Source organism: Cydia amplana, chromosome 1, assembly GCF_948474715.1.
Source record: "Cydia amplana chromosome 1, ilCydAmpl1.1, whole genome shotgun sequence".
NCBI lineage: Eukaryota > Metazoa > Arthropoda > Insecta > Lepidoptera > Tortricidae > Cydia > Cydia amplana.
Window position 1 is genome coordinate 16,580 of NC_086069.1, and position 288,358 is coordinate 304,937.

Below are 288,358 nucleotides of genomic sequence, written 5' to 3' on the forward strand. Positions count from 1 at the left end.
TGCCCTGAGTTTACTCTCAACTCCTTGGCCTGGCTTGCTCCTCAGCTCCTTGGCCAGTTTGTTGCACAGGGTGAAAGCAGGACACCTCGGTCTTAGAAGTGCTGGGGCACAAACGCCACCGGCAGAGAAAGTCGTCTAATAGATCCAGGTTCTTTTCCAGGGTATTTTGTCCCTCTTCAAGTTATATTCTTGTGTCACTTGTGGCCAGGTCATCAGCATAAGCAAACTTCCGCATTCCGCGAGGTGGTGTTAGGCAGGATACGACTCAACCATCGGAATTTTCAGACCTACGAGGGGCGTTCAAAATATTCTCGGTATTGATATCTTACGACCTCTTCTAAAATTTCTTTCGTTACTGGCCGCTAAGGTTTATTCATTGACATTAAAAAAAAGTATAATTCGAACCGAGATGGTCTTTTGTTTTTCTGCAATTGCTGAACAAACATGAACATCATGTGCGAATTGACAATGTTAACTAAATTAGAACATCGATGCGTGATAAAATTCTTGACAAAACAGGGTAAAAATCAAAAAACCATAAAAGAGGAAATGGATTGTGTTTACCGTGAGTCTGCTCCTTCTTTATCTACCATTCAAAAGTGGTCAAGCGAGTTTAAACGCGGAAGGGAGAGTATTGAAGATGACCCTAGACCTGGCCGGCCTGTAGTAGCTACTTCACAAGAAAATATTGATAAAGTGGAAAAACTTATATTGGAAGATGGTCGAGTGAAGGTAAAATCTATAGCACAAGTAACCAATCTCTCTATTGGTACCGTACATGATATTATACATGACCATCTTAATATGTCAAAAGTAAGTGCAAGATGGGTTCCGCGAATGCTGACTCGGCTTCAAAAAGACATGCGTGTAGCTTGTTGTTCCGATTTTATTGACCTGTGCGGTGAAAATCCTGATGAGGTGCTGCAAAGAATAGTTACTGGAGATGAAACCTGGGTTCATCATTATGACCCAGAGAGTAAACAAAAGTCCATGCAGTGGCACATTAAGGGTTCAGCTCATCCCAAGAAGTTCAAGGTCATCCCTTCAGCTGGCAAGGTCATGGCCACGATATTTTGGGATTGTGAAGGAGTATTACTAATCGATTATAAAGAAAAAGGTGTAAATATCACAGGACAGTACTACGCTAACATTCTACGTCAATTAAAGGATGTAATTAAAGAAAAGAGGCGAGGAAAGTTAACCAAAGGTATTCTGCTTCTGCATGACAACGCCCCCGTCCATACTGCTCATATTGCCAAGGCAGCTATTGTTGAATGTGGGTTTAAAACTGTTACTCACCCACCGTATAGTCCGGACTTAGCCCTCAGCGACTTCTTTTTGCTCCCCAATCTTAAAAAGGATCTGCGTGGAAATAAATTTTCTGACGATGAAGCATTGAAGGCGGCAGTGGAGGAGCATTTTTACACGAAAGATAAAAAATATTTTTACGAGGGATTAAAAAAAATAATTGATCGATCTTTTAAGTGTATGAACATAGGGGGGGAGTATATTGAAAAATAAAAATATCAAACTTTTCGTACTTGTTTGTTTTCATTCTCATACCGAGAATATTTTGAACACCCCTCGTATGACAACTAATACGGGCCGTGTTGAGAATGTGGGAAATCCACAGAACCCATTAGCCGCCGAACAGTACGAGCCACTGGAGCACCGTCCACTACTCTTGTTGTGAAGACTAGGTCCGGGTGGTGGTCAATTCTCCATCCAGTAGATTAAAACAATATATATTTGAACGTAGGAACGTACATAACAAAGGATTGTTAGAATCGGCTAAGAAAGTGTTGTTCCTATCTGCCCAGTCCATGATCACCTTCCTCATCAGATTTCCTATATCCTCAGCTGATGTAGTGCTAGTGGCCGCTACCAAATCAAATCCCGGTAGGTAATTTACCTCGTTCAGCGAGTTGGGTATCATCAGCGGTGTGTTTCCTGAAGGAGGACTATGTCAACACTGTTGTCACGTAATATTTTGTGTAATATTTTACAAATTATACGTAAATTCGAAATCACCGAAAAAACCGGAAACCCGGTTTTGCTGTTTCACAAAACCCGAAAAACCGGCTTTCTATAATACGCGCGGTTTTGTGACCCCTACTCCCTGGCTATTTTGTATGTAATATTGACAAACGACAATGTCTGTTAAGTCATAAATATTAACAAAGTGCGGCCCGCGTCAACTTCGTTAACTACTATGTGGCCCTTGGCTGCTAAAAGGTTGCCGACCGCTGCTGTACACAATCACATATTGGAAAACGACGGCCCTACTTTTTTCATGTATGAACTAGGGTCGAATTTTTATATCTCATCGCTGTTTGCTCCTTGTTCTTATTTGCCCTTTGAAAACGCCATGTTACAAGGTCTTTATGAAACGCGAAATAAATTTAAATAGTTTGTTATTATTAAAAGTTTATTGAGTATCATGGCTATTATGTAATTTTACTAAATGTATTACGCACTCCACGATCATGTGTCCGTTTCCGTCACTTTAAGTTTGACAACGACGGAGTCAGAGGGCGCGAGCGGTAGCGGCGCGACGCGCGCTAACAGGCGCGTGCGCACGAGGTGCGGCTGCGGGGGTGGGGGGCGCACGCGAGGAAGGCGGCCGGACTGGCTGCTGGGACTAGAGCTCTGGTTACCGAGCCTGATGCTCCTCTCTTCATCGGTGAACCAAGGCGACTGTCGAGGCAAAACAGATTGCGAATTGTTTTACATTGGTCAGTATGTAAAGTATTATAGGGTGATTCTTAAATTGTGTCCAAAAAATTTTTTTTTCATAAACATTTTTATTTTTCGCATATTATTACATATATCAAAAGTACATACAAAAAGCAATTTTTTGATTCATATGGTCAAGCTTAATACCCTCGGGAAAGGTTAATAAAATGAGTACATAAACACGGTTGTGACAAAGTGTCCCTCAGTCGTGACATTTCGGCATTTTGGTGGCCAACTCGGCTATTTTGATTTATATAGTTATTTTAACATAGCCTAAGTCACTCCTATGACTACGACAAACCTAAAACACAGCTCAGACGTCGAAATCCGTCAAACTATAAAGACTGTAGAGCGTGACAAAGAATTAGATACACATCATACATACATACAAGTGAAAATATTTTTTTTTGCTTTGGCAGTCGGGCAATAATAGCAAATGATCTGTAGCTAATAAAAATGCATTACTGAAAAGTGCATGTGCCTCTAAATTAATCAAACGAATTAAGAATGACACGACCACGTGTCTATATGTCACGAACGTGGACTCAAAAGTCCGTGGTGGTGACAGATTTTTGAGGCCACGGTCGTGATAATTTGGAACATGTTCGATATTACATAAACATTTCCTTTGATTTTGCAAATGTTAAATAATTAGCTTAATCTGCAATGTATGAGGTATATATTATGTTACAAACAATAACGTGAAGTGAAACTGCAACTTACTTTTAAAACTCTAACACGGCGGTGATGCGTTAAGGTTGACCATTTTTTCAAATGAACACAAATAAATAATTTTCGACAAAACTTCTCCCTGCAGCCATTTGTAAACCTGACAACAACACAGTGTTGCTGTTCTAAAATAACTTTAATAGGGCTGCCAGTAGTAAACATAATTTTCTACAGAGTACCGCATGTTTATATTACCTCGCGCGGTGGTGACGCGAAAACTAATCACAAAATGTATGTTGTTTAAAATTATATAAAATCGTTATAAATCCATACAATTTTTAAACAGTGTTGTCTAACAAGGATTAGTGTTTTATATTTGATATAAATTATTGTAAAATCACGTCATATTAAAAAAAAAAAATATCACAAAATCTGGGGAAGTCACACTACACGGTCCGTGACATTTCGCACTTGTAATTTTTTTTATATGTTTCTAATACTCTTAGGACAATACATTTAGGTTGACCTAAAACTAGAGGTAAATTGCTAAGTATATTGATATAGAGTTTACTTATTTTCACAAAAATACATGCTATTCTTACGTGTTACACAAAAAATGCATAAGAATAAGAATTACACTATAGTCAAGTGTAGGTTTATGGTCTCACTTGCTGTGCGTGTATCTATATGTATATGTACAGCCAGTATGAAAGGTTCTTACTGTGAGGTACTTGAAGAAGTTATTGACGAGGCAGTCGACGTAGAGCTGCGAGCGGTCGCAGCCGAACGGCCGCGTCTCCACGTCGTCGTTCTCGTAGAAACGGTTCGCGGCTGCAAGCAAGACAGCTGTTCATTAAAACATACGAGAGCTTATACGAGACGCGACCAGCAGCTGCGACTCTACAAATGCTGCAAACGCAAAGTCGGTTTGTTTGCAAATTCTCCAATGATGATTGGAAAAGTGTTGGTTTACCTACCGAATAGACTGGAATACAAACCTATTTTTAACCGACGAAAAAAACGGAGGAGGTTCTCAAGTCGACGCGTATATATATGTCGGAGCGAGACACCAGAAGGACGTATTACAGTTCATAGTTAGACGCCTGTAAAAGTCGATTAGCAATGTTTGGCTACGTATTATTTGCTTGTAACGAAATAATAAAGTTGCGTAGTGAATAACGCCACCATCTATTGGCGTATTGATGAACTAAAACGACAGGTAGAAGGCTTTGGAACGTCAAGAGGAGTATCTTGAGTGAACGTAGGCACGAGCAGGCATTTTTGTCGTTATGTTGGTAGACTGGTCAGGCAGGTTTGCCAACTTGAATTGGAGGCGGGAGCGGTTGGCTCCGCCGCTGGAACTGGCTTCCTTCTTCTTGATCGGACCGCGCTAGAGATCGGACGTTAGCCAAGCTCGTGCCTAATTCGCTACGTTCCTGAAGGCTTACACCTGAAGGATTATTCTGAAAGCTTATAGATTCTCACGTTCTTTAACCGTTTAGCTAAGTGTTTTATTCCAAGTGTTATTTTGATTTCTTATGTGCCATTATAAGCTTACTTTTTTTTGAAATAAAGAAACTATGTGTTGTTTTGAAAAGATGTGTCCCGCCGAGTTTGTTGCCGGGTTAAATCTTCTCGGGTCAGAGGTGTAGGGTTGGAACCGGTTTAGTTTGACTGAAATAAAGATTTGAACGATTTCATGTGATCTTTTTATTTTCAATTTAACCAGTCAACATTCTAATAGCAATTAGTTCTTTTCATCATTTAGTACTGAAATATAGTAGGCACTAGTATGGTTAACAAGTCCGAATATTTATTTCATGCGTTGGTGGCATACCTACTATTTTGGCTGTGAAGTAATACATCTAGGTACTACCCCCACGCGCCCACCGCCATTAGGACCATCCTTCTCCGATATATATATATATTTTTTTTAGGTATGAATACGCATAACTTTTTACAGAGTAGTTCGATTTTGATAATTATTTTTTTATTGGAAAGGGTATACCCCGAAGTTGGTCCCATATAAATTTGGAAAAAAAAATCCAACCTTAAGGGTAGGAAAATAGGGGATGATTGATTTTTCGCTCACCGATTGAAACTAAAAATGGAAAAATAATTTTTTTTACAAAAAAATTAAACCGACTTCAAAAAGGATGAAATAAAATATTATCCTTTTTGAAGTCTACCAAATGATATGTTTGAAGTCGGTGCCATGCCAAGTATTGATACACCAGTCAAAAATAATCAGCTTTATGGCTATAAATCCCATTTTTGACTCGTATTGTTACTACTTGGCTTGGCACCGACTTCAAACATATAAGTTGGTAGACTTCAAAAAGGATAATATTTTATTTCATCCTTTTTGAAGTCGGTTTTATTTTTTTGTAATTACCTTCATTTTCAAAAATTTGAACCTTCCTACTTAAATCGCGAATGTATGTCATTCATTCAAATTGTTTGCGGTTTATAAGGGGTTTATTTTAAATAATATTAGTAATGTCTAATACTGAGTGAGGTCCGCAAACTATTATTTAAACTCGTAAATAATTACGACAATGTGCGAAGTCGACGTGTAGGTGTAGCGTTGTATAACGAAAAACTGCAATGTTTACAAGTTCTTAACAAATGTAAACAAATTAGGAGGTTGGTGCTCTATAAATATATACTTAGCAATTTTAGCATTTAGCATATTTGGGCGTTTTCTAAAATAAATATCGAAAACCTGATTCTCACAGATCCTGGTGTTTTTGGGTTCTTTCAACTCAGAATCACTAGCATATTCAATTCTGATGATAAATAAAATGTCCCAATAATTTGTATGAAAATTGTACGTTCCACTACGTCACGCACATACAAGTGAAATTTTTTTTCATACTAAGTAAATAAAACATGACGTAATGGAATGGACATTTTGGGACATCTTTTTTTAATGACGGGATGGAGAATGCTGTCGATTCTGAGTAGAATGAGCTTAAGAACATCCAGATTTGATAGAATCTGGGGGCACGGTAGTGCCCCCGCCAAGATGAAAAAGCGAAGCGTAAGGGAAGGCGAGCGAGTTATCGGGAGTGGGTCAGTGAGGAGAGTCGTGAAAGCGGGGACACACGACTACATAAGTCAGTTTTCGCGTTGAGTTTCCGGATGAGGTAACCGAAAGTGTAAATTGTCGCCTTTGGGCACCTTAACATTTTCTGGTTATTCTCCTCTTCCGTTCCGGAAACCCTGTTTTTTTTTTTGTATAATGTTAGCTTTCTTTTCTTTTAAATGTCTCTCCTGGGTGTGTTTTAAGTGCCAAGTGCGATTGCCAAACATATATTAGTATGTTCAGTGATTAGAATAAAAATATAGAAATTAAATAAGAATATATTTTATTACATACAACACAAATGTATACTAGCTTAGAGTGTAAATATAACGTATTAACGCTTTTTGTCAGTGCGAGCCTTATGGTTTCGTCTTGGCAACATTTTACATGAAAATGTTTTTGGTGGGATCAGGTTTTCAATATTTATTTTAGAAAACGCTCATTTGGCATAAGTAGTACTTATGTAATTTTTTTGGTGATGGATTAATATTACGGTATTATCGAGCTAGGTCTTATTTACACTACATTTCATTGTTCGCCTTGTTACAATGGTATATGGTAAGAAAGTGTAAACATAATATATGTGTTTATCGTTGACTGTACTTTACATAGTGGTAGAAATTATGTGAGCTGACTTTGAGTGCACGACTGCACGTCAATGTATATTTAACTTATATCCTTAGGTACCTTACGTGTGCACAGAAAATCAATAATATTTTCAGTATCAAAACTTTAATTCCTAATACACAAAGTGTGACCGGCCCAAGATTTTTTGAATTTCCGGCCTAACTGTAATATTTCAGTAGCCAGACTCTACTCAACATTTATTACAAACTGAACTCTGCAACGGAAAATACGTTTAGCGCGTAGGGTCCGTTTGCGTAGCTCATTTCAATATGGCGGGGCTAAGTATTATTATTATATTGTGAATTACACAATCCCTACATGTTTTGTGATCGTCACGAATAAAAATCTTTTATCTTTTTTACATACTTGTACCGCATTTAGTAGATTCCTCCATTAGTTGCGGTATTAAGTCAGTTTTGTAATAATACATCCTTATCGTCTCGTTCACGACGGGCAAAAGGAAAACTCCTTTTGCATCGTCCATCTGAAAACGTCAAACTAATAGAATGGGTACATTATACGATACGATCAATAGGAAAAGGAAACGCCTTAGTATGAAAGTTATGAACGAGCCTTTTCGCAGTTTCTAAATCAAGAATGAGGCTAAAGAGGGGGTCGTTGACGGCTGTACCTCATCGGGCAGCAAGATTCAGCATAATCCACATAATATATGAGATCTTTAACTACAGACTACCACCTCGTCTCTAAATAGTTTACGTGTTGCATCTTAAAAAGTTATGTCATTATGTGTGTGTTACGTGGGCCAAAGTTGTAGAGCATTCGGATTACGCCCAGCTTTTAGGGCGCCTTAAGAATAACAAAAATGACCTCATCGCATAGAGGTACAATAATATAGAGATGAAATAGGGGAGGAGCCAGATGACCGAACGAGATGCACTTAATACAACTTTCAGGCCATCTAGCCAAGGTGACAATCGCTATCGCTTCGCCATCGAATAGCTTTGTGTCTCTCTATCACTCTTCCATATTAGTATGACAGTGACAGTGGCGTTTCGTTCGCTATGGAGCGTTACCGATTGGCATGTTGTCTACGGGGCCAGTAGACATAGCGGAGAAAGCGCTATTATTGTTTGTCTTTGTCACAGTCTCTCATTTTTTTTATTCACACCGTAAATCGAATGTACTCATAATAATAATTTCACTTATTTATTCAAAAAATGCATGTTGTTAGCTATTAAGAAATGTAATTCCAATTAGCATGTAAGGTTGACCTGTAAGTATTAATTGTATGCAACAAATAAATAAAATACGGCTGTTGGTAGTTAGTTGTTACCCAGCCCATGTCGTAGAAGAGGCAGCGCCAGACGCAGCCCTGCAGCGCGGGCGGCGCGGGGTCGCCGAGCGGCGGCGAGGGCGCGGGCGGCCGCACGGCGCGCTCCAGCACCTCGCCCAGCGGCACGCCCTCCAGGTCGGCGCACACGCCCAGCCAGCTGCGCAGCAGCCCGACCAACTGCAACTTGTTCTTGTGCTGACCGATTACTTCTAAATTACATTATGTCCAACTATAAATTGTCCAAATTAATAATAATGTCTAACTTCTTTATAATAAATGAAATAAATGAAATGAAATGAAATGAAATGAAATGAAATAATAGCCCGGTCTCATTGTCCACCCAAACTTCAATCCTTAGATCGGTATTTTCTAACCCTAATATCAATTTTGATTACGAAAATTGGGCGCATTAGAGTTTACTTGTATACTATTGTCTACACGTACATTATATCCATCAGACTTCAAACTAGGCTGAGCCTGTATCCTGGACGTCTGCGAGAGCGATTGACTAAACTATTTTCAAATGATGAATTGAATTGTTCAATTAAGATCTTTGAAACATGTTATTCAAGTTTGGATGTACCTGTGTGTGTGTGTGTGTGTGTGTGTGTGTGTGTGTGTGTGTGTGTGTGTGTGTGTGTGTGTGCGTGTGTGTCCACCTTGTCTTCCACCACCACCACTATTTTCCCACCACCATTACCACCATCACCTTATTACTAAAGTTTATTTATTATACAAACAAAACAGGAAAAATAACATTCGTCATGTGGTATAGTATAGGGAGACAGATTATTGAGTTAGTAGTAATCGGACCTTTAGACAGAGCGCATGTGTTTATATTAAATACCCCTCTACCCCTCACGTCACCTCAGTCATTAGTACAAAGGCGAACTTATCACTTTAAATGGTAAGTAAACTTGTGAATGGACAATGATTGTATGTCTAGACTTCAAATTTAGATGAAAGGTTACTTTTGACCCCGGAAAGTATTCCCTAAGGTCTCTGCCTAATTAGGCCTCTAACAGATTCGTTATCGTTATAGACACTCAACTGAGCCTTCTTAAGAACCTTCCTTCCTTCCTTCTAACCTTCTAAGAAGTTATCTGAGCCTATACTGCACCTTAAACCTTATTGCAACGACAAAAGATCTACCGACGAACACTTGCGTTGCTGCTTATAGTATAAGCAGGCGTGTCTCACTCCGCGATTTCGTCGCTTTGCTACAGGTAGCTAAAAGTACATCCGTTCGGCCCCAATTTTGGGGAAAGCCATAAGCCGCGCGTGGCGCTGTCGCCACCTAGCGGCCATATCTGTGCTGATCGTAACAGACGCGTTTTGTTAGAGAGTGAGTCTTCTGTACGTAGTACTATCTGGGGGCACGGCAGTGCCCCCGCCAAGTCGAGCAAAACAAAGAGGCACGGCCGTACCATCCTTTTCTCGAAGCGATTCAGGCCATTTTCGACGTCCTGTAATTTTGTGCTGGCTGAAGCTAGAACCCTGAATGTTCAGTAATATATAGGGCTTAACATGCTTAAGATATATTCTCAAAAACATTCAATTTGAACTAGTAGTTTAAGAATTATTGTACGTCAAAGTTCCTTATTTTCGACACTGACACACTCACTCACTCACCTACGATCATCACAATTCTAAGGTACTTCTAGTATACCCACAAGCTTCAAATTTTAAACATAAGTAGTTTTCAGCTTATCAAGCCATAGAAAACCTAAAAATATTGCAATATCAGTCACGTTTTAAAGATCTAAGAACTGCAAGAAGTTTTTAATCCCATATAAATATCTGGGGGCACGGCAGTGCCCCCGCCAAGTCGAGCGCGAAGCAAACACTGCCGTACCATCCTTTACTGGAACCATTTCGCCGCATTTTCAGGCCCCTATTTGAGAACCTCTGGATAAGACCAGAACGCAGAAATTTTCGTCATCCAGTAAGCTATAATCAATATAGTTAAAATCCAAAATTTCAAGTCTGTAGGTCATTTAGTTCCGAAGTTAAGCGAAAGCAAAGTTTCGCATTTATGACACTCATTCATTCACTCATGATCATCAGAATAGAATTAGTACTTCCCATAAACTCAGAGAGCTGAAATTTGGTACAGAGTTAGGATTTAATGGCCACATAAAGGGTAAACCTAAAAATATTGCAATATCAGTCACGTTTTAAAGATCTAAGAACTGCATAAGTAAGTTTGTAATCCCATATAAATATATGATATTACAAAGTTACTGTTGCAGTTCCTACAAATAGTAGGTAAAGTAAAGGTACACTACGATGTACGATGTGAGTATGAATGAAGATATGTTTAGTTATGATGTGTATACATAGTATGGGTATGAGTACCCGAAAAGAAGGACTGCCTACAAAAAGAGATGAGATCCCATCAAAAACATTACATGTAAAAAGCTGCAAGTCTCGCAACGCTTTTACTAGAAAAAAGTTTTGAGATGTAATGTGAAACCAAGTCGGTTATTTTAATCAGTGCCAGGGGGTGTTAAAACCGTATCAATAAGATATCTTTAATTTGTAATACATATAATGACCTGGCAATCGCACATAATGCTTTACTCGTACCGTACTCGTAAATATGTGTAATGCTCAAACTGCAATTAGCGCTAGCGTTATGTTTAATTAGAATTATTTTTAACAGGTGACGACGATCCTTTTGTCATCATGCAGCCGTGCGATGGCCAAGTCATTATATGTATTACAAATTAAAGATATCTTATTGATACGGTTTTAACACCCCCTGGCACTGATTAAAATAACCGACTTGGTTTCACATTACATCTCAAAACTTTTTTCTAGTAAAAGCGTTGCGAGACTTGCAGCTTTTTACATGTAATGTTTTTGATGGGATATGCTATTACAAAGTTACTGTTGCAGTTCCTACAAATAATAGGTAAAGTAAAGGTACACTACGATGTACGATGTGAGTATGAATGAAGATGTGTTTCTTTATGATATGTGTACACATATAGTATGGGTATGAGTACCCGAAAAGAAGGACTGCCTACAAAAAGAGATGAGATCCCATCAAAAACATTACATGTAAAAAGGTGCAAGTCTCGCAACGCTTCTACTACAAAAAAGTTTTGAGATGTAATGTGAAACCAAGTCGGTTATTTTAATCAGTGCCAGGGGGTGTTAAAACTGTATCAAATATATATCTTTAATTTGTAATACATATAATGACTTGGCAATCGCACATAATGCTTTACTCGTACCGTACTCGTAAATATGTGTAATGCTCGAACTGCAATTAGCGCTAGCGTTATGTTCAATTAGAAATATTTGTAATAGGTGACGATGATCCTTATGTCATTATGCAACCGTGCGATGGCCAAGTCATTATACGTATTACAAATTAAAGATATACAGTTGTATTTGATACAGTTTTAACACCCCCTGGCACTGATTAAAATAACCGACTTGGTTTCACATTACATCTCAAAACTTTTTTGTAGTAGAAGCGTTGCGAGACTTGCACCTTTTTACATGTAATGTTTTTGATGGGATTATTTATTCTGTGGTATAAGGTAGGTACAACATACAATAAGGCCTCTTACCGTAATCTCCAAATATTGTTCTTTGATGAGGCAGTTCTTCAGGATTTTGGCTTGCTCGCAGTCCGGCACGTGGCCGGTCAGCTCCGTGTGAGGGTAATTCACTGGAAAAGGTATGATTTTGAGTTCAATAATAATAAGTTTAGTTTAGTTTTTATTTTTATGATGTCGTCGTCCAACTTATATTAGATTTACATACCATAAATGCAACGGCTGATTATTTCATTGGTTTCCGGAAGCCTCCAGTCTTCGAGGTAGTTCTCCAGGTGTGCCAGCATCACGGGCGCTTGGAACGATCCTTCAATATCGTCGTCTAACTGCAACCATAACAAAATAACGCAACGTATTTACCTCTGTCAAAACTTTTTCTGGTCACAATTCGGCCAAAACCATTATTCGGAATGACCAAATGTCTTTGGTTATGGGATTTGAGAAATTTTACGTTTACATTGTAACAACAAAATTTTATTCATGAATTTCTCAATCCAATTATACACGGTCCGTGGTCGATCGATACCCTTATCGCCATCTAGTGCGCGCAAACGTACTCGCGCAGCGCGCTGTCGAGACGAACATGGTCCTGGTTGCTAGTTTAAAAAAAAAAAATTCGGTACCTTCCTACATTTCGGGTTTTCTTTTAATCGCAGGTCGATTTTAAATTAAAATTGTCTTCAAATACTTTTTTTTATTCGTCGGCGCGTTGTATTCAACATTATTCTAAGCAAACTAAATAAGATAGGAAACGTTGTTTTTGCAAAGTCACCTAGGATCGCACGAGCTCTGTTCGAATTCTGGCAACCCGTGTCGCGTACCACTCCAGCAGGGCGACCGCGGGGTGAGGTTCCAGCGGGGGGCAGCCAAGTGATCACGTGACTTACTTACTAGCCACCGCGGCAATGACTCGGCTCCATTACAATTTTGTATATTTTTTATAATTAAACTCATAGTAACTACATTGGAGTTCATATTCAGCATCCAAACACCAGGATAGCCCCTCAACATTGGTCTTCGAGCCTACAAATCAAGAACCAACGAGTAACTACGAATTAACTGTCCAGCCAACGTGTCCGTGCACCGCCATTGTCACAGCGCAGTTAACTATTCGAAATTACAAGCTAAGTTACGTCGAGTTCGCCGCAAGAAACATGCTAAGTCCACTAAAGATACTTCAAGAAGGGATCTACAAGCCTTTATGGACGGATTTAACGAACCAGAACGCGAGTGGCGGTGATAATCTGGTACCCTAAACTCTACGGACAAGGTCAGCTCTTTTCAACCTTTAGTATTCCTTCTACGGCGCCCAACATTAATTTAAAATAATAAGAATAATATTAATATAACGTTCAACCGTAAGGGTAGGTAGTCGCTAGACCCACTTTTGCTCTCCGGTCCCTAATAGAATTTTAAGAGCTAGCATTAAGTTAATTGCAGTGTATGCAAGGCCTTAAGGCCCGGGTTTTGAATGTATTTTACTATTAATAAAACAAAAGTTGTAACTAACAGTGTTTGTATTTTCCTTTTAAAATCTTCTAGTTTAGCTCCCCTAAAATAATACTTGTAACAACATATATAAAAGATACCTATGAACAACTAGAGCCAGTACCGTTACAGAAAGAAGTCCCCTCCGCTCCCCATGTGCCCCACATAGCCTAGAATAGAACACGCTCACCCAGCCCATGTGCAGGAAGAAGTCCCCTCCTCCCCACGTACCCCACAGAGCCTAGAATAGAACACACTCACCCAGCCCATGCGCAGGATGAAGTTCCCTCCCCTCCCCACGTGCCCCACAGAGCCTAAAATAGAACACGCTCACCCAGCCCATGCGCAGGAAGAAGTCCCCTCCCCTCCCCACGTGCCCCACAGAGCCTAGAATAGAACACGCTCACCCAGCCCATGTGCAGGAAGAAGTCCCCTCCTCCCCACGTACCCCAGAGAGCCTAGACTAGAACAAGGCAGATAAACTCCACTAGGCAAGCTTCATTTATAATTGGGATTCCTGCGAATCTGTTCGAACGCTTCACCTCGCCGACTGTGTGGCCCGCGGGTGTGAGATTTGCAAACTGGTTTCTCGTCCGCTCCCACCGCGCCGGGCGCGGTTCAGTCTTTGGTCCGCCAGCCGCCGAGCAACAGTAAAGTAAAAACATCTAGTGCGTGCGAACGACAAATAAATATCCTGCTGCAAAATGTGCGATGTCTTCGTAATAAAACTGCTGAAATTGAATGTGTACTCCAAGGTGGTATAAGCTATGATCTTTTGTTTAATTACTAACTGAGCATTGGTTGCCAGTTGACGAGCTATACAGTGTGTAAGTCTAATACGGGCAATAAATTAAACCAGATATAGAATTTACCCGTCTTATCATTAATTAAAATGTTTTTTTAAGTTACACTTAATTATGACCCCGTGATTAATTTTTTCCACATGTACCGAGCAGCAATGTACTGCAAACATTAAGAAACAGAAGATGACATGACATTACTAGATACGAGCTTTTTATAGTAACTGCCAACAAGCGTTGACAGTTACTTTAAAAAGCTCGTATCCCGTAACTTGTGTGGTGTATTACATTGCGGGCCGAATTATTTTGTATGGTTAAAATTTTCAATGCATTTCTAAGTAAAATCTATCTCAATATACTTTTTAGGTCCTATGCTAACCACCGTTTAAATATTCGCCCGTATTGGATTTACACACTGTATAGTGACTAGCATAAATAATTATATTTTAAGTTCAAAATATTGCCGATTAACTAGACAACACGGCGGTGTGTGTATCTATGCCCACCATAGACTTACCGTAATAGACAGGCTTGACCTTGTGTGGCTATTCTATAGAAATGCATGTTGAAATAGCTGCCATACAACTTGTGGATATTAATTTAATTGTAATTTGCGTGTACCGCTCAAATACGGAGGGCGACTTGGACATTTTCATTTGCCAATTGGACTCCTAAAGGTGACAGTCCATTTCCAACCGCAGCTGCACTACTGTTCATTAGATATGAGCGCCGCGCCGGCGCGCCGCCGCCGCCGACGCTGCCCTATCGGCGTGGCATCGGCGTGACCTTGGTAGTTACTATCTACTTTCAGAGGTTTCAGAACCAGATAATATTATATTCAATCGAGTTTAAATGTTTAACGGCGCCACTTCGAATAGTTTATAGGCATTCAAAAGGTATTTTAGGCCCATATAATTCAAAAATATCGAAGGTTATGCAAATTTATCTGTCTAGTAACCGCGCTACTAGTCTTGGGGAAACGAAATTATTTAATATCAATTTAAACATCAATATACTCGTAATAAACATACTGATTTTCTTCCATTTTTATTGTGGAACGTTCTACATTACAATTTATAGATTGTATATACACTAGACATGTCAATCACAATGAAAAAATTACCTGTGATCAACTCTGGCTAACGTGAGACTCGAACCCACATCTTTGGATTATCGACCCAATGCATAACTAATTTTGCCAGCTATTAACCATCCGTAATTTACCGCGAATTTAACCATTGCAAGCATGATTAAACGTCTTTAAAAGGTTTAAAAAGGGGCTAATTTTGAGATATTAATGGTTTCCACGTCCAAATGTCCGGCCGTTGGCTTCGCACGGAAGGGCATCGGAATCGGGTCTTATTTAAACTTGGCCACTGTCAAATTTCAAGCTTTGCTCTCTCGCAGCTCAGTCTTTGGCCTTGCATCGCTTGCATGGAAGTAAGCCGCTATATGAACCTGTAAGTTTTTTGCCCTGTTTGGAGCTCAACTTTCGGCCTCTTTTAAAACGCTTGAACATTAGTCCTTGTCTGATCTTAGCTCCATTGCAGCTCGGCCTTTGGCGTCGCACGAATGCGCCCGCAGGAAAGCTCCAGATCTTTAACACTATGGCTTCGGTCTTTATCGGCCTTCGCCCTCGCTCTGCTCTCTTGTAGCTCGGCCTCGCACAGAAGCGCGCCGCAATCAGCGCTCCAGGCGTTTGGCCGACAGCCAAGCTCACACTTGGCGTTCGATTCTTAGCTGTATGCTTACCTGCAGCTCATCCTCTGGCCTCGCATTGGAAGGCGTCGAAATCAAGTCTTCGGTGTTACATGGAGCTCGGCCTTGCCTCGCTAAGACCTTCCGGCCAGAACCTCGCCAAGATTAAGACCGCCTATCCACAGTTTATACGATTTAAAACTTTTTTCGTACCATTATTCAATAAATTATCCTTGAAAAAAGAAAAAAGCATTTATTTTATAACTTTCTTACAGCAAAAACATGTTTTTCGGTAACATTTTCGTTTGAATCGTTTATTTCATTAATCGAAGGTGTTTCAAGGTCACGCCGCCGATTCGCCGCCGCCGCCGACCAATTTTGACCGGCGCGCCGCCGCCGGCTTAATGCCTATCGGCGCTCATATCTACTGTTCATGTGCCCCACATAGCCTAGAATAGAACACGCTCACCCAGCCCATGTGCAGGAAGAAGTCCCCTCCCCTCCCCACGTGCCCCACAGAGCCTAGAATAGAACACGCTTACCCAGCCCATGTGCGCAGGAAGAAGTCCCCTCCCCTCCCCACGTGCCCCACAGAGCCTAAAATAGAACACGCTCACCCAGCCCATGCGCAGGAAGAGGTCCCCTCCCCTCCCCACGTGCCCCACAGAGCCTAGAATAGAACACGCTCACCCAGCCCATGTGCAGGAAGAGGTCCCCTCCCCTCCCCACGTGCCCCACAGAGCCTAGAATAGAACACGCTCACCCAGCCCATGCGCAGGAAGAAGCAGCCCCAGGCGCAGTCGTACACGTCGTTGTCGAGTTTGCGGTATCTCCGGGGGTACTCCGAGTAGTGGAGCATGTTCTCGAGGGTCACGCCCCAGCGCTCCCACTCCCACACGCACTCCTCCAGGGCCGGCAGAACGTTATGCTCGAGGTATTGACGCTTACGCTCGGTCTGAGGGTGGTAATACGTCGAGTCATTGTAAAGCAGTATTATTAATAGGTACAGAGTTGTGCAGACTATCACTATTTTGCGAGTTTTAGTGCGTATAGGCACTAGGTAGGTACCAAAAATATTTTAAGTTTGAATTTATTTTGTAAGTTTCTTAAGTCTACGCTAACTTCTGAAGTCACTTTGTTCCAACTTCTTTTGGTTTAAGGAGTTTTACTATGGAAATTGACAGTAACAGCGACGCGTTCAATACCAGTAGTGCAGCTGCGGTCAGAAATGGAATGTTACCCTTACGATAGTCATCAACGAAAATAGTCTTAATGAGTAGTAGATCAGATCCACTAGGGGCACTAATAGGTACTCATCGTGACGATCCTAAGGAGCCTAACCACAACTTCGGACATGATTGATTGCATGGTTTGCCTTTAACTGACTAACAAACATTTAATTTAATTCAATGGTTCCTAACCTTTTCACTTCGGTTACCCCTATGACTAACTAGGGAACCTGATTTTACCCAATGGTAATAAAAAAAATTTACGTGTACGTTTGTTGTATTGTTATATTAGGTTAGCTTATTACCCCCGTAAAATACCAGTTTTACCCCCACGGGGGTAATTACCCCCAGGTTAGGAACCACTGAATTTTAATTCTACTAATTCAAGCTTGCACAATAGTTTCAAAAAGTAGATAAGTACTTACGTTATATTCGATTCTTAATATATGAAGGGCAGTACAATAACTAAAAATAATAACAATTAAAACGTTTATCATGAAAGAGTACCTAAAGAAGGTCATCTATAAAGTCATTAACAATAACACACATAAGTAGGTTAAATGAAATTAACATTTACAGGAAATCCACAAAAACAAAAAAAAACTAAATAATAACGCAATGAAATCTTGATAACGAGTTTTGGGTCGTATAGATGTAGCGTATGCTTATTTGAATTAAAAATACCTAAGTTATAAAACTTGTTTCGCAGCTATAAACTTTACCTTGAGTGCAACGATGTATATTTATGTGATTTATGTATTTCCTGTCGTCAAACGACGAGAACTGCAATTCTAAAGGCCGATATGTTCAATTAGAAGAAATATGTTGTGATAGGTATTAGTTTGTTTTGTTGTATGAAGTATTGAAAAAAAAAGAGATTTTTTCTCCTAAATGCATTTATTCATTAATTGACTTGGGTATGCCATCTCCATCACTCTTGAGAGACAAGAGCCGCTTGTTAGCAAAAGTGTGTCGAGACGCAGAGCACGTGCGGTCGCGGCGGCCGCGGCAGAAGCGTCGCACTTGTGCGGCGAAATGGGCGTGGCGCTGCTGTTGCTGCTGCTGGCGAGCGCGGCGGCGGTGGCGGCGCGGGACACGCGGCGCGCCGTGGTGCCGGGCGCCGTGCGGCTCGGCGCGCTGTTCGCCGTGCACGGCGCGCCGGGCGGCGGCGGCGCGTGCGGCGCCGTGCGCGAGCACTACGGCATCCAGCGCGTGGAGGCCACGCTGCGCGCGCTGGACGCCATCAACAAGGACGCGGCGCTGCTGCCGGGGCTGCCGCTGGGCGCCGAGCTGCGCGACTCGTGCTGGGCGCCGCACACGGCGCTGCGCCAGACCATCGACCTGGTGCGCAAGGCCATCGACCCGCAGGCGCACGCCCCCGCCACCTGCGCAGCACCTGGCGCCGCCGACACTGCCGAGGACCAAACAGTAACTGCCACCCTTTTTAGGGTTCCGTAGCCAAATGGCAAAAAACGGAACCCTTATAGATTCGTCATGTCTGTCTGTCTGTCCGTCTGTCCGTCTGTCCGTCTGTCCGTCCGTATGTCACAGCCACTTTTCTCCGAAACTATAAGAACTATACTGTTGAAACTTGGTAAGTAGATGTATTCTGTGAACCGCATTAAGATTTTCACACAAAAATAGAAAAAAAACAATAAATTTTTGGGGTTCCCCATACTTCGAACTGAAACACAAAAATTTTTTTTTCATCAAACCCATACGTGTGGGGTATCTATGGATAGGTCTTCAAAAATGATATTGAGGTTTCTAATATCATTTTTTTCTAAACTAAATAGTTTGCGCGAGAGACACTTCCAAAGTGGTAAAATGTGTGTCCCCCCCCCTGCCGGGCTAGCACATGATTGGCGCGAGAGTATCTCGCGGCGAGATAGACTACCTGTCCCTCTTTTATTAATACAGTTAGAAAAAGACGGGTAGTCTATCTCGCCGCGAGATACTGTCGCGCCAATCATGTGCTAGGGGTGCTGTAACTTCTAAAATAAGAGAATGATAAAACAAAAAAAAATATATGATGTACATTACCATGCAAACTTCCACCGAAAATTGGTTTGAACGAGATCTAGTAAGTAGTTTTTTTTTATACGTCATAAATCGCCTAAATACGGAACCCTTCATGGGCGAGTCCGACTCGCACTTGGCCGCTTTTTCATTTTAGTGTCATCAGTACGGTTACCATCAGTTTGTCACTGACATAAACGCCGTCGAGAACGTAATTTACTTTCTATACATCCCGTTTGCACTAATATGCGAGTGCGAGCGAGATGTATAGAAAGTAAATTACTTTCTCGACGGCGTTTATGTCAGTGACAAACTGATGGTAACCGTACAGGTTGCATTCCGGTATTAACTTCTTTAAAGCTTACTTTGACCTCTGCATCGGTCCACCGACACTTGCTCCAGTTGAATCTCCTCGGAAGCGACACATAAGTCGATATAAGTAAATATATATATATATATATATATATATATATGTCGCAGACCGTTTGTTATGACGGCTGCGTCTGATGGAATGTCAAGCAATGTCAAATATTCAGATTATCTATGCTTGAGTGTGTTTGTGCACATCATGGCCGATAACCCGGCAACATATATATATACATACATATGTATATGGGTATGTCTATGTCTGTGTCTCGCGGAAGTTCTATTCGAATTCTATTCTTGTTATTCCTCCATTATAGGTGCTTATATATTTCTATAAGTGAGAGCCTATAATTGGCTCTATGTGATTCAATTGTAATTTCTGGATTTATATAGCGCTGTTGTATCCATGTACTAAAATAAAATAAATGAATAAATAACTAGTGTATTGTTAACTAGTTAATTAAGATAAAGAATAATAAAGGTGTATAATAATCTGTTATTTTATTATTATTAAATTGTACAACGGGACTTAATCGCGTATCTATTAAGTTTTAAGATTTACTTCCGACGTTTCGATGACGGCGTTGTCCCCGTGGTCTCGGAGAACACTGGCTTAAGTTGACATCAGCATCTTCTAACCGCGCGAGTTTTTCGAACTACCCGCACTTGGTCTTGTTTATCAGCTTGAACGTTTTGCGCACTAGGGATGTCACTCTGTCAACACACAACACTAACGATATTCGATTTATCGACTGTCGATATTCGTTTACGCTTACATTTACTAATGACTGGATTCCATGTGGATGAGATCTTGAAACCCTCGTCCAGATTGAAATTACTATGTTTTTTGATTTCAGTGGCTTCCCGTACTTTCCTACTGTAGAAATGACGACCCGTGGAAAGGATTTTAGGGTTATGCAGCTCAATCCAGTGGTTTGGTCCTGACTCCAGTAAATGCTCAGCCACAGGACGATTAAGTCCCGTTGTACAATTTAATAATGTGTAAAAATCGTGAAAGTTTAAATCAGTGTAATCTAGCTGTTATTTTATCTATTAAAATATTTAAATGTGTGCGGCGGAGCAGCGCCGCGAGTACATAGTATGGAGTGCCCTCGCCCGCCAGTCACTTGACACTCGTCACTCGTCACACGACACACGACACGACAGAGAACTCTTCACATGTCTTCATAATTATGCCGTCTAAACTACGGCATTTTGTTATATTCCTTCTATTAGATCTTTTGTTTTAATTTCGTTGTATTGTAGGATTTGATACGAGTTTGAATCGACTCGTACTTTTAAATTTCATTCATATGAAACTCAATAGGTACATATTTCGAATATTTTGAGATTTTGAATAGGTACCATACCTAAACATTTGATTTTTACAAACTTTTTTTTTATGGTAATAAGTTTAAACCAGTGTTATTAAAGTTTAATATATGTAATAAGTATACATTTAAATTGTAATGTACCTATGCATATTCGGTTTAAATCTATCTATCTTTCATATACCTATATAATAAAATATGTAAGTTGGTCCAATCGAGCTGATCTGATGATAGACACAGGAGGTAGCCTATCTATGTGATAAATAAAACAACGTAGCCGTTATTTTAATTTTTAACAAGCAGAAACGTCTCCAGTACGGATATGATGGTCGTTCTTGTCTACGTGACAGCGTGATAAAACGGTGTCCGTCACTTTCTTTCCCACGGTGTTAAACAGTGACAGTTATTTTATCACGTGGATAAAGATGGATAAAGCTATCCATAATAGGCTGGCTGAGGCCGTGAGTTCAAGTCTCACCCAAGAAAGTATTTTTTTCCATTACCTATTAAATTAATTCTAACGCAGCCGTTGTTTTTTTTGTGATACGATGAGTATCTGGGGGCACGGCAGTACCCCCGCCAAGTCGAGCAAAACAAAGAGGCACGGCCGTACCATCCTTTTCTCGAAGCGATTCAGGCTATTTTCGACGTCCTGTAATTTTGTGCTGGCTGAAGCTAGAACCCTGAATTTTCAGTAATATATAGGGCTAAATATGCTTAAGATATATTCTCAAAAACATTCAATTTGAACTAGTAGTTTAAGAATTATTGTACGTCAAAGTTCCTTATTTTCGACACAGACACACTCACTCACTCACTCACCTACGATCATCATAATTCTAAGGTACTTCTAGTATACCCACAAGCTTCAAATTTTAAACATAAGTAGTTTTCAGCTTATCAAGCCATAGAAAACCTAAAAAGATTGCAATATCAGTCACGTTTTAAAGATCTAAGAACTGCATAAGTAAGTTTGTAATCCAATATAAACATATGCTATTACAAAGTTACTGTTGCAGTTCCTCCAAATAGTAGGTAAAGTAAAGGTACACTACGATGTACGATGTGAGTATGAATGAAGATGTGTTTCTTTATGATATGTGTATACATAGTATGGGTATGAGTACCCGAAAAGAAGGACTGCCTAGAAAAAGAGATGAGATCCCATCAAAAACATTACATGTAAAAAGGTGCAAGTCTCGCAACGCTTCTACTACAAAAAAGTTTTGAGATGTAATGTGAAACCAAGTCGGTTATTTTAATCAGTGCCAGGGGGTGTTAAAACTGTATCAAATATATATCTTTAATTTGTAATACATATAATGACTTGGCAATCGCACATAATGCTTTACTCGTACCGTACTCGTAAATATGTGTAATGCTCGAACTGCAATTAGCGCTAGCGTTATGTTCAATTAGAAATATTTTTAATAGGTGACGATGATCGATTATTTCATTTTGCAGCCGTGGGATGGCCAAGTCATTATCTGGGGGCACGGTAGTGCCCCCGGCAAGATGAGCAAAGCGAAGCGCAAGGGCACTACCTACCTTTTCTCGAAGCGCTTCGTCGTTTTTTTGAACCCTCTTAACTTGGGTTTGGAATTTGGATTATACCAGATAAACAAAACTCTCGGGATATGATGTCAATAGTGGACTTATTAATTCAATTGCATAGCTCCTATACTTTTTTTTTTTTTATTATTACATACACAACCATCGTTACAGGCTAGGTATCCTAATTCGACAGTATGGAATTTGGCACACAAGAGAATAAAAAAAACAACATAGGTACATTATTACAAATTACAGTAACACAGAACATATAAAGTGGCCTTTCTGAATTCGTTCAAAGAACAGAAAAACAAATCTAACTCAATCGCTACTCGATTCAGGGTTCGAATTGCGCGCGTAAAGGGGGCCTGGCGAAGGAGTTGCGTTCGAGCGCGCGGCTCGGCCAACAGGCTCGGCCGCCGCCGCCGCCACACATACCGATCTGGTACGTTCAAACGCACCTCTGCCAGGACTCCAGGATTGCACAACTTGCCTCGTACCAATTTAAATATATATGAAGCTAGCCCCAGTTCCCTTCGAACTTCTAGTTGATTGTATCCTACCTTTAGATTTTATTAATGTCTAAAAAACCCCGATTTCGTCACTGACTCACTCACTCACCCTCTGTTGATCATCAAAACCTCTAGGGTACTTCCTGAAGTCCTAGGAAGCTGAAATTTGGTATGTGAGATTGTATTAGTCCACAAACAACAAAAAAATTCAAGAACTTGAAATTATTAGCCCCTAAGGAGGTGAAAAGGGGGGTGGAATTTTGTATGGGAAATCAATAACCGCGGAACCGATTTTGTGATTTGGTATGTAGATAGTTATTGTTATGGGGAAGGATATAAAATAGTTTCAACTCCAAAATCACCCCGTAAGGGTGAAAAGGGGTGGAAAAAGGCTTTAGGGGAAAAAGGGGGTTGAAGTTTGTATGGGGAAATTGGGGAATCAGTAAAAAGCAGATTGTATATAAAAGATGCCCCAGGTACGTATTTCAGGATTTTTAATAGTAAATCACCCGCAACCCTTTAAATAAGAAGACTAGATTTTGCCCTGTGCGCGGGGCCCGAGGGCCCCGCGGTGTGCGTGTTGTTGTTGTGTTGTTGGTGCTGTTGTTGATGTGTTGTTGTTTGTGCTGTAGTTTTGTTTTCCAAAGGGAAAAAGAAATAAAGTTGTACTTTTGCTAGAAAGAAAAGGTCCGCATGCGAGCACTTCATTCCCGCAGCTCGGCCTTCGGCCTCGCGTGCTTGGGGACTCGCAAGGGACGCTCCGGGCCTTCGGCCCTACGCGGAGCTCGGCCTTCGGCCTTCGCTGGGTTTCGAAGCTCAGCGTCGGGCCTTCGGCCCGCCGCTTCGCTTATTAAAACACTTGGGGATGGTTGGTTTTGCTTGGGAGCGTAAGCGGGAAGTTGGAGCTCAAACACGACCCAATAGTAAAAGTGTCTTGACAAGCTTACGTCGGGCCTACGGCCTTCGGCCTTCGGCCCGCCGTTTCGCTTGTCTAAGCCACTTTTACTATTGGGTCGTGTTTGAGCTCCAACTTCCCCCTCTCGTGTGACGCTTCGGGCCTTCGGCCCTACGCGGAGCTCGGCCTTCGGCCTTCGCGAGCCTCGACGCTTCGCCGCCGGGCCTTCGGCCCGACGGCTCGCTTATCAACACAGTTGACTTGGTAGAACGCTTGGAAGCACTTCATTCACGCAGCTCGGCCTTCGGCCTCGCTTTAAATTACTGGGGGTCGCACGCTTGGGGGTCTGGGTGAAGGCTCCGGGCCTTCGGCCCTCCGCCGGGGTCGGCCTTCGGCCTCCCGGCCTGAAGCTCGCCCTTCGGGCTCGCTTAACACACTTTTTGTATAGGATTTTGCTTTGTTCGTCATTCCCGCAGCTCGGCCTTCGGCCTCGCCCAAAATTACTGGGGGTGAGGCACGCTTGGAAGTTCGGGGTGAAGCTCCGGGCCTGACGGCCCTCCGCGGGGTCGGCTTTCGGCCTCCCGGCCTGAAGCTCGCCCTTCGGGCTCGCTTAACCTACTTGGAAATTTGACTTTTGCCAGTGTCCGCGCCGTTTTGGACTTTTTCCAAAAAAAATTTTTTACATAGTAATCTTGGACCCCCAGGCTCGCCGCATGCTAAATCTCAGCGCGCTCGGACCAACTTGAAAAAAAAAAAAAAAAAAGTCGACCATTTTGAATTTTTTTAAATGCAGTTTGTTTTGTCTCGGGGCCCTCTATGACATTTGGTCGAGCACCCCCCACCCATCTCGCACCGTTTAAGAGCTGCCATACAAAAAAATAATTACCATTTTTTCCGCCATCTTGGGACTTTTCGAAAAAAAATTTTTTTCATAGGAATCTAGAGGCCTCTATCTCCCGCCGTGCCAAATCTCGGCGCGCTCGGACCAGCTTGAAAAAATTAAGAAAAAAAAGTCGGCCATTTTGAATTTTTTTAAATGCAGTTTTATTTCCCTCGAGGCCCTCTATGACATTTGGTCGAGCACCCCCCACCTATCTGGCACCGTTTAAAAGTTGCCATACAAAATAAAAGTGACCAGATTTTCCGCAATTGAAACATTTTTCAAAATTTTTTTTCTTCATAGGAATCTAGGGGACCCCGAGTTTCCGGGCGCAAAATTTTAGCGCGCTAGGACAAACTTGAAAAAATTAAAAAAAAAAAGTAGGCCCGTTTGAAAAAAAAATGGCGGCTTCAAAAACTGCCAGGGTCCCTCTATGACATTTGGTCGAGCACCCCCCACCTAGGTCTCACCGTTTGGCCGGGCCGTCAAACATTTTTCTGACCGAGAGCGGTAGACCAAATGTCAGATTTTTCTGGGGGTCACCGAGCCGCCCTCTATACGACCGTACCATAGTCAAATACCCCCCGAACCCCCTTCCGGGAGATCAATTGATCATCAGTCAGTCGTGTTGCAGCTTTATATATATATCACATTCCAATTTTTATATTAAAGGAAAAAATGGAAAAATTACGCTTCCGGCAGGACTTGATTTGGAATATCGCTCGCAGACGTAATCTGCATGTTTAAAAAATTGATTTAGTACGGGTTAGCACATTGTTACTGGTGAATTCTCAATGCAACTTGAGACTCCGGTGCCGTTAAAGAGATGTAATCGTCTCTCGGTAGATGTCGCTATACGCCACCCCAAAGGCGTGTGCATGAGGGAAGGAATGGAAAAATTCGCAATATTCTGGTAGGCTTCCGTAGCTCAATTGGCAGAGCTAACGCACGGATTGCGGAGGTTGCGGGTTCAAGTCCTGCCGGAAGCGTAATTTTTCCATTTTTTTTCCTTTAATATAAAATTTGGAATATCGCTCGCAGACGTAATCTGCATGTTTAAAAAATTGATTTTAATAAGAAGATTGTCATAAGCAACTTTCAAAAAGATGTGAAATCCCACCAAAAACATTTTCATGTGAAATGTTGCCAAGACGAAACCATAAGGCTCGCACTGACAAAAAGTTATCAGATCTCTTGTAGAGCCAAGCTTCTAACTCTACAGGCCCTACCTTCACAGACTCTACACCTTAGTCAAAATATGTGGCTTGGCCGTTTCATTATTACAAGAACTACTACTACTAAGTGTATACATTTTTCACCTTACGCCCATGTGACGAAACGGTCAAGCCACATATTTTGATTTGACTAAGGTGTAGAGTCTGTGAAGGTAGGGCCTGTAGAGTTAGAAGCTTGGCTCTCAAAATTTTTTTGTAGTAGAAGCGTTGCGAGACTTGCACCTTTTTACATGTAATGTTTTTGATGGGATTAGTTTGATTAGTTGCCTGTTGAAATAACAGTGAAAAATACAGCGATAATAGCTTGTCAAAAATGAAATTCTTGATCAAAAACTTATGTTTGTAACAAATAGCCCATTTTGTATGACAATACGTTATGAATGGTGGTTGCAGGAGACGGCGCCGCTGCTGGGCGTGCTAGGGCCGGGAGCCAGCGCCGCCGCCGTGCAGGTGCAGAACCTGCTGCAGCTCTTCTCCATCCCGCAGGTTAGCTCCTGTTAACATTCTACACTACTTAGCATAATGTTAGTATGGCGATCCTCTTATCATGTACCATCGATCGACCATGCAGCGATAGAGCGGCGCTATCAGCTACAATTCCAGAATGAGCAATAAATTAAGAGACTCGGTCCCAAGCTTTGAGCGCCGGCGTCCAGTCAGCACTATGTAAAATGTCGTAGCTGCGCCCGCTATACCTGGCTATACTTATGACGGCAGCTTTAAGGATGACTCACGTTAGACCGGGCTGACCGGCCGTGTCCGGGCCGGAGCTTCCGGCGGTTACTTTTCTATGACAGATGACAGAGGTGATCACGTGATGCTTTCCATACAAATGGAAGCTCCGGAAGCTCCAGCCCGGACACGGCCCGGTCTAACGTGAGTCATCTTTTAGAGTTGACTTAGTCGCCGACGCTCAGGAGACGTTAGTGTGAGGGTCCCTGATATAAACGATCCCACTATATACGCTGTAAAGCACATAATTTGCTTCAGGTGTCATATTCAGCGACGTCGCGCGAGCTGTCGGATCGCGCGCGTTTCGCGACGTTCTTCCGCGTGGTGCCGTCCGATCGGCACCAGGCGCGCCTGCTGGTGGCGCTGCTGCGCGCGCACAACTGGACCTACGTGCACGCCGTGCACACAGATGGTGTGTAGCTTCGTCGGAACTCGGGAGCCCGCAACAAAACTGGATTAACATAATAATTAATATAGCAAGTCTATCCATCTATTTTGTATTTAAATACTTGGACTTTATAGGACCTTACAGTAACTGATTGTACTTTGTCGTTACGAACTAACGGCTAAGATATGTCAGTATCTAGCAGAAAACCATCATCGCCATCATCATCATCATCATTAAAGGCTGAAAACGCACTTACAACCCCTCTGGTGTTGTAGGTATCCATGGACATGGGCGATGGTAATCGCTTACCATCAGACGATTCGTCTGCTCGTCTGCCTGCTATATCATAAAAAATCCTAGTAGTGATTGCAATTATTATATTACGACCTTACTACTTAGACCTTCGACCTTAGTAATCTTAGTATGTATACTTACTATACCTACATAATTATAGCCCCGCCGACTTTAGGAGGGGGTCCGAGTAGAGATATTTTTGGCCAGGACTAGATGTTTGAAAGTACGTGAGCCGTTACAGAGAGCTACGGTCAAAGCGGCATGGCAGCGTTCCGCGAGGAGGCGCTAGTGGGCGGCGTATGCGTGGCGCGCGAGGAGGGGCTGCGCGCTGCGCCCGCTCCGGCCGAGGTAGATGCAGTGCTCGAGAGGCTGGCGCGCGGCCCGCGGGTTGCTGTGTGCTGGTGAGTCACGTGCGCGAGGAGGAAGAGGGCTGCGTGCCGCGTGGAAAAGGTGGACGTTGAGGCTTATTACCTTATATGACAAAACGGTTCAGAGCACCTATGCTCTGGACCTATCCTTGTCGAACATTTCGAGCATCATTTGGAAAAAATATAGAGTATACAGAAGATCTTTTTGTTTTCGGAATTAATACCATTACTAGAGTCACCTTGCTAATACCAAGGTTACTCTAGTAATGAAGAATAGGCTTTTTAAGGTTACATGCGTTCTATGATGAACTACAGCAAAAACCATTCTGACTTGGTAACAGGTGCGAGGGGCGGACAGCGCGCGCGCTGCTGGCGGGCATGGCGCGGTCGCCGGTGCGGCGGCTGCGGCTGGTGGGCAGCGACGGCTGGGCCGACCGCGGGGACGTGGTGGCCGGCCTGCAGGTCCCGGCTGACGGCGCGCTCACACTGCGCATCCGCTCGCCCTATCTTGACGGCTTCGACACTCACTACCACAATCTGCACCCCAGGAACAACACCAGGAACCCCTGGTTCCAGGTAACCGTTCAATCTTCAGCTGTTATGTGAAGGAAAGTCGCGATGAACATAAACAAAAGTAACATGTGAAGTCTCCCGTAAAGAATTCAAAGGACGAAGACTGCGCCCAGCCCAGTGAGCGGGATGTAGATACAAAATGGACATAAAATTACAAGTAGCCATTGATATATGTGCTACTGGCTATTTATAATCATATGATAGCACGTTTCAAACAATTTCAATAAAATTTTCACTACATTTTGAACATCTAATGCTCTGTTGCAGGAATTTTGGGAACAGAAATTCAACTGTTCGCTGGCAGCGAACTCACCCGTTGGAGTTCAAGCCTGTACTGGTTGGTAACAATAATTTCTATAGGCAGATAATTTCTCTCGCACTTAAAAACCAAGCCATAATTTAGATTTACGATATTTTTTAAGCAGCCTTGCTACATACATGTAATATAAAATTATCCTGATGGATTTTTCAAGGCACGGAGTCGCTGGCGCGCGGCTACTCACAGGAGCCGAAGCTAGCGCTGGTGGTGCGCGGCGTGTACGCACTCGCGCACGCGCTGCACGCCATGCGCGCGGCGCGCTGCGGCGCCCGCCCCGGCCTGTGCGCCGCCATGCTGCCCTTCAACGTGTCGCTGTACCAGGCGTATCTCCAGCGAGTGCGCTTCACCGCACCCGACGGCGCGCTGGTCGCCTTTGACGACAACGGTGACCCGCCGCCCGAGTCAGTTGCACGACAACTTTGCACTTGCTTTTATTTATAACTTTATTTTGATTTATAAGTAGTCACTTGAATTTGATTTCTTAAACATTAATTGACTCTGCCTTCGAGCAGTATTTGTTTGGTATGAACCGTGATATTGTTTATTATCGTTGTTGGAAATTTTCACCGAATTAGAATTTCTATGTTTCTTCTGTAACTGCAAAGGGAACAGTTTTGTTTATTGGGCAGGTTGAGTGAGTACGACGTGATGAGCTTCGAACGCGGAGAGACGGGCACGAACGGGGATGGAGAGGGGGAGGCATGGCATTACGTGCGTGTGGGCCGCTGGCGGCGCGGCCAGCTGCATCTGCGCGGCGGCCGGCATGCGCCCGAGAGGTAAGTACCGGTCAATCGATCTTCGATTGTATGAGAGCGGCTTTTTGGCTGCGGGTTATTATAATACTTTATTCAAGTAGGCCTAGCAACGAGCTCTTTGGAATAGTCGTGTGCCTCTTAACTTAACCATGAAATATTTTGCTAAAATTAATGTAGTGATTAATTGTTGGTGCCAGGCGTGCAGCGGGCACGGAGGCGGTGTGCTCGGCGCCGTGCGCGGCGGGGCAGTGGGCGCGCGCGGCGGGGGAGGCGGCGGAGGCGGGTGGCGCGGCGCGGCGCGCGCCGTGCTGCTGGACGTGCGTGCCGTGCGCGCCGCTCGCCGTCACGCGCGCGCCGCCGCACGCCGGCTGCCGGCTCTGCCCACCCGGACACAGGCCCGATGTGCATAGGAAATGTAAGCGCTTATCTTTTTCTGTTTCATAACTCCCGGTCAGTCCCGGTAAATAGGTTTGCCAGACAATGGCTAACAAAGCTTGCAGTCGAGGGGATCTTACTTAGAATTTACATATATGTAAAACCTTAAAACCCTGTCCATTAGGGTCCCATAAAATTTACCCAACTATATTCCCATCATCAAACCCATTTATCGCTTATGTAGTCTTATTACATTAACTACTACATTTAAAGGCCCTGATTTAAAAACCAGATAATTACGAGCAGGTATAATATTTTTTAGTAAGTAGGTACATGTAGTGTTTTTGTACCGATCTTCTTCTTCTTTGGGTACGGAACCCTAAAAAGATTTATTGACCATTTGCGATATATAGTAGTGTTAGTTGGGCTTTTTCTAAAATAAATATCGAAAACCCGATTCTTTCAAATCTGGACATTCTTGGGCTCATTCTACTCAGAATCGATAGCACTCTCCATCCTACGATTAAAAAAAGATGTCCCAAAATGTCCATTCCATTACGTCACGTTTTTAGTATGAGGAAAATTTTCACTTGTATGTAACGTGACGTAGTGGAATGTACAATTTTCATTCAAAATTTTTGGACATTTTTTTTTATCACCAGGATTGAATAGTGATTCTGAGTTGAAATAACCTAAAAACACCAGAATCTGGGAGAATCGGGTTTTCAATATTTATTTTAGAAAACGCCCAGTTACAAGATAAAAAATACAGGCTAAAAAGCTACGTGGTGTGATAGTGTGCCTACCGTCGCCGGTGGAGTGGGGCGGCGGGCGCGGCGGTGGCTGGGCGCGCGCGCTGGCGGGCGGCGCGGGCGCGGCGGGGCTGGCGGGCGTGTCGCTGTGTGCGGCGACGTTCTGGCGACACCGCGGCACGCCCGTCGTCAAGTCCGCGTCGCGCGAGTTGTGCGCGCTGCTGCTGGTCGCGGCTGCGCTCTGCCATGTCGGTAATCTTTACATACATTGATAGCTAAAATAATATTATTAGCGTTATTCATCCTGGACTTGACGGAGTTAATTTGGTTGCTATGGCGAAGAACGCTAATGGCTAATGGGCAGTCAATTTCTTGCCCGACAAGCAAAACTATGATGATAAGTTGATAACAATAAAGTAAAAACTAAACAATTTAATAAGTAAGTAGAACTATGTAATAATCTATCTATCTAATACCTTTAAACGAGCAATTCTTGTTTATTTATATTTAGTGTCCGACCGAAACATGTTTTTTTGCCGAAACCGAAACCGAATGTTCGGCTTTGGCTCTAGTTTCGGCCGAAACCGAAACCGAAACTTTTGTAGACTTGTTAAAATCGTTGAAAAAATGTCATAAAACCGCTTTTACACACATATTATGGGGCTGTCAAGACCCAATGTCCTTGAAATTGATGTTACTTGAGCAGTTTTTTATGAAAATTACTAGAGTTAGACCAAGATAATTCTGCAACGATTTTGATAACACACGCAGTGCAAGTGTTATTTTAAGCGTCAAAACTTCTATGAAATTATGACGTATAAATAACATTTGCACTAGTTGCACTGCGTATGCTACAAAAATCATTGCAGAATTTTCTTGGTCTAACTCTATTCATTCACTAAATATAGGGTCAACCAAAAACGCGAGCGCAGCGAGCGCGAAATTTTTCGTTAACAATATCGCAAGGCCGGGTACCGATCTTCACCTGGGCCTAAAAGTCCGAAATGCCCCATTGAGGCGAACTTTTATTGTATTAAAAAGCGAGACCGCAGGCCGAGCATGGCGCAGCGAGGCCAAAGGCTAAGCGCTGAAGTAGAGGACATGTGGAACACAAACCAATGGTAAATTGAGGTAAAAAGTGAGGCTAAGGTCAAGTATTCGTATGAAAAACTGTACTGGGGACACTTTCAAGGGTTTTTTCTTCGTTTTAATCAATAGTCAGCTGTTCAGCCTCGCAAAATATTAACTATTGAGAAAATCAAATTTGCGGCACTAGTTGAGCGTAGCCTATAGCCTCGTTTAAAATTTGCCATTAGAGGTAGATAGGAAAATTACTGAATAAGTGAGTGAATAAGAGCGAAAAAGACACGTCGTTCGACATGGGGCGGGCTGAGGGCCTACCGCGAACCTCGTTCGACGTGTTGCCTCTTTGTCGCACTTGTAAATACGAACGTAAGTGTGACAGGGAGGTAACACGTCGAACGTGGTTCGCGGTAGGCCCGCTGATACTTGGCCAACGCCTGAAGATTGAAATTAAAAACGCAAACTTATTTCCTTGTACTGAACAACAGAACATGCTGTATGCAGAATTAACTGTAGGGGGCCCCAAAACCTTGCACTGCCTGGGGACCCCGACATGCTTAATCCGGCCCTGCTTAATATCACCATTAAACGGTTCTAATGTCTAAATTTTTTTACTTATGTATCTGAAATTTAAATCACAATGTGTAAACATTTATACCTAAACCGCTAACGAGTAATACCTACTACACAAATAATCCACATTTATTTTTATTACAATAGTTTTCTTATTATGTATTTCCTTAAGCGCTGGTGGCCTAGCGATAAGAGCGTGCGACTTTCAATCCGAAGGTACAAACCCCGTCTCGTACCAATGAGGTTCCCCAACTTTTGGTCCGAAGTACCATTTCGTAAGTTTCGGCCCGGCCGAAAGGTTCGGCCGTTTTTTGGCCGAAACTGGCCGAAACCGAAACCGAAACCGAACCTTCGGTCGGACACTATTTATATTATATATATTTCGGGGATCTCGGAAACGGCTCTAACGATTTCGATGAAATTTACTATAGGGGGGTTTTTGGGGGCGAGAAATCGATCTAGCTAGGTCTTATCTCTGGGAAAACGCGCATTTTCGAAGCGAAGCTCGGTCACCCAGATATTAAAACTAACATGTGAGTAGCATAGTAACTAATGTAATTTTAATAATTTAGGACGAGCCACTTAAGTATGTCGTGTCCAATGCGCGCAGCGACATAGACGCATTGATGATCAATTAATTTAATTAATTGCGAAATTAGCGCGGCTCGGCCGCAGCTAGCGAAGTGACGCGATGAGTGCCACCGGACAGAGTGCACCCATTGTGAACGAGCTCCTCGCCTTTCTGCAACAGAAGCTGCTGCTGGAAGGAGTGATGGATACGGTGTCTGTTGTCCAGATCTGTTCGTCGAGTTTTTCTGTCGAAGATATCTGTGCAGCAAAGAAGGTGTTGCACGAGGCCCTCGGGATCGCGGGCACGTATGTACCTCACCGGAGAGGAGATGAAACCGGGAAGAAGACCCTAGAGGACATCATCAGAGTTCTAAGGGAGAATGAAGACCGGATACCGGAGTTTGCGACGACGGGTGCCTCCAGCCTGCCGTCCTATATTCCGGATCATGTCGACGTTAGCTGCTTGTTGAAGGAAATCGTGGTCCTAAAAACAAGTCTAGCGGATGTCATTTCGAAGTGATGCGGCCCAGCCCTAGTAGCACGGTAGCATTTTTATCGTTTATCACCGTGCCTGTCACGTTCTAACAAGTATGTAAGTGCGAAAGTGATGGGCATAGTGATAGTCGATAAAAATGGAACCGTGCTGAGCCCCCAGGTCACTGTAACCGAGTTACGCAACGAAGTCATCAGTTTGCGAAACATTGCCCTTACTCGGTCGGCGGCGTCGAATTTCAAGTGCGATGACCGGCAAGCCACGAGCGCCGAGTCGGTCAGTTTGCGAGTTGCTGACACTGTAAAATGTGTCGCCTCAGCTGTGTTGCCGCGCGCGATCCTCCCGCGCGCACGCCCTCCCCCCGCCTCCTCCAAATCATCATCTCGTCATTGTGTTTACGCGGATGTCGTCGCCGGTCCGAAAGTCGCATCGAACCGGGTTAGTGTACCTGTAAAGGGTACTGAAGAGCGAGCGGCTCCCAAAGAGAAGCTCCCTGTTGCCAGTGTGGATGAGGAGGATTTCACACTGGTATCAAGAAAGAAGAAGGCGCGCACGGCGCCTCGTAAGACTCAGTGTGGTACCGCCGAACCGGCTAATTCTGGCTTGCGGATTGCTACACCGAGTAAGGCGCTGTACGTATCGCGCTTGCATTACACCGCCACGGCTGCTGAAGTGGTGGAGTATGTACACCAGAAGACCGGTTACACGCTGAGGGTGTTCCCGCTTCGATCGCGCCACTACGTGCACTTCAACTCTTTTGTGGTGCGCGTGCCGCGACCGCTGCAGGGGACCATCGAGTGCGCCGACTTCTGGCCGAAGGGTGTCGTGTTTCGGAGGTTCCGGGGCAAACTGCCGAATCCGACACAGGAGCAGCCGATGCAACGGAGCCACGCCGTTTTATCGACTAAATAACTAGTGTTTATTTTTAAATTTATAAAATACATATGTATGTTAGTCTGTAAGGTATTTGTAATATGGGCCTTGTTGCCTGAATTAAATTTCTAAATAAAAAAAATAAAAAAATAAAAATGCAATTGTGTGTGTGTATACGAGTAAATCATAACACACACATGATTTACTCGTATACTTAAACTTTATTTTGCTTATGTTGTTTTATGCGTATGGCCTTTATTGCTGAATCAGGTTTTACAATTTTACTAACACAAAAAAAAATCTCTTGCTTATTCCGGTATCAGTGCTAACATCAGGTCCTGCATGCCTACGGCAAATGAGGTTCTACGATTCTACGATGAGGAATTGTTTGAATAGAGGCCCACAGTCTCACGCTTTCGGCGAAATACCCCATCTATGAAGGTTGTGGTTACAGAGTCCTAACTCCCATTCGGATACGGTTTATACTGACCCAAATTTTCCGTTGTTCTTTAAAGCCAGTCGGCAGTTTAATGGAGTCATGTTGGAGGCCCCAAGTCACCATCTTGTTCTTGCCACTGCTTTCTCCACTCCGCGGACACATTCACATTGACGACCGGTCTGGCCTAGTGGGTAGTGAACCTGCCTTTGAAGCCGATGGTCCTGGGTTCGAATCCCGGTAAGGGCATTTATTTGTGTGATAAGACAGATATTTGTTCCTGAGTCATGGGTATTTTCTATGTATATATAAGTATGTATATCGTCGCCTAGCACCCATAGTACAAGCTTTGCTTAGTTTGGGGCTAGGTTGACATGTGTCCGATGATCAGATGTCCCCTGATATTTATTTATTTATTCAATGGCTCTTGGCCCTGTAGCTGATGGTGGTCGGACCAAATAGGTTTTCAAGATGGAAGGCGCGGTCGAGGAAGGTGGTGATGGTTATCGGCAGTGCCTAGCCGCTAAAAACATTAATAATCTAATTTTCATGCGTTTAATTATTTATATATAAAGCCGCGCTGGCAGCAGTTGCGCGGCCCGCGGCGCTCCCGTGCGCGCTGGCGAGGCTAGCGGCTCCGGCACTGGGCGGCGTGTACGCGGCTGTGCTCGCGCGCACCGTGCGCATCGCGCGTCTGGTCGCGGGCGCCGAGCGCGGCCAGTCCGTGCCGCTACTGTCCTCGCGCGCGCAAGTGGCCGGATGGACGGTGCTGGTAGCCCCGGGCGTGGTGGCGGCGGCGTGGGCGGCGGCGCGCTGGCCGCCGACGCCGCGCCTGCTGCACCCGGGGCGCGCGCGCGCCGTGCTCGCGTGCGGCGGCGAGCGCGCGACGGCTCAGCTGCTGCCGCTGGCGCCGGCGCTGCTGCTTCTGGCTTGCTGCGCGGTTGCCGCGATTCGAACTCGCCGGTTACCGCATAACTTCAATGAAACCAGGTATATCAACTTAAATTATCCTATAATTTTGTACACGTGTGAATAAGTTTCCTACTTTTCGTACTTGTATTGTAAATAACTATTAACGAATCATTCAAGATATTAACTCCTACAAGTGGCTTCGTTTACATATCAAGTATTCTTTTCTCTGTATATCAGTCCATTAATTACCTTGTTTGATAGCATAGAGTGTGGGTCAGTGTTATTAAACGTCATAATTTCATAGAAATAAATAGAAACCGGCCAAGTGCGAGTCGGACTCGCGCACGGAGGGTTCCGCACCATCAACAAAAAATAGAGCAAAACAAACAAACAAAAAACCGGCCAAGTGCGAGTCGGACTCGCGCACGGAGGGTTCCGCACCATCAACAAAAAATAGAGCAAAACAAGCAAAAAAACGGTCACCCATCCAAGTACTGACCCCGCCCGACGTTGCTTACCTTCGGTCAAAAATCACGTTTGTTGTATGTGAGATGACTTGGTAGTCGGAGGGTCGAAATGGAGTTTAAGTAAAACCAAACATTACCGAAGTTGTGTTGTATTCTCGGTATCCAAGTATAGAGAGAGTAAATCTAAACATAACACATATTTTTATAGGCTATTATTGCTTACATGCTATTTATACAATTACGTGCGTCGCATATTTATGTCGCAGGCAGTAACGTATAGTTACTGTTAATATGTTGACTTGGGCATATAGTACACCTCCCTGGAAAGTTACTCTTCACCCCCACAAAGGAGAAAAAAAAATGTGACACACGCAGTTGCATTTTCATTTTTTTTCTAATTATAATTGAATATAATAAAAAACTAGTTATTACTTAGTTTCAAAATACATCTTAGTGTTATTTTTATGAGTTATATAAACCTGATTATTTTTTAATATCTTAACGTTCGGTGAGATATCTTCTATGACCTTGTAAGGTCCGTTATAAATGGAGTCTAATTTATCGCCTACTTGATTTTTTAAAAGTATTAAGTCTCCTGGTTTATATTGTACAGAATTCATTTTCTTATCATACATTAATTTTCTATTTACTTTACTACACATTAAATTATTTCTAGCTTCTGACTGAGCTCTTTGTAACCTGTACTTAAATTCTTTAGTATAACTATCATAATTATAGAGAGGGTCGACAGAAGAAATTAAATTATTCGGTAAACGACAGTGTTTGCCGAAAACTAATTCGAATGGCGTATATTGCGTCTCGGTATGTACGGTGGTATTATACGAAAAACACCAATAGCTTAACCAGGTACTCCAGTCTGTGCGGTTATTACTACATTGTATCCTAAGGTAAGCTCCTAGGTTCTTGTGCGTGTTCTCGAGTGCTCCTATAGTTTCGTGGTGGTAAGCAGTCGAGTGTAGCTTATTTATACCTAATAATCTACAAATATCGCTAAATACACTGGACATAAATTCGGTACCTTGATCCGTTATGATGTCGCTTGGTACGCCATATCTTAAAATAAAATTATTTACAAATGCTTTGCTTACAGACTCTGTGTCTTTCCTCTCTAAAGGGTATGCTTCGACGAACTTAGTCAGTTCACACTGAATTGTTAATACGTACTTATAGTTATAATTATCTACTTCTAAAGGTCCTAGAATATCTAAAGAAACTCTTTCAAAGGATGAACTTGGTGTTGTAGTTATCATCATTGGTTCCTTAGTGTATTTATTAGTGTGTTTGTTATGTTGACAATGTGCACATTTCTTTACGTATTCGTATACATCGTGGCTCATTCTTGGCCAGAAGTAATGACGTCTTATATTGTTTAACATTCTATTAACCCCCGCGTGGCCACTCGTGGGTAATAGATGGAAATCGTTCAAAATAACTCTTATTTCCTCTTTATCGTATACTTTCGTAACACCTTTTGTTACAAGGATCCTAGGAATATCACATTTGTAGCTAGCTAAAAATTCATTTATTTCTTGCGCATTTCGTTTATCTTTTATTATTATAACTTCATTTATGCATTGCTTCTTGCAAAATTCTTCTAATTCCCTCGCTAACACGGCTACGGTAGATAACGATCGGGATGTTAGATATATGCATGATTTGCTTGGTACGTACTCAAAATTTCCTTTACTACTCATTATTTTATTTTGACATGTCTTACTTAACTTATAATTGGAACTTAATATGAGTTCAATACAATTTTTTGGTGCTTTGATGATTTCCACAACTCTAGGTTGATCAAGCCTATCGTTTGCGGGTACATCTGTCGCTAAGTCACCTTGATCGCAAGTTTGTTGCGCGCGCTGTTTCCGTGATTGGGCTCTGGTCATGACTGATACAACGTTTGCTCTAATATTTTTTAAATCATCACTATTCATCGGTAAGCGACTCAATGCGTCTGCAGCTGCATTGTTTCGCCCCGGAATGTACTCGATATCAAAATTAAATTCTTCTAAATACAACCTAAACTTGGTTAATCTACTCGAAGGATCAGTCATTCCAAAAAGATAAATCAATGGTTTATGGTCGGTGACAATTTTAAACTTTTTCCCGAAGAGATAGGGTCTAAAATGTCTTGTCGACCAAACTATGGCAAGTAGTTCCAAATCTATGATTGGGTATCGCGTTTCGGCTGGCTTAAGATTTCGACTTGCGTACGCGACTACCTTCCCGCTGGCATTCGATAATACTGCCCCTAATCCTATTTTTGATGCATCTGTATGTAACGTAAATGTGTTATTTTCCGGAAAATCTGGATAATCTAAGACTTGTGGACTAGTAAGAATATTTTTTAATTTTAAAAATGCTGCTTCACACTCTGTAGACCAATTAAAAACTGCGTTTTTCTTGGAAAGTTGATTTAAGGGATAAGCTATGTTCGCGAAATTTGGAATAAACCGTCTATAGTAATTGGCAAATGCTACGAATCTTTTGACCTCGTCTGTATTCGTTGGTCTTGGGTATTTGGTTAATGCATCTACTTTCGCTGGGTCGGGCTCTACTCCTTTTGAAGTTATTTTGTGCCCTAAATACATTATCTCTTTACGTAAAAATTCGCATTTTAATGGATTTAGTTTAAGATTCGCGCTCCTCAAACGTTCTAAAACTTGAGTAAGGTTATGGTTATGTGACGTCATGGATTTTCCTATGACAATACAATCGTCTAAGTATATAAAACATTGTTTGTAATTTAATCCGGACATGGCTATGGTCATAAGCCTTGAGAAAACACTACCGCTTGTTCGGAGCCCCATGGCCCCCATGGGACATCTCTTCATTGAATACATTTTATCGGTCGTAAACGCGGTGTATTTCCGGGATTCCTTGTCTAAAGCTAGTTGGTAATAACCTTGGGAAAGATCGAGCTTTGAAAAATATATGCTACCTGCTAGGGAATCTAATATTTCTGTTATGTTGGGCAATGGGAATTTATCATCCTGTATTTTATTATTTAGTTGCCTATAGTCGACAACCAATCTCCATTTCTTTTCTCCTAACTTATCACTCTTTTTGGGAACAAGCAAAACTGGACTGGACCACTCGGAAGTAGTCTCTTCAATTATGTCGTTGTCTAGCATATCTTGGATCTGAGTTTGGAGTTCTTTGCGTAAGGCGTGTGGTATCCTGTAAGGCTTTACGTATACTGGGCTGGCATTTTCTTTTAAGTTAATTTTGTGCTCCAGCAAGTTTGTTGTAGTAAGCTTGTCGCCTGGCAGATGGAAAACATCTGCGTATTTTGCGCAAATTTGTTCTATACTTAACTGTTCCTCTGTGTTTAAATAAGTGTGTAAATTTAAAAGATCTAATAAGGTTTTTACTCTATTGACGCTAATTTTCCTTGAGTCAAAATTGCAAATATCAAAATTACATAATCTGTTTACTTTTAACTTTGATAAATCTAAAGTAACTGGCTTATCAGTCGTATTCAATATCCGTACGGGTATCTGACCTTTGTCTGGTCTTGAAATAACACCTGCTACAAAAACGCCTTCTTGCATTTCCTCGGCTAGTACTACGCAATCATCGTCTAGTTGTGACGTAATGTGAGTCATAACTTCGCATCGCGGAGGTATATTATGGACATACGTATTCTTTGAATGTACTTGCATAGGTATCGATACGGACTGACCTCGGTCCTCTAAAATTAATGCATTGCGTTTATAACTTATGTCTGCATCATAACGTTTGAAAAATTCTTCTCCTAAAATTGCTTGGGCTGAGCATTGCAAATTCTTAAAAACATGAAACTTTTCTTCGCAAATGAAACCGTTAAAGTCTAATTCTAAATATATATATCCCTCTGAAGTTAAATCTCCACATACTCCATTAATGGTAATGCTATATCCTTGTATTTGTTTAAAAAGATCGGGTTTGTTTTGTAAATATTCGTATCTAATAGCACACAGGGCTGCTCCGCTGTCGGCCAGGAGCTTTAACTTATATCCATTACCTACACTACATGTTACTGTGCTATAATTATCTTTATTATAACTAAATATTGCGCTATTCATATTAGTCACGAAAAAACTGCCTGATAGGTTTTTCATCATCGTGTGACGGTTGTATGTGCTGCGCACGCGTATTCGGGCGAGCAGGCGCGCGCGCAGGTCGGCGAACTGTAGCTGCACTGTCAGCGAAATTGTCAGGTCGTTTAACTCTATTTGTCGGGACGTGTTGCGAAATACCTACGCTACGGTTATTGCTAGAATAATATCGTGTCCCGAATGTATTTCTTTGCATGTTAAAAGGTTGACCCCTATTATAACGTGCGGAGTGGGCGTTCCGGTTCCCGTAATTATTACGATAATGGTTGCGCCCGTAATGTAGGACCTGCTCCTGCTGTGGTGATGAGCTGTGCTCGTCGATGGCCGTCCTGATCGCTTCGGGCAGTGACGTAAATTGCCTAGATGATATTATGGTACTTAACTTGGGATCTGCTAAACCGTCTGCAAAACGCTTAATGGCTGATTTCTCGTTCAGTGGACGAAGTACATCGTACCCGCTGTCGTTACCGTCGGCCTGGGATATGGTCAGATTGACAAAAAGATCCTCGATCTCGGCTCCAAATGCCTCTATAGTTCTCCTACCTTGCCTAGCTCTGTACAGTTGAGCCTGAATCGATTCGGACGATTTTTTAGGTAGTAAGAATGTACGCATATCCGCGATAAGTAATTCTACGCTAGTATATGACGTCTTTAATCTGAGCTTAGCGCTAGATGAGAGTCTTGTTTTCAGGACGAACTCTATTAAAACCTGTTGAGTTTCGCTATTAATAATGGAACTGTACATTATAATGCCGTCTATCAACTGCTTAGTGGTATCCTCCTGCCCCGTCATGACGGGCAACAAGGCGATGGCCGTCTTGACATCAAAACTGGGCTTAGCCATTTTTTCCTCTGTTTGAGATTCTGTATCAAAATAATTTAACGCTATCTTTATCCTACTGTAAGTGTCGGCAATATCGTTTATATGCGTATTAGCTAACTCTAATTCCGAAGGCACAAAGTTTGCCTTTTGCTCCTGCAACTGAGACACAATATCCGCCGCGCGATTATATAATTCGTTTGATTCGTCTAGTTTCTTCCTACCTATTTCTTTCCGTCGCCTCTCTGGACCTAACTTTACAATATCTTCTCTTAATTTATTTAATCTGTCGCGTATGGACTGTAATTCGGCTAGCATAATAAATTCGCGGCTACAATTAATTACATACAATGGCTAAAATTAGGATACCTATCATTCGCTAAATATCGTGACGAAATAATAAAACATAATAATAAAATTATATCTAACTTACATTAGTAGCGGGCAATGTACTCCCGTAAGTAGGTTATGTCGACGCTGCATTCCGCGCTGGCACGGGCGGGCGGTCGCGTGACGCTGCTGGCGAGCTGGCACCTCCATGTGGCACTCGCTGACGCTGCATGTGGCTGCCTCTGCTCCGACGACGATGACGGGCCGGGCTAACCCTGGACTCCCTCGAGCATGGGCCGGGATAACCCTGGACACCTCTTGATGTGGGCCGGGATAACCCTGGACACCTCTTGAATTGCGAGCCGGGATAACCCTGGACAACGCTCTTCTTTCTTCCTTCTTCGTCTTTTCTTAATTTGAGTTTTGTTTCTTGGTCATCTTTTTCTTTCTTCTCTTTCGTTTTCAAAATGCGTGGGACGGTTCTGTTAATAGGAAGGTTCTTTCTTGAAAATGTGCAGGAAGTTTATTTCTTGAAAAATAGGTTCTTCAACTTGAATCTTCATTAGGGTGATCTTCTTGCCTTGACTTCTATCTTCATTCTCGTATGCGGTGCGCCGTGGTATTCTTCACTTTCCTGGTTCTCTTCTGGTATGGGTCGCCATGAGATGACTTGGTAGTCGGAGGGTCGAAATGGAGTTTAAGTAAAACCAAACATTACCGAAGTTGTGTTGTATTCTCGGTATCCAAGTATAGAGAGAGTAAATCTAAACATAACACATATTTTTATAGGCTATTATTGCTTACATGCTATTTATACAATTACGTGCGTCGCATATTTATGTCGCAGGCAGTAACGTATAGTTACTGTTAATATGTTGACTTGGGCATATAGTACATATGGGAGCCCCACTTAAATCTTTATTTTATTCTGTTTTTAGGGTTCCGTACCCAAAGGGTAAAAACGGGACCCTATTACTAAGACTCCGCTGTCCGTCCGTCCGTCCGTCCATCCGTCCGTCCGTCCGTCCGTCCGTCCGTCTGTCACCAGGCTGTATCTCACGAACCGTGATAGCTAGACAGTTGAAATTTTCACAGATGATGTATTTCTGTTGCCGCTATGCCGCCCCCCCCCCTAAATCGTCTTACGTAATAAATCTTGCCATAAATACCTACACTAAAATTTTGCGAACGATTTTATGTAGCGGTAACAATCGGTTTGGTGCAACCGACCGTAAGTCCAGCAAGACGACAGTAGTGTAACCTTCGGATATGACGCAGGTTCATCGGCGCGGCAACATACACGACGGGCGTGGCGTGGCTGGCGATGTCGGCGCTGTTCGTGGCGCTGGAGGCGCGCGCTGTGGCGCTGTGCGCATGCGCGTCCCTCTGCGCGGGCGCCTGCGTGGCCCTGTCGCTCGGCCCGCGCGCCTGGCTCTGTCTGTGTCGCCCGCAACGCAACACGCGCGCGCACTTCCTTACGAACACCTCCATAAGATGCCATATCGGGAAGTACCGCCCTGCGCCAGTCTCGCAATCACATTTGGTCCCTTTTAAACAAGGTAACTTTTTATCTGTACCGCACATGTCTATTATAGGTATTTAATATAAAACATTTGTTGGAATTAGTAATACATAGGTACCGAAAAATGGGGTGTTCGGTGCAATGCACCTTAACACGTTTCAAGCCTCGTGCGGCGCGTGCGTCTAGTCAGCAAAAGATGCATTACTCAATAATTTACAGTAAAACTACTTTTAGTGTACTTTTCGGGACCATCGCGACCGGGTGCATTCGAAATTAACATTCACTATTTTTACTAACATTATACATTTTAGACTTAACTTATTTAACATTTTGAACTCTAACATTGAACATTGTAATACAATAAACACCTTTTGCTACTACTCTCCGGACGTTTTAACATCACCGCCAACCCGCAACCCGCACATTGGTCCTTCGAACGTGGACTTCGCGCGCTATAAAATTAATTTAAAGTAGTGAGTGAAGTGATTGAACTGGTGAACATTTTGTGGGTGAGCGGTGACTGAAGGAAAGGCGTAGCCAACAACAACAGCAGCGAGCCGAGGCAGGAGTGTTCAGTAACGACATACATAGAAGATTCTCAAGTAAGATCTTTCCTATTTTACTAACAAACAAAACATCAAGATGGCGAGCGTGATCCGTCAAGAGGAAATTCAGCGCACCATTGAGTCTATGCTTACTAACTTTAAGAAAGATAGTGCAGAGACAAAGACGAAGCCCGAATATTTTAAGAAACGGTTAGAACAATTGAGTAGCTTGTGGCGAGAATTTGAATTTAATCATGAACAGATAGCAATGATCGAGAGTCAGTCTCATCCCTACTATGCGAACCGTACTTATGAAAGTGCAAAACAGACTTATTCGGTGCTTAATTCTGTTTTAAGCGCGGGTTATCAGGCGCTAGCGCCAGAACCTTCGTCTCAGGTAGTGCGACACTTAACGGCGGGAGCACCTTCTTGGGCCGTAGAAGATAACGACGATAAAAGGGATCAAACTCAGGGAGGTGCCATCCCTAAAGAGCGTGAAGCAGTACGAGAGCCTACGCAAGATGCTTATTTAGGCAACCATCAGTTTAAAACAAATTCGGGAACATCTAGTAAACATGACGAAATGTATCGGAAACAGTTAGCTAACATGAAGGCTTTTGTAAGAACAGTAAGAAGTATAGAGGTCGATACACTAACAGATAAATGGGAGCTAGAAGACGCGCTCAAGTCCTTACAAGCTCGTTGGACAGCGATAGATACACTTCATTGGGAGTTAGAGAGTGAGGGCACGGAAACAAACATCGAATACGAAACGTCATTTAACGCTCATGAGGAAACATTTAACAGTTTGAAAAAAGAAATAAATAAGAAGATTTGGTCAGTGGCGCATCGTGAAATATCGACACCTTACGAGCTTGAAACATCTCGCCGAAAACAAGACTCTGTCAATCCTAAAACATATGGAAAATCAGCCACATCTAGTATTTACGATACGAACCAACGAAGAACATTTCAAACACAACATAATAACCGGCAGTATCCTAACTCTACTTACACAAACAACGGGGTCAATAAAAGTTACGGAGCTTCAACAATAGGTAAAACATTGCACGTGTCAGGCATCCAATGTCCCATGTGTAACAATCAACATGGAATCTACAATTGTCGGCAATTTTTACAACTACCTATAGAAAAACGGTATCAGACAGTTAAAAAATTGGCACTATGTATTAACTGTCTTTTTACACACCACGGCAATAAATGCAACTCAACAAAAACTTGCCACAAATGCACTGGCCGACATAATACGCTGATACATGAGGCGTATGTCAAAACATTATCGTCAGCACCGGTTTCAACTGTTGACTCGATAAAATGCGGTTGTAGTGTTGTAATTCGTCATAAGAGTGACGTAGTTGCAATATAACGATACCACAGTGTGTTAATGTTTTGACTTGTTTACAAATGTTTTCTAGTTGAGTGTTATACTTTTTATAGGCCGTGATTCCTTCCCAATATGGGTTGAGGTCCTGGTACGCTACTAGCTTCCATTCCTCTTTCACGAGTAGCATGTTTCCAATGTTATCGAAGTATAGACTTTGAGTTTTATTTACGTGAGTTACTTGAACGCAGCTTCCCAATGTTAACAATGACATGAGGTACATTAATGTCATAAATATTGTGGTTGCACATCCGAGCTTCTTGTTAGGTTTCTGTTTGTTCGTTTGTTGTTTAGGCTTGGATTCTTGTTTATCTTGCTGTTCGGTGTCCTTTGGTATTGGTAAGAGTGATAGTTTTATTACTGGGCGCTTTCGGAGTCCATTCTTTGTTTTCAGAGTAACAACTCGAACATACCCGTCTGGTCCGGCGTGAGTGTTTACGACCCTTCCGAGGGCCCACTTTCCTGCGGGTAGGTTGTCGTCGTGTATTACTACCATGTCATCTATTTCAAGATTCTTCTGAGGTGTGTTCCACTTCGGTCTGGCGGACAGTTGACTTAAATATTCGAATTTCCATTTTTTCCAAATATCTTTAACTATTTTTTGTGTTAGGTGCCATCTCGTTCTAGCGTCCTCTTCTGTTTCTATTACCGTGAGACCTGCTCGGCCTGTTAGGAAGTGTGCTGGAGTGAGAAAGTCAAGGTCCTCGATATCTTCAGTTAGTGGGCATAACGGCCTTGAATTCAAACAAGCCTCCAGTTGCGCTAAAATCGTAGAATATTCTTCGTACGTAAGTTTCTGTTCTCCTATTACTCTCTTTAAGTGATGTTTAAGACTTCGCACTGCCCTCTCCCAGAGGCCACCTGCGCTGGGCCACGACGGGGCATTGAAATGCCATTCAATCTCCATTTCTGTAATTTCCGAAAGAAAGCTGTTGTTAAAAATGTTCCGTAAGTCTTGCCATTGTTCTTGTAGAATGTTCTTGTAGAATGGTCAGTAGGGTCAAAACTGAAATTCAAACCTCGATAACATTTTATTTTTACATATGAAAACTGAATGAAACTGAACTGAACTGAATGGTGTATATAATAAGTGTTCCGGACGTTTGTATTTTAGTTTTTATTTTATTTTGGGTATAGCCGGAGAGCTAGCCCCAAATAAAACGCCTGGCATTGTTATATTTGAATTAAATACATAATTAGCTATTATATCACACCAAACACAGAGCTCTATAAATTGCACACCTTCAATTGATTTTACAACCACTTTGTTGCCCATCCACTCCCACACCCACCACTAGACAGCTGCCAGGCGCCCGGATTAATTAATAATGATAGTATGGCATACTAACTAGAGGGATTTCGTTGCTCTATAAATTGCATACCTATTTACGTGGCTAGCTCTTAGACCAGTAGTTCCATTTCATAACTTTGACGATAAAGAGGAAAACCCACCTCACCCCGTAGTGCCTCGTATTTGGGCCATTTGGGGTGAGAGGGGTTTTCATACAAAGGTGATTTTGGAAGATTGTTGGATCGTTTTTAGGGTTCCGTAGCCAAATGGCAAAAAACGGAACCCTTATAGATTCGTCATGTCTGTCTGTCTGTCTGTCCGTCTGTCCGTCTGTCTGTCCGTCCGTATGTCACAGCCACTTTTCTCCGAAACTATAAGAACTATACTGTTGAAACTTGGTAAGTAGATGTATTCTGTGAACCGCATTAAGATTTTCACACAAAAATAGAAAAAAAACAATAAATTTTTGGGGTTCCCCATACTTCGAATTGAAACTCAAAAATTTTTTTTTCATCAAACCCATACGTGTGGGGTATCTATGGATAGGTCTTCAAAAATGATATTGAGGTTTCTAATATCATTTTTTTCTAAACTGAATAGTTTGCGCGAGAGACACTTCCAAAGTGGTAAAATGTGTGTCCCCCCCGCCTGTAACTTCTAAAATAAGAGAATGATAAAACTAAAAAAAATATATGATGTACATTACCATGTAAACTTCCACCGAAAATTGGTTTGAACGAGATCTAGTAAGTAGTTTTTTTTTATACGTCATAAATCGCCTAAATACGGAACCCTTCATGGGCGAGTCCGACTCGCACTTGGCCGCTTTTTTTTTATTAGGTATGCGTATTACTATAGCTCCATTTTAAATTGGAATACATTATTTTTGTAACATTAGCCTTAAAATCCCTTCTCACCCCCCTCTCAAACCTTCTCTCCCCTTTCATAACCCACCTCTCCCCGCGAAACCTACTCACCCCGTTTTACGGTACTTACATAATTTTCTTATAATAATATAAGAATGAATATTGTGTCAATGAAATAATGTCACTAATGTCAGTCACCATGTAGCATGTCGTACATCTAGTACCTATGTTTCTTTACTTAATAGAGTGTGTTCGGAAAAAGAAGAGTCTCTAAACTCTATACTTGCTGGAATAAAACTTTATACATAATTACTATAGAATTATGGTAAAAAACGGCTGCGGCCTGGTTTCTCAAATTATATTGTGTAGTGTACGGTACTCGAGACATTTCGACCAGTACCGTCCTATTTCTGTCGCGAATGTGAGGTATCTAGTAATCTAGTAAAAGAACCGTTCGGACCAATGACTGGTTTATTACTGAAGCATGCAGGTACAGCGTCACCAGTCAATACATATCAGAATGCCAAAGACGTTGGTTCGATTCCAAATCCCAGTCCTGATGGGCATTGGAAGTCTTCTTGTTCACTTTTTCTTTCATAGGTATCATGTGTATGAAATGTACTTAAATATTTCATGGCTCCTCTACACGATGGCCCAGCGCTGCGCCAGCGAGATGACCTTGTGGTGGTTGGAACGCATCTACAGTCTACACGATGGCGACATTCAGTTGTGATCTAACCGGTTTCCAAGATGGACGTGGAAGCATTAGCCGTTGCAGCAATTTATCTACGCCACGTTAGCCACGTACCATTATTATCAGCAAGTACCTACCTAATTTAAAAAAATGTCGTAGAAGCTGCAAGAGTTTTTTGATGATACCTAATTCCCGAAAATAAATGAATATTTGATTTTTTTAAAGAATTAAATTAATTAAATATCTTTTTTAATTTCATGTTATTTAATAAATAATTTGCTTTTAAATTATTTTAGAGCATATTATAATTTTTATTTAATTTTGCTACTAGCTTACCAACATATACTTGGTCAACCAGATCTTGACAGTAGAAAAAGGCGGCAAATTTGAAAAATGTAGGCGCGAAGGGATATCGTCCCATAGAAAATTTGAATTTCGCGCCTTTTTCTACTGATAAGATTTGGTTGACCAGCTATAGCTGTGCAAATTTTGCATTGTGGGTACTTACTATATATAGTTAGATATGTATCTAATATTCATTTATTTAAAAATAAAAAATAAATAAAAAATCGTTTATTTCCGAAAAATATTCACATGGATACAGTTTTTACACTTTTTACTGACCTCCACACTAGGCAATGCCTGTCCCGTGGAGGGGAGAAAAATAATATACCTAAATACAATAATGCTAGTAAAACGAGTAACAATTTTAAATTAAGTTATTACAGAAAGTATTATTAGAGATTGCAATAGGTACCTAAGTCTAAATTATAATGCTAGACGGTGGTTATTGAGTTTAGTAAGATAAATAAAGACAAAGCAAAATAAAGTAAGTTGTTGACTCTTAACTTGACAAAGTAAATATTAATATTAGGCTATAATAAAATGTATGTTGTGTGTGTGTGTGTGTGTGTGTGTGTGCGTGTGTGTGTGTGTGTGTGCGTGTGTGTGTGTGTGTGTGTGTGTGTGTGTGTGTGTGTGTGTGTGTGTGTCTCTGAATAGGATAGGTGCATCATGCACTTTAATAGTAGCTTTTTTGCTTCAATTATTGAGTGTTCCTGAAATTTATAAAGCCTGATTAATCGGTTGTAAATACGGGAGTACAAGAAAATTGCATAGCGGTGTGAAAATGTAGTCTTGACGGAAGTGACAGGTATTTTGAATATACGGTTTGTAAGTAATGACTTATATTCAAGGAGGTTTAAGACTGTTTTATGTACATGTAATGCAACCCTTATTATATATAGCTTACGAACACTGAGTACCTGAGCGTCATGGTATAAACTAAGTGTGGAATATCTAATTGGCTTACCCAAGGCTACTTTTAAAACAGCTCTTTGCGCTCGTTCAAGTTTTATAAGCAGTGTTGCCAGAGCGCTTCCAGCTTATGTACAGTCGTACGTCAAAAAAGGTACGATTTTGATAAAAAAGGTACGGTTTTTTTATTAGAGTTAAGTGTCTTGAGAGAACGGAGGTCTTCTTATAAAACACCGATGAGGAGGTATTTACTTTATTTGATTTTACAATTACGAGTTTAATTCAATATAGTTTAGAAGCGCGAGGGTGTACCGGTACACCGAGCGATTCGGAGCTCACGTGTAGCCTGGTCGCTGGATGCGAACTAGATGAGGACTCGATGAGAACTCGATCAGAACTGTCTTCCGCTGGTCGAGATGGCCGCTTATATTCATCCCGAAACCGTGGGGATGCGTTGTCTGGAGTCACGTAGGCCATGAGAAGTTTCTGGAGCGTTTATGCTGTCGCTGCCATTAAGATAATGAAGAGTCGATCCCGTGGGAGCGGCATTAATTGACAACCGCCATAAAATAGGTGATGCATTACATGCGCCTGTACTTGTATCAAAGGGTGCGTTTGTTTATCCCATTAGGTGCGTCTGCATTCCTTCTATCGACGCTGAAGATAATCTTTAATGTCTTGCCGTCGGTGTGTTGCTGGAGGTCGGGGATACGTGGGAAGCGTTCCTTAACTCCTCCCCCCTTAAGAGAGAACTAAGGGTGTAGCTTGTTACGCCCGTGTTCTCGATGCTGCTACGGCGTTGGGTGCACTTGAGGTATATGGCGCACCCGATGAGGCACATAAATATGATTATGCTCCACACGCTGGGTATCCAAATATGTTGATGTATGTTTGATTTGATTGTTGATTCTAATGGCTTCAGGTGTATTTGTAAATCTTCATCCGTATATTGGATCTTATCTGTTTTTTGTTCTAAGTGCATCTGTATCTGCTGGACTTCTTCTTTGAATAGATTGTTGGTTTTCGAGATCACTTTAGTATATAGGTTCGCCATCTGTAGTTCACAGCCGGGATTAAGGTGTAGTTTATATGGCCCTTGGATGACTTCGTAAAACGTTTCATTGCAATTGATGGTTACTCGTTGTGGTCCTCTTGAGTATAACAGGAAATTGCCGTCGTTTATTGTTGTGATAGCTTCCTCTTCTTCTAGTTTCGTCGTAAGGCACGTGTGATTGTTTTTGAGAAGCAGAGCTTGATGGATGCAGTCAGGTGTTTTATTGGAGTCCTTCCACCAAACGTGTTTGCAGACCATCATGGTTTTCTTAGCTTTGCATTGTTCAGCACTTGGGTAGGCGTACCATGAGTTTTTAATGAGGATTGAAGGTTTTTGGATTTCGAGGATTAGACCATCATGAGTCGGGAAAGGGATGAGGTTGTATGCATTACCACTTTTGGCTTTAATTTCCGCTATTTTTGCAACAAAGTGTATGACATTACTAACAGTGTAAACCATAATACGATCGACTTCTACATTGTTTGCCTCCTCAAAAATGTCTTTACAAGGTATTCCTGGCTTAGCTAATGTTATGCCTAACTCTAAGATATTAATTATATCTTCCATTAATATAAAAGTAGTTAAAATATCAATATTTGCCTTATTAGTAAAACTTACTTCGTACATAGTGTTTAAACGTTTTGTAATGCTTTTAAGCCTTAAGTCAACTTTGTTAATAGTTTCGTTTAAGTTGTTAAGTAATGTTTCTTGGTTATTTGTAAGGGTTTGAATATTGTTATTAATTTCTTTTAAATCATTCGCATCAGGGTTTCCAGCTATAAATTTAACAATTGTTCCAAGACCATCAATAAGGCCGCGTTTGGATCGACCAACGTTTTGGTTCATTAATCCTTTTAATCTTCCTAATAAATGGGTATAAAGACTGTTAATGTGGTAATTATCAGTTTGAACTCTATTAGACATTAATTTGTTAAGGATGTTAAGGATTTCGGTTAGATTACATCTTTTGGTTAGATATCTGTAGCCTTCTATTTCTGCAATTGGTCCTATTTTTTCGAGGTATATGCCATTGGGATTTTCTAACTTCTTGATTTGGTAGGGTTGACTACCCTGGACTTGGAGGAACCTGTAACAACAACAGGCCTCAATTTATTTGCTGCTCGTCGTTTACCTCGACTATCCAAATATATTTTTGGGGCTTTTGTGTCGCGAATGTAGGTTTTTCGGCGAGTACAAAATACGTTAGCTTGTTTATTAGTGGTTGGGAGTTTTTCGTGAGTTTCGACTATTGGGGCTGGTAATTCGGTATTCTTATTATATTCGTCTGTTCTTTTTATTTGAGCATCCCGTTTTATTTTGTATATATAATCGTAAACCGTTTTTAAATGTTCTCTATGTTTTTCCAATAGAGTATTTAACAACTGTGAATCATGGAGAAAGTTAAACAAAGGTTCCGTTTCAATATGTCCAAATAAGATTTCATGTGGAGTTAATTTTGTGTCTGATTGTATCGAGCTGTTGTATGCTATTAATGCGAGTTTCATTTTGTCATCGTGCGGTAGTTTATTTTTATATTGTTCACTAAGCAATCGACAATGTTCTCTCAAAGTTGAGTGGAATCTTTCGACGATTCCGTGTGATGCTGGATTATAAGGCGTAGTGAAATTAATCTTAATGTGATATAAATTAACTAATTCCTTAAGTAGTGCGAATTCTTTTCCTGCGTCAGTCGTTATTTCTGCAGGGACACCATAGTGTGCAAAGTAAGAAAGAAGTTTTGACATAACTGTTGAGCTATTTTTATCTTTTAATCTTTTAACTACTGCGAAACGAGAGAATCCGTCTACTATAGATAAGTAAAGCTTGCCTTCAATATCAACAACATCGCAAAAAATATGATTAAGTGGTCGCAAAGCTATTGGTGGCAATAACATTGGTGGACGCATTGGATGCCGTTCGTATTTGCCTGCCTTACAAATAGAGCAGTTATTAATATATTCGCGGATATCGGACATAATATTTTTCCACCAATATTTCCTACTAATATGCATTAAAGTTTCGGTAATACCGCGATGATTCGTTTTTCCTTCGTGATAACTTTTTATGATATCGATTTGCTTTTCCTTTTCAACTACGGTTTCCACTATTTCAGTACAACGAGTTATACGAATTTGAGGATTATGTTCTTTAGTGAGGATCTTTACCATTTCTTGATATAATTCATCTACGTAAAAGAAAGCGTAATAGTGAATACCTGGTTTTAAATACTCGCGTGCAAGTTTCCTGAGTGCTTCTCCTGGTCGTTTAGATGTATACAGGCTAACTTCTATGATTTCGTTACCGTCTTCCTTTCGCACGTTTATATTATCTAATTTATTGTGTAGTTTAAAATAAATTTGATGTGGCTTTTTATTTATGACATCATTCATAATAGGAATTCCCTGGTGTATGTTGTCATCTTGTGAGTGCTGTGTTTGGATTTCTTCGCGGTTATCATTGTAGTTAATTTGTTCATCCATGTCGCTACCGTTCTGAGCTAATATTGATTCATTATCGTTAAAATTAATTTTTACCCGTGACAAAGCATCTGCGTTCGAGTTAATAGAGCCTTGTTTGTATTTTATTTCGAAGTCGAATTCAGCTAGTCGAAGTCTCCACCTAGTTAACCTAGAATTGGGGTCTTTTAAAGACATTAACCAAGTTAAAGGTTTATGATCGGTGTAAATGATGAACTTACGACCATATAAGTACGGTCTAAAGTGTTTGCAAGCCCAAACTATCGCAAGTAGCTCTTTTTCAGTTGTAGAATATTTAGATTCTGTATCAGATAAAGTTCTAGATGCATAAGCGATTGGTTTTTCGACATTATCTTCTTTCTGAGACAAAACCGCTCCTAACGCTATGTCACTAGCGTCTGTGGTAACAATAAATTGTTGATCAAAATCTGGATACTTTAAAATAGGTTCGTTGGTAATTAATTCTTTTAGCTTCTGTACTGACTTTAAAAACTCATCATCTATTATAATCTTGGCGCGTTTTTTTAAGCATTTAGTCAATGGTTTTGTTATTTGAGCATAGTTATTAATGAATCTCCTATAATAGCCTGTCAATCCCAAAAAGGATCGTATTTCTTTTTCGGTTTTTGGTACTGGGAAATTAACTATGTCTTGTACTTTGCGTTGGTTAGGTGTTAGACCGTTAGGTGTTAACTCGTGTCCTAAGTACTCTACATGTTTTTGAAGAAACTCAGATTTATCTGGTTGTATTTTTAAATTATGTTGTCGCAAGCGTTCAAATACTTTTCGTAATTTTTGTATGTGCTCGTCCAACGAAGTTGAGTAAATGATTATATCGTCTAGATATACGAGGCATGTATTATATAAGAGGTCGCGTAATATTAAATCCATTAATCGTTGAAATGTAGCCGGAGCGTTTTTTAAACCAAAAGGCATGCGTAAAAATTCCCAATGTCCGTGATTAGTTGAAAACGCAGTTTTTTCGATATCTTCCTCGTGCATTTCTATCTGATGGTACCCACTCGCGAGGTCTAGCGTAGTGAAGTACTGAGCTCTACCTAATTTATCCAATATTTCCTCTATATTTGGCAGAGGATATTTATCTTCGATTGTCTTTGCATTTAATTGCCTATAGTCTATGACCATGCGCCATTTAACCTTACCGGATGCGTCAGGTTTTTTAGGTACAATGTGAACAGGACAACTCCAAGGGGAATTAGACTCACGAATAATGCCATTTTTAAGTAACTCGTAAACTTGTTTGTCTATTTCCTCTTGTTGTTTTGGTGGTTTCCTGTAATTGCGCACATAAATGGGTGTATCATCTGTCAAACGTAATTTATGTTTAACTGTATGGGTAAAGGTAAGTGGCTCTTGACCCGTATGAAACACGTCTTTAAATTCGTGTACTAACTTGGTAATTTTAGCTTTTTCTTCCATATTCATGTGATCCGTTCGAATCGTTAATTTACTAGCTTCCGTTTTGTTTATTTTAACATTGTCTAATACTTCCGATACAGATTTTAATCCATTCGGTATTGGTTGTAAGAAATTATCAAAATTATTTTTGAATTTTTGGGGCCTAGGACTTAGGTTTGTGACACCTAATCTATATTTGCCATCTATCACTGACACTAATGCACAATTAATGAGGACGGTGTTTGTCCCGATTTCAGGGATAAAGTATTCGCCGTCCGGTTTGTTAGATACACATGTAATTAGATTATCCGAGAGCGGATCGATTTTTGAGATTTTCTCCGGATAGTCTATGCTAATTGGAATTATTTTGTTTGGCATGATAAGTTCACACTTTTTTGGATGAATTATTGCGTTAAGCTTTAAAATCAGGTCCCATCCTATCATTCCCGCATATTTGGGGTCAAAGTCATAGATCAAAAATTCATGTTCTATGTCTTCGCCTAACGGGTATAATTTTAAATTAATAGCTCCTCGATGTTTTGTTTTACTATGAGCAGTCGTAATTGTAAACTCTTTATCGATAACTTTATTATTAAAATTCCTATTAGACTTCAATATTGATGATCCAATAAGGCACCTATTACTACCAGAATCTATTAAGATTTTTCCTCCCCATTCATCTATAGTGATATATGGGAGATGATCTTTATCTAAATAATTTAATTTTACGTCAATTCGTTTTGTGGTCCTGTTTCTTGAAAAAAATCATCGCCATCATACGTGTTGGGGTCATAATTATGTTCGTAATTACCATTATGTTCATTGGTATTTATTTGTGTATTAAAAACTTCTACCGGTCGCGGTCTTGGCGGACGATTTACAGGTCGCCTACTAGTCGCGGTTCTCATTGAAATATCACTATCTAAATGGTCAGTTAATCTTTGAGGTTGGTGTTTTGGCGGGTATGTTTGTCGCCATTGTTCCGGAGTTGGTCGCGGTTGGTTGGCCCAATGCATTTGATTGTTGTTGTTATTTAACTGCAGATTAGGATAAGATATTTGTGCGAATTGGTTAGATTGGTGTTGATTTACGCGGTTTTGATTGAAATTCGGTTTTAGTATAGTATGTTGATTATAGTTTTTATTATTATAGTTAAATCTTGGATTAGATTTAAATGATTTTTCTTGTTTTCTCTGGAAGTACTCGGGGTGGACTTCTAACTCGTGTTTTAATTGATTATACGCGTCATCAAAAGTGGTGTGTTGCGCGGAACGGATTAATCGATCAGTCGCGATATCCAAGTGTTTACATAATTGGTCGATGCAAACGTTCTCCAAAATGGCTGTTGCTTGCGGTGAATCCGCTTTATTTTTCGCTGCGTACAAAAGTTCTTTTATTTTATCAGCAAATCCTAGAGCACTTTCGTTAGGGAACCGTTTAATGCGAGTGATTTCAGAAATAATTTGTTCTATACTTCTAGTGTCACCAAATTTAGACCTTAAGGAATTTACAATTTCTTCTACCGTGTTGTTTGGCATGTGAGCAATTGCTTTAATTGCTTCCCCGCGTAACTTGCTTTTTAATATAATTGGAAACAGGGCCCTTGCGTCAGCGTCTGCTGCTCTAGCTAACATAGTAACTTGATTTAAAAAGAAATCTAAAGTTTGTCTATCACCTTCATATTTGGGCAAATATTTTTCGATCGTAGTATGATTCAGAGCCATTTTGATATTAAATTAATTAAATCCTATCACAGAATAGAACTGTCTCTTTTTTTTTTAAAGAGAAAAAAAAATGGTGGAAATGCGTACAAAATAATTAGGAAAATGTAGGAAAACTCACAGGGTAGCCGCCAGTGCGATGAGTACTGTGGTCTTCATAAGGCAGTGGTCGAATCTCTTCAGGTTGAAACCTTCCAGTTCGCGCCGACGATGTGTAGCCGCTGCTCGCTGGGAGACTCGCCCGTCGCTGTCACCAGTTAAGTGTCTTGAGAGAACGGAGGTCTTCTTATAAAACACCGATGAGGAGGTATTTACTTTATTTGATTTTACAATTACGAGTTTAATTCAATATAGTTTAGAAGCGCGAGGGTGTACCGGTACACCGAGCGATTCGGAGCTCACGTGTAGCCTGGTCGCTGGATGCGAACTAGATGAGGACTCGATGAGAACTCGATCAGAACTGTCTTCCGCTGGTCGAGATGGCCGCTTATATTCATCCCGAAACCGTGGGGATGCGTTGTCTGGAGTCACGTAGGCCATGAGAAGTTTCTGGAGCGTTTATGCTGTCGCTGCCATTAAGATAATGAAGAGTCGATCCCGTGGGAGCGGCATTAATTGACAACCGCCATAAAATAGGTGATGCATTACATGCGCCTGTACTTGTATCAAAGGGTGCGTTTGTTTATCCCATTAGGTGCGTCTGCATTCCTTCTATCGACGCTGAAGATAATCTTTAATGTCTTGCCGTCGGTGTGTTGCTGGAGGTCGGGGATACGTGGGAAGCGTTCCTTAACTTTAGTATAATTTTCTTACAGAAACAATATTTCTATGTGGCTATGGGGGGTATGGTGGGTGGATGAGTATAGTTTTCCTGATTGTTACTGACTGACAAATTGGTTTGACCAACTATAAGTGTAGTGTACACGTCATAGTTAACCAGTTTTGTTTGCATTGATATAGGTACATGACAAATAAAATTTGTCAAGCCGTCCGTCCGTTGAAAAAAGCGGCAAATCTAAAAAAAATGGTGCGAAGGGTTATGATCCAATAGAAAACTTAAATTTCGCGCCATTTTATACTGACTAAGTTGTTTGACCGGCTATAAATGGCTGGCTGAATTTTGACTACCTGAGTTTTGTAATCTGGATAATAATGCCAAATAAAACGAAATACACTCAGATGACTATAGCTGGTCAAGCAAATCTTGTCAGTAAAAAAAGGCGCGCAATTCAAATTTTCTATGAGACGATATCCATCCGCGCCTACATTTTTCAAATTTGCCGCCTTTTTCTACTGACAAGATCTGCTTGACCAAGTATAAGTAACTTTCTACTGGATATGCAAATGTACATAAGTATATAAATTAAAAAGAAATGCATTTGAATAAGATTGGTAAGATAAACAAGTTGGCAGATAAGTAACAATAATTATGTAACTTCCCTTTTTAATAATAAAAGTAGGATTTAGGTACCTGACAGCCCGAGAACAAATTCTTTATCATTTTTTTAACTTCTTTTAGCTTTTTTATTATTCCTCGAGCAACTGCATTAGAAGCAATCACAAAGCAATATGAATAATATTACACATAAATTATTTAATGTAGTTTTATGGATAATTGCCAATAACCTATCAGGGTGCCATGTCATCTTTTTCCATTGTAACATCTATTCTATTGTATCATGGTTTGCAATAAACGATATTACTATTACTATTAGCAAAGCACAGGTAAGAAAGACACAACTGCCGACTGCAACTAAAGAAACGTGTATTTTATATAGTACATGGTACTTTTTTATGGTGGCTATTGTTGTCAGATTAGATATTTTGCCCTGAACAAACCATCCTGAACCAATATAACGAAAAAAAAAGTTGATAAACAATTGTACATCAAAAGGTACGGTTTTAGTACGATATACGCTGCGTACAAAAAAGGTACGCAAAGTCAAAAAATAGTACGTAAAACCGTACTAAAAGGTACGATCTGGCAACACTGTTTATAAGGTTAGTTGATGTTATACCTCCCCAGGCAAGAATACAATAGTTTACTATTGACTGACCAAGGGCCAAATAAACTGTTTTAAGCAGCGGACTCACGGAGCATTTTCATTGTGTAAATCAATTTTCTAACTCTTCCTGAGACAGCAATCATATGCTCCCTGAAGGTAAGCTTATCATCAATTTGAATTCCGAGGTACTTGATTGAACTGGCTCTTGTCATGGTGACACAATTGCATTGTTGGACTGAAGTGATAGGGGTAGAACAGTTAGGGCTATGGATTTTAAGGTTACTTAGAGATCTTGGGGATGAAGCAGAAGTTTCGTGGAAGCAAAGAAACTTAGTTTTTGATGTGTTTAAGGTAAGAAGATTCTGCGTCAGCCACTTTAACTATAAGTATGTAGGTATTGTTATATTTATCGAACGAGCGAGCGAAGCGAAGCGAAGTTCTTACATTCGACTTGGAACACGCGGCTGGCTAGCGGCACGTCTCGGCATTTCGATGTTTTAAGCTGAACTGTCAGAAGATAGTTTGATACTCAATAACTTAAGTAAATTTGTTCTAATTTAAATGAAATTGGGTAAACGTGTAGTCGAGGGCATTATATTTTAGTCATTAAATTATGAGCAGGCCCGATCAAGAGGTTATTGAGCTAGAAGAGCTTAGAAGGCCAAAAAGCTGTTTGTGAGAGGTCTTGCTATTCTGGTCATTTTTTTGCAAAAAACATGGTCGAGTTTAGTATCAAATGAAAGTGCTCGACTTACACTTTTATAATATCGTTTTTAAATTAACCATTTTGAAATAATTAGCAAGATAAAAATAAAATAGAATAAACATAATATATGTATTTGACATTTGACAGGAAATATTTCGGCTTAGCACAGATACAGTTTATTTTAATCTCTATGATGGTGACTTAAATCCAGGGGAGGGACAGCCGTATACGAAGCCCTTTATTCGAAAAAATAGCGCCATCTATATTACTTAACGCTAAACTTGTAAATGGCGCTTCAAAATTGATGCAAAAAAGCAAATCTTGTCAGTAGAAAAAGGCGCGAAACTCAAATTTTCTATGAGACCATATCCCTTCGCGCCTACATTTTTTCTACTGACAAGATCTGCTTGGCCAACTATATTATACATACCATGAACCTATAATATTACGGACAGAGTTTCGCTTACAACACAACTGTGATTCCAACATCCACCAGTTTCATAGTATTTACGCGTGACACACACACATTGACAGCCCACATCCACCAGTTTGCCGTCAGACGAATCGAAACGTCATTGAAGTAAACATGTCGAAGAAAAATATAAAATATCGCGGCATGCGTAGTTAAATCCTGCTAGAATTGTACCGATCGAAAGAAAAAAAGTCACGGAATAACTTTTCATACTTAAGTTTATCAATTAGTACGTAAAATCACGATAATTTGTTGTTTATAAATTATCAAACTGCAAAACAGGAGTGTGCCCAGGAACATGAATAGGGTAATTTCCCGAAAGTAGGGTAATTGATACCCTTCTTATTAAATCATTATGTATTAAGAGATCATTTAGGTAAATGGTTAAATTATTGATTGTGCATTTCAAACTAGGTTGGTATGGTAATTTCCCGATACTAAGGAGATTAGACGATTACATGCATGTTTGATAGTTAACGTTTGTTTGTTATGTATTATATTTCTTTTGTTGAAAACCATATATGTTTCAAGTTAAATGTATAAATTAAAAAAACATGACGAACTGATTTCATTACGATGCTAACTATCATTATTCATTAGGTATTGAAAATAATGTTTGCACAAAGTAATTGTGCAATATTGCGCATTTTCAAGACCTATAAAATCAGATACGTACACACCTTTTTTATTGTCTAACGTAAAACTGTCCTAATTTTTTTATTTGAAAACAAGGACGATATTAAAAATAATTGTTTCACCATTAGGGGAGAATTTGTGTTACATGGTAACACTCGTCTACACGCACACATTCAAACTGTCCGCCATTGCAGTGTCACAGTTTGTCTTAGGTGACAGTCCGTCCGTAATATTCTAGGTCCATGATACATACTACTCTTTGCTTAAATCAATCAGTTAAGGGCTCCACAGACCTTGCAATAAATCCACGCGATCTTTAACCGCGAGTTCTCAGTTCGGGGCGAACTACTAGTTTATTTAAATTGTAAATGTAGGTACTGTCTGCGTAAATTTCCTATTCCTTCATTACTTCCATAACGAGGCCACGTACTCGTCATTTTAATTAAAAAAAAAAAACGAAAATTGATACTGAACACAAACGTCCGCACTCGAACGCGTTCGAGCACGCACTGTGGGTGGACGCACGCATCGCTGGCCCAATCCCTTTTGGCTCCTCTACACGATGGGCCATCGCCGGCCACTCCAAAGGACGCATTTATGCGTTAGAGGGAGCAAGTGATATTGCTATCTCATTCTACCGCATGGCTGCGTCCCTTGGAGTGGCCGGCGCTGGCCCATCGTGTAGAGGAGCCCTTTGATGTGCGGCCGAAAAACCGACACCGCGGCCAACCCATCGCCATCCCGCGCGCCATAAGCCAACCGACACCACTACCCCCTCTACACGTTGGCCCAACATATTGGACCAATAGGTTGGGCCATCGTGTAGAGGAACCATCAGTTTGCTTGAAAAAATCGAATTGATTCCCAGAGTTCCGTGACAAGAGCGTGCAGACAGCAGGGTGCGCAGAGGCGGAGGTGGGTGCGGGAGCGGGCGCGGGGAGCTGGTGCGCGGCGGCCGGCGTGTGCGCGCGCGTCACGCGCTCGGCGCCGCCCGCCGGGGGGCGGGAGGGGGAGGTGGACGTCGTCATCACGCTGCTGCACCACCGACACGTACTGCCCGTAGAACACTAGCGTACAGTACAGTTGACTGCAGTACCATGAACGAAGAGTTCATTGAGTAAGGTTGCGATGGAATACATAATATCGTTATAGAGAGACATAAAAAAAACTAGATTCGAAACACTTTCGAATGCCAAGCAGGGGAGATTAGGGAGATAGATAGAAAGCAACGTAGCTTCACGACGAGATACAGTGTAGAATAAACGTTAGTTCTATCTGCTAACGGTTTTTATTTATTCACTCTAACGACAAATTTGATGTAAGGTCAATGTGGCTAATTCCGTCATAGTACGTAGCGTATAGCATATTACGAAATAGGCCCTTATGACGACCACAAGCGTATATTTCTTTGATTTTCAATCGTAGGAAAATAAAACAATTTGCTTTTGATTGCTGAAACTAATATAGCAATCGCTGCTTTGTCGATGAATTTATCAATTTTGTACGTTGTTCGAGAAAAACGCTAATGGATGTGTCTAATTCCGTCATAGGGGCTAAACGATAGCCCCTATGACGGAATTAGACACATTGATGACCTTAATGGCTCCTCTACACGATGGGCCAGCGCTGGGCCAATGAGTTGGCCATGCGATGGTTGGAACGCAACTACACGATGGCGACATTCAGTTGTGATCTATCCGGTTTCCAAGATGGACGTGGAAGCATTAGCCGTTGCAGCAATTTATCTATACGCCACGTACCAATATTTTCTTTAAGTAATTAAAAAAAAATGGCGTAGAAGCTGCAGGAGTTTTTGGATGATACATACTTCCCGAAAAAAAAATGAATGTTAATTTTTTTTAAAGAATTTAATTAAATATCTTTTTTAATTTCATGTTACTATACAATTTGCTTTAATTATTTTAAATCATATTATAATTTTGTTACTAGCTTACCAACATAGCTGTGCAAATTGTGCAGTGTAGGTACTTACTATGTATAGTTACATATGTATCTAATATTCATTTATTTAACTATTAGTATGTATTGTTATGTTTATTTATTTAAATTGTAAATGTACTGTCTGCGTAAATTTCCTATTCTTTCATTACTTCCATAATGAGGCCACGTACTCGTCATTTTTAATAAAAAAAGCCGTAAATTGATACTGAGCGCAAACGTCCACACACGACCGCGTTCAAGCGAGCGTGCACTGTGGATTGGACCACGTGTAGATGCGTACCGCCATCGCTGGCCCACTACCTTTGATGTGTGCCGAAAAACCGACACCGCGGCCATCCCATCGCCATTCGCCGCGCCATAAGCCAACCGACACTACCCTCTCTACACGTAGGCCCATCATATTGGACCACTAGATTGGGCCAACGTGTAGAGGAACCATAAGCCATAACACTAAGGGACAAACGTCCCACTACCTGCCCACTACACATCAGCAAATCATGTGGCGCGATAGGTATCATACGACACCGCGTGCCTTATGATTATGGCACATTGTGAGCCATAATCATAAAAAAAATACCTAGGTAATTACACTCACTCGGGCATTCCTGACATATAATAAAAGAGCGGCCAAGTGCGAGTCGGACTCGCCCATGAAGGGTTCCGTATTTAGGGGATTTATGACGTATTAAAAAAAACTACTAACTAGATCTTGTTCAAACCAATTTTCCGTGGAAGTTTGCATGGTAATGTACATCATATATTTTTTTTAGTTTTATCATTCTCTTATTTTAGAAGTTACAGGGGGGGGGGACACATTTTACCACTTTGGAAGTGTCTCTCGCGCAAACTATTCAGTTTAGAAAAAAATGATATTAGAAACCTCAATATTATTTTTGAAGACCTATCCATAGATACCCCATACGTATGGGTTTGATGAAAAAAAAAATTTGAGTTTCAGTTCTAAGTATCGGGAACCCCCAAAAAAAAATTTTTTTTTCTATTTTTGTGTGAAAATCTTAATGCGGTTCACAGAATACATCTACTTACCAAGTTTCAACAGTATAGTTCTTATAGTTTCGGAAAAAAGTGGCTGTGACATACGGACGGACAGACAGACAGACAGACAGACAGACATGACGAATCTATAAGGGTTCCGTTTTTTGCCATTTGGCTACGGAACCCTAAAAACGTGGTGTCTAAAAATGCTTGCTGGGGGAACCTATTTTGGAATTAAATGGAGAACAAAATTTATATTAAAGAACTTTATTTAATCCTAAAATCCTGCCTAGTGATTGTTTGTGTTTGAGTCTAAAGTGTCTAAACCCGTGACTTCTGTGTGTAACTCTAACTTGTTGTTATACTAATGTGACACCTATTTAATGAACTTAGCTCAGTGGAAAGTTGGGCCGCTTGAGAGGTCCAGACTAAACCTTCACACAGAATTCCGCTTATCTAAAGAAACTAAATTTATTTTAACACTAAATACTATGTATTTACCAATATTTCCAAATGTCTTTTATGCTATTTCAATGGTTGCTCATGATCTTAAATTGACTCTAATATTGCAGCTGGCGCTGATGCCCTTTAAAATTAAAACATGGAGCAGACCGACCTCAAGGTGAAGACCTTCCTCTGAAACTGCGGGGTGACAGGCTGGTTTCCCCGTGAAGGCTAGACGCTGAGCGGAGGCGTGGAGCTCAGGGCCGCGCACGTGGTATCAAGATGACGTGGCAGAGGCAGACTGTGTGTTCAAATTCCTCGAACCAGGAGGACGCCAAAACTATACTCTAATTTCTCTAAACTTCTAAAATTTAAATTTTCAAATGGTGAAATTCTGAAATATCCCGGCTCCTGTAAACCGAGAAAAGAATATATTAGCCGCCCTTTTGGCCGCTAGAGAAGAAATGAAACAATTGGAAATGTAGCTCACCTAGATATGAGCGCCGATAGGCATTTAGCCGGCGGCGGCGCGCCGGTCAAAATTGGTCGGCGGCGGCGGCGAATCGGCGGCGTGGCCTTGAAACACCTTCGATTAATGAAAAAAGAATTCAAACCAAAATTTTACCGAAAAAACATGTTTTTGCTGTAAGAAAGTTATGAAATAAATGCATTTTTTATTTTCAAGGTTAATTTATTGAATAATGGTACGAAAAAATTTTATATCGTATTAACTGTGGATAAGCGGTATCGCGCGGCATCAGAGGCGGTCTTAATCTTGGCGAGGCTCTGGCCGGAAGATCTTAGCGAGGCCCTTATATTTTGTGCTAAGTTAAAAATTGCGGATTGACTGTATCAGGGAAACGTCTTGTCGACAGTCCAAAGAAAATTGAGTTCCCTCATTAACCAATATCGATTTATCAAAACCGATTTATGTCAAGTGAGGCCCAACGCCGAGGTCCATGTAACACCGAAGACTTGATTTCGACGCCTCCCAATCCCAATGCGAGGCCAGAGGATGCAGGTAAGCATATAGCTAAGAATCGAACACCAAGTGTATGCTTGGCTGACGGTCGAACGCCTGGAGCGCCGATTGCGGCGCGCTTCTGTGCGAGGCCGAGCTACAAGAGAGCAGAGCGAGGGCGCAGGCCGATAAAGACTGAAGCCATAGTGTTAAAGATCTGGAGCTTTCCTGCGGGCACATTCGTGTGACGCCAAAGGCCGAGCTGCAATGGAGCTAAGATCGGATAAGGACCAATGCTTAAAACAGGCCGAAATATTGATATTAAATAATTTCGTTTCCCCAAGACTAGTAGCGCGGTCACTACACAGATAAGTTTGCATTTGCCTTCGATATTTTTGAATTATATGGGCCTAAAATACCTTTTGAATGCCTATGAACTATTCGAAGTGGCGCCGTTAATGATCTAAACTCGATTAAAAATATATTATCTGATTCTGAGAGCAGTAGTAACTACCAAGGTCACGCCGATGCCACGCCGATAGCGCAGCGTCGGCGGCGGCGGCGCGAAAATTTTGTCGGCGGCGGCGGCGCGCCGGCGCGGCGCTCATATCTAAGCTCACCGCACTGAAAGCTGCTATGACTTCTGGCGGAGCGCTCCCTTCCCTCGAGCAGGAGTTACCCTGCAAAGAACCAAAACCTGGTTTAGAACAAACCCACAACGTTTCGCGCCATTGTGGAGTTGATCACAACTAAAAATTTCATCTGTACTCACTCAGTGGAGCAACCGAAGGACTCAAACTGCTTCAGCCTTTCTGACCACCATGGCGAATATGTGGTCCTCCAACAAATATTGCTCATGCGAGCGAGTGTCCCCAGAGGGGATCTCAAATCAAATGTGCATGTCATCTTGGAATGACCTCCTCATATGTGTAGGTCAGAGGACCTAAACAAAGGATAGGGTGACAATCCCCTGAAGACACAAATCCTTCGAAAATTCTTACTGATTTATTTAGGCAACTCACTCTTGAGCCTAAGAAATATATTTTTGACATTTAATCTAAAAACGTTTCATTTCAGAGTCCTTCTAGGAGACTGAAGTTCCTGTGTATTGTTTTATATCTAAAATCTCGTTTGCCTAAAAAATCATACCTAAATCATACAAAGTTTTCCTGGAGTGACAACATAAATATCTAAAGTTTTGATTATTTTTACTTATATGACAACCCTGTATCGACAGATAAACATCAAGAGGTGCATCTGAATGCAACAGATTATGCATAGAGGTGCAACCAATCTAGTTTGTTTAAGACATTGTTAAAATCGGTGAAATAAGATAAAAAGTGTTTTGCTTTTAATTATGAATCATATCAAAAATATTTAATTAAAATTTAGGAAAATGTACTACGTTACAGTAAAGCCCCAGATCTACAAACACCTGCGATCTGGAGCATTCACAAATTCACCTCCCTAGGGATGTAATGTATTATTGCATCTTTGAGGAAAATGAGAAATACAAATGTAATATTGGAATAGTTTATTCATGAGTAAGTATTACAAAGAAGTGAGGCACGGCACGTGTGTTGGGGTGTGGTGGAGTTGTTAAGGTCGCGCGGCAAATCAAGACCATTTATTTAAAACATTGCGCATTACCAAATGTATGAATGGCCTTGATTTGCCGTTCGGCGTGTTGCCGGTTGCGTGCGTCCAATCCGCAACCAAATGGTGCCTTCCCGCACAGCTGGACCAGGTGGCTGGTGTGGGGGCGCTAGCAGCGCAGGTAGAGGCGCGGCGTGTGGTGGCGCGTGAGGTCGCGCTCACTCATGGTGCGCGCGCGCGGCTTCAGCTCGGGCACGATGGCGCTGCCCTCCACGGCCAGCTCGCCCGCCCTACGCACAAATACTCGGTTAAAAATCATGGTAAAAAGTTAAAAACCTCGCGGAATTATTTCGAAAGCGGGTATACAGATTGTCATTCTCTTTTTAGGGTTCCGTACCCAAAGGGTAAAAACGGGACTCTATTACTAAGACTCTGCTGTCCGTCTGTCTGTCACCAGGCTGTAACTCATGAACCGTGATAGCTAGACAGTTGACATTTTCACAGATGATGTATTTCTGTTGCCGCTATAACAAGAAATACTAAAAACTAAATAAAATAAATATTTAATTGGTTCTCCCAAACAGCAAACGTGATTTTTGTCGTTTTTTGCGTAAAGGGTTCCCTTCGTGCGCGAGTCCGACTCGCACTTGGCCATTCCCCCCCCTCCCCGGTTACTTTCTTGAAATAAATTCCTCGAGTATTGAGTATTGAATCTTTAAAAGAGTATTTAATATTGCTTGGACTACAAAGAGTATTTGTAATCCTTGATATTGCTTCAGATACCTACACCCGGGGAACAAACAAGAAAAATTAAATAACCTTTACTCTTGCTGTTAATGAATCATAGTCGGCAAGCTGCAATGCTGCATTGCAGATGTAATTCATTTGTTTTGATGTTAACTGTTCTCAAACCCTCATATCACATCTAGGGCTTGCAAATATTCGAAACTTTCAGATATTCGAATATTCGACTTTTTCTGACGACGTATTCGAATATTCCAATAATTATTCGAATATTCTAAAAAATAAGAAAAGGAACGAAAAATCGTTTTATTATCGTTTTATTCAAAAGCTTTGTTTTACAGAAATCCACTTAATTGACTAGATTTTATCATCCTACTATAAGATGCCCACATTTATAAAAACAAGTAAAACGCCAAAATTAGACGTATTTAATATTTCTAGATAAAACTTATTATAAATGCGTCGTTGCGTGAAATAATATAACTTTAACCATCCAAACACCTAGGTATGTAAGATATTTTTTTGGTAGGTAATTATTTTCAGATTTAAATTAAGTAAAAAGGCCTTTAATTTCATTGTATTTTGAATCTTTATTGACTTTATTTGTTTTGGAAAGTTATTATTCCTAATGGTCGCCTAATTATATAATACTTATTGGAATATTTAAGGGAAAAAGTTAGTTGAGTACTGGGTGGATTATTCGTCAACTAAAGGTGCATGGTTAGATTACCAAGTTGGGCAGGTTTGGTATGATTAAATTTGAGAATTGCGATAAGTGGCAAGGTTTAGACCAGGGATCGGATACCGGTATTTTTTGTATGGGAACGGAAACGGTATTTTTTCGTTCTTTGCTAATTACTTCATTTCTAATTGGGCAATCTAATAATACGAAGTCGTAACCTAAAAACACAACTGAGTCCTACATTTCGAGTATAAAATAATTCAAAAAATATGGTTATTTCTAGGTTTTTGCAAAAAACCGGTTCCGATCCCTGGTTTAGACTTCAAAATTCGCTTAACGTACGCTTGTACTGAATAAACAGAATGACCCTTAAACTTAAAACTTACGCACCGTAAAAATAACATACTTATCGATTTCGTTTTCTTTTAAATTGAGTTAGGTTTCACTGTATTCACGAAGTCTATAGAGAGGAATACAGTAAAAATATTACTTCCTTCGTATTTGGGTACCTACCGTTCCTCATTCACTGTAAATACCCGGAAAACACACAGAAACTGTAACTACAGCGGATGACATAGATTTTTTATAGTAATAAAAAATATTCGAATATTCGAAACCTGAGCGGCCGAATATTCGAATGTCAAAACAGGTCGAATATTCGACAAATTCGAATATTCGAATATTCGAATTGCAAGCCCTAATCACATCACGGACCTCACTCACCTGCGCGGCGCGGCGGGCAGCCAGCACTGCAGGGAGCAGGCGCGCCGCATCTGCAACAAGGGGAACAACCGACTACTGCTAAGGAACTTCTGCATGACCACCAGACACGGGTAATGTACGGGTCGTACATCTGAGTTGATATGATTCTTGATGGTTGATTGCAATCTTGATGGAAACACTGATTTCGGTATATGTATTTATTGATAACCAAGGTATATAAGTAAGTACTAGCTAGGAGCACGTATAAACGTAAACTAATTCATAAATCGATGTATGGCGTAATCGCAAATACAGCAATTATTACAAAGTCATTGTATTTAATGCTGACGCGAGAAATGTGCGATGCTTGCATTGTACAGGTAATGTTAATGGTATCGCCAATCAAATTGCTGCTCTATTGCTGCTATTGCGATGTGTTCCAGCAATTATACCATTTTTATAAATATCGTTGCCATCTATGGAAGGGAATATTTACGTCTGGAGGCAGGTCGGCTGCAGGGATCTGCCGCTTATTTCAGGTTGCGCCTTACGGAAACTCCATTCCGAGTTTTACTTTGGAGTATCCTTCTTCTAGATGGATTGCAAACCAATGCAATCCATCTAGGTCAGTGGTTCCTAACCTGGGGGTAATTACCCCCGTGGGGGTAAAACTGGTATTTTACGGGGGTAATAAGCTAACCTAATCGAACGAGCGAGCGAAGCGAAGCGAAGTTCTTACATTCGACTTGGAACACGCGGCTGGCTAGCGGCACGTCTCGGCATTTCGATGTTTTTAAGCTGAACTGTCAGAAGATAGTTTGATACTCAATAACTTAAGTAAATTTGTTCTAATTTAAATGAAATTGGGTAAACGTGTAGTCGAGGGCATTATATTTTAGTCATTAAATTATGAGCAGGCCCGATCAAGAGGTTATTGAGCTAGAAGAGCTTAGAAGGCCAAAAAGCTGTTTGTGAGAGGTCTTGCTATTCTGGTCATTTTTTTGCAAAAAACATGGTCGAGTTTAGTATCAAATGAAAGTGCTCGACTTACACTTTTATAATATCGTTTTTAAATTTACCAGTTTGAAATAATTAGCAAGATAAAAATAAAATAGAATAAACATAATATATGTATTTGACATTTGACAGGAAATATTTCGGCTTAGCACAGATACAGTTTATTTTAATCTCTATGATGGTGACTTAAATCCAGGGGAGGGACAGCCGTATACGAAGCCCTTTATTCGAAAAAATAGCGCCATCTATATTACTTAACGCTAAACTTGTAAATGGCGCTTCAAAATTGATGCAAAAAAGCAAATCTTGTCAGTAGAAAAAGGCGCGAAACTCAAATTTTCTATGAGACCATATCCCTTCGCGCCTACATTTTTTCTACTGACAAGATCTGCTTGGCCAACTATATTATACATACTACTCTTTGCTTAAATCAATCAGTTAAGGGCTCCACAGACCTTGCAATAAATCCACGCGATCTTTAACCGCGAGTTCTCAGTTCGGGGCGAACTACTAGTATAACAATACAACAAACGTACACGTTTTATTTTTTATTACCATTGGGAGGAGGGGTAAAATCAGGTTCCCTAGTTATTCATAAGGGTGACCGGACTGAAAAGGTTAGGAACCACTGATCTAGGTGAAGGTTCTGCCTATAAAAATAACATTAAAACGCCATATCTTTTGAGGCTCTGGTTTTATTTAAGAAGAAGTTGATTCTTAAACCACCTTGATAATCGTTGAAAGTCTAGTGGGTACACTGTTACACACACACTACCTTGCTGGAGCGCCGCCGCTGGCCGTCGCCCGCCAGCTCCAACTGAGGGAGGTGTGTGTGGGAACATTTCTTCCTGCTCTTACGGTTGAGAGCCGAAGAATCTGTAAGTAACACGAGTGGCGATATTGAACTTGTTGATAATATCGCCCTGGCACAGTGTTTAATACACTTGATCGAGAAAGAGTGACATATATATGAAATTGACGACGTGTGAGGCGTATGTAAATCATTCATATCAACTACAAGAACAAGACAAATAGTGTGAATGTGTGATGTGTAGTCAGAATCAAACGAAGCAAAGATATAATTGTTTTTCACCACAACAACTGGTAGGTAAAGGCTCTTTTGATTTTAATTTTTAACTAGCAGATGCTATTAAGCTTAGAATAAATTTAAAAGTCGAAAAAATTCTGTCTTGGGTGAGACTTGAACTTACAGCCTCTGGATCGATACTCCAAGCGCTCTGCCATTGAGCCACCATGCAAGACCTCATCCATAGCCAGCAAATCTTTCCACCATATAGGTCACTTCTTAAACGGCTACCGGAGTTCCAAGTCATATTGGAAATTCACCAGTTACGATGTGCTACCCATACTAATTTGAATTTTTAACTAGCAGAAACGTTTGCAATAGATGCTATTAAGCTAGAATAAATTTAAAAGTGGACAAATTTCTGTCTTGGGTGAGACTTGATCTCAGGGCCTCTGGATCGATACTCCAGCGCTCTGCCATCTCTCTTGAGTCTTGATTGTTCAAAAACAGATAGGAAAGTTGCATTTTATTCACATGTGAGGCATAATAAGTACTAATCAAATGCAAATTTTGAGTTGTTTTCTTATGTTTGCTGGTAGAATTGACTTTTAAATGATGATTTTGAATGAAAAATATTTTTTCTACTCCAGCACTTAAATGTGTCAATTAAATGACTGACAGTGATATCTAAAGCAATGTCATTTGAATGCTTTGTCTATAGGCTCATAAGATGACTGCTAGCAGTCATCTTATGAGTATAATACAACTGCTTTATTTTTTTTAAAGATACAAGTTTCGATCATCTTGATTGAAAGAGTTATGTTTTCATTTACAATAATAACTCTTTTTTTTAAATAATAACTCAATTCTTTTTAAATAATAACTCTTTTTTTTAAATAATAACTCTTTTTTTTTTATAATAACTCTTTTTTTTTAATAACTCTTTTTTTTTAATAATAACTTTTTTTTTTAATAATAACTCTTTTTTTTTAATAATAACTTTTTTTTTTTTTTTTTACAGCTGTCATAGAAAAAGTAATGTATGCAACAGCTCATAATTGGTTCTTAAAATTCTCGGGTCTTTTTTTACAAAACTCGACTACGTCTCGTTTTGTAACTTCGACCCTTGAATTTTAAGAACCCTTATTATATCACTGTTGCATAAACTACTATAATTACATTCATTTGGATTGTATTTTGATTATATCTTACAGTTCATATTTTCTTTGGGTTGGTGTGGTGAAAAAAATTGGGTTCCACTAGGGGGCAAATTTTATTCCACCCTTGTGCTTTGAAAGCCTCGAAATGCTCAAGATTCCAAATTTGGAATCTTTCGCTTACTCGGGTATCAATATTAGCACGAGCGCGTCAAAAGGGAGGATTAACTAAAAATACTATGAATAGAATTTATAAACTTCAAATTACCATCTTTTTTCATGGTGAAAGTAAGGCTAGCGCGGCGTGAAGGTGGCGGCGGTAGAGCGGGCGCATTGGGCGCCCCTGGAGCGCCGGGCGCTGCGTTGGCGCCTCCTGCGCCGCACGAGCAGCAGCGGCACCAACACTCGGTGGTACCCGTCTGTAGAAACCAGTCAAAGCCATCATTTTTAAATAAAAAGAAATATCATTTTGGATGAGTAATTGAGACCCAAAAAAATATTTTTGTAGTTTTTATTTTACCGTTCTATCCATGGCGGTCACGGTGGCGGTGGTGGTTCACGTTATGGGCGGACGACGGATGCAATATACCGTCGGGTGACAAGTAAAAGTCACTAAGTACTATCAAAAAATTAAAGTAACAATGCACTTTATTACACTTGTAACACGGTTTATTGTCCAATAATTTCAATGATGTTAGTTAGTGACTTTTACTTGTGACCCGACGATACGTCAGAATCATGTCAAACGATATATGTAATAGGGAGTATTGCTGCAATGTTTGGCCGCCAGAGTGCAGCACTAGTGACTTAAGTATACCATAGAGTAACTTATACATAATGTACCTTAAACTGTTTTTTGACAACTTTTCACAGACAATCAAATATAACATTGATACATCAAGGCGGTTTGCTTACAAAGGGCCTACCGGGACAGGCGAAATCGAAACTCAGCTATCTGCCTCTTTATCGCTCGAATATGCAATAGTGATAGAGAGGTTAGATAACAAAATGTCGACTCTCTCGTTTGATGTAGACCCTTAAGATTGTTTACTTGTTGTTGATGTGGCGCCCCCTTACGCAGACTTTCGCGTAATATTCCCTATTAAAATTGGTTTAAATCACAGACATATAGTCCGTCAACCAAATCTTGTCAGTAGCAATGTAAAGCAAACTAAAGTAGGGCAACACTCAAAGAGCAGTATTGCGCTAAGAAAAGCAGCAATGTACATCGAACCAACCGTTTTTTTTTCCGCTGAGCGCGCCCTGCGTACGTCAATTCAAATTGTCACTCGCGGTTTATTGAAAAAAATTGAAACATGGACGGACAATTTAAAAGCGATGTTAAAACAATGTTAATCAAAATGATGAACAAATTTGAAGATATCAAAAACAACTCCCTAACGTAGTGCTTATAATTATTCTCTTTGTTCCCTATCTATATCTTCTAAGTTTACTAAAATAAAATCATATCAAAATGCAGATAATTAGATAGTGCATATATTTGTTATTTACAATATAATATGCCACTTGTTAATGTAAATTAGTGTACTGTTCTGGATGAATATGACATACCTGTGTATTTTTTCTGATTGGTATATATTGTACAATATACATATTAAAAATAAAACAACTGATATTTGGGTGTTTATTTAATTTAAAGGTAAATAAGATAAGGGTCGCTTTTCGACTTGGTTGCGTTGTACACGTACATAAACCACCATAGGTAAGTATTATCTGAAAAGATACTACCTACTACAAACGCCTTATATTGGGCAAGATTTAATCCTGCAACAAACATGTATGGATTAGGTAGATATTGCGAAAGAACGGCGATATAATCAAGGCTCTTAATACTGTTTAAAAGGTTTACCTTTGTAAATACTCACAACTGATTGCTGAAAATATTAGACATGTGGGCCTATGGACGGTTTCCAGGACACAATTTATGGTCTTGTTGGATAGATTTAGGCATACGTTTTAATTTTATTTATGCCTTTTAACCCTAAAACAAAAAAACTGAACATAATCTTAAAAGTTCGAAAGAGTTCTTCCAATACTTGTCATAACCTCAATTTTTAGTAATGTTTACCATCAACGAGCATGATTGTACATTGTAGGCCCCTTAGCTTTGCTTATTCTTATTTAATGTATTGGTATTTAATGGTGACAGCAGAAATATCTCTTGAAACAGAAACGATTCAGAATGAAAACCAAATGAAAACAAATAAGGTGACGGCTATCATTCACGATCCACATTCCATAGATAAAACACAGATGACACGCGTTTTGGAATTATTTGAACACAGTGTTGCTAACCCGCGATTTTTCAAATTTGCCGCCTTTTACTACTGACAAGATTTGGTTGGCGGACTTTAAGTACAATTCGCGCTCGCGCTGTTTAAATAAGACAACATGATTTTGACGTATATGGCATCCGTCGTCCGCTCATTTTGATTTATGTATCTATGCCAAATTGCAACTAGTTAGCACTAACGATTACGGAGCAAAGCCGCTGAGGGACAGACGGACATGGCGAAACTATAAGATTTTCTAGGTGACTACGAAACCCTAAAAAGATCAGTAAAAGATAAGATGCATCTGTACGTCGGCGGACAGCGCGGCGCGGGAGGAGCCCGTCACGGTCACGCTCAGTGCTCACGCATAGTTATTTTACACGCTTTATCCGCCCAAATAGAATATAACCACTACGTTTTAAGAGACGGGACTTCCTTACTCGCCAATGGAATCAGTTTAGCATACATCTAGTGACAACCGCACAATAGGACACACGTCAAACAACGTGAGTCCCAACATAACGAAACGAATAGTGCTGTACGCACGCCTTCGTAGCATTTATTGATAAATTATCGATAAATGCATTGGTACCTCTCGGGTGATACAAAATAAGTTACAATTTTTATCGATAAAAATAAAACAAATAACCTTACAGTCTAAGTATTTTATTTACATTTTCGTTTTTATTAACAAATATTACCCTATTTTATTAACAAAAAATACAATCATTACCCTAATTATTCACAATAATTACAAACTACAACCTATTTTGCTGTGCGTCCTTGCTCTGCCTTTTTAGGGTTCCGTAGCCAAATGGCAAAAAACGGAACCCTTATAGATTCGTCATGTCTGTCTGTCTGTCTGTCTGTCTGTCCGTCCGTATGTCACAGCCACTTTTCTCCGAAACTATAAGAAGTATACTGTTGAAACTTGGTAAGTAGATGTATTCTGTGAACCGCATTAAGATTTTCACACAAAAATAGAAAAAAAACTTTTGGGGGTTCCCCATACTTAGAACTGAAACTCAACAAATTTTTTTTCATCAAACCCATACGTATGGGGTGTCTATGGATAGGTCTTCAAAAATAATATTGAGGTTTCTAATATCATTTTTTTCTAAACTGAATAGTTTGCGCGGGAGACACTTCCAAAGTGTGCGGGTTCGCGATGAATGTTAAAAGTCGAGAGAAAGTAGAGAAAATGTTTATTAATGTTAAAATGTTAATAGTTATATGATTGTTAAAAGATATGTTATGAAATGTTATAGTGATCGAATGCACCCGGCCGCGATGGTTCCGAAAAGTACACTGAATTTAGGTTAATGCAAATTATTGGTTAACGCGTCTTTTGCTGACAGGGCGCGCACGCGCCGCACGAGGCTTAAAACGTGTTAAAGGTGCTTTGCACCGAACACCGACATTATGCCTGAAGTCCCAATCAATCCACAGAAATGGAGTCATCTGCAATACCTAACACTGGCAGATCAAACTTACCATACACCGAGCAACATTCATCTACTACTTGGAGTTCACATCTACACAGACATTTTGATGAACGGAGTGATTAAAGGAGAACCAGGTACTCCCATAGCACAGCAAACTCGCTTGGGATACATCCTGTCAGGAGGTCAGTTGAGCAACAACCGCACGAGAGAGTTCAAGAGCATGCATCTGAATGCATCGGCCATTGTCAAGCTTTTCATTTTTGCAATATTCTTTACCGAATTAACTAACATGTGTTCGCGTTTATTATAATAATTGACCGAAGCGTAGCGAAGGTCTACGTTTTGACTTGGGCATTTTGCTTTTGTATGTCCGGATGTTCTCCTCTACAGGTCACAATTCTCAACCGATTCTTGTGAAATTTTGTGACCAGATTCTATGAGTAAATAAAAAAAAATTGTCGATCCCGTTTTTGGAAATTTTCAAAAATGGAGGAGTTGTGATACCTCGCGCTTAAACAAATAGTCGTATCGAATCATAAGAGTATTTTCTTTTTGAGACATATTTACATAGTAAATGGCAAAAAATGCAGAAAAATTGTATTGCTGGTTTAGGCGGTATTTAGATATTTAGTTTGTACTCGAATCTATGAGTAGCCGAATTTCGTCAGCTTAGCTAAGAACTATCATGGCGCGTTTTGTAAACAATCGCTTTTTAGGGTTCCGTAGCCAAATGGCAAAAAACGGAACCCTTATAGATTCGTCATGTCTGTCTGTCTGTCCGTCTGTCCGTCTGTCCGTCTGTCCGTCTGTCCGTCTGTCCGTCTGTCCGTCCGTATGTCACAGCCACTTTTCTCCGAAACTATAAGAACTATACTGTTGAAACTTGGTAAGTAGATGTATTCTGTGAACCGCATTAAGATTTTCACACAAAAATAGAAAAAAAACAATAAATTTTTGGGGTTCCCCATACTTCGAACTGAAACTCAAAAATTTTTTTTTCATCAAACCCATACGTGTGGGGTATCTATGGATAGGTCTTCAAAAATGATATTGAGGTTTCTAATATCATTTTTTTCTAAACTGAATAGTTTGCGCGAGAGACACTTCCAAAGTGGTAAAATGTGTGTCCCCCCCCCCTGTAACTTCTAAAATAAGAGAATGATAAAACTAAAAAAAATATATGATGTACATTACCATGTAAACTTCCACCGAAAATTGGTTTGAACGAGATCTAGTAAGTAGTTTTTTTTTTATACGTCATAAATCGCCTAAATACGGAATCCTTCATGGGCGAGTCCGACTCGCACTTGGCCGCTTTTTTTGTTTGCACGCAGAAAGTCTGGGTTCTATCCCCAGTAAGACATAACTTTTTGTATTTTTTTTTCACTTAAACTTCGTATTTTTTTTTTAATTTTTGTATTGTTGATTGATCAAACCGCTGTGTGGCGCTGTCATCGTGCACGGTCCCAATAAGCTATGCTCGCGAGGTCTACAGCTCACAGAGCCACTAGTATAATTAATTGTGTTGCATATCGGCGTTTCAGTTCTTATTTTACATAATATGAGTTCCTAGAGCATACATTTTTTTTTAAAGCGGCAAGCAAATCTTTTTAATGGTTTTACTTTTTTCTGTGAAAATTAGAACGTTGCTTCTTTTAAATATTCCTATTTCTTGCACCATTTTTGAGAAAAGCACTAAGTATATATGACTCGACTGGAAGGCTACTTGCTAGCTTCGGATTCAATTAAACGGACTCCCAAGGTCGTCCGTTTAAAACGAATCCTTCAGCCTGCAAGTAGCTACTTCCGAACCTTGACAATAATGTACTATTGTTTGACGACGAACACGTAATGTAGGTACCTCGTCGGAGCGGGTGGCGACGCTCCGGCGCGGCGTGTTGTCTGCGTCGGCGCGGGGCGGGCGGGGTGCGGCGCGGGGCGGCGGGCGCGCGTCGCGCGGGAAGCGCAGGCGCATCTCCACGTCAGCGGGCAGCGCGGCGCGACACGAGCCGGCCACGGTCACGGACCAGCCGCCCGGCGCGTCCGGCCCGGCCGCCGAGCGAGCCTTGTTACCCGTGCTGTCCGTTACGTCTGAGAACCGGGTGTTCGATGGTGGATATTAAATACCAATGTAAACATTTATACTTTTATACAACTAAGACAGAAATTATTAGGGAGTATTATTGCAATGTTCTGCCGCCAGAGTGCAGCACCAGTGCATATCCTAAACCATAGAGTAACTTATAGGTAGGTACATACTATGCCTTAGTTTTTTTAAAAGTTTTCACTACATTATGAGTTATGACATTGATGATGCATGAAGGCGGTTTATTTACAGGTGGCCTACCGCGTAACGCGAAAATCTAAATTTCGCTATCTGCCTCTCTAATATCTCTATCTCTATCGTATCGATCGAATATACAAGAGTGATTTCTAGAGACAGAAACCGAACTTTCGATTTTCGTGTAGGCCCTGTGTTTGTGCTAGTGACGCCCTCTTCGCAGAGTTTTGCGGAATATTACATTTGCTTAGAAGTCGATTTAAGCCCTCTAGGGGTTAACATGTCTGAATGGTAGCAGAATGAGTACGTACGCGTACTTACGTAGGTACTAAAATGACTGGGTAGTTTCTGCAAATTTTAATTATTTGCTTTATTCCTGTAGGTACTTGAGGATTGGGATAGCGTTGCCTATAAACTTGTAAAAACGAACTTTGTAGCAGGCTCATGGGTTTATTGCTGAAACTTGAGGAAAAACAAGGTGTTCGTGTGCCTATTAATGGTGATACCTGGTTGCGAGGCGGGTCGGACACGATACGAGGCACGCGAGGTGTGCGCAGCGCGGGCGAGGCGTGGGCGGCGCCGGCGTGCGGCCAGCCAGCGCGGCGCCGCGCACAGCAGCGAGCTGCCGCCGCTGTCGCTGCCCGAGCTCGAGCTGCGCGCCGAGCGTCCCGGCGCCGGCCCCCGGGCCTCGGCCACCGTGCCCGTCGGCGCCCGCTCGCTCTTCGTCCGACCGGAAAAGCTAGCTCTCCGGTGCTTATTTTCTGTCGCTACCTTTTTCTCTTTCAAAGGTCCATTTCCTCCTTCGAATAAATAAAAAACAAAAAATCTCATTCCAACCGTTTATTAAAAATACCACTACATAACGAAATAAAGCTTCGATACAACTCTGTCGTCTATGTACAAATAAATATACGTGCCGGTCCATCTACATATTCGTGATAAAAACTTCGGTGCGAGTAAAAAAGATATAGTCAACTTCGATGGCGGTCTACGCTCTATTACATACAAAATAATAGTGTCTACGTCGAGTCAGCCGTACGCAACAAAACCGTTCGTGAGATAAGGCACTAGAACTGTTGGACGCAAGCGTGTGGTGCGGGGTCAGCGGCACGGGGCACAAGCGAGCGCGATACCTGCCGCGACGCGGGGCGCAGCAGGCGGCGCGGGCGGCGGCGAGGGCGCAGCGCGCCGTGGGGACGTCATCGTGCTGCGCGACGCGCGTTGCGGCGCCGGCGGCGACGTCGCCGCGCTGCGCACAGAGCGCGGTGGCAGCGGAAGGCTCGGCGCCGACACGCGCCGCGCCAGCGCCTCGTCGGACGCGGGCGGTGACTCCTGGGGTCCCGCGCCACGCTCCTCAGGGATGATGTCAAACACGCGGCGGAAGCGAAGCGAACCGGCACGCGCACGCGGCTCTGCGGGCGGCGGGACAGACGCGCGCCGCGCCGACGGCGGCGGCGACGGCGAGGGCGGGGGTGGCGGCGAACGCAGACGATTTGTCGCCCTTTTTGTCGTTCGCTGGATTCTCTCGTAGATAGGTATCGGGATCCGAGACTTTTTACTTTTTGAGGTACTGTAATGCTCGTCAGAGTTTGTCGTCTCGGGGGAATTCTGCGAATCGTCCACGTACTCCAGGATCTCGAGGATCTCGATACACTTGTCGCCGTCGTGAATCTCAGACTTCTGATAGATACGGCGCGGGGCGTCGGGCGGCGGCAGCGACAGCTTGCCGTGCAAAGCGCGTTCTATTCTTCCGTTGTGTTCTTCGATAAGACTACTCCCGTTTTTCGCCGGTTTGTTGCGCTCGGCACGCGGCCGTCGACGAATGCGCATACATTTATACTCTTCTTGTGCTATTTTAGCGATGAGCTCGTCGACGAGCGCGGCGACAATGGCGCGCGCGTCGTGGTCGGCGGCCCGCCGCCGCGCTTTTTCCTGACCACCGTCACGGCGCGACTCCATCCGCAGCTCACGCTTCCGATGTCGCCGCAGCAGTCGCTCTCGGATTCTGTCGGGCATTCGATCAGCGACGACGACGTTTGCTTTGTCGCAATCACAGTCTTCGTCAGTTATACGCACGAAGAACGCTTCGGGCTTGTCGCGCGTCGGCGGTGCCTCCGGGAGCAAGTCCAACACGTCCACGGCGGAGCGCTGCAGGCGGCGCGCGGGTGGTGGCGCGCGCGGGGACGCGGGGTCGTCCAGACTGTCCACCAGGCTCGGACACGCCGATGGCTCCGCCTCCGAAGATGACGTGTTCACCTCCATGGAGGCCGAGTGCGGCAGCGCCGACAGCCGCGGCACGAGCGCGGGCTCGCGCGCCCAGTAATTGCCGGCGCCGACGCCCAGCCCTGTCAGCGAGGGTGAATCCGAGTTAGAGTCCGTATGGTGCTCGATATACGCGTCCACGTTGGAAGACTCGATTTGTGTCAGCGTGGGCTCGCCGGGGTAGGGTCCCGGCTCCAACCGGTACAGCTCATCGTGGAAGAGCTTCTGGATTTGTTGCAGCACGGCGCGATTGACCGAATCCACCGGTTCGTTATTGTTGGGCTCTGGCGCGGGGGAGGGCGGCGAGGGCAGCGAGGGCGAGCGAGGATTGTTGCACGCGTCGCGCTTCTCGTTGTCGGTGTGGCACAGCTCCTCGTTGCCGAAGATGATCTGGTGGTTGGAGGTGGGGCTTAGGTGGACGATGGTGTTGACGCCGGTGTTCTGCAGCCGCACTTTGATCTCCTTTTCGACGACGACCCCGGCGCCACCCACCGCGGCGCTCATGCTCTCCAACTGCTCCGAGAGGGAATTGAGGCTCTCCACTAGAATGTTGGAGACGTACTCGTCGATGTTGATGTTGCAGGCGCGGCCGCGAGCGAGGCTGGCGCTGGCGTTCGTCCGCGATGGACTGCTCGATTCCGGAGCGCGGGGCGCCTCCACCGTCTCGGACACGACGATCTCGAGCACTTCATACGGCGGGGAGCCGGCGGTGGTCAACATGTCGAAAGGAAGACTGCTATAGCGGTCCACGTCGATCTCGGCGACGTACGGGACCGGGACGGACGCCGGCGCCGGCAGCGCGGTGCGCAGCGATTCCGACGGCGTCACCGTGGAGTCGGGGGAGGAGCGAGCCGCGTCGCTCGCCATGTGCGAGTAGCGCGCGAACACGTCCCGCGGCGCGGCAGGCGAACCCGCGCGGTGCGACGCGAACGTGCAATCCGAGCACGCGGGCGACGCCGGGGGCGACGCGGGGCGCGGGGGCCATTCCAGGCGCTGGCGCTTCGGCGTCGCCCAGCCCGAGCCGGCGGGCGAGCGGCGCAGCTCGGAGCTGGAGCCGTGCAGCGAGCGCGAGGTGCGCTGCGCGGGCGCGGGCGCCGGCGCGCGGCCCCACAGGCGCCGCAGCAGCGCGGACTTGCGCATTAGCTCGCGGTCGGGATGCGCGCTGCGCACGCAGCCGCCGCACGCCGCCGACGACGACGACGGCGATGTGGCGGCGCACGGCTCCTCCGTCTCGTTACTCTGCTGAGCTAAGCGGTATCTGGAAATGTAAATAAACCGGGTCAGTCGCTATATGGTGCCGTAACAAACGTTTTCAAACGGGTACCCGCTCTATAAGGTTAGACATTATTAGCGTCACTGCTAAACAGACATACTTAGAATCATCATTTCGTCGTCACTCAGTCGATAGAAGCATGTTCATGTCGGGTCAAACAAAAAACTGTGTTTGCGTCCTTCCTGTAGATGACTACCTTTAGTTAAGGGCTATAAAGGTTAATTTTCTTATTTAACCCTTATCCACATGAAAAGGTACTCCTTTTATTTGGATAATTAAGTATGATAAATTCATTACCTACATGCCCACAAGCTGTTATAACTATTGCCCACAAGCCACAGGAGAGAAAACATGTACCTACACTTCCGACGAACGCATTTTAAGTTTTCTCTCATGTGGACACAACACTAAATGTTTTCTTTCTTCTGACATCGGGTTGTTTAGGTTAAGTTGTGAGTAGATTAATTGGCCGAAGCGTAGCGAAGGTCTACGTTTTGACTCGGGCATTTTGCTTTTGTATGTCCGGATGTTCTCCTCTACAGGTCACAATTCTAAACCGATTCTTGTGAAATTTTGTGACCAGATTCTATGAGTAAATAATTTTTTTTGTCGATCCTGTTTTTGGAAATTTTCAAAAATGGAGTTGTGATACCTCGCGCTTAAACAAATAGTCGTATCGATATCATAAGAGTATTTTCTTTTTTAAACATATTTACATAGTAAATGGCAAAAAATACAGAAAAATTGTATTGCTGGTTTAGGCGGTATTTAGATATTTAGTTTGTACTCGAGAATCAGTAGCCGAATTTCGTCAGCTTAGCTAAGAACTATCATGGTGCATTTTGTAAACAATCGCTTTTTTTGTTTGCACACAGAAAGTCTGGGTTCGATCCCCAGTAAGACATAACTTTTTGTATTTTTTTTTTCACTTAAACTTCGTATTTTTTTTAATAAATTAAAATCTTTGTATTGTTGATTGATCAAACCGCTGTGTGGCGCTGTCATCGTGCACGGTCCCAATAAGATATGCTCGCGAGGTCTACAGCTCACAGAGCCACTAGTTAGCGCTCGCACTCACTTCCTCATGATGGTCTCTGGTACGGAGTATCGTCGGCGCAGCAGGCCGGGCGAGGCGCCTGCGCGCGCAGGTTCGACGTGCGGCATGGCGGGGGCGGGGGCGGGCGCGGGAGGGGCGCTCGCGCACCATGTGCAAGGGCTTGACAGCTGACTCGCGTGCCTGAATGAAACACAGTACATGCAACGGTGAGAGAACATGACAAATAATTTAAGGGATATTATTAGGTTCAGACAGTATGCTTTTTCTTTCTTGACATTATATGTATAATAGTTCTTATTAAGTACGCGCAAAAACTTATAGAAATTATTGCGGCTCGTTGCGCGTTTCGCACGCGAGCCGCGTTCGAATTCCTGCCGGCTCAGTGAGCCGCACAATTATATTAAGACAACTGTACAGTAAGGTATTGGAAATCGATGATTTATCCATGGCATGGCGGCAGGAATCGGAGCGAGGCGTAGAAAACATGTAAATAGCATGCAGATGCAGCGAGATCTCTCCGCGCGGCTCGAGCGATGCGCGCACACCGGCGCGGGCGCCGGGCCGGGACTTATGAATTATTTACCAACCTTCGTGGTCGTGAAACCATTTATTACCTTGTGTTAAACATCGAGGTAATTCAACACGTCATTAAGGACCGCCGTAATCTACCTTAACACGCAACACTTTAAGAATATAGTTATTTGTACAACAAGTGATCAAAGTTTGATATTTCTTCGAGTGCTTATTTTGAGTCCCGTGCAAGCGAAAGATTCTATAATAGATTCACGAGCGTAGCGAGTGAATCTAATTTAGAATCTTGAGCGTAGTAAGGGACTCAAAAGCGCACGAGATGTAAATAACTTTGATCTCGTGTAGTACACAACATTTTTCACCTCAGCGCAGTGAGAACATACCTATTAGACAACTTGAAAAATGTAATCCTTCTTCATCACTTAATACCTGCACTCATGTTTTCTTAAGATATACAAACAATTAAGTTTAATTACCGCAATGGAACACAAAAACAAAACGTAATAATAAATTCCAGTAAAATAATATAGAAATAACAAACATTAACTGACACTTCAATCGACCATTTTTTTTTTGTAAAAAAAATCTTTGTAAGATACGGTCCGAATTGCGGATACGTACTATTTGTCAACTATGGTAGAAATTCTTAAAAGTAAAATAATTAATTTTGCGTGATGATCTGTGTATTTTTTGAGTTCGTTATTTTAATTGTACAATAAAATACCTAAAATATCGTATTTTATCAGTTTTTATCAAATCTTAAACTTTATTTTTATTTATTAATTATTAAGAATACTCGTACGTGGTTTGGAACGATGCGGTCTGAAGTTTTTCGGGGGTCTATTATAAACCGTGAATATACTGTTGAATGTCGTTTTAACTTTTTTTGTCTGTTTCTTTTTGCTAACAGTGTGAAAGGGACAGAGATAATAGAACCCAAGTATTTCGATCTTTTATTAGACCCCGCATGTTGAAATGACATTTGACTATAAAGGTCACTTGAATGTCATTTTGTCTCACTCAGTGAGCAAAATCGCATTTTGCTCACTGTTTTTAAGAATCAAAGTACCCTTGTTCGAGCTGCTGAGGTGAAAAATATTTTAACGTCATACCTACAAGCTATTTTTTCTCTAGCTAAATCTAGTACAACATAATATGAGAACGGCCATGTCTGTGTGTAGGGTATTAGGTAGGTACACGAAATTATCTCCCTTATTCTAAAAATTACGGGCCTGATTTAGTTAGTGTTTTATCCCTTTCTAACAAATACATAAGTTAAAATGACAGAAAAGGACAAACGATTATTAGCTAATTGAGGTTTGTAGCGCGTTTTATGAATAAGGGGGTAAATCTTGATTCTGCAGATTATTTTTGGGATTTTAGGCACAATCTTGTCGAAAATATACACTGTAAAAATATATAAGTATTTTCATCATGGTCCAAACGACATTTCAATAAATGTCTCCTAAAAAGTCACTCCGATAGACTCAACATATTAAAATGCTTGTTTCACAATCCCAACACAAATATGGAAATAAATAGTTACGGCAAGGCAACAAACGTGGAAAACAATTTGATTCAATTTGCTATCGAGAAATTCGATAACCACTAAAATCCCTTAATTAACCATTGTCACACCTCCTAGTGGGAATTGTCTTAGGATGTAGGCTATATCTACCATTTTGTAATTTTCCCTGTAAATATTATTGGCCTGTATCTGTTTTTTCCCCAATAAATAAAATAAAATAAAATAAAATTATGTGCCCCTTTTAATTATCAACTCGAGCTGACTGAGACGGGGTGACTCAGCTTCCCGAGTACCTAAGCTTCCATCTAGGACATCTAGATAGACTATTAGACACACATAAGAATAAAACACAAAAATAAAATCTCTCCAGCTCCTATCTCTCCAAAACTCAACTTAACACCAACTGCGTACAGTCACCTGCAATAAATATAATTACACAACGAAGGCCACAAAAATATCTAAAACGATCTTATTTGTAGAGCCTTAAGAGCGTGTCACATATTTTTGCAAACTTCGAAGAATACCATATCAGGTGACTGTACAAATAAATTAAATTAAGCACTGATTTTCAAAATAAATCACTAACCGGTATTGAGTGATAATCTTGTGTATCTCGGTGGGAGGTGGTCGCTCGACTGCACCGAGAGTCCGAGACGCTCAGCTCAGAGACCGAGTACTGTACTGCGCCGGCGCTGATTGCCGCGGTAACGGCGCTTCATTAACTAATGATAATGAACTCTTACAATAGTTACCAGCCGCTACCCTAATTATCCGTTACAATCATTCCTAATACAATGGTTACAGTAAAAGCCCGAGGGTAGGATTAAGGAGGTTGTCATAGTTCATAACTTTTGCAGTATACTGAAGATTGCTTGAGCTCCTCAAACTGCGTTGTAATGACGGCCTGCATTTGTTATTTAAAGTTCACACACACACCGTTAATTATTAATTTTAATAAGGCGCCTGCAATAGGTACTTATTTACATTTTGCAACAGGATGGTCGTTCGGTTCGCTGCATGCCTTCTTGACCTTCTTCTTCTGTATCTTCGAGGCATCAAAAAGAAATGTAATTGATTTCAAGATTTGTACCGATCGGTATATTTATTTATAATCATCTAAATAGGTCCTCAACTCAACCTAATTAGAGATATATAATGTATTTTTGACATAGTCCAGACCAGAAGCCGTTTAAGCACTTAAGCTGCGCTGCGCTCGAGTGGGGAAGTGGGTCAATCGGGCGATCATGTTAATTGCGCAATCCTCGAGCAGCCGCCGGCCGGTCGCTGCGCTTGCGGCGCGCGGTCAGTGGACCCGCGAGGCTGAGCCCGCTGGCAGGTGGGACCGTGATGCACGTGCGACAAAGGAATTATTCAATTTACTTACTGCTTCTAGCCTTTACAGTTTTGTAGATACAATTTAATCTTAGATTATTATAAATGTATTTTCGCCAATTTTAATGTAACTTGACTAATCTGCACCAATATAAACGAACCAATGTCCTTCCGGACCCATTGTAACATTTGTAACCAACACATTGGAGATCAAATGTTCAGCTCAATTATAGTTGAGTTTAATGCAGACTACCTACCCTATTGAATTGTCTTGATCTTGAACGTTTAGTGCTTTAAGACGACTTTAATCGATGAACAAGCTTTACCTTTGACAGTGCGCCCTTCGGTTCGGCCTTTCAAGTGGCGCAGGCTTCGGCATCGGCCAGGCGACGGCGCGCAGTCGCGCAGTGTTCGAAGCGCAGCGCGCACGCAGTACGAATAGTACGATGAAGCGGAGTCGCATCCGCTGCCGAAAAGGAAACTGCCTGCAACAACAGTCGGACCGGGTTACGTTCCTTTACCTTTGACAGTCGTGTGTGGTGTCCGAGAGTTCTTGTAGCGGCGCGGGCGTCGGCCAGGGGGCGCGTAGTGGTCGGAGTGCAGCGCGCACGCAGCACGATGAGGCGGACTCGCGTCCGCTGCTGCCAAGGAAACTGCCTGCAACAACACTCAGATCCAGTTACACTCTGCTACTTCTAACATCTAATCTAAGAGAATATACATATAGGATTCGTCGAAGCTATAATTCTGCACCGACTTCGACGTGACAACGTGTGGAAATGCCAAAATTACGCTTATATGGGCATTATCATAATAGTATTAGGTACATGATTTGATATTTTTGGTGACATTCTGTCGCTGTGCAAAGCTTGGACCGACTCTACCGAAAACATCGAGTTGTAGTGGATACCTACATATTACCACAGAATAAATAATAGTACTAAGTACAGAAGACTCACTCTCTAAGGGTCTCCCCAGATATATCGACGCGCATTCGGCAAAAGCCGATAGGAAAAAGCTTTATGTCCGCGCAATAAGAGCTAAAAAGTCGTCGTTCGGGTCGGCTCGCATCGGCCGGCGCCTGCCGACGCGTCGACGGCTTTTTCGCTCTTATTGCGCGGACATAAAGCTTTTTCCTATCGGCTTTTGCCGAATGCGCGTCGATATATCTCGGGAGACCCTTACAAAACGATCAGCACAATTATGGCCGCTAGGTGGCGACAGTGCCACGCGCGGCTTATGGCTTTCCCCAAAATTGGGGCCGAACGAATGTACTTGTACCTGTAGCAAAGCGACGAAATCGCGGAGTGAGACACGCCTGATATTACATACATACATATAATCACGCCTATTTCCCGGAGGGGTAGGCAGAGACCACGGACTTCCACTTGCTATTTACATTAGTGGATATTTACATTAATTACTGCATCCGTGTTCATAGCGTACTAAATCACTGTTACTGATGGGGCCTTATTCGACAAGCGAAAACTTCAATATAGACGAACTTTGAAAAACCAAAAAACAGCGCGAGTGCGAAACGTCCGTGTCTATTCTTGTTGGTATTCATATTTAGTCGCATTTCAGCAACGTAATACTTAATCAAAACCACATAAAGCACCTACACATATGTAAACAGTGTAAACCGCAGCAGGCCGTACAGCACTATATTATTCGTACTGAGATATAGGTACATATTTGGGACTGGACCAATTAATGTGATATGCGGTATCTTGTTTGTACTATACTAGAACTTCCGTGTGTGTACTAGCATTCAGCGCAAGTAGGAACATAATACGGTGTGTACGTGCGCAGATCAGCCTAATGCATTCATTTGGTTAATTATAATAAGGAACGAGTAAGAAACGGATTAATATTTAAGAAAACATTAGATAATAGTCCAGTAAATAAAATTCGCTAGCTCATGCAGAGCCGTTGACTAAGTACTAGGGCTTCCAAATACCGGACTTCTCACAATACCGGTATTAATACCGAAACTGTTTTCATCAATACCGGGATCCCGGGATCCCGGTATTGGATATGAATCGCTTAAAAATATATAGTTTTATTAAAAAGGGGAATTAGAAAGGCTCACTGGAATACCAGATATGTCCTAAAAGCTATTACAACAATAAACAATCAATGCCGCCATCTGCAATAATTTTATTTCATACTCCAGGTTGCCAATAATTTTATCCAATTCGTTGACTTCACCTCACCAGTCACATTTGTAGTCCAACTTAACCAACCAGACAAAATTGTTTCAAATTTCCGTCAAAATTGGTTTGCCATTATTACAGTTATCCTTGCTCTTTCGTTTTATTTTCTGATAAAATTATAAGAACTAATTATGTTAATGTTAATGTCACTATCATCATTCATCACTCACATAACTTCAGGATTCATCCACCAGCACCACCAACCACCAAATATTTATCTGACGCATTAGGCAACGATCTTGTTTCAATAATAAAATGCGGGCTAGAGACCAGTTAGAGTTAGACCAAGTAAAGTCTGCAACGATTTTGATAGCATACGTAGTACGCAGTGCAAGTGTTATTTGTACGTCATAATTTCACAGAAGTTTGACGTTTAATATAACACTTGCACTGCGCGTGCTATCAAAATCGTTGCAGACTTTTCTTGGTCATCTCTAGATACGTCTGACGTTGAGTAAGCTTTTTGATACAGCCGAATATAATGGATTTAAAGGGTTTATACTGCGCATTTCCCTCATTTTTTAAAATACCGGGATCCCGGTATTGCCTTTAAAAATACCGGTATTGAAAAATACCTTTAAAAAGACGGGATCCCGGGATCCCGAAATACCGGGATCCCGGTATTGGAAGCCCTACTAAGTACCTACCTAGATTTAATAATCTTAAGTTCAAAAGGAGTTTGATAGTTGCTGGCTGAAATGTAGATGTATATACCTTAGGCCCACTTGCACCATCCCACAAACTCGGGGTTAAGCGATTAAACTGTTAACCAAGTGCCAAATTGTACTGGTAACCATGGTAACTCCAGGTTTAACTGGTTAACCCCGGGTTAGTGAAATGGTGCAAGTGGGCCTTAGTTAGCTAGTACTCGTAGCTCCGCTACACCGCAAATTTGATAGAAACGTTTTAGTTTTCTTTTATTCCTAGGTTCGGCCTTCACTACTGCCGCTAACCTTATTGATCGGACACGGTAGGATCGTATACAAGTGGTATACGCGTGCCTCCGTGAGGGACAAAACATAGGCAATGCGACACTATGATTGGTCAAATTTATTTGTTTGTACCATACCATAATCCATATTATACCATACCATATATAGTTAATTGTACCATAATCCATACTAATTTACGGTGAGGAATAAAAAAATGTGAGACTGTGACAAGGACAAACAATAATAGCGCTTTCGCTGCTACTCCTACTGAAAGATAGATAGGTACATAAGACTATCCCGTTCTGTCAGTTATCCCCACCACTCATGTCCTATCCAGTTAAAATACTAGATTCATGGATCGGACCTAACTTCGTATTCTGTTTCGTCGTGCGACTCTCTTCAACCTGCTTCAAACATAGCTTAGGTATTAGTAGTTTGTAAAAGTAATGGTCTGGACATCAAATCTAATCTAAACTAATTAATAACTCTGAGTCACACGATGTCTCACATAATACAGGGTGCTTCCTGTAACAGGAGCAATAAATTAAACTGTAGGATGTACTCCTCAAACTGACCAACATTTGTTCAGCAACTTTTGAAAATAACTCATGTTTTGATTTTTATTACACTTTAAAGTTTATTCTAAGATGCAATGTATCGCAAATTTTGTTATGTTTAAAGCGTGACAAGCAACGTTAAACACACTGATGTCAGCGTACATTGAATTGAAGGCAATATTTATTTTGTATGAAAAGGAGGAAGTCTAAAGGATGCATAATTTTTAAAGGTTGCTGAACAAATGTTGGTCAGTTTGAGGAGTACAGCTTTTAGTTTAATTTATTGCTCCTGTTACAGGAAGCACCCTGTATAATATATCCCATCAAAAACATTAATGTAAAAAGGCGCAAGTCTCGCAACGCTTTTACTACAAAAAAAATTTGGGATGTAATGTGAAACCAAGTCGGTTATTTTAATCAGTGCCAGGGGGTGTCAAAACCGTATCAATAAGATATCTTTAATTTGTAATACGTATAATGACTTGGCCATCGCACGGCTGCATAATGACGAAAGGATCATCGTCACCTATTAAAAATAATTCTAATTGAACATAACGCTAGCGCTAATTGCAGTTTGAGCATTACACATATTTACGAGTACGGTATGAGTATAGCATTATGTGCGATTGCCAAGTCATTATATGTATTACAAATTAAAGATATCTTATTGATACGGTTTTAACACCCCCTGGCACTGATTAAAATAACCGACTTGGTTTCACATTACATCTCAAAACTTTTTTGTAGTAAAAGCGTTGCGAGACTTGCGCCTTTTTACATTAATGTTTTTGATGGGATCTCATCTCTTTTTGTAGGCAGTCCTTCTTTTCGGGTACTCATACCCATACTATGTATACACATATCATAACTAAACATATCTTCATTCATACTCACATCGTACATCGTAGTGTACCTTTACTTTACCTACTATTTGTAGGAACTGCAACAGTAACTTTGTAATATCATATATTTATATGGGATTACAAGCTTACTTATGCAGTTCTTAGATCTTTAAAACGTGACTGATATTGCAATATTTTTAGGTTTTCCCTTTATGTGGCCATTAAACCCTAACTCTGTACCAAATTTCAGCTCTCTGAGTTTATGGGAAGTACTAGTTCTATTCTGATGATCATGAGTGAGTGAGTGAGTGTCATAAATGCGAAACTTTGCTTTCGCTTAACTTCGGAACTAAATGACCTACAGACTTGAAATTTTGGATTTTAAGTATGTGATTATAGCTTACTGGATGACGAAAATTTCTGCGTTCTGGTCTTATCCAGAGGTTCTCAAATAGGGGCCTGAAAATGCGGCGAAATGGTTCCAGTAAAGGATGGTACAGCAGTGTTTGCTTCGCGCTCGACTTGGCGGGGGCACTGCCGTGCCCCTAGATTATTTCTAAAATAACTTTATCATAATATTCATTATCAACAGTAAGGTTATGTCCAGTGGGCATTGTCCACTAACATTAATGTAATACCAAAGATGGAGAATAGACTCCTTGCAGACTAATATATAGTCATCAGCAAGGATGTTTAAAAGAACTTGTTAAGATGTGACTAGGTATACATAATATCAGTAAACCACATCGGCTAGCGACCGAAACGTAAACAATGAGTCAGCTTTCCACCGGCGAGCGCGGAACAATGCACTAATTACCGACATTCAACAACACACCTCACTGACCACTGGTAGGCTTTATTAGTTAGTAATAAGGTATACAATGTGTCAGTTAAGAGTGAAACGTTCGCGGTTCATTACGCACGGGCGTTACTCCCTCATTACACGTCTTAAAGTCTATTTTTTTATTCGGTAGACTGAAATGACAGTTCATAGTATGAACATAAAATGTCATTTCATACTATGAAATGTCATTTCAGTCTACCGAATAAAAAAATAGACTTTAGGACGTGCGGTTATCGCGTGCGTGCTAGCTAACTGCTAACACGATTAGCGTAATGACAGCCGTAATCCCGAATAAACACGGAATTATAATATACTAGGAACAGAATCAAATTATTTCATTCAAATATTTTGATTAGGGATTATTATTAGGGATGATTATTATTATTTCGACGACCGGTCTGGCCTAGTGGGTAGTGACCCTGCCTGTGAAGCCGATGGTCCCGGGTTCGAATCCTGATAAGGGCATTTATTTGTATGATGGATGATACAGATATTTGTTCCTGAGTCATGGTTGTTTTCTATGTATATAAGTATTTATATATATTATATATATCGTTGTCTGAGTACCCACAATACAAGCCTTCTTGAGCTTACCGTGGGGCTTAGTCAATTTGTGTAAGAATGTCCCTATAATATTTATTTATTTATTTATTATTTATTTATTAAGTAGAAACATTACTGTACAAATAATAAACTAAAATGAGAACACGAAATAAATATGTATTACTAATAATAATAATAACTCGTACCACTACATACCTATATACACATAACAATATTACATGGAAATGTAATCATTATAATGTTTCTACTTTTACCTCTTTTTTGGTAGGTAACAACAATGAATATTGGTAGAGTCACAATTTCCCATCAGTCCCAGTTCAATCACTAGGTTGACTAGTGGGTAATGCTAATAAAAGTTTCTATGTTAGATGAGTAACAGTACATCACGTAAATATTCAGTGTGAAATACCTGCTTAGGTAGTATATTAACGGTCCAGCCTGTCTATCCGAGGCTTCCTGTAGGTAGGTACGTAACTTATCCGTAAGCTATTCGAAAGTGCTTGTTGCTAGGCTTGCTTGAATCAATTCTTATTATTTGCCTTTGACTTTACTTACGGACTTTTGGATTAGTAACAACTATGGGTAATCAATCCAAGCTAAAAAATAAACTAGGCCTTACTCATTTAACTATCTTGATAGTTTAATGAATTTCAAGACTAAGTCAGACAAAGATGCGGTGCTGATGACACACACTTTAGCCACATGGAGCATTTACGAACCCAATTCATAATAAGCCTTATTATTTTGCGATAAAGCCCAAGTTTCAAATTTTCAAAACTAAACTCGGCGAAACGCTTCAGTCGGCGAAAATAGCAGTCCCCTCGGCTTTAACACATGCAGAGATGCATAACTCATGTTAATGATGCGTCGGCGCAGCGCAAAAAGACAACACTGAGGATTCCTCTTGCTTCCCGAGCATATGAGAGTCGTGAACCGAGACGAACCATTATACCCCGATTACGCAAAGTGGTTACAGATTTGTGTCAGTTAAGACTGGTTTTGAAAAACTTGACTAAAAGACGATGTGAATGCGCGGCTCGACGGCAACGAGCTAATCCTTAAATAAACATGTCCAGCCCAATGCGGAGTGGGGTCGGCGACCGGCATCGATCGAGGGCCATGGGCGGCCAACAGCTTACGTGTGGCGTGTGAACGGTGCCGCACTGACGCCCAGCTCGAAGGTTTACGAGGTTTACGACTGCTATGGATTACTTGACACTTCAGCTGCAAAACGCACAACAGTCACTAAACTTATGAACAGGCCTATGTTTCGGATCGTGGGTGGTAGTGGAGGAAATATGCTGCGGAATGTTGTATGCCTGTTGCTCTCTGTACCTTTCAAGAACTTCAAAGACATCGGTAGACTACAAATGTAGAGTCGAGAGGTTGGTGTGACTATTTAGAGGTGTGATTGCGGTGGTTTTCCAAAAAAAAAATTAATTCCTAAAATAAACGTATGTATGTATGTACTTAATTTATTGTAAGTACATAAAAAACACGAGAAACACAACTAGGTATCAAATCAAATTATTTTAAGAAATATTGACATGCTTACTTTTTCTTTAGTGTATGATATCTATTTTGTTTTGATGCAGAAAAACCCCGACGATCATTAAGGTTGCCTTGCCACTAAGTCGGAGGTGAGCGGAGATGAGAGGAAACGTGCGGGAATCAATCAACAGCACTGTAAAATGACTAAACATTCGCTCGTTCAAAACATAATATTTACACATTCAAAGCAAAAGGATATAAGTACCAAAAGCATTTCCGGTAAGTTGTAAGGCAGTTGTTAAAACGAGAAATGAAACAGTTCAGGAATATTGTTAGAGATGTCCCGACCCTTATGTGTAGGTACATAGTAATAATTTATAGAGGCCTTGGCGAGTACTGAATGTGCTCCGTTCCCACGGATATTTTTCATCGTTGACAGTTTACAGAATACCTTTAAATAACAGGTTCTGTACTTGTAAAAAAGGTAATAAATTAGTAGAACCATGGTTACCTTTAAACGAGTACTTGTTTCAGAACCAGTCCACAGACGCGAGAGCTCCTCAATGGGATGAAATTTACGACGCGTCAGAAACAATGGCAGATAAAAAGCATAATAATTTATTTATATAACTATGTTTAGCACTACATTTTTGCAAATAAATATCTTTATCTTTTTTTTTATAATTAAGGCCCATTCAATAAGTTCGACCAGCACACCGGCGATAAAAAGTCGGCCCTTTTCCCGCTTGTAAGTACAGTACAGCCAAACTTTACAAAAAGACTTAGGTAAGGGCTCCTATTTCTGGGTGCTTTGCCCTTCGGGCATCTGAAGCTACCTAACGAACCTGTATAAAACCGGGATATTATTAAAATACATGAAAAGTAATTTCAGCGTTTTTGAAAATTGATCCCCTAAGAGGGTTAAAAATGGTTTGAAAATTTGAATCCATTACAAATGCTTTGAAACTGCTTAGAAAGGCATAATAGCCGATTACAAAAAAAGTAATTGCGTCGTTTTAGCTAGGAAATTCAACCCCTTAGGGGGCTTAGGGGGTTATAAAGGGGGTGAATGTTTGTCTTGGGGTGCAAATTTTATTAAAAGCTAGGACCTTGAAACTTTGCAAAAAGGTATTAAATTAGAAAACAAGAAAACTAATTTCAGCGTTTTTAAAAATTCATACCCCGAGGTGGTGAAAAAGGGGTTGAAAGTTTGTATGGAGATCAAATATTTTTGTGAGTTCGGGACTTGAATCTTTTTATAAAGGCATATTATTAGAACACAAAGAAAAGTAAATTCAGCGTTTTTAAAAATTCATCGTTAAAAAGGGGTTGAAAGCTTGTAGGGTTGTAGGGTTCAAATTTTATTTTAAACTAGGAATTTGTAACTTCGTAAAAAGTTATTTAATTAAGAGAAAAGAAAACGAATTTCAGCGTTATTCGAAACTCATCCCTTAAGGTGGTGAAAAAGGGTTTGAAAGTTTGTATGGATGTAAAATATTTTTTTGAGTGCGGGACTTGAATCTTTGTATAATCGCATATTATTAAAATACGAGAAAAGTAAACTCAGCTTTTTAAAAAATTCATCCCCTAAAAGGGTCGAAAAGGGGATTTAGTTTATTGTAGGTATGTATTGCTGCTTTTTGTTTGTGTGTATTATGTATTTTTGATTAATAAATCATACCATATAATTAGAGAAATTGATATACATAGGCACATATATACCTATAGAACAAAGAAATAGAAATACATTATTTATGAGGCACATAATATTTTTGAGGGGAAAAGAAAATCAAATATGGCATCCATAAAATATTTCTCATCAGCGTTGTACACCGTTTACTTATTTTAGTTTCACGGCAACGGGTTGAATATATATTTCGGGGATCTCGGAAACGGCTCTAACGATTTCAATGAAATTTGCTACATGGGGGTTTTCGAGGGCGAAAAATCGATCTAGCTTGGCCTTATCTCTAGGAAAAAGCGCATTTTCGAGTTTTTATACGTTTTACTATGTAGTATGTGCACCCGGGTGGTAACAACAACACCAACATATCTATGTACCGCTCCTTGTCATCATCATCTTCCTCGCGTTGTTGTCCTGGCATGTTACCACGACCACGGCTCGTGGGAGCCCGGGGTCCGCTTGCCAACTAATCACTTCTACATGCATACGAACAACGATCTGCTTGCACGCATGTACCGCTGGATGCCATCCGGGTTTGTATGGAAATGTTGTTTTCAATCATAGGTTCATGCCTAAAAGCAAAAACTGCTCGTAAGTAATGTGATCTTTGCAAATGTACTTAACTAAACAGTAGAAATAGGAGTAAAACTCATTACCTTTGTATCAAATCAACCTTTTTTAACCGACTTCCAAATCTAAAAGGAGGAGGTTATCAATTCGGTTGTGTTTATTTTATTTTATTTTTTTATTTTTTTTTATGTTTGTTACTCCATATCTCCGTCATTACTGGACCGATTTTGAATTTTTTTTTGATTGTATGTATATGCATACAGATTGGTCCCTTTTTTGTCAAAACCCAGTTCTGATGATGGGATCCATGAGGAATCGAGGGAACTCCTCAAATCTTAAAGGCATAGGTACATATAGTGATTTTTGTGTTTTTATCAACAAATCAAGCATATACATTCAAAAAAGTGACATTTGATGAAGTGGAACTGCTGATGATGATCAGAACGGAACTCTTCAACGACGTTTGACGATTTGTCCTCTTCGTTATGTTTGTTAAGCAAGTTACGTTTTTAAGCCACATTTTCGTCAAGCTCGAGTTCTGATGATGGGATCCATGAGGAATCGAGGGAACTCCTCAAATCTTAAAGGCATGCATATTTTGCATATAGAGATTTTTGTATTTTCATCAAAAAATTAAGCATTTTCATTAAAAACTGTCGCATTTGATGCAGTGGAACTGCTGATGATGATCAGAACAGAACTCTTCAACGACGCATAGTTCACGTTTGGCGATTTGTCCTCTTCGTTATGTTTGTTAAGCAAGTTAAGTTTTTAAGCCACATTTTTGTCAAGCTCGAGTTCTGATGATGGGATCCACGAGGAATCGAGGGAACTCCTCCAATCTTAAAGGCATGCGTATAGAGATTTTTGTATTTTCAGGAGAAAATCGAGCATTTTCATTAAACACTGTCGCATTTGATGAAGTGGAACTGCTGATCATGATCATAACGGAACTCTTCAACGACGCATAGCTCGCATTTGGCGATTTGTCCTTTTCGTTATGTTTGTTAAGCAAGTTAGATATTTAGGCACATTTATGTCAATCTCAAGTCCTGAACATGGGATCCATGAGGAATAGAGGGAACTCCTAAAATCTTAAAGGCATACGTATAGAAATTTATATATTTTCATCAGAAAATCAAGCATTTACATTACAAACTGTGGCATTTGATGAAGTGGAACTGCTGATGATGGTCAGAACAGAACTCTTCAACGACGCATAGTACACGTTTTGTGATTCTGAATTTCGATTTTGTTTTTTTTTTTTTTTCATTTATTTATTAGCACAAAATATTTACATTCAAAAAATTATGACAGCGAACAAAGCCCCCTGAGGCTTAACTGCCGCTGTAATCGCTCTTATATTTACTCTTAATATATTATATTAAACTATGGAGTATTTCATTTCACGAAGTCGGCATTCATGTCTCTTATAATAATCGGACTGGGCCCCGGACTCCGGACTCGGACCCGTACTCGGACTCGAATCCGGACACGGACCCGGACCTTGACCCGGAAAACCACTATGATACTTATCTAAACGAAATAAACCACTATGATGTCTATGATTACCATAAAATGTATACATGTTACCAAATAAAGTATAAGCGCCGTTACGTGCGTGAAGTGGGTCCAGGCTAGTAGTTAGAGAAGTCGGTTTTTTTCTATTAAAGATTATACGTGCTACTAATTGATTTATTCCGTATAATTTTGCCTGGAGTTCACGTACTGTTATAAATAAATACATACATACTACGTTGAAAATTGCAAGGATAATCGTGAAAAAATTGTTTATTTGTTGTGTTTACAAGTTGACAGAAATATAACGTCGAAATCGCACGTCATCGCACGTATTTTTTAACCGACTTCAAAAAAAAAAGGAGGTTCTCAGTTTGACCCGTATGTATGTATGTATGTATGTATGTATGTATGTATGTATGTATGTATGTATGTATGTATGTATATTTGTTCGCGATTATCTCGCGTTTGGCTGAACCGATTTTGATGCGGTTTTCAAAAAAGTGTTTCTTACATTCTGGAGAAGGTTTTAGTATACATAGATCTGAGCTGATGCTGAACCCTGGCTGTACCTAGTGGAACTCAGGTTTGGTGCAACATAGGCTCACGCTGTTTTGGTCATCCGTCACATCTTTATGAGCACTTGGGAGAGCAGTACCCAAGATAGAGCTGATGCTGAACCCTGGCTGTACCTAGTGGAACTCAGGTTTGGTGCAACATAGGCTCACGCTGTTTTGGTCATCCAACACGCCTTGATGAGCACTTGGGAGAGCAGTACCCAAGATAGAGCTGATGCTGAACCCTGGATGTACCTAGTGAAACTCAGGATGTACCTAGTGGAACTCAGGTTTGGTGCAACATAGGCCCACGCTATTTTGGTCATCCGTTACATCTTGATCAGCACTTGGGAGAGCAGTACCCAAGATAGAGCTGATGCTGAACCCTGGCTATACCTAGTGGAACTCAGGTTTGGTGCAACATAGACCCACGCTATTTTGGTCATCCGTCACATCTTGATGAGCACTTGGGAGAGCAGTACCCAAGATAGAGCTGATGCTGAACCCTGGCTGTACCTTTTTAGTGATAGGTAGGTACTTCATTGCATAGAACGGTACTATTCAGGTTGTGTACTGTAGTGGAACTCAGGTTTTGTTGCTACATAGGCCCACGCTATTTTGGTCATCCGTGACATCTTGATGAGCACTTGGGAGAGCAGTACCCAAGATAGAGCTGATGCTGAACCCTGGCTGTACCTAGTGGAACTAAGGTTTGGTGTAACATAGGCCCACGTTATTTTGGTCATCCGTCACATCTTGATGAGCACTTGGAAGAGCAGTACCCAAGATAGAGCTGATGCTGAACCCTGGCTGTACCTTTTTAGTGATAGGTAGGTACTTCATTGCATAGAAGTACCTACCTATCACTAAAAGCTGGAGAACCCTGGCTGTACCTAGTGGAACTCAGGTTTGGTGCAACATAGGCCCACGCTATTTTGGTCATCCGTCACATCTTGATGAGCACTTGGGAGAGCAGTACCCAAGATAGAGCTGATGCTGAACCCTGGCTGTACCTAGTGGAACTCAGGTTTGGTGCACCATAGGCCCACGCTATTTTGGCCATCCGTCACATCTTGATGAGCACTTGGGAGAGCAGTACCCAAGATAGAGCTGATGCTGAACCCTTGCTGTACCTAATGGAACTCAGGATGTACCTAGTGGAACTCAGGTTTGGTGCAACATAGGCCCACGCTATTTTGGTCATCCGTTACATCTTGATGAGCACTTGGGAGAGCAGTACCCAAGATAGAGCTGATGCTGAACCCTTGCTGTACCTAGTGGAACTCAGGTTTGGTGCAACATACACACTTTGTTTTGGTTATCCGACTTGTCGTCGTGCGCCTATGTTGCAGAGTTCCACTAGGTGGGTCGATGAACTTTTTTCTAACTGCCTTTAAAAAAAGGACGTTCTCAGTTTGACCCGTATGTATGTATGTATGTGTGTGTGTTCGTGATTATCTCGCGTTTGGCTGAACCGATTTTGATGCGGTTTTCAGAAAAGTGTTTGTTACACATTCTGGAAAAAGTTTTAGTGTACAGTACATGGATGGTTTGAAAAACCAATTGGACCCGGTAGGTGGCCATGCCATCGGTATACCTACCAACAAATTTAAGTTGCTGAAACCGATTTAGATAAAATAGTGGGAGTGGGAGCAATATACATACAAATCGTTTAGCACCGAAACGTCATATTATGTTGTGACGCAATTATCATCGAGTTAGGCCATCCCCAACATTAGTAGGTAGTTACTAGCCCAAAACTAAATGGAGAGCCTAAAAAACTAGTATTTTAGCCCAAAACCTAAAATAAATGAAGTACCTACCTATCACTAAAAAGTAAAAAATAAAATAAAATAAATAAAAAAGAATTAAAAAAATAAAAATAAACAAAAATAAACCCAAAATAAAATAACTTAATATAATATCTTTTTTAAAAAAAGGGAACCGCCTTCAAAAAACCAACCCACTGAAAAGCACAAAATAATTTCTATATGGCACTCCTCTACGTGTCCAGTCCCTATCCCGTCAAAAGCAAATTTCTGCCAAAAAGTAATTAATACCTAATAATAAGAAAATTAATAATCATCCGGGTAATTACTTAGTTTTTGAAGGCGGTGCCAAACCAACTAAAACATTATTTACTACCAATCTGAAAAAAAATACGAGTACGTTGTAGTACCTACAAGAACTAAATTAATGAGTAAACCAACTATGTCTTTATAATGCAAGTAAGTGAAGCGTTCGTTCTTCGTTGTCTAAAATATCGGTTCTCAAAAATTTTGGTTTGGCACCGACTTCAAAAACTAAGTAATTACCCGGATGATTATTAATTTTCTTATTATTAGGTATTAATTACTTTTTGGCAGAAATTTGCTTTTGACGGGATAGGGACTGGACACGTAGAGGAGTGCCATATAGAAATTATTTTGTGCTTTTCAGTGGGTTGGTTTTTCGAAGGCGGTTCCCTTTTTTTAAAAAAGATATTATATTAAGTTATTTTATTTTGGGTTTATTTTTGTTTATTTTTATTTTTTTAATTCTTTTTTATTTATTTTATCGATGACATCTGTCACGTTTATTCGCGTAAAGTAATTAACTTGAATAATTCTGGCTCAGTTTTCTTTATATAGTTAAAAAGAGAGTGTTTTAGGTGTGAAGTTAGGCACGTATGGAAAACTCACGTAAAAACGTTTGTAACTCATGGTACCAATTGAAATTTTTAGTTCTTTAAGTGACGGTAGAGGCGCTGTACAAATACTCCATACATTTTCCTTACTTTTTCACTATCGACTGTCATTCACGGAACTCATGGTACAGCTTAACCCTTAGAGTCACTTCGTATATCATGCTATACACGACAAATAAAAAAATTAATAGGGTACTTCACCAAAGTACACAGGTATGTCTTTTCTAGTACGGTTTATAAAGGTGGGTAGATTTTACTTAAAAATACTTTGACGTGTGTTAGTGCTCGATAACAACACAAGTGGATGAATTCTGTGATCATGAAGAAATCTTTGCGGAGTCTTAAGGTAAATGTAAGTACATATTTTAATAAAAGTTCTTAGGAATCAACCAAAGAAAGCAGTACATTTTATGAAGATTATATTAAATCATCTTTTAATGCATAAATTTTGTGTCAGATATACTAAGATTAGATTTTATTGTCATGTTTGTAACACGGAATAGTATACTATACGTTGCCACTACTCCTGCAAATCAAGCCTGATTTGTTCCGTATGGAATACTATACGTTGCGACTATGTCCCTTAAGTAACGTCAAAACTGTTTAGAGTGTTATTATACTTATTAATCCTATGTTTAATAATAGAACCCGGTAATATACTGCATTTTATTGTTATTTTAGTGTCCTTATCACAAAAAGGCCATATATCCCGACTAACAGGCTCAATTTTATTTAGCTTATACAATTATACTACACAGTTAAATACTAGTAATTTTCCTAGTGGCGTAACAGGGATTGAAAATATTTACTGGACTTTTACTTTCATTCAAGGTGTGAATAATTTTGTTTCATCAGCCTATGCACAATATTCGCGCTAGGCGCATTTTAGCATTAGTGCCGGATATAGGAGCTGGATCAGGAGGTAGTGAAGAGCCTAGCAGCGAGGATGAAGCTCATATTTTTTCCCAAGACCCTGAAGAGCTATCATCATTTTCTAGCTCACCAGCCCCGTCTTTAGATTCTTCTTATGAAAGACTCGATTTATTGGGCGATAACTCTTCTGTTAGTGACAACTGTGTAGCTGAACTTACACCAATAATTGACGAAGTGTTTCCCGAATTGACACAGTGCAACTATCAAGCATTACCCTCGATATCGTCTTTGCCATCGCTTCCATCAATCCAGCCATCTGAAATAAATACACCATCATGTGCAGAACCAATTCTCATAACGCCTGGCTTCTAAGACGACGTCACCATCAACAAGCTAATATAAATAAAAAAATGATCGCCTGAAAAACTTCTGTTACGAAGTCTTTGCTGGATTGTTGAAAGAAAATAGGATGACTAAAGAAAATTCCTTTTAGACAGTGCCTGACAAAAAGAAAATTAAAAATCCAAAGACTGGGAGGCCTATTGACAGTATAAGATACGACAGAGTTGATCATTGGCCCCAACACACAGCATATGGCAGATGCAAAATTTTGTAAAGGTCAAGCAAGTACCAAATGTGATGTGGACTTGTGCTACGTGAAGACGAGAAACTGATTTGCTGCTTACCATCAGATCGCATAGGAAGTATAGCACTGCATAGAATACTATACATAGACAAAGGGTTGATTTTTGTTAAGGTGTTGGCAACGTATATTATTATATACGTCGATTATTTCAGTATTTACAGGCTGTTGATTTTTCTTTGTATTTTTTCACTTATTTTGTGGCTGTAATCAATCTAAATAACATAAAAAAAAAAGTTTTTTATTAAGAAAAAATCTTGCGACTCTAAGGGTTAAGGTTGATTCCGTTCTTTTGACATAAGTAGAATCGTAAACCGATAGATTTTAAGTATTTCGCCACCAAAGTGCCAGAGATTTAGTGACCACATACCTATGTATGTCATCGGTATGCTATGAAAACTATTAGGTACGTGGAAAAGACAATAGAGAACCTAAATCCTCGTATGACCCACAAAGGGCGTCTAATGCTATAGGTATAGGGCTCACAAAAGCCCCTATTGTCCAAGAGCAGATTGTCGCGACCTCTATCTTGTCACGCCGCGGCCTCCACACAGCCGGCCGGCCCGGCAGCGCGCGCGCCGCCCTTGCCGCGGGCGTCGAGGGCAACTCGCGATTCAACGACCCAACTGTTCCGGGGTTTTGGTCTTTACGATTTGTGACTGCATTTTACTTTAAGAAAATTGTTATTTACTTAGGGAGTCAGAACATGACCAGGCCTGTCTCACTCCGCGATTTCGTCGCTTTGCTACAGGTAGCTAAAAGTACATCCGTTCGGCCCCAATTTTGGGGAAAGCCATAAGCCGCGCGTGGCGCTGTCGCCACCTAGCGGCCATATCTGTGCTGATCGTAACAGACGCGTTTTTTTAGAGAGTGAGTCTTCTGTACTTAGTACTATTATTTATTCTGTGACATGACTAAAACGAGTATCGAGTAAGTAGAGTAGAATATCTGCTTACCATTCTCTTATACATATTTGGGTCAATTTTCAAATAGGCATTTTTTGCTGTCCCACGGCTAAAACTCGAAGTTCATAAGACTTAGAGACTAGATATGTATATATTTTTATTCAGTGTGTTATAAACTTTAAAAATAATGTACAACTGTACCTTAAATATTATTCGTTTCTGACATAAACAAATCATAACTTTGGATGTAGGCAATGCATTATTAATAGCTTTATATATTTTTAAAGAGCATCTAGGGAATTTATTTCATCATTTCGATAATTTAATGCCTTATTTAATAAAACAAGGGAAGTCTTTTTATCGTTGTCCCGCGCGGCACTTGTTTTGTTATGACTTCAACAAAGATACCAAGATATATAGAGATATGTTTTGTTATGATTTCAAGATACCCCCCAAAATCTTCTTAATCTATTGAATAACGATTAGATTCACTTTACGACGCAATAGTGTGATTAGTTGGGCGTCTATCACCATTAAGTATGCACGCGGAAACAGTTTTATTTATGTAAAAACAGGTAAGAATCTCTTTCGATATATTTTGGTACGACTACAATGACATTTGTATGGACGCTTCATATGTTGGTACACAGTCGAAATAAAAATGTGTATCTCATAATAATAGTTGCAAATATAGTGTTAAAATATATAGTAAAATCAATAAGTGAATCGGTTATATAGTGTAAGAAATTTCGCCAAAAAATATTATTGGCAACATTTGTACGGCTATTTTGACCGTACAGATGTTGATTGTGGCATACAAGTGTCGACAAAGTGTCATACAAATGTCGAAAAGGCGTCATACAAATGTCGTCAGGGCATGAATCTAGTATAACTGGATTGGGCATGAGTGGTGGGGATAACTGACAGAACGGGATAGTCTTATGTATCTTTCAGTAGGAGTAGCAGCGAAAGCGCTATTATTGTTTGTCCTTGTCACAGTCTCACATCTTGTTTTATTCCCCACCGTAAATTGACCACCGTGATTGGTCGAATTCATTTGTTGCCCGCCATAACAAATAAATTTGACCAATCATTGCGTCGCATTGCGTATGTTTTGTCCCTCACGGAGGCACGCGTAGACCACTTCTATAGGATGCTACTTTCTATGCGTCAGGGTCTTACAAATGCCACAAAATTAATAAGTAGTAACATTAACATTTTGATACTACCATACAATGTCGAAAAAATGCCATATACATGTCAAAAGCGCCTTAAAAATTGCTAAATAGTGCCATACAAATGTCGATCTTTAGACGTCCATATCTAGCTAACTATAAAAAGTAGAGTGGTGCCTCGTACAGTATATTTTTTGTTGTTAAGAATCCTTCCTAAATCGATGATTATAAATCAAAATTTCCAAAAATAAAAAATTGCCATACAAATGTCGAAAAAACACCCTCTTCAAAAATTGACCCATTTATATAAGTAGCTTTACAAAAAGAGATATGTCTTTATGTGAAGCAATTAAAGCACTTATCCGCCAATACTGATGCTGGCTGTACCACAATATACATGTTGGAACACTTGGAAGTCTTGGAACCCGTTAAAAGCAGTACAAGCTTGTATGTAACTTGTAAATTGTAATACAACTTCTAAGTATTGCCAACAACTATATAAAGTTTTTTAAACTATCCCCTAATAAACTGATGTAGCCTCGGGACTTTAAAATCACCAAAAAGCTCATCGTACCAGCAATTGGCTTTATGAAATACATTTTCATTACACCCGGAAATTGCCAAAACTCGCAACTTAAATGAGTTTTAACCCTATGAACTTCAAATGAGTTTGGCTTTAAGTTATAGTAAGTACCTACTCTTCTTTCATAAGATCTCGGTCCTCAATTAAAAAAATACTTGGTAGCAATGGTTCTTCTCTGGAACTATGTACTTTCATATGCTACGAGTATAAGTAGTAAGTATTCAGGTTTCATGAGCTGAAGGCACATCATCACACACAAAACTACCCGCAGGTAGTTCCCAAGGTCGCGACAATGTTGACCCAAATTGGTAATACGACCCTCCGCGATATCGTCGCTACATTTGGCACTCTTCACTGACCATTGGTAATTAAGCCTTATATCGTCGGATTAAGGTTTAAGAAGTGTTAGTGCAGTGTCCATAGATTATATGTACAAGCTGTTACGAGATGCTTAATGGGGCGCCCCGCACGCCGCCGCACCTCACCCCCGCGCCGCAGCACGCGACCGGCAAAGATACTGACCACGAAGTGAAAACAGTTACAGACCCCTTCTTCTGATATGCCATTATAGACACGTCTATTCAATTTACCATAGAAATACGTGCACAATATTGGGTTCAAGCAAAAAGTGAACCAGTTTAAATAAAAGGGTCAGCAATAAGCATGAGGGACGTCTGGAGTGGCAATCGTCCATAGGCTATGGTCCCTGTGATACGATGAATGCAATAATTGTCCAACATTATTATATAACTTGTCCTTATCCCCTCCATTCGATTTAAATTACAGCTATTTATTACACATTGTAAGTTAAGTGGCAGCAATTACTCATTTTCCTTGATTTAAATTTGGAGGTAGGTACCGTAAAATGGGGTGAGTAGGCGCAAAACTGACATTCAAACCTCGATAACATTTTATTTTTACATATGCAAACTGAATGGTGTATATAATAAGTGTTCCGGACGTTTGTATTTTAGTTTTTATTTTATTTTGGGTAGTTCCATTTCATAACTTTGACGATAAACAGGAAAACCCACCTCACCCCGTAGTCCCTCGTATTTGGGGTGAGTTGGGTTTTCATACAAAGGTGATTTTGGAAGATTGTTTGATCGATTTTTTTTAAATTATGAGTATTACTATAGCTCCATTTTAAATTGGAATACATAGTTTTTGTAGCAGTAGCCTTAAAAATCCATCTCACCCCCCTTTCAACCCTTCTCTCCCCATTCATAACCCAACTCTCCCCGCGAATCCTACTCACCCCATTTTACGGTACTTCATTAATCGCTATTTAATTAAACTATGAATCATCCAAGTTGTAACACAAAGAACAATTTAAATAAATACTGGGTCAGAGGAAGATTTTTTAATAGTGGGAAGCCCATTACCTGCATCAAAAACCATGTAGGTAAATGTAAGTTTTTCAATAGAATAAAAACGTTGTACCTAACAACAATAGTGAGTTGCCCATTGGACATCAGCGGTTACTGTGCAAATGTAAGTTTATTGAATGATGAACACACGAATAGACGGACAGGACGAAAATATAAGAATTTTTGTTTCAACATTGTCATTTTAGCTACGGCGAAACCCAAAAATATGAATGTCCATTTCAGTTTCTGAAAATTGAGGACACTGGAGCTCGCGATATGTCTAATCTGCAACTCCTTAACTATGAGGAACAAAAAACCTGCATCTGTTTATTACCACGCCACCATGTGTGTAAGCATGTGAGCTAAGCGTAGGGTGACAAAAATTTGCAGATTTTCAACTCTATCCCAACGCAATAAGGCGTACAAATGTGCACATTCGAGCGCAGACTGTTCTTTATGAATAAATTGCTTATAAAGTGTCAGTCTTGATACGGAGTAATGGCTGCCGCGATTACGCGGCGGAAGCTTCCTGCCGGAGTTCACGGCGGTGTGTGTATGGTATATGTCTGCCCTAATAGGTATAACAACCATAAGTGTTATTCGAAGGCGCATTCAAACTATAGCTGGTCAAGCAAATCTTGTCAGTAGAAAAAGGCGGCAAATTTGAAAAATTTAGGCGCGAAGGGATATCGTCTCATAGAAAATTTTAATTTCGCGCCTTTTTCTACTAACAAGATTTGCTTGACCTTCTATATTTAGGAATACATTATCCTGTTATTATTTACTAATAAATCATTTTGATAATATTAGTATCAGGTCAAAAATTACGCCGAGATCACTGAACTGCAACATCCTAACTACTAAGATTTTTCCGGCCATATTACGTTTGTACAACAAGTTGTTTTTGCCTTCTTCATAGCTTAGTACTTACTCTTCAAGAATATATTATCCCAACAAAAACATACATGTGAAATGAGAGCCAAGTTCAATATTAAGAATATGTGTCGTTGTTGACCCGCCGACAAAAGAATTGAGATCTATATGGGTGCCAAGTTCTGTGTTGTGTAGAAAATCCTGAAATTATAAAGGATTTGACTTGGCTAGTTTTTACCAACAAACCAAATTTTAGAAAAGTAGCTGTTGGGTAAATTGACTAGCATAGACCGTGGGGACTGACCTGGAATCTGGTATGCTGTTTCCTTAGGGGCCCCTGGTCTGGTTCCTTCGATGATGAAATGTATAAATCTCATAGGCTGGCGTCGGCAGACGACTTCTATTTGTGCTGGACACTTGTAGGTTTGATTTTGGGTTTAAAAGCTCAAGCTTTCGACGGAGCGAGCAGATACGGCGCGTTTCGATTTTGAGATCGTTGAGAAGAGTATGGCAACACTCAAGCTTTCAGTGTTGCGCGCTTTTTGAAAAGCGTTCCGTTTTAGGCTTATCCCGTTTGGAATATGCTAGTCGATTAAGTATTAATCGATTTGAAAATAATGAACGAAAATACGTAGTATTTGTGCGTACATATACAAAAGTACCGAACATGCCGCCGGCCATAAAATAATGCTTATTTTATCTAAGAACTATCATACAGAATGCTATACTAACTTAGGACTAAAACATGTAGGTAATGCTATACCTAAGGGGTGCCTATTCAACAGGCAGGGGGCAGACCTTAACTACAGGTCGCTTAGTAATAGTATTACCGATGCGTACAGTTACGACTCTGGTAATACCGTCGGCGCCGGGATGCAGTTGATGCACGCGCGCGAGACGCCATTGCAGTGGTGGCAGTGTGTTGTCGATCAACACTACTACAGAACCCTCCCGAAGGGGTGTGTTAGTATTGTCGTGGAACCATTTACCTCTTGGTTGTAGCTGGTGTAAATATTCTACACTCCAGCGTTTCCAAAAATGTTGAACAGCTTGTTGAATAACCTGCCATCTAGCGAAGCGGTTTGGATTGTCGTTAGACAAGTCAAATTCAGGTAAAGACGTTAATGGTTCCCCGATGAGGAAATGTCCAGGAGTAAGGGGTAATGGATCAGTAGGATCATTACTAAGTAGACAGAGAGGTCTTGAATTACAGACCGCTTCAATTTGACATATCAAAGTGTTAAATTCGTCCTGAGTTAGTTTTAGTGTACCTATGACACGATGTAAGTGTCGTTTCAGACTACCTACGGCTCGTTCGACGAGACCGGCAAAATGCGAAGCATATGGAGGATTGAACTGCCAGGTGATTTGCATGTTTGTCAGCTGGTTGTTTATAGCAGTCTGATTTGACTCGTTTCGCAGAAACGTGTAAAGTTCGGAAAGATACCTGTCACAACCTACGAAATTCCGTCCGCAGTCAGAACGGATTGTTTTGCAATACCCGCGTCGGGATATGAACCTACGCAATGCGTTAAGAAAAGATTCGGTTGAAAGATCGGGAACTAATTCCAAATGGATTGCTTTCGTTGATTGGCAAACGAACACGCATACGTATGATTTATAAACTTTCGCGTTACGAAGTTTACTTGTTTTGAGAAAGAAGTGTCCCGCAAAGTCAACGGAAGTATTTAAGAAGGGACGAAGTGATCGAACCCTAGTAGTAGGTAACTGAGCCATTGATGGCTGTGGTGCGACAGGTCGTGCACGAACACAAGATACGCAGCGTCGTGTGCGCATACGCACAGCATCGCGAGCACACAGGATCCAGTAGGTCTGTGCGAGGGCAAACTGCAAAGTTTGAGGTCCCACATGTAAATGTGTTTTATGATAGTGATCAATGAGAAGATTCGTGAAATGGTGTTTCTTGGGTAACAGAATTTGATGCTTGGCATCATACGGTACGTTGGCCCGATTTATTCTGCCGCCGACCCTGAGGAGTCCGGCATCGTCCAAGAAAGGTTTCAGTTTCTGAAGATGTTTTGTACATCTATCGTCGTCCTTGAGACGCGAGATGTCTTCAGAAAAGCATTCACTTTGGACAAGTGATATAATTCGACTGAGAGCTTGTTTTGTCTCAGGAACTGTGACATGTTTAGTCGTAGGACTATTGGCTTTACGACATTTGTTTATGAATCGTAACATATACGAAATGACGCGTAGCATCCTTGGAAGCGATGAGAATCGCTCAATGAACTCTAAGCTTTTAGGTTCATTGGTTTGTGTGAGAAGAACATGCTTGCGACGTTCTTCATCGGTGTGACATACGACGTTAGTCTTAGGCCACTCTGACTCATCTTTACTGAGCCAAGCAGGTCCCTTGAACCACAGTTGATGGTTCAACTGTGATGGGAAAACACCACGAGACGCGGGGTCTGCGGGGTTATCTGCGGATTGAACGTGATGCCACTGCGAGGCAGGCACGTTGCTTGTTGTCTCCGCTATGCGGTTAGACACATATGTCCGCCACTTGTCTGGAGACGAACGTAACCAGGCAAGAGTTATAGTGGAATCGGACCAAGCGTAGACTTGGTCGAAAGACAATCTACTGCTGTAAGCAGTGAGGACCTTTTTTATCAATTTTGACAGAAGATGAGCACCGCATAGCTCCAATCGAGGGATAGTAAGCCGTTTCAAAGGCGCAACTTTTGTTTTCCCTATGAGAAGGTGGGTGCTAATGGCACCGTTCGAGTCAACGACACGAATGTAGACGCAGGCGGCGTACGCCTTTTCAGATGCGTCTGAAAAACCATGAAGTGACACTTGATGTGTGCTAGGAAGCACATGACGAGGTAACGCAATATCTTGTAGCAACGGCAGTTCGTCGATGAACCGAAACCACAAGTCACAGATACCCTGTGGAGGGGCAGCATCCCAACCTGAGCCTGATACCCATAAAAGTTGGATTAAATGCTTCACGAATACAGTCACTGGACTTAGAAATCCGAGGGGATCGTAAATCTTAGCGATTTCTGCTAACATTATACGTTTTGTACATTTGCGTGAGTTAGCTACTCCATCCGTTTGATAGGAAAAAACGTCAGATTTAGGGTTCCACTTGAGCCCTAAGACTTTGACGGAAGTGTCAGTGTCAAGTGCTGACAGAATAAGAGCGTCATCATGACTGGAAGCATCATCGTTTAAATGCGATAAAAACTCGGAACTATTACTGGTCCATTTGCGGAGTTCAAAGGTTCCTGCCTTGCAAATGGAAGTTAGCTGATGCTGAAGAGTGATAGCATCTTCAACCGTATCAACTCCAGTAACGACATCATCAACGAATACTTCGTTAAGAAGTACTTGCGAGGCAAGTGGGAAGTTAGCAGCTTCATCAATTGCTAATTGACGAAGTGTTCGCAAAGCGAGAAAAGGCGCGGAAGCGACGCCGAATGTGACAGAGCACATACGATATTCCTTTACGGGATCATGGGGAGAGAATCTCCAAAGAATCCGATGGAAGTCACGGTGTTCTTTACAAAGACCGATGTAGCGATACATCATTTTGAGATCAGCCGTAAAGACGATTTTATGAAGTCTGTACTTCAGTAAAATTTCAGAAATGTCTTGGTGCAATTTCTGACCAGTGAGAAGATTATCGTTAAGAGAACGACCAGATGTAGTCTTGCATGAAGCGTCATACACAATACGATGCTTCGTAGTAATCGTAGTGGATGTGGAACTCTTCACCACAATGTGGTGGGGTAGATAATAGGGGGGAGTGCCAGGACTCGTTGAATCAGTGACCGGCTCCATATGTCCCAAGTCTAAGTATTCTTGGATACCTTTGTTATAGTTCTCACGTAAGGCAGGGTCGCGAGACAGGCGTGCCTCTAGTTTAGTTAAACGCGAGAGAGCTATAGCACGAGAATCGCCCAAGGGCGGAGCGTTCTCCTTGAAGGGCAGAGAAACTGTATATTTCCCATTTGCATCTCGTGTGTGAGTATCGACGAAGATCGACTCACAGCGTAATTCATCTTTTGTAAGATGTGGATGTTCTGGTAGGGATTCCAACTCCCAGAACCTTTGAAGTTTCATGTCAAGTTGGCAAGTGTTCAAGTTGACACTTAGTCGTTTCATACTTTCATATGAAATTCTACCACCTATCAAATAACCAAAAATGCTATTGATGGCCACGGGTGTGCCCGGTGGGCCCTTGATATTATCCAGTAGCAGTATGCTATCCAGATAATCAGATCCCAGTAGTAGTTCAACAGGCCGCGTTGAGCGCAGTTCTGGGTCCGCCAGATCAAGATTTTGAAGGTGTTGAAACTTCCGAATATTCCCAATTGATTGGGGAATATAATTAATGTAGCTTGTCAAGTCAGACAAGATATAAGCTTCGATGTGAAGCTTCGGCTCGGGTTTGTTGTGAGGTGTGACCTCGCACAACACGTAACCACGTGGTTGGACTTCGCCACCAATGCCGGTGAGAGTGGTGCCCGGCGGCGCGGAGTACCGCGGCAGGCCGAGACGTTGGACGCACGACTCAGAAATGAGCGTGGTCTGCGCACCTTGATCCACAAGGGTGCGAACGGACCGCGGCGTGTAAGGCCCTTGGTTCCAGGGTCGTAAGTTTACAAGCGCAGTCGTAAGTAAGACCGTACAGTTCTTACTAGAAGGATGCCCCGTAGCTCCATGTAATGGAGTGGGCGTGAAGGTTTCCGCTACTGAGCGCAACTCAGGGGAAGAAGAAGACTCCGTAGTCAGTAAGACGTTTGGAGGCGGCGCATCTTCATGTAATGAAGAATGATGCCTTTGAGTGCAGACGCGGCAAGCATGGCGCGACTTGCAGTCTTTAGATTCGTGACCACTAAATAAACAATTGGTGCAAAGTTTATTTTGTTCCACGAAATGTTTTCGTTCCTTTAAAGTGAGCGTATTAAACTTCTCACATTTATATAAAGGATGCGAATTGTCCTTACAATACGCGCATTTAAATTTATTTAAATAATCCACCGCAGTTGTAGCATGTACACTCATAGTACGCGGGTTACGCGCAAACGAAGAGTTATTATTGCGCGGTGCATTATATTGCACGTCGGAGTGCGCGCGAGTAAGCGACATCGCACGCTTTCCCGCCAAAGCATGGCGCGATGACGTCACCGCAGCTGACCGGGCCGAGCCGGCCGCTCCGCCAGCAGCAGCGAGCGCGGGCGCCGCGCGCTGCGCAGGCCCCGCGGATGTACTTGAAGTACGTGCGGACGCGGTCATCACTTCGGATGCCGCTAGTTCCTTATCGAGGAAATCGAGTAATTCGGTCACGTCAGGAATTTCACATGAAGTTTTTAATGATAATTCAAAACGCCTACGAATATGAGGTGTAATTTTGCGTAGCAAAATATTTAAAAGTACGAAACTCCAGTCGTCAACTGGTAAACCTAATGATTTTAAAGCAGTAATATTCTCGTGATAACAATTCATCAAGTTACGTAAACTTGATTCAACATTTTTCTCGTTAACTGACTCACAGTCAAAAATGTTGTCAAAGTGTTTTGTTGAAATAATTCGTTTGTTTTCATAACGCGAAATTAATACCTGTAAGGCATTTTCGTAATTAGAATCCGTAACAGGAATCGATTTGATAAGATTATACGGTTCATCTTTTAAAAACAATAACAAATACCGGAAGCGTTCGACATTTGTTAAAGTGACGTTGTCATGTACAAGTGATTTAAATAAATCATAGAAAGCATTCCATTCAGTTAGAACACCTGTGAATGTTTGTAGCGATAAGCGCGGTAAACGAATATGCGATTGATTTGATTGCTGAGCGCAGCAATTTGCATGTGACACCCCATTAAGTCCGCCGCAGGCAGACGTAAATGACGCAATACTTTGTTTACGCTCCTCCTTAAGCGTATCCAAGGCAACTTGGACCTTAAAGTACAAAGAATCGAATTGGTTTCTCACAGCTAAATTATCATCGCGGTTGAATGACTCATTCTTTGCCGATAACTTTTCAATTTTCGCTTGAACTTGGAAAAATGATTTTTTGATTGAGGCTAATTCTTTAACTCGAACTCGAAATTCGGCTACATTATCCGAACAGTCTACAATTTTTTGAATATTATTAATCGCTAAATCACGTTCGAATGTCAATGGTTCAATCTCCTTAGCGGTCATTTTGTAAGAAATTGAGTTATTTTACTGTGTAAAATAATAACGTTATCACGAGATAAGAGATGATTGAACTTGTTAATCTGTATAGTAGGTATATACGTTATGTTAAGTTATAAGATCTCTAAAAATGGCTAGGTACTAGCAAATATGTTAGTTTGTTAATAAAATAGGTATATAATTTGTCGCAAGTTAAAAGTAAGTTGTAATTTAACATGCAATGTCAATTACAAAGATAATATTTCCCGTCGGTAGAACCCGAGCTAAAGAAATTTGAACTCTGTGCCGTACGCAATACGAGCGACAGTTTACTCGATACTGTAATTATGACAGTAAGCGATAACTTGGTTTTCCGGTATGTAATACCTGAACCTTAAAAATACACTTAAGTACGTAAATACTAAATGTAATGTAATGTACGTTGTACAAAATAAAGAAATTGGTTGCGACAAACTATATTTAGACCTAGGTATTAGTACTAGGCAATGACTCCACGCGCGCCGCTGTAGGTAAGTATCTACCGCCCGGTTCTCGGAATTATAGACGAATGTAATTTCGCAAAAAGTGCTCAAAACCATATAAAACTATATATAATTAGAATGATCTCGTTGAGATCTAACTGTACGTATCAGTATTTTTGAGAAATATTGCACGACGTAGTCGGAAACTCGATATTTATAATTGTAAGCGGAGGTAGGTTCTCGCTAACTTACGAACAAAGGAATAGGAATTTACTTGAAATTACTTTGGTACAGCACAAATAATACGCATATAAACCGATACCAGATAGTAATATCCGGCTCGAACACAATTATGTTGGGTAAATTGACTAGCATAGACCGTGGGGACTGACCTGGAATCTGGTATGCTGTTTCCTTAGGGGCCCCTGGTCTGGTTCCTTCGATGATGAAATGTATAAATCTCATAGGCTGGCGTCGGCAGACGACTTCTATTTGTGCTGGACACTTGTAGGTTTGATTTTGGGTTTAAAAGCTCAAGCTTTCGACGGAGCGAGCAGATACGGCGCGTTTCGATTTTGAGATCGTTGAGAAGAGTATGGCAACACTCAAGCTTTCAGTGTTGCGCGCTTTTTGAAAAGCGTTCCGTTTTAGGCTTATCCCGTTTGGAATATGCTAGTCGATTAAGTATTAATCGATTTGAAAATAATGAACGAAAATACGTAGTATTTGTGCGTACATATACAAAAGTACCGAACAGTAGCCTAGACGTGAAACCTAGCCAAGACAAATCCTTTATAATTTCAGGATTTTCTACACAACACAGAACTTGGCACCCATATAGATCTCAATTCTTTTGTCGGCGAGTCAACAACGACACATTCTTAATATTGAACTTGGCTCTCATTTCACATGTATGTTTTTGTTTGGATATCATTACTTTTTGTACAGAAATTACTATAGTAGGTATACATCATGAAAGCAGTTTGCCTAAGCTGAAAAGGAGACCCTCGCTAACGCGCGGTCAATTGTCAAAAAGTTTCAGTTTTCCGATTTTTTCTTTTGTATACGCCAAATATCAAGTTTCTAAGTGAGACCAACTTAGAAACTGGAAATTATTGATATTTTTGATGGAAAAAAATAATTACTACTTCAAAAATATCAATAATTTCCAGTTTTCAGATTTTTCCCTCTATAAACACCTAATAGTCAACCTTGGTGCTAAATATCAAGTTTCTAGGTCATCTAGAAGTGGGTTAGGTTTTTGGTCTATAAGTATTAATTAATTTTTTTCCATCGAAATATCAATAATTTCCAGTTTTCAGATTTTTGCCTCTATACACACCTAATAGTCTACCTTCATGCCAAATACCAAGTTTCTAAGTGATCTAGAAGTGGGTTAGGTTTTTGGTCTATAAGTGTTAATTATTATTTTTTTCATCGAAATATCAATAATTTCCAGTTTTCAGATTTTTCCCTCAATATACACCTAATAATCTACCTTGATGCCAAATATCAAGTTTCTAAGTCATCTAGAAGTGGGTTAGGTTTTTGGTCTATAAGTATTATTTTTTTTCCATCAAAATATCAATAATTTCCAGTTTTCAGATTTTTCCCTTTATATACACCTCATAGTCTACCTTCATACCAAATATCAAGTTTCTAAGTGATCTAGAAGTGGGTTAGGTTTTTGGTCTATAAGTATTAATTAATTTTTTTCCATCGAAATATCCATAATTACCAGTTTTCAGATTTTTCCCTCTATATACACCTAATAGTCTACCTTCATGCCAAATATCAAGTTTCTAAGTGATCTAGAAGTGGGTTAGGTTTTTGGTCTATAAGTATTAATTATTATTTTTCCATCGAAATATCAATAATTTCCAGTTTTCAGATTTTTCCCTCTATATACACCTAATAGTCTACCTTGATGCCAAATTTCAAGTTTCTAGGTCATCTGGAAGTGGGTTAGGTTTTTGATCTATATGTCAGTCAGTCACAAAAATGCCGGTTTTTAAACGTTAATTTATCAATAACTGTTTGAGCTACGTTTATGAAATTTTGTATTTTGGACAAGCTAAGAGGCTTGAATACATGTGCCAAATTTCATTTGTGTAGGTTAAGTAGGTTTCAAGTTGTGAAGGGGTCAAAAGTAGCTCGAAATGGTTCGTGTAATATTACACACGGTTGCTGCGTCGCCAGTTCCTTTTTCTTTGAACTTGGCTGGACACGCTACCGCGTCTCTAGATGTGAAAAAATCTTACTTAAACTACCTGTGGCGCCTGTACTGTACATTCAAACTTAATGTCTCCGATGTGCGAATTAATGTAGATATCTCATACATTTTGAACTGTGACGAAGCCTTTTAAGTTTCTATGTTTTTTATGTATTGTTGGTGAAAGGTGGGGATGACCACAACAATCAGTTTTTAGGGTTCCGTAGCCAAATGGCAAAAAACGGAACCTTTATGGATTCGTCATGTCTGTCTGTCTGTCTGTCCGTTTGTCCGTCCGTATGTCACAGCCACTTTTTTCCGAAACTATAAGAACTATACTGTTGAAACTTGGTAAGTAGATGTATTCTGTGAACCGCATTAAGATTTTCACACAAAAATAGAAAAAAAAACAATAAATTTTGGGGGTTCCCCATACTTAGAACTGAAACTAAAAAAAATTTTTTTTTCATCAAACCCATTCGTGTTTTCGGTATCTATGGATAGGTCTTCAAAAATGATATTGAGGTTTCTAATATCATTTTTTTCTAAACTGAATAGTTTGCGCGAGAGACACTTCCAAAGTGGTAAAATGTGTCCCCCCCCCCCCCCGCCCCTGTAACTTCTAAAATAAGAGAATGATAAAACTAAAAAAAATATATGATGTACATTACCATGCAAACTTCCACCGAAAATTGGTTTGAACGAGATCTAGTAAGTAGTTTTTTTTCATACGTCATAAATCCCCTAATACGGAACCCTTCATGGGCGAGTCCGACTCGCACTTGGCCGCTTTTTTGTTTTTATTTATCGGAAGATATTCAGATTTGAGGTAGTGAGAATCTGAAATCAAGTATTTATTTAATTCATTAAGTTACCAATGCAATACTGTATCACCGTAATCCCGCGGCTGATATGCTCCATCCATTACCACCATTAATAACTTCCATTACCTACCAGTATTACATTAATATCTTCCATTAGCTTATCGGCACTTACGTTACGTCCACGCAGGAAATTTTTAGCAGATGAGAGAGCGTTTTTTCCGTTATATCGCACTCTTCGATAACAACAAGTAGGGGTGCGACCACACCGCTGCTTCAGAAACGGTTACGGTACGGAATCGCAGTGACGCATCGTAACCGTAAGTACCGTTTTTTTTACGTGCCATTCAAAATACGCTGTCTGACGGTGCAGAACCGCAGTGACGTTCCGTAAACTTTACAATTTTACTAGGATGGCATGCGATAAAATCATGACATTTACGATGCCTCACTGCGATTACGCATCGTCGGCGTGTTTTATTTAAGCAGCAGTGTGGAGGGCATGAGATAAAAACGGTACGCTTACGGTGCGTCACTGCGATTCCGTGCCGTTTATAACATTTTTTTTATGCAGCGGTGTGGTCGCACTTTTAAGGCGAAGGTCAATTTAGCGGGCGGCTATCTGAAAGTTACTGTCAGAAGATTTGTCAAAGATAAGTTCCGAAAGTTAACTTATATTTCTCTTTGATTTGAAATTTGCTAAATTAAACTACCCGTGGTTTCTATACCCTTTCCAGTCACCGAGTGTATGTTTTCCATGGGACAATCCTGGCATAGCCTTCCGAATATGGGTTTTTTATCCGTGGGTGGAGTACATTACATTAGGGAGGTGAATTCGTAAATGCTCCAGATCGCAGGTGTTTGTGGCCCGAACCGAAGGTGAGGGTGCCATAAATATGCGATCTGGGGCTTTACGAATTACCGCCCGCGGTTTGTCTAAAGTTTTACGTCTTGCCTTGGCCAGGAAGTGAGATCCCACATACGGGCCTAGGTGACGTAAAATATTTACTTACATCAATGCCGACTTTCCATGGAAGGCCTGGAGCGTACAGTGGTAAGTTGGTAACTTAGGTATGTATATGACACCGTAAGATTGTGAACCCGTTAGTTTATAATCTAACGTAGGTTAGGTTAGATTATAATCTCCCTACCGTCAGTTTATAATGTAACTAGCGAGATTATAATATGACGAGTGTTTACAATTTTACGGTGACATATATATTTTATGTACAAGTATACTTTTACCCATCGAATAGGATAAAGGATGACTCACGCTAGAACGGTACGGATCCGGGCCGATGCTTTCGAAACTTCGTTTTCTATGACGGTGATCGGTAATCACGTGATGTTTTCTATAGATAACTGAAGTGTTGGACGCCTCGACCTAGACCCGGATCGTTATATACATCATCCTTAATGATGGGAGGAGTAACAATATTAAACAGAGCACGTAGGAGAGTGACTCCGCCTAACGAGAAAGTTGTAAATCAAAACCAGTATAGATATCTCAATTTTTGTCACTCTGACAATCTTCGCCTTCTTATAATTTGTGAAAGCCAACGAACGGAAACCAGGCTTTTACTCTGGACATTGGGAAGGAAATATTTGAATACAGCTAAACACGATTTTCTATTTCATTTCCACCCTTGCTAACAAAGCAGCCTTCTACTTACAAAAACGGCGTTCTACATACCTTTATACCTATTCGTACCTATTTACAAGGTGATATGGTAATACCAGGGAAAACATTACAATACAAAAATCGCCTTACATTTATGTAAATGCTGGTTGATTAATTTAATTTCGGGTTAATATTGAAATTCTACTGTAACGTGTAATATTGAAATTGTACGTAAAAATTTGGTAGGTAATGTAACGTCAAATTTGTAACAACACGCAAAAAAATGTGTGACATTACCTAAATCCTAATTACTGTCGATACGAATGTCAGCAAAAAGGAATTTTTATAATACCTAACTTAAATGCTCGTTAATTAACGTTCGGTCACGTGTTTCAGCAATCAAGCACTCAATAACCGATTATCAGAGTTTAATAATGACTGCTTGAGTATGCTTGACTGATGCCCTGAACAGAATAGTACCTAATAATCTAATATATGAAGTTAAATTATGGAATTGTTGACATTATTTAATTTACAGCTTTGTACTTTTTTTTGACATATGAATCTAAATCTATTAATTATCATTTGTAACGAATTATTGTTAAATATGTAACTGACAGTGTATGATTAATACCAATAAAAATCTATCTATCTATCTATACCTACTCTTTCAGCAGTTTCAGCACACAGAACTGTTTGTTTTTCTTTTGTGTGTTTCAGCGCGCACCCTAAAACCATATACCAGCACCATTGCTGGTGGCGTTGTGAAAAATCAATAGCTTTTCCGGGCGTAACAATATAAACCCTTCTTTCTACAAGTTACTTATCAAAACCTGAGGCTATCCACCAAGACCCACCTACTATCTCTGCAGGCACCGGCAACTTCACTGATTTTTCGGATACAGGAAGTAAATCCGCGTCAAACTGTCGACTAAATCCCGCCGGCACTTTACCACGGAATCTTCACACAACTTGGAACTATTCCAGAACGCGCTAATTCAGAGAAACACTAATGCAGTGTATTTGCATGAATTTGACGCCAGTTCAGCCCGAGTAGAGCTCTAACTGGGTACGTGCGGCGCGATCGGCGGCCGGCGGGGACTGACTGACTGCTGCCACACAACACATGCTATTGACAACAACAAGGCTTGCCGACCACTTCGAGGTGGACCAGTATAATTTTCTCCGATGCATAGGTCATTCAGGTCAAGTAACACTAGACCTGCTCCCAGACAGAAGTGTAAATTTGTGAATGATTAGGGCCGTCTCGCCGTCGGCCTTCGCGCGGAGCTGCGGGTCGCCATGGGATGACACATTAGGGTCGCGATCTACATTTTTTCCGCGAAAGTTTAGCAACTTTATCTTTGGGTCACCGACGACTGTGTGTTCTGTTATTAGCAGACATCACGGCGGCAGATTCTATACTTGGTCGCATATATTAGGACCGCTAATCTGACACGATTATTTGTATATACTGCAGGAATTCCCTGCCAAGGTTTTCTCGAGGGACTACAATGGTTCGTCGTAAACGGAGGGCATAAGAATCACAACGCGCATGTCACACTTCTAGAGTTGCAGACGTGTAATAGTCCGCCGTGAATCGGTTACCGTGGTCCGTTGGTAACTATTTGTCATCGGCATGCGTGTTTGCCTTGGCACCCATGCGTTATGTTATAGGTGCTCAAATAAAAATAAAAGTTGTTTCGAATTATGAGGCAAATTACATTAGAGTTAATTTGATATGCAGAGGAGTACGAGTAAGTATACTCGTAAAATATTTATGAATAGACGGCATTCTAGGAGCTCACTCTACATTATTCAACGCGGAGCCAAACATAATGAGCATGTCGTAGTCAGATCGTATAATCCGCCGTATTACATTACGGCTAGCCGTTTTACAAAACAGGGGCGTTTTGAAATTCGGCGGTTCGACGATTAGCCGGATTGTCATTGCGATACGTTCTTCAATAAGGCGGCCTACGTTTAGCCGCATCGTATCTACTATTTAGATTGTAGAGTGACCAGTTCTTTCGGTCGCCTACGTAACCGGAGTTTGACAATGTTTGCAATTTAATTTATTTTTACCATGTTCCCACCGCACTACATGTGTTTCTTTTCCAAAACATTTCCTTCACAACTTAAATAGACGGAGCCCCGCTCTGAAGCTACCTAACGAACCTAACCTATATACTTACCTACCTACGCTTTTTTCCCCAAAGTGTAATGTTTTCACGGACGTCTCACTAAACCAATAGGTAGGTAGGTTAGGTGCGTTAGGTAGCTTCAGATGCCCGAAGGGCAAACCGCTCAGAAATAGGAGCCCCGCGAAGCGGGGCTCCGTCTAGTTATGTTGCGAAGGAAATGTTTTTTGAAAAGAAACAGTCCGACGAACTCCAGATTTGATGGACACCCCAGCGTTTTTCATAGTTTGTTGTTGTTATGTCAGGCAGCGCCACGAGTGTTAAAAAGCGGCCAAGTGCGAGTCGGACTCGCCCATGAAGGGTTCCGTATTTAGGCGATTTATGACGTATAAAAAAAACTACTTACTAGATCTCGTTCAAACCAATTTTCGGTGGAAGTTTACATGGTAATGTACATCATATATTTTTTTTAGTTTTATCATTCTCTTATTTTAGAAGTTACAGGGGGGGGGACACACATTTTACCACTTTGGAAGTGTCTCTCGCGCAAACTATTCAGTTTAGAAAAAAATAATATTAGAAACCTCAATATCATTTTTGAAGACCTATCCATAGATACCCCACACGTATGGGTTTGATGAAAAAAAAATTTTTGAGTTTCAGTTCGAAGTATGGGGAACCGCAAAAATTTATTGTTTTTTTTCTATTTTTGTGTGAAAATCTTAATGCGGTTCACAGAATACATCTACTTACCAAGTTTCAACAGTATAGTTCTTATAGTTTCGGAGAAAAGTGGCTGTGACATACGGACGGACAGACAGACGGACAGACAGACAGACATGACGAATCTATAAGGGTTCCGTTTTTTGCCATTTGGCTACGGAACCCTAAAAATGGGAACTAAAAACTGTCAAAGCGGCGGCTAATGACTCGCTGTATTACATTACGGCTAGCCGTGTTGAAGAACGTATGGCGCCGAATACATTCCGGCGGATTTTCATTCAGCCGCATTCAATCCGGCTAATCGTAGAACCGCCGCATTTCAAAATGCCCCTGTTTTGTAAAAAGGCTAGCCGTAATGTAATACGGCGGATTATACGATCCGACTGCGACAAGCACATGAGGAGAGCTTTGAGTAATCAAGGGTCTCATTTACTACTTAAATGTAGGTACGTACGAGTAATATACGCATATTCAATTTCAAGGGCGACTTTTTCATCAATCTCCAATCATTATTCATTATTGCCCGATCGGCACGAAACGTGATAGAGAAATTAGCGATAATTCGATCTCGTGATCTGGCTGTAATTACAATTGAAGACGGAAGCGGATACTGCAGCCGCAGGCGCAGGGCCGTCGGCTGGTGGCAGATCGGATGTCGGTTTAATTGATCGGAGCTCAATCTGTATTAATTAGTCAGATGTAACTGATGTATTTTAATGGTAAGAATCTCGGACACGTTATAATATAACATACTGCTATGTATTTCGTTATAGGTTTCTCACAACGGTGTCCGCGAACTCTCAAGGGTTCGGCAGTGTTTGTAACAAAGAATTCCCGACAAGACATTGACTGCCTGAAAGTTGCGCGTTAAAATAAGTCTCGAAAAAAATATGCTTGAAAAAGAGGTTTTTGCGATTGTCTGGGAAACTTAATATTCCGAGGGTTCGTGGGGTTTAAAAGAACCTTGGCCTAGCGTAAGAAAATTGCATGAGAAATTATATTCGTAGGTTAATAGGTACCTAAGCAAATTGAAAATAAAATAAATCGTCGGCCTAAATCGCAAACCTCGTAACTTAATCTGACCAAATTTTACAGGAGGCACAAAAAACTTAATTACTTACCAAAAATTTTGCATGAAGACTTGCTTAGTTTTTTTTTACATAAGTTAAGTTAAATTTAGCCGTCAGATTGTTAAAACCAAATTTGTTTAAATCGCCTGAACATGGAAAATTTGGAGTTACGAGTTTTTTTTGAAATTTTTAGAAAGTTAATCGGGTGTTAAAAAGTTTTGCTATAAAAATCCTTGAAAATAGAGGATAATCTTTTGATCTGAACAAGGTAATTGTGGATCAAAAAATATATTATTTTATTAAACTTTAAACAGAAAAGCCTCTTTACGCAAAACTGACGTGCACTGACAACGCCATCGCAAACTGTACTGAAGGGAGTGGCGGGGGGGAGATACGAGGTATTCCTTTTACAAAATGGCGGTCGGGAGTTGCGAGGTTTTCTATTTTGCTTTTTAAAAGTAAACGGTTTATTTTTGGTATTTAAGAGTTTTGCCGTTAGATGCATTCAGAATAGTACTATCTAAAAATATCAAAACATGATTGAAAAAAAAAATGGAGTTACGAGGTACCTATGCGATTTAGGCCGACGAAATACGATTTAGAATGAATACGAGTGGTCTGTGATCCTATTTAAACATAAATAGGATTACGCCACGCCGCGACTCTGGCGCCTCGTTTCAACAACAAACTTTCATCTTTTCATGTGTTTCTTAAATGAATCATCAGGATTACTACTCAACATCATCGCTAGTTAAGTCTGGTCTGAATGATACGTTAAAACCACAAGCATGGAATGCCACAGTCCGGAATAGAACAGCTAGCGGGTTCGGTTGGTGTTAAATATAGCTGTGACCCTCGTGACCCTCATGCACGCAACTCCCGGCAGACAGGTGATGGAAGGGATTGCCTTTGACTCTATTGTATAACCGGCTACTAGCAAGGAATTCCGTTTGAATTGGACCCTTCGGTTCGGGTGGGCATAGTTGAACACAGAATGAACTAAACTTTGTTATTAATTTGGGAATGTTTGTGTTAATTCTACTTATAATCACGACCTGTTTCGATCCACACAGGAGAAAAAGTGTCTATAAATTTCCATACTTACATTTTTTGTTCGATCCATTCCGTTACCGTCATGCAAAGTCTATGAAAAACGGGAACGAAAACTATAAGGTGGGCCACTTTATTTCCTATTATGTATTAGGTTCGAAAGAGTTCGAGAAAAAGTGTGTACACTTGAATAAATTCGCCTAGATGTGCTCCGTACATCATATACTGCATTCGACATATTTACATGATGATATAGGTATGATATATGATTAATATTTTATTATATATACGATACAACCTACGCATTACAGTAAAAGTAATAAATTGACTCGGATGAGATGAGACGCAATCTACGTAATAGCTGCCCGAGACGCCGCGGCGGCGCCGACGCTCGAAGGAGGCTCTACTTTATATGCGGCTCTACCACCAATAACATTAGGGGTACAGGCTATTTGTCTACGTCTGGAATGTCTAGATTGTTCAATGTATCATGAATTTATTTAGTCTCGACTATCTCAGACGTACGCTCTTAAATTTACGAACCTGGTGGATTTTTACGTAGGTAAATTTGTAAAAAACCGAAAAGCAAACATTAATTCGAAATGATTATATATTGAAATAAAGAGTCTAAATTAATTAATTAGCTTTTCACCTCAGCAGCTCGAACAAGGGTACTTTGCTACTTAAAAACAGTGAGCAAAATCGCATTTTGCTCGAGCTGCTGAGGTGAAAATTTAATTGTTGGTATATCTTAAGAAAACATGAGTGAATAGAGGTAAGTGATGAAGAAGGAATACATTTTTCGGGTTCTCTAATAGGGCTTCCAAATACCGGACTTCTCACAATACCGGTATTAATACCGAAACTGTCTTCATCAATACCGGGATCCCGGGATCCCGGTATTGGATATGAATCGCTTAAAAATATATAGTTTTATTAAAAAAGGGGAATTAAAAAGGCTCACTGGAATACCAGATATATCCTAAAAGCTATTACAACAATAAACAATCCATGTCGCCATCTGCAATAATTTTATTTCACACTCAAGGTTGGCAATAATTTTATCCAATTTGTTGACTTCACCTCACCAGTCACATTTGTAGTCCAACTTAACCAACCAGACAACATTTTTTAAAATTTCCGTCAAAATTGGTTTGTCATTATTACAGTTATCCTTGCTCTTTCGTTTTATTTTTTGGTAAAATTATAACAACTAATTATGTTCATGTTAATGTCACTATCATCATATTCATCACTCACATAACTTCAGGATTCATCCACCACCAACCACCAAATATTTATCTGACGCATTAGGCAACGATCTTGTTTCAATAATAAAATGCGGGCTAGAGACCAGTTAGAGTTAGACCAAGTAAAGTCTGCAACGATTTTGATAGCATACGCAATTACGCAGTATGCAGTGCAAGTGTTATTTGTACGTCATCATTTCATAGAAGTTTGACGTTTGACGTTTAATATAACACTTGCACTGCGCGTGCTATCAAAATCGTTGCAGACTTTTCTTGGTCTAACTCTAGATGCGTCTGAAGTTTAGTAAGCTTTTTGATACAGCCGAATATAATGGGTTTAAAGGGTTTATACTGCGCATTTCCCTCATTTTTAAAATACCGGGATCCCGGTATTGCCTTTCAAAATACCGGTATTGAAAAATGCGTTTAAAAAGACGGGATCCCGGGATCCCGAAATACCAGGATCCCGGTATTAGAAGCCCTATTCTCTAATATGTTCTCACTGCTGAGGTGAAAAATGTTGTGTACTACACGAGATCAAAGTTATTTACATCTCGTGCGCTTTTGAGTCCCTTACTACGCTCAAGATTCTAAATTAGATTCACTCGCTGCGCTCGTGAATCTATTATAAAATCTTTCGCTTGCACGGGACTCAAAATAAGCACTCGAAGAAATATCAAACTTTGATCTCTTGTTGTACAAATAACTATTTTATTCAACATACTTGTTTTACAGTTCGGTTACAATGACAGTCGGCGTAGTCTGACTTAAAAATATATCCTTACTTAAAGAAACTTAAACTAACATAACTCTTCTAGTTCATCAGCACAACTTAACATCTGATTAATGTGGCGCTTCTACTTTAACCCTTCTACATCTACCAGGTAGGTGGTTCCTGGTATTGACTCTTCTATAACTAATCCTTGAACCCATGGCCTGCTGTCGATCCTTTCTGTAGTCTCTTACCATTACTTTCTGACCTATTTCAAAACTGACATCTCTTTTCCCTTGGTCCCTTTTTTCCACTCTCTCCTGCACTACTTCTGACAGAGGAGGAGGGCGCGGCGGTGAAAACGTATGCTTCATGTGTTTAGAGATGCAGAAGTCTTTAAATTCTAGACTGGTAAAAGTAGGACCATTGTCTGTTACCAAGTGCATTGGATATCCAAACCGAGTGAATACACTTTCAAAGACATCTATAGTGCAAGAACTAGTAATATTGGACATCTCATATATTTCTGGCCATTTCGAATAACTGTCTACTATGACCAGAAACATTTTATTATAAAGTGGTCCCAGAAAATCAGCATGTATCCTGTACCACGCTGAAGGAGCAACAGGCCACGGTTTCTGTGTTTTTGATGGCGTTTTACTGTTTTGCAAACAAATCATAAATTTTTTTGTAATATTTTCTATTTCGGAGTCAAGCTTAGGCCACCAAAAGTATGAACGCGCTATTTCTTTCATTCTAATGATTCCAAAATGACTTTTATGCAATTCAAGTAAAACCGATTCACGAATAGCGTGGGGTATTAATATTCGATATCCCCAAAATAAGCAACCCCTGTCCATCGTTAATTCATTCCTTCTGTTATAGAATGGTAAAACTTCTTTATCTAACTCCTTTTTTTCTGGCCAACCATCTGTTAAATACATTAATTTCGACAATACCGCGTCTTTTTAGGGTTCCGTAGCCAAATGGCAAAAAACGGAACCCTTATAGATTCGTCATGTCTGTCTGTCTGTCTGTCCGTCTGTCCGTCTGTCTGTCCGTCCGTATGTCACAGCCACTTTTCTCCGAAACTATAAGAACTATATACTGTTGAAACTTAGTAAGTAGATGTATTCTGTGAACCGCATTAAGATTTTCACACAAAAATAGAAAAAAAACAATAAATTTTTGGGGTTCCCCATACTTCGAACTGAAACTCAAAAATTTTTTTTTGAAACTCAAAAATACAGAATGAATGCTTATATCATTATTTTTATTGTCGAGTTCAGTCACCGACCTTGAGAGAAAATCAGCAGGATTAATACTGGTTTTAATATGCCTTATTTTGTAATTAAACGCTGATAAAAATATTGCATAATGTTGCAATCGTTTGGCAGCCATTTTTAGGGTTCCGTACCCAAAGGGTAAAAACGGGACCCTATTACTAAGACTCCGCTGTCCGTCCGTCCGTCCGTTCGTCCGTCCGTCCGTCCGTCCGTCCGTCTGTCACCAGGCTGTATCTCACGAACCGTGATATTAGCTAGACAGTTGAAATTTTCACAGATGATGTATTTCTGTTGCCGCTATAACAACAAATACTAAAAACAGAATAAAATAAATATTTAAGTGGGGCTCCCATACAACAAACGTGATTTTTGACCGAAGTTAAGCAACGTCGGGCGGGGTCAGTACTTGGATGGGTGACCGTTTTTTTTGCTTGTTTTGCTCTATTTTTTGTTGATGGTGCGGAACCCTGCGTGCGCGAGTCCGACTCGCACTTGGCCGGTTTTTTTTGGAATACTTTTAGTTGGGCCAAAAATTCGCGTCAGTGCTGCATTATCTGTTTCTAATTCAAAGAACCGGCCGTAGACATAATTGTAAAATTTGGTAATTCCAAACATCACTGTAATTGCTTCCTTATCAATGGTACAATACTTCCTTTCAACATCATTTAATTTTTTATTGGCATATTGATGTGTATTTGTATATACCTATACGTAGTTATAGGGCGGTTGCGCCGACTGCCTAACCAGTAATAAACTAGCTTGCGAACTAGACGGTTAATGTTTCACTCATACACCTCAGTGTCGAACTTGGAGGATATAATCAAACGGAGACGCCATGTCTGTAATTTTTTGTACAAAACAGTCTGCAGATTTTTGCGGGGGAGGGGAACGTCAAATGTATGCGTAACGTAAAAATAGCCATGTCAGATAAACGTCAGTCCATACATTGTGTATGACCGTTGGCCGCCTATTTTCGACAGAGGGGAAAGCCTGTTAATGGCTACTCCGTTTAGTTGTATCCTCCAAGGTGTCGAACGAGGATTATGAAGTACCCGCGCTAAGTGAAAAAAAAAATAATGGCTTATTTTGGAAATTTAGCGAATTTCGATCACAAAACTGGTGAATGGCAGATATTTCACAGCAAATTAAAGCAATTTTTTGTGGTGAATAAAGTTGTGGATGAAGAGGACAAGCGCGCCCTTTTGTTCACTCTCATGACAGACGAAACCTACCGCTTGTTACGTAACTTGGGTCATCCAAAGGAATTAGAGGAGCTCGAGTTCAAGATAAGATAAGATAAGATAAGATAAAAGATAGTTTATTCAAGTAGGCATAATTACAATGCGCTTATGAACGTCAAATAAAGCTAGGTAGACCGGCTCCAACCCTACACCTCTGCCCCGAGAAGATTTAAATCCCCCCTCAATTGGAGGAGGGTATCCCATTATGGGACCGGCAACAAACTCGGCGGGACACATCTTTTCAAAAATAATTACATCTTATAATTAACATGCATTACGAGAAAATAAGGAAAAGAAAATACAATTTAAATTACTATAGAATTCATGCAATTATATCGCCACTGAACGGGAGGAAAACGTGACCGAAAGAGCTGAGCAGTGTTTTAGACGAGTGCCCAATGCGACATAATTTGCGCCCCAGAAAAAAAGTAGATTATAAGCTCTAGTTAGTTAAAATAATATATGATGTATCAATCAGGGATCGGATACCGGTATTATTTGTATGGGAACGGAAACGGTATTTTTTCGTTCTTTGCTAATTACTTCATTTCTAATTGGGCAATCTAATAATACGAAGTCGGAACCTAAAAACACAACTGAGTCCTACATTTCGAGTATAAAATAATTCGAAAAATATGGTTATTTCTAAGTTTTTGCAAAAAACCGGTTCCGATCCCTGGTATCAATTAGTTGTATACATATTTAGTTATAAATACTGATGTTACCTATCAATTTAGTTTTAAAATAGTGGTGAAGGGATGATGTGTATTAGTATATACCTATACGTAGTTATAGGGCGGTTGCGCCGACTGCCTAACCAGTAATAAACTATTAGCTTGCGAACTAGACGGTTGTTTCACTCATACACCTCACATATGCAATAGGTTTTACAACACCCTGTGCATCTCTATATGCTGCGAGCCGGATTCGAACCAGGTGACCTTCTAGGTGATTCAGCTGATAAACGGTTCCAATTCCTTAACTTTCTGAAAGATACTCCCATATATTATTATTCGCGCTCCATTATGTCAAATATGTGACAATTTTCACGCCATGTTGGAACCGCTGCAGAGAATGTGATGTCTTAAAGTGTCTTGTTCCATTTGTTACAAACAGCTAGGTCGCATTACCTATGCAAGAATCCGCAATGTGTGCGTCTGCAAGTGTGTGCGTGTGTGTGTGTTTGTACACGCCACACAAGTAACCTGAGAACCCGGGGTCCCTTTGTGTGGAGTCGGTCAGCGGAGCGTCTGGGCGGACCCGCGTGCTCCCGGTCCCGGAGACTTGGAACTCAAAACTTCCTATTATTTATATACTTTGTAGGTAATTTACAGGGCATTAGGTAGGTACTTAGCGCGAAAATTGTTCCCACTAGAAGTGAACGTTTGTCGCAGTCGAATCTGCGATTATCTATTGCTTTTAGTTCCCCCAACATACTATCTATATCCACCACCTAATATCGGTTTGATGCCAGATGCACGTCCGAATTGGCCTGTTAATTTATTCCTACCTACACATCAGGCAATACAATGACGTCACCGTCAGTGACTATCACGCCCTTGAAGCTTATAAAAAATTTTCATGAAACCTTATGAAGTATGAACTCTATTAGGTACAGATTTCGGTAATTTAATTTATCGAGAGTTTATATTATTATTATGATACAGATGGGTAGGTATAGTAGCACAAATACAAATTGTAATATGTATACAGTCAGCAGCAGAAGTTACTAAACGGGCCATCAGGTGTTCAAAATGATTTTGACTGGACTTTAAGGAGATGTCAAGTTAATTTTTAACACCTCGCTCGCTTAGAAAATTCTGCTGCTGACTGTATGTAATTTCTTACCTATAAGGGAAACTGGGGCAAACCGAGGTCCGAGGCAAAAATATGGTAAGGTTGCGTTTCTACCAGAGATGTGCGAGGATGCGTTATTGCGTAGCAAGAGTTAAGGACTGTATCGTTTATTATAAATACAACTTTACTTAGCCGTTTTTTCTGGTATTATATTTTTATTTAAATATTACACATATAGTTTAATTAGTGCTTTAATAATAAGTAACATTTCGTCCTGGGAGACCGACGTAAAGCATATGGTTTGGACAATATTTACCTAATCCTCCCGAGTAACAACGATTGTGGACAAATACTACAAAAAAAATTGCGGTTTGCGTACAAGACGAGATATTACACAAAAAAATCCTACTATGTAAACAGCAATTACACATGATTCGTAAAGCGAAACATCTGGGCATAGTCTAATCATTTCTTTTAGTTGGAAAAAAAGTTTTGGATCTGTGCATGGTGGCCTTTTAGAGAACATGGTATGTTACTTACGACAACCCCGACTTTGGTATACAATATTACCATCATGGAGCGTTTCTATCGACCTGCTCTAGCCATGGTTCAACACCATGAAAGTTTCTTTTAGCTGTTTCCCTCCTTTCGCTTGCGTCAGAAATTGACGGGAATCCAAAATGTTGCATAAAAAGTCGTTTTCATGTAAAAATTAAAATTCACCATATTCATTCTGTGGATGTTTAATTGAGCAATCATGAAAAGGACACTTAGATGACATATTTTGGCAGCATATTAACCTTTTGTTTCTTTAAATCGTATACCAAGGAATCGGTGAAATAGTCTCAAATTAAGCTCGATAGGCTTGTCCAAATTATATTTGCTAGACCTTATTGAAATCATAAAGTCCCTAAAATAAAATAAATGTAAAACCTTCTTATATCAGATGTGGCTTAAAAATACCCCCAGATTATACCTTAAGAACATAGTAATACAAAATAATACACACGTCAACAGTTAGACCAGGTTTTATCTGTATTTATAATAAACGATACAGTTTTTATGTTTGTTAAGAACCAATTAGAATCACTTAATTTACTTAGTTATTCTCGCTCACCGCAGTTCTAGTCGGCAATTTTATATTGGTTCTTAACAAATACATCCCTCGCTACGCATCCTCGCGCACATCTCTGGTGGAACTCAATTTGAAGGTCCTACTGTGATGCCTTCGGTGCTTTGTGTCCGACTCAATCTTGGCCGTTTTTTACCATCACGTACATGCAAAATCAAAACAACGACTTTAAAACGTGACAGTAAAAATGTAACCGAACATTAAAACAACGATATATCTGACGTACACGCGACGAAGCAGCGTGTGCAAAATTTAAAATTTACGACACACAAGAGATACTTAATTATGCAAAAGTTTATGAGCGTTGCGGTTATATTATAAGCGTTTTCCTAAAGATAACGCCGCGATAACATTTAAATTTCGGTTTGAATTTAGGCCCTGGTCCGGTTGAAGCGCTGCGTCTACATACTGCGTCAGATTATATCGGAAGATAACCATTAGACTATAGTTAGAAAGTAGGGCTGCACACAGCGTATACCTATATAGGCCTTAAGGTTACAACTCACCTTTGATACTCCTCTGTATAAGGTGCGTGAGGCTGCGCCGCAGAGCGCTGGTGCGCGCACGCCGCCGGGGCTTCTGCACGCCGCCGCCGAGAGCACGTTTTAACACTCGCGCCGGCGTCCGCCGCGATAACAGACTCGGCGCTTCCTCTACCACGTCCCACTTCTCTATAGGATCTAGCGATTCCACGGCTGGAGTTATCTCTTGGTTCTCTTCAGGGTCACACACAGGTAGCTCAATAGGAGGTAGTGAAAAGCGCTCGGGTTGGACAACACGTAGCGGCCAAACATCAGGCGGCGGCGGCGCGCGCGGCGTTGGCAGACGCAGCGGTGGTAGTAACGTATGGTACGGTACCATACGGCGCGGACAGTCTCGAGTGCTCGCGCTTGATGGGAACCAGGTCTCGTTTGAAAAGAGAGAAGAGGATAAATCGCGGCGCGGCTCAGCGCTAGATCCAGACACGTATACAGACGGTGTCGGTGACGCTGGGGCCCAGAGCGAGTCCCACGCGGGCGCCATATTTGCTTGGCCAGGAGGGGAGTATTGGTAGGTCGGGGAGGGCGAGTAGGGCTGGTAGGGCTGGTAGGGCTGGTACGGCTGGTAGGGCGGGTAGGGTGGGCAGGGCGCGGCTCGCGGCGGCTCGGCCGCCACCACGCCCAGTGGCTGCGAGAAGTAGAACAGGCACAGAGGTCGGCCCTGCAAGTAAACGAAGGCCCTCATAATTATGCTGATGTTTTGAAAATAAAGCAATTTTCGTTACAAATATATTTGATTACCTAGAAACTTATGAATACCTAAATAATCATTTAGGGTAACTTGTTGATCAATGAAACACTAAAAGTTCAAGCCTTCCTATCTCTGGTGTTATTAAAGTTATTTAGTGAGATATTTTATATGAAGATAAATAATTTAGTTGGCTATTGTATGGCATTCTTGGTTTCTACATATCTTTAACAGTTTCTGTATTACAAACCTTTTTTTTTAAATGAGTTTTGTTTCATTGTCTACTTAGTTCGTGCATGTTTTCAATGAAACACTCTAATTTTAACAGTGAAACAGACACGTAATAATTATACTCTACCATGAAACATCGTTAATAAACATTGAAACGGTATAATAAATAAGTGATATGAATACACATATTATGCTTTCAATCGATTAATGAGAAAGGAAAGGAGAAAATAGTGGTAGGCTGAAATTGGTTATTTAAAAGGTTTCCGACATATGGGATCATTATAAGATTGCTGAAATATCTAAAAGCGTAAGACTTGTTTCATTGTACACACACCTGAGTTTAATTGTGAAACGAAGATCTGCGGCACGTATGGCATGTTGCGAGAAAGGTACGCCTTTTACGTCCACGGAGCATAATCGCCAACTAGGTGGACCAGGGAGGGTTTTGAGCATCTTCATGCTTTATATCATACACTTTCTTGCAACATAGTGGTTATAAAACTACTGTTTCAATGTTAGACATGTGACGTTAACCTTGCCATCGATGAAACATTCAACATATAAACCATCCTATCTCAGCCGTCTCTAAAGTTAAATATCTTATATTTTGTCATATGATAGACAAATTAGTACCCATTTTCATGGCATTTTACTTTAACAAATTTCGCACATAGTCTTTAATTATTTAAAAAAATAATGAGTTTGTTTCATTGTGTACTGGTACTGGTGTTCAGTGAACATCATGTTTCATTGTATACTACATAAAAATGTTTCATTGTGAGACTAGGGAGTGTTTTTTAAAACAATTAAAAAAACTGCACCAGTGAAAGAAATTTAAAAATATTTAGCTCCAAATAAACTTAAATACACATAGGACATAACAAAACATTAAATAATGCCAAACTCGATTCTATATCTTGGTAAAAAAGCGGCCAAGTGCGAGTCGGACTCGCCCATGAAGGGTTCCGTAATTTATGACGTATTAAAAAAAAACTACATTACTAGATCTCGTTTAAACCAATTTTCGGTGGAAGTTTGCATGGTAATGTACATCATATATTTTTTTTTATAAGTTATAGGGGGGGGGGGGGACACACAAATTACCACTTTGGAAGTGTCTCTCGCGCAAACTATTCAGTTGAGAAAAAAATTATATTAGAAACCTCAATATCATTTTTGAAGACCTATCCATAGATACCCCACACCTATGGGTTTGATGAAAAAAATGAGTTTTAGTTCTAAGTATGGGGAACACCCAAAATTTATTGTTTTTTTCTATTTTTGTGTGAAAATCTTAATGTGGTTCACAGAATACATCTACTTACCAAGTTTCAACAGTATAGTTCTTATAGTTTCGAAAAAAGTGGCTGTGACATACGGACGGACACTACGGACAGACAGACAGACAGACATGACGAATCCATTCTAAGGGTTTCGTTTTTTGCCATTTGGCTACGGAACCCTAAAAATTACGAAACATAAATGAAAAAAAAATACTTTTGTCGCACGAATTCACAATAATGCTCGTAGCAACTTGCTCCTTCTCCGAGACGCGCTCGCTTATTGGGGAGGTGCTGAGGGTCCCTGAGCCTGCCCTTGCTTGACAGACGGCACTAACTGGTAACGCCTAGTTTCCGAGATATCGCAAAGTTTCACTGTGTACGATTGTTTCAAGTGACCTATACCTATCTCTGAAATTTAAAAATTCATAAAATAAAAATTAAAAAAATCTAGTCAGTTCCTTGCCGTTGATGGACTTTCTCGCAATGAAATTAGTTTACTAAACTAACGATCAGTTAAGTTAAACGGATCAAATGTGGTAAACAAATTTATAGGTAGGTACTCCTATTCTTTGTTTTGTAATTACTTATACTTAATAAGTACTATACTTTTTATTATTTCTAATCCATTGCCATACACAGGCTCTAGTATGTATTCGTCTAGATACTCTAGAATCTTATCTAGATTCCCCGGGACATATTCGTTTAAAAAAATCTTTGTAATCCTAGAAAACGTTAAAATAAAGTAACTGCGAATGGAATAATACCTACAAACAATTACAAACCTTTAAAACATCATCAGTGGAGGTGGAGGCATCAGATCTACCATTCATCGTGCCAGCACCGTCTCAAACTTTGCAACGGCGAGCGCCCCCGCGCGAGGTCATCATAAGCGCCTGCTACAATATCATAGCATAGCGCGCAGAGACCACTTTGCGCGACACCTCACACTTAGCTCAATAAAAACTCCAGCTAATTCAATACACTATTGTCACTAGTATTTAAATCGTTCACGGGCATCATATGTTGGATGAAAAGAGCTGAGTCACTACGTACAGTCTTTTCAACACCAAGTTTCGTGGGGCGACCCGCGGGCCGCGAACTCGACGGCGACTGTTTTCCGCGGCGCGCATCGGTCCAAACAGGGATTTCTCTTTGATATCGATAATATTTCATTGCTTCGAATTGAGTAAATGTTATTATTTGTGTATTGGCACTGATCTACAATATTTCTGACTGTGACATCCAGACAGCCATTTGTGTTGTTCATGAATCTATGGTGTTGTTATAGTTAGTTATAGGTACCCACCAGGGATGTTGCGGATGCCGATATTGCCGATTTTTTGACATCCGCGGATGCGGATGCGGATTTTTAAAGGCTCACATCCGCGGATGCGGATGCGGATTTTTAAAGGCTCACATCCGCGGATGCGGATGCGGATGTCAAGATAGGTACATATATAAAAAACGTCAAATATTACATTTTAGTAATTTTTATTTCAAAAAACCGGCCAAGTGCGAGTCGGGCTCGCGTTCCAAGGGCTCCGTACATTAAGTCCCACTCACGCTTGACTGCTAATTTTTAATAGGTTTTTTGCCTAATGACTAAATTACCTAGCAGTCTAGCACTTAAGCTAGCACTAAGACGTTCTTGTACCAACCTGTTCCACATCCGCATTAAATCCGCATCGATTTTATGCGGATGCGGATGCAGATGCGGATGTTGAAAATAATGCGGAAGTTCCGCGGTTGCGGATGCGGATGCGGATATTCGCAACATTCCTGGTACCCATCTATACAATAAATAACTTGCACTGGAATAAAAACTGTACCGCCCATTGATAAAATCTCAGATGAAATAAAGATTGTCAGTTTTGTGACATTGACAACAACAACACATCGTATTTGCGGTTTAGTCAAAAAGGATTTCACTGCTATTTTCAACTAGGAAGATTTCGTTCTGTCGCAAAACCGAACATTAAAAGCGAAGTGTGTATTGTGTTTATAGAAGCATCGACAGCCGGGTGCTGCACTAGCGTCCTCGGGTGCCAGGAACGGCCGGCGCGGGCCCGAGATCCCGGCGCAGCACGCAAGACCGTGCAGCCCGCCGCCGCCGCCGCCGCGCCCGCCATTCATAATAGCCAGACAATCCACTTAGCGCTCCTGAACTTGCAGTTAAATAAACAAACACTTCACTACGTAGTATTATTTACTCTGTAAGTACCACAACGTTTTCTGAAAATGTCTGATAAGAAGATCGCCTAAGAACCATGATTGTTTAGTTTAGAGTTTAGTTTAGACCAAACAAGCATTCTAAGCTGTAAGCGGTTTTAAGTTGAAATATTCTACCGTCTAGTTTAAAAGAACATTACGTTTTTGTGTTTCACGGGATGCAGCTGGTATTTCCCGAAAGTCGTATAAGTTTTGATGAGTCGGGATCACGCAATAGAAATCGGGTCAGGTCAGCAGTCGTGTCTCCATCGCTAACAAGCTAGGCAAGTTGAACGCTCAAATGTACCGATGTAAGTTGGTCTCGATGATCGTAATAACTACACATGATTAGAGGTCGCTTTTATAGTGATTCGAGTTTGTGTCTGTAAGTTGTTGTAACAACAGGTCGCAGGAGGGCGTGCTGCCGGGACGACCCCGCCGGCCATATCTACATGCGAATCTTCGAAAAGCAATAATGTTGACCCAGTGTGAGGCTTAATTGCACTGTTCTGTACATTCCTAGTTTGATATTGACTAACGAATCAAACTAGAAGTACTTTGATAAATTCTTCGGTGTATGCAAGACACGCGTCGATTTGCTTTGGCTGAAAAATCGACATGTCTTTATCTGCCTCTCTTGCGATCGAGTAGGTATACAAGAGTTTCTAATTTCGTTTTTCGCTGTAGGCAATGTGACATCTTACTAAACATTTTTGTGGGTGAAATAAAGGTAAGTGGGATAGACCCACGATATGATGTGTATCGAATCGATCACCAAGTTGTCAGAGGGCCTACCGCGAACCACGTTCGACGTGCTGCCTCTCTGTCGCACTTATAAATTCGTACGTAAGTGTGACAAGGAAGCAACACTTCGAACGTGGTTCGCGGTAGGCCCTCAGATCTATGATCGTCCCCAACTTTCGCTACCTACAAGGCGGGGGCGGCGCGCGCGCAGCCGGAGGCTCATCCCACTCCCACGTGCTGTCACTTTCTTTTACTCAATACGGCTGCCCTAAGCAGAAAACAAGTAACTCGAAATTTTTCAAAAACGGTTTTTTTGGATTTTCGGAATCTACAATTTCAGGCGCATCTTTCACCAAAATAATAATTGTAAAATAATGTGTAGTTTTCAAAATATTCATGTTTTTAAAATCCGAGTATCTTTTTTTGACCCTGTATTCTACGCTAAATTCAAGTATATGTCCCATTTCTACGCTAAAGACAAGTAACTAAACAGAGATACTTGTAATTCATATACATAGATGACCGAGATACTTGAGTTAAGCGTAGATGTTCGTAACTGCGAATTAGTTTATTACAATGGTAAAACAAGTATCTCCCAACACAATCTGCGTTTTAGGTTAGAAATTAGTTACATAGTTATACAAAAGGTACGTTGTTTAAAGACATACATAGAAAACAAATTTGCTTAGCAATATTCCTGTCAAAGGTGAAAAGTCTGTGAAATTTAAGTTTAAAGAAAAAGTGTTGTTAAAACAAATAAAATTATCTGTATTTTCTACACTGTAGACTCTACAGTAATGAAAACAGAACACTAGAATACGCCAAAAAAGAGGAAATCATAATTATGCCGTATTCGTGCCAAAGGTTTTGGAAAAAATTAGAAACAAACAACAACTGACTGTATTCAATTGACCAAAAGGGAAATATTTCATCCAGGAATAATGCCAAAATTTGAATTTTTATAAAGACACTTATTATGTGGTAAAGTGAATTATCTGAGGTCAATCTCGAGAAGTCTATTAGTAGAGTTCGACCAAGAAAAGTCTGCAGAGATGTTGAGAGCACACCAGTGCCAGTGTTATTTATATGTCATAATTTCATAGAAGTTTGACGTTTAAAATAACACCTGCACTGGTGTGCTCTCAACATCTATGCAGACTTTTCTTGGTCTAACTCTACTAATAGACTTCTCAAGATTGACCTTGTGCTGTCAAAATCTCTGCAGACTTTTCTTGGTTTAACTCTAGCCACTAAAGAGACCAATTACTTACCATAATAATAGGTGTATATCAGCATCAGATCGATATGGTTTTATAAGAAATAGGTAAAACTGACTTGAAGGATTTAATTTGATTTTAAATTTGATACAAGTAAAGTTAAATAGTAAATAAAGTAACTATGTACCTAAGTATGTATTTATCTATACACGTATGTATATATCGTCGCTTAGTACTCATAGTACAAACTTTGCTTAATTTGGGGCTAGGTCAACCAGTGTAAGATTGTCCCCAAATATTGATTTTTATGAACTCACCAGCTCTCACCATTCCATGCACCTGCCTCATTCCTATCAAACACGTCTGTCAAATAGGACTATAAAAAAATGCAAGTCGGACTCGCCCACCGAGCGTTTCTTACAAATTTAGTTATTGTTTTTTTATTTTTTACAAATTTATAGTTTTCAAATTATTCCCTGTACGTATAATGTAATACAATATTACTTGCCAAATTTCATAGTTCTAGGGCAACGGGACTTCTCGTTGACCTAGCTACCTACTACCCACCTACTTAGGTACCCTTTAAATTGTGAATCCCTTGAGAATGTCGAAATATACTTACGTATTTTGGCATAAACCACCGTATCTTTTTTTTTACGTTAATGTAGATGATTGATTTTTTTCTACATCTTTAAGGGAATGTAGACCTGAGTATATGGTTTTAATTTCAACTCGTTACCTCCACGCGTTTCCGAGATAAAGGATCTTGACAGACAAATGGTCGGAGGACGGACGGACAACAAAGTGATCCTATAAGGGTTCCGTTTTTTCCTTATGAGGTATGGAACCCTAAAAAAGAAAAGTTCGGAAGCAGGATCCTAGGTACCACCCATCCACGAAGACAGAGGGTTTGTTGAAGGAATGGGTCATCGTATCACAAAATAATATCTGAAAATAAATAAAATCGATGAAATAGGTACCAATAACCATGTGTCAAAAGGTACGAGGATGGCAACATCAATCACTAATTTAAAAAAAGTCTATTTTCCAATAGAAAAGAACTTTAAAATATATAATAAAAAAAAATTTTTTTCAAGCGTTTTATTATCTAACAGGGATTTTGAAGTCGATAAACCTGAACGAAATAAAAATCAGTTTTCGGTAGCTTATGTTATTAGCTTTCATTTAGTACCATTTCCTTCAGAATTGCATGAAAATTGGAAAAGTTATTGAGCGGAGAGCCAAATATGTTTAGTATTTAAGAAGCTAAAGTGCTTGCTATTTCCAAGCTAAACACGAGATACTTGAATTTGTGTAGAATGGTTCTGAGATTTTCGGGCAGTAAACTACACAGAAAACATTTTATGCCTGTACAAAGTTTAATATACAAGAATAACAAAAAATAAAGTCTGTATAAGCTTAATTTTATCGCCTTTAACATAATGGTATAAACAGATGTTACATTTTAGACCAAATACCTAACAAAACTGACAAATTACGTTTTTTTGCTCTCCTCAAAAATTTGTCAAAACTGGGTTACTTGTTTTCTGCTTAGGGCAGCCGAATACACTTCCGGACAATTCAATTTGTCACTAGATCACTTCTTATCGCTAAAAAACTGCAGGTAGGTTCCATGTAACAGCAACACTCAACTGCACATCGGTTGACCTTAATCACAGCCTTAATGGGCAGATTAATTATTTGATTGTAATAGGGCGTTTTTTTTGTTGTCCCCTACACTTTTTTTTTTCAAATTTGGGATTTTTTTTGTTATTTCTACTCAGAATCACGAGCTCTTTCTATCCTAATAGGAGAAAAAAAGTGTCCCAAAATTTCCATACATTTTTCGATCTTTCCATTCCGCGACCGCCATACAAAGTCTATGCAAAATGGTGACGTAATGGAAATAAAAACAGTTTTGAATGATTCACGGTTAGTTTCACTAGAAATATCGACCGGGATCTGGGGGCACGGCAGTGCCCCCGCCAAGTCGAGCGCGAAGCAAACACTGCCGTACCATACTTTACTGGAACCATTTCGCCGCATTTTCAGGCCCATCAATTAATGGCCAAGTCATTATATGTATAACTAATTAAAGATATCTTATTGATACGGTTTTAACACCCCCTGGCACTGATTAAAATAACCGACTTGGTTTCACATTACATCTCAAAACTTTTTTGTAGTAAAAGCGTTGCGAGACTTGCACCTTTTTACATGTAATGTTTTTGATGGGATATGAACCGTCAAGATGCATGTAACTGCGTCGAAATATCGGGAGCTCGAAAACAATACAAAAGGTAATCACGGATCATATCCCGGTCGATATAAGTGTATTTGATTGTATCATTTGTATCTCTCAGTATAATCCCAAAACATCCCTGGCAACGGGAACGCAGTCAATTTTTAGCCACTTAAGTTACGTACACGTACACATGATGGTAACAGGTAGGATTATATTATTTACCTACGTAATATTTATAAAATAAAACACGGGCATCCTATTGAACACAATCTCGGAGATGTCAATTTACTCATTTCATTCTGTTGATTCAATTACATCAGATAAGATAAGATAAAAGATATTTTATTCAAGTAGGCATAATTACAATGCGCTTATGAACGTCAAATAAAGCTACACCGGCTCCAACCCTACACCTCTGCCCGAGAATATTTAAATCCCCTCTCAATTAGAGGAGGGTATCCCAATATGGGACCGGCAACAAACTCGACGGGACACATCTTTTCAAAAAAAAATACATCTTATAATTAACATGCATTACGAGAAAATAAGGAAAAAAATACAATTTAAATTACTATAGAATTCATGCCATTGTACACATAAAGTGTAATAGAAATTTGATTAAAAAATATACATATATGCATCTGTCTATTAATATAACTTGCACACTAACTGCTAACTGTAATGCAAAATTTAATTTTTAATTTTCTTTATTTAGAAACAAACAGTCTCTTATAGTAATACATTATTACAATGAAGGGTTATCAGACTTATAGACCTACAGTTTCCTTAAATAGAATATATATTAACCATATAACTTATATAAGTAGTACTAAACTAAATAGATTTCAAAGTTGAAATGAAATTGAAGTTACAATAATAACAAACTAAAAGTGCACTTAGAGTTAACTAATAACTATCTAATTAAAGCCCATTAATACACTTCAAGGTCAGTCGTTTGAAACTACTAAACTTTACATTGAAAATATCTAAATTTTGAAATTTATCATCATACATCCTGCATGCTCTTCTAATGAAACCGTTTCTCGCGTAAGAAGTTCGACTACGAGGAATATAAAAGAGGTTCTTCTTTCTACATGCTCGCTCACAACGACGAGGTACTCTAAAGGAAATAGATTTTAACAACTCAGGGGCGTCAATAATGTTGTTTATGACTTTATAAAGAATTATAACATCAGTTCGTTCGCGACGCAAGCTCAAGGGCGAAATATTATATCTTTTCATAGCGGTAGAGTAATCTATGTATATTTTTCCAGTGCGATAATCAATTGCTTTTACAAACTTTTTTTGAACTTTCTCTATTCTATCGCTATGAATTTTATATAGCGGATTCCACACCGCACTAGCGAATTCTAACCGACTACGGACATAACTATTATATAGTATCTTATAAGTCGAAGGTCTCCTGAAATCCTTACCTACGCGCAATATGAATCCCAACTGCTTAAAAGATTTATTTAAGATATTGTCAATGTGGGGCACAAAGGTAAGCTTTGAGTCCACAAAACAAAAACAAAATGTGACAGTTGGATTGGATGTGACTTAAAGTTTAAAGTGTCGCATCTGTGTGGTCGATTAAGATACTGTATAATGTATAGTTGTTTTCAATTTAAAGTCCAGTACACAAACGGTAGTTATCTCACCATTCGGAAGTCTCGTTTCAAAGATAAGTATGGCCTACGAATGATCATTTCAGTGCACTACATATTAATAGTAAACACATACCGCAATCAATTCACTTGACATTCCGTTGATCATTACGTTACCAGTATGTCGTGTCGATCTATTTCATGATGGCGGAGAGACTATTAACCACTCAATTTATTTAACCTCTTTGACACAGTCCCAGGGTAATAGTTTTGTTATCAAGGACTAAACGCAACCTAATAATTACCTACGTACAGTCGTACAGTACACTAGGGTCAATTTCACCAAACGAGCATTTTTGTTAATTTCCATGGTATTTTGAAATATTGATTTAATATAATAAAGTTGTATGTGATAATTCCTAAAAAAATAAAATAAAGCCAATGTTACTTTCAAGGTACACATATTCATGAAATTTTGAAAGATATTTCAGTTGGAAAATTTGATCGGGACACGGGAATTTTTCTGTCCATGGGAATTGGATTATGCTGGCACGGAAATTGGTTTTCTAAGTATTATTCCTATTTAAACTATGTTTTATTATTAATCAAAAGTAAAATAATAAACTAATTATAGCATTATTAAGGACCTATTTCACATTGAGATCTATTGCATGTTTTAAGGCATCGTACAAATAAAACTGATGATTCAAGGATTTAACTAATGAAGTTAAGGATTTTACTGAATTAAATGAGAATAAATGTATTTTTTTTAGTTTCATTATGAGTCTGAGTATTAGAATCGTAAGCTTTAACGCTTGAATTTTTAGCATTCGTGGATTCGCAGCGAACTAATAAAAAAATGATATTCACTATGTATTCATTAAAATTCGTACCTATAATATATGGCCCAGTTGTAATTGTTCCACGATATGATATAGGACCTAAATAACTCTGAAGGACATATAACATCCATATTAATAGCGTTTAATTAATAAAATATATGAAGATTCCTAATTCCCGTGCCTAGAAATGAGGCACGGAAATTGGGTTTCGATTACTCTAAATCTCGGACAAAATTTAAACATATATCGATCACGAGTTATTTACTACAAAGAAGTTAATGTTTTATATGCTCAGTAATAGTAAATACATATCATCTAGTTTAAGTATTTAACATTCAAAAAGTGACACTAAAGTATAGTTTTAGTAGGAATTTTCATTATACTCGAAAACAGATTCCGGACAGGGCACGGGAGTAGTAATTTGAGCCTTTAAGTTTTTTAAAGTGTACCCTAAAAACAAATTAATCAGTGAATTAATGTTGACCCCGGTGTGAAAGTGTGACTTTGAATAATTTTACGGTTTAGACTCACTTGTCAACACATGTCGCGCGAGTGTCTTAAAACAAGTGAGTCTAAACCGTAAAATTAGTCAATGTTAGTATATTATGCCTCACAACAGTTTAAATTCGATGAAAGTGTGACTTCTTTATGGAAAAAAATAAATGGTACGTATTATCTGATGCTAACTTCCGAAGGCCTACCGCGAACCACGTTCGAAGTGTTGCCTCCCTGTCACACTTACGTACGAAATTACAAGTGCGACAGAGATGCAACACGTCGTACGTGGTTCATGGTAGCCCCTCCGATTTTCATCTCGTCTCGGACAGAAAAAAAAATCGCGTTCTGAAAAACCCACTAGAGAGGTCCAACCACGCTTACTTTTGCTTTGTCACTAGCCTAATAGGTGTAAACTTAAAATGGTCGGATTTTTCGTGGATTCTTTAAAATACATACCTACATGCTACATATCACTACATAGTAGGTATAAAACAAAGTCGCTTCCCGCAGTCTGTCTGTCTGTCTGTCTGTCTGTATGCTTAGATCTTTAAAACTACGCAACGGATTTTCATGCGGTTTTTTTTTTAAATATGTAGATATAGAGTGATTCAAGAGGAAGGTTTATGTATATTTTTTTACCCGTGCGAAGCCGGGGCAGGTCGCTAGTAGTACATACTTATATGTTTCGAGGCTTTCGGGCACAGTTTTCCCAGACGCTTTCTTCACATTTTTGCTCATGCATTCCCACTTGAACCTTTCAGGAGTCCAAGGCTCGCTCTCCGAGAAATAAGAATAAAACTCGTATTGCGAAAGGTTTGGTTCGGCGTCGCTAAGTTTCGAAGTGTTAAGCATCGTTTATATTACAAAAGCGTCAGTGCGTAACTTTGACCAACAGATTCCAGGAGAAATGGGTAATTTATGTAAATGGTAGTTAGTGATAGGGGGTAGGGGGTCCACTTGCGTGCGCAAAAAGAGGTCAAGAATGTGAAGTATGTACATCCCCGCACCGGCACTCTGCCACCCGGGCCGCCGTCGTACGTAACCATGAGGTGGACGGGGTAGTTCCGTAATTTCAGGAACGGTTCCGCGATTGGGGAAACATTATATATGTATAGTTATAGGGATTATATTATAGTTTTAGGAATAGTAGGGATCTTGATCTAAAAACTAATTCTCTGTAATTACGCCCTAAGAGTAAAAGAAAAAGATTATTCGCGGTAGGACTTCTATTCTAACGTCCGACTTTTAATCTGGAGGTCACATGGGTTCAAATCCTGGTCGTACTATCGGCGCGATTCGGGAAACGAGCCGCCATAAGGTACCTTTTTCCGTGGAACGTCACATATCTTTACTATATCGTATCTAGTTAATCTCTAATTCATTTCCCGAATCGAAACGTGTGAGTTTTTCGGAACTTTCTTCATACATCCGCGAAGAAATTCAAAGGTGTATATATGTGAAGTCCCTAACCCGCATTAAACCAGCGTGGGAACTATAGCCACTATTAATAGTATTGCAAGGCTCTATCGTTTACTCTATCAATGTACCACAGGCTATTTTTTTTATGCATTTATTTCAGACGAATAAGTGTCCATAAATTTATTAGTGACAAGAAAATTACTTAAATATCTATATCGTCCTACTTTCGTATAGTAAGACTAGTGGTCGTAGTAGTGACAGTAGCGTGATTACACGATTTACACGTTAGTGCGTGGGCACGCATCACCCCTCGCCCGCGGCGTCTCTCGCTTGCATATGCTATTTAATTTATGGAAATACCTATCGATTTTCCTTTTCTGCAGCGATTTAAAAGTCAAATATGAGGTGACGCGCACCTAGAAACTCACTCTTGTGGGTTTTCAGTTGCCGTTAGAGGTTTTCAGCTCATTCCGGCGTTCGACTATATAAGGCTCTGCTCTGCTCAGGTCAGAGCAAACTGAAAAGTTTGATAAAAAGTTTTGTGAGAATCATAGATTTTTTAGGTGCGAGAATATTATTAGGTACCGGAATTAGACTCCAGAGAACTATATTTAAACTTAGTTATTTTCATAAGGAAAACATGTACGATAATCTAACTAAACCATGATGAACAATTAAATAGTAAGTACGTCGAAATGCTACTGAAACTAAACTGAAACTGAAATTGTTTGACGTCAAAAATCATTTTCATCGTTAGATTAAAGTCATTCAACTGATTCAACACATCAACAGAACACATAATTAATTAGGCAGTTGTCAGGGAGCACTGCACCATAATATCATCATGTGTCGCGTCACATGCGGCCGGGGTCATTGTCCCGCTGATAACGCTGCTCATGGCTCCCATGGAGTGCATAGATGTTCACACGTGGGTGATAAGGGGAGAAGCTGTGGAAGTACTTACTTTGCCTACTGCTTTCACTTTATAAATGCGTTAGAAAATACACGGCTAATACTTATGTAACTAAATTGAGGAATAAGTAAATATGAGGATCTACCGCTCACATCGGACCTATAACGGTCACGCATTATCGAGCAGACAGACAAATTTTGCCGAAAAAGACGATGAATTTCTGTTGACATAGGTAATAATAATTGATTATTTGTCGTGAGTCGTGAACAAAACTTCTAAAAGTCGAATAAGTTACGACTGATGTGAAGACTGTTCGTTGATTTATATTCCTAACTTAGCTTCTGTCGTCTGTTTTATAGTAAAACTAACAAAATGGTATACAACTGCACACAACAAAATGTCACTTGCATCCAAACAATTGGCCATAACTGTCAATGTATGGCAGCGCAATTAAACGCAGATAACAATCGAAACAAAACGCTCTCCCGCGCTTTTGGCAGTCCGCGGCGCGCGCGCAGCCCGAACGCTACACTCTGCCTGCGCATACGATCCGATACGACACGATTACGATACGATACAATTACGCGAGTGAAATGCATAATTGCCGGCTGATTTAGTGCGATGTGTCAGTGATATGGTAAATTATTGGATGTCCAATCTAGGCCAGCCGGTCGATTAGATAAAGTAGGTAGGTAGCTCATTTTATTGATGTACTTACGCAAATGTTGACATGTTTGATTGGTTTCTATGATACTGGAGCTTGTAACACATTTAGTAATGAATTGATATTTTAATATTCATACCTACATATTTGCATGTTTGCGGAAAAGGAAGCGCTGGTGGCCTAGCGGTAAGAGCGTGCGACTTGCAATCCGGAGGTCGCGGGTTCGAAACCCAGCTCGTACCAATGAGTTTTTCGGAACTTAATGTACCAAATATCATTTGATATTTAACAGTCGCTTTTCGGTGAAGGAAAACATCATGAGGAAACCGGACTAATCCCAATACGGGCCTATTAGTTTACCATGCTCTGGGTTGGAAGACTTGGAAGGTCAGATGGCAGTCGTTTTCGTAAAAACTGGTGCCCAACGCCAATTACTGGAATTAGTTGCCAAGCGGACCCCAGGCTCCCATGAGCCGTGGCAAAATGTCGGGACAACGAGAGGAAGATGATGCATGTTTGCGGAAAATAGAGTCCTAACTCCTACTTAAGACTCCTTGAAGACTATAAGACTCGGTTAAAAACTCTACAATAAATTCCCCCCGAAAGATTAGCGAAAATTTGAATGATTTACTAGGTATCTAATATTTCCAATAAATTAAAATAAAATTTTAATCATTAACGTCGGCTTAAAAATAATGTTGATAAAATAAAACTAGTAACCTCGACCTTCATAGTTTCGCGGTAATTACGAGTTTAATATATTCCCTCATTTGGTTCACAAATTCGAAGTCACCGGATCAAAGCAGACACTTGCAGCGTCAGGACGCGCGTAAGCAACTTTGACTGTTCATGCACTTGTTGCTAATGTGTACCTACGATTGAAACTTATTTAACAAAGTGAGTATTAAAAACTGGCTACAACCGTTACTAACGAAGCTAGTTAACCGTCGGAGCGCAAAGATGGTCATTAGCGACGCTACTCGGCTGCCTTTTTATCACATGTCATAATTCATACTCTCCGCGGCTCATTAGGGTCCCTAAAGTAGAGTTACGTAATGGGCATAAAACATTAGGGTGTTCAAAGCTAGCCGAGTGCAGCCGAGGCGAAAACGGTCAGGTCAGACGATCTAGTTCCAGATTAGTAAAAACTCGAGTGTTAAGAGGCTCAAATATACATAATATATATCTTATAATATATATCTTAGAGTTTTACGAGATCAATGCTCAAAATACTTTAGAATCTTTTAAGTAAGTATTTGAATTCCTTTTCGAGTATTTAAGTTGTTAGATTCACGAAAAATGGATGGTCAATAGGCTTCGAATTCGAATCCTCTAGTAAATAGTAAATAAAATAATGAATCGTACACATGTTGTGATCACGTTTGATACTCGTACAGAGAAGTGTCCTAAAGATGAGGAATTCAAACATTCGCCTTTTTACCAAAAAAGCAACCAGCTAGTACATACAATACAAGTGCGCTTATTGATTGCACGTTTTACTACGAATCTCGAGATGATAGCTAAACTCTTGGAGGATATAATCAAACGGAGACGCCATGTCTGTAATTTTCTGTACAAAACAGTCTGCCGATTTTTGCGGGGGAGGGGAACGTCAAATGTATGCGTAACGTAAAAATAGCCATGTCAGATAAACGTCAGTGCATACATTGTGTATGACCGTTGGCCGCCTATTTTCGACAGAGGGGAAAGCCTGTTAATGGCTACTCCGTTTAGTTGTATCCTCCAAGGCTAAACTGGTTCATCTAGACTAGTGTTCGCTTTGCCTCCACTCTTCAATCAGTGCGAACTGTAAATACAACAACAGAATTGGTGTCGGTAGCGTCGGCAGAAGCGCCCGTCGCGTCGCGTAGGCCGCTGCAGCTTGCTGGCGTCACCGCGCCTTATTCGCCCAATGCCCATGGCATGTGGGCTGTGGGTGCTGCCGTGCCGGTGCCGCTCACTATTAACACTCTTCTAACACTAATATCTGGGTGACCGAGCTTCGCTCGGAAAACATATAAAAACTCGAAAATGCGCGTTTTCCCAGAGATAAGACCTAGCTAGATCGATTTTTCGCCCCCGAAAACCCCCGTATAGCAAATTTCATCGAAATCGTTAGAGCCGTTTCCGAGATCTCCGAAATATATATATATGTCGGCGACGGATGGTCCCGATGGCGGTGGGCGCGTGGGGGTAGTACTTAGATGTATTACTTCACAGCCAAAATAGTAGGTATGCTACCTACGCATGAAATAAACATTCGGACTCATTAACCATACTAGTGCCTACTATTATTTGAGTACTAAATAATAAAAATAACTAATCACTATTCCAAAATTATTTGAATCAAAATAAAAGATCACGTGAAACCGTTCAAATCTTTATTTTACAAAAGTAAGCTTCTAATGGCACATAAGAAATCAAAATAACACTTGGAATAAAACACTTAGCTAAACGGTTAAACAACGTGAGAATCTATAAGCTTTCAGAATAATCCTTCAGGTGTAAGCCTTCAGGAACGTAGCGAATTAGGCACGAGCTTGGCTAACGTCCGATCTCTAGCGCGGTCCGATCAAGAAGAAAGAAGCCAGTTCCAGCGGCGGAGCCAACCGCTCCCGCCTCCAATTCAAGTTGGTAAACCTGCCTGACCAGTCTACCAACATAACGACAAAAATGCCTGCTCGTGCCTACGTTCACTCAAGATACTACGTCATCTTGACGTTCCAAAGCCTTCTACCTGTCATTTTAGTTCAACAATACGCCAAACATTGCTAATCGATTTTATACAGGCGTCTAACTATGAACTGTAATGCTGCAATACGTCTTTCTGGTGTCTCGCTCCGACACGGCCGTCCTGCGCTACACACGTCCTCGTGTGTGGATGTATGCATTTGATTCTGTAACAAAATATACAGCACAGTATCTCATCGTTCGGTCATTCCTGACCCACAATTTGGGTCTCACTCAAATTACTATTAAAATCAAGCTTTGTTATCAATCAAACCAGAAAAAATAATTGTTCAAAATTACTTTAACAATCCTCAATTCTCTAGTCAAAAATAGTCCATCGAGCAACGACTAAATAAAAATAATCATCAGTAATCATCGCCGCTATCTAACGGATACACTCCAATAATCATCGCCTCCATCTGGCGGATACTCACAAATTTATGTGAAAACAAAACAATCCCAAACATCAAAAACACAAATCACAACAGCTCTAATTCATTGCTCGACAGTATCACTACTATTGTCGTCAATATCAATTTACGGGGAAATTATCTGGCATAAAAAAAAAATTGGTCATATGTGATCTAAATTTTTGTAAGACATCTTAAAATAAATAAGATTCTGAATTGATAGTTCCAATTTTACTCATATGAACACAGTACATAAACGGGAATTCATTTTTAACAAAACAACACCAGTCCTTCGGTGCATTGCCAGTCCTTCGGCAGATACCAGACCCTCGTCAGAAGTAACCATCTCAGCTGCGTAAGTGCTACTCCTCGCAAAGAGCATTCTGCACATAAAAAGCAGACCACGTGCACCTCTTACATGCTCCGGCACTTCTGATGCGGTCACTAAAAAAATACCCAGTCCATCGGGCATACTTTCAGTCCATCGAAAGCAAACCAGTATTGCCCAGTCCATCGGGCGTGCCTTCAGTCCATCGAAATCATGACAGTATTGCCCAGTCCATCGGGCGTGCCTTCAGTCTATCGAAAGCAAAACAGCCCAGTCCATCGGGCGTAATTTCAGTCCTACGAAAGTACAAGCTTTCAGTCCGTCGAAAGCAAAACAATGTTAACAGTGAATTCAAAAAAAAAAAAGAAATTAAAAACAGGTCTTTAAATCATGTTACTCAGAACCATTGGCACTATCAGCGTCAACTGATCAACTGAAACTGAACATTACTGATCAAAATCACTAAAGATAGCTTTCTTCTTTAGCTTTAACAACAGAAACTCGCTCAAAGACTTCCATGCAGAAGTAAAACATCTCAAAATAATCCCAACGAAATGGGAACTGCTCACCAGCTTAATAAAGTATGATGCACGCGACCAAGTCAAAGGTGGTGGTGGTGAGGTCCAACCCAAGCACGGAGGCTGATCCTTTCCGCTTGCCGTTGCCGTTGCTGCGGCAGATTGCGAGAGACACGATGTGGTTCAACATAGCTGGCTGTTACTGAAATCATTTGCACGGTATCAGGTTTATCATGTATGCAGGCTAAACTCAAAAGGTTTATGAAATGCATGGTAGCAGACACAAAAAACATGTTTCCAATTTCCAATGTATACGGGACTTCAAAAATCTCAGAATAAAATTTAAACTTCAATGAGTGTGTTTTATTTCATTCTATGAACAAACAAACACGTGTTCCAAAAATAAGTAACACGGTAAAAATGGGCCAATATGAAAAGTGACAGCTTACTAGTTACGTTCGACTGTTATGCTTCGCCATTACACTCAGAATAAAATTCACTAATAAACAATTAGAACGAAACCTGTCCTTTTATTTCCAAATCTCCAGCACAGAAGATACTGCACAGCTGTCTCTGTGTCACGGGCGTAATGGTGTCTGCAAGTTCGCTCGGCTCTGGCTGCAGGACACTGTAACATTAATTTTCATATGCGTAGCTCATGTTTCCATAGTATGCACGATTTGTGATCTATCACGGCATTACGAGCAATAATTTGTCGCAATTTTATTAATTACTAAACGTTACAGGGTAAAGATTACATAATCCTATGCATTGGCAAATCAGCAGGATCAATTTCTAACGGTGCATTGTATTTTCATGAAAAAAATATTTTTTGAGGGTAGATGCACAAGTGAGCAATGAAATAATATCACGTCGCGACAGCCAATATTTGATTTTAATTAACAATATGGATTTCACATCAAAATAACTTAAGATCACTTAGATTTAAATGGATTTTAAAAATTAATTGTATTTTCAAATCAATTATTGAGGGTAGATTCACAAGTGAGCGATGAAATAATATCACGTCGCGACAGCCAATATTGGATTTTAATTAACAATATGGATTTCATACCAAAATAACTTAAGATCACTTAGATTTAAATGGATTTTAAAAATTAATTGTATTTTCAAATCAATTATTGAGGGTAGATTCATATGTGAGCGATAAAATAATATCACGTCGTGATAGCTAATACTTGGTTTTAATTAACAGTATGGATTTAAAATCAAAATAACTCAAGATCGCTTCGATTTAAATGGATTACAAAAATTAATTACAAAGAAACATAACGATCCCAGAGATGACGTCACGTCACGACCACTCTGTTCGATAGCCCCAATGATAATTCGCAATTTCACAATAATTCTCACCAAATAACAATGAATTACACTCACCTTTCAATGAAGGTTAGACACGTGAGCTTACCTTACCACGTGTCCAGATTATGGAATGTAGGTCACCAGAAATACACCACGCTCCCAGGTGGCTGTGTAAGCAATACATGAAACTCCGCATCTATCCCACTTCTGATGTCGGCGACGGATGGTCCCGATGGCGGTGGGCGCGTGGGGGTAGTACTTAGATGTATTACTTCACAGCCAAAATAGTAGGTATGCTACCTACGCATGAAATAAACATTCGGACTCATTAACCATACTAGTGCCTACTATTATTTGAGTACTAAATAATAAAAATAACTAATCACTATTCCAAAATTATTTGAATCAAAATAAAAGATCACGTGAAACCGTTCAAATCTTTATTTTACAAAAGTAAGCTTCTAATGGCACATAAGAAATCAAAATAACACTTGGAATAAAACACTTAGCTAAACGGTTAAACAACGTGAGAATCTATAAGCTTTCAGAATAATCCTTCAGGTGTAAGCCTTCAGGAACGTAGCGAATTAGGCACGAGCTTGGCTAACGTCCGATCTCTAGCGCGGTCCGATCAAGAAGAAAGAAGCCAGTTCCAGCGGCGGAGCCAACCGCTCCCGCCTCCAATTCAAGTTGGTAAACCTGCCTGACCAGTCTACCAACATAACGACAAAAATGCCTGCTCGTGCCTACGTTCACTCAAGATACTACGTCATCTTGACGTTCCAAAGCCTTCTACCTGTCATTTTAGTTCAACAATACGCCAAACATTGCTAATCGATTTTATACAGGCGTCTAACTATGAACTGTAATGCTGCAATACGTCTTTCTGGTGTCTCGCTCCGACATATATATATATATAAATAAATAAACAAGAATTGCTCGTTTAAAGGTATTAGATTATGATACATTCTAATAGGAATAGGGGCATGAAATAAATCACACATAGATAAAAGTATATCCCAATTTAAATAGGTACCAAGTAATAAGGGCAATGATGGAGTATCTAATTTTTTCGCTTTGAAGTACGTATATACGTATGATGAATTTATAAGTATTAGCATAAGGCGCTCTTACGTTTGCGTTTTTGCGCCTTTGGAATATAAAACATTTCGCCTACAAAAAATTATTAAGTGACGAAGGTTTTTCGTCTCTCACTCTTGAAATAGGAAATAAAGACTATCAAAATGTCAATGCCTTTTGTGTTAAGTATTGAAAATTGTATAGACATCATCTGAGCTTAGCCTGTCTAGCAGCCTAGTATGTATTTAGCTCACAGTTTTACGTCTACGAATTACTAAAGTCTATTTTTTTATTCGGTACCTAGACTAAAATGACATTTCATAGTATGAAATGACACATGATGTTCATACTATGAAATGTCATTTTAGTCTACGGAATAGAAAAATAGACTTTAAGAATTCTAAGAAGAGCTGGCAAAGAGCTTCCCTTGATGTCACAATTGTTAAGGTTACCGACTTCTTCTCCTAAGAGGGATCAGTACAGTACTTACAGGCAGGAGTCATTCTGACTCAACGCAAAGTATAGTTTCGTATCTAAAGACCATAACTACATATATCAGGAACAAGCTTCCAGACACCCAAAGTGTCAGCTGTTCCGCACCGTGTCGTCGGCCACAGTTCGAAATAAACCCAAATGTCATCTAAATATAGTCCCCCGACCGGCGGCATGGGAAACGTACCCGCATGTTGCGGCAGGTCAGTTCTACGAGAAACTAAACAAAACAAACCGTAAAATTATGGGACGTAGTAAAACTCGCCATAAAACGGAGAGGTGTGTAGAATTTTCCGCACTTTCTCTATGGATGTAGGTAACTACGACGCAATCCATCAGCTTTTACGTTTAGACGGTTTGTCGAAAGAAAGTCCAACTGTACGGGCTACATGGGACTGGCTGATGTAAACTTTATGTCAATGCGAAAGAAGTTTTATCCAGTAGTAATCTGTAAAGTCGCAATGAAACTTTTCACCGCTTGTCTTAGGCTTAGGCAATGGGTATCTACTTATAGAGAAACCTGCATGCACTATTAGGAATTTACAAACCGCTTCGCTAAATGGGCCAGTATAAATTAAACCTTAGGTGACATAGCTATAACGTGTCTAGAAGTCAAGGCATATTAGCAGGCATCGGAGTTTTTATCGCATGGTAAGACTAATAGCAAGCTATGGAGTCGACATTTGCCATAAATGTAAACTCTTATTCATACTCATACTCATGATTAATTTTATTTAATATGTAGTAACTATTTAGTAATCTGTTCTCGATTACTAAATAGTTACTACGTATATGAGTTTAATGATGATATGACACAGATATGTTTTAAAATAAATGTATGTTTTAATTGGGTGAGTTGTACTTCACAACTCAAGCACACTATAGCAGATTTTTCATAGTCATATTGTAAATCGTTGTATGGCTCTATCCATGCCAAAATTGCAGCTATTTCTGGGTTAGGCATAATAATTAATTATGGAATATTCCACAACGTATTTACCACTTACAGATATAAATAACTACTACGTTTGCAATCACCAGTGATTGACACATGACAAATACTAATCAATTTTATCAGCGGTCAGTACCTACATGACATTAGGTCTTTCGCAGCGATGTAGTTTGTATAAGTAGTTGTATGTTAAAATAATTGAAGTTATGAATTCATAATGTAATAGAAAAATATTTTTATATATAATTCGACTAAGATAATATACACGACCGACCGCTCTAAAGGCATTTTAAGATAAATGAAATATGTAAATGAGTATGAGTATGAATAAGAGTTTACATTTATGGCAAATGTCGACTCCATAGCTTGCTATTAGTCTTACCATGCGATAAAAACTCCGATGCCTGCATATTAGTAAATAAAATAATTCCGTTTTAATAGTATGTTTTTTACAAGTGGTAACATGAGTAGGTACTCAGGTAATAGGTATTTACAGTGTTACGTTCCTCAAATTATATTATCTACTACCACATAAGTACTTAATTTTAATTGTTAGATTACTTATCGCATATGAAAGAAATTACTAACAAAATGTTCGTCACCGTCAGACCTTTCTTCAGCGATAACAGCCATAAATATCGTTCGCTATCAGGAGGATAGGATAGTAGAAGTCGTTATCAGTATAGCTACTAATCAGATACCGGCCGTTTCTGGCTCCCGACTCGACAGACTGCAGAGACGATGATCACAATACCAGACAGTTGGCCTATGCAAAACCTCTCTCTCTCTCTCTCTCTCTCCCAGTGTCTTAGCGTTGTCCCGGCTCCACAGACTCCTTCGCACGATATCCTCTTATATTCCTCGCTTTGGCGTTTTGGCGTTCTAGGGATGTTCTCTTCCTGATTGGACATTTGCAAAATTCCCTTTGCGCTTGCTTTGCGCCGTTTTCATTGGGTGTCAAAATAAAAATAAAACATAGTCAGAAAGCTAGGACTGGTTAGATCATTTTCCCAAAATCATAATTTACCTGTAGCATAATTTCTATTCGCATTTTTTCCTATTCTTACATTACACCAGACGCATTAATTCCTAACATGATTTTTCCATTCGCATATTTTCTCATTAGACAATTTAGCCACTCACAAATATTTCTTACGGCTTTTATTCTATAATCAAAAAATCGATTACTCCACCCCACTTTCTTTTCAAAAAACATTTAGTTCACAACTTAGCTAGACGGAGCCCCGCTTCGCGGGGCTCCTATTTCTGGGCGGTTTGCCCTTCGGGCATCTGAAGCTACCTAACCAACCTAACCTACCTTACCTAACCTATTAATTTAGTGTGACGTCCATGAAAACATTACACTTTGGGGAAAAAAAAGTGTAGGTAGGTTAGGTTCGTTAGGTAGCTTCAGATGCCCGAAGGGCAAACAGCCCAGAAATAGCTAAGTTGTAAACTAAATGTTTTTTTGATAAGAAACAGTGCGGTGGGACCATGGTAATATTATCGCCTAAGAAATAAACAGAATGCGAATAAAACGACTTGGAAAGTATTAATTATGAGAAAAATTTAACCTAGGAATTAATGCGTCTGGTGTAAATTAAGAATAGGAAAAAATGCGAATAGAAATTATGCTACAGGTAAATTATGATTTTGGGAAAATGATCTAACCAGTCACTTGTTGAGAGCTATACCAAGTCAAACAAAACAATATTTTTCTACTGAAACTTCAAGAGATTCAAGCCAAAGCACGCGTCATTCAAATCCTAATCCTCATTGCAAGAAGCCTAATGAAAGACTAATACTTAGATACCAAATTTATAATCAGGTATCGCATAATGCTGTATGTGGCGTGCTCTCGTTTCAGAGGCCAAGATCCTCTTTGGGTCGCTGAGCCGTAATAGTTAGCTAGTATATCTCATCATGAATATGCAATTACCAGCCCAATGCGCGTGATTATGCAGAAAGCCGATGTTATTCCGCCTTAAAGGACCATTTACATGGTGCGAGTTTCTCGCACGTTTTGGGGCGAGAAATCGTATGACATTATCGTATGCAATAATCGTCAGGCGATTCTCGTACAAAAATGTTTATATTCACGCGAGAAATAAAAACTCGCCTACGATTATGTCATACGATACTCGTACGGAGATTATCGCCAGGCAAAATAGTTTACACGGAGAGGAGGAGATATTTGCTTACGATTTCTCGACTCGTCTAAACTGGTTCTCGTATGACATTTTTTCACGAATGTGCGAGTATCGCACGAATCGGTGCGAACCAATTTTCATACGAGTTTTACCTGTCAACTTACGTGATTAGTTGGTAATCATTTTCACTATACTGTCAATATTCTTGATAGATATTTCTTGTTTCTCACATTATTTTTAATCTTAGAGGTAATATAGGTATTTTAAGTTGCATTTATTTTTATTGGCTCTTGGCTGAAATTACGTGACGTTGCTTTAAAGAAAAAATAAGTTGCGAGGATGATACAAAATAATTTTTAGCTACTATGGGGCCAACCCCGAAATCACGAAAAAATCTGCTTTCTCATAAATTTCGAAGAATACGTCAATGTTTTCTATGGAACAGCAGATTTTTTTTTCGCAATTTCTATTCTAGTACTCAAGCTATTAAGTATGACCTACATTACATAATTCACCCCTCAGAGTATCTAATATGGTCAAACATAAAACTATAGCTATATGAAAAGAATACAATTGTTGTGCGGTTAGGCTATTAATAAAACATTTAAAATGTCTCAAAAAATGCATTAAATTGGGATTCCAAAAAAACATGAACTCGAAAATCTCGAAATACGATTCTCGCATTAAAATTTTGTTCTCCGTGTAGGAGACATCCAATCAGGAAAGGCGAGGCGATTATCGCTCCTTCTGGTGCGATATCGTACGTTTAGTTTACATGATACTTACTATATTTTTTCTTGGGCTACGATAATCGTCCGGTCGAGGCGAGAATCTCGCACCATGTAAATGGGCCTTAACGCAGGCTGTTCCTTCACAACGTTCACCATAACTCCACTTCGGACAGATTAGTATAATCTGATCTCCGTTTGTATCAGTTTATTAAGAAAAACGCGGTCAAGTTATACTAGAATCTAGGCAGTTAATTATAAAAGGTTTGTGGATAGATGAGCGGGCGCCGCAGCCTGCAGTCAAGGTGAACGGGCCAAAAATAACCGCAACTAGTGCCGATGGAAATACATATAAACAAACAGCCAGCGGCGAAAGTGAGCGCCTAGGGCCCGGGACCGCATGCAAATAGTTCCAAACCACAGACACAATGGGACGTCGCTCCACGACTATAATAAATATCTTTAAATAAAACTATTTTCTTTGTGATAATTATTGTTAGTTATCCAAGCTCCAGTATATTAAAAAAACTCTGTTTTTTCTGTTAAAATTTCTTTGTAGTTTTACAACAGTATGTAAAACGTATAATTATTGGTGCAATAAAGAATATTTACTTACGCGTATTCAGAAATACGCGTAAGTGATAATTAAAACACGTTCTAATAAGAATTGTTTGTGAACGCCGGCTCAAAAGTTACCAAGTTGAGTTTGTTTACAAAGTATTTGAACTGTCAGTGAGTGGCGCTCCCAAGCGGCGTAAGTTGGCAGCACTGATGTCCACCATTGTGGCGGCGCCATGACGCACCGGTCGGGGTTGCCAGGCGGCGCGCGCGGCATCTCCCCGCCGCGCGTCACGTGGGTGGTGAGGTTGGGAGACCCGCCTGCGCTTGGAAATGCGCCGTATGAAACGCATCTTACGCACAGCAAATGTAAGTATTGAAATAAAATGTATAAATCATATATTTATCAAGACTAAAGTACAAACAATATTTAAATTTTATATCTTCGCACGTTCTCCTAATAAATCTAATAACGTACACAGGGCCGGATCTAGGGTAGAGCGAGTGGTACGGCCGCTCTACCCTAGACAATATTTTCTCAAATCGTTTTTGTTAAATTTAGCCTCGTAGTGTAAATGTATGTGTACAGTCGCCATCAGATAGGTATATCGGAGCGGCCAAGGTGTTCACAATATCTGAACACGCACTGTAACGCTGTGTTCAGATAGCCATAGTGTTAAAGATCTGGAGCTTTCCTACGGGCGCATTCGTGCGACTCAAAAGGCCGAGGTGCAATGGAGCTAAGATCGGATAAGGACCAATGCTCAGAAAGCGTTTTAAAACAGGCCGAAAATTGAGCTCCAAACAGGGCCAAAAACTTGCAGGTTCAGATAGCGGCTTAATTCCATGCGAGCGATGCAAGGCCAAAGATTGAGCTGCGAGAGAGCAAAGCTTGAAATTTGAACAGTGGCCAAGTTTAATTGAGACCCGATTCCGACGCCCTTCCGTGCGAAGCCAACGGCCCGACATTTGGACGTGGAAACGCTTAATATCTCAAAATTAACTCCATTTTATACCTTTTAACCATGCTTGCAATGGTTAAATTCGCGGTAAATGACGGATGGTTAGCTAGCAAAATTAGTTATGCATTGGATCGGTAATCCAAAGATGTGGGTTCGAGTCTCACGTTAGCCAGAGTTGATCACAGTGAATTTTTTCATTGTGATTGACATATGTGTAGTGTTCCACAATAAAAATGGAAGGAAATCAGTATGTTTATTACAAGCATATTGATGTTAAAATTTATATTAAATAATTTCGTTTCCCCAAGACTAGTAGCGCGGTTACCAGACAGATAAGTTTGCATTTGCCTTCGATATTTTTGAATTATATGGGCCTAAAATACCTTTTGAATGCCTATAAACTATTCGAAGTGGCGCCGTTAATGAGCTAAACTCGATTAAAAATATATTAACTGATTCCGAAAGTAGTAGTAACTACCAAGGTCACGCCGATGCCACGCCGATAGCGCAGCGTCGGCGGCGGCGGCGCGAAAATTTTGTCAGCGGCGGCGGCGCGCCGGCGCGGCGCTCATATCTAGACGATATCCCATCGCGCCTCAAGCCTACATTTTTCAAATTTGCCGCCTTTTTCTACTGACAAGATCTGGTTGACCAAGTTTATATACGATACGACGACGATAATAGATGACGATAGAGATAATAGACGATAATATATGGGACATATCCCTCCGCGCCTATAATTTTTAAATTTGCCCCTTTTTTTCCACTGACGGAAAGGGCTTGACAGACTATATTTAAATATTTTAATTGAAGTAAGGTATCCCTCGACTTGAACATTGAGACACACTGACACCCCATAATTAAACAATATTTTAAACTTGCAACACTCACTTCTACAGCGTTACTACAATTTGTCGCATGTCTTGATGTTGTCTCGCCTGTAACTCACGTTATGAATTTCAATAATATAAACATTATTAAAGGGAGTCACTTTTATTCATAAATATATGGTTATTAAACTTGAATTTTTAAGATTTATTAAAAAAAAAATCACTAACAAAAATACTGTTTCATCAGTTGAACCGAGAAATCACACAGTGAGTTGGATCAAAGTGAGTTCGCTTGACCGTGGTAGACACGGCATATTTGTGCAGGGTTGCCAGTAATTCCAGCTGTCACTACACCGTACACCACTATGTTGACGCAGTGTGCGTGACAGCTCAGCGTCGTGTGCGTTAGCTACTAAGCTTTAGGTTGTCATTTTTGTGTTCATGTTCAGCTACCTGTCGCAATATTAATGTTTTCTTCGTTTTCTCGTGGAATTTCTCCGATTTGTGCACTTTTTGAGTGTTAAAGTGAATAAAAAGTGTCTCAAAGTCGAACGAGAGAAACGTCGATCGTCCCGCTAGCGTCCGTAAAGTGTTTTGAGAAGTTTGGATTAAGTTTCTAGTTGGGAGTGGGTGTGTGTGCGTGCTGTCATGTCGAAGGGAAACTTTTTACCATCACAGAAACTTGATTGAAAAAGGCTATCTGGAGCGTCGCTATGGAGGCTAGTTACGTGGGTGAGTACTGAGTAGCAGGGAAGGGTCGGCGGGCAACGCCGGCCGCCGCACATTCTGGTTGTATCTTATCTCAGTGTACACAACAGTAACCGTGATAATGTCCCGCGTGCACTAGCGGAGATTATCCGGCTGATAACGTCTCGCTAGCTCACAGGTGTCTCTGTTGACATAATTTAGGTAACAGCGTGGCGCTTGCGTGCTTGCTTGCTTGATTGTTACTTTCTCATATTAAAAAAAACTTTGTTACAACTTTTAGCAATCATCATAAAAGATCCTTATCTTTTGCCAGATTGTCCACTTCTCGATAAAGCTTACTGCAAGAAAGAACGAACAATTTGATACTTGCACAAAATAATGATGAATCCTGAGGTTTGCAAAATATTAAGTACTATATCCACATATTTGTGTGCTTGTAAAGTGAACGTTGTCCCAAATATTTATAAGAAAGCTTGCAGTCTTTTTCTATAAACAAAGCCACTACAATAAAGTGTTGTCTATCAGTAATCATTCTCACATGAAGATGAAGGGGATAGCAATCAATGTTTAATGTTATCAATTTGTTTAACTACACATTTTGAAGGTATTTTCAGTCCATACAGTAAAGATTTACCTATTCCATCACATTGGCTGCCTTAACACGCTAAACGTGTAATGAGATAATTACATTGGAGGATTGCACCCTCTGTCCCTCAGCCGCCGACCAACAAAATTCAGTTGATGACACAGAGTCTGATGACTTAAATAAATAAATAAAAATAAAAAAGCCTTTATTTCCAAATTTCCCATTTTTACAATAGAAGTTTCTGCGTATTGGTTAGTAAGTTTCTTATAGCTAGTAGTTAGTGTTAAGTTTATGTATGTATTTACTATTTATTTATTTAATTTGGACCCCTCTACGAGTGTAGGCCTCCTCCAACTCTCTCCATTTTTGCCTGTCTTCCGTTTCGTTTAGCCAGTTGTTCCTTGCAGTTTCTTTTATATCATCTAGCCATCGTTTATATGGCTTTCCCACTTTCCTTTTGCCAATAGGGCCTCTCATTTTCGTTGCCAATATTGTCCACCTATTGTCTTTATACCGTGTGATGTCTGTGACTGTGATGACTTCGATGGTCTGATGACTTGGACAACACCAACTCACACTAGACAAACTGTTCAAGCAAGATGTTTAAAGGGTTCCGGGTCCCTTAGGGGCCGTATGCGATTTTAGTTACCTTTCAGACTATTGAGATTACATCCAATTCAGCCGACCTATCAAATACCGCAACGCAATGTAATGACACTCGCATGCGAGTTCTCATACCGTCTTACTGAGCCCTTAAGTTGTTCCTGGTTCCATTGGTGATGGCATACGTGGTCAGCAGTTTGCTTGCACACCTCATGGGCTTCAATGTCGCACCTTACGAATAAAGCACGACAAGTAAAGTCACATTGTTTAGAGCCTCCCGACTCTCGGGGTCCACAGTGAGCATAACCTTGCCGGATTCGGCTAGGCTGGCTTCGGCCTTAGATGCGTTCAGGCATAATCCCGCGGATGGTAGCTTCGCACCACTGGCCGCTCGGCCGAGTGCATGAACCAAATGTCCCAAACTGCGGTTCCTCTCGTACTGAGCAGTATTACTAACGCAACGACAGGCCATCAGTAGGGTAAAACTAACATTGTAAGAAGTTCTGCACATGTCTCCATTTTTTGTCCAACAATTGTTTTTGTAATCGCTGCAATTTCCGCATAGTTCGATTAGCTCAGACTACAATCGAACCATTGACACTAGTAGCTGACCATTCGAAAGCCTTATTACGTTGAGATAAGGTCGACAATAGTCGGTGTTAGTACGCCGGCTCAGCCGTCGCGTCGCGCACCACTTGTCAAAGAAAGCGACTGATGAGTTGCTCGAGGATTCCTCTGTACAAGAGGATGATGTCTTTTGGTTATCATTCGCCCGTGCCGTGCTCGTGCCGTCTCGCTCGCGCCAATACATGTAGCCCATGTAGGTGAGGACAATTCCGACTCTTAGTGCTCGTTATTTACGAACATAATGCATGTGCGAATGATATTAACAATGACATCATTTTGATACAATTGGCCTCACTCTAAACTAAAAAGAAGTTGTTTGAGAGTAGGTACTCACCTTGTCTTTGAACTAAAATTTACGAATGTCAGATAATAATAAAATAAACGTGTAGGTACCTAACTATGTCACCTTGGTTTTGTTTATAACTTTGATTAACCATTTGAATTATTTGTCATATCCAAAAATGGTTAACCTATACTCATTACTCACGAATATTAAGGTGTTCAAAGGGACGGTAATTGTAATTTAGCATGAATTACTCTAGCTAGTCTGTTTTGTATCCACGAGTAGTCCGTCCGTAACACGGGTGTGCGAGTTCGGATTAGAGATGGGCGCCGACCCCTAAAATCGCGGCGGCGGCGCGCCGGCAAATAGAGGCCGGCGGCGGCGTGACGCCGGCGGCGTGGCCATGGATTTTGATGACCTTGGATACCTATGGCGCCTTAAAATCATTGTTTTTTTTATGATATACGAGGCAAACGAGCAGACGTAACACCTAACGGTAAGCGATTACCGCCGCGCGTAATTACGTTACCGGCATTTAATATGGGAATACGCTATTTTATTGAAGGTTTGAAGGTCGTATCAGTCCGGAAATACAGCAGGCTTACTCCACAATCCACATTTCACAGTTTAGCTGTGCGAGGCAGGAAGTTTCGGGAGGCACGCACAAGAACTGCCAAAGTGCCAACCATCTAAGTGGTGAAGATAGAAATCTTGTCGCGAAGGGCGATTGCGGAAAGAAGCGGCAGGAAAAACAAATTCCTCGGAGCACTCCCCGTTGTACAAGTAGGTAAATGCCATGGAAAATGCAAAGCGAGTCTACATCTGTACGCAGCGCCAAGGAGTCAAGCCCATTTGAATTATTACGATGGCAACTGCCAATTCGTCAATCATCGTTTGATGCAGCCCAGAGGGAGAAGCTGGTACTGAGGTGCCCCTGCCCACTGAAGAGAACAGTATTCCATGTGTGGGCAAACCCGTGACTTGGGCCAGTGTGAAATACTATCTCGATCTGTTGAGCACACCGATGCATTTTTAAGACTAATTTGGCCTGACCCTCTAAAAGGCCGCGGAACTGAACTTCACTCGAGATGTCGTCGAAGTAAAGAAAAGTGCTTTACGCACTGAGCTTTAATTGGTTGAACCGGACATCCGCCATACAGCTCTCCCACTGCGATATATTAGCGGCGCGGCTCTCCCGTCATCCAGTGTCGAGTTGGACGCAAAGAGCTTACCCAGAATATCGGCTTGTCGGACCGATGAATCATTTCCTATGTGCAGAGACCGAAAAGATGGCGTGCAGTAATTCCCCTGGATATCTTTGACAAAAGACCCGAACGCACGAGTTCCCGAAGGAAGGGGCTCTAACTTCTCGCAAATCCTACCAATGTGCAGCGACTATGCTGTGGCAACTACCTACTCTTTTGAAGGACCTGGAGGCAAAGTTAAACTCGTTTTTTAACGCGCTAGTCTAATTTATGAATTGAAATATTAATAATGCGCTATTTGTCGAATTGTGTCCACATATCTATCGTAACTAGATATTATATTAAAGTCTGTTGCGCTCCGATAGCGACCCGTAACTCCCGCTAGTTGGCGCTGGAGTGCACGCGGCGTCACGCCGGGCTTTGGTCAGGCGGCGGCGGCGGCGCCCATAGCTAGTTCGGATTAGGTTTAGGGAAGTGCATCGAGTTACATCGCCTGCGCAACGCGGCGAGGGTGACCACTTCGTGTCATGCAATCACTCTAAGCTCTCTTAGGTAACGCATATCGCACATATCACATTAGTCTACAAAAATATCCTTTACTTATTAGAACCTTACGATAGTTTTATTTCCATCACACTTTAATCAACACAAAAGAATACATTTTATTTACAGTTTCTGAATAAATACCTAGTTACTGGAGTACCTAACATGCTGCCTACGTCACCTACGTGTACGCCAAGTCGCCTGCCAATTTTACGTCAAGTATGGTTTGCTCGGCCATTTACTTGAACTTTTTATGCGCGAGAGACCCACCAACGGGTCGCGATCCATAGTTTGGGATTGGGAAATGCTGTTAGGACGTTACATAATAACGTCGTTTATCAAGCGGCGTTAATATAGTAAGTACCTAAAATGCTCTGAGTCTATTTTATTGTTAGACAGTTAACAAGTTGCTGCTGCTATAGTCATTCAATGACTTCAAGTCGACAAAGAGGAATGGAAAGGTGTGCTACTCCAGGCGAAGTATAGACGAAGATGGAAGATGGATCCCGTCAACAGCAAAAGTTGCTAAGCGGGCGAGGTGTTCAAAATGATCTTGATGCGACTTTATTGTTAAGAGAATAATAACGCGTCAATTTTTCATATTGCACTCGTCGCCCGCTTAGCTATTTTCTGCTAACTGTTCAAATGTATGTGCTACTGCTAATGAATACACCCAACAGTCATCAAGTGTAGGCGATGTGTCCATTTCTTCTCAACAATAACCCACATAATGTAGAACAATACGCGCCCAATTCGTACAGCACCCGTTTAACGAGCTGACTCACCGACGCTTAACTACTCTTAACTAATGCATAATTAAATCGTTTGACAAAACGCTGGCACATAGACTGCTTTTCTAGACTACGCACGAAGAGAGAGTTTACGAAAGTGCACGAAAACTTGTAAAGTATTGCGCCGCGAACTATATACTCTAGTTTATCTTGTATGGATATTACTTATGAATTGCAAACTCGTTGTATCCTACGCCACTTAATTATACTGCCAAAGCCCATGATTAGTCCTACATTGTTACATATAAACATAACACAACGTAAATACCTACTCAATATTGACACCTTAAGACTAAGTAAAGAAAAACAGTTCAATTTATACAAATGTTATATTTATTTATACGTTTGTTTTGTATAGATGCCAACGTGTGTGGTGAGTGGTGACTGCAACTATTGCAAGTAGTCTTATACGCTCCATCTAGTATGCAAGTGATCTGCGCTGTAACGTCCGAGCTGAATTCGTTCAACGTTATTGTACTGCAAATAGAAATGGCCGGGAATTGGTTCAATTAGCAAGTGTTCCGCGAAGCCCGAGCGCGGCGAACAGCTCTCATAGTTCTCATACTAATAGAGTTGGTCATAACTTGAGTTTTATAACGCTAAGTTATAACTCGACTTAAAATATTTGAATTGTGTCTTGAATCCTTTTTCTAGACTGGATCGTGAATGAACTCGTCCTATAAAAACTCCATCATTAATGTTGAAAGATGACTGTGTTTAAATTAATATTCCATGTTTATCTAATCCATGATTTGTAAGTGCAGACAACGCGTCTTGACATTTGTTACCAAATTATCGAGTGTCCTTAAAGGCGGGATTCCACCAGTGTGCGGCACAAGCATATTCAGTACAAAAAAGCTTGTGCCGCACACTGGCGCACACAGTTGGAATCCCGGCTTTAGAAAGGACACAAGTTTTGCTAAATTAGTTCAAAATCAAATGAGCACTCAAAGGCTCAAGTTTTTACTGACACTACTGCAACTATGCAGGATGGCCCAAAAATAGGTTGACAGCAATTTTTACTGCGGCATTTTCTTGATAAGTTTAACAAATGTCTGTGTATCAAAGAGAAAATAATTTTGGAGGTAATGCGTTTTGTTTAAGTTAAATGATTTTGTAATTTTAATCTTTAACACAATCTGAGGCGCCTTGACCCAATGACTCCATATGACGCGCCGATCAAACATCACGAGCGTTGACTCCGAACTCCCCCCTCCCCTCCCAGAGCGACGACCGTGGTAAAAACGAACTTATTGTAAACGTACATTTACTTTGCACGTATAATTTAAGCGGACAGAAAATAATGCAGCTTGCATGAAATCCTTATTGTTTCTTCATTAAATCTCCAGTCTATTTAAGGTCCATAGCACAGACTTCCACATGGAACTCAAGATTGTCAATATAAGGCACGATTCGATTGAGGCTTCGCATTTCCGTGACGTCACTTGATAAACAATTAAACACCCAGTCACACAGCCATGCGCCTGAGCTGAGCGCACACCGTGTCATAAGTCACCGCGGGACCTCTCTATTGTTCTCTCGGCTTACACTTTAATCGCGCATACAAATTCATCGATTATGGAAATGCTTGAGTATTTTTTATAAACTGTTTTGGTTTGAGCAGACATGTATAACGGGAATGGGTTAGTAAGTATACTTAGGTATCAGTTACTTAATGCACTTCAGTCACTTTTGAGCGTCACTTTTGAAACTAGCAGGTAGCAGGACTTATAAGTTATTTTATAACTACAAAGTAATCGCGTATGGCCAATTGATTATCTAATGAGCATTCACCTCATTTATGCAGTATGTAGGGAATGGGCAAGGGTATTCAAAATGGTCTGAACTATGGATACAATTCAGTTCCATAAGATTTTGGACACCTCACCCACTTTATCTTTTGCTACTGACTTTAGTATCCCCATGGTTTTGTATTTATCGACCTCATTATAATAAGAGTACTACATGAGTGTTATTAGGCTAGTGTTCCGCTACGTTAAGTATGGATGTGCGTCATGCGGGCCCTATCTGATAAAGGGTTAATGTAAGAGTCGTTATCACGGCGCGGTAGCCCGGACCCGATGCGTGTGAAAGTTACTTCCATTAGTTTAATGTGACGACGTTTTTTTAGTTAATAGAGTGGGGTAGCTTCTAACAGATGCGGCTAATTATTGACCAGAATGATCCGCTGGATGCAGGAGGCTCGGATACTGATATTTTATTTATTTTATTTACTTTATTTATATGAATATATTGAGTGATAATATAATGTATATGGGCGAGATCGGCATTCAAATTCGGCCAACCAAAACTCTTCACAGAAGCCAAAACGCTTACCTCAGAATAATCAAAACTTGACTTGAGTGAATTAAAGTTTTTAATAATTTTCACAGCTCCGCCTTTGCATTTATATTTCTTCATACATAAATATGCCTGAATAAAAGACATAATTTTGGTACTGCTATTAGTTCTCAATACATATAATAGGCTACATGACTAATTTTTTTATGGTATCAATCGATCGGGTTTGTTTTTAGGATCAAATGTCTATATGGGACCCATTGCATTAAAGTAACATAAAAGTCAGAAATTGTAGTCAAAGTCCGACAGTCGCACTTCACTCGCGAAACGCCCTATACAAAACGGCCAGAGGCCGTGACGTCATCGCCCATCTTGTAGTATGGACAAAACAAGAAAATTGCGTTTTTATCGGTGAAATATTGCGTTTATGTATATAGTTGCTATACAATATTTTTTTTGGTGAAATGTAAGGAATCGAATGGTGCCCTTACTTTTATCGTTTTTGGAAGTTAAAAAAAACTTACATTTTGAAACTTTCAGGTCCTGTAATTTGGTAATATTTTCAATATTTTATTTTAATATCCACATTATTGTGATAAATTGCTCGTTTGCTAACTATTTTACTAGATTTTGTTATAAAATTCAACATGTGTCATCATCCCTATTCTTGACACTACGGCAAGAGTGAGAAGTCTGCTAGGCGCCGGCGCGGCGCCCGCGCCGAGGGGGGGCAGGTGGCGCGGGTGCCCACCGTCACATCACACCAGCTCTGAATGCATGTACCTACTTACGCATGCGTAGTCTGTCCACTCACGCGGGTTAATCCTGCGACGGACGTGCGTCGACACAACACAACTATCTATTTGTGAACCTTAATACAAGGACATAAGATCCAATAAAGGCCAGATACTTGCTGTAAGCGGACATATTATAAGGAGGCATTGCACTTCCGCGGACGTAATGCCCGGTTTGCATGATTATTATCTTACTCAGGTATCGTTACACATTACAATGATGCCAGTGGTAGTGGATTAGGCTTAATTTTTCTTTCTTTGACCATACTCGTGATTGGTAAGCCTCTGGAGTATAAAGCATGTAGAACTCTGCATGATGTTTGAAGATATGACGTTGATAATGATAATTCCTCACTTTTTTCCATTTGAGTCTGTGCAAAGTTAGCTTAGGTGGATTCTCATATAGCTACGACGCATACGATGACGTCGTGTCAACTTTAGGCGTGTTTGGCACTATTGATAAAACATACAAGCATAGATTTATAATTTACAGTTTGACTAAAAAAATAATATTTTTAAACAAATAAGTTTTTGTAGGACTTGTAAAGGTCGATATTAATAGCGATCCCGAAACATGTCAATGAGTCGTGGGTCAGATATAATCTGAAGCCCATGCAAACAGACGGCCATTGTTTTGTGAACGATAAGGAATACTTTGATTTATCGAAAGCGTGACCTCGACGCTCGCGGTCACTGACGATGAGATCACCTGATAACCGTGACGGCCCAAACACTTTGACTCATCTTCCGATACCTTCCGTCTAACTGTGCACCAGATTGGTAGCGACAAACTTCCCTTATTCATGAAACTTTACAAGTTTCATTTTGTTTATTTATGTTTTATCCCTTTCTTACGATATCTTATGTAGTTGTAGCGCGTTTATGAATAACGCCAAAAGAGTGCAACGCATGTCGAATTTCCGGATGGCTCTCAAATCGAATGGTTTCTATTTCTAGACGGCATTTTCAAAAATATTAATAATAATTAATAATAGTGTAAGAAATAATGCATTACATGGTTCTGTAATATGGACGATTTCTATGGAACAGTATTTTTTTTATTTTCGTTATTTCGGGGTTGTATAGTAAAATAAAAGTCGTTCCTGTGGTTCCTTATCCTCATAAGTTTCAACTTATAATATTGTTCTTGTCTGGCCTCTCGTCCCAAAGATCGCCCACTGCTGATTATGCAAATGTATGCATTGCACATATGCAATGCACAACGTAACATGAGTTCACGCCAGTGTGCCTAATAGCTAGGGCCGAGAGACCGTCGGCGTCATTTCGCCGAGCTGGGAGCAAAACACTGCTTGTATCGGTTGAATCTGTTCATAAATATTTTGCTTGTCTTTGGTTTATATTTGACCACTTACAAAACTTCCGTAAGACTGAGAATAAACATGTTTAGCGCCGTGTCGAGCAATCTGTGATTTAAAGTGACCCGTTTTAATATGTTTAATTTGACTGCTGTACATTATATTAATTATGTCCCAGGTAAAAGTTTAGAACCGATAAGCGTCAATGTGTCTATATATCTTTTTCAGAGTTTGGTTTATCATGTCATGCTAGTACTGCTACACGTAGCTATTCCTCTCTATCACGCTCACGATCTGAATAGTGCATGCGATATCTGTTTTGTCAAAAACTACTTTTTTTCGGGTTGTTCTCACTGAGCATCTGAATCTTTCAATAAAATGTCAAGTCAAATCATGCGTGTTATTTTTCATTTCCGCAGATATAAGCACCTACAATATAGATGACTCAAATAATATTTCAGAAATCTGGAAATATGTATAAGAATCTGGAAACATGATCCTTAAGACGTATTGTGAAAGGGGTCGGTGTCGGGTTCTGCGCTTCTTGTGTTCGTTTCTCTAACTAAACCGACGCGCATGCGCGGAATGCACACGCTCTGGCGCCTGATTCGTTATCATGAGTTACCGAGCACTGGCTTAGAGAACCAGTATAATTGCAGCCTTCGATTATTACATAGATACCCATCTTGAATTTTTTTTAGTCGCTATTGGCGCCATGTTTCGGGCCCTTCGGGGGTCCTTCCTCAGGTTCGAGTGCTCGCGGCGACTGCAACTCGTGCACAAAAAAAAAACAGGAGCTGCAATATGAATACTACAATCTACACACGATAAAACAAATGCTTATAACGAAAACCTATTATTCTGTGAATGAATTTTTAAACGACCAACTATAAAATGTCATAATTATATTTTTTGTACAATATCTAATAAGCGTGTTACAGTTGTTACCTAGTGTAAAAAAAAACACATTAGTTTAAGTTAGCTTAAGTTACTTATAAGAATTGCCATGCCCTTACGGGGCTCATGTTTGAAACTTTTATTTCATAAGATGTTATGTACAACATGAAAGCAAATAAACTACTTGAATACTACTTGAATACTTGATATGATTTATACACCTTCCGTGTTCGTTATTAGGCCTACCAGTGTCCAGATAACTGTCGCTTGTAATCGTCGACACGACTGACCAATCTTAATCCTTAATGCAACGAGATAAGCTCCAATAATGATCGGTTAACCCTTCGTACGCTTAAACACGGATACGTGCGTGAGAATTTAAATCTATTGTTTTAAATGTCAAGGTCACTTTTCCAATGAGCCGCATACGAGGGGTTAAATGTTGCTGTAGTAATAGCGACACTGGATTGGAGGCAAAAAGTTTAGAGATCTCGCGCACGCGTCGTCGCGTGGATATTGCGGATGTTTAAATCATGATTTTAGACGATGTGTTATGTGATAAGTCTATGAAATATCTTTTTTGTACTCCCGTACTTTTATTTGTCATTTAAAGGGTCGTGCACACATCTTTAAAACCCTATCTTAAAGTTGTCAAGACAAGTTTTTAGCCTATTCCCTAAAAAAGCATTTGTGCATACACGCAGTATCTTTTTGGCTCTTACAATACTTCGTGTAATGGCTACAAAGAAAAATACATTGTTGCCAACCTTATAGTCCTAACACACTGTCGCACCGCAACGCGACCTTGGTTCGTCGCAGTCGTCGCACCCATAAGTGAGAGCGAGAAAGAAATATATCTTTCTCGCTCTCGCTTATGGGTGTGAATGTCATATCTGACAAATAAGTGAACCATAGACATGTTTTTTTTTTAATTTCATTCATTCTTTTCCCGCTCGTACCCTCCATTCTTTCTTTGCTAAAGCGCTGGTGGCCTAGCGGTAAGAGCGTGCGACTTGCAATCCGGAGGTCGCGGGTTCGAACCTCGGCTCGCACCAATGAGTTTTTCGGAACTTATGTACGAAATATCATTTGATATTTACCAGTCGCTTTTCGGTGAAGGAAAACATCGTGAGGAAACCGGACTAATCCCAATACGGGCCTAGTTTACCCTCTGGGTTGGAAGGTCAGATGGCAGTCGCTTTCGTAAAGACCAGTGCCCACGCCAATTACTGGGATTAGTTGCCAAGCGGACCCCAGGCTTCCATGAGCCGTGGCAAAAATGCCGGGACAACGCGAGGAAGATGATGAACCTCCATTCTTTACTACTTCTTGAATATTGTGAATGAATACTTATTGTGCCTGTCGAATAAAAACTTAACTTTTGTGTTAAAAAACAGTGTGTCTTTCAAGTTAATATGGATGAAGACAAAAACTTAGTATCTACGCCTGAAGAAATATCAGTAATAGCACAAGAATCACTAAAAACAAGTAGATACCGTAGGTAGAAGTCCACTAGATGATATGAAAAATATTTGTTAAATTTAAAATTTTATTTCAAAGTAAGTGTTTGGTCGTAGAAAAAGTATTGTATGAAACGTTGTTTAACTGAGTCAAAAAATACTCGTGGCGTCTTTATTAACAATTTTCGGCTTCGCCTCAAATTGTTACTCACGCCACTCGCCTTTTTTGACCCCTCTTAAACAACGGTTGCATAAAATACTATATCGGTTGTCAGTTATGTCATGATTTATAACAATTATAACATACTTTAGTGACAGAGTTGTAAAACCAAGCTAATTCTGCACGCCGTCGCAATAACAATGAGTGGCATTAATGTAAAATTTCTATTTAAATATGACGTTACTAATGAGATTTTCTCACTTTGTTGACGACAAGTCGGTGCAAAGGTAAGGGAATTCCCCATTCCTCACTTAGAAAAATGAGTAGGTACTCTTTTGACGGCTTGACGTTGTCGTTGACAGCTTTCTACGAGTTGCCATGCCAGTTGTCAGCACTAAATTTAATAACCCGTCAAATGTGGCCTATGCAATCAACCAGTCTCGTCATAATGAAACGGTAACGTTAACTATTGTCGTCGGTTAAAACGCACATGTCACATTTTTTTGTTGCTCACCATAATCCATACTAATTTATGGTGGGGAATAAAAAAAATGTGAGACTGTGACAAGGACAAACAATAATAGAGCTTTCGCTGCTACTCCTACTGAAAGATACATAAGACTATCCCGTTCGGTCATTTCCCCCCACCCCTCATGCCTGGTCCAGTTAAAATACTAGGTTCATGATGGTATCACATATCGATCGCTCCGACGCGCCGGCTTGATTGGACGTGCAATTGACAGGTCACTTAGCTCCCGTCATCGCCCTTTGTAACAGCAACTGATCATTGTGCATTTAACTGATCATTATTGGACCTTACGACTTTGCAATTGGATTTAAGTTTAATTAACAGTGTGGACGACGGTGCCGTCAACTACGGGTGCCGATGAGATGACTGACATTGATGTAATGTAACTCATATCTGTCTGTTCACAATGTTTATTGTTCTTTTCAATATTTTGTCCATAATATCTGGGTGACCGAGCGAACATATAAAAACTCGAAAATGCGCGTTTTCCCAGAGATAAAACCTAGCTAGATCGATTTTTCGCCCCCAAAAACCCCGTATAGCAAATTTCATCGAAATCGTTAGAGCCGTTTTCGAAATAAATAAATAAATAAATAAATAAATATTATAGGGACATTCTTACACAAATTGACTAAGCCCCACGGTAAGCTCAAGAAGGCTTGTGTTGTGGGTACTCAGACAACGATATATATAATATATATAAATACTTATATACATAGAAAACAACCATGACTCAGGAACAAATATCTGTATCATCATACAAATAAATGCCCTTACCAGGATTCACAGGCAGGGTCACTACCCACTAGGCCAGACCGGTCGTCAAAAACCCCCGAAATATATATATATAAATAAATAAATAAATAAACAAGAATTGCTCGTTTAAAGGTATTAGATTAAGGGAGCTAAATGTGGTGTACAACATGAACAGTCATAACTATACCGAACGACTTTTACTATGGAACCCCAACCCTGCATTGCTCAAAAAGGGGTACATAGTTGCTATTCTAGTTTCATATCTTGATTCTTGATGAATTTGATGTCGAAGTTTTCTCATACAGTAACGATCATTTAGTATGAGTATGACCAGGGTTGGGCAAAATACTGGCTTCCACGTATTTGAAATACAAATTACAAAATACATTTTTAAAAGTATTTGAAATACAAAATACAAACTACTTTGGTGACGGGTATTTGAAATACAAAATACAAATTACAGTGTTTAAAATAATGTATTTCAATTACAAAATATACCTTTATTTATTTATTTTTTTAGCATTTAGTTTTAACGTTAACGAATATCCTTTCATATAAACTTATAGGGTCATTGCGCTAGTTTTCGTCCAGCTCTAGTTTACGTCCACTTGACGAAATTTGAATATATACCTACATTCCTGCACAAATTTGGACTGATTTCAATCCTTATGTCTAAGGCGTCTAAGCAATATATCTGTCTACATATAACAATGATATTTCGCAAAAAGGAAGCGCTGGTGGCCTAGCGGTAAGAGCGTGCGACTTGCAATCCGGAGGTCGCGAGTTCGAACCCCGGCTCGAACCAACGAGTTTTTCGGAACTATGTACGAAATATCATTTGATATTTACCAGTCGCTTTTCGGTGAAGGAAAACATCGTGAGGAAACCGGACTAATTCCAATTACGGCCCTAGTTTACCCTCTGGGTTGGAAGGTCAGATGGCAGTCGCTAAAAACTAGTGCCAACGCCAATTACTGGGATTAGTTTCCAAGCAGACCCCAGGCTCCCATGAGCCGTGGCAAAATGGCGGGACAACGCGAGGAAGATGAAGATTTCGCAAAAAGTAGTAAATTAAAAATGAAATATATATTTGATAATCCGTCAAGTCGTCGAAAACTAGTGCATGGACGGAAACTACTGCAATGACCCTATTCCCTAGATTTGAACGAAAAGTTCCACGCAGAAGTTGACCTAATATAGATCCAGTATCCAGCCAATGAAAATTGTATCTCGGCTGGATCGGAGGTTCGCGGTAGGCTCACAGCTTGTGCGAGAGATTAGACATTTTAGGATTATAGAATTTAATGAAATGTATTTATAGAAATGTATTTTGAAGCTTGAAGTATTTGAAATACAAAATACTAAATACATGTGAGTGCAGTATTTGAAATACCAAATACAAAATACTTTTGAGGTAGTATTTGAAATACAAATACAAAATACTAATTTGTATTTCAAATACGTATTTCAAATACATGTAATTGAAATACTGCCCAACCCTGAGTATGACCTACAATTACTTAACCGAATATGGCTAAGGGTTCAAGAGGAAACCCAGTTATTATGATTGCTACATGGATGTAGATAAGTAAAAGGAGGATTGCTAGGTCAAATTATACCATACCACCGAGTTGCGAGGCTTATATTTAAGACCTATTATTGTAAATGACATTTGATTTTGTCGCGTGTTTCATTCAATAATATATTGCTTCTGTATCGTTGTTTGTTAGTCTCGGTCATAAACCGAAGTGGGTCGAGCGTGCATGGCTTATTTATGCCATATTTAGAACTTTATTTCACAGTAATAGGGTTCATTTTTGCGTGATTGCTGAGACCGTTATACCCGTTAAAGGTTTAAGGGTATTGATTACACGGGCCTGCATGTTGCATTATGAATGAACAATATCACACGTGGAGCGTTAAATTAATATACTTATCGTCTCGGAAAAACTCAGAACGTATGTCGTGATACGGAAAATGCTCAAGAAAGACTTGAAATGGTCTGATTTGACTTCTAAAAGGTTTTAGTAACGGTAATGACCAAAAAACCTACTGACATCTCTTTTAGGATCTCAATAAGGTATCGTTTTTTAGGGTTCCGTAGCCAAATGGCAAAAAACGGAACCCTTATAGATTCGTCATGTCTGTCTGTCTGTCTGTCTGTCTGTCCGTCTGTCCGTCTGTCTGTCCGTCCGTATGTCACAGCCACTTTTCTCCGAAACTATAAGAACTATACTGTTGAAACTTGCTAAGTAGATGTATTCTGTGAACCGCATTAAGATTTTCACACAAAAATAGAAAAAAAACAATAAATTTTTGGGGTTCCCCATACTTCGAACTGAAACTCAAAAAAATTTTTTTCATCAAACCCATACGTGTGGGGTATCTATGGATAGGTCTTCAAAAATGATATTGAGGTTTCTAATATCATTTTTTTCTAAACTGAATAGTTTGCGCGAGAGACACTTCCAAAGTGGTAAAATGTGTGTCCCCCCCCCTGTAACTTCTAAAATAAGAGAATGATAAAACTAAAAAAAATATATGATGTAGATTACCATGTAAACTTCCACCAAAAATTGGTTTGAGCGAGATCTAGTAAGTAGTATTTTTTTTATACGTCATAAATCGCCTAAATACGGAACCCTTCATGGGCGAGTCCGACTCGCACTTGGCCGCTTTTTCTCTATATCTATCAGTGACATTGGCCAAATATACTTGCCTAAGCCATTCTTACGACAGTATTTCAATTAGATCGGTTAGATTCGATCCCTAGATTCTTAACACCTAATAACCTCTTTATTTAAGAAAAACTGTTATGTGATGAGTATTCTTGTGTATAATATGTTGCCGTATGAGATAAGACAATTACCCGACAAATTATTTACTACCAGATTACACAAATGGTTAAGAGATAAATGCTTTTATTCTATAAACGATTTTCTGGATTACTCTATTAACTAAATGTATATTAGTGACTTCAAATTAATTAATAATATCCTTATAATGTATGTAATAATTAAACTCTACTAGACTTGCATGTTATGTTAATGATTTTGTATTGTTTACTAGGTAAAGTTTGACATTGTAATAAAGGGTTTTTTTTTAGCTTTAAGTTTGCATGCCATATTTTGGCTAAACATGTGATACTAAATAAATTTACTTTTGTCATCTGTATGCAATTACCATGTTTAAGCAAATAAATATTTCTATTTCTATTTCTTTAATAGGAAACGATTAACTATTGGAAACGGTGGATGTCACAAAGCTACAAATAATTTTGTCAGGATGCTGCGCGTGCGCGTGGAAACGTACACAGAGTACAGACATAACATAACATAAGTACGCACGCAGCATCTGCAACTTAGTGTAAATATTATGGTTTGCTTGAGTTATTGTCTAAATTTAGACGTGGAACGTCTGTATCGTTAAGATTACCGTCCCGCCAGACTGCAACCGTTTGAAGCCGGGTATATCGGACACTGCACTTGGCCTTGACACTCGGATGCTCAGATTCAACTTGGTAGGTCACTGCTGTTACTGTATGATTTGTAATTTATAAAGCATTTGCACGGACGATGAAGCAGAAGGTTTGCAATTCGTCTGGGTTTGTGTGTAGGTATATATCTTTCGCGCTATTTTGATGATGACTAACAGCCATATTCGAACTTTAAGATACGTCAAATACTAGAGATTGAAACGATATGGATTGGATATGTATGTCAGTGTCAAAAGTGACGCGTTTGTTTGAAGAAACGTCACTTTTGACACTGACATATCCATTCCATATCGTTTCAATCTCTAGTATTTGACGTATCTTAAAGTTCGAATATGGCCGTGAAGCAAATTTTTAAAATGCCTAAAATTCTCAGAAAATATTTCTCGGTTTTATTAGTACCTAGTTCCGCCTTTTTTATCTGTCAATAGATGATATCATGTGCCTAATGACATAATGCACTTCCAATCTTCGCGTCTGGCAGATCTCTAGTGACATCACCAACTAATCAAGCCGCCAACTTGGTTGGCTATTTAGTAAAACAATACGCTCTTCTTAACAATCTTATCGTTCCGACCTTGACTTGGTTGGAAACCCTAAGTTCTTGGATTTGTAGTTGCACATCTAAGCACTAAATAATGGCAAAGTAATTTTCTGAAATTTGGTTTCGCAATGCATCAAAGTTAATAAAAACTGACCTTCAAGCACGGTCTGCAAGGCACAGGTTTAACTTATACTACACATTTGACTTTACCTTAACCTTATCACCAAGACAAAAGGTCTATAAATGATCAGTACACTGTGTCTGTCACTACTGTCTTCTCGATTAACTATCTAACCTAACCTAAACCACAGAATAAGTAATAGTATTATCATACCTAAACCTTATTCCAAACACATAAAGTCGACCATCGTTCAGTTAAGTTAAATTCAAGTTTTAATGCACGTCGCTGGCGCAGGTGACGCAACTGTTTACATTCGAATTGCTAATTCTCGAGATGAATGCCGAGTGATGCTGTCAATGGAGTGTCAGTGGAGTGATATAATACGGTACAGGCTTGACCTGTTATCACATATGGTTGTAATTTGGCTGTAAATTATGTGGTTAAATATGTAAACAAACCAATAAAAAACTATGGTGTCACTAGATCACCTAAGTCACTTTGAATATCAAACATTTTTGTGTCATCAGTCCATGTTTTTAAATGTTTACTTACGCTAATAAATATATTATCAAAATGAATTCTGAGTGACTCAACAATTAAAATTGTGAATGTTTGATTATTACATTGCTATACAATCGTGAAAATTCGAGTTGTTTACTGTCTATCTTCTTGGTCATTTGGCCTACAGAAATATCTAGGTACTTACATTTATCCGAAGTGAGTAAGTGACCTAGATCTTCATGTGTTAGGTGAGACATTTCGTCGGTTTTATTTATATCACGTCGGTGGCAAACAAGCATAGCCTCTATGGACGCCTGCAATTGCCAGGTGTGCTACATGCTGCGTTTACCGTTCGTATGGAACCAGAACACTTTGGGAAGGTGTGAATCGTGTGGTGCTTAGATTGCCCGGCTGCCCGCGTATGTTGATCTCGTTTTGTCGCCTGTTGTTGTAGATATGTAGGTGTTCAATCTTGTATGGATATCAGCTGCGGCGGCAGTGTTGGGCGCGCCGCGCCGCGGCCCGCGAGCCAAGCCCGGGCGCAGCCGCTGGAGCGCGGATAACGCACTGTCTCCATCTGCACGGCGACCGGGAGCTTGCTAATATTATTTGGCATTAATATCTAATTAATTTTCATCTATTTTCATGTGACGTCACACCAGGGGAGGGGGAGGGTTTTGCCAAATATGTATAAAATGAAATGAATGAAATGAAATTGAAAGGCATTAATATCTAATTAATTTTCATGTGACGTCACACCAGGGGGGGGAGGGTTTTGCCAAATATGACCAAGTATGACATTGGGGGGTCAAAAAACCTAGAAATTCGTGCGATGTAATTAATGGATGACTCCTTATGACGTTAGTACATAGTATTAGTAATGGTAACTAACCCTTCCGGTATGCGAATTTAATTAATTGACTAAATGTTACAATTTTAAGAACTCAAATGATGTCCCTTTGTACGGCTAAAGGGCATTACTCACTGACAATACAAGATGTGCCCGAGTCCAGAACTCACAGATACACATAGGAAATACCTGTGTGCACTTTAATTTATGTTGGATTGGACATTACCCCTCCGACTGCCAAGTACGAGGGGCGTTCAAAATATTCTCGGTATTGATATCTTACGACCTCTTCTAAAATTTCTTTCGTTACTGGCCGCTAAGGTTTATTCATTGACATTAAAAAAAAGTATAATTCGAACCGAGATGGTCTTTTGTTTTTCTGCAATTGCTGAACAAACATGAACATCATGTGCGAATTGACAATGTTAACTAAATTAGAACATCGATGCGTGATAAAATTCTTGACAAAACAGGGTAAAAATCAAAAAACCATAAAAGAGGAAATGGATTGTGTTTACCGTGAGTCTGCTCCTTCTTTATCTACCATTCAAAAGTGGTCAAGCGAGTTTAAACGCGGAAGGGAGAGTATTGAAGATGACCCTAGACCTGGCCGGCCTGTAGTAGCTACTTCACAAGAAAATATTGATAAAGTGGAAAAACTTATATTGGAAGATGGTCGAGTGAAGGTAAAATCTATAGCACAAGTAACCAATCTCTCTATTGGTACCGTACATGATATTATACATGACCATCTTAATATGTCAAAAGTAAGTGCAAGATGGGTTCCGCGAATGCTGACTCGGCTTCAAAAAGACATGCGTGTAGCTTGTTGTTCCGATTTTATTGACCTGTGCGGTGAAAATCCTGATGAGGTGCTGCAAAGAATAGTTACTGGAGATGAAACCTGGGTTCATCATTATGACCCAGAGAGTAAACAAGAGTCCATGCAGTGGCACATTAAGGGTTCAGCTCATCCCAAGAAGTTCAAGGTCATCCCTTCAGCTGGCAAGGTCATGGCCACGATATTTTGGGAGTGTGAAGGAGTATTACTAATCGATTATAAAGAAAAAGGTGTAAATATCACAGGACAGTACTACGCTAACATTCTACGTCAATTAAAGGATGTAATTAAAGAAAAGAGGCGAGGAAAGTCAACCAAAGGTATTCTGCTTCTGCATGACAACGCCCCCGTCCATACTGCTCATATTGCCAAGGCAGCTATTGTTGAATGTGGGTTTAAAACTGTTACTCACCCACCGTATAGTCCGGACTTAGCCCCCAGCGACTTCTTTTTGCTCCCCAATCTTAAAAAGGATCTGCGTGGAAATAAATTTTCTGACGATGAAGCATTGAAGGCGGCAGTGGAGGAGCATATTTACACGAAAGATAAAAAATATTTTTACGAGGGATTAAAAAAAATAATTGATCGATCTTTTAAGTGTATGAACATAGGGGGGGAGTATATTGAAAAATAAAAATATCAAACTTTTCGTACTTGTTTGTTTTCATTCTCATACCGAGAATATTTTGAACACCCCTCGTAGTTAATCGAATTAAACTCTCACATTGATTTAAAATACACGGCTAAACAAATGGCAGCAAATAGATCGCGCTCACTCTGCCGGCTCTCGCACAACTATAGAACCTCACCTCAGTATATACCTCACCGCTCATCCGCAGATATTCGCCAGTTGACAAACAGAAGGCATTGTTGACAAACTGTTCCTTTTGTTTTGTAAAATAATACCTAGACTAGAGGCAGTAGTATGCGATGATAACGCTGCTGAAAGGATGGGAGGTGATCGCGAGCGCGCTTGCTTCGGACCAAACTGTTGAAGATGGTACGAAGAACCAGTGTTTTTGATATAAAGTGGTTTTGATTTCTTGTGTCTTGGCAATAAAGGCGATAATGTTTACGAATGGTCACTTTACAGTTTGGACAATATAACTATTTAGTAAAGTAAAAATGCTTGGTATTAATGTGTTTGTTTTGTTACAGACGAGCGAGAGGACGTACAGAAGAAAACATTCGCAAAATGGATCAACTCGCAACTGGTCAAGGTGAGTACGAAAAGATTATAGTTATTATAGTAAGGTAAAGTTTGTAGACTTTGTAGTTGCAATATTTTGTTGCAAATAATATGCATTAACATAAAACGTGTGTTATCGTCATGGGTCACGGTAAAATATATGGACAAGCCTATAAAATGATAAAGTTTTCGCGGCATAGTAAAAATGACAAAATCCAGGGTCCTTGCTGTTTTGAAAAAAGTGCTAGGAGTGCGAATAAAATTATTCGAAGGAATCCCTTTTGTACCTGCCTATAAATATCAAACCGCAATGTTGCTAGGTTTTTTTTTTCAAACCACTGGATATACTTTGTGTCTAATAAATAATGATACCTAGGTATATGTAAACTATTCAGTCTACTATGAATATACTGGCTTAGGCATATATATCGTGATGACATTGCCAAGATGGCTTTGTATTTTATTTTTGACCGTGATTGGTGGTGTCCGTCTAAGTTGCACCGGCTCGGCGGCAAAAATGTGTGGCAGCACGTCTATTTACGTCATATTTTCATAGGAATTTGGATTTGTGGTGACGCTTTCACACTTTTTCGCTTGCCAAGTCGGTCCTTATGCAGTTTTACAGTATGCGCAACTATGATGCCTTCCTTGCACGGATAACCTGGTATGTTGACAGAACGGGAAGCCGCTGGTGGCGGACTTGTTCGCCGACTTGCGCGACGGCGAGGTGCTGCTGTCGCTGCTCGAGATCCTCACCGCGCAGCAATATGTGAGTACACCTCGCAGCGAGGTATATGCATATTATGCATAGCTTGATGTTGGTCTAATCAGGACAAATTAACTGATTTGAGGGACAGTGTGCAGTGATTGCTAAAGTGGAAGCGTAAGGTAAAAAAAATCGGCCAAGTGCGAGTCGGACTCGCCCATGAAGGGTTCCGAATTTAGGGGATTTATGACGTATTATAAAAACTACTTACTAAATCTCGTTCAAACCAATTTTCGGTGGAAGTTTGCATGGTAATGTACCTACATTATATACATATATAGGGGACACACACATTTTACCACTTTGGAAGTGTCTCTCGCGCGAACTATTCTGTTTAGAAAAAAATGATATTAGAAACCTCAAAAGACCATAGATACCCTACCCGTATGGGTTTGATGAAATAACATTTATTGAGTTTCAGTTCTAAGTATGGGGATTGGGGAACCCCCAAAATTTATTGTTTTTTTTTTTTTTTTCTATTTTTGTGTGAAAATCTTAATGCGGTTCACAGAATACATCTACTTACCAAGTTTCAACAGTATAGTTCTTATAGTTTCGGAAAAAAGTGGCTGTGACATACGGACGGACAGACAGACAGACATGACGAATCCATAAGGGTTCCGTTTTTTGCCATTTGGCTACGGAACCCTAAAAAGCAAAATCCAATTAGTTGGATCAAGCGACATACTCGGGGGAATAATTAAGCGACGAAAAATGCAAATGCATCTTACAATACGAAGCTACGTGAAAATGGATTCCGGAAAAACCGTTCGACCACCTTAGCCGTCTATACATATATGCAGAAAGTACTAGATATACTTAATAGTAAACATTATGCCATTGGAATTCTATTATTAGACATGTCCAAAGCCTATGACAAAGTTCAATATCAAATACTTCTACAAAAATTATACGGGATCGGCGTGAGAGGAATAACCCATAAATGGTTTACCTCTTATCTAGAAAATCGAATACAATACGTGGAACTACAAAGTATCGATTACAAAACCGGTAGTATAAACTACGTCAAATCTGATGTGCAACACGTACAGAATTCCATCCCTCAAGGAAGCGTCGTCGGATGATTGCTATTTTTGTGATTTATATAAACGACCTCCCAAAAATAATAAATCAAAATTGCGTACTATTCGCTGACGATATTTCCGTGCTCACATCATGCCTAAATGACCAAAATCTTAACGAAAATCTAAAAAACATATTGACAAATATAACTCACTGGATGAACGATCATAACTTAGAAATAAATTTTTCAAAGACTAAGTTAATGCAATTTAGGCCCTACCAAAAAACCCCGTTACAAATAGACTTCTCATACAATAACATAAAACTAGAATGCGTTGATAGCTTTACACTTCTTGGCTTGGATATCGACTCCAATATAAATTGGAAAGCGCACGTAAAAAAGATTGAAAATAAAATGTCTAAATTCACCTATGCATTAAGAGAACTAAAAAAAACCACTGACCTAAAATCTGCTCTTGCAGCTTACTACGCGTACGCCTATTCATGGTTAAAATATTCTATTATCCTATGGGGGAATAGCACAGATGCAAACAGTTGTTTATTCTCCAAAAAACATGCGTAAGAGTATTAGCAAATATCTATTGCCCTGACAGTTGCCAACCCTACTTCAAAAAATTTAAAATCTTAACCTTAACTTCAATTTATATCTTTGAAATTTGCAAATTTGTACGTAAATACCCCGCTCTATTTAAAAAAAGCGGCCAAGTGCGAGTCGGACTCGCCCATGAAGGGTTCCGTATTTAGGCGATTTATGACGTATAAAAAAAAACTACTTACTAGATCTCGTTCAAACCAATTTTCGGTGGAAGTTTACATGGTAATGTACATCATATATTTTTTTTAGTTTTATCATTCTCTTATTTTAGAAGTTACAGGGGGGGGGACACACATTTTACCACTTTGGAAGTGTCTCTCACGGGTGTGAAGTTAGCAGCCTAAAGTTATCTGCCTATGATAACCCGACCAAATAAAGAAGTCGAGTTTTATAAATTATACAAAACAGTCAAATGTACGATTTCAAGGTCAGGGACAAACTTCAATAAGCAAATAATGACTTTTCTGATGTCTTGGCTAAATATGTGAGATAAAATATGAAAAATATTGCAACAATTACATAGGCAGCTAACTTCACAAAATAGCAGACTAACAAATACGAACAGATTTTCACATGAACCTGTCTAGATTACACTTTGTGTCTGGTACCAATAGAACCGTCTTGATGCCAGTTGTAAATGAGGTAAGAATGGTCCTGATTGAAAGAACATGACTAGCCCAAACTGACTGAAAATACCAAGCTGCCTAAGTAAAAATGTAAATTTTCTGTAATTTCCACATGAACCTATCTAGATTACACTTTGTGTTTGGTACCAATAGAACCGTCTTGATGCCAGTTGTAAACGAGGTAAGAATAGTCCAGATTGAAAGAACATGACTAGCCCAAACTGACTGAAAATACCAAGCTGCCTAAGTAAAAATGTAAATTTTCTGTAATTTCCACATGAACCTGTCTAGACTACAGTTTGTCTCTGGTACCAATAGAACCGTCTTGATGCCAGTTGTAAAGGAGGTAAGAATGGCCCAGATTGAAAGAACATGACTAGCCCAAACCGACTGAAAATACCAAGCTGCCTAAGTAAAAATGTAAATTTTCTGTAATTTCCACATGAACCTGTTTAGATTACACTTTGTCTCTGGTACCAATAGAACCGTCTTGATGCCAGTTGTAAAGGAGGTAAGAATGGCCCAGATTGAAAGAACATGACTAGCCCAAACTGACTGAAAATACCAAGCTGCCTAAGTAAAAATGTAAATTTTCTGTAATTTCCATATGAAGCTGTCTAGATTACACTTTGTCTCTGGTACCAATATAACCGTCTTGATGCCAGTTGTAAACGAGGTAAGAATGGTCCTGATTGAAAGAACATGACTAGCCCAAACTGACTGAAAATACCGAGCTGCCTAAGTAAAAATGTAAATTTTCTGTAATTTCCACATGAACCTGTCTAGATTACACTTTGTCTCTGAGACTAATAGAACCGTCTTGATGCCAGTTGTAAACGAGGTAAGAATGGCCGAGATTGAAAGAACATGACTAGCCCAAACTGACCGAAAATACCAAGCTGCCTAACTAAAAATGAAAACTTTCTGGAATTTCCACATGAGACTGTCTAGATTACACTTTGTGTTTGGTACCAATAGAACCGTCTTGATGCCAGTTGCAAACGAAATAAGAATGCTCCAGATTGAAAGAACATGACTAGCCCAAACTGACTGAAAATACCAAGCTGCCTAAGTAAAAATGTAAATTTTCTGTAATTTCCACATGAAACTATATAGATAACACTTTGTCTCTGGTACCAATAGAACCGTCTTGATGCCAGTTGTAAAGGAGGTAAGAATGGCCCAGATTGAAAGAACATGACTAGCCCAAACTGACTGAAAATACCAAGCTGCCTAAGTAAAAATGAAAATTTTCTGTAATTTCCATATGAAGCTGTCTAGATTACACTTTGTGTCCGGTACCAATAGAACCGTCTTGATGCCAGTTGTAAACGAGGTAAGAATGGTCCAGATTGAAAGAACATGACTAGCCCAAACTGACTGAAAATACCAAGCTGCCTAAGTAAAAATATAAGTTTTCTGGAATTTCCACATGAAACTGTCTAGATTACACTTTGTGTTTGGTACCAATAGAACCGTCTTGATGCCAGTTGTAAACGAAATAAGAATGGTTCAGATTGAAAGAACATGACTAGCCCAAACTGACTGAAAATACCAAGCTGCCTAAGCAAAAATGTAAATTTTCTGTAATTTCCACATGAACCTGTCTAGATTACAGTTTGTCTCTGGTACCAATAGAATTGTCTTGATGCCAGTTGTAAAGGAGGTAAGAATGGCCCAGATTGAAAGAACATGACTAGCCCAAACTGACTGAAAATACCAAGCTGCCTAAGTAAAAATGAAAATTTTCTGGAATTTTCCCATGAAGCTGTCTAGATTACACTTTGTGTTTGGTAGCAATAGAACCGTCTTGATTCCAGTTGTAAACGAAATAAGAATGGTCCAGATTGAAAGAACATGACTAGCCCAAACTGACTGAAAATACCGAGCTGCCTAAGTAAAAATGTAAATTTTCTGTAATTTCCACATGAACCTGTCTAGATTACACTTTGTCTCTGAGACCAATAGAATCGTCTTGATGCCAGTTGTAAAGTAGGTAAGAATGGCCCAGATTAAAAGAACATGACTAGCCCAAACTGACTGAAAATACTAAGCTGCCTAAGTAAAAATGTCAATTTTATGTTATTTCCACATGAAGCTGTCTAGATTACACTTTGTCTCTGGTACCAGTAGAACCGTCTTGATGCCAGTTCTAAACGAGGTAAGAATGGTCCAGATTGAAAGAACATGACTAGCCCAAACTGACTGAAAATACTAAGCTGCCTAAGTAAAAATGTCAATTTTCTGTAATTTCCACATGAAGCTGTCTAGATTACACTTTGTCTCTGGTACCAATAGAACCGTCTTGATGCCAGTTCTAAACGAGGTAATAATGGTCCAGATTGAAAGAACATGACTAGCCCAAACTGACTGAAAATACCAAGCTGCCTAAGTAAAAATATAAGTTTTCTGGAATTTCCACATGAACCTGTCTAGATTTCACTTTGTCTCTGGTACCAATAGAACCGTCTTGATGCCAGTTGTAAAGGAGGTAAGAATGGCCCAGATTGAAAGAACATGACTAGCCCAAACTGACTGAAAATACCATGCTGCCTAAGTAAAAATGAAAATTTTCTGGAATTTCCACATGAAACTGTCTAGATTACACTTTTTGTTTGGTACCAATAGAACCGTCTTGATGCCAGTTGTAAACGAAATAAGAATGGTCCAGATTGAAAGTACATGACTAGCCCAAACTGACTGAAAATACCAAGCTGCCTAAGTAAAATGTAAATTTTCTGTAATTTCCACATGAACCTATCTAGATTACACTTTGTGTCTGGTGCCAATAGAACCGTCTTGATGCCAGTTGTAAACGAAATAAGAATGGTCCAGATTGAAAGAACATGACTAGCCCAAACTGACTGAAAATACCAAGCTGCCTAAGTAAAAATGTCAATTTTCTGTAATTTCCACATGAAGCTGTCTAGATTACACTTTGTCTCTGGTACCAATAGAACCGTCTTGATGCCAGTTCTAAACGAGGTAAGAATGGTCCAGATTGAAAGAACATGACTAGCCCAAACTGACTGAAAATACTAAGCTGCCTAAGTAAAAATGTAAATTTTCTGTTATTTCCACATGAAGCTGTCTAGATTACACTTTGTCTCTGAAACCAATAGAACCGTCTTGATGCCAGTTGTAAACGAGGTAAGAATGGCCCAGATTGAAAGAACATGTCTAGCCCAAACTGACTGAAAATAACAAGCTGCCTAAGTAAAAATGTAATTTTTCTGTAATTTCCACATGAACCTATCTAGATTACACTTTGTCTCTGGTACCAATAGAACCGTCTTGATGCCAGTTGTAAACGAGGTAAGAATGGCCCAGATTGAAAGAACATGTCTAGCCCAAACTGACTGAAAATAACAAGCTGCCTAAGTAAAAATGTAATTTTTCTGTAATTTCCACATGAACCTATCTAGATTACACTTTGTCTCTGGTACAAATAGAACCGTCTTGATGCCAGTTGTAAAGGAGGTAAGAATGGCCCAGATTGAAAGAACATGACTAACCCAAACTGACTGAAAATACCAAGCTGCCTAAGTAAAAATGTAAATTTTCTGTAATTTCCACATGAACCTATCTAGATTACACTTTGTTTCTGGTACCAATAGAACCGTCTTGATGCCAGTTGTAAAGGAGGTAAGAATGGCCCAGATTGAAAGAACATGACTAACCCAAACTGACTGAAAATACCAAGCTGCCTATGTAAAAATGTAAATTTTCTGTAATTTCCAAATGAAGCCGTCTAGATTACACTTTGTCTCTGGTACCAATAGAACCGTCTTGATGCCAGTTCTAAACGATGTAAGAATGGGCCAGATTGAAAGAACATGACTAGCCCAAACTGACTGAAAATACCAAGCTGCCTAAGTAAAAATGTAAATTTTCTGTAATTTCCACATGAACCTGTCTAGATTACACTTTGTCTCTGGTACCAATAGAACCTTCTTGATGCCAGTTGTAAAGGAGGTAAGAATGGCCCAGATTGAAAGAACATGACTAGCCCAAACTGACTGAAAATACCAAGCTGCCTAAGTAAAAATGAAAATTTTCTGGAATTTCCACATGAAGCTGTCTAGATTACACTTTGTCTCTGGTACCAATAGAACCGTCTTGATGCCAGTTGTAAATGAGGTAAGAATGGTCCAGATTGAAAGATCATGACTAGCCCAAACTGACTGAAAATACCAAGCTGCCTAAGAAAAAATATCAATTTTGTGGCATTTCCACATGAAGCTGTCTAGATTACACTTTGTGTCTGGTACCAATAGAACCGTCTGGATGCCAGTTGTAAACGAGGTAAGAATGGTCCAGATTGAAAGAACATGACTAGCCCAAACTGACTGAAAATACTAAGCTGCCTAAGTAAAAATGTTAATTTTCTGTAATTTCCACATGAAGCTGTCTAGATTACACTTTGTCTCTGGTACCAATAGAACCGTCTTGATGCCAGTTGTAAAGGAGGTAAGAATGGCCCAGATTGAAAGAACATGACTAGCCCAAACTGACTGAAAATACCAAGCTGCCTAAGTAAAAATGAAAATTTTCTGGAATTTTCACATGAAGCTGTCTAGATTACACTTTGTGTTTGGTAGCAATAGAACCGTCTTGATGCCAGTTGTAAACGAAATAAGAATGGTCTAGATTGAAAGAACATGACTAGCCCAAACTAACTGAAAATACCAAGCTGCCTAAGTAAAAATGTAAATTTTCTGTCATTTCCACATGAACCTGTCTAGATTACACTTTGTCTCTGGTACCAATAGAACCGTCTTGATGTCAGTTGTAAAGGAGGTAAGAATGGCCCAGATTGAAAGAACATGACTAGCCCAAACTGACTGAAAATACCAAGCTGCCTAAGTAAAAATGAAAATTTTCTGGAATTTCGACATGAAACTGTCTAGATTACACTTTGTGTTTGGTACCAATAGAACCGTCTTGATGCCAGTTGTAAACAAAATAAGAATGGTCCAGATTGAAAGAACATGACTAGCCCAAACTGACTGAAAATACCAAGCTGCCTAAGTAAAATGTAAATTTTCTGTAATTTCCACATGAACCTATCTAGATTACACTTTGTGTCTGGTGCCAATAGAACCGTCTTGATGCCAGTTGTAAACGAAATAAGAATGGTCCAGATTGAAAGAACATGACTAGCCCAAACTGACTGAAAATACCAAGCTGCCTAAGTAAAAATGAAAATTTTCTGGAATTTTCACATGAAGCTGTCTAGATTACACTTTGTGTTTGGTAGCAATAGAACCGTCTTGATGCCAGTTGTAAACGAAATAAGAATGGTCCAGATTGAAAGAACATGACTAGCCCAAACTGACTAAAAATACCGAGCTGCCTAAGTAAAAATGTAAATTTTCTGTAATTTCCAAATGAACCTGTCTAGATTACACTTTGTCTCTGGTACCAATAGAACCGTCTTGATTCCAGTTGTAAACGAGGTAAGAATGGTCCAGATTGAAAGAACATGACTAGCCCAAACTGACTGAAAATACCAAGCTGCCTAAGTAAAAATATAAGTTTTCTGGAATTTCCACATGAAGCTGTCTAGATTACACTTTGTGTTTGGTAGCAATAAAACCGTCTTGATGCCAGTTCTAAAAGAAATAAGAATGGTCCAGATTGAAAGAACATGACTAGCCCAAACTGACCGAAAATACCAAGCTGCCTAAGTAAAAATGTAAATTTTCTGTAATTTCCACATGAAGCTGTCTAGATTACACTTTGTCTCTGGTTCCAATAGAACCGTTTTGATGCCAGTTCTAAACGAGATAAGAATGGTCCAGATTGAAAGAACATGACTAGCCCAAACTGGCTGAAAATACCAAACTGCCTAAGTAAAAATGAAAATTTTCCGGAATTTTCACATGAAGCATTTTAGATTACACTTTGTGTTTGGTAGCAATAGAACCGTCTTGATGCCAGTTGTAAACGAAATAAGAATGGTCCAGATTGAAAGAACATGACTAGCCCAAACTGACTGAAAATACCAAGCTGCCTAAGTAAAAATGTAAATTTTCTGGTATTTCCACATGAACCTGTCTAGATTACACTTTGTGTCTGGTACCAATAGAACCGTCTTGATGCCAGTTGTAAAAGAGGTAAGAATGGCCCAGATTGAAAGAACATGACTAGGCCAAACTGACTGAAAATACCAAGCTGCCTAAGTAAAAATGAAAATTTTCCGGAATTTTCACATGAAGATGTCTAGATTACACTTTGTGTCCGGTACCAATAGAACCGTCTTGATGCCAGTTCTAAACGAGGTAAGAATGGTCCTGATTGAAAGAACATGACTAGCCCAAACTGACTGAAAATACCAAGCTGCCTAAGTAAAAATATAAATTTTCTGTAATTTCCACATGAACCTAACTAGATTACACTTTGTGTTTGGTACCAATAGAACCGTCTTGATGCCAGTTGTAAACGAAATAAGAATGGTCCAGATTGAAAGTACATGACTAGCCCAAACTGACTGAAAATACCAAGCTGCTTAAGTAAAACTGTCAATTTTCTGTAATTTCCACATGAAGCTGTCTAGATTACACTTTGTCTCTGGTAACAATAGAACCGTCTTGATGCCAGTTCTAAACGAGGTAAGAATGGTCCAGATTGAAAGAACATGACTAGCCCAAACTGAGTGAAAATACCAAGCTGCCTAAGTAAAAATATAAGTTTTCTGGAATTTCCACATGAAACTGTCTAGATTACACTTTGTGTTTGGTACCAATAGAACCGCCTTGATGCCAGTTGTAAAGGAGGTAAGAATGGCCCAGATTGAAAGAACATGACTAGCCCAAACTGACTGAAAATACCAAGCTGCCTATGTAAAAATGTAAATTTTCTGTAATTTCCACATGAACCTATCTAGATTACACTTTGTCTCTGGTACCAATAGAACCGTCTTGATGCCAGTTGTAAAGGAGGTAAGAATGGCCCAGATTGAAAGAACATGACTAGCCCAAACTGACTGAAAATACCAAGCTGCCTAAGTAAAAATGTAAATTTTCTGGAATTTCCACATGATGCTGTCTAGATTACCTACACTTTGTCTCTGGTACCAATAGAACCGTCTTGATGCCAGTTGTAAACGAGGTAAGAATGGCCCAGATTGAAAGAACATGACTAACCCAAACTGACTGAAAATACCAAGCTGCCTATGTAAAAATGTAAATTTTCTGTAATTTCCACATGAACCTATCTAGATTACACTTTGTCTCTGGTACCAATAGAACCGTCTTGATGCCAGTTGTAAAGGAGGTAAGAATGGCCCAGATTGAAAGAACATGACTAGCCCAAACTGACTGAAAATACCAAGCTGCCTAAGTAAAAATGTAAATTTTCTGGTATTTCCACATGAACCTGTCTAGATTACCTACACTTTGTCTCTGGTACCAATAGAACCGTCTTGATGCCAGTTGTAAACGAGGTAAGAATGGCCCAGATTGAAAGAACATGACTAGCCCAAACTGACTGAATATACCAAGCTGCCTAAGTAAAAATGTAAATTTTCTGGAATTTCCACATGAAGCTGTCTAGATTACACTTTGTCTCTGGTACCAATAGAACCGTCTTGATGCCAGTTGTAAACGAGGTAAGAATGGTCCAGATTGAAAGTACATGACTAGCCCAAACTGACTGAAAATACCAAGCTGCCTAAGTAAAAATGTAAATTTTCTGTAATTTCCACATGAACCTATATAGATTACACTTTGTGTCTGGTGCCAATAGAACCGTCTTGATGCCAGTTGTAAACGAAATAAGAATGGTCCAGATTGAAAGAACATGACTAGCCCAAACTGACTGAAAATACCAAGCTGCCTAAGTAAAAATGTCAATTTTCTGTAATTTCCACATGAAGCTGTCTAGATTACACTTTGTCTCTGGTACCAATAGAACCGTCTTGATGCCAGTTCTAAACGAGGTAAGAATGGTCCAGATTGAAAGAACAGGACTAGCCCAAACTGACTGAAAATACTAAGCTGCCTAAGTAAAAATGTCAATTTTCTGTTATTTCCACATGAAGCTGTCTAGATTACACTTTGTCTCTGGTACCAATAGAACCTTCTTGATGCCAGTTGTAAAGGAGATAAGAATGGCCCAGATTGAAAGAACATGACTAGCCCAAACTGACTGAAAATACCAAGCTGCCTAATTAAAAATGAAAATTTTCTGGAATTTCCACATGAAGCTGTCTAGATTACACTTTGTCTCTGGTACCAATAGAACCGTCTTGATGCCAGTTGTAAATGAGGTAAGAATGGTCCAGATTGAAAGATCATGACTAGCCCAAACTGACTGAAAATACCAAGCTGCCTAAGAAAAAATATCAGTTTTGTGGCATTTCCACATGAAGCTGTCTAGATTACACTTTGTGTCTGGTACCAATAGAACCGTCTGGATGCCAGTTGTAAACGAGGTAAGAATGGTCCAGATTGAAAGAACATGACTAGCCCAAACTGACTGAAAATACTAAGCTGCCTAAGTAAAAATGTTAATTTTCTGTAATTTCCACATGAAGCTGTCTAGATTACACTTTGTCTCTGGTACTAATAGAACCGTCTTGATGCCAGTTCTAATCGAGGTAAGAATGGTCCAGATTGAAAGAACATGACTAGCCCAAACTGACTGAAAATACCAAGCTGCCTAAGTAAAAATATAAGTTTTCTGGAATTTCCACATGAACCTGTCTAGATTTCACTTTGTCTCTGGTACCAATAGAACCGTCTTGATGCCAGTTGTAAAGGAGGTAAGAATGGCCCAGATTGAAAGAACATGACTAGCCCAAACTGACTGAAAATACCAAGCTCCCTAAGTAAAAATGAAAATTTTCAGGAATTTTCACATGAAGCTGTCTAGATTACACTTTGTGTTTGGTAGCAATAGAACCGTCTTGATGCCAGTTCTAAACGAAATAAGAATGGTCTAGATTGAAAGAACATGACTAGCCCAAACTAACTGAAAATACCAAGCTGCCTAAGTAAAAATGTAAATTTTCTGTCATTTCCACATGAACCTGTCTAGATTACACTTTGTCTCTGGTACCAATAGAACCGTCTTGATGCCAGTTGTAAAGGAGGTAAGAATGGCCCAGATTGAAAGAACATGACTAGCCCAAACTGACTGAAAATACCAAGCTGCCTAAGTAAAAATAAACTTTCTAGAATTTCCACATGAAGCTGTCTAGATTACACTTTGTCTCTGAGACCAATAGAACCGTCTTGATGCCAGTTGTAAACGAGGTAAGAATGGCCCCGATTGAAAGAACATGACTAGCCCAAACTGACTGAAAATACCAAGCTGCCTAAGTAAAAATGGAAATTTTCCTGAATTTTCACATGAAGCTGTCTAGATTACACTTTGTGTTTGGTAGCAATAGAACCGTCTTGATGCCAGTTGTAAACGAAATAAGAATGGTCCAGATTGAAAGAACATGACTAGCCCAAACTGACTGAAAATACCAAGCTGCCTAAGTAAAAATGAAAATTTTCTGGAATTTCCACATGAACCTATCTAGATTACACTTTATTTCTGGTACCAATAGAACCGTCTTGATGCCAGTTGTAAAGGAGGTAAGAATGGCCCAGATTGAAAGAACATGACTAGCCCAAACTGACTGAAAATACCAAGCTGCCTAAGTAAAAATGTAAATTTTCTAGAATTTCCACATGAAGCTGTCTAGATTACAGTTTGTCTCTGGTACCAATAGAACCGTCTTGATGCCAGTTGTAAAGGAGATAAGAATAGCCCAGATTGAAAGAACATGACTAGCCCAAACTGACTGAAAATACCAAGCTGCCTATGTAAAAATGTAAATTTTCTGTAATTTCCACATGAACCTATCTAGATTACACTTTGTCTCTGGTACCAATAGAACCGTCTTGATGCCAGTTGTAAAGGAGGTAAGAATGGCCCAGATTGAAAGAACATGACTAGCCCAAACTGACTGAAAATACCAAGCTGCCTAAGTAAAAATGTAAATTTTCTGGAATTTCCACATGATGCTGTCTAGATTACCTACACTTTGTCTCTGGTACCAATAGAACCGTCTTGATGCCAGTTGTAAACGAGGTAAGAATGGCCCAGATTGAAAGAACATGACTAACCCAAACTGACTGAAAATACCAAGCTGCCTATGTAAAAATGTAAATTTTCTGTAATTTCCACATGAACCTATCTAGATTACACTTTGTGTTTGGTACCAATAGAACCGTCTTGATGCCAGTTGTAAACAAAATAAGAATGGTCCAGATTGAAAGAACATGACTAGCCCAAACTGACTGAAAATACCAAGCTGCCTAAGTAAAAATGTAAATTTTCTGTAATTTCCACATGAACCTATCTAGATTACACTTTATTTCTGGTACCAATAGAACCGTCTTGATGCCAGTTGTAAAGGAGGTAAGAATGGCCCAGATTGAAAGAACATGACTAGCCCAAACTGACTGAAAATACCAAGCTGCCTAAGTAAAAATGTAAATTTTCTAGAATTTCCACATGAAGCTGTCTAGATTACAGTTTCTCTCTGGTACCAATAGAACCGTCTTGATGCCAGTTGTAAAGGAGATAAGAATGGCCCAGATTGAAAGAACATGACTAGCCCAAACTGACTGAAAATACCAAGCTGCCTAAGTAAAAATGAAAATTTTCTGGAATTTTCACATGAAGCTGTCTAGATTACACTTTGTGTTTGGTAGCAATAGAACCGTCTTGATGCCAGTTGTAAACGAAATAAGAATGGTCCAGATTGAAAGAACATGACTAGCCCAAACTGACTAAAAATACCGAGCTGCCTAAGTACAAATGTAAATTTTCTGTAATTTCCAAATGAACCTGTCTAGATTACACTTTGTCTCTGGTACCAATAGAACCGTCTTGATTCCAGTTGTAAACGAGGTAAGAATGGTCCAGATTGAAAGAACATGACTAGCCCAAACTGACTGAAAATACCAAGCTGCCTAAGTAAAAATATAAGTTTTCTGGAATTTCCACATGAAGCTGTCTAGATTACACTTTGTGTTTGGTAGCAATAAAACCGTCTTGATGCCAGTTGTAAAAGAAATAAGAATGGTCCAGATTGAAAGAACATGACTAGCCCAAACTGACCGAAAATACCAAGCTGCCTAAGTAAAAATGTAAATTTTCTGTAATTTCCACATGAAGCTGTCTAGATTACACTTTGTCTCTGGTTCCAATAGAACCGTTTTGATGCCAGTTCTAAACGAGATAAGAATGGTCCAGATTGAAAGAACATGACTAGCCCAAACTGGCTGAAAATACCAAACTGCCTAAGTAAAAATGAAAATTTTCCGGAATTTTCACATGAAGCATTTTAGATTACACTTTGTGTTTGGTAGCAATAGAACCGTCTTGATGCCAGTTGTAAACGAAATAAGAATGGTCCAGATTGAAAGAACATGACTAGCCCAAACTGACTGAAAATACCAAGCTGCCTAAGTAAAAATGTAAATTTTCTGGTATTTCCACATGAACCTGTCTAGATTACACTTTGTGTCTGGTACCAATAGAACCGTCTTGATGCCAGTTGTAAAAGAGGTAAGAATGGCCCAGATTGAAAGAACATGACTAGGCCAAACTGACTGAAAATACCAAGCTGCCTAAGTAAAAATGAAAATTTTCCGGAATTTTCACATGAAGATGTCTAGATTACACTTTGTGTCCGGTACCAATAGAACCGTCTTGATGCCAGTTCTAAACGAGGTAAGAATGGTCCTGATTGAAAGAACATGACTAGCCCAAACTGACTGAAAATACCAAGCTGCCTAAGTAAAAATATAAATTTTCTGTAATTTCCACATGAACCTAACTAGATTACACTTTGTGTTTGGTACCAATAGAACCGTCTTGATGCCAGTTGTAAACGAAATAAGAATGGTCCAGATTGAAAGTACATGACTAGCCCAAACTGACTGAAAATACCAAGCTGCTTAAGTAAAACTGTCAATTTTCTGTAATTTCCACATGAAGCTGTCTAGATTACACTTTGTCTCTGGTAACAATAGAACCGTCTTGATGCCAGTTCTAAACGAGGTAAGAATGGTCCAGATTGAAAGAACATGACTAGCCCAAACTGAGTGAAAATACCAAGCTGCCTAAGTAAAAATATAAGTTTTCTGGAATTTCCACATGAAACTGTCTAGATTACACTTTGTGTTTGGTACCAATAGAACCGCCTTGATGCCAGTTGTAAAGGAGGTAAGAATGGCCCAGATTGAAAGAACATGACTAGCCCAAACTGACTGAAAATACCAAGCTGCCTATGTAAAAATGTAAATTTTCTGTAATTTCCACATGAACCTATCTAGATTACACTTTGTCTCTGGTACCAATAGAACCGTCTTGATGCCAGTTGTAAAGGAGGTAAGAATGGCCCAGATTGAAAGAACATGACTAGCCCAAACTGACTGAAAATACCAAGCTGCCTAAGTAAAAATGTAAATTTTCTGGAATTTCCACATGATGCTGTCTAGATTACCTACACTTTGTCTCTGGTACCAATAGAACCGTCTTGATGCCAGTTGTAAACGAGGTAAGAATGGCCCAGATTGAAAGAACATGACTAACCCAAACTGACTGAAAATACCAAGCTGCCTATGTAAAAATGTAAATTTTCTGTAATTTCCACATGAACCTATCTAGATTACACTTTGTCTCTGGTACCAATAGAACCGTCTTGATGCCAGTTGTAAAGGAGGTAAGAATGGCCCAGATTGAAAGAACATGACTAGCCCAAACTGACTGAAAATACCAAGCTGCCTAAGTAAAAATGTAAATTTTCTGGAATTTCCACATGATGCTGTCTAGATTACCTACACTTTGTCTCTGGTACCAATAGAACCGTCTTGATGCCAGTTGTAAACGAGGTAAGAATGGCCCAGATTGAAAGAACATGACTAGCCCAAACTGACTGAATATACCAAGCTGCCTAAGTAAAAATGTAAATTTTCTGGAATTTCCACATGAAGCTGTCTAGATTACACTTTGTCTCTGGTACCAATAGAACCGTCTTGATGCCAGTTGTAAACGAGGTAAGAATGGTCCAGATTGAAAGTACATGACTAGCCCAAACTGACTGAAAATACCAAGCTGCCTAAGTAAAAATGTAAATTTTCTGTAATTTCCACATGAACCTATATAGATTACACTTTGTGTCTGGTGCCAATAGAACCGTCTTGATGCCAGTTGTAAACGAAATAAGAATGGTCCAGATTGAAAGAACATGACTAGCCCAAACTGACTGAAAATACCAAGCTGCCTAAGTAAAAATGTCAATTTTCTGTAATTTCCACATGAAGCTGTCTAGATTACACTTTGTCTCTGGTACCAATAGAACCGTCTTGATGCCAGTTCTAAACGAGGTAAGAATGGTCCAGATTGAAAGAACAGGACTAGCCCAAACTGACTGAAAATACTAAGCTGCCTAAGTAAAAATGTCAATTTTCTGTTATTTCCACATGAAGCTGTCTAGATTACACTTTGTCTCTGGTACCAATAGAACCTTCTTGATGCCAGTTGTAAAGGAGATAAGAATGGCCCAGATTGAAAGAACATGACTAGCCCAAACTGACTGAAAATACCAAGCTGCCTAAGTAAAAATGAAAATTTTCTGGAATTTCCACATGAAGCTGTCTAGATTACACTTTGTCTCTGGTACCAATAGAACCGTCTTGATGCCAGTTGTAAATGAGGTAAGAATGGTCCAGATTGAAAGATCATGACTAGCCCAAACTGACTGAAAATACCAAGCTGCCTAAGAAAAAATATCAGTTTTGTGGCATTTCCACATGAAGCTGTCTAGATTACACTTTGTGTCTGGTACCAATAGAACCGTCTGGATGCCAGTTGTAAACGAGGTAAGAATGGTCCAGATTGAAAGAACATGACTAGCCCAAACTGACTGAAAATACTAAGCTGCCTAAGTAAAAATGTTAATTTTCTGTAATTTCCACATGAAGCTGTCTAGATTACACTTTGTCTCTGGTACTAATAGAACCGTCTTGATGCCAGTTCTAATCGAGGTAAGAATGGTCCAGATTGAAAGAACATGACTAGCCCAAACTGACTGAAAATACCAAGCTGCCTAAGTAAAAATATAAGTTTTCTGGAATTTCCACATGAACCTGTCTAGATTTCACTTTGTCTCTGGTACCAATAGAACCGTCTTGATGCCAGTTGTAAAGGAGGTAAGAATGGCCCAGATTGAAAGAACATGACTAGCCCAAACTGACTGAAAATACCAAGCTCCCTAAGTAAAAATGAAAATTTTCAGGAATTTTCACATGAAGCTGTCTAGATTACACTTTGTGTTTGGTAGCAATAGAACCGTCTTGATGCCAGTTCTAAACGAAATAAGAATGGTCTAGATTGAAAGAACATGACTAGCCCAAACTAACTGAAAATACCAAGCTGCCTAAGTAAAAATGTAAATTTTCTGTCATTTCCACATGAACCTGTCTAGATTACACTTTGTCTCTGGTACCAATAGAACCGTCTTGATGCCAGTTGTAAAGGAAGTAAGAATGGCCCAGATTGAAAGAACATGACTAGCCCAAACTGACTGAAAATACCAAGCTGCCTAAGTAAAAATAAACTTTCTAGAATTTCCACATGAAGCTGTCTAGATTACACTTTGTCTCTGAGACCAATAGAACCGTCTTGATGCCAGTTGTAAACGAGGTAAGAATGGCCCCGATTGAAAGAACATGACTAGCCCAAACTGACTGAAAATACCAAGCTGCCTAAGTAAAAATGGAAATTTTCCTGAATTTTCACATGAAGCTGTCTAGATTACACTTTGTGTTTGGTAGCAATAGAACCGTCTTGATGCCAGTTGTAAACGAAATAAGAATGGTCCAGATTGAAAGAACATGACTAGCCCAAACTGACTGAAAATACCAAGCTGCCTAAGTAAAAATGAAAATTTTCTGGAATTTCCACATGAACCTATCTAGATTACACTTTATTTCTGGTACCAATAGAACCGTCTTGATGCCAGTTGTAAAGGAGGTAAGAATGGCCCAGATTGAAAGAACATGACTAGCCCAAACTGACTGAAAATACCAAGCTGCCTAAGTAAAAATGTAAATTTTCTAGAATTTCCACATGAAGCTGTCTAGATTACAGTTTGTCTCTGGTACCAATAGAACCGTCTTGATGCCAGTTGTAAAGGAGATAAGAATAGCCCAGATTGAAAGAACATGACTAGCCCAAACTGACTGAAAATACCAAGCTGCCTATGTAAAAATGTAAATTTTCTGTAATTTCCACATGAACCTATCTAGATTACACTTTGTCTCTGGTACCAATAGAACCGTCTTGATGCCAGTTGTAAAGGAGGTAAGAATGGCCCAGATTGAAAGAACATGACTAGCCCAAACTGACTGAAAATACCAAGCTGCCTAAGTAAAAATGTAAATTGTCTGGAATTTCCACATGATGCTGTCTAGATTACCTACACTTTGTCTCTGGTACCAATAGAACCGTCTTGATGCCAGTTGTAAACGAGGTAAGAATGGCCCAGATTGAAAGAACATGACTAACCCAAACTGACTGAAAATACCAAGCTGCCTATGTAAAAATGTAAATTTTCTGTAATTTCCACATGAACCTATCTAGATTACACTTTGTGTTTGGTACCAATAGAACCGTCTTGATGCCAGTTGTAAACAAAATAAGAATGGTCCAGATTGAAAGAACATGACTAGCCCAAACTGACTGAAAATACCAAGCTGCCTAAGTAAAAATGTAAATTTTCTGTAATTTCCACATGAACCTATCTAGATTACACTTTATTTCTGGTACCAATAGAACCGTCTTGATGCCAGTTGTAAAGGAGGTAAGAATGGCCCAGATTGAAAGAACATGACTAGCCCAAACTGACTGAAAATACCAAGCTGCCTAAGTAAAAATGTAAATTTTCTAGAATTTCCACATGAAGCTGTCTAGATTACAGTTTCTCTCTGGTACCAATAGAACCGTCTTGATGCCAGTTGTAAAGGAGATAAGAATGGCCCAGATTGAAAGAACATGACTAGCCCAAACTGACTGAAAATACCAAGCTGCCTAAGTAAAAATGAAAATTTTCTGGAATTTTCACATGAAGCTGTCTAGATTACACTTTGTGTTTGGTAGCAATAGAACCGTCTTGATGCCAGTTGTAAACGAAATAAGAATGGTCCAGATTGAAAGAACATGACTAGCCCAAACTGACTAAAAATACCGAGCTGCCTAAGTACAAATGTAAATTTTCTGTAATTTCCAAATGAACCTGTCTAGATTACACTTTGTCTCTGGTACCAATAGAACCGTCTTGATTCCAGTTGTAAACGAGGTAAGAATGGTCCAGATTGAAAGAACATGACTAGCCCAAACTGACTGAAAATACCAAGCTGCCTAAGTAAAAATATAAGTTTTCTGGAATTTCCACATGAAGCTGTCTAGATTACACTTTGTGTTTGGTAGCAATAAAACCGTCTTGATGCCAGTTGTAAATGAGGTAAGAATGGTCCAGATTGAAAGATCATGACTAGCCCAAACTGACTGAAAATACCAAGCTGCCTAAGAAAAAATATCAATTTTGTGGCATTTCCACATGAAGCTGTCTAGATTACACTTTGTGTCTGGTACCAATAGAACCGTTTTGATGCCAGTTCTAAACGAGATAAGAATGGTCCAGATTGAAAGAACATGACTAGCCCAAACTGGCTGAAAATACCAAACTGCCTAAGTAAAAATGAAAATTTTCCGGAATTTTCACATGAAGCATTTTAGATTACACTTTGTGTTTGGTAGCAATAGAACCGTCTTGATGCCAGTTGTAAACGAAATAAGAATGGTCCAGATTGAAAGAACATGACTAGCCCAAACTGACTGAAAATACCAAGCTGCCTAAGTAAAAATGTAAATTTTCTGGTATTTCCACATGAACCTGTCTAGATTACACTTTGTGTCTGGTACCAATAGAACCGTCTTGATGCCAGTTGTAAAAGAGGTAAGAATGGCCCAGATTGAAAGAACATGACTAGGCCAAACTGACTGAAAATACCAAGCTGCCTAAGTAAAAATGAAAATTTTCCGGAATTTTCACATGAAGATGTCTAGATTACACTTTGTGTCCGGTACCAATAGAACCGTCTTGATGCCAGTTCTAAACGAGGTAAGAATGGTCCTGATTGAAAGAACATGACTAGCCCAAACTGACTGAAAATACCAAGCTGCCTAAGTAAAAATATAAATTTTCTGTAATTTCCACATGAACCTAACTAGATTACACTTTGTGTTTGGTACCAATAGAACCGTCTTGATGCCAGTTGTAAACGAAATAAGAATGGTCCAGATTGAAAGTACATGACTAGCCCAAACTGACTGAAAATACCAAGCTGCTTAAGTAAAACTGTCAATTTTCTGTAATTTCCACATGAAGCTGTCTAGATTACACTTTGTCTCTGGTAACAATAGAACCGTCTTGATGCCAGTTCTAAACGAGGTAAGAATGGTCCAGATTGAAAGAACATGACTAGCCCAAACTGAGTGAAAATACCAAGCTGCCTAAGTAAAAATATAAGTTTTCTGGAATTTCCACATGAAACTGTCTAGATTACACTTTGTGTTTGGTACCAATAGAACCGCCTTGATGCCAGTTGTAAAGGAGGTAAGAATGGCTCAGATTGAAAGAACATGACTAGCCCAAACTGACTGAAAATACCAAGCTGCCTATGTAAAAATGTAAATTTTCTGTAATTTCCACATGAACCTATCTAGATTACACTTTGTCTCTGGTACCAATAGAACCGTCTTGATGCCAGTTGTAAAGGAGGTAAGAATGGCCCAGATTGAAAGAACATGACTAGCCCAAACTGACTGAAAATACCAAGCTGCCTAAGTAAAAATGTAAATTTTCTGGAATTTCCACATGATGCTGTCTAGATTACCTACACTTTGTCTCTGGTACCAATAGAACCGTCTTGATGCCAGTTGTAAACGAGGTAAGAATGGCCCAGATTGAAAGAACATGACTAACCCAAACTGACTGAAAATACCAAGCTGCCTATGTAAAAATGTAAATTTTCTGTAATTTCCACATGAACCTATCTAGATTACACTTTGTCTCTGGTACCAATAGAACCGTCTTGATGCCAGTTGTAAAGGAGGTAAGAATGGCCCAGATTGAAAGAACATGACTAGCCCAAACTGACTGAAAATACCAAGCTGCCTAAGTAAAAATGTAAATTTTCTGGAATTTCCACATGATGCTGTCTAGATTACCTACACTTTGTCTCTGGTACCAATAGAACCGTCTTGATGCCAGTTGTAAACGAGGTAAGAATGGCCCAGATTGAAAGAACATGACTAGCCCAAACTGACTGAATATACCAAGCTGCCTAAGTAAAAATGTAAATTTTCTGGAATTTCCACATGAAGCTGTCTAGATTACACTTTGTCTCTGGTACCAATAGAACCGTCTTGATGCCAGTTGTAAACGAGGTAAGAATGGTCCAGATTGAAAGTACATGACTAGCCCAAACTGACTGAAAATACCAAGCTGCCTAAGTAAAAATGTAAATTTTCTGTAATTTCCACATGAACCTATATAGATTACACTTTGTGTCTGGTGCCAATAGAACCGTCTTGATGCCAGTTGTAAACGAAATAAGAATGGTCCAGATTGAAAGAACATGACTAGCCCAAACTGACTGAAAATACCAAGCTGCCTAAGTAAAAATGTCAATTTTCTGTAATTTCCACATGAAGCTGTCTAGATTACACTTTGTCTCTGGTACCAATAGAACCGTCTTGATGCCAGTTCTAAACGAGGTAAGAATGGTCCAGATTGAAAGAACAGGACTAGCCCAAACTGACTGAAAATACTAAGCTGCCTAAGTAAAAATGTCAATTTTCTGTTATTTCCACATGAAGCTGTCTAGATTACACTTTGTCTCTGGTACCAATAGAACCTTCTTGATGCCAGTTGTAAAGGAGATAAGAATGGCCCAGATTGAAAGAACATGACTAGCCCAAACTGACTGAAAATACCAAGCTGCCTAAGTAAAAATGAAAATTTTCTGGAATTTCCACATGAAGCTGTCTAGATTACACTTTGTCTCTGGTACCAATAGAACCGTCTTGATGCCAGTTGTAAATGAGGTAAGAATGGTCCAGATTGAAAGATCATGACTAGCCCAAACTGACTGAAAATACCAAGCTGCCTAAGAAAAAATATCAGTTTTGTGGCATTTCCACATGAAGCTGTCTAGATTACACTTTGTGTCTGGTACCAATAGAACCGTCTGGATGCCAGTTGTAAACGAGGTAAGAATGGTCCAGATTGAAAGAACATGACTAGCCCAAACTGACTGAAAATACTAAGCTGCCTAAGTAAAAATGTTAATTTTCTGTAATTTCCACATGAAGCTGTCTAGATTACACTTTGTCTCTGGTACTAATAGAACCGTCTTGATGCCAGTTCTAATCGAGGTAAGAATGGTCCAGATTGAAAGAACATGACTAGCCCAAACTGACTGAAAATACCAAGCTGCCTAAGTAAAAATATAAGTTTTCTGGAATTTCCACATGAACCTGTCTAGATTTCACTTTGTCTCTGGTACCAATAGAACCGTCTTGATGCCAGTTGTAAAGGAGGTAAGAATGGCCCAGATTGAAAGAACATGACTAGCCCAAACTGACTGAAAATACCAAGCTCCCTAAGTAAAAATGAAAATTTTCTGTCATTTTCACATGAAGCTGTCTAGATTACACTTTGTGTTTGGTAGCAATAGAACCGTCTTGATGCCAGTTGTAAACGAAATAAGAATGGTCTAGATTGAAAGAACATGACTAGCCCAAACTAACTGAAAATACCAAGCTGCCTAAGTAAAAATGTAAATTTTCTGTCATTTCCACATGAACCTGTCTTGATTACACTTTGTCTCTGGTACCAATAGAACCGTCTTGATGCCAGTTGTAAAGGAGGTAAGAATGGCCCAGATTGAAAGAACATGACTAGCCCAAACTGACTGAAAATACCAAGCTGCCTAAGTAAAAATAAACTTTCTAGAATTTCCACATGAAGCTGTCTAGATTACACTTTGTCTCTGAGACCAATAGAACCGTCTTGATGCCAGTTGTAAACGAGGTAAGAATGGCCCCGATTGAAAGAACATGACTAGCCCAAACTGACTGAAAATACCAAGCTGCCTAAGTAAAAATGGAAATTTTCCTGAATTTTCACATGAAGCTGTCTAGATTACACTTTGTGTTTGGTAGCAATAGAACCGTCTTGATGCCAGTTGTAAACGAAATAAGAATGGTCCAGATTGAAAGAACATGACTAGCCCAAACTGACTGAAAATACCAAGCTGCCTAAGTAAAAATGAAAATTTTCTGGAATTTCCACATGAACCTATCTAGATTACACTTTATTTCTGGTACCAATAGAACCGTCTTGATGCCAGTTGTAAAGGAGGTAAGAATGGCCCAGATTGAAAGAACATGACTAGCCCAAACTGACTGAAAATACCAAGCTGCCTAAGTAAAAATGTAAATTTTCTAGAATTTCCACATGAAGCTGTCTAGATTACAGTTTGTCTCTGGTACCAATAGAACCGTCTTGATGCCAGTTGTAAAGGAGATAAGAATAGCCCAGATTGAAAGAACATGACTAGCCCAAACTGACTGAAAATACCAAGCTGCCTAAGTAAAAATGAAAATTTTCTGGAATTTTCACATGAAGCTGTCTAGATTACACTTTGTGTTTGGTAGCAATAGAACCGTCTTGATGCCAGTTGTAAACGAAATAAGAATGGTCCAGATTGAAAGAACATGACTAGCCCAAACTGACTAAAAATACCGAGCTGCCTAAGTAAAAATGTAAATTTTCTGTAATTTCCAAATGAACCTGTCTAGATTACACTTTGTCTCTGGTACCAATAGAACCGTCTTGATTCCAGTTGTAAACGAGGTAAGAATGGTCCAGATTGAAAGAACATGACTAGCCCAAACTGACTGAAAATACCAAGCTGCCTAAGTAAAAATATAAGTTTTCTGGAATTTCCACATGAAGCTGTCTAGATTACACTTTGTGTTTGGTAGCAATAAAACCGTCTTGATGCCAGTTGTAAAAGAAATAAGAATGGTCCAGATTGAAAGAACATGACTAGCCCAAACTGACCGAAAATACCAAGCTGCCTAAGTAAAAATGTAAATTTTCTGTAATTTCCACATGAAGCTGTCTAGATTACACTTTGTCTCTGGTTCCAATAGAACCGTTTTGATGCCAGTTCTAAACGAGATAAGAATGGTCCAGATTGAAAGAACATGACTAGCCCAAACTGGCTGAAAATACCAAACTGCCTAAGTAAAAATGAAAATTTTCCGGAATTTTCACATGAAGCATTTTAGATTACACTTTGTGTTTGGTAGCAATAGAACCGTCTTGATGCCAGTTGTAAACGAAATAAGAATGGTCCAGATTGAAAGAACATGACTAGCCCAAACTGACTGAAAATACCAAGCTGCCTAAGTAAAAATGTAAATTTTCTGGTATTTCCACATGAACCTGTCTAGATTACACTTTGTGTCTGGTACCAATAGAACCGTCTTGATGCCAGTTGTAAAAGAGGTAAGAATGGCCCAGATTGAAAGAACATGACTAGGCCAAACTGACTGAAAATACCAAGCTGCCTAAGTAAAAATGAAAATTTTCCGGAATTTTCACATGAAGATGTCTAGATTACACTTTGTGTCCGGTACCAATAGAACCGTCTTGATGCCAGTTCTAAACGAGGTAAGAATGGTCCTGATTGAAAGAACATGACTAGCCCAAACTGACTGAAAATACCAAGCTGCCTAAGTAAAAATATAAATTTTCTGTAATTTCCACATGAACCTAACTAGATTACACTTTCTGTTTGGTACCAATAGAACCGTCTTGATGCCAGTTGTAAACGAAATAAGAATGGTCCAGATTGAAAGTACATGACTAGCCCAAACTGACTGAAAATACCAAGCTGCTTAAGTAAAACTGTCAATTTTCTGTAATTTCCACATGAAGCTGTCTAGATTACACTTTGTCTCTGGTAACAATAGAACCGTCTTGATGCCAGTTCTAAACGAGGTAAGAATGGTCCAGATTGAAAGAACATGACTAGCCCAAACTGAGTGAAAATACCAAGCTGCCTAAGTAAAAATATAAGTTTTCTGGAATTTCCACATGAAACTGTCTAGATTACACTTTGTGTTTGGTACCAATAGAACCGCCTTGATGCCAGTTGTAAAGGAGGTAAGAATGGCCCAGATTGAAAGAACATGACTAGCCCAAACTGACTGAAAATAACAAGCTGCCTAAGTAAAAATGTAATTATTCTGTAATTTCCACATGAACCTATCTAGATTACACTTTGTCTCTGGTACCAATAGAACCGTCTTGATGCCAGTTGTAAAGGAGGTAAGAATGGCCCAGATTGAAAGAACATGACTAACCCAAACTGACTGAAAATACCTAGCTACCTATGTAAAAATGTAAATTTTCTGTAATTTCTACATGAACCTATCTAGATTACACTTTGTCTCTGGTTCCAATAGAACCGTCTTGATGCCAGTTGTAAAGGAGGTAAGAATGGCCCAGATTGAAAGAACATGACTAACCCAAACTGACTGAAAATACCAAGCTGCCTATGTAAAAATGTAAATTTTCTGTAATTTCCACATGAACCTATCTAGATTACACTTTGTCTCTGGTACCAATAGAACCGTCTTGATGCCAGTTGTAAAGGAGGTAAGAATGGCCCAGATTGAAAGAACATGACTAGCCCAAACTGACTGAAAATACCAAGCTGCCTAAGTAAAAATGTAAATTTTCTGGAATTTCCACATGATGCTGTCTAGATTACCTACACTTTGTCTCTGGTACCAATAGAACCGTCTTGATGCCAGTTGTAAACGAGGTAAGAATGGCCCAGATTGAAAGAACATGACTAGCCCAAACTGACTGAATATACCAAGCTGCCTAAGTAAAAATGTAAATTTTCTGGAATTTCCACATGAAGCTGTCTAGATTACACTTTGTCTCTGGTACCAATAGAACCGTCTTGATGCCAGTTGTAAACGAGGTAAGAATGGTCCAGATTGAAAGTACATGACTAGCCCAAACTGACTGAAAATACCAAGCTGCCTAAGTAAAAATGTAAATTTTCTGTAATTTCCACATGAACCTATATAGATTACACTTTGTGTCTGGTGCCAATAGAACCGTCTTGATGCCAGTTGTTAACGAAATAAGAATGGTCCAGATTGAAAGAACATGACTAGCCCAAACTGACTGAAAATACCAAGCTGCCTAAGTAAAAATGTCAATTTTCTGTAATTTCCACATGAAGCTGTCTAGATTACACTTTGTCTCTGGTACCAATAGAACCGTCTTGATGCCAGTTCTAAACGAGGTAAGAATGGTCCAGATTGAAAGAACAGGACTAGCCCAAACTGACTGAAAATACTAAGCTGCCTAAGTAAAAATGTCAATTTTCTGTTATTTCCACATGAAGCTGTCTAGATTACACTTTGTCTCTGGTACCAATAGAACCTTCTTGATGCCAGTTGTAAAGGAGATAAGAATGGCCCAGATTGAAAGAACATGACTAGCCCAAACTGACTGAAAATACCAAGCTGCCTAAGTAAAAATGAAAATTTTCTGGAATTTCCACATGAAGCTGTCTAGATTACACTTTGTCTCTGGTACCAATAGAACCGTCTTGATGCCAGTTGTAAATGAGGTAAGAATGGTCCAGATTGAAAGATCATGACTAGCCCAAACTGACTGAAAATACCAAGCTGCCTAAGAAAAAATATCAGTTTTGTGGCATTTCCACATGAAGCTGTCTAGATTACACTTTGTGTCTGGTACCAATAGAACCGTCTGGATGCCAGTTGTAAACGAGGTAAGAATGGTCCAGATTGAAAGAACATGACTAGCCCAAACTGACTGAAAATACTAAGCTGCCTAAGTAAAAATGTTAATTTTCTGTAATTTCCACATGAAGCTGTCTAGATTACACTTTGTCTCTGGTACTAATAGAACCGTCTTGATGCCAGTTCTAATCGAGGTAAGAATGGTCCAGATTGAAAGAACATGACTAGCCCAAACTGACTGAAAATACCAAGCTGCCTAAGTAAAAATATAAGTTTTCTGGAATTTCCACATGAACCTGTCTAGATTTCACTTTGTCTCTGGTACCAATAGAACCGTCTTGATGCCAGTTGTAAAGGAGGTAAGAATGGCCCAGATTGAAAGAACATGACTAGCCCAAACTGACTGAAAATACCAAGCTCCCTAAGTAAAAATGAAAATTTTCAGGAATTTTCACATGAAGCTGTCTAGATTACACTTTGTGTTTGGTAGCAATAGAACCGTCTTGATGCCAGTTGTAAACGAAATAAGAATGGTCTAGATTGAAAGAACATGACTAGCCCAAACTAACTGAAAATACCAAGCTGCCTAAGTAAAAATGTAAATTTTCTGTCATTTCCACATGAACCTGTCTAGATTACACTTTGTCTCTGGTACCAATAGAACCGTCTTGATGCCAGTTGTAAAGGAGGTAAGAATGGCCCAGATTGAAAGAACATGACTAGCCCAAACTGACTGAAAATACCAAGCTGCCTAAGTAAAAATAAACTTTCTAGAATTTCCACATGAAGCTGTCTAGATTACACTTTGTCTCTGAGACCAATAGAACCGTCTTGATGCCAGTTGTAAACGAGGTAAGAATGGCCCCGATTGAAAGAACATGACTAGCCCAAACTGACTGAAAATACCAAGCTGCCTAAGTAAAAATGGAAATTTTCCTGAATTTTCACATGAAGCTGTCTAGATTACACTTTGTGTTTGGTAGCAATAGAACCGTCTTGATGCCAGTTGTAAACGAAATAAGAATGGTCCAGATTGAAAGAACATGACTAGCCCAAACTGACTGAAAATACCAAGCTGCCTAAGTAAAAATGAAAATTTTCTGGAATTTCCACATGAACCTATCTAGATTACACTTTATTTCTGGTACCAATAGAACCGTCTTGATGCCAGTTGTAAAGGAGGTAAGAATGGCCCAGATTGAAAGAACATGACTAGCCCAAACTGACTGAAAATACCAAGCTGCCTAAGTAAAAATGTAAATTTTCTAGAATTTCCACATGAAGCTGTCTAGATTACAGTTTGTCTCTGGTACCAATAGAACCGTCTTGATGCCAGTTGTAAAGGAGATAAGAATAGCCCAGATTGAAAGAACATGACTAGCCCAAACTGACTGAAAATACCAAGCTGCCTAAGTAAAAATGAAAATTTTCTGGAATTTTCACATGAAGCTGTCTAGATTACACTTTGTGTTTGGTAGCAATAGAACCGTCTTGATGCCAGTTGTAAACGAAATAAGAATGGTCCAGATTGAAAGAACATGACTAGCCCAAACTGACTAAAAATACCGAGCTGCCTAAGTAAAAATGTAAATTTTCTGTAATTTCCAAATGAACCTGTCTAGATTACACTTTATCTCTGGTACCAATAGAACCGTCTTGATGCCAGTTGTAAACGAGGTAAGAATGGTCCAGATTGAAAAAACATGACTAGCCCAAACTGACTGAAAATACCAAGCTGCCTAAGTAAAAATATAAGTTTTCTGGAATTTCCACATGAAGCTGTCTAGATTACACTTTGTGTTTGGTAGCAAAAAAACCGTCTTGATGCCAGTTGTAAAAGAAATAAGAATGGTCCAGATTGAAAGAACATGACTAGCCCAAACTGACTGAAAATAACAAGCTGCCTAAGTAAAAATGTAAATTTTCTGTAATTTCCGCATGAAGCTGTCTAGATTACACTTTGTCTCTGGTTCCAATAGAACCGTCTTGATGCCAGTTCTAAACGAGATAAGAATGGTCCAGATTTAAAGAACATGACTAGCCCAAACTGGCTGAAAATACCAAACTGCCTAAGTAAAAATGAAAATTTTCCGGAATTTTCACATGAAGCTGTTTAGATTACACTTTGTGTTTGGTAGCAATAGAACCGTCTTGATGCCAGTTGTAAACGAAATAAGAATGGTCCAGATTGAAAGAACATGACTAGCCCAAACTGACTGAAAATACCAAGCTGCCTAAGTAAAAATGTAAATTTTCTGGTATTTCCACATGAACCTGTCTAGATTACACTTTGTGTCTGGTACCAATAGAACCGTCTTGATGCCAGTTGTAAAGGAGGTAAGAATGGCCCAGATTGAAAGAACATGACTAACCCAAACTGACTGAAAATACCAAGCTGCCTATGTAAAAATGTAAATTTTCTGTAATTTCCACATGAACCTATCTAGATTACACTTTGTCTCTGGTACAAATAGAACCGTCTTGATGCCAGTTGTAAAGGAGGTAAGAATGGCCCAGATTGAAAGAACATGACTAACCCAAACTGACTGAAAATACCAAGCTGCCTAAGTAAAAATGTAAATTTTCTGTAATTTCCACATGAACCTATCTAGATTACACTTTGTTTCTGGTACCAATAGAACCGTCTTGATGCCAGTTATAAAGGAGGTAAGAATGGCCCAGATTGAAAGAACATGACTAACCCAAACTGACTGAAAATACCAAGCTGCCTATGTAAAAATGTAAATTTTCTGTAATTTCCAAATGAAGCCGTCTAGATTACACTTTGTCTCTGGTACCAATAGAACCGTCTTGATGCCAGTTCTAAACGAGGTAAGAATGGTCCAGATTGAAAGAACATGACTAGCCCAAACTGACTGAAAATACTAAGCTGCCTAAGTAAAAATGTTAATTTTCTGTAATTTCCACATGAAGCTGTCTAGATTACACTTTGTCTCTGGTACTAATAGAACCGTCTTGATGCCAGTTCTAATCGAGGTAAGAATGGTCCAGATTGAAAGAACATGACTAGCCCAAACTGACTGAAAATACCAAGCTGCCTAAGTAAAAATATAAGTTTTCTGGAATTTCCACATGAACCTGTCTAGATTTCACTTTGTCTCTGGTACCAATAGAACCGTCTTGATGCCAGTTGTAAAGGAGGTAAGAATGGCCCAGATTGAAAGAACATGACTAGCCCAAACTGACTGAAAATACCAAGCTCCCTAAGTAAAAATGAAAATTTTCAGGAATTTTCACATGAAGCTGTCTAGATTACACTTTGTGTTTGGTAGCAATAGAACCGTCTTGATGCCAGTTGTAAACGAAATAAGAATGGTCTAGATTGAAAGAACATGACTAGCCCAAACTAACTGAAAATACCAAGCTGCCTAAGTAAAAATGTAAATTTTCTGTCATTTCCACATGAACCTGTCTAGATTACACTTTGTCTCTGGTACCAATAGAACCGTCTTGATGCCAGTTGTAAAGGAGGTAAGAATGGCCCAGATTGAAAGAACATGACTAGCCCAAACTGACTGAAAATACCAAGCTGCCTAAGTAAAAATAAACTTTCTAGAATTTCCACATGAAGCTGTCTAGATTACACTTTTTCTCTGAGACCAATAGAACCGTCTTGATGCCAGTTGTAAACGAGGTAAGAATGGCCCCGATTGAAAGAACATGACTAGCCCAAACTGACTGAAAATACCAAGCTGCCTAAGTAAAAATGGAAATTTTCCTGAATTTTCACATGGAGCTGTCTAGATTACACTTTGTGTTTGGTAGCAATAGAACCGTCTTGATGCCAGTTGTAAACGAAATAAGAATGGTCCAGATTGAAAGAACATGACTAGCCCAAACTGACTGAAAATACCAAGCTGCCTAAGTAAAAATGAAAATTTTCTGGAATTTCCACATGAACCTATCTAGATTACACTTTATTTCTGGTACCAATAGAACCGTCTTGATGCCAGTTGTAAAGGAGGTAAGAATGGCCCAGATTGAAAGAACATGACTAGCCCAAACTGACTGAAAATACCAAGCTGCCTAAGTAAAAATGTAAATTTTCTAGAATTTCCACATGAAGCTGTCTAGATTACAGTTTGTCTCTGGTACCAATAGAACCGTCTTGATGCCAGTTGTAAAGGAGATAAGAATAGCCCAGATTGAAAGAACATGACTAGCCCAAACTGACTGAAAATACCAAGCTGCCTAAGTAAAAATGAAAATTTTCTGGAATTTTCACATGAAGCTGTCTAGATTACACTTTGTGTTTGGTAGCAATAGAACCGTCTTGATGCCAGTTGTAAACGAAATAAGAATGGTCCAGATTGAAAGAACATGACTAGCCCAAACTGACTAAAAATACCGAGCTGCCTAAGTAAAAATGTAAATTTTCTGTAATTTCCAAATGAACCTGTCTAGATTACACTTTATCTCTGGTACCAATAGAACCGTCTTGATGCCAGTTGTAAACGAGGTAAGAATGGTCCAGATTGAAAAAACATGACTAGCCCAAACTGACTGAAAATACCAAGCTGCCTAAGTAAAAATATAAGTTTTCTGGAATTTCCACATGAAGCTGTCTAGATTACACTTTGTGTTTGGTAGCAAAAAAACCGTCTTGATGCCAGTTGTAAAAGAAATAAGAATGGTCCAGATTGAAAGAACATGACTAGCCCAAACTGACTGAAAATAACAAGCTGCCTAAGTAAAAATGTAAATTTTCTGTAATTTCCGCATGAAGCTGTCTAGATTACACTTTGTCTCTGGTTCCAATAGAACCGTCTTGATGCCAGTTCTAAACGAGATAAGAATGGTCCAGATTGAAAGAACATGACTAGCCCAAACTGGCTGAAAATACCAAACTGCCTAAGTAAAAATGAAAATTTTCCGGAATTTTCACATGAAGCTGTTTAGATTACACTTTGTGTTTGGTAGCAATAGAACCGTCTTGATGCCAGTTGTAAACGAAATAAGAATGGTCCAGATTGAAAGAACATGACTAGCCCAAACTGACTGAAAATACCAAGCTGCCTAAGTAAAAATGTAAATTTTCTGGTATTTCCACATGAACCTGTCTAGATTACACTTTGTGTCTGGTACCAATAGAACCGTCTTGATGCCAGTTGTAAAGGAGGTAAGAATGGCCCAGATTGAAAGAACATGACTAGCCCAAACTGACTGAAAATACCAAGCTGCCTAAGTAAAAATGTAAATTTTCTGTAATTTCCACATGAACCTATCTAGATTACACTTTGTTTCTGGTACCAATAGAACCGTCTTGATGCCAGTTGTAAAGGAGGTAAGAATGGCCCAGATTGAAAGAACATGACTAACCCAAACTGACTGAAAATACCAAGCTGCCTATGTAAAAATGTAAATTTTCTGTAATTTCCACATGAACCTATCTAGATTAGCTTCATGTGGAAATTACAGAAAATTGACATTTTTACTTAGGCAGCTTGGTATTTTCAGTCAGTTTGGGTTAGTCATGTTCTTTCAATCTGGGCCATTCTTACCTCCTTTACAACTGGCATCAAGACGGTTCTATTAGTAGCAGAGACAAAGTGTAATCTAGATAGGTTCATGTGGAAATTACAGAAAAATTACATTTTAACTTAGGCAGCTTGTTATTTTCAGTCAGTTTGGGCTAGTCATGTTCTTTCAATCTGGACCATTCTTACCTCGTTTAGAACTGGCATCAAGATGGTTCTATTGGTACCAGAGACAAAGTGTAATCTAGACAGCTTCATGTGGAAATTACAGAAAACTTATATTTTTACTTAGGCAGCTTGGTATTTTCAGTCAGTTTGGGCTAGTCATGTTCTTTCAATCTGGACCATTCTTATTTCGTTTACAACTGGCATCAAGACGGTTCTATTGGTACCAAACACAAAGTGTAATCTAGATAGGTTCATGTGGAAATTACAGAAAATTTACATTTTTACTTAGGCAGCTTGGTATTTTCAGTTAGTTTGGGCTAGTCATGTTCTTTCAATCTGGGCCATTCTTAATTCGTTTACAACTGGCATCAAGACGGTTCTATTGGTACCAGAGACAAAGTGTAATCTAGACAGCTTCATGTGGAAATTCCAGAAAATTTTCATTTTTACTTAGGCAGCTTGGAATTTTCAGTCAGTTTGGGCTAGTCATGTTCTTTCAATCTGGGCCATTCTTACCTCCTTTACAACTGGCATCAAGACGGTTCTATTGGTACCAGAGACAAACTGTAATCTAGACAGGTTCATGTGGAAATTACAGAAAATTTACATTTTTACTTAGGCAGCTTGGTATTTTCAGTCAGTTTGGGCTAGTCATGTTCTTTCAATCTGGACCATTCTTATTTCTTTTACAACTGGCATCAAGACAGTTCTATTGCTACCAAACAGAAAGTGTAATCTAGACAGCTTCATGTGGAAATTCCAGAAAACTTATATTTTTACTTAGGCAGCTTGGTATTTTCAGTCAGTTTGGGTTAGTCATCTTCTTTCAATCTGGGCCATACTTACCTCCTTTACAACTGGCATCAAGACGGTTCTATTGGTACCAGAGACAAAGTGTAATCTAGACGGCTTCATTTGGAAATTACAGAAAATTTATATTTTTACTTAGGCAGCTTGGTATTTTCAGTCAGTTTGGGCTAGTCATGTTCTTTCAATCTGGACCATTCTTAACTCGTTTACAACTGGCATCAAGACGGTTCTATTGGTACCAGAGACAAAGTGTAATCTAGACAGCTTCATGTGGAAATTACAGAAAATTGTCATTTTTACTTAGGCAGCTTGGTATTTTCAGTCAGTTTGGGCTAGTCATGTTCTTTCAATCTGGACGATTCTTACCTCGTTTACAACTGGCATCAAGACGGTTCTATTGGTACCAGAGACAAAGTGTAATCTAGACAGCTTCATGTGGAAATTCCAGAAAATTTTCATTTTTACTTAGGCAGCTTGGTATTTTCAGTCAGTTTGGGCTAGTCATGTTCTTTCAATCTGGGCCATTCTTACCTCCTTTACAACTGGCATCAAGACGGTTCTATTGGTACCAGAGACAAAGTGTAATCTAGACAGGTTCATGTGGAAATTACAGAAAATTTACATTTTTACTTAGGCAGCTTGGTATTTTCAGTCAGTTTGGGCTAGTCATGTTCTTTCAATCTGGGCCATTCTTACCTCCTTTACAACTGGCATCAAGACGGTTCTATTGGTACCAGAGATAAAGTGTAATCTAGACAGGTTCATGTGGAAATTACAGAAAATTTACATTTTTACATAGGCAGCTTGGTATTTTCAGTCAGTTTGGGTTAGTCATGTTCTTTCAATCTGGGCCATTCTTACCTCCTTTACAACTGGCATCAAGACGGTTCTATTAGTACCAGCGACAAAGTGTAATCTAGATAGGTTCAATTGGAAATTACAGAAAATTTACATTTTTACATAGGCAGCTTGGTATTTTCAGTCAGTTTGGGTTAGTCATGTTCTTTCAATCTGGGCCATTATTACCTCCTTTACAACTGGCATCAAGACGGTTCTATTGGTACCAGAGACAAAGTGTAATCTAGATAGGTTCATGTGGAAATTACAGAAAAATTACATTTTTACTTAGGCAGCTTGTTATTTTCAGTCAGTTTGGGCTAGTCATGTTCTTTCAATCTGGACCATTCTTACCTCGTTTAGAACTGGCATCAAGACGGTTCTATTGGTACCAGAGACAAAGTGTAATCTAGACAGCTTCATGTGGAAATTACAGAAAACTTATATTTTTACTTAGGCAGCTTGGTATTTTCAGTCAGTTTGGGCTAGTCATGTTCTTTCAATCTGGACCATTCTTATTTCGCTTACAACTGGCATCAAGACGGTTCTATTGGTACCAAACACAAAGTGTAATCTAGATAGGTTCATGTGGAAATTACAGAAAATTTACATTTTTACTTAGGCAGCTTGGTATTTTCAGTTAGTTTGGGCTAGTCATGTTCTTTCAATCTGGGCCATTCTTAATTCGTTTACAACTGACATCAAGACGGTTCTATTGGTACCAGAGACAAAGTGTAATCTAGACAGCTTCATGTGGAAATTCCAGAAAATTTTCATTTTTACTTAGGCAGCTTGGAATTTTCAGTCAGTTTGGGCTAGTCATGTTCTTTCAATCTGGGCCATTCTTACCTCCTTTACAACTGGCATCAAGACGGTTCTATTGGTACCAGAGACAAACTGTAATCTAGACAGGTTCATGTGGAAATTACAGAAAATTTACATTTTTACTTAGGCAGCTTGGTCTTTTCAGTCAGTTTGGGCTAGTCATGTTCTTTCAATCTGGACCATTCTTATTTCTTTTACAACTGGCATCAAGACGGTTCTATTGCTACCAAACAGAAAGTGTAATCTAGACAGCTTCATGTGGAAATTCCAGAAAACTTATATTTTTACTTAGGCAGCTTGGTATTTTCAGTCAGTTTGGGTTAGTCATGTTCTTTCAATCTGGGCCATTCTTACCTCCTTTACAACTGGCATCAAGACGGTTCTATTGGTACCAGAGACAAAGTGTAATCTAGATAGGTTCATGTGGAAATTACAGAATAATTACATTTTTACTTAGGCAGCTTGTTATTTTCAGTCAGTTTGGGCTAGACATGTTCTTTCAATCTGGGCCATTCTTACCTCGTTTACAACTGGCATCAAGACGGTTCTATTGGTTTCAGAGACAAAGTGTAATCTAGACAGGTTCATGTAGAAATTACAGAAAATTTACATTTTTACTTAGGCAGCTTGGTATTTTCAGTCAGTTTGGGCTAGTTATGTTCTTTCAATCTGGGCCATTTTTACCTCGTTTACAACTAGCATCAAGACGGTTCTATTGGTACCAGACACAAAGTGTAATCTAGACAGTTTCATGTGGAAAGTTCAGAAAATTGACATTTTTACTTAGGCAGCTTGGTATTTTCAGTCAGTTTGGGCTAGTCATGTTCTTTCAATCTGTACCATTCTTATTTCGTTTACAACTGGCATCAAGACGGTTCTATTGGTACCAAACACAAAGTGTAATCTAGATAGGTTCATGTGGAAATTACAGAAAATTTACATTTTTACTTAGGCAGCTTGGTATTTTCAGTTAGTTTGGGCTAGTCATGTTCTTTCAATCTGGGCCATTCTTATCTCGTTTACAATTGGCATCAAGACGGTTCTATTGGTACCAGAGACAAAGTGTAATCTAGACAGCTTCATGTGGAAATTACAGAAAATTGACATTTTTACTTAGGCAGCTTGGTATTTTCAGTCAGTTTGGGCTAGTCATGTTCTTTCAATCTGGACCATTCTTACCCTGTTTACAATTGACATCAAGACGGTTCTATTGGTACCAAACACAAAGTGTAATCTAGACAGCTTCATGTGAAAATTCCGGAAAATTTTCATTTTTACTTAGGCAGCTTGGTATTTTCAGTCAGTTTGGGCTAGTCATGTTCTTTCAATCTGCGCCATTCTTACCTCCTTTACAACTGGCATCAAGACGGTTCTATTGGTACTAGACACAAAGTGTAATCTAGATAGGTTCATGTGGAAATTACAGAAAATTTACATTTTTACTTAGGCAGCTTGGTATTTTCAGTCAGTTTGGGTTAGTCATGTTCTTTCAATCTGGGCCATTCTTACCTCCTTTACAACTGGCATCAAGACGGTTCTATTAGTAGCAGAGACAAAGTGTAATCTAGATAGGTTCATGTGGAAATTACAGAAAATTTACATTTTTACATAGGCAGCTTGGTATTTTCAGTCAGTTTGGGTTAGTCATGTTCTTTCAATCTGGGCCATTCTTACCTCCTTTACAACTGGCATCAAGACGGTTCTATTGGTACCAGAGACAAAGTGTAATCTAGACAGCTTCATGTGGAAATTCCAGAAAATTTTCATTTTTACTTAGGCAGCTTGGAATTTTCAGTCAGTTTGGGCTAGTCATGTTCTTTCAATCTGGGCCATTCTTACCTCCTTTACAACTGGCATCAAGACGGTTCTATTGGTACCAGAGACAAACTGTAATCTAGACAGGTTCATGTGGAAATTACAGAAAATTTACATTTTTACTTAGGCAGCTTGGTATTTTCAGTCAGTTTGGGCTAGTCATGTTCTTTCAATCTGGACCATTCTTATTTCTTTTACAACTGGCATCAAGACGGTTCTATTGCTACCAAACAGAAAGTGTAATCTAGACAGCTTCATGTGGAAATTCCAGAAAACTTATATTTTTACTTAGGCAGCTTGGTATTTTCAGTCAGTTTGGGTTAGTCATGTTCTTTCAATCTGGGCCATTCTTACCTCCTTTACAACTGGCATCAAGACGGTTCTATTGGTACCAGAGACAAAGTGTAATCTAGATAGGTTCATGTGGAAATTACAGAATAATTACATTTTTACTTAGGCAGCTTGTTATTTTCAGTCAGTTTGGGCTAGACATGTTCTTTCAATCTGGGCCATTCTTACCTCGTTTACAACTGGCATCAAGACGGTTCTATTGGTTTCAGAGACAAAGTGTAATCTAGACAGGTTCATGTGGAAATTACAGAAAATTTACATTTTTACTTAGGCAGCTTGGTATTTTCAGTCAGTTTGGGCTAGTTATGTTCTTTCAATCTGGGCCATTTTTACCTCGTTTACAACTAGCATCAAGACGGTTCTATTGGTACCAGACACAAAGTGTAATCTAGACAGTTTCATGTGGAAAGTTCAGAAAATTGACATTTTTACTTAGGCAGCTTGTTATTTTCAGTCAGTTTGGGCTAGTCATGTTCTTTCAATCTGGACCATTCTTACCTCGTTTAGAACTGGCATCAAGACGGTTCTATTGGTACCAGAGACAAAGTGTAATCTAGACAGCTTCATGTGGAAATTACAGAAAACTTATATTTTTACTTAGGCAGCTTGGTATTTTCAGTCAGTTTGGGCTAGTCATGTTCTTTCAATCTGGACCATTCTTATTTCGTTTACAACTGGCATCAAGACGGTTCTATTGGTACCAAACACAAAGTGTAATCTAGATAGGTTCATGTGGAAATTACAGAAAATTTACATTTTTACTTAGGCAGCTTGGTATTTTCAGTTAGTTTGGGCTAGTCATGTTCTTTCAATCTGGGCCATTCTTAATTCGTTTACAACTGACATCAAGACGGTTCTATTGGTACCAGAGACAAAGTGTAATCTAGACAGCTTCATGTGGAAATTCCAGAAAATTTTCATTTTTACTTAGGCAGCTTGGAATTTTCAGTCAGTTTGGGCTAGTCATGTTCTTTCAATCTGGGCCATTCTTACCTCCTTTACAACTGGCATCAAGACGGTTCTATTGGTACCAGAGACAAACTGTAATCTAGACAGGTTCATGTGGAAATTACAGAAAATTTACATTTTTACTTAGGCAGCTTGGTCTTTTCAGTCAGTTTGGGCTAGTCATGTTCTTTCAATCTGGACCATTCTTATTTCTTTTACAACTGGCATCAAGACGGTTCTATTGCTACCAAACAGAAAGTGTAATCTAGACAGCTTCATGTGGAAATTCCAGAAAACTTATATTTTTACTTAGGCAGCTTGGTATTTTCAGTCAGTTTGGGTTAGTCATGTTCTTTCAATCTGGGCCATTCTTATCTCCTTTACAACTGGCATCAAGACGGTTCTATTGGTACCAGAGACAAAGTGTAATCTAGATAGGTTCATGTGGAAATTACAGAATAATTACATTTTTACTTAGGCAGCTTGTTATTTTCAGTCAGTTTGGGCTAGACATGTTCTTTCAATCTGGGCCATTCTTACCTCGTTTACAACTGGCATCAAGACGGTTCTATTGGTTTCAGAGACAAAGTGTAATCTAGACAGGTTCATGTGGAAATTACAGAAAATTTACATTTTTACTTAGGCAGCTTGGTATTTTCAGTCAGTTTGGGCTAGTTATGTTCTTTCAATCTGGGCCATTTTTACCTCGTTTACAACTAGCATCAAGACGGTTCTATTGGTACCAGACACAAAGTGTAATCTAGACAGTTTCATGTGGACAGTTCAGAAAATTGACATTTTTACTTAGGCAGCTTGGTATTTTCAGTCAGTTTGGGCTAGTCATGTTCTTTCAATCTGTACCATTCTTATTTCGTTTACAACTGGCATCAAGACGGTTCTATTGGTACCAAACACAAAGTGTAATCTAGATAGGTTCATGTGGAAATTACAGAAAATTTACATTTTTACTTAGGCAGCTTGGTATTTTCAGTTAGTTTGGGCTAGTCATGTTCTTTCAATCTGGGCCATTCTTATCTCGTTTACAATTGGCATCAAGACGGTTCTATTGGTACCAGAGACAAAGTGTAATCTAGACAGCTTCATGTGGAAATTACAGAAAATTGACATTTTTACTTAGGCAGCTTGGTATTTTCAGTCAGTTTGGGCTAGTCATGTTCTTTCAATCTGGACCATTCTTACCCTGTTTACAATTGACATCAAGACGGTTCTATTGGTACCAAACACACAGTGTAATCTAGACAGCTTCATGTGAAAATTCCGGAAAATTTTCATTTTTACTTAGGCAGCTTGGTATTTTCAGTCAGTTTGGGCTAGTCATGTTCTTTCAATCTGCGCCATTCTTACCTCCTTTACAACTGGCATCAAGATGGTTCTATTGGTACTAGACACAAAGTGTAATCTAGATAGGTTCATGTGGAAATTACAGAAAATTTACATTTTTACTTAGGCAGCTTGGTATTTTCAGTCAGTTTGGGTTAGTCATGTTCTTTCAATCTGGGCCATTCTTACCTCCTTTACAACTGGCATCAAGACGGTTCTATTAGTAGCAGAGACAAAGTGTAATCTAGATAGGTTCATGTGGAAATTACAGAAAATTTACATTTTTACATAGGCAGCTTGGTATTTTCAGTCAGTTTGGGTTAGTCATGTTCTTTCAATCTGGGCCATTCTTACCTCCTTTACAACTGGCATCAAGACGGTTCTATTGGTACCAGAGACAAAGTGTAATCTAGACAGCTTCATGTGGAAATTCCAGAAAATTTTCATTTTTACTTAGGCAGCTTGGAATTTTCAGTCAGTTTGGGCTAGTCATGTTCTTTCAATCTGGGCCATTCTTACCTCCTTTACAACTGGCATCAAGACGGTTCTATTGGTACCAGAGACAAACTGTAATCTAGACAGGTTCATGTGGAAATTACAGAAAATTTACATTTTTACTTAGGCAGCTTGGTATTTTCAGTCAGTTTGGGCTAGTCATGTTCTTTCAATCTGGACCATTCTTATTTCTTTTACAACTGGCATCAAGACGGTTCTATTGCTACCAAACAGAAAGTGTAATCTAGACAGCTTCATGTGGAAATTCCAGAAAACTTATATTTTTACTTAGGCAGCTTGGTATTTTCAGTCAGTTTGGGTTAGTCATCTTCTTTCAATCTGGGCCATTCTTACCTCCTTTACAACTGGCATCAAGACGGTTCTATTGGTACCAGAGACAAAGTGTAATCTAGACGGCTTCATTTGGAAATTACAGAAAATTTATATTTTTACTTAGGCAGCTTGGTATTTTCAGTCAGTTTGGGCTAGTCATGTTCTTTCAATCTGGACCATTCTTAACTCGTTTACATCTGGCATCAAGACGGTTCTATTGGTACCAGAGACAAAGTGTAATCTAGACAGCTTCATGTGGAAATTACAGAAAATTGTCATTTTTACTTAGGCAGCTTGGTATTTTCAGTCAGTTTGGGCTAGTCATGTTCTTTCAATCTGGACGATTCTTACCTCGTTTACAACTGGCATCAAGACGGTTCTATTGGTACCAGAGACAAAGTGTAATCTAGACAGCTTCATGTGGAAATTCCAGAAAATTTTCATTTTTACTTAGGCAGCTTGGTATTTTCAGTCAGTTTGGGCTAGTCATGTTCTTTCAATCTGGGCCATTCTTACCTCCTTTATAACTGGCATCAAGACGGTTCTATTGGTACCAGAGACAAAGTGTAATCTAGACAGGTTCATGTGGAAATTACAGAAAATTTACATTTTTACTTAGGCAGCTTGTTATTTTCAGTCAGTTTGGGCTAGTCATGTTCTTTCAATCTGGACCATTCTTACCTCGTTTAGAACTGGCATCAAGACGGTTCTATTGGTACCAGAGACAAAGTGTAATCTAGACAGCTTCATGTGGAAATTACAGAAAACTTATATTTTTACTTAGGCAGCTTGGTATTTTCAGTCAGTTTGGGCTAGTCATGTTCTTTCAATCTGGACCATTCTTATTTCGTTTACAACTGGCATCAAGACGGTTCTATTGGTACCAAACACAAAGTGTAATCTAGATAGGTTCATGTGGAAATTACAGAAAATTTACATTTTTACTTAAGCAGCTTGGTATTTTCAGTTAGTTTGGGCTAGTCATGTTCTTTCAATCTGGGCCATTCTTAATTCGTTTACAACTGGCATCAAGACGGTTCTATTGGTACCAGAGACAAAGTGTAATCTAGACAGCTTCATGTGGAAATTCCAGAAAATTTTCATTTTTACTTAGGCAGCTTGGAATTTTCAGTCAGTTTGGGCTAGTCATGTTCTTTCAATCTGGGCCATTCTTACCTCCTTTACAACTGGCATCAAGACGGTTCTATTGGTACCAGAGACAAACTGTAATCTAGACAGGTTCATGTGGAAATTACAGAAAATTTACATTTTTACTTAGGCAGCTTGGTATTTTCAGTCAGTTTGGGCTAGTCATGTTCTTTCAATCTGGACCATTCTTATTTCTTTTACAACTGGCATCAAGACGGTTCTATTGCTACCAAACAGAAAGTGTAATCTAGACAGCTTCATGTGGAAATTCCAGAAAACTTATATTTTTACTTAGGCAGCTTGGTATTTTCAGTCAGTTTGGGTTAGTCATGTTCTTTCAATCTGGGCCATTCTTACCTCCTTTACAACTGGCATCAAGACGGTTCTATTGGTACCAGAGACAAAGTGTAATCTAGATAGGTTCATGTGGAAATTACAGAATAATTACATTTTTACTTAGGCAGCTTGTTATTTTCAGTCAGTTTGGGCTAGACATGTTCTTTCAATCTGGGCCATTCTTACCTCGTTTACAACTGGCATCAAGACGGTTCTATTGGTACCAGACACAAAGTGTAATCTAGACAGTTTCATGTGGAAAGTTCAGAAAATTGACATTTTTACTTAGGCAGCTTGGTATTTTCAGTCAGTTTGGGCTAGTCATGTTCTATCAATCTGTACCATTCTTATTTCGTTTACAACTGGCATCAAGACGGTTCTATTGGTACCAAACACAAAGTGTAATCTAGATAGGTTCATGTGGAAATTACAGAAAATTGACATTTTTACTTAGGCAGCTTGGTATTTTCAGTCAGTTTGGGCTAGTCATGTTCTTTCAATCTGGACCATTCTTACCCTGTTTACAATTGACATCAAGACGGTTCTATTGGTACCAAACACAAAGTTTAATCTAGACAGCTTCATGTGAAAATTCCGGAAAATTTTCATTTTTACTTAGGCAGCTTGGTATTTTCAGTCAGTTTGGGCTAGTCATGTTCTTTCAATCTGCGCCATTCTTACCTCCTTTACAACTGGCATCAAGACGGTTCTATTGGTACTAGACACAAAGTGTAATCTAGATAGGTTCATGTGGAAATTACAGAAAATTTACATTTTTACTTAGGCAGCTTGGTATTTTCAGTTAGTTTGGGCTAGTCATGTTCTTTCAATCTGGGCCATTCTTAATTCGTTTACAACTGACATCAAGACGGTTCTATTGGTACCAGAGACAAAGTGTAATCTAGATAGGTTCATGTGGAAATTACAGAAAATTTACATTTTTACTTAGGCAGCTTGGTATTTTCAGTTAGTTTGGGCTAGTCATGTTCTTTCAATCTGGACGATTCTTACCTCGTTTACAACTGGCATCAAGACGGTTCTATTGGTACCAGAGACAAAGTGTAATCTAGACAGCTTCATGTGGAAATTCCAGAAAATTTTCATTTTTACTTAGGCAGCTTGGAATTTTCAGTCAGTTTGGGCTAGTCATGTTCTTTCAATCTGGGCCATTCTTACCTCCTTTACAACTGGCATCAAGACGGTTCTATTGGTACCAGAGACAAACTGTAATCTAGACAGGTTCATGTGGAAATTACAGAAAATTTACATTTTTACTTAGGCAGCTTGGTATTTTCAGTCAGTTTGGGCTAGTCATGTTCTTTCAATCTGGACCATTCTTATTTCTTTTACAACTGGCATCAAGACGGTTCTATTGCTACCAAACAGAAAGTGTAATCTAGACAGCTTCATGTGGAAATTCCAGAAAACTTATATTTTTACTTAGGCAGCTTGGTATTTTCAGTCAGTTTGGGTTAGTCATGTTCTTTCAATCTGGGCCATTCTTACCTCCTTTACAACTGGCATCAAGACGGTTCTATTGGTACCAGAGACAAAGTGTAATCTAGACGGCTTCATTTGGAAATTACAGAAAATTTATATTTTTACTTAGGCAGCTTGGTATTTTCAGTCAGTTTGGGCTAGTCATGTTCTTTCAATCTGGACCATTCTTAACTCGTTTACAACTGGCATCAAGACGGTTCTATTGGTACCAGAGACAAAGTGTAATCTAGACAGCTTCATGTGGAAATTACAGAAAATTGTCATTTTTACTTAGGCAGCTTGGTATTTTCAGTCAGTTTGGGCTAGTCATGTTCTTTCAATCTGGACGATTCTTACCTCCTTTACAACTGGCATCAAGACGGTTCTATTGGTACCAGAGACAAAGTGTAATCTAGACAGCTTCATGTGGAAATTCCAGAAAATTTTCATTTTTACTTAGGCAGCTTGGTATTTTCAGTCAGTTTGGGCTAGTCATGTTCTTTCAATCTGGGCCATTCTTACCTCCTTTACAACTGGCATCAAGACGGTTCTATTGGTACCAGAGACAAAGTGTAATCTAGACAGGTTCATGTGGAAATTACAGAAAATTTACATTTTTACTTAGGCAGCTTGGTATTTTCAGTCAGTTCGGGCTAGTCATGTTCTTTCAATCTGGGCCATTCTTACCTCCTTTACAACTGGCATCAAGACGGTTCTATTGGTACCAGAGACAAAGTGTAATCTAGACAGGTTCATGTGGAAATTACAGAAAATTTACATTTTTACATAGGCAGCTTGGTATTTTCAGTCAGTTTGGGTTAGTCATGTTCTTTCAATCTGGGCCATTCTTACCTCCTTTACAACTGGCATCAAGACGGTTCTATTAGTACCAGCGACAAAGTGTAATCTAGATAGGTTCATGTGGAAATTACAGAAAATTTACATTTTTACATAGGCAGCTTGGTATTTTCAGTCAGTTTGGGTTAGTCATGTTCTTTCAATCTGGGCCATTCTTACCTCCTTTACAACTGGCATCAAGACGGTTCTATTGGTACCAGAGACAAAGTGTAATCTAGATAGGTTCATGTGGAAATTACAGAAAAATTACATTTTTACTTAGGCAGCTTGTTATTTTCAGTCAGTTTGGGCTAGTCATGTTCTTTCAATCTGGACCATTCTTACCTCGTTTAGAACTGGCATCAAGACGGTTCTATTGGTACCAGAGACAAAGTGTAATCTAGACAGCTTCATGTGGAAATTACAGAAAACTTATATTTTTACTTAGGCAGCTTGGTATTTTCAGTCAGTTTGGGCTAGTCATGTTCTTTCAATCTGGACCATTCTTATTTCTTTTACAACTGGCATCAAGACGGTTCTATTGGTACCAAACACAAAGTGTAATCTAGATAGGTTCATGTGGAAATTACAGAAAATTTACATTTTTACTTAGGCAGCTTGGTATTTTCAGTTAGTTTGGGCTAGTCATGTTCTTTCAATCTGGGCCATTCTTAATTCGTTTACAACTGGCATCAAGACGGTTCTATTGGTACCAGAGACAAAGTGTAATCTAGACAGCTTCATGTGGAAATTCCAGAAAATTTTCATTTTTACTTAGGCAGCTTGGAATTTTCAGTCAGTTTGGGCTAGTCATGTTCTTTCAATCTGGGCCATTCTTACCTCCTTTACAACTGGCATCAAGACGGTTCTATTGGTACCAGAGACAAACTGTAATCTAGACAGGTTCATGTGGAAATTACAGAAAATTTACATTTTTACTTAGGCAGCTTGGTATTTTCAGTCAGTTTGGGCTAGTCATGTTCTTTCAATCTGGACCATTCTTATTTCTTTTACAACTGGCATCAAGAAGGTTCTATTGCTACCAAACAGAAAGTGTAATCTAGACAGCTTCATGTGGAAATTCCAGAAAACTTATATTTTTACTTAGGCAGCTTGGTATTTTCAGTCAGTTTGGGTTAGTCATGTTCTTTCAATCTGGGCCATTCTTACCTCCTTTACAACTGGCATCAAGACGGTTCTATTGGTACCAGAGACAAAGTGTAATCTAGATAGGTTCATGTGGAAATTACAGAATAATTACATTTTTACTTAGGCAGCTTGTTATTTTCAGTCAGTTTGGGCTAGACATGTTCTTTCAATCTGGGCCATTCTTACCTCGTTTACAACTGGCATCAAGACGGTTCTACTGGTACCAGACACAAAGTGTAATCTAGACAGTTTCATGTGGAAAGTTCAGAAAATTGACATTTTTACTTAGGCAGCTTGGTATTTTCAGTCAGTTTGGGCTAGTCATGTTCTTTCAATCTGTACCATTCTTATTTTGTTTACAACTGGCATCAAGACGGTTCTATTGGTACCAAACACAAAGTGTAATCTAGATAGGTTCATGTGGAAATTACAGAAAATTTACATTTTTACTTAGGCAGCTTGGTATTTTCAGTTAGTTTGGGCTAGTCATGTTCTTTCAATCTGGGCCATTCTTATCTCGTTTACAATTGGCATCAAGACGGTTCTATTGGTACCAGAGACAAAGTGTAATCTAGACAGCTTCATGTGGAAATTACAGAAAATTGACATTTTTACTTAGGCAGCTTGGTATTTTCAGTCAGTTTGGGCTAGTCATGTTCTTTCAATCTGGACCATTCTTACCCTGTTTACAATTGACATCAAGACGGTTCTATTGGTACCAAACACAAAGTGTAATCTAGACAGCTTCATGTGAAAATTCCGGAAAATTTTCATTTTTACTTAGGCAGCTTGGTATTTTCAGTCAGTTTGGGCTAGTCATGTTCCTTCAATCTGCGCCATTCTTACCTCCTTTACAACTGGCATCAAGACGGTTCTATTGGTACTAGACACAAAGTGTAATCTAGACAGGTTCATGTGGAAATACCAGAAAATTTACATTTTTACTTAGGCAGCTTGGTATTTTCAGTCAGTTTGGGCTAGTCATGTTCTTTCAATCTGGACCATTCTTATTTCGTTTACAACTGGCATCAAGACGGTTCTATTGCTACCAAACACAAAGTGTAATCTAAACAGCTTCATGTGAAAATTCCGGAAAATTTTCATTTTTACTTAGGCAGCTTGGTATTTTCAGCCAGTTTGGGCTAGTCATGTTCTTTCAATCTGGACCATTCTTACCTCGTTTAGAACTGGCATCAAGACGGTTCTATTGGTACCAGAGACAAAGTGTAATCTAGACAGCTTCATGTGGAAATTACAGAAAATTGACATTTTTACTTAAGCAGCTTGGTATTTTCAGTCAGTTTGGGCTAGTCATGTTCTTTCAATCTGGACCATTCTTATTTCGTTTACAACTGGCATCAAGACGGTTCTATTGGTACCAAACACAAAGTGTAATCTAGATAGGTTCATGTGGAAATTACAGAAAATTTACATTTTTACTTAGGCAGCTTGGTATTTTCAGTCAGTTTGGGCTAGTCATGTTCTTTCAATCAGGACCATTCTTACCTCATTTACAACTGGCATCAAGATGGTTCTATTGGTACCAGAGACAAAGTGTAATCTAGACAGCTTCATGTGGAAATTCCAAAAAATTTTCATTTTTACTTAGGCAGCTTGGTATTTTCAGTCAGTTTGGGCTAGTCATGTTCTTTCAATCTGGGCCATTCTTACCTCCTTTACAACTGGCATCAAGACGGTTCTATTGGTACCAGAGACAAAGTGTAATCTAGATAGGTTCAAGTGGAAATTTCAGGAAATTGACATTTTTACTTAGGCAGCTTGGTATTTTCAGTCAGTTTTGGCTAGTCATGTTCTTTCAATCTGGACTATTCTTACCTCATTTACAACTAGCATAAAGACGGTTCTATTGGTACCAGACACAAAGTGTAATCTAGATAGGTTCAAGTGGAAATTTCAGGAAATTGACATTTTTACTTAGGCAGCTTGGTATTTTCAGTCAGTTTGGGCTAGTGATGTTCTTTCAATCTGGACCAATCTTACCTCGTTTACAACTGGCATCAAGAAGGTTCTAGTGGTACTAGACACAATGTGTAATCTAGACAGCTTCATGTGGAAATTATAGAAAATTGACATTTTTACTTAGGCAGCTTGGTATTTTCAGTCAGTTTGGGCTAGTCATGTTCTTTCAATCTGGACGATTCTTACCTCGTTTACAACTGGCATCAAGACGGTTCTATTGGTACCAGACACAAAGTGTAATCTAGAGAGGTTCATGTGGAAATTACAGAAAATTTACATTTTTACTTAGGCAGCTTGGTATTTTCAGTTAGTTTGGGCTAGTCATGTTCTTTCAATCTGGGCCATTCTTACCTCCTTTACAACTGGCATCAAGACGGTTCTATTGGTACCAGAGACAAAGTGTAATCTAGATAGGTTCATGTGGAAATTACAGAAAAATTACATTTTTACTTAGGCAGCTTGTTATTTTCAGTCAGTTTGGGCTAGTCATGTTCTTTCAATCTGGACCATTCTTACCTCGTTTAGAACTGGCATCAAGACGGTTCTATTGGTACCAGAGACAAAGTGTAATCTAGACAGCTTCATGTGGAAATTACAGAAAACTTATATTTTTACTTAGGCAGCTTGGTATTTTCAGTCAGTTTGGGCTAGTCATGTTCTTTCAATCTGGACCATTCTTATTTCTTTTACAACTGGCATCAAGACGGTTCTATTGGTACCAAACACAAAGTGTAATCTAGATAGGTTCATGTGGAAATTACAGAAAATTTACATTTTTACTTAGGCAGCTTGGTATTTTCAGTTAGTTTGGGCTAGTCATGTTCTTTCAATCTGGGCCATTCTTAATTCGTTTACAACTGGCATCAAGACGGTTCTATTGGTACCAGAGACAAAGTGTAATCTAGACAGCTTCATGTGGAAATTCCAGAAAATTTTCATTTTTACTTAGGCAGCTTGGAATTTTCAGTCAGTTTGGGCTAGTCATGTTCTTTCAATCTGGGCCATTCTTACCTCCTTTACAACTGGCATCAAGACGGTTCTATTGGTACCAGAGACAAACTGTAATCTAGACAGGTTCATGTGGAAATTACAGAAAATTTACATTTTTACTTAGGCAGCTTGGTATTTTCAGTCAGTTTGGGCTAGTCATGTTCTTTCAATCTGGACCATTCTTATTTCTTTTACAACTGGCATCAAGACGGTTCTATTGCTACCAAACAGAAAGTGTAATCTAGACAGCTTCATGTGGAAATTCCAGAAAACTTATATTTTTACTTAGGCAGCTTGGTATTTTCAGTCAGTTTGGGTTAGTCATGTTCTTTCAATCTGGGCCATTCTTACCTCCTTTACAACTGGCATCAAGACGGTTCTATTGGTACCAGAGACAAAGTGTAATCTAGATAGGTTCATGTGGAAATTACAGAATAATTACATTTTTACTTAGGCAGCTTGTTATTTTCAGTCAGTTTGGGCTAGACATGTTCTTTCAATCTGGGCCATTCTTACCTCGTTTACAACTGGCATCAAGACGGTTCTACTGGTACCAGACACAAAGTGTAATCTAGACAGTTTCATGTGGAAAGTTCAGAAAATTGACATTTTTACTTAGGCAGCTTGGTATTTTCAGTCAGTTTGGGCTAGTCATGTTCTTTCAATCTGTACCATTCTTATTTCGTTTACAACTGGCATCAAGACGGTTCTATTGGTACCAAACACAAAGTGTAATCTAGATAGGTTCATGTGGAAATTACAGAAAATTTACATTTTTACTTAGGCAGCTTGGTATTTTCAGTTAGTTTGGGCTAGTCATGTTCTTTCAATCTGGGCCATTCTTATCTCGTTTACAATTGGCATCAAGACGGTTCTATTGGTACCAGAGACAAAGTGTAATCTAGACAGCTTCATGTGGAAATTACAGAAAATTGACATTTTTACTTAGGCAGCTTGGTATTTTCAGTCAGTTTGGGCTAGTCATGTTCTTTCAATCTGGACCATTCTTACCCTGTTTACAATTGACATCAAGACGGTTCTATTGGTACCAAACACAAAGTGTAATCTAGACAGCTTCATGTGAAAATTCCGGAAAATTTTCATTTTTACTTAGGCAGCTTGGTATTTTCAGTCAGTTTGGGCTAGTCATGTTCTTTCAATCTGCGCCATTCTTACCTCCTTTACAACTGGCATCAAGACGGTTCTATTGGTACTAGACACAAAGTGTAATCTAGACAGGTTCATGTGGAAATACCAGAAAATTTACATTTTTACTTAGGCAGCTTGGTATTTTCAGTCAGTTTGGGCTAGTCATGTTCTTTCAATCTGGACCATTCTTATTTCGTTTACAACTGGCATCAAGGCGGTTCTATTGCTACCAAACACAAAGTGTAATCTAAACAGCTTCATGTGAAAATTCCGGAAAATTTTCATTTTTACTTAGGCAGCTTGGTATTTTCAGCCAGTTTGGGCTAGTCATGTTCTTTCAATCTGGACCATTCTTACCTCGTTTAGAACTGGCATCAAGACGGTTCTATTGGTACCAGAGACAAAGTGTAATCTAGACAGCTTCATGTGGAAATTACAGAAAATTGACATTTTTACTTAAGCAGCTTGGTATTTTCAGTCAGTTTGGGCTAGTCATGTTCTTTCAATCTGGACCATTCTTATTTCGTTTACAACTGGCATCAAGACGGTTCTATTGGTACCAAACACAAAGTGTAATCTAGATAGGTTCATGTGGAAATTACAGAAAATTTACATTTTTACTTAGGCAGCTTGGTATTTTCAGTCAGTTTGGGCTAGTCATGTTCTTTCAATCAGGACCATTCTTACCTCATTTACAACTGGCATCAAGATGGTTCTATTGGTACCAGAGACAAAGTGTAATCTAGACAGCTTCATGTGGAAATTCCAAAAAATTTTCATTTTTACTTAGGCAGCTTGGTATTTTCAGTCAGTTTGGGCTAGTCATGTTCTTTCAATCTGGGCCATTCTTACCTCCTTTACAACTGGCATCAAGACGGTTCTATTGGTACCAGAGACAAAGTGTAATCTAGATAGGTTCAAGTGGAAATTTCAGGAAATTGACATTTTTACTTAGGCAGCTTGGTATTTTCAGTCAGTTTTGGCTAGTCATGTTCTTTCAATCTGGACTATTCTTACCTCATTTACAACTAGCATAAAGACGGTTCTATTGGTACCAGACACAAAGTGTAATCTAGATAGGTTCAAGTGGAAATTTCAGGAAATTGACATTTTTACTTAGGCAGCTTGGTATTTTCAGTCAGTTTGGGCTAGTGATGTTCTTTCAATCTGGACCAATCTTACCTCGTTTACAACTGGCATCAAGAAGGTTCTAGTGGTACTAGACACAATGTGTAATCTAGACAGCTTCATGTGGAAATTATAGAAAATTGACATTTTTACTTAGGCAGCTTGGTATTTTCAGTCAGTTTGGGCTAGTCATGTTCTTTCAATCTGGACGATTCTTACCTCGTTTACAACTGGCATCAAGACGGTTCTATTGGTACCAGACACAAAGTGTAATCTAGAGAGGTTCATGTGGAAATTACAGAAAATTTACATTTTTACTTAGGCAGCTTGGTATTTTCAGTTAGTTTGGGCTAGTCATGTTCTTTCAATCTGGGCCATTCTTATCTCGTTTACAATTGGCATCAAGACGGTTCTATTGGTACCAGAGACAAAGTGTAATCTAGACAGCTTCATGTGGAAATTACAGAAAATTGACATTTTTACTTAGGCAGCTTGGTATTTTCAGTCAGTTTGGGCTAGTCATGTTCTTTCAATCTGGACCATTCTTACCCTGTTTACAATTGACATCAAGACGGTTCTATTGGTACCAAACACAAAGTGTAATCTAGACAGCTTCATGTGAAAATTCCGGAAAATTTTCATTTTTACTTAGGCAGCTTGGTATTTTCAGTCAGTTTGGGCTAGTCATGTTCCTTCAATCTGCGCCATTCTTACCTCCTTTACAACTGGCATCAAGACGGTTCTATTGGTACTAGACACAAAGTGTAATCTAGACAGGTTCATGTGGAAATACCAGAAAATTTACATTTTTACTTAGGCAGCTTGGTATTTTCAGTCAGTTTGGGCTAGTCATGTTCTTTCAATCTGGACCATTCTTATTTCGTTTACAACTGGCATCAAGACGGTTCTATTGCTACCAAACACAAAGTGTAATCTAAACAGCTTCATGTGAAAATTCCGGAAAATTTTCATTTTTACTTAGGCAGCTTGGTATTTTCAGCCAGTTTGGGCTAGTCATGTTCTTTCAATCTGGACCATTCTTACCTCGTTTAGAACTGGCATCAAGACGGTTCTATTGGTACCAGAGACAAAGTGTAATCTAGACAGCTTCATGTGGAAATTACAGAAAATTGACATTTTTACTTAAGCAGCTTGGTATTTTCAGTCAGTTTGGGCTAGTCATGTTCTTTCAATCTGGATCATTCTTATTTTGTTTACAACTGGCATCAAGACGGTTCTATTGGTACCAAACACAAAGTGTAATCTAGATAGGTTCATGTGGAAATTACAGAAAATTTACATTTTTACTTAGGCAGCTTGGTATTTTCAGTCAGTTTGGGCTAGTCATGTTCTTTCAATCAGGACCATTCTTACCTCATTTACAACTGGCATCAAGATGGTTCTATTGGTACCAGAGACAAAGTGTAATCTAGACAGCTTCATGTGGAAATTCCAAAAAATTTTCATTTTTACTTAGGCAGCTTGGTATTTTCAGTCAGTTTGGGCTAGTCATGTTCTTTCAATCTGGGCCATTCTTACCTCCTTTACAACTGGCATCAAGACGGTTCTATTGGTACCAGAGACAAAGTGTAATCTAGATAGGTTCAAGTGGAAATTTCAGGAAATTGACATTTTTACTTAGGCAGCTTGGTATTTTCAGTCAGTTTTGGCTAGTCATGTTCTTTCAATCTGGACTATTCTTACCTAATTTACAACTAGCATAAAGACGGTTCTATTGGTACCAGACACAAAGTGTAATCTAGATAGGTTCAAGTGGAAATTTCAGGAAATTGACATTTTTACTTAGGCAGCTTGGTATTTTCAGTCAGTTTGGGCTAGTGATGTTCTTTCAATCTGGACCAATCTTACCTCGTTTACAACTGGCATCAAGAAGGTTCTAGTGGTACTAGACACAATGTGTAATCTAGACAGCTTCATGTGGAAATTATAGAAAATTGACATTTTTACTTAGGCAGCTTGGTATTTTCAGTCAGTTTGGGCTAGTCATGTTCTTTCAATCTGGACGATTCTTACCTCGTTTACAACTGGCATCAAGACGGTTCTATTGGTACCAGACACAAAGTGTAATCTAGAGAGCTTCATGTGTAAATTACAGAAAATTGACATTTTTACTTAGGCAGCTTGGTATTTTTAGTCAGTTTGGGCTAGTCATGTTCTTTCAATCTGGACCATTCTTACCTCGTTTACAACTAACATCAAGACGGTTCTATTAGTACCAGAGACAAAGTGTAATCTAGAAAGCTTCATGTGGAAATTTCAGAAAATTTACAGTTTTACTTAGGCAGCTTGGTATTTTCAGTCAGTTTTGGCTAGTCATGTTCTTTCCATCTGGACTATTCTTACCTCATTTACAACTAGCATCAAGACGGTTCTATTGGTATCAGACACAAAGTGTAATCTAGACAGCTTCATGTGGAAAGTTCAGAAAATTGACATTTTTACTTAGGCAGCTTGGTATTTTCAGTCAGTTTGGGCTAGTCATGTTCTTTCAATCTGTACCATTCTTAACTCGTTTACAATTGGCATCAAGACGGTTCTAGTGGTACCAAACACAAAGTGTAATCTAGACAGCTTCATGTGGAAATTCCAGAAAACTTATATTTTTACTTAGGCAGCTTGGTATTTTCAGTCACTTTGGGCTAGTCATGTTCTTTCAATCTGGACCATTCTTACCTCGCTTACAACTGGCATCAAGCCGGTTCTATTGGTACTAGAGACAAAGTGTAATCTAGACAGCTTCATGTGGAAATTACAGAAAATTGACATTTTTACTTAGGCAACTTGGTATTTTCAGACAGTTTGGGCTAGTTATGTTCTTTCAATCTGGACCATTCTTACCCTGTTTACAATTGGCATCAAGACAAAGTGTAATCTAGGCAGATTCATGTGGAAATTACAGAAAATTTACATTTTTACTTAGGCAGCTTGGTATTTTCAGATAGTTTGGGCTAGTCATGTTCTTTCAATCTGGGCCATTCTTACCTCGTTTACAACTGGCATCAAGACGGTTCTATTGGTACCAGAGACATAGTGTAATCTAGATAGCTTCATATGGAAATTACAGAAAATTTACATTTTTACTTAGGCAGCTTGGTATTTTCAGTCAGTTTGGGCTAGTTATGTTCTTTCAATCTGGGCCATTTTTACCTCGTTTACAACTAGCATCAAGACGGTTCTATTGGTACCAGACACAAAGTGTAATCTAGACAGCTTCATGTGGAAAGTTCAGAAAATTGTCATTTTTACTTAGGCAGCTTGGTATTTTCAGTCAGTTTGGGCTAGCCATGTTCTTTCAATCTGGACCATTCTTACCTCGTTTACAGCTGGCATCAAGACGGTTCTAGTGGTACCAGACAAAAAGTGTAATCTAGACAGCTTCATGTGGAAATTCCAGAAAACTGATATTTTTACTTAGGCAGCTTGGTATTTTCAGTCAGTTTGGGCTAGTCATGTTCTTTCAATCTGGACCATTCTTACCTCGTTTAGAACTGGCATCAAGACGGTTCTATTGGTACTGGACACAAAGTGTAATCTAGACAGCTTTATGTGAAAATTCCGGAAAATTTTCATTTTTACTTAGGCAGCTTGGTATTTTCAGTCAGTTTGGGCTAGTCATGTTCTTTCAATCTGGACCATTCTTACCTCGTTTAGAACTGGCATCAAGACGGTTCTATTGGTACCGGACACAAAGTGTAATCTAGACAGCTTCATGTGAAAATTCCGGAAAATTTTCATTTTTACTTAGGCAGCTTGGTATTTTCAGTCAGTTTGGGCTAGTCATGTTCTTTCAATCTGGGCCATTCTTACCTCCTTTACAACTGGCATCAAGACGGTTCTATTGGTACCAGACACAAAGTGTAATCTAGACAGCTTCATGTGGAAAGTTCAGAAAATTGTCATTTTTACTTAGGCTGCTTGGTATTTTCAGTCAGTTTGGGCTAGTCGTGTTCTTTCAATCTGGACCATTCTTACCTCGTTTACAACTGGCATCAAGACGGTTCTAGTGGTACTAGACACAAAGTGTAATCTAGACAGCTTCATGTGGAAATTCCAGAAAACTGATATTTTTACTTAGGCAGCTTGGTATTTTCAGTCAGTTTGGGCTAGTCATGTTCTTTCAATCTGGACCATTCTTAACTCGTTTACAACTGGCATCAAGTCGGTTCTATTGGTACCAGAGACAAAGTGTAATCTAGACAGCTTCATGTGGAAATTACAGAAAATTGTCATTTTTACTTAGGCAGCTTGGTATTTTCAGTCAGTTTGGGCTAGTCATGTTCTTTCAATCTGGACGATTCTTACCTCGTTTACAACTGGCATCAAGACGGTTCTATTGGTACCAGAGACAAAGTGTAATCTAGACAGCTTCATTTGGAAATTACAGAAAATTTACATTTTTACTTAGGCAGCTTGGTATTTTCGGTCAGTTTGGGCTAGTCATGTTCTTTCAATCTGGACCATTCTTACCTCGTTTACAACTGACATCAAGACGGTTTTATTGGTTCCAGAGACAAAGTGTAATCTAGAAAGCTTCATGTGGAAATTTCAGAAAATTTACATTTTTACTTAGGCAGCTTGGTATTTTCAGTCAGTTTTGGCTAGTCATGTTCTTTTAATCTGGACTATTTTTACCTCATTTACAACTAGCATCAAGACGGTTCTATTGGTACCAGACACAAAGTGTAATCTAGACAGCTTCATGTGGAAAGTTCAGAAAATTGTCATTTTTACTTAGGCTGCTTGGTATTTTCAGTCAGTTTGGGCTAGTCATGTTCTTTCAATCTGGACCATTCTTACCTCGTTTATAACTGGCATCAAGACGGTTCTAGTGGTACTAGACACAAAGTGTAATCTAGACAGCTTCATGTGGAAATTACAGAAAATTGACATTTTTACTTAGGCAGCTTGGTATTTTCAGTCAGTTTGGGCTAGTCATGTTCTTTCAATCTGGACGATTCTTACCTCGTTTACAACTGGCATCAAGACGGTTCTATTGGTACCAGAGACAAAGTGTAATCTAGACAGCTTCATATGGAAATTACAGAAAATTTACATTTTTACTTAGGCGGCTTGGTATTTTCAGTCAGTTTGGGCTAGTCATGTTCTTTCAATCTGGACCATTCTTACCTCGTTCACAACTGGCATCAAGACGGTTCTATTGATACCAGACACAAAGTGTAATCTAGACAGCTTCATGTGGAAATTACAGAAAATTTACATTTTTACTTAGGCAGCTTGGTATTTTCGGTCAGTTTGGGCTAGTCATGTTCTTTCAATCTGGACCATTCTTTCCTCGTTTACAACTGGCATCAAGACGGTTCTATTGGTACCAGACACAAAGTGTAATCTAGACAACTTCATGTGGACATCTGTTCGTATTTGTTAGTCTGCCATTTTGTGAAGTTAGCTGCCTATGTAATTGTTGCAATATTTTTCATATTTTATCTCACACTTTTAGCCAGGACATCAGAAAAGTCATTATTTGCTTATTGAAGTTTGTCCCTGACCTTGAAATCGTACATTTGACTGTTTTGTATAATTTATAAAACTTGACTTCTTTATTTGGTCGGGTTATCTTAGGCAGATAACTTTAGGCTGCTAACTTCACGCCGATATGCTAATGATTGATGGGGTTGGCCGGTCGGACCATCGGCTGTAGCACCGTCGCATTTTTATCGCTTGTCACTGCCTGTCATGTTCTAAAAAGTGCGAAAGTGACGGGCGTAGTGATAGGCGATAAAAATTTAACCATGCTGCGCCCGCAGGTTCAAATTCCAACTTTTTGGAAAGTTTACATGACTTGCACTTCTGTTAATAAGCCCCAAATCCACACTTTTTAGACTCTATCGGTAATTATGCCATTAGACTTGCAGTCACTTTTTCAATTACTTTATCAACATACTCGTAAGATTGCAATACATTAAATAGTTTCTCGAAATGGTCTTTGCAGGATAAAAAGTAATAGTATAAATTGCGGAGTGCACGAAATTGCTCAATAATTTACCAGCTCGGCCGTTTCACATGTTTCCTCCGAACTGACTGGGCGGGACGGGCTGTGGTCTTCCATAGACGCAGCGGTAGCGGGAGCGGGCGCGGGTAAAATGCTAAGAAATTGCTTAATAATTTACCGGCTTGGCCGTTTCCCATCTTCCCTCCGAAGTGACTGGGCGGGATGGACTGTGGTCCTTCATAGACGTAGCGGTAGCGGAAACGGGCTTGGGTAAACTTGTTCAATAAGTTACCAGCTCGGTTGCTTCAGCTAGAGATGTACTCGCAAATGTGTCCGTAAATCTATCTGATTGATATATAATCCAATCTAAGATCCAAAACCAATATACATAGTCTTTGCGGAAAGAGAAGAGTCTTGGAATGTATTGGGCCCCATACATTTCACGACTCTTCTCTTTCCGCACAGACGTTAATCCTCTTATTAGAAAAAAAAACAACGGGTTGCACTCCGGGAGTGCCGACAGAAGTGAAAACTCAATGACTAGTCCAAAATGTCTAGAGCACTATGTATAATTGACCCATCCTCCTTTCTATTGAAAAACTTTAGTTCCGAAATTGCTGGTCAGTGAGCTTGTTTAATATTCGAAATTCAAATTTGTAGCGTTAATTATAATATTATGATTCGAATAGAAATTGTAAAGTTACCTTGCAGGCCTCGCATCTAAATATATTTGGTCATGATATTTTGAGTTTTATTCACCAGTACTAGAGTTCACTTTTATTAGCGATTTCATCAAGATGTAGCTTTATTGAATTATGTCATTGAGTTTTTATTTATTGATTTAAATGCCATCTAAATGAGTGGCCATCTAAACCTTACGGTCACGTGATCGCCTTACGCGCTGTCTCGAGTTTATAATTTTTTCCCCACCGCAAAAAGTGCCTAGCGCCGCTAAAGAAGTTTTCACTTCAAAAACCCTGCCTGCCTGCTGTGCCTCAGAACTGCATCATTCTAATATCAGTCACACGTAAACAAAGATATTTATTTGAGATAGTTTTGGACCATAGTTGGAAGAATATTAATTATCTGATTCAATGTGTCTTATTGTGGCTATTCAAATTGATGTCTTCGTTTTTACTATCAGAACTGAAAAGTGTCTGAAGAATCATCCAGGCGTAAGGAAATTCAACTGTTGCCACCACGCTATGTTCAAGGCGTGCCCTTACCTTCTTCCGCCCGAATCCATGGAAGCCCGCAGACAGTTTGACAAATCGCGATCGTTCCCTATAACGGTCACATCCGTCTGTGTAGTAAGTACGATATATAGAATAATTGCAGTTTAATGTATTCATTACTATAATTTACTAATAGTAATTACTAGTTTCAGTGTTTTGTAGCATTATTGTATTATCAATCAATACCTATCCAGGGCGGTAAATGGGGACTAGGTATGTTTTTCTGGAGAAGAAAATTAGGTGCGCAGTCCACAGTAGAATTGTAGCTGAGCGGGCAGGGTAATCAAATATATCTGAGTACAACTTTTTTTATCATATAGGAGGTAAACGAGCAGACAGAATGGCCCGATGGTAAGCAATAACCATCGCCCATGGACACCTGCAGCACCAGAGGGGTGCAAGTGCGTTGTCGGTTTTTATTAGGGTTCCGTAGCCAAATGGCAAAAAACGGAACCCTTATGGATTCGTCATGTCTGTCTGTCTGTCCGTCTGTCTGTCCGTCCGTATGTCACAGCCACTTTTTTCCGAAACTATAAAAAGTATACTGTTGAAACTTGGTAAGTAGATGTATTTTGTGAACTGCATTAAGATTTTCACACAAAAATAGAAAAAAAAAACAATAAATTTTGGGGGTTCCACATACTTAGAACTGAAACCCAAAATTTTTTTTTATCAAACCCATACGTGTGGGGTATCTAGGGGTCTTCAAAAATGATATTGAGGTTTCTAATATATTTTTTTTCTAAACTGAATAGTTTGCGCGAGAGACACTTCCAAAGTGGTAAAATGTGTCCCCCCCCCCTGTAACTTCTAAAATAAGAGAATGATAAAACTAAAAAAATATACGATGTACATTACCATGCAAACTTCCACCGAAAATTGGTTTGAACGAGATCTAGTAAGTAGTTTTTTTTAATACGTCATAATTAAAACCCCTAAATACGGAACCCTTCATGGGCGAGTACTCGCACTTGGCCGCTTTTTTAAGATGGGAGTTCGCTCTTTTATTGAAGGGGTGAAGGTCGGAAGGGAACTTTACTGTTAAGAAAAAAAAGCACTGCAAAATTTTTATTTACGTATCTGTTTACTCTACCGAACTATACTCGTATATATCCAACCTACTTTTTATCTCTTGATCTTACACGCTTTCAATAAACCACAAGTTTAGTATCGGCAGAGAGCTATCGATTACCAGGTAACCAAATACCGGGCCGGGTCAGGACTCGAACCGCCGACCGCTGCGGTCACATAACGGACGGATATGTGCGCCTATTCGACACGGTTACAATTTACTGTGTTGGGAAAGCTATAGGACGCGTATATGTACAGTCACCTGCAATAATATGTTACACAACGAAGGCCGCAAAAATATCTGACAATATCTTATTTGTAGAGCTATAAATGGGCCTAGTTTACCCTCTGGGTTGGAAGGTCAGATGGCAATCGCTTTCGTAAAAACTAGTGCCCACGCCAATTCCTAGGATTACTTGCCAAGCGAACCCCAGGCTCCCATGAGCCGTGGCAAAATGCCGGGACAACGCGAGGAAGATGATGATGATGATCTTATTTGTAGAGCCATAAGAGCGTGTCACATATTTTTGCGGCCTTCGAAGAGTAACATATTATTGCAGGTGACTGTACTGTGTGGTAGGAATCCATGTACAGTCACCAGCATAAATATATGACTGTGGGCAGCCGTGCAAAAATATATGATGCTCCATTGGAGGCATAAGTATATGACGACACTACCTCGGTAAAAATATGTGATGCTTTGTGGCCGGCAAAAATATCGTTAGTCTGTATCCGCATAAATATCGGATCGGGTCGCTTAAAAATATTTGATTACTCATAAAAATCAAAATTATCTGATTACTCTCATCTGGCATAAATATCTCTCCACTGTGAAAGCAAATACATCGGATGGACGACGGACCGCCTATTATAATATCTGACACGTTGGAAAATCACAAATATGTTATCGACCTTCAAAAACGAACCATACATGTTTGATATAGAGCCGTAAATTGTATGAAGTGATTTGACAATTCACGAAAAGAGTGCAGACTTGTCATTGTATATGTCTGTCTCACATTATATTCTATCATCGATTTGACGGAATAAAATGTATATAAATTTTTTGTAAATTTGAACGTATTGCAATCATATCATGAATCTAGTATATAACTGGATCTGGCATGAGGGGTGGGGGAAATGACCGAACGGGATAGTCTTATGTATCATTCAGTAGGAGTAGCAGCGAAAGCGCTATTATTGTTTGTCCTTGTCACAGTCCACAAGTTGACTTCTTTATCATCCTTTTTTATGTAAGAAGGAGGTTTATTAGTTTTATTACACATCTTCTATTAAAAGTCTACCTGAATTATGTGACAATTTAAAATTGCAAATGAAATACGTGAGACAGACATATGCAATGACAAGTCTGCACTCTTTTCGTGAATTGTCAAATCACTTCATACAATTTAAGGCTCTATGCTATCCAGGTATGGTTCGTTTTTGCCGATTGATGACATACATATTTCATAATTTCGTGTCAGATATATAGGCGGTCCGTCTGCCATCCCATGTATTTGCATTCACAGTGGAGAGATATTTAAGCCAGTAGAGAGTAATCACATAATTTTGATTTTTATGAGTCGTCAAATATTTTTAAGCCACCCGATCCGATATTTATGCGGATACAAACTAACGATGTTTTTGCCGGCCACAAAGCATCACATATTTTTACCGAGGTAGTGTCGTCATATACTTATGCCTCCAATGGAGCATCAGATATTTTTGCACGGCTGCCCACAGTCATATATTTTTGCTGGTGACTGTACTAAATCCCGTATCAATGTAACAATTATTTGAAAATTATTGCTGGCAAAATTATACACCGTAGGGACCAGGGATGTTGCGGATGCAAATTTTTTGACATCCGCGGATATTTAAAGCCTCAGATGCGGATGCGGATGTCAACATTTGGCACTTAAAAAACGTCAAATGTTTCATTTTTAGTAATTTTTATTTAAAAAAACAAAACGTTTAGTATTTGAGCAAGAATATTTTTTATTTAATTTTATTTTATTTAATAAACAGTAACTTGGTCGACTTTTCGGGATCTAGACGATTTCGTTATTATATAATGACGAAATTACCTAGCCTTACGCTGCCGCTAAGACGTTCCTGTCACCGACTTGGTCGACATCCGCATCCGCATTGAGCTCCGCATCGATTTTATGCGGATGCGGATGCAGATGCGGATGTTGAAAATAATGCGGATGTTCCGCGGATGCGGATGCGGATGCGAATATTCGCAACATCCCTGGTAGGGACCCCTAACTTCACCGTTGGTGCCCAACTTTGTTCAAGCAAAATACAATATAATAATATAACTAAGAATTAGGTATCCGTTGAATCCATCTAATCTATGTATCTATCTAATACCTTTAAACGAGCGATTCTTGTATATTTATTTATTTATATATTTCGGGGATCCCGGAAACAGCTCTAACGATTTCGATGAAATTTGGTAAGATGGGGGTTTTCGGAGGCGAAAAATCGATTTAGCTAGGTCTTATCTCTGGAACAACGCAAATTTTTGAGATTTTATATGTTTTCCGAGTTCCGAGCAAAGATCGGTCTCCCAGATATTTAACAATAAATACTTACTTAGATCTGCGTAAACATAGTTTTCAAGTAAAAATATTAAATAATCTAAAAAACCCTAGTTTTGCCACCCGTACATTATTTTGATAAATAATGAAATGATAAAGTTCTTCTATAAATTTATATACTAAAGTAAATAAACAAAGCTTTTTGAAAATAACCTAGATTACCTACAACTACGTGATCCAGCTAAATTTAATATTTAAATAAATGCAAATTACTGTACTTTACTAGATCCGATCTGTATTTAATTATTATAATACAATTCACGTCATAATTTATTCATTTAAGTACACAAACAACACAATTAATGCCAAACTGCATTCTCTACCAACTATGTATATTACAGTAAGTTACTTATTATCATATCCTGAGATCATGTTAATATATACTTCGATTTTGAACTCTATTGCCTTTACATTAAACCCCTAAAAGATACAAGAGTATTCATATAAGCTTTAAGATTAGAATCCTTGCTGTCATTCTATTTGGAACTTTACGGCGTTAGTGATAGAGATGAAATGGTAGGTTGGTTACGGTTGAGGGCTCGATCAGCTGATAGGTCGTTGACCGGCGCGGGAGTTGAATGAAATTGCCCGTGACGCGGCTGTCGCACAATACTATTATTTCGATATTAGACTGGTATAGTTAGCCATGAGGGTATTCGGATGCATCTGACTTCTAAATTAGTGTCGAGAATTAGATAATGATTACCTGACACTTGGAAAATAAATTATTATTATCGAGACAAGCAATACGGTAGCGTCGGTCGGTAGCATAAACATTGTAGGACAATATTATGCAAACTGATCTAGTCCCATAAGTATGTGGTAAACTCAATAAGGCTTGTGTTGGATATATTATTATAAAAAAATGTGATAGGTAATGATTAACTAAAGTACCTAATTAAACACACAATACCTAAATGCCGAATCCCGGGAAAATAGAACTAATTTTAAACCGAGTACACTTACTTACTTCAAATATTGTATGCAAAAAACACTTTATTATGTATAAAAATAAATTCCAAGGGGTCCAAATTTCTATCCTTAAAAAAAACATTTTTACTAATAGGAAAAGAATAATAATAACTTCTTGTGTTTGTAAAGGAAATGCAAATGCAACACCATTAACCGTAAATGACTGTATGGACTGTAATGTCACTGTCCGTGACAGTGCAGTAAACGTAATGTCCATATTATTATACGTATCTACATCTAATGCATTTGACGAGCCGAGCTGCGTGACATGAATTATGTTAAATAAACATCATTACAAGCAGTTATATATTATATTTAGTAATATACTTGTACGCAGGGATGCCAAGCTAATTGTTTTTCTGACTGTACTACTACTGTGGTTTTTGGATATAATCCCCATAACAGTTTTGAATGATTCACGGTTAGTTTCACTTATATCGACCGGGATATGAACCGTGATTACCTTTAGTATTGTTTTCGAGCTCCCGTACGGTTCATATCCCGGTCGATATAAGTCTAGTATAATCCCCATGCCTGTAATACGCGAATTGTGTTCACAACTAATAAAAACACTAGTAACACCTCTGGAGTTGCAGGCGTCCATAGGCTACGGTGACCGCATACTATCAGGCGGCCCATATGGAAATTAAAATAAGGAATTGTAGTCAAAGGCACAATCCTTTGTGTTTTACAATGAAACTCCATTGTTTTTAACCCTCCTTATTGAAAACAAAACCGGTAAAACCTTAGGTACCGCCATTTTCAACCGGCGAGGCAGATCGAGCACGTGTTTACTTCCGCGCATGCGTAATGGGCGCGCCGAGCTTTGACCGGCGCCGGCGCCGACTCGGCTCGCGCTTCCATGAATACTTCGTGCATAAATCGTGCATTATGTTTGGTTGAGCGTGACCGCGATTCTATTGATAGGAAACAATTTCGCACAGTTTATCGCTGCAGGCACAATATATCAATATATACATGTATTATCGTCTGAAAGGTAATTTCTTAAATCTTCTTAGATCAGAAATTTCCCTTCATTCATTCGTCAATTAGAAATTGAAATAAACAGCACGCAACTCAGATAAGTACTTTGACATAAAACTCGAACACTAATTTAGAGTAGAGTAGGTAGGTATCTACTCTTTATATTGTTAGTCAGAATTTAGGAACTTGAAAGTGTTCATCTAAAATATCTAAATCTAAATAAGTTCAACTTAAAAAAGCGGCCAAGTGCGAGTCGGACTCGCCCATGAAGGGTTCCGTATTTAGGAGATTTTGACGTATTAAAAAAAAACTACTTACTAGATCTCGTTCAAACCAATTTTCGGTGGAAGTTTACATGGTAATGTACATCATATATTTTTTTTAGTTTTATCATTCTCTTATTTTAGAAGTTACAGGGGGGGGGGGGAGACACACATTTTACCACTTTGGAAGTGTCTCTCGCGCAAACTATTCAGTTTAGAAAAAAATGATATTAGAAACCTCAATATTATTTTTGAAGACCTATCCATAGATACCCCACACGTATGGGTTTGATGAAAAAAAAATTTTTGAGTTTCAGTTCTAAGTATGGGCAACCCCCAAAATTAATTGTTTTTTTTCTATTTTAGTGTGAAAATCTTAATGCGGTTCACAGAATACATCTACTTACCAAGTTTCAACATTATAGTTCTTATAGTTTCGGAAAAAAGTGGCTGTGACATACGGACGGACAGACAGACGGACAGACGGACGGACAGACAGACAGACAGACAGACAGACATGACGAATCCATAAGGGTTCCGTTTTTTGCCATTTGGCTACGGAACCCTAAAAAGGGTACCTACATTAAAAAGCCATTTACAGAATTTTATAAAGATATGTTATATATCTAGTGTTAATTAAATGCAAACATAAAACAAAGTCACCCACAAACATAATATATCGATAGGTGTGAATGTCGCACCTCGAGACCACACTTGCTCATTTCCTTTCAAAAGTATCACGTGTCCCTAATTCCCATGTTCTCGAGACGTTCGAGTAGTGTTGGTTAGTACTCGAGTCTTATTGAGTCTAATTTAAATCTCGACTTAGTTTTATAAGACTTTGCGTTTAAAAGACTTGAGATGTTAAGAGTCTTGAGTCATGATTTGTGGTTGTTATTCTAAAGTACACAAATTCTATTAAAAAAATAGACCACCAATCAATCACAACATAACACATCAATCTTAAGGATAATATAAGCAATTAAGCACTATATCGTCAGGTGATAAGCAAAAGTCACTAATTACTATAAAATATTTAAACAAAAATCAACCTTCTTTTCGTACTAATATGGTTCACTATGGCTATGAACTTGTGGAGGTACTTAGTAACTTTTGCTTGTCACCTGACGATATATTTAAATACTGTATTTTTTTCTAAACTATGTAGTTTTAGTTTTATATGTGTAGAGAGTAGGCATCCCAAAATTTGTTGCAAAACATTTGACTTTACTTGAGAAAGAATTGGTCGCTTTTTTCAAATTTAATTTCCAAAATATCGATCCTAGAAGAAAAATTGTGAGGACCAAACTTGTAGAGAATCAAATTTCCTACAATTTTTGTTCTCACGGTTTTACTGTAAAATCAAAAATGGCCGAGTTATTAAAGAAAAACCGTATACACAGGAGCCTGGTTCAGTCTACTTTTTGAATTTACACTCCCAGTGACCCCCCCGAGGGACCTACGAAAAAAAAAATCCAAGAACTGATTATTCACAGGTCAAAATCTATGATGACTGAACTATTCAGGTTCCATATAATTAGTGTCTAAAACAACCGGATGGAGTCTTAAAAATATACGGTCACTATAGGCATGGCTGAATTCGTTATGCTGATTTAAATAAAGATTGGAAAAATACTTGTGCCAGCATGTAATAAGAACGTATTTCGGAATTCTTAAAGTTTTACTTATATCTAAAGCTAATATAAAACTCGATAATCTCGAGTCTACCAACACTACACTCAACATACCTACGTCTACAAGCAAACATTCGGCAGCTGTATTTGTCCGGCTGCAATATTGCTTCCGATGTTGTGAAGAAAGTACGGGCGTGTTGTGAAATGGCCGATGGTGTTGGTTTTGTGTTGATACTGTTTAGTTCTTCAACACTTAGGTACGTTTTTCTCTGTAAGCGGCTACGGTCTTGTGAACGCAGCGGTAATACCAGAGGGCCTACCGCGAACATCGAAGTTCGCAAATTTCTGGCATCTTTCTCTTTTACTAAAATTAAGGCGTAATTAGAGTGACCGAGATAGTTGCTCGAAATTTACGAACTTTATTTTTCGCGGTTATAGCTCTGTGTACACAGATTCTTAGCGCCACTTGCACCAACCCACTAACCCGGGGTTAACCGGTTATATTGTTAACCCAGTGTCAAAATGTACTGGTAACCATGTGACTCCAGGTTTAACCGATTAACCCCGGGTTAGTGAATAGTGCAAGTGGCCCTTAAGTAACTACATACCTATTCTAATTTTAAATCTTCGGGATAAGAAGATAATTCTTGTTACATTTGCACTCCACTGTTCTTAACCCTCTCGGCTTATAAGTGCTTTTTAATGGGAAGATTTGTCTGTTTCATAGTTATTGTGACTGAAAAACTACCATAGCGGCCAGTGCGTTAATTATATCCCTACTAATATTATTAAAATGCGAGTAATTATGTCTGTCTGTAAGTCTGTTTGCTCTTCACGCATAAACCGCTGACCTGATTTAGATGAAGTTTGGTAAAGGGATATTTAGAGGGCCTAGAAATCCTAGAATAGCTTTTATCCATCATAATAATCATCCCACTCACACTATCTAAAGAAGCATTGAACCAAACTTTGAAGTACCTAAGATCACTTGCTTCTCAAGACTACCTACTTATACCCAGTTGCAACCTTATCCCACTCAGCCATCGTCCATTAACCCACTCAGTGTTTGACCGTCAACCAACTCAAATATTGTGACAAGGGTCCAACTCGGCGCGAGATGTAATTATGACTATGTGGGCTAATGTTGCTCACAACTTAGACTCATTTGTACATAGGTACATGTTTTGTTGGGTGAAATAACAATTTAGTACTGACATTACATGCTTGATTAGTTTCAGGTATCATTCATTGTTAACCTTTTGAACGCCACGCCTATCGTGCGCGGCGCGTCATCGTGAACCTTATCGGAATGCACGAAGGTTGATATTGGGCCGTAGCCGCGCGCGTCTATTGACGTCTTTAAAGGTCAAAGGGTTAACTGGTTATTCGTATGGTTATTGAAAAGATATAAAGTTCACTAATGGCCAGAATATTGCTATTACTTTAAACCTACTAATGACATGCGCTATCATTAGAAATCCTTTACAAGGAGCCGGCAAGAACGTCCATTAGGAAGGCATTATATGCAAATTAAAGTGTTCTTTGTCCCCCACAATTACATTTGTTCCGGGGCCCGTTTTGTAAACGGGGCGATTCGGTATGGCCGTTGGAATGCACTGAGAGTGGAGTTAATTAGATTTACATTTGCTATGTGTTTATATAAAACATGAAATAATAATTCAAGTCAATAAAATGTGGAAAATCTGGTAGCAAGTCAGGCGTCCAGGATAAAACTGTAACAGTTAGTTTTACGATATGAAGAAGTAATTACATTTTTGCATTAAAATGTCACCTGGCACATAAATAATTACTGTACTGCGAAGGTGTTAAAAAAAGTGAATATTACTAAAGTACTAATTTAACTTCTAAGAATACTACTAAGAAAGTGACCAGCAGTAGGAACGTTCAGTCTCATAAACGTCTCAAATTAATATTTTTTAAATTAGTTACTGTAAAAGTGGAAAATGAAATGTTAATTCAGTTTACTTTCGTCGACATATTTTGTTTTTATTTACATTATGGGTGGCCAGTCCCCCAAACTTATTTGATATCATAAAACTTCAAACCCAACTGGTAATATCGACATTTTAAACAGTATTTATTGCGTCCATTTGGTAAGTTAATGGATGCCATAATATCACAACTTCGCATGTTAAATTCAAATGCTTTACAAATGACTTCGCACACCATATACAATTTACGACTTATAATAAAATATTAGCTTAATTTACCAGAGCAAAAACTGCATTGTATGTCGCGACAATATATCAAAGCACCCCATCAGTTTTATGGCTGACATACTATTCATATTTGATGTTGACGAGTGTAACGAAGAGCTTAATATGAATGGATTATTTTTATTGCCACAATAAAAATAAAGATCGAGGATTTTTGAGCAATAAAATGGTGTCTTAATTTTTTATCAAATACGTTTTATGAATGACATCGACAAAATCTTTATTGAGATTATAGGGCATACGAAACATCATTTTTATATTTATTCTTTGGCACTTGAGACTTAGCTGTCGTGTCACAACGCATGAGATTAGAAACAAAGCTTCGAGGATTAAATATTGAACTTTTTCTTATTTGCATAATATTACTCGTAAGTCTAATCAAAAAGCCATGAATATGAAATACTTCAAGCTTCGTTGTAAGCTAACAATCGATTTTTAATGATTTAAACTAGTTTTTAAAGGCATGTGACCATCTTTTTCGAAAAAATATTTAAAAATAAATCGGGAAATAATCGATAGGTTTGATGGCATAGTGTGATCCTATTTACTCGTAATTATTTTGTTTTATGTTCTAGTATTTTTGGAGACATACTTAAAAGCGTCGTACTTTTTTAGATATTTCGTGTGTGTGTAGTATTGAGGGATTATGAAACACACATACATTATGCTTTCAATCTAAGGCTTGCGGTGACGGGATTAAATTTAAAACTAGTTTTAAATTAAACGAGAAGTTGACCGCTCCGCAGTTAATTTCAACTGTGACTGAAATAACCACTGCATTCGCGGAAACTTTTGATAAATATGGTAATTATATTCTATTTTAACTAACTAACTATGGGTACCTACTTATATTTTAATCATACTAATTACCTGCAATTCAATATTGCAAAACGTCGTTAATAATATGTGTGACAAACTCTTACGGTTCTACTACTCGTATGATTGTGTCACACATTTTTGCGTGACTGGTACGGTATCCAAAATTTAGTTGCAAATGTTTACTTGTAGATTTTTGATCTGAACAGATTCCTTGTTACATTTAAATTAGTGGTAAACGAATAAAAGGTTCTAGTTACCTACCTACCTGAACATATATTATTATGTTTTAAAGACATTGAAAATTGACTAATTTTATTTACAAATACATCTACTTTTTCTAAACCATTACAACAGACTGACTCCCAAATATGTAGATAATTTAAAGATTACATTGCAAAGCATGGCCGGTGGTCAAATGCCTTAAATAAAAGCTCAACCTACAAACAACAAAATAAGCCCACATATTGCGCCACAAACAAACAAATCGATTTCTAAATAAAATCCTCTAAATAGGGCACACGTGCGTCGGCCATCTTTGGCCGCCATATTTGGACGGCCATTTTGAGTTCAACTTTACTGTAAATGGCGACGGAATTTGTGTCAAGCCGGATCCCACCTTTATAGTGGACATTAATGGTTCATTTGGAACAGGAAATATGGGATTGACCGTGAATGACAAGGTTTGATATAGATTTGATTTGCTATTGAATTTTTGTGGGTTCGAGAAAGATTAGTGTGACAATTTATTTTACATATTTATTCGTTCACATTTTAAAGAAACATTATGGATGATTGGTAACCGATGGACTTACGATACGAAAATAACGAATTAATATTATGTTAAGTTAGGGAACTATTAATAGTGTACGTAGTTTTTACCTTGCTTTTACGGGTAAAGGGCTAATATTCGTACGTAATTTTACTTAATAATATTTGGCTCCTGAAAAATATAAAAATCCAACTAAGTACTTAGTTACTTACATATATTTCGCATACACCACAATAAAAGACGTTCAAATATATGACTTGCGCTACAAATAAGATTAGTTTCAGACATTTTAAGTGAAAGATATTCAGTACTAAGTCGCCACGTGGTCGCCACTAAGCGCCTTATTGTGGTTTCAGCTTTTAACATAAAGAAGTATCATGACCAAGATACGTTAAAAGTGCAATATGCGCTGAAGTTGCATTCGAGAGATAAAGGCGCGATAAAAGTATACACCGCATTTACGAGGCTGTCAAGGCTTATTTGATTCAGGACAAGTCATAAGCAGCAGCGGGTACAATTTAAGTTTAGGTAACTGTGGATCTTTTATATATTATTTGTTATTTTGTTGTTTGTTAGGTATTATCTAAATTATTTGGATGAAGTATTGAAAATGAATAAATAGAAAACAGATAATATTATCAAAGGCCCATAAATATAATGTTTAGGTAATAGATCACAATAATCAATATCATTGTTATCAATCACTATAAAAAAGTATGTAGAATTTTAATTTTGGCCTATTATTAATATCACCAATGCCCTATATTTTATTGTAGAGATACGAATATTATGATACTTAACATTTTTTTATTTATTGACATTCAATTCAAATTCAATTGAATAATATTAGGTACCATCTTCATGATATAAATGAATCTATACAGTGAATAACAGACGAAATTTAAAAATTCGTTTCCCGCTGTTTCTTATAACTTGATTGAACCACTGTCGAGCCGTAATAGTATTTTTACGATGCTATTGTAGTAGCGGCGGCCTCCTACACGTTGTACAATGTACATATCTATAGCCATATTTGTTTGACTGTAGACAATCATGTGTTTCTGCGTAGACAAAATAAAGCCTGTCAGTTAAAAGAACAAAAAGTTGACAGTTCCGAACAACTGACAGGCTGATGGCGTCCGGCGGACAGATAATCAGTGGACCCCTTTACTTTTAGGTTTCATCAGTAATATAATTTCATTGTTTTTACCTTAAGTTCCGACGTTTCAGCTGAGTTGCACCAGCTGTGGTCACGGAAAGACTGACAACCCAGCAAATGTCAACGGAGATATTATTAAAACACCATTAAACTACCCGAAATTAGTTTATAAAAATGTTCGGGGTAGACAAAGAAATTGCAGCTACCCGTTAAAGTTTAATGCAATTACATTAATATCTCCGTTGACATTTGCTGGGTTGTCAGTCTTTCCGTGACTACAGCTGGTGTAACTCAGCTGAAACGTTAGAATTCAAGGTAAAAACAATGAAATTATATCACGGTAGACCCGTTTGTGTAATTAAATATGTGTACAAAACGCGAGAGTTTAAAGTGTTATATTTCATCGGTAGTGTAGTGACAATAGAGATATATAAGAGATTACATTATAGAATAGACTAATGAAAATGATAACTACTGAACTATTACCTTAAATACATCTTATACCAAAACCAGTGCTTTTCAACTTGTGGGTCGCGATTGTCTAAGCCTCTACCAGCCGTAAAACAATATATAAGCGAATATTTTATAAGTAGGACTAAGGACTGTACTAAGGAGATGGCGTCATAAAAAATACTGGATAGGTTGAAAAACACTGGATTAAAAACATTACAATATAATAAAAACGAAGTAAGAGGTTAAATTAAGAAACTCTAATTTCTTAAGGAAGTCGTAGAGAAACGCGCTACGTTACCCCAAAATATAACTCGTTATGTACTATTTTTTGAAACGTTATCATGGTAGCGGTCTACTGCACTGGCGCATACGCAACGTATATTTATGTTTCCATTGTAAACAAAACTACCGTTATACTTATGTCATCGGAAGTTACTAGCTTCGATTGAGGTTAAACTTTGTATTACTTAAGTTTTATTTGTGTAGAAATGATGACAGTTTAGGTTTGGTTAGAAAAAGATTATCTGGAAGTCGATTTAGGATCGATTCTTATTTTGTTGTAGTTTTTTTTTATCAGAGTTCAATAAACTTTGGTGAATATAGTTACATATAGATATCCCTATTCTATACAATATAAATGTAATTTTTCTCTGAGTTACGAAAACGTACGGTATTTTCGTAACTTAACTGGTTTTTTTTTCAACTAAATGATGAAGTGCTTCGGGTTTAATAGATATTTGCCATTTTCGAAATTAACCCACTTTCGAAGTAACCCGAATGCACCTTACTTATATAGCTATAATCTTTATTACCGAGTCATGCCACAACAATACTTGAAAAAGGATTCAACTCACGACCCAAAGGGTTCTAAAATAGTTAAAGCGAAGTCTCGTAAAGCGGTGTAGAGTTTCTTACTCGACTTCTAATTATAACAAACGATAATTACCTGTTCTCGTCTTCTTCTCACTTTACTCCTATATTTAATTAAGTAGTTGCGATTTGGATACCTAGAGCATGATAGGTATATCTTAAAAATCAACTATCAGAATTTCAATTTCAATACAGAATTATTCAAGAATGAATGCAAATATATCAGACGTCTACCATGACTCAAATAACACATAATATACTTACTGTAAGTACCTATATCTATCACAACACAAATAAACAAAACGTAATCACGGAAAAACAACCCCCAGTCCCTCAAGACCAAGCGTAGGAAATTAATTTACCACTTACCCCCAAGAATTCCCATCCCCGTGTGGGGGCCGACATATCCATTTCATGGATAATGCGCACTGTTTTTAAGGAAGTTTGGCTAAATGTACATGTAAGATTTAGTTTTGTACTGGGTGACGCTGCTATCGCAGTTTGCAATTATCATAGCTGTTACAACCTTTGATACCACCGCCCACACTGTTAACTGACAGTTCGTAAACGTTATTAAAGAAGGCATAAGGTCCACCGTTGGACAGTTAAAGAGTGTTGCTGTTTGTAAAGCAGCTTTGATTAACCAAGTGGTTTTTGGAACAGCATGGGTTGGAAGCGTTGGCCATGATTCTTCTTCCTCTAGCACTTTTACATAACCTACCTTTTTATATTCAGTATTTCAGTATTTTTTGTATTCAGTATTTTTTACGGTTACAGGACATTTTACGTTTCCCGATATATTGGAAATTAAAATTGAATTTAACCTGTATGTATGAAATAGTCACGTTATTTCTGAATAACGTGACTATTTCATACATACAGGTACCATCAGATACATACCGACAGAATTAAAACGCAGAATTAAAAACTCTTTTATCTTTTAAATGTTGCTGAGCTTCACTAAGAAAAAAATAACCGGACAAGTGCGAGTCGGACTCACCCACCGAGGGTTCCGTATTTTTTAGTATTTGTTGTTATGGCGGCAACAGAAATACATCTGTGAATATTTCAGCTGCTAGCTACAGCTACCTATCACGGTTCATGAGATACAGCCTGGTGACAGACAGACATAGACGGCCAGAGGAGTCTTAGTAATAGGGTCTTGTTTTTACCCTTTGGGTACGGAACCCTAAAAATCGAAAATCCACTCATAAGGGGGTGAAAATGAGGTTTTTTTTAATGTCTACGCGGAAGAAGACACGGACGGAACTTAGCTCAAAAATAAACAAGGTATATTTACAGGAATATTCTATATCTGAAATAGCGAAGTGTCCTTAATACAATTCGCACTTCGTTAAGGCTTTAGTGTTGAAATAATTAACAAAGAGCCTTGCTGGGCCTCAGGATATTAATTTAGAAAGGATATAAAAAAAAATACAGCGCTTTGAAAAATGTTACGACAAAGCTAATGATCGTAAAAGCTATAAAAAAATGTTGAAGCATAATAAATAGTGATTGTAAAATCTATGTGTAAGTGGATAAAGTAAACTTTTGTTTCGTAAAAACTATATCTACGTTCGAAGAACTTACTAAGTCATACCCATGAATGCCATCTCTGAAGAAGATTGTCGGCTTCTAGATACCAAATTAATTTTGAAAATAAAGTCATTAATATGTTGGAAACCTGACAAAGCAGGTGTTTCTAAGTGTATAAATAAGTGCTATACCACAGTTAGTTCACTAGTCTTAGCTATTATACCCTTTAATAATGTCCGTTACTACATAATCGTTTTTATATGACAGTAAATTTCCGTACCAATACTTAAGTACTTATTGGTCGCATTGTACTAAACTGTACCATTTCATAATTTTGGTTACAATAAAATCTTTTCAGAACATTTATGTTAGTGGTACACAGCAATACATATTTTCCGGTACGTGTACCGTTTTGAAAACTGCTACAAACCCCTAGCAATAAAACACAGGGGTCGCTGGCCGGTCGCCAACCACTAATGGTGTATTAGCGGGATCTAAAGACCATTTAATGGGACCACGTGTGGAGGGGATGATTTAGGACTTTGATTTTGTATTTATTACACGACTAACAGGCCACTTCGAATGTATACTGACATCATATCATCTATGCATGCATCTATATCAATGCATATTGCTGGTCCGGTAGTATACAACAAGCTGCCAGTCTCCATCACAGAAGCGCAACTCTTAGTTCCTTTAAAACAAGACTAAAAAACTGGCTAGTCAGGCAAAGCTTGTACTTTTAAAGAGTTTTTAGATTATAAAGAATAGTGTAATGTCCGAATTGGTGTAAATAATAGATTTAAGATGTGTGAAATAAGTTGTAAAATTGTGACCTGCAATACCTAATTACGAATAAATGATGTCTATGTCTATATCATACCGATATTAGAATGATATTGGAATCAAATCAGTTAGCTAATATCATTTGCGCGGCCGTCTCGCTCGAATTCATACTTGTGCGGACAAGTCTGAGCAAAATAAACGCGCGAATGACAGCTAACTCATAATATTCCAATATCATTCTAATATCGATTTGATGTCAGTACAGTCAGAAAACTTAGCTCACAACAAAACTTAACTAACTAACCGTCCAAGAATGTGAACCATGCACTAATCTAGGCTACACATAGCACATGTATTCTCGACCGCAGCCTCCAGTACGACCAGTACCGCTAAATGTCCTCTAATGTTAGCACGGAGCCATCCTAATTGCTCGCCACTTAGCACCTCGCCTGGAGGTGAATTTAAACTTTGATATTCCTAACTTGATTTGATATTTAAAAATACCATTTACGAAAATTAACGTTGCAATGACCAGTCCTTTTTATGATTCCGCACCCAAAGGGTGACCACGGGGCCCATTACTAAGACTTCACTGTCCATCTGTCTGTCTGTCTGTCCGTCTGTCCGTCTGTCCATCTGTATGTCTGTCACCAGGCTGTATCTCGTGAACCATAATAGCTAGGCAGTTGAAATTTTCACAGATGATGTACGTCTGTTGCCACTATAACAACAAATACTAAAAATAGAATAAAATAAATATTTAAGTGGGGCTCTCATACAACTTACGTGAATTTTAGCCATCTTTTGAGTAATGGTACGGAACCCTTCGTGCGCGAGTTCGACACGCACGTGGCCAGTTTTGTTTTCAAAATCAACCACGTGAAAACAGCATTAACAAAGAGTCCATAAAACATAAAAGACGCCGACAGCCCGGCACGTTGACATACAGGTCACGACTCACGACGTGATCTATGGACATCAACTATAGTTAATGAATTATTTTGTTCCCAAAAAGCTATGGTTAAAATTGATTATCTGGTTTTTAAAGAGAAGAGTCGTGGAATGCTTCTTTAACCTTTTGTTTGTAGTTAATTAAGAGTTAATAGTAACATATTCAGTATTCTGCAGTAGGTTATTTCGCAGCTCACATTTTATTATTTTTATCTGTATTATAATTTTTGTTTTTCCTGTACATATTTTCCAAAATACTAGTTTTTTTCACTTGACTGTTGTGTCAACCGACCTTACCTTATCTGTACCACACGAAGTACTGGCCTCCGCGACACAGGCTTGCCTAGTGCGGGGACCACCGATACCGAATTTGCATCGCACGTTAAGATAAGTTCCTTACATAATAAATTAGCGAATAAGTCTGTAAATATAGATTACTTAAGTGTATTGTACCTACTTATCTTAAATAAATATATTTTCATTTTCATTTTCAATGTATTGGGCCCCATACATTCCACGACTCTTCTCTCTCCGCACAGACTCTACATATTTGAATCATAACTTGGTTTCCGAAATAAAATTGTTGACCCATGATTCACAAATAAGGTACTATCGGTTGTTAGTCACTTTGATGGTGATTTTATGGGATCGGCCGTTCTTAGAACCGTCATACACTCAAAAGCAGTTAAAACTGGTCAATTTATTAACAAGATTTTATTAGGTCGACCTGTATGTAACTATGTAATGGAATCTTGCAAGTTAAATTTGATCCACTTCCCGGTTTCCGATTGAGCTGAAATTTTGCATACACATGTAAGTCGAACACATGAAACACTTACTATGGATCAGTAAGTGTTTTTATTAATATTTAGATTTTAGATAGATACCTAGATAGAAAAGGTACTCTTTATTGGCACACCTCATTAAAAGATACAGCTTACAGAAAATTAATTAAGGATAGAGCTAGACAACAGGCGGTCTTATCGCTGAAGAGCGATCTCTTCCAGACAACTTTTGGGTTTGGTATTTATTAGAGGCAGTACGAATTTATCATTAGTTAGGTACATACTTATTAAGTGAGAAATACTTGAGGTCGTTAATCTTGAAGTTTTCATTCCAAATTACTTAAAGTGCATTACTCTAATATATTATATGGATAAAAAGATAATTTAATAATTGTAACTATACTTTTAACGACGCAATATCAATCCAACCATCAAATATTTAACCAAACTTCTTAAATTTGCTTTGATAACCTTTGTAGTCCAAACGACCATTAAACCGAATGGCCGCCATGTCGCAATGACCGTCCATATCCCAAACAAAGCGAAATGTATGTCAGAGCGATTAGCAACAAACAACACTTTACTGCAAAACATTGCGTAGGCGCACAATATTAACAAAAACGTTTTACACGCGACTGTTACTTGAGTTTAGCTAATAGTTAATACCTAGGTACATTTTCATAGTGTTTCGTAAAGAAAAAAAAAAGCGGCCAAGTGCGAGTCGGACTCGCCCATGAAGGGTTCCGTATTTAGGCGATTTATGACGTATTAAAAAAAAACTACTTACTAGATCTCGTTCAAACCAATTTTCGGTGGAAGTTTACATGGTAATGTACATCATATATTTTTTTTAGTTTTATCATTCTCTTATTTTAGAAGTTACGGGGGGGGGGGGACACACATTTTACCACTTTGGAAGTGTCTCTCGCGCAAACTATTCAGTTTAGAAAAAAATGATATTAGAAACCTCAATATCATTTTTGAAGACCTATCCATAGATACCCCACACGTATGGGTTTGATGAAAAAAAAAATTTTGAGTTTCAGTTCAAAGTATGGGGAACCCCAAAAATTTATTGTTTTTTTTTCAATTTTTGTGTGAAAATCTTAATGCGGTTCACAGAATACATCTACTTACCAAGTTTCAACAGTATAGTTCTTATAGTTTCGGAGAAAAGTGGCTGTGACATACGGACGGACAGACAGACGGACAGACAGACGGACAGACAGACGGACAGACAGACAGACATGACGAATCTATAAGGGTTCCGTTTTTTGCCATTTGGCTACGGAACCCTAAAAACTGGCCAAGTGCGAGTCAGACTCGCGTTCCAAGGGTTCCGTAATACATTAAGTCCGACTCACGCTTGACTGCATATTTCTAATAGGTTTTCCTGTCTTCTATAGAGGTAAAGAACCATATTGTGTATTTTTTCAAAATTTTAGACCAAGTAGTTTCGTAGATAAAGGGGGGGAATGGTCGGACAGACAGACAGAAAGACGCACGAGTGATCCTATAAGGGTTCCGTTTTTTCCCGCCCGCTTAAGTTCCAAGTGTTTCGAGTATACATATGTAACTATATGAAGTGCGCTCACGGCTGCGCGGAAGCGAGCGCGGCGTGACGAACGATTCGCAGAACGTTTATGAATGACCGAACTACTACGAATGACTCATGCTACATTTGTATGGAGTGCTCAAGACTCAATGGCTTAGTTGTAGAAACACAATAGAGACTCAATGGCTTTTGTTTTTGTTTTGTATATGCGTAAGTACGTTTTTATACTAAATAAAGAATATAAAGAAGTTGTAGAAAAATATTAGCTAAGATTGAACTTTTGACTTTTTGGCAACTTGGAGTTAAACTAGAGCTGTTTTTTTTTTAATTTAGTCGTCAGGAGAATAATGGGACATTTAACTTGAAAAAATATTATAAGTTAACAATAAGGGTAAAAGCTTTCGGTAAATGTTAGTGTAGTTATGGATTTTTGTAGTTCACTGCAGAGTGGCGTTATTTAGTCCGCTAAAATGTGGCGCAATTGACACCATTTAAGCAAAACTTCGAAAACCTTAAAACTGTTTTTTTTTCATAACATTTTCTCATCTTTCAAAATCGGACAAAAATGTAGGCTACTTAAATGTTAAACATAACCAAGAATGTGTGTGTGTGTGTGTGAAATAACAACAAATGAACATAACAGAGAACAAACTAATAAAGACGACAGTATAGAAAACAAATAAGATATGTAAGTAACTACAATACGATACTGAATCGTGAGCAGATTATTTAAACCATCTGTCATAGTTTTCATCTAGGTACCTCTGAAACTAAATTATTTTCAAATATGTCTACTTCCTTATGAAAAGATTCTAAAGACACGATATTATCTAAAACATCGGCATGAGACCGCGGAACATAATAACCCGCGTTATAAATTACGTATATAAATACGCTCGCAAACACTATTACGGTAATCGGCCTATAAATCCAGCCTAGATCGTATGTTAGCTAACTACATAATAACACTGGGAGCAGGCTACTTGTGGTATGAGTAATGTTAAATATTGTGGTTCATTTTTGCGGCTATCTATTCTCCACTTAATATACCTACTCAAAAGAGAATAGGATACTTGTACCAATGACGGGCCCCTGACTATTAATTTTTGGGTACCTATGGAGAGATATTAATTTCCAAAGATATTTATTTACTTACTTAAAAAAGTAACATTTGTGTAGGAAATATGGTATGAACACAATTCTCATTTTCTTTAAGCTCAACCAAAAGAGACTTGAAGGAACTGTTTTAGAGACCATCATTTGATGCGAAAGGTATAATACACACAGGTAGGCACGATAATAATTTCATAATATTTTAAAACAAATTCATCTTAGGCAAAAAAAAAATTGTTTGTCGGTTTTCAATAGGATAATTACTAACTACAAACAATGATGATAATTATAACAAAATTTTAATTAATAAAATAGTGATGACAAAAAGTTTTTAAGAGAATTTTTAAATGGTAAATTATTAAAAGCTGTTGTTGTTGTTGGTGTGTTTTGTTGTTGTTGTTAACGAGATGCAATTAAACGGCAACAAATAACTATCAGTACCAGTCATTTATTATTGACAAAGTCAGGTTCGTTATAAAGACATAAATACACATAAATGATTTAACACAAAATCATTAACTATGTGCGTGTAAAATGCAGCAAAGTTGTTGAGTAATATTGCAAATCATTTATCCACAAACCATTAATTACAAGCAACTATGCTATTAGTTAAATATAGAGTAGATATCAATCAAGATACTGTGGAAGCGATTACTGTACATTTATCGCGAAAATATATCGTATAATGTAACTATAAAGTCTAAAATTGTCTAAAACACAAACAACTTTACAAACGTCATTTTTGACGTTTATTTATGCTTTCGTGTAATTGCAAACTTCTTTTTAGGGTTCCGTACCCAAAGGGTAAAAACGGGACCCTATTACTAAGACTCCGCTGTCCGTCCGTCCGTCCGTCCGTCCGTCCGTCCGTCTGTCACCAGGCTGTATCTCACGAACCGTGATAGCTAGACAGTTGAAATTTTCACAGATGATGTATTTCTGTTGCCGCTATAACAACAAATACTAAAAACAGAATAAAATAAAGATTTAAGTGGGGCTCCCATACAACAAACGTGATTTTTGACCGAAGTTAAGCAACGTCGGGCGGGGTCAGTACTTGGATGGGTGACCGTTTTTTTGCTTGTTTTGCTATTTTTTGTTGATGGTGCGGAACCCTCCGTGCGCGAGTCCGACTCGCACTTGGCCGGCTTTTTTTTATTCTAGTTAAATGTCCCACTGCTGGGCAAAGGTTCGCTCGTTTCCTCCACTCTTATATCAATTGTTTATTAATATTTATAATTCATATATAAATTTATAATTGCATAAGTATATAAATTGTTAATAATATTTATACTAGTCAAGTAGTCACCTGCAACAATATTTTTCAAAATGAAGGTTTGCATAAATAAATATATGGTATGGACACATTCTTATGGCTCTCCACAGTCATGACATAATATTGTGTCAGATATTTATGATAACTATCTATACAATGGTTATTTGTGGTAACTATACAATGGTATAAAGTTGTATTTTGAAACATAAGGTATGTAATAATGATTGATGGTTTTTGAAATTGATAGGTACCAAAAAAATCAATTGTAATAAACAATGAAGTATAATAGAAAATATATTTGATAGGCAGCTGACAGCATCTAGCTGGCCAATTCGAACGTACACAGACATCAGAATGATATTTGAATCATGTTGTTTAGTTATTGTGCGTCTCGCCCGTGCTTATACATGTACAATAAGTGCGAGTGCAATGCACGATAACTGAATGATATCAGTTAGTGTTATTCTGATATTAGTATACGTTCGAATTTACCTGTCTAGGCTACCGCCTCCTACGCAGTAAATTGGACTGATCTTAACAATAAATTGATTATAAGCTTCAAATTACGGGGTACATGTGTTGAAATAAAATTTATTATTAAAATCACGCCTACACAACCATTATGAGAGGTATTTCTTACATTGTTGGTAGGTTGTGTTTATTTTAATGGATATAATGACAGATTAAGGTGTTAGCGGTGTTGATTATGCTGTATTTTATTACTAAAATGGGACTTCAACGCGTTTAACACCGTTTATTACACCGTATTGACTATAATATATGAAAAAAGAACGAAAATACTATGGCGCGAATACTTTTATATATACCACGTCATCACTACATAGTATAGGTAAGTATAAAATAAAACAAAGTCGCTTCCCGCTGTCTGTCTGTCCCTATGTACTGCTTAGATCTTTAAAACTACGCAACGGATTTTGATGCGGCTTTTTTAATAGACTGATTCAAGAGGAAGGTTTATGTATAATTTGTTAACCCGTGAGAAGCCAGGGCGGGTCGCTCGTATGAAATAAATACCTACAACATCAGAGATTTTAACGCTACATGTTCCTTGAACTTGGCCCACTCTACCGATCCCCTCTAGCCTAAATCAACTAAATTGGCCCGTATTATCAACAACATAATATCAACATCCTGAGGCCTAGAGCATCCTGCTCTGATTGATGCACTTCAAATGTATGGCTCCCATCTCCCATTCAATTCATCAAACGTATGGGTCATACAATTGGGACAATTGGGTTCCCACGTACGGAATACGATGACTTTTTACATGCTTTTAATTAAATTGACCTGTTAGTATGTACATATGTATATGTGTTAGTTAGTGTGGCTCAAATCTTGGAAGGTAATTTTGACCCGCTTCCCGATCTTCGATTGAGATGAAGTTTTGCATACATACAACGTGTCCCAAAATTCAACGATAAGCTGGCACCAGAAGATGGACCTGCTCATGACTACTCGAGGAAAAATAAAAAAAAAATGAAAAAAAATTTAAAAATTGTAGACATGGTCGTTAAAAATACCACTAGGGGTGTCGATTTTCATTTTTTTGGAATTCCATAATAAATAGAGATTTTTTTTTTCCTCGAGTAGTCATGAGCAGGTCCATCTTCTGGTGCCAGCTTATCGTTGAATTTTGGGACACGTGGTATGTAAATCGGATGCTAATCTGATGATGGATACAGGTGGCCACGAGAACTCTGCGATAAAACAACGCAAACCGCAGTTATAAATGTGTTTGGGGTTGTTACAATTGTCTCGATGAATATAAGTTGCATGTGGAACGAAAAATACAGTCAGCGATAATAGCTTATACCAAAAATGAAATGTTTGCCAAAAACTTATTTTAAAGTAGCTGCAGCCTATGAACGCTTGCAACTCTAGTGGTGTCACATGTACGTTGTCGCATCTTTATATGTAAACAATGATTCACTGTGGACAAATAAAAACAAATCTGAATTCTATCCGAATAATAGTGTTAGTCACTCATATTTTTATAGGAAATTGAATAACTCCCCTTTCCGATATAATGTCACCAGACAAACAAACCCGGGTAAAGAGCCGGATATTAATCTCTATCGCCAACCGGTCGATGAAAAACTACCCGGACATATCCGTTCCGAACCGGATCAAAGTAGTTATAACCGGTTTGAGACTCGGAATTAATGATCAAATGAAGCACTTGTGAGATACGTAGTATAAAAACAAAGATCACACTTACATTTTCACGAAATAGTCCACTTTTGCTAAGCTAATACGTATATCGAAATAATAAGTTAGAACTGCTGTTTAATTACACAACTACCCTCCATGTATATTTCTTGACCATAACTGTCAGATCATTAGTAACGTAAATAAAGTATCTTATAATAATAAGCCATGATTCGTATTAATTTGCGATTAATTATTCTATAATAAATTAAATTAAAATGTAGCAAATACATTTGTTAAATTGAATTATTATGATAACCGGATGTGCAGGAAACATCTTACTTGTTATTCCTACCAAGAAGTGGTGGAAGGGGTGAAGTCTGATCGAATATAAGCGGGTGTCTGACAGTTGTGGCTCACTTCTCACTTCTCAGTTGGAGAGCTAACGACGACAAACGAAGCTAAGTATCCATTTTATTTTATTGCGTTTTTATGACTTGTATGTTTTCTTTATGTTATAGTCTGATGGTATGTACGTTACAACCTTTAATGTGAATATAACCCTTTGATGACCTTTTAATAATTTGTATGTAACGTATATTCCAACTGATTACGGTGTAATACATCATGTAGCTTATTGCTAGATTTTTATTACTGTTTTAAAATATGTCAAGTGTGTACGTTAAGGTAGCCAGTACTAACTACAAGCCACCAATATCTATTACGCAGCGTACCTACTTGACTAATTTAGCAATACAATATTAAGATTTTTGTGAATTATGTGGTAATAAAGCCGATTAAAATTGTTCAGTAAATCTACAATATACTTTTACTTACAATCTGCTTATATAAATATATTACTTAAATAATGTTTACCATTTTTATATTCTAAACCTTGTAGTTGTCCCTATAATAAATACATTACTTTGACCAATAACTACCTGATCTTAATTAAATACTGCATTACATCCTGATTTCCTATGTTATTAATGGTCTTACTATTAGTAAATCTGACACACTTTTTACCTTTTTTAAACCTCGCTATTGATTTTGTCAACAACCAACTTTGAATCTTAAAACTTGCGCAATAAAGTTCAGATTTAATGTTTATAATAATTTGAACGTTATTGCATAAAGCTCGCCTTTGACAGTTACTCTATAACTCCCGTGTTAAAATTAATAATCTAGCTGTATTTGAATTTGAACTCCATGACTTGCATTTAAAGTCCAAAATTGAATAAGCTTAATTTAAAACGGGTCCTGTGCAAATAAGATAAAAGCAGTGATGTTGAAAATTGAATCTTAAGTGTTACTTGATAAGGTTGGTTTTAAATGATGCTTTGTAAATTAAGCTGTATCAGAATTCAGTTAGACTGGACATAGCATGAGAACTGTGTTTTAGTAATAATGCATCATGCCTAGGTTAGGACTTAGGATAACAATAGTATCTATACATATAATAAAGCTGAAGAGGGTCGAAAGTCTGTACATGGAAGATATTTGAAAAAAAATTGGCTAGGGATACTTAGAATCGATAACAGAACACGTTCCAACAGTTTTTAGAATTTTTGTCTGTTTGTCTGTTTGTCTGTTTATCTGTTTATTTGACCGCGCATCACGTGAAAACGGCTGAACGGATTTTGATGCAAACTTTACTAATCTATCAAGAAAATCCCTGGCCACATTTTAGGCTAGAAAAATTCAACCCCTAAAAGGGGGGGTGGCCACTACACTCAATTAAGTTATGTTTGCACCTGAATCTTATGGCGCTAACTTAAGAAAGTGGTGTAAACTTTTTTTTTTTGTGTAGGTACTTTGTAAAAAAAACAACATTTTTCGTAGTCGATGTCAAACGTCTTTGAAAATAAGTATTAAATCATATTCTATTGACAATAATTAACATTATTTGAAGTGGGTGGTTTGAAAATATGATGTCTACCCCAAACTTTTTCATACACTTTTCGTCGGGTAGTTGCACAAATCTTTGTTTTGACATTTTGTTGGGACATCAGTTGGCTGCGACCACGACCAGTGAAACCTGTGTCGAAACGTCGGTAAATAAAGGTAATAAAATAAATTTCGAGATAGGCCCGTCTATAAATGTGAGTTAATATGTGTTCAAAACGCGAAAGTTTTTAAATATTAGGTATATGTCTTTGTAAATGTCAAACAATTTGGGACTTGCATTTTAAACGCGTTACCATAACCTTTCGGACAAAAAAAAAACAATTTTTCGCGAAATTCTCGCAACGTATTGAGGTTACAAGGTAGCACGGTCTCAGGAATCTGAGGAAGAATCTCGTGCCTCGGAGACGTTCACGCAGTGCGAAGAACGGTTGACCGCTCAGCGGATTCGCACGACAGACGCGCTCGACGGTAAGTACTGTGGTACATTAGCGAGTACTGGATACTTACCTACACATGCGCGGATATTGGCGGAAATCGAAGGTGAACAGGCAGTATATACCTAAATCCATTAACGCTGTCTTGGATGAAGAACTCATTGAGCACACACATTAACCTACATTAATACTATTGTTCTGTGTTAAAGCACTGACAGCCTGGACGCTTCGGGCCTTCGGCCCTACGCGGAGCTCGGCCTTCAGGCCTTCGCATTAAGACATTTATACTATTGTTCTGTGTTTAAGCACTGACAGCCTGGACGCTTCGGGCCTTCGGCCTTACGCGGAGCTCGGCCTTCGGCCTTCGCATTTAGACACTTATACTATTGTTCTGTGTTTAAGCACTGACAGCCTGGAAGCTTCGGGCCTTCGGCCCTACATGGAGCTCGGCCTTCGGCTTTCACATTAGATATCCACACCAAAATTTCACGTAAACCATTGCGGCTGTGTCCCTGACATAGCCTCTCTCAATTTTTTCTATCAAAAAAATTCGCGCTCGCTACGCTCGCGTTTTTCACTTTTAAGGTTAAGCCTACTTTGATAAAGATGACATTCTGGGCACCCTACCGAGCGACTACTACGACTTACGCACTGACATCCTGGACGCTTCGGGCCTTCGGCCCTACGCGGAGCTCGGCCTTCGGCCCTCGCAATCAGACACTTATACTATTTTTCTGTGATTAAGCATTGACATCCTGGACGCTTCGGGCCTTCGACCCTACACGAAGCTCGGCCTTCGGCCTTCGCATTTAGACACTTATACTATTGTTCTGTGTTTAAGCACTGACAGCCTGGACGCTTCGGGCCTTCGGCCCTACCTGGAGCTCGGCCTTCGGCTTTCGCATTAGATATCCACACCAAAATTTCATGAAACCATTGCGGCTGTGCCCCTGACATAGCCTCTCTCAATTTTTTTCTATTAAAAAAAATTCGCGCTCGCTACGCTCGCGTTTTTCACTTTTAAAGCTAAGCCTACTTTGATAAAGGTGGTATTCTGGGCACCCTACCGAGCGACTACTACTACGACTTAAGCACTGACATCCTGGACGCTTCGGGCCTTTGAACCTGCACGAAGCTCGGCCTTCGGCCTTCGCATTTAGACACTTATACTGTTCATGTTCTGTGTTTAAGCACTGACCGCCTGGACGCTTCGGGCCTGCGGCCCTACGTGGAGCTCGGCCTTCGGCCTTCGCACTTAGACACTTATACTATTGTTCTGTGATTAGGTACTTACAGCCTGGGCGAAGCTGGGGAAGGGTGAAAAAAACTATTGGGTTTGGAGTGTAATTTTGTTTAGTGGTACCTACCTAATTGTAAAATATTTTATCTGGACTTCAGCCCGCTAATCGTATCCATCTGTCAACTTTACTTCAAGTTCCGCCTCCAGGGGAGAGAAGGAGAAATTAGGGATGAATTAGCTTACTGACACAGACCGAATTCCACGCGGGCGGAGCCGCGGGCACAGCTAGTACTTAATATATGATATATGGAAACCGCTGAGGTTAACTGTAAATACATTGGAATAGACATTTGATAGGCACAGGTACATGTAAAAAGAGATTTCATTGCATTTTAATTCGTCTAGCTAATCAGGAGAGCAAAGGAAATAGCTTCTATATTATATTCATAAATGTTTGTATAATCTATAATTACTATAATTAGATAACATTACAAATTAGATTAAATGCATATTGCCTTTGTTAATCGTTTGTCCCTGTCCGTCTCTTTGACATGTGTTTAGATTAGAATAAGTTAAGAATATTCTGAGTTTTATTTTCTAGCCTATCTATTATGAATCTTTAGTTTAATGATGTTTGCAATTGCAAGTCTTGAGATTTGGGCGGCTAAAGGTTATTTAATACCTATGTGTGGGTCATCAGGTCATCACACACCCATGACCCATACTCAATCGGGTAAAACCTTCACCACAACCTTCAATGATAGCCAAATCGGTTGTTAATACGACCCTAATCCCGAGTTCCGGCGGAAGCGTCTCGTTATCTGCGGCGTATCTCCACGCGGCATCTAATTGGGAGCTGGGCAAGACGTAATTAATGCCGTATTACCTGGTGCTGTTCTTACAGCTAGCGAGCTTTCGTCTCAACAGTCTAGATTCATTCCTCTTTTTTCATAAATCGACCTAGAACATTTTCTACGAAATTCTCCATAGCATAATTATTATAGCCTATTTTATGTGGATTAACCTTTCATAGATATGCCTCGTCCCGTATCTGTACCACACAATTTGGACTGTAATTTACAGTTTCAAGGTTATTAATTCAGTAGCAAGTTAAATAATGCCTTATTACCTGGTGGTGTTATTGCAGCGAAAGAGTGTTCGCATTATAACATTTCGGTGGAAAACAAGAATATATTTGCCGCCAAAATGGTATGTACCTAATATTCAAAACCGCACGGTTTAGTACCTAATTATGAAAAATCTTGAGTTTTTTTATACTTGTCAGAAACTAAAGATTATTGGCTTGGAACTAGGGATTGCAAATATTCGAAACTTTCAGGTATTCGAATATTCGACTTTTTCTGACGACATATTCGAATATTCGAATATTTATTCGAATATTATGAAAAATAAGAAAAAGAACGAGAAATCGGTTTATTATCGTTTTATTCAAAAGCTTTGTTCACATAATGCTAAAACTAATGATATTTTGCAGAAATCCACTTAATTGACTAGATTTTATTAATTATTAATAGGTAATTATTTTCCGATTTTAAATTAACTTGTAGTCACTCAGAGGCCTGTAAAAAGGCCTTTAATTCCATTGTATTTTGAATTTTTATTGACTTTATTTGTTTTGGCAAGTTTTTATTCCTAATGGTCGGCTAATTATATAATATTGGAATATTTAAGGGAAAAAGTTAGTTGACTACTGGGTGGATTACTCGTCAGCTAAAGGTGCATGGTTAGATTAGATTACCTAGTTGGGCAGGTTTGGTGTATGATTAAATTTGAGAATTGCGATAATTGGCAAGGTTTAGACTTCAAAAATTCGCTTAACGTACGCTTGTACTGAATAAACAGAATGACCCTTTAACTTAAAACTTATGCACCGTAAAAATAACATCCTGTTTGATTTCGTTTTCTTTGAAATTGAGTTAGGTTTCACTGTATTCACGAAGTCTATCGAGAGGAATACAATAAAACTATTATTTCCTTCGTATTTGGGTACCTACCGTTCCTCATTTACTGTAAATACCCGGAAAACACACAGAAACTGTAACTACAGCGGATGAAATAGATTTTTTATGGTAATAAAAAATATTCGAATATTCGAAACCTGAGCGGCCGAATATTCGAATATCAAAACAGGTCGAATATTCGACAAATTCGAATATTCGAATATTCGAATTGCAAGCCCTACTTGGAACTCAAATAATTTCCAGTAATTTGGTCAGGTTTAGATGGTTTTTTATTAGTGTTTACTCATAAATTAGTTTAGATCTCAGATCTCTAGCATGAGATTAAGCATTTGATCTTTCGGAATAACAGACCTGCATAGGCGTACCAACGATAACTCTAACTTAGCGTTCGCCTTATTACAACAACATAAAGTTCATTTCCCTGTGAAGTTGTTTGTGGAATCTCTAGAGCTTTATGGCATTGTAACACGATATGGGATAAATGGGTACTTAAGGGAATTAACAGGTAACTTGTGTACTTTATACTGGTGGACTTACCCTGGTTAATAATACCTAGTAAATAATATTTAGTAATTTTTTATTTGTCAAAATAAATATTTAAAAAAGAATGGACAGAGAGCCCTTTTTATGGCTGTCTCTGGGAGGCTACAGGATAAAGTAAATTGGGATGAGTTTCGTTTATTCGAGAAAGCAATGAAATAAAAGAAATACCACTTTATTTGGTTTATGAAAAGTTATAATTAGTTTGAAACGGAGTGTAGATTTGTAATGCACATTCGACCTAACGAGGGTAGTTGTTACCAAAACTATATAGAAATCTACTTGCGTTTCGTTGAACTATTATAATTCCAATAAATGACAATAGGTCATCAACCTAAATCAAAACTATTTATTGTACAGCGTTGACCTAAATTACGACTAAATTCATACCAGTGCAGTTCACTTTATTTTTAACTGCATATTCTATTGTTTACAGAAACTATGTTGCGCCAGATGCGTTTCGCTTGCTCCGAAATAAAACGGACAAATATCTGTATGTACGTGTTTGTTTGCTTATGATGGCCTTAAGATATGAATTATGACGACAAAGTAGCCTTAAACATGACGTTAGGACAAGGATATTGGCATATACAAGTTACTCCTTTTTATAAAAAATGGTTTATTAAAAACACTTGTGAAAGAAATCAGTAGCAGCAGCCAGCAGGTACTAAGACTCATTTTCCTGTGGTGAACACTATAAAAGTAACAAAAAACTTCCTTTCCTTTGCACAAAGTAAAGACACTTTCGCAATTTAATTTTTATCTGATAAGATTTTTTGTACAGAATGCACAACCAACATTATATTATTGAAAAACTGTTTTGATATTAACTACATAAGGTTGCTTTTACAACACAGATTTTCAATTTACGTGACGCAGGGTTGTCACTGGTCAAATTTGTCGGGTTCATTGCCCATTGTGTAAGTTTTTTCCCGCGGGGCGTATAGGGTTGACAACTCGCAAACTTTGGGTTGCACGAAGAATATAAGATTTATTTTTGTTTGAAGCATCTTATTATCCCTTGAGGTTTATGAGATGAAATTTAGCCTGACGTTTATAAAATCAGATATTAAAATTGAGTGGAGCGTGATTATAATTTTTTTATAAAAAGAAGATATACCTAATGAACCTAATCATCATCATCTTCGAGTAATGAAGATACATACCTTGGTATGAATCAACATACATTTTTATAAACACCGAAACTCATACCTACGTAATTTTTACAACAAGCCATTTGTGAAATGCCTCGACCACATTTTGAAAACTTGAATGACTTTTATTTTTATTATAAATTCTTATCTTATCAAAAATATAGTCACACATCATGCATTCATAGCGCCCATAAGCATGAGCTTAAGTTTTTTCCGTCACGTCAACGTCTAATAAAAACGTTTGACGTTCGGCACGCCCCTCGGTTTAATGCCCACAAAAAACGGCAATTTGAACCCGTAGATCACGATACTAAACACTTGCTAATATAAACCTTATTACTCGGAAAATAACGTTGGAATTTCATTGAATCAGGAAGGAGGAAAAGTTTTTATAAAATATAGATCGGCGTTATGACATGAAGCCTGTACTTTTTTTAAATTGATTTACACTTTTGAATGTACGCGTGTAGTTTTTTGTATAACAAGTTGTATTTTGAAGGCAGTTTACAAGATTTACCTGCATTGTTTAGGTAAGTTAAAAATTTGATAAATAAATGGAACAGGTGAAAATTGACACTTGCTTTTGACAGATACAAGTAATTTAACTGCGCATTCATTAATCTGATTAATTTACATTTAGGTATATTGAAGTGGTGGCTTAGTACTTGGTTAGGGACAAGTAGAAAATCAAGAGGGAGGCCTTTGCCCAGCAGTGGAACAACTCTTGCCCCAATCGAATTTTTTTTTGCCCCGTAAAAAAAAATAAGATTTTGGCAACCCTATGTCTGCAGGCCACCTCGGTTCCCGGGGTTTCGTCTCCGCTCAGAATGTTAATGGCACTCGTCAAAAAGCATCGCTACCAAGTGTGTTGTAAACGGCTGCGCGGGCGCAAGCTACTCCAGCTTTCAATTAAACCAGTGTTTTGTGACCTTACGTGATTTATGTATTATTGATATTGTAATATTATATACGACCTTGACACGACTCTCAGTGCGTATTGCGCACACCAATTAGCTAAGACGATATTATTTTATCAATATACGAACATGTAGGTACCTTAACCTGTAACATAATATATCACTTCTTTTTCTCACATTTTAGACTGTGTCAATGACTATTCATGAGCCGAGCCGAGCGATATACTCGTACTTATTTATTTAGATTTACTTTCACCACAAAGTATTATGTACGTACTTTTAAACAGGTTTTATATAAGTATATCACCGGTATAGGCTACAAATTATTTAGGTAACCAAAAAGGTTGCTTCAACCCAGTATAGCCCTTACCCAATCAAAGTGAATAAGTTCATGCATTAAGTATGCTAGTAAAATAACGTCTCCGACTTGCTCCTGCTATTCAAGCTATCCGAATGATATACGCAAGAGCGGGATTCCGATATGTGCTCACAGGCACCGAAGATTCGCTCACGTATTTTAATTCGCTCAGAAAAACAGTAGCGCTCGGTTTGCGGATGTTGGCTGCTACAAAGTTTAAACACAAGTAGGTATCTTCCTGTGAAACTGTTCCAGAGTAATTTTCTAATAATATACCTACTAGCATATGCTGGATGCAAGAGACGCATTAAGTATGGTTTGTTTGCGTAATAAATGTTTAACGGCGTTATATAATAAACGCGCTACAAAGCCTTATTTAGCTAGTAATCGTTTGTCGTTATCTGGCAAAAATATAAATTGATTACTTTTAATAAGCATTATGATTAAGGTAACGTTTACCGTTTAGAAATATGTACAATGAACGATTTTACTGCTGATCAATCTACTGCATAAATTTGCTAAGAAATTTAAAACTTGATGTGGAGCCAGAGACTTACGAGTAGTATTATAGTCTCCCCGCAAGTCTACGTACCATCGCCCACACTGTTAACTGACAGTTCGTAAACCTTATTACAAATGACATAAGGTCCACCCACGGACAGTTAAAAAGTGTTGCTGTTTGTATAAGCCTAGGGCTATAGAGCCCAAACGTTAACGGGTTGGCTTAAAGTAATGAGATTTTTTATTTTCAAAAACATCAATAAAAACTCAATTGCTATAGGTTTAAGGATTTTAATATGGTAAACTCAATCGTGTTTTATGTTTTAATTTAATATTATAATATTGCAAAAGGTCCCGCATCTTCGATTTTTCTTCGTACTTTTCACCGTTAACATCATACTTTGGACGACATTCAAGTCAATTTTTTTAAATTGACTTTGTATCCTTCGTTTCAATTGTTGCGATGATTTTGCTTCCCAGCCATGACTATACACGTGTCTACTCAAGATTGCCCAGAAATCTTCGATCGGTCTAGCTTTAGGGACGTTCGGAGGGTTGGCGTCCTTTGGTACGAAATGTATGCCATGGCCTTATCCTTAAAAATCGAAGATGCGGGACCTTTTGCAATATTATAATATTAAATTAAAACATAAAACACGATTGAATTTACCCTATTAAAATCCTTAAACCTATAGCAATTGAGTTTTTTATTGATGTTTTTGAAAATAAAAATTCTCATTATTTTAAGCCAACCCGTTAAATTTTGAATAGGAGGCCTGTGCCCAGCAGCTATTCATAGATTGTCGATAACCTTAGAAATATATGTATTTTATAGTTAAAATATAAAGCCAAGAATTACTTTAGTGAAAATATACAAAGGAACCTCCCACGGATTATCGCATCCTGCTGGGCTAATGCATTATTAATGCAGTTTTGCATAACGCCATCCCAAGCTCACGTTGTATGGACATATTGTCTAGTCTTGCACTAACGTTACAGTCTGGACTGGCCATAAGAGGACCTTAACTTCATTGAATTAAGGTTCATGATTGTCATTTGGAGTGGACGGTATGGTTTGCGATAATAATGAACAATAATCGTCTCTTTGATCAACCGATACAATAGTTTAATCGAATAAGTGAGTTTTAATTTCTTGTCACAACCACAACGAGATATAACTTCGATGTGAAATTTAACATTAAATTCTTATTTCAATCTATATATGTAGGTAGGTACATATAAGTAAATCACGTCTTAATAATTGCAGGTTAGGCCACCTTTGACTTGAAATAAATTACTTAAGTGAAAAATCATGTTATATCGGGTTTTCTTACCTTACCTACCTATTTTGATTGAATTCTTAATAAAACTTCTCAGCAAAAGGACGCATTTATTGGGTGTCCAGCGGCAGATTTCTGTTTGTAGCTTTTATCATAACGTATGTATACAATGCGTAATGAAAATACGCATGACGTCATTAGTTTATATTTAACTAACTAGCTAAATATCTCAATCACAGTTTACAACCGTGCCTTAAAAAACATACCTACAACATCTAAACAGAAGTTAACCCATCCGTAAACAGGGCTGCCAGTACATAATTTTTGATTATACGATCCAGTGCCTGCAATTATACGAAATTCGATTGCATTATACGAGAACACAATTAAAAAAAAATCGATTATTATTAAATCGATATTTTGAAAAACTGGGGTCTTACCGCAAAGGCCGAAATTCGCAAATTGCGGGGGTCTTTCTCTTTTACTCATATGAAGGCGTAATAAGAGTGACAGAGAGGGACGCTCGCAATTTGTGATCTTCGATTTTTGCAATTATAGCCCTAACGTTGACGTACGGTTCCATTAAATTTTATAACAGTATTGACACACTGTTTTTGAAGTATTGTCAGTAGTATGACATCGGTGTTTTTTTCGTATCCAATTATACCGATTGACCACCTATACGAATAAAAATTCCATTATACGGATTTCGTAGGTATCCAATTTTACGATCTGGCAGCCCTGTCCGTAAAGCACGTTAAGATCGTCAATCACCATCAGTGAGGCCTGTTAAATCAATAGTCTCAAATATCAAGGGCTTAATGTGTGCGGTGATATGTGTTCACGTTTCTAGGCCATCGCGTGCTCATCTTAACACTTGTTAGCCAATTAGCTATTGATCGATTTATGGAAGACAACAGCCACATACAATTTGATTTATTGAACGATCTGTTGATACCCTTGTCTTGTCTTTTGGGCCGTATGCTTGTTTGCCAGATATAAAAAAAAGTGTTTCCAACTAAGGGTGTACCTAAAAAAAAACCGATAACTTCAAATTAAAGAAACTGATGCATTATTAGGATTACTAAAATATAAATGGTCAACCAAATCTTGTCAGTAAAAAAAGGCGCGAAATTCAAATTTTCTATAGGATATCCCTTCGCGCCTACATTTTTCAAAATTTTCCGCCTTTTTCTACTGACAAGATCTGGTTGACCAAGTATATAAAGCTACTTTTAATTAAAAAAATATCAGAATTTTTTTTTCATACTCACTCCACCCATGCCGGTAACTTCAAAGAGTCCATCCAATGCTACAAGTGCACAAAATTAACTCTCGACCACGTACATGAAAGCTATTAGAACATCTAAAAGCTACAACACTATAGGCCGGCCCAGGCGACGTCTGGTTCATACGGCATTCCATAGAAAGCGACATTGAAGTTTCATACAATCACATGACTTTATGGGTTGGGCCCTATTTCTTATTGCATTAGGTGACAACTCACCAAACATAAAAGCGTTTACTTCAAGATACCATCATTCTAAAGTTGAATAATTTTACTTCGATACCACTAAACCAATTTCAATTAATTTTATCTGGAGTTAGATTTTTGTGTGCGATAAGATAAGACTGTATTTTTAACTTTACTTATGTTTTTGTTCGAACATAATTACGTTACTTGTCTTATGTTTTTATTATTCAGTATCTTAAAACACCCAAAAAAACTACCTACTTATGAAATAAAACTATTAAAAAGTATTATATCGCGTATATTGAATTTACAATACATCGCGGCAACCGAAGACACTAATAAGAACTACGTAGTTATTACCAAATACAAAACTTATTATAATTCCATTAATTTTCTACTGCACAATACAAAAACTCCGTAACTCCAATTTAGTTATAAATTAAACTCTTCCTCCCTGACTCAAAACGATTAAATACAATAAAACGCCGACACTATTACCTGCGTGAGAGTGCATCATTGAAAACTTTGACATTAGGCCCCTGAGTTATTGACGGCGTGGGGTAAAAGTGAATTAAACTACCATAAACACTAGTGTTGGCTAAAACTTGAGTCTTCTGTGTGCTTTTTCAGACTCTTATAATTGGTATAACTCGAGGCCTTTTCCACTTGTTAGAGATCCAAATATCTTATAGAGGCTTGAGTCCTTTTCAGAGAACTCTCATTTTATTTTAGAAAAAAATCCAAATGGATTTGTCTTCATGTTAAGTTCATGGGTTAGGTACCTACACCAAACAATCAGGCTTATTTTCTTACTGCTACATAAGTACATAATTAGATAAAATGTGCACAATTGTTGATGCAGGCTTTATTCGGAGGCTCGAGTCTTTTTGAAATACCCTTAAAAGACTCAATTTAGGACTCGACTCGGTACTTAAAAGACTTGGATGTTTTATCAGCGCAGATCCTCGTAAAAATATTCGAGTTCTTCAAATGTAAGCTCAAATGACTCGTTTTCCCCAACACTAATCAACAACGTAGATTGAAATTTCCTTAGCCTTATTACAAGGACATAAGATCTATCTCTGGCCAGTTCAGAGTGTTACAATCACAATAAAACTGTGTATGAATTGAACTCGGCAGCTTTTGGGAGTGATTTCGGTAATTTGTGTTATCTGTGGTAGGAAATGGGTGATGAGCATGAAACGAAGGGGCCGTGACTGATTACTTGTGTGGTGAATACAAGTATTAGGTATGTATGTTTTCTATGTTTTGTCGTTTGTCAAAACAGTTTTTTTACCTAACTTTTAAAATCGATACCCTAGTTTACACTCGTACTAATTACGCGGAAAATTTTGTTATAATTATACGGTATGCGGATTTTACATTTTGATAGTTTTGATATTAAACTTAACTGACCAGTGCATTTCTCTTGCAACCATACGGGTTAACGATCGTATCATAACAATATCAAAACCTTTACAGATTTTAAAATCAGAATACGGCTAGACTAATCAAAGTTAACAAGCTTCGCTCAGGAAAACATGCTAATAAAAAAGATGCTCTTTAAGCTAAAAGTAGAGGTAATCTAAAGGAAATTATAAGGCTGTTTACGCGGTTATAATAGCTAAAACATCACTTTACCGGTCCAAGACGACCATAATAACGCCTCTGGCGTTTAATTAGTAATTAAAATGGCGATTACTTGACAAAAACTCACTTTCAAGTGTAAGAAGCATTTTAAATTATTTGCACTCGTAATTAGATGTAAGAGTTAACATGCGCGGCGGTTTGGTAAAGCGACGTTAGTGCAAATTTATCGATTACGTCTTTTGACAAGACATTGAGTTCTGACGCGTGTGGCCTTGATATTGATTTTACTTCCGCGTTTTTTTTTTCAAACCGTCTTTCGAGTTTATTAAATTACAAATTGAACTTACGAGAGTGAATGATTTTGAATCTTCACCTTTTTAAATATTTTTTTAATAGCTGTAGTGATTTTCTTAATACATATTAACACAACCATGACACGGCTCTTTTGAAGGTAGGCAGTCAGTTCTTATAGCCTATGGACGCCTACAACTCCGGAGGGATTTAAAAACAGACGACCGAACAAAATATGTTGTTTCAGTATAGACCAGTTGACAGGTACCTACTATACCCTCCCAGGAAACAACATTAGTAGGTACCTATTAATTGGCCATATTTTTAATCCGGAACCTAAAATATTTAAGTCGTAAACTGAAAACAATCCTGCATCTATTTTCTGCAAGTAATATAATCTGAGTTCCACTTACAATAACCACGTGTACAGTCGAGTTCATAAATATGGATACATTAACTCACCTTAATACATTGCAATAAGGTGAAAAATGTATACATATTTATGAACTCCTGTTCAGAATACCAGTTTCTCTGGTCATGTATCGTCGGAACAATACTCGCGCAGTGCTAATTATTCAATGCCACTTTACATTTTACATTGAACACCTAACCTAACATTACAACTGAAAATACCTACATAATGTAACCTTCAAATGTTATTTTAACATAAAACTGTTTCTTACATAAGTACCTACACTTATTTAACAAAAAAATCATTAAAAATAAAACTACAATTATTTAACTGAAACAAAACTATCATCATAAAAATATTGCCATCAAAAGTTTGTTAAAATTGTCAATAATAAGCACAGTAAAAAATCTCTGTCAACGCATTCTCGGGCTAGCCTGTATAAAAGATGTGTAATCAAACCAACATAAAAATACCAAATAAAACGGCGAAAAATATTATCTGCCCTCGCTCGTACGACTTAAGTCCATGATTCATTAGAAAAAATACTTCCAACTATGGTGCCAAACGTAGTACGAAATTGACAAAAATGATTAACGAACCATCTCTAACACTTCCTTGTACGAATCAGCTGATTCGTCATACCATTAAATCATCCAAACAAAAAACTCACCTAACAAAACTATCCAACCGGCATCCATGCGCAAAAATCCATTGACACATCTTTAAACCAAAACCAATAAAAACCTTTTTTCCACTCACAACACAGCACAGACACAGGATCACTTTTGACACAATTTTGCGCGCGAAAACCGAGACGTCACGCTGACGTTTTTTTTTTTTTTCGTTTTTTTTTTATAAAGCGGCGCGGCTACGGTGCGCACGCGGACAGGCGCGTTGGCTGAGTAACGGCCGCGTTGTGTAATGTTAACGGGCATAGAGTAGCGAAGTACTGGCTGGTTTTGGAGTGGAAAACGGATGGGCAAGTGACAGGGCTTTGTGGAAAAAAGCGTTTTTTTTTAAACTTAGTTAAATATAGGTGGAGCTTTTTGAAATTGATAACTTACATGCCATCATAATGTATGCTTTAGCAGATTATAATGTGCGGTGTAAACCTCGGGAAAATGTAACCCGTTTTTAATTTACTCATGTTATTGTTGTTGTAATCTTGATACGAATTCTAATATTCGACTTCAACTGAACTTCACTAAGATGTTAATTTTATATCTAGTGCAATTTACAAACAAACGTCTGCATCTGTTTCCGATACGCATTAATAATAAAATTTTAATCGTATATACAAATTTAACTAGCCTACCCAATAGGCCATAAAACACAATGTATAGATGATTCCACTTTAATTTCGCCTGCGATAATTAAAAAAAAAATTGTGCCGGAGCTCTCATAGAATTTCATGGAAAATTTGGTAAAAAATTACAAAAGGAAAAAATTAAGTCTCATTTTGGTATTTTTCTTCATGGGATATTTTAGGTAACTTCTATCATATTTTCACATCCGGAAGCCGGATCTTATCTAATTGCAATAAGATTTAAGATAAGCTAATCTTCAATTATAGGTAAGAGCATTTCTACTTAATTTTTTAATTGCGAAAGGAACTCTATCTGTTGCCTCTTCAGGCTTAAATTGCTGAACCGATTAAGATGAAATCTGGTATCAAGTTTGTGTCCCGCTGAAGGACAGAATTTAACTATAATGAGCTAACATTGTTTTTATCTCGGATCACTATTGCACGCAGACGAAGAGTCTAGTCTATTTATACTAAATTTTACAAAAAATATTTTCTTATCCATCTAATTAGGTACTATTAATCTACCCTAATTACTTTCCCCAGCGATCGATCTTGTGTTTAAAGTAAAATGAAAACACGTCCAAACCAGTCCGAGCGGGACCTGTTGCAACAACGGCCCGCCCACGACAACATGTCACATTCTACCGAAATTCTACACACTGCCACTAGTACAGTCGACAGTAGTGATATTAGGTACTTAAGTATCTACATATGATTGTACAGTTTGAACGACGATTAAAAGTACCCACCGTAAACCATCCAACTTATAGTCCGAAAGCTTCCAACTATAATCCAAAATTAATTATAATATCATTGTTCAGGTTGGAATAGATGCCTCAACCTCACTGTCACTAAGGCCCTAGAATCCCTAGATCACGCGGCCACGGTAGGCCTAAGAAGCGCTGGCTAGACGTCGTGATAACGGACATGGAAGAGAACAATCTCACACCTGAGGATACCGAAGACCGGGCGAAGTGGAGTAGACTGAGCAGGAAAGCGGAACCTGGCGCTAGGCCGGGAAAACGCTAGGTTGAAGAAGAAGAGGAAGATTCAGGTGTGTCCATTATTTGGACTCGTCGTTCTACTCGTATAGCAAAATCACAACATATTAGTATGAAACAAAGTCGCTTCCCGCTGTCTGTCTGTCCCTATGAATGCTTAGATCTTTAAAACTACGCAACGGATTTTGATGCGGGTTTTTTTAATAGATAGATTGATTCAAGAGGAAAGTTTATGTATAATTTGTTAACCCGCGCAAATCTGGGGCACCGCTAGTATGTTTATAATTGAAAGAAAAAAAATGTTACCGTAGTTACGTGTTGAACCGATTGTTATTTCTGTGTCGAACTGTACCGCTGATTAGACGATACCTACATAGCGGTGCATTTCAACTGTCACGTAGGTGTGACTAATTAAACTAATCGTACGGTTAACCTTAATCGTTTTTACGACTTTGAACTTGAACCCTTTCGAAAATAGAAAATTACAGAAATCTTAACAAAAATAAATAAATATTAAAAATGCTGACGTCACAAAAAACTTAATACGAAGAAAAAAATTGTCTAATTTAGAATATCGCATATTTATTTACAAATACTTATCGAAATTCGTTCAAAAAACTTAATTAAGTTCAAGTTCATATTCGCTAATACTTCGATCATTAAAATAAGGTGACGATGTTGTATTTTAATTTATATTTGTCAATAATAAAAAAAAGTCTTTTTTAGAACCAGTATTAGGTACCTACATTATTAAAACAACTATCTTGAGTCCAATTATCATAATTAAACTAAAATGTTACTAAATTTCCCATTTGAATTGAAATCATAGATAAAACATTATGTGGGTGTAATTATTATTCTAAAGTAATTAATGCGGGGTTTCATTGGGACTATTAATTTTAATGATACGGTGTTGTTATGGTTATTAAGCATATTGGATAATAAGACGTACTAGTTAACAGAGGTCATCGACCTTTGGCGATCGATTGGTGAATATGTAATTTTTTCGATGACATGTCATGTCAATCCAACAACATTTTTCATCTCGTACGCGTCTTTCCTGTACACATCGGAAAGTTATGGGGATTTATCTTTTGGGAATACATTTATTACAAAAACCTGACATATACTGAACAACTGGGGATCCAAGAGCTGGCAGTTACCTCGCTCAACGCTTCAGTCTGGCAGTTCAGCGGGGTAACGCAGCCAGCATCTTGGGGACCTTGCCGCAGGGGCCTTTTTTAGATTTAGGTTAGTTTTAGTTTAGTTTTATTTTAGAATAGTTTTTAGTTTGTATTTAGTTTAATTGTAATTTTAAGTTGTTTTTATTTATTGTTTTTTTTGTGTCATGTTTGTTAGAAATATCAATTACATCAAAGACATATATTATGTAGGTATGTATCCGAGTCGTTAACATTTATTGTATTCTCCACAGAAGTGACCTTTTTCTAAAATATGTTTGCCCCAATCATATTAATCTCGCGGAAGCGAATGCTGGTAATGGGATAAAAACTCAGCCATGTCATAACACCTTGACTAATAAGGCCTACGAGGTCACGGTCTGTAAAATGACATATGACCATGGATTTATGTTTGAGTGTAGATTTGAACGTGAACCATAGATAGACACTTGCGATAAAAATAAAGGTTACGTTTGCCGTAGCCAAGATGAGATTCGAATAACCGTACTTTTAACGAAAATTTAAAAGTAAAAGGGCTTTAAGTTTCAGTTGTATAAACTCAGTTGAGTCTGGGTTACCTACGAGACAGGCTGAGCCTAGTGTAGGAACCAGAGCATCCTGATATAATATATTTCTTAGCTGAGGTACCTACATTTTGTCAATTGACATAATTAGGATAATCTTAGCACCCCTGAAAATGGATTTGTGTACCTAAAAAATTTTTTTTTTAAAGTTTGTAAAATGATTCGGTGTGACAGATGCAACTGCAACGCTGCCGTGATCATTTCCATGCATTTCTTATTATGGTGTAGAAGGCAAACGATGATAAGCAATTACCGTGGATCATGAACACCTGTATGGGTTGCAAGTCCTTGCCGTTGCAAATTTAAGATAGCAGTTTGAAGATTTGAAGGTCGTATCGGTCCAGAAATCCCGCAAGTGACAGTTCATTCCAAAGTTTAGCTGTATTGTATGAGACAGGAAGTTTTTGGAGTGGTAAAGATAGAAATTTTCATGAAAAGAAGTAGAAATGTTTTAAATTTCGAAAATGCCTCAAATTCAAAACTACAAGTCATTGTTAACTAACAAGAAAAGTAGTTTTATAAAACTTACTTATTCACACGATTTAATTGTAAGAAAAGCAAGAACTTTAAAATCGAAAGATAATGATGTGATTGCCGACATTAACTCTCATTTTATATAGGTACCTATAATATTCTATTTAAATATTATAGGTAATATTATAGGTTTGGCTTGCTTTAACTTTCCTATTTCAAATATTTTTTAAGAGTTATTATGTCACTTTATTATTTATACCCATTTTTTATCAATGAACGATATATCTATATAGACAGGTATATAAAAAATATCTCTAAAACAATTGCAAGGACTTACATGGCGGTAAAAATGGATTAGAAGTTTTCTTTTTTACACATTTAAGATCATTTTTACCGACAAGGAGTTGGTTTTTATATTCAAATTAATCGAGAGCATGATACTAAAAAATTATAATTTACAAGACTTGGACTTAATGTATCAAAAATCCCATCTCGTAACATCATAAACTACCAAATAATGACTTAATCAAGGCAACGCGATCACGGTAAAAACTAAACCGGTTGCGATGGGAATTTAGCGAATATGAAGCTACAAAAACGTATTCTGTTTAGGAGAAATATAAAACGATGATTTAGTTACTTGAAACGATGACAGCTGTCAAGTTTTGATAAGATAAGTACCTGAAACAAACAAAAAAATAGAATTAGTTTTGTTTAAAATTATGTAGCCATTCTAATAATAAAATTACTTTTTCTTGCAAAAAGAGTCGGCAATGCGCATGTGACATCCCCAAAAGTCTATGACTATCGCGTACCAGGTGGGCTTTATGGTCATTTTCCACCGTATATAGTGTACAAAAAAACCGGCCAAGTGCGAGTCGGGCTCGTGCACGGAGGGTTCCGCACCATCAACAAAAAATAGAGCAAACAAGCAAAAAAACGGTCACCCATCCAAGTACTGACCCCGCCCGACGTTGCTTAACTTCGGTCAAAAATCACGTTTGTGTATGGGAGCCCTACTTAAATCTTTATTTTACTCTGTTTTTAGTATTTGTTGTTATAGCGGCAACAGAAATACATCATCTGTGAAAATTTCAACTGTCTAGCTATCACGGTTCGTGAGATACAGCCTGGTGACAGACGGACGGACGGACGGACAGCGGAGTCTTAGTAATAGGGTCCCGTTTTTACCCTTTGGGTACGGAACCCTAAAAACGGTATTTTTACCATTCAAGTAAAAATACGATAGGTAAACCATAATTTGTCTTTCGTTTAAAAAAACAACAAATAATTCTAAAACAAATGTACGTGAAGGAACAATCTAAAATAAAATGCGTTTAGCTAGAAACTGCACTTCACGCTAAATGCATAGTGCATTTAAGCTGCACTCGGTTTCAGTATGACGAAACTCCAAATATGTATTCCTTTTGCACGCATGCATCTAAGTATTCTAAGTCGCTAGCAAGGGCCATTGTTAAGCTGTATGGTACAGTATAGGCCAACTTATTCAGATACAAAAAAAACCTGCCAAGTGCGAGTCGGACTCGCATTCCAAGGGTTCCGTGCATTAAGTCCAACTCACGCTTGACTGCACATTTCTAATTAGTTTTTCTGTCATATATGGGTAAAGAACTATTTTGTGTATTTTTTTTCAAAATGTTAGACCCAGTAGTTTCGGAGATAAATGGGGGGAACGGACAGACAGACGCACGAGTGATCCTATAAGGGTTCCGTTTTTTTCCTTTTGAGGTACGGAACCCTAAACATAAACAGAAATTGTGGTTGCAATCAAAATAGTAAAAACATCCAAAGAGTAAAAGGAAGTTTATCATCTAGATATATTACTGTACACTTTCATAAGTATGTACACGTAAAGCATAGCGTATCTCGGCTCGGCGTTGCCACCCGAGTGCCACTCTTGACATATCGACGACGCTCGAGTGTTGGCTAGTGCGCCGTTCACAAGCTAGGGTTGTCACGTAACATATTATTTTGGTAAGCTATCATAACAGACGTAGTTTTAAAATTAAAAAATGCCTTATAAAATGCGCAATTACAGCAAGTAAGTACACATGCGTGGGCAGTTGAGCACTGACCGCGCATTCACTAGATCTGGACTGGACCTTAATCTGACGGGAAATGCGCAAGACCAAGCAAAGTGTGTGCTCTTGTATCGATGTCAAAAACTTATTTTGATTCATTGTGCCAACCCAGTTATTTGGCCTTCAGGCATCCGCTAGCTGACGCGGGTGCACGAAGCGGGTAAGTCGGTTAACAAAAAATAGTATGAGCAACGCTAACTGGCGCGGACGCGTGCGGCGGATTTTACTTACAATGGCACCCGCGCCAGCATGCGGGCGCCCTAAGTACTACACTTACCTACTCATGTATTGTGATTGTAAAGTGACAACCCTACAGTATCGTACGGTAGTATGCAATGTTTACCTGTTTGTATTTGTACTCGGTTCCAAAGGACTTGTTAATTATATTTGTTCGTTTGGCCGCGGTTACCGCACTTCGTTTAGGTTAGGATAATTAGAAAATCTAGTCGCAATTCAAATAAAATGTTAATTAAAATGTTGAAAGAGGTATGCGGGCTTGAAAAACAGTGCTGTGATTTTAACTAAACAATTCACTGTTTGTTTTAAAACGTACTACGTAGACTATTATTTAATAAATTCAATGTGGCCGTCGGGTTGTATCTGACAAAACAAGGTGCTCAAATATTTCTACTTATATTTCTAAATTCGATAATCCGATAGAGTCCACTTTGCACTGCACTATCACTCACGTCACAGCCTGATCCGACTCGAATAGGACCAAATGTTCGCACCTGGTTGTTCTAAATCCGCACTTAAACACTGCACTTTAAGGTTCACTTTCCTATCACTAAGCACTGTTACTTTTACTACTACTATACTTCACTTCACTGTATCACTGTCACTTTATTTTTGGTTACTGACTTGACCATGGAAACTGTTTGACTCCATTGTTTTTAGAAAACATACCGTTAGCTAGTTTGCATTTTAAAAAGAGACATCTAGCGATCAATTCAGTAATTAATTTACAGTATGTACACTTATGCGGCAATTTTAAATCTCAACATCCTCCGCCGCCAAGGAAGTATTCCTTGATCACTAGTTAGGAAGTCGACACAGCTTGGTAATCGGCCGTTGTGAGATCCCGAAAGCTGTGCGAACGTCATACATACGAGTCAATCCATCAGTGCCAGGGTATTTCTTAAGTACTCTGCCTACTCTCCAGTTCGCTGGTGGAAATCTTCCATCTTTGATCAATACCAGTTCTCCAACTTCTAAATCCTTTTTAGGTGTATTCCATTTTGGACGCAATTGCAAACGAGAAAGGTATTCGCTTTGCCATTTAATCCAAAAATCTCGTAACATGCGTTGGGTCAACTGCCATCTCGACAAGCTGGATATGTTACTCTGCTCATTACTGCGATCTGGTAAGCAAATCAAGGGTTCGCCGACCAGAAAATGTCCGGGTGTCAAATAATCTAAATCATCGCCTAATGGAGCCAATGGACGCGAGTTAAGGCACGCTTCAACTTGCGAAAGGACCGTATAAAATTCTTCGAAAGTCAGGGTTGCGTCTTGCATTATTCTTTTCAGATGATACTTCGTCGATTTTACACCGGCCTCCCATAGTCCTCCAAAGTTTGGTGCTCCAGGGGGAATATATCTCCAACGAGTGCCTCTGTCGTCTAAACTTTTGAGCAAGTCTTCTGGAATTTCGTTGCGACTCTGTTGCCACATCTTTAATAGTTCTTTTTCAGCTGCAACGAATGTAGTACCATGATCACTCCATAGTTCCTTGCAATGACCACGTCTAGACACAAATCTTTTAAAAGCAGCGATAAACGCTTCTGTGGTCATATCGCTGACTAATTCTAAGTGTATGGCTTTGGTAGACATACACACGAATAAAGCAATATATGCCTTGTATGTCTTAGCTCCTCGACCTTTACTCATTCTGCATGTGATGGGACCGGCAAAGTCAACACCGCTTATAAGAAAAGGGCGTGAAGGTTTCACTCGAACTTCCGGTAAGTTTCCCATCAACTGAGTATTCGTTTTCGCATTGTATCTTGCACACGTTATACACTTCTTGTAAAACTGCCTTATTGAAGAACCTCCTTTAATAATCCAGTATTTGCTTCTCAAATATGGTGTCATGAGATGAGGCCCTCCATGAAGAGTGTTTTTGTGAGCATCATCCAACAAAACAGGTAATAATACGTTGTTCTTAGTTATTATAATAGGATGCTTTTGATCCATACTCAACTCTGAGTGTTTCAGTCTTCCACCTAATCTCAAAAGACCTTTATCATCCAGGTAAGGTGTGAATTGCCGTAGGCGACTGCTTTTCTTAATTGCTTTTTCACTTTTCAGGTGATCAATTTCTTCAGGAAATTCTATCTCTTGGGACATCTTTAAACACAAGGTAAGTGCTTCATCTTTTTCTTCACAGGTTATATGTTTGCTAACATTCTTTTCCTTTTTCAGGATCTTCAGCCATCTTCTACAATATGAAATCACGTCAAGAAGTTTTTGCAGTGACGAGTATTTCTTCAGTAAGGTAAGCTTTTCAGAGTCTGTTTCTATGGTTGTGATCTTACACTTTACTAACAAGCGTTTCTCTAACTCTGTTTCAGGTATGGAGTCGACGGGTGTGGTGAAATCAGGTTCACGTAAGAATTCCGGACCATTGAACCATAACTGATGTTGTTTCAGCTTGCTGGGTGACAGACCTCTGGAAGCTGGATCTGCTGGGTTATCCTTTGTATTGACATATAACCAGTGTGTGTCTAAGTTGCTCCTTATGTCAATCACTCGATTTTTGACATAGGGTGTCCATCTGTTTGGATCTCCTTTTATCCAGGCTAAAACCACTTTGGAGTCTACCCACGCGTAGGTTTGTTGCAACTCGATATTTAGAACTTTCATCACGTGTTTCATGAGTTTGCTAAGTAAAGATGCTCCACATAGTTCAAGGCGTGGCAAAGACAGCGGTTTAACAACTGGTGCTACTTTTGTTTTTGCTGTAATTAAAGACACTTGACATTGTGATCCATCTTTGGGTACAACTCGGAGGTACACGACTGCTGCATATCCTGTCTGGCATGCGTCGGAAAATCCATGTAACTCGATCGCTGAATTTTTACTAGAACCAGTCCAACGATCAATCTGTATCGCTGATAACGCAGGTAAGTCTTCTTGGTACTGGATCCATTCGTCTTTTAGATCTGTGGGTAGTTCTTCATCCCAATCTAGCTTTTCCAGCCATAGCTTTTGCATGAACATTTTTGCCTTCATGATTGCTGGTGCTAACCAACCCAACGGATCGAAAAGTGAAGCGATCTGTCCGAGTACATTTCTCTTTGTGACAGGTTTCTCAGTATTGATTTCTTTTTGTGTAACTTTGAGTTTGTCTTCATCAATATTCCAAATTATTCCGAGTGTCTTTATTTGGCTCTTTCTACTCATGTCTACTGTGTTTGAACTCTCTCCCTTTTCAGGTTGTATGGCCGACATAAATTCTCTGCTGTTAGAAGCCCACTTTTGTAACTCAAATCCACATTTGCTCATTACTTTGTTCAGCTCTTCGTGTGCTTCCAATGCTGACTTCACATCATCGAATCCTGTAAGTACATCATCCATGTAAAAGTCTCTGTCTATAATTTCAGATGCTATAGGAAATGCGTCTTTCTCTTCTTTGGCCAGCTGTTTTAGTGTTCTTATTGCCAAAAATGGTGCTGATGCTGTGCCAAATGTGACAGTTAGCATTCTGAAATCTTGAATCTCGTCTTTTGGATCGAATTTGTACAAAATTCTCTGATAGTCAGTGTCTGCTTCTCGAACTTTGATCTGTCGATACATCTTTACGATGTCTGCCACAAAACATATCTTGTTTTGTCTCCATCTCATGATGACGTCTCTTAGCTCTTCTAGCAGAGTCGGTCCAACCAGTAGTTCATCATTGAGAGATACTCCATTAGATCCTTTACAGGATGCGTCAAAAACTACTCTCACTTTCGTGGTCTCTCGATCCTCGCGAACCACAGCATGGTGTGGAAGGTAGACTGTTTTCTCATCTTTCTCAGGCTTGCCTACCGGTTCCATGTGTTTTAGGGTAAGGTACTCTTTAATCACGTTATCGTACTCAGTTTTCAATTTGCTGTTGTGTGTTAACTTCCTCTCTAGACATTCAAGTCTTTTGACAGCAATTGAACGGGAATTTTCAGGAACAATCGGTGTATCTCGTACGAATGGTAGTCCAACAATGAATCTCCCATCCTCATCTCTCGCTAGTGTTTTCTCATAAATCTCTTCAGCTCTTTTCTCTAGAGGCGTCAGAGTGTTTTTACTCTCAGTATCTAGCGTCTCCGATTCCCAAAATCTTTGCAGCATGTTGTCTAGGCTCACACTCAAATGCATGCTAACAATTTTTCCATTTTTCCCGTGCTCTTCGGCGGGTGATCCACCTGAAATTATCCATCCGAATAACGTCTGTTGCGCTATCGGTGATCCTGGTTTGCCCTTGATGACTCCACTCATTAAAATGTCTGTATAGACATGCACACCAAGTAACAAATCTATCTCTCCAGGATTGTAGTATGTGGGATCAGCTAACTCCAAGCCATGTAGTTGAGTCCATTGTTCTTTATTGATCTTCGTAACAGGCATTATGTCAGTAACTTCCTTCGTCACGTAGGCGGTGCAGTTTAGCTTGTAGCTCTCGTTTATTCTCGACACAATTTGTATCTCCGCCGCGTGCTTGATCGAAGTCGACATCTTCGCTACACCTGTCACTTGACCCTCCACCCTTGTTCGTTTGAGTTGTAGTTTGTTGACTGTCTCCTCTGATATAAATGACTCTTCCGAACATGGATCTATGAGTGCTCGAACTACTTGTGCTCCTCTGTTTGTCATAATATTCACTAGTGCTGTAGCTAAAAGAGTAACCCGTCTCTGTGAGGCACAGTGAGATACTATGTTGATTGTTGGTGTAGCTTGCTCTTTGTTTTCTTGCTCTGGTTTCTCTTCGAGTGATACAGTGTTAGTTTTAGTAACATGCAAAAGTGTGTGATGCTTTCTCTTACAACGCAGGCATGAAGTATTACGCTTGCAAAATCTCACGCTATGTCCAGGCCGTAGACAGTTTAAGCAAAGACTCCTTGTTTGAACCTCCTTGGATCGTTGCTCGGGATCCAATTTAGCAAACTCCTTGCAGTTGTAGATGAAATGATCCTCGTTACAGAAACCGCATTGTTGATTGGAGTCTGTGGTACTGCTAGGCGTGGCAGTTGCATGGAATGTCTTGGCTCTAACTTGAGGCTTCTCTTTTGGGTGCGCAGTTTGAACCATCTCCAAAACTCTAAATCTTCCCTCCAAAAATTTGCTGAATTGTTCCAATGTTGGTAATTCTTCCACAGATAATGTCTTAAGATCCTCTTCCCAATGCTTATGTGACTCAGTATCTAACTTGCTCACCAATAGATGTATTATGATTGGATCCCAGTTATCGATGTTAATGTCATTGTTCTTCAAGCTGTTTAGACATTCTGTAGAAATATCCAGCAATTCTTTGACACCTTTGGCAGATTCAACGCTCAGTTTCTTTTGACCCAAAAATCTGTTCAAGATTGAGTTAACCATAATCCTCTTGTTATTGTATCTATTGTGTAAGGTATTCCATGCTACTTCGTAATTTTTCTCAGTAATTTGAATGTGCTTTAGCAGTTGTTCAGCTTCACCACTAAGACTACTCTTCAAATAGTGCAATTTCTGCACTGGGCTCAATGAACTCTGATTATGAATGAGAGATGTGTAAAGATCCTTGAAAGTCCCCCAATCATTGTAATTTCCATTGAACTGTGGTATATTAATCTTAGGTAGCTTCACTTCCTGACTCTGTGGTCTGATGGATTGCTTCTCCGTTCCTGATGTATGACTCGTTTGCTCGTCTTCTAATTTCGCAAGTATCTCTGCTTTGGTGTCTATATACAACTCTTCTCCATTGTCGTATATCTCTTGTGTAAAATATTCGTGTCTATTTCGTTGTTCTGCTGTCGCTATCTTCACTATCTCTCGGTCTGTGTTTTGAAAAACTTCCCAAAGTTTGTCTAAATTCTGTAGTCTGACTTGCAAGTATGACTTGTTAAGTCTCGCCTTGGGACACTTCTTGAAGTTTGCAGCTGCTTTCTGAAGAAGATGTAAGTTATCCGCTTGAACTACGAATAAGGTTTCCATTTTCACTGAGTTCAAATTCCAAGAATTTTCAAAGTTCCAAACTTCTAAGACGCAAGTTAGTTGAAAAATATTCTAAGTCTTTGTTAATCACAGAATTTTTCTATGTCTCGGATACTCGAAAACTAGACTATGTTTCAGAACACTACGAAATATTCTAAGTCCCAAATATCACCGAAAATTTTACAAGTCCAAAGCACACTCCGCGAAATTCTACAAGTTTAAATAAACGGAACGATCTTACTCAATTATAGTCCTTAGTGCAATCCGATAGAGTCCACTTTGCACTGCACTATCACTCGCGTCACAGCCTGATCCGACTCGAATAGGACCAAATGTTCGCACCTGGCTGTTCTAAATCCGCACTTAAACACTGCACTTTAAGGTTCAGTATTTGTACACAATTTGTATTAATCGATTATTCTTTCCTATCACTAAGCACTGTTACTTTTACTACTACTATACTTCACTTCACTGTATCACTGTCACTTTATTTTTGGTTACTGACTTGACCATGGAAACTGTTTGACTCCATTGTTTTTAGAAAACATACCGTTAGCTAGTTTGCATTTTAAAAAGAGACATCTAGCGATCAATTCAGTAATTAATTTACAGTATGTACACTTATGCGGCAATTTTAAATCTCAACACATAACGCCTTTGTACATTGTATACTCTCTTTGTAAAATTATATCTTAACCTGTCTTATGTTATGTACAATAAAGTGTTTACATACATACATACATACATACATACATACATACAAGTTCTACGAAACTCTTTGAGCTTTTATCTAGAGTAAAAACTGTGTGCTGTAAAATTGTGAACTAGGTCCTGTGAATCATACTAACAGTACTTTACTACACGTGTACTTCTATATGGGTAAGCGGTCGTGTTCACACTTGAACCCAGAGGATTCAATACATTCCAAATATGGGGTCTAACTGCTATGGTGTAGCATACTCAAAATACGTATGTTTAATCGTACTGCCGTATTCGAACTTCAAGATATTCACAACAGACGAAACGTGCTAGATCCATTCTAGATACGTTATAGTTTAGATATCAATTAGTTCTCTTTTGCAGCGCAATTCGGGCAACCATATCACTTTTACGTTAGACAGAGTTAGATATCTATTAGATGTGAATTGGATCTCTAAGTCATACCCTGTGGAAATCGTTCAAGAGTATCTCCAGAATCGCGCAAATGTCAAATTTGACAGGTTAGATCTTAAACATATCGT

The 288,358-nt window shown here is 39.0% G+C and overlaps 10 protein-coding genes and 1 long non-coding RNA gene across 11 annotated transcripts; 5 read left to right on the forward strand and 6 right to left on the reverse strand.

The window, feature by feature from the left end:
- Nucleotides 1–7,320: 7,320 nt before the first annotated feature.
- On the reverse strand, nt 7,321–17,328 carry LOC134652432 (uncharacterized). Its single transcript, XM_063507623.1, has 7 exons — nt 17,314–17,328; nt 16,736–16,927; nt 12,195–12,312; nt 11,999–12,099; nt 8,415–8,609; nt 7,487–7,604; nt 7,321–7,334 (listed from the first exon to the last, which is right to left on the reverse strand). The coding sequence occupies exons 1-7, from the start codon at nt 17,326–17,328 to the stop codon at nt 7,321–7,323; spliced, it is 753 nt and encodes a 250-aa protein (XP_063363693.1).
- Nucleotides 17,329–26,353: 9,025 nt separating this feature from the next.
- Nucleotides 26,354–27,142, forward strand: LOC134654685 (metabotropic glutamate receptor 5-like). Its single transcript, XM_063510165.1, has 2 exons — nt 26,354–26,476; nt 26,981–27,142. The coding sequence occupies exons 1-2, from the start codon at nt 26,354–26,356 to the stop codon at nt 27,140–27,142; spliced, it is 285 nt and encodes a 94-aa protein (XP_063366235.1).
- A 495-nt stretch (nt 27,143–27,637) lies between these two features.
- On the forward strand, nt 27,638–30,818 carry LOC134654696 (metabotropic glutamate receptor 1-like). Its single transcript, XM_063510175.1, has 7 exons — nt 27,638–27,805; nt 28,114–28,348; nt 28,613–28,682; nt 28,819–29,065; nt 29,294–29,440; nt 29,617–29,834; nt 30,592–30,818. The coding sequence occupies exons 1-7, from the start codon at nt 27,666–27,668 to the stop codon at nt 30,816–30,818; spliced, it is 1,284 nt and encodes a 427-aa protein (XP_063366245.1). The 5' UTR covers nt 27,638–27,665.
- A 4,025-nt stretch (nt 30,819–34,843) lies between these two features.
- Nucleotides 34,844–90,601, forward strand: LOC134653996 (uncharacterized). The gene is made up of 2 exons (XR_010097301.1): nt 34,844–34,897; nt 90,506–90,601. It is a non-coding gene; the product is annotated as an uncharacterized LOC134653996 (long non-coding RNA).
- On the forward strand, nt 35,046–60,363 carry LOC134652802 (metabotropic glutamate receptor 2-like). The gene is made up of 4 exons (XM_063507972.1): nt 35,046–35,067; nt 35,150–35,564; nt 42,503–42,783; nt 60,161–60,363. Exons 1-4 carry the CDS (start codon nt 35,046–35,048, stop codon nt 60,361–60,363), a joined length of 921 nt encoding a protein of 306 aa, XP_063364042.1.
- On the reverse strand, nt 38,168–40,918 carry LOC134652887 (uncharacterized). Its single transcript, XM_063508081.1, has 4 exons — nt 40,333–40,918; nt 40,062–40,157; nt 38,990–39,239; nt 38,168–38,246 (listed from the first exon to the last, which is right to left on the reverse strand). The coding sequence occupies exons 1-4, from the start codon at nt 40,916–40,918 to the stop codon at nt 38,168–38,170; spliced, it is 1,011 nt and encodes a 336-aa protein (XP_063364151.1).
- On the reverse strand, nt 65,406–77,431 carry LOC134652908 (uncharacterized). The gene is made up of 6 exons (XM_063508146.1): nt 77,107–77,431; nt 76,181–76,410; nt 70,849–70,999; nt 69,172–69,272; nt 67,401–67,450; nt 65,406–65,541 (listed from the first exon to the last, which is right to left on the reverse strand). The coding sequence occupies exons 1-6, from the start codon at nt 77,429–77,431 to the stop codon at nt 65,421–65,423; spliced, it is 978 nt and encodes a 325-aa protein (XP_063364216.1). The 3' UTR covers nt 65,406–65,420.
- LOC134652213 (uncharacterized) lies at nt 77,426–117,820 on the reverse strand. The gene is made up of 4 exons (XM_063507412.1): nt 117,613–117,820; nt 85,105–85,240; nt 81,214–81,372; nt 77,426–80,120 (listed from the first exon to the last, which is right to left on the reverse strand). Exons 3-4 carry the CDS (start codon nt 81,297–81,299, stop codon nt 77,702–77,704), a joined length of 2,505 nt encoding a protein of 834 aa, XP_063363482.1. The 5' UTR covers nt 81,300–81,372; nt 85,105–85,240; nt 117,613–117,820; the 3' UTR covers nt 77,426–77,701.
- On the reverse strand, nt 107,155–110,734 carry LOC134654707 (uncharacterized). Its single transcript, XM_063510185.1, has 3 exons — nt 110,637–110,734; nt 107,424–110,333; nt 107,155–107,314 (listed from the first exon to the last, which is right to left on the reverse strand). Exons 1-3 carry the CDS (start codon nt 110,732–110,734, stop codon nt 107,155–107,157), a joined length of 3,168 nt encoding a protein of 1,055 aa, XP_063366255.1.
- Nucleotides 117,821–129,652: 11,832 nt separating the features above from the next.
- On the reverse strand, nt 129,653–132,842 carry LOC134653018 (uncharacterized). Its single transcript, XM_063508297.1, has 2 exons — nt 132,681–132,842; nt 129,653–130,357 (listed from the first exon to the last, which is right to left on the reverse strand). The coding sequence occupies exons 1-2, from the start codon at nt 132,726–132,728 to the stop codon at nt 129,653–129,655; spliced, it is 753 nt and encodes a 250-aa protein (XP_063364367.1). The 5' UTR covers nt 132,729–132,842.
- A 22,750-nt stretch (nt 132,843–155,592) lies between these two features.
- On the forward strand, nt 155,593–179,225 carry LOC134653026 (calmin-like). Its single transcript, XM_063508308.1, has 3 exons — nt 155,593–155,893; nt 178,384–178,445; nt 179,091–179,225. The coding sequence occupies exons 1-3, from the start codon at nt 155,761–155,763 to the stop codon at nt 179,223–179,225; spliced, it is 330 nt and encodes a 109-aa protein (XP_063364378.1). The 5' UTR covers nt 155,593–155,760.
- The last annotated feature ends 109,133 nt before the right edge of the window (nt 179,226–288,358 follow it).

Bases quoted from the DNA above. Each gene is read 5' to 3' on its own strand.
- LOC134654707 (XM_063510185.1), bottom strand. From the start codon at position 110,734: ATGACCGCGTCCGCACGTACTTCAAGTACATCCGCGGGGCCTGCGCAG. The intron at 110,334-110,636 runs GTCAGCTGCGGT...TTGTTTATTTAG, and splicing joins GGAGCGGCCGGCTCGGCCCG to TGGTCACGAATCTAAAGACT. The intron at 107,315-107,423 runs GTATGATGCCAA...CAAACTTTGCAG, and splicing joins ATAAATCGGGCCAACGTACC to TTTGCCCTCGCACAGACCTA.
- LOC134653026 (XM_063508308.1), top strand. From the start codon at position 155,761: ATGACGCACCGGTCGGGGTTGCCAGGCGGCGCGCGCGGCATCTCCCCG. The intron at 155,894-178,383 runs GTAAGTATTGAA...GTTTTGTTACAG, and splicing joins GCATCTTACGCACAGCAAAT to ACGAGCGAGAGGACGTACAG. The intron at 178,446-179,090 runs GTGAGTACGAAA...GTATGTTGACAG, and splicing joins TCAACTCGCAACTGGTCAAG to AACGGGAAGCCGCTGGTGGC.
- LOC134652432 (XM_063507623.1), bottom strand. The intron at 12,313-16,735 runs GTGAGCGTGTTC...TTATGGTTGCAG, and splicing joins TCTTCCTGCGCATGGGCTGG to TTAGACGACGATATTGAAGG. The intron at 12,100-12,194 runs GTATGTAAATCT...TACCTTTTCCAG, and splicing joins AATCAGCCGTTGCATTTATG to TGAATTACCCTCACACGGAG.
- LOC134653018 (XM_063508297.1), bottom strand. From the start codon at position 132,728: ATGAATGGTAGATCTGATGCCTCCACCTCCACTGATGATGTTTTAAAG. The intron at 130,358-132,680 runs GTTTGTAATTGT...GTTTACTTGCAG, and splicing joins CCACTGATGATGTTTTAAAG to GGCCGACCTCTGTGCCTGTT.
- LOC134652213 (XM_063507412.1), bottom strand. From the start codon at position 81,299: ATGCCGCACGTCGAACCTGCGCGCGCAGGCGCCTCGCCCGGCCTGCTG. The intron at 80,121-81,213 runs GTGAGTGCGAGC...TTACATTTCCAG, and splicing joins CCAGAGACCATCATGAGGAA to ATACCGCTTAGCTCAGCAGA.
- LOC134652802 (XM_063507972.1), top strand. From the start codon at position 35,046: ATGGAAGGCGCGGTCGAGGAAG. The intron at 35,565-42,502 runs GTATATCAACTT...GATATGACGCAG, and splicing joins CATAACTTCAATGAAACCAG to GTTCATCGGCGCGGCAACAT. The intron at 42,784-60,160 runs GTAACTTTTTAT...ATTGATTCCCAG, and splicing joins TTTGGTCCCTTTTAAACAAG to AGTTCCGTGACAAGAGCGTG.
- LOC134652887 (XM_063508081.1), bottom strand. From the start codon at position 40,918: ATGGCTAAGCCCAGTTTTGATGTCAAGACGGCCATCGCCTTGTTGCCC. The intron at 39,240-40,061 runs GCAGTTTTTTCG...TCCATCTGCCAG, and splicing joins GATGATGAAAAACCTATCAG to GCGACAAGCTTACTACAACA. The intron at 38,247-38,989 runs GCAACTAAATAA...CGTTACATACAG, and splicing joins AGATTGGTTGTCGACTATAG to ATGCATCAAAAATAGGATTA.
- LOC134654696 (XM_063510175.1), top strand. From the start codon at position 27,666: ATGGCAGCGTTCCGCGAGGAGGCGCTAGTGGGCGGCGTATGCGTGGCG. The intron at 27,806-28,113 runs GTGAGTCACGTG...ACTTGGTAACAG, and splicing joins CCGCGGGTTGCTGTGTGCTG to GTGCGAGGGGCGGACAGCGC. The intron at 28,349-28,612 runs GTAACCGTTCAA...GCTCTGTTGCAG, and splicing joins CCAGGAACCCCTGGTTCCAG to GAATTTTGGGAACAGAAATT.
- LOC134654685 (XM_063510165.1), top strand. From the start codon at position 26,354: ATGACAATACGTTATGAATGGTGGTTGCAGGAGACGGCGCCGCTGCTG. The intron at 26,477-26,980 runs GTTAGCTCCTGT...AATTTGCTTCAG, and splicing joins AGCTCTTCTCCATCCCGCAG to GTGTCATATTCAGCGACGTC.
- LOC134652908 (XM_063508146.1), bottom strand. From the start codon at position 77,431: ATGAGATTTTTTGTTTTTTATTTATTCGAAGGAGGAAATGGACCTTTG. The intron at 76,411-77,106 runs GTATCACCATTA...CCCGGTTCTCAG, and splicing joins CCGACCCGCCTCGCAACCAG to ACGTAACGGACAGCACGGGT. The intron at 71,000-76,180 runs GTACCTACATTA...TGGTTTCTACAG, and splicing joins TCGCCACCCGCTCCGACGAG to ACGGGTACCACCGAGTGTTG.